The 243,793-nt window shown below is 36.5% G+C and overlaps 1 protein-coding gene and 1 pseudogene across 1 annotated transcript; both read right to left on the bottom strand.

The window, feature by feature from the left end:
* Positions 1 to 674: 674 nt before the first annotated feature.
* On the bottom strand, positions 675 to 213,975 carry CRB1 (crumbs cell polarity complex component 1). Its single transcript, XM_030929663.1, has 12 exons — positions 213,769 to 213,975; positions 156,550 to 157,131; positions 134,857 to 135,052; positions 131,863 to 132,002; positions 125,743 to 125,925; positions 57,618 to 58,574; positions 51,590 to 52,137; positions 49,985 to 50,150; positions 43,981 to 44,887; positions 40,906 to 41,034; positions 37,276 to 37,402; positions 675 to 1,492 (listed from the first exon to the last, which is right to left on the bottom strand). The coding sequence occupies exons 1-12, from the start codon at positions 213,836 to 213,838 to the stop codon at positions 1,277 to 1,279; spliced, it is 4,221 nt and encodes a 1,406-aa protein (XP_030785523.1). The 5' UTR covers positions 213,839 to 213,975; the 3' UTR covers positions 675 to 1,276.
* LOC104658274 lies at positions 118,637 to 118,900 on the bottom strand (annotated as a pseudogene).
* Positions 213,976 to 243,793: the final 29,818 nt, after the last annotated feature.

Here is a 243,793-nt window from a genome sequence, read left to right as displayed (position 1 = left end):
GGAAATATGACAGCATGTTTGGTGCTAATAGGGATGCCCCAGGACAATGGGAAAATGGATGACGTAGAAGAGAAGGGAACTTGCTGTAATGATATCCTTGAGTAGTTGAGATGGATGGATTCTTCTAGACCAGATTTAAAAATTCATGTCATTAGAAATGTTGAGTATATACCCAGAATATATAGGCATCTATTCTTAAATTTTATTTATATTCTACAACAATAGCATGTTTCAAATATTTCAAAGCACATATAAAAATATAACCAGATGCTTTGTAGAAAAAAATATAAAAATAGAAGCCCCAGCATTTTCTCCAAACACTCCATAGTCTTATACACATTCTCCTTAAAGTGCACACATTTAACTTTGGAGTTCTTACCTTTAGACAATGTCACTGTTTGGTCCTGATTTACCTAAAAGCAGTTGGAAGAAAAGAACTTGATTTTTCGAACTTGAGAATGTGAGTTTTCCTCCTATTTTGATTTCTATCTAGGAAGTGTGTTGACTTAACCAAGCCTTTTCAAAGAGTAATAATTTTAAAATGTAACCAACTTGAGATGATTTAGTTAAAAGATCTAATTCATAAGCAGGTTCTTCAAATGTTCCTAGAGGTTACTTTTGTCACACGTAATGTCACAAAAATGCAAAAAGTACTCAGAAAGGAGAACAACCAGATTTCGATTTTTATTTGTTCCCATTGGGTCACTTTTTTGAACCACAGGTCATTCCCATGGCTTTCTCTGAATCCGTGAATGAAGGACAAAAGTATACAGAAGTATCCCATCGCTGGTATATAACAATCACCTTTGACCACATGCTAGGAGAAGTGAGAAATGTAGCCAATTTTTTATTGTGGTTTCTTTGTAAACATATGGCAGAAACTAAACTACCATATGTTTATACAGAAACTACAGAAAGAACAGAAACCTAAAATGAAAACTAAAAGTTGTCCCCAGGTTGAAAAGAGGAAAGAGTTTCAGTGATAGACACTGGAGCTTTGCTCAGAAGACTTTATTCTCTGGAAGATGTTTTTGCTAATTATAAGGCTGAAATTACTGGCACAGACTTTTTTCACGATTGGGTGATATAACATAATAAAACAATGGTGTCGAGTGGAACCACTGTGAAAGTCTTTAAGGTGGCCAAAGGAATCATTCCTGTAGTTCCAGTGTAATCCCGGTTGCAGATTAACATCGTCAGGTATGTCAGAGACCCCTGAAGTACAGTCATCACATTCACAGTGTGTGGATCCCCATCTCGAAGGGACAGAATGCTCCTAAATCAGTCTCTCCATCGCAGGGGGCGGCATCAAGTTCCACATTTCCACTCGGGAGCCCTCCTTCTCCTGACGGCTGGGGCTGTAGGTTCCCTGAGTTGCCCTTTTGTTGGAGGTGACAACAGAAGCAACAATGGCCAGCAAGAGGATTAGTAACAAGGCGAGGGTCACTGAGCCAATAGCGGTGAAAATGTCCGAGATCAAGTCATCTGCCAACTGGAAAGATTGAAATCATTGGGATGCGCATTCTACAGCAAAGGCAAATAAATATTCAGGACAATGGAACTACCCAGGAATGAAGACCAACCAGAGCAAGCTGGTACCACTCAGTACTGTAAAAAGACCAAGGTATTAAAAGAAAGTCAGATTTTCTTATTCTCAAATCATTTGCAAGTGATCATATATCTAGCATCTAAAGTCTACAGACAGAAAATTTGGCATGAAATATCTACTGTATTTGCTCAGTCTCTTAATCTCAGTGACTGAGATCATTCACGTAGCAACAAAGGCAAAAGATGAGCCCACATTTATATTTGTAAAATGATTCTAGATCTATAGCCACGTATTTATTCATGATCTCTTTCCTCCCTTGCCAAAAGTTCTGATTTGGGACTGAAGAAATGGTTGTTTTACAGTTTTGTTTCGTTTTGTTGTTTGGGGAAAGGAAAGAAATTAAATTAGTTGGGTCTTGTGGGAAAAATTCTTGAGACAGAGGAGGGACTGTGACACGCTGGTTTCGCCCAGAGGTTTCCACAGGAATCACTGATTCGGATTCGACATGGCAATTGAACGGTTGTAAAGGCGCATGCGCTTAACGCTGACTCCAAGCATCTAGCAACAGAAAGCGGCAGGTAGAGAGAGCCCTGTCAAGGGGAGCTGGATCCTGGGCTCTCAAAGTTGGTATTTTTACACAGTGGTTTGATTAATGTTAATCCCGATGTGTTTGCAAAACACTTTTGAGCAAACCCGAATTCTATCAGTTTAACAATGGGTAACATGAAACTGGGACTGAGTTGCATAGAAATATTAAAGACAGAAAGCAATTACTGTTTGAATTTTTAAACTGATTTTTTCAAAGACATATTTCTGTCAGGGAGAAAAGTCTTTTACCTTCTCATTTAGCTTTCTCTAGGACTCATCCCCACGTTACCAAACCAATCTACTACAAATGAAATCTGTTTAACATCCTAAGAGTTTAAATATCTTTTCTATCCTTAGTCTCTATTTTTTGTTCCCTGTGTCTTGGTTTAAATTATTATATAATTAATATAATATTCTAATATCTTCATAGCATTGTCTGGGATCTACTCACAATAAGCCTTGCTCAAATGTGGTTCATTAGTTTGTGCATTCATTCAGCAATACTTATTGACCATTTACTATGAGCATTCACTGAGCAAGGAAATGAAAATACCAAGACAAATACAAGTTTGGAATCTGGAGCTCAAATTCTGGAAATAGGAGAAGTGGGAGACACACACACACACACACACACACAACCATAATACATTACAGATAGGTGTTACGACGGTGTGATGAATTGTCTTGGGGCATAGGTGGAGCAAGATTGGAATGAGACATGATTGCCCTTTGAAGGATTAGTGGATGCTCAAGTACTCCAAGGAGGAAATTCCACTTTAATGAGACACTCTCGGTGGCTCACACCTGTAATCCCAACACTTTGGGAAACTGAGGCGGGCAGATCACCTGAGGTCAGGAGTTCGAGACCAGCCTGGTCAACACGGTGAAACCCCATCTCTACTAAAAATACAAAAATTAGCAGGGCGTGGTGGTGGGTGCCTGTAATCCCAACTACTTGAGAGGCTGAGGCAGAAGAATCGCTTGAACCTGAGAGGCGGAGGTTGATGTAGCAGACATCATGCCACTGCACTCCACCCTGGGTGACAGAGCCAAACTCTGTCTCCAAACAAGAACAAGAACAAAAACAAAACATAAAAGGCAAGAAGATACAAAAGTCCTTAGAATTTAGGGAAACAGTAAGAAACCCAGTGTGACCGAAGACATTGACCATGAATGTGTATGTTTGAATTGGGAAAGGATGAAAAGAGTTGGGGAGAGAAAATACTGTAAAGTAGAAGGATCTTGTCAAGAAATGTGAATGTCACACTGAACTCAGACTTTTTCCTGTAGTCAGTGAGGAGCCACTGAAGATATTTAAGCAAAAGCATGACAGGATAAGATCTGGTAACAGGGTGGAGGATGGGAGATAGTGTAGGTGGGGAAGAAACTGGAGGCAGAGCAGTTAGTTTATCTTATTCGTCATGATAAGAGATTAGCTAGGTCTAAATTTAGCAAAGGAGTGAGAATTGAAGGGAAAGAATGGTTGAGAGAGATTTCTGAGGTATACTCAGCATCACTCCGTGTCAGATTGTGTGGGGTAGTGGGGAAGAGAGGAAGGATGAAGATGGCTGGTGATACCATCTTAGATGAACAGGTGGATTGGGATGTCAATCATTGTAACTGGGTTCACATGAGGAAAAATTGGGTTCACATGAGGTTTGTGTAGGAAGAATATGAGGTCAGGTTGGGAAAAGCTGGTCTTAGGTGCCTTGGAGACATTTAAGAATATAGTACTATTAGATCATCAGAAACACATTTACGACTCCATCTCCCCTTCACATTACTGTCAAAAATTCTGGGTTATGGCAACTTTTCATCCTCCAGTGATTGGAGCTTTTGAAGTAAAGAATGTAGAATTTCAGAGAGTTCAGTAGTTTTTTAGAAAAATAGTTTATGTCAACTAGAGGGCAAGCTCTCCATCCATACTGTGTGGCCATGCTTTTGTAAATAATTATATGTTTTATCAATAAAGATAACTCTGGCCTGGGAAAGAGGAACAGAACCACAGAGTTGGGCTTGAAAGGTCAAAAGGCTGGGACACAGAAGGGCAGATGAAATCTGACCAGCAAAACACCTTAGTACTATCCAGTGATCTTTAGAAAATGCACGCTCTTGCTCTTAGATGTTGATTTCATCTTAATCTGTCTGGTAAATCATGTCATCTGTTGGAGGAAATGGCAGTTCTCCTGGATAAGAGAGCTGGGAGTGTCCACACCCATGCACACAGGAGAAAAAGCATTTGGTTTGTCTCCGTTTTCTAAACTTTTCCAGGCCCTTCTCTTCCCATTCAGCCTGAGATTGATTACATTGGGTAAGCTGAGGCTACCTAGATCCTCTCATCTGCTATTCGGCAACAGGAGAGGAAGAGGGACTCATGGGGGTGGGTCCTGAGTCCTTGTTAGTACCCCAGTTCAGGTGGAACCAGAGGGCTGACCTGTTTCACATATTTTGGGACTCCTGAGAAACCAAGTCATCTACAGTTGCTTTGCTGTCCTTAAAAATGTGATAAAAATAAAAGAGCAAATTCAAGGCCTGGATCCAGCCCCACTTCTGCCAGTCCTGGCTGTGTAATGAAGTGGTTAAGAGGTCAGTCTTTATAGGCAGAGACCTGGGTTTGATTCGTGGCTCTGCCAAATACTTGTGCAAACACAGCAAGTTATTTCACCTCTTAGGAACTCATTTTCATCACCTATAAAATGGAATATTAATATCTATTTCAAAGGATGGGACCAAATAAAACACAAAGAATGCAAAATACAAAAAGCACAGCCTATAGGAAGTTCTCAAATACATAAACATAGTAGTAGTCATTAGTACACCATTGATCATTATCCCTAATTCTACTTGCTTTTAAAAGATAAACTAGAATTCCTTCAGGACCTTGCAGTATGACCAAGGGAGCAAACCTACAAACCCAATATTGCAATTCCCAGTCTCATATAAAGTTTTTGATGAAAGAGTTCCCCTAACTGTATCAAATAGGGCATGTCATTAAGCTTTAGAGTGAACTGAATGAGTAGGGTTTTGAAATCGCCTCTTCAGGGCCCTTTGCTTTTAAATTCCCATGGTTGAAAGGCTTTTTTTTTTTTTTGCTCCACTATTCTTCAACTGTGCTTAAAATATACGGCACTAGGATGGATCTTTTGATAATTGAAACTGCTGGGACACATGAACTGACTATGGAGGCCTCTAGGTGCAGGACGAGATTTAAGGCCAGGCCTATTTGGATTGGTTGTGCTCTAACACTGTGCTTTTGAATAACCTTTTCCTGAAAAGACATACCTCAAATTAATTATAAATATCATGTAAAATTGTTTTTTCTTTCCTAAAAAATGACATGCTGCTATCTGTAGTCAGTTATCATATTAACCACTTTTTAAACATGTATATTGTATATATGATTAATTTAAACTGTGATTTCTTTGAACTCCATATCTGCAGAATAAAATAAATAGACGTTTCATTTGTTCTCCTCAAAGAGAATTTATTCTGAAACATTAACTGGGTTCTGGCCTATATAGGACCCAAGCAAGGTTATGCCATGGTATTCTATGATGAAACTGTCAAAACCTATTTTGAAACTTCCATCCTGATTATTGTATGCTGGAATGTCCTAGCACCCTACGTTAATGTGTGTTTTCCTTTTAATCCTAGAAAAGAAATTTCATCCTCTTTCTTCTGAAGGGGAACTAGAAACAGCATGCACTTGCTAAGCATACAGAAAGGGATTTCAATCTAGTTTTGCTACTTGTTTAGTATACTTAGCCGATATTTACTGTTTCTTACTTCTCTCAGAAATGTCATAATAATGAAAGAAAATTCAAGGCCTGGGATGCAGCCCTACCTCTGCCACTCCTGGCTGTGTAATGAAGTGGTTAAGAGCTCCGCTCGTATACCATTTTCCCACAGTATATGTAGGCTAAGTATACTAAACGGGGACAACAATTCCCATGTCTTAGAATTGTTCTGAGAATTATAGTATTCAGTGGATAAAGAGCTTCTCATAGGACATACACACAGTACGAGAACTTTGATCCATGTGGTTGCTCTTGTTTATTACCCCGAGTGACCTTCCCCTGATTGATTTTCTTGATCCTGTTTGGATTTCAGAACTCCTACCATCCACTCAGGGCCGAACTTGTGAACAAGGAGGCGCTTCGGGTTATCACTCTCACTGTGCTGATGTGGCCCTGGTAGAAGGGTGTGCAATCTGGGCCTATCAGAATCAACTGTTACTAATTGCTTGAGAGTTCATCTAATTTGGAAAACACAAAATGAATGGAAATAAAAGAAATGAGACAAATTCTGTTGTCAGCATCAGGACCTATCTTTCATGATATTTAGGGCCAATGACAGCATTCGAAATAATGTGAAGACAATAAACATATCAGAAGGAGCCCTGAAAAAACATGAAACGTTGCAGGATTTTTTGGAAAATGTAACCTCATATTTCCAAGTGAATGGAGATGCAAACATGAAAGCTTTGACTTAAAGTGAGGGAATTCAAGAACTAACGGTGCCACCATCACCCCCCTGAGGTCCTTTCTCTCATCCCTGCATTTTATAAAACCAACAGAAGTATGTTTGTGGTTAAAAATGGAGGCAATATTTGGGGTTAAAAACTGGAAAACACCACAGTGCAGTGAATTACTTCAAGTCTTTCCTGGAATTCAATTGTATGTATATCAGTTACATAGAAATATGTGGAGACAGTTTAAGATGGCAAATTAAAATGTTTGAATGTGCCAATTGATTACAGGTTACATTCCAGCTTCAATATGTGCATTTCTGAAACTAGTTGTGTCTGTGTGTGTATTTAGTGTTACATCAAATAACCAAGTAAGACCATTATGTGCAATTAAGAGAATTAGTGACTCATGGAAAAATTACTTTAGACACATTGTGTCTTTAACATGCCAGTTAGAATATTTATCTTCCGTCTACATATATAAAGCAAAATAAAGACATCTCTTGAATGCTCATTCTCTAAATTTTTTTAAAAAGGAATACAACTTCGAAGAGCAGTTCTTGTGAATTGCTATTTTGACAAGTAGATCGTTAATTTGGTGGATGATAAAAACCTCCCACACAGACCTCAGTCCTTGAACTATATCTTATCAGTGAATTGTTAGAAACAGCTGTTTCCATAGTACTATTGAATATGTGCCAAAACTCTGTTTTTAAAATTAATATTGTTATAGCAGCCAATTTTCAACCATAAATACACTGTCTACTTTACAGTCATAAGGGGAAAATAAGGTATTAAAAAGCCAAAAGACAGGACTCGGGAAGTGTCCTGGGATAAGGAGGAGGCTATCCAGCCAGATGCTCCTTTCACCAAATAAAAGGCTTAGGAATGTGAAGAAAGGACGGCGATCAGAGAGCCACCAGGCACCTTTCCTTCTAAGCAGCAGATCGACAGCAGGGAACAGGGGAGGGAGGGATCTGCACTGCATGCTGAGTATCATTTTCTCCTTGGCACTGCCCCATCTCTTCATCTGGCTACTTTGCTTCTCCCAGAAAACAGATAAGCTCCCACTGGGATTGCTGAGAACAGAATAATGGTGAGCTACTGGCCCCCTCCAAGGGCTGTAAGACTGCAGTTAGCAGGGTTTGAAGTCCTTGCTGGAAAAAGAAGGAATCCAATATAAAGGCTTTTTCATTAATTCTCACCACGTGATTACAATTTCTTTTAACTCTGCTGATTGGGGGTCATCAAAAAGCCAGGGGAGGAATAACTGAGCTGAGATGGGACCGTCCAGGGAACCACAACCTGGAAGATGCTTCCTGGCAACCTTCTGATATGATTTCCATACCAGAAGGAATCGTATAGCTACAATAGGAAGGAAGAGGCTAGAACAGCTACTGTGGAAATTTCTTGTGGATACATTGGAGATAAATGAGAAAAAAAAAAAAACTGATTTAACATAAGGATATATATTTGGAATTATAGTTCCGGGTTAAACAATCAACCTCTTAACATTAACTCAAGCATGACATATTTCCTCTTATAGACTTTTAGGGAAAGCGCCCAGTGACACTGAGATTTGACATGTGCTGTGACATTGGTCATAAATAGGCAAGTTTATTTCTGCATTCAACAAATTGTGTAATCACAATGCTAGCTAGAAGTAGAGTGCTGAGCCAAACAGTCTCTGGCAGGAGCCAGTACAGGCATTGGATCCGTGAAAATAAGTATCAAGCAAAAGCCCTGATAATTCACAACTTCTCTCCTACTTAGGATACCAGATTTCAGGCAGAAGCACAGATGCAGCTAGAAGTTTGAGGACATTGCTTTCATATTTTTCTCTCCATAAGCAGGTGGTATAAGTGATAGCATTGTTTTCTTTGGAGCACATGGCCTTGTGAATAAAAATTATCGCCTTGTCTCACAAACAAGAACCAAATCCGAGCAGCTCAAACTCAGTTATATTTCATTATGCTTTGTAAATTTATTGTTGAAAGATAATGGCTAGCCATTTCTTCTGACCCTGTGTCAGTGGTTCGCCAGATGTTTTTAACACAGAAGACGCTTTAATTCTCCTAATAACTCAACTAGGTAGGTGTTACTATTTGCTGTCACCTTCTTCGGGAGACCTTCCCTGACCATCCTCTTTGATTGCAATCAGCTTTCATTCTCTCAAGTACGCAGTACCAGGTGAAGTCTATAGAGTTTATGTCTGTCTCCTGCTGTAATGGAAGCTCCATTCAGGTGCAGATATTTGCCTTCCTTGTTCCCAGTTGTTTCCCTGGCACCTGGAACAGCGTCTGTTCCACAAAGACATTGCAGACTGCCACTTGGCAGGAGAGAGTTAAAAGTTCGAGCTTGTCCATCAGCATGCAATGAGCTATTGACTATCAACACAGAGCTTCTGCCTCTTGGGATTTTTAGCTAATAAAAACCTCAGCATGTGTCCAGCAGAGGAATGGAAGTAGCAAGGGGAGGTGCTATCTCCGAGGTGCTGAGGCAGGAATTGGTGTGGCAGATAAGGGATAATATGACCAAGGAGCCAACCAGATATGAATACAGTTGAGCATTATTCCTTTTTGTGAAATCAACAAACAATGTGTTTGTTTTTACCTTTTCCTCCCCCTCGTATCTAGAATGGAAACGTTATCAAGTGACACAGTCAGGAGCTGTTAGTGGGGATTAAAAACAAAAAAAAGGTAAAAAATAAGCCACAGCCAGCTATCATTTGCTACATGCGAATTATTCTTTTTGTTTCTGTTAGGTGAACTACTGGACATTAGCTTGGCCTATTTTGGTCTCAGAAAAGCTATGTGGACATTCATGCTTCTCTCCCTTTTTTTTTCTTTTCTTCTCTTTATTTCATTTTGGAAAACATTGGTTGCTAACTAAAGATTCAGAGCGTGTAACCCATTCAGCGCTATGAGCTGCAAACACTTGTAGTTTTCAAAGCACATCCTTTTCATCTCTTCATTACTCTATTCCCAGACCCATTTGTAACCAATTCCCCTACCATTCTGTTCAAATTTCTCTCTTCTGCATTCCCACAGTCACAGTCCTGGCCCAAGGCATAACTGTCTTCTCCCTAGGTAATTCATCTATCCTCTATACACTTATTTCCTCCAGAATCTACATCCTCTATCCAGCCCCACAGAAAACAATGACCGTACTTACCTGACTACGAAGCCCTGGGAACGAACTATACCAAACCTATCCATATCAAATATAAATTGCTAATTTCAATTGTATTTCTTTGTTTGTTTATTTATTTTGAGACAGGGTCTCACTCTGTCGCCCAGGCTGGAGTGCAGTGGCTCAATCTTGGCTCACTGCAGCCTTGACTTCCCGGGCTCAAGCAATTCACCCACCTTGGCTTCCCAAAGTGCTGGGATTACAGGTGTGCGCCACCCCACCCAACAATTTTTAAATTGAGGCTCTTTACTAATGAGTCCCATTTCCTCATGAGGGTCACCATCAGTTGCAGCCTAGCTAGTGCTGGGAGTTCCAGCAGAAGCAACTCTATTTACCTGCTACTTTTCAAACAGGAATCACCTGCTCCTGCCAAAACACTTCTCCATCCTGAAACATGCCATTTATTCAATCATGCCTCTCCTCTTTTTAAAAGACAATTCAAACTTTCTCTACTTTGCAAAGCCTCTCCAGGGAAGCCCATGTGACTCCACTCACCTGTGACTCTTACACAGCAATGTCCAGGGCCAGCACCTTTTTGAGAAGAGCTGTAGCTAGGCCTGCCTGGCATAGCATATGCACATGAATGTGTAGCTGTTGTTTAATGTGAGTTAAGGCAAATCCATCCCTCGCTTAAGGACTCTAAGGCATGACTATTTGTTACTCTGGAACTTCCCAATAATATAAAACGCAGTGCTTTGCGCAAATGGCTGATCAATTGTTATTGACTCACACACTTGTAATGCTGATTGCCCTGTTTAACACATTATTAAGTTCTTCTCAGTCATAAGAAGAGTTCTGTATAGCCCAGAAAGTTTGTTTGTGGTGAAATTCATTCGTTCATTTATTCATACTTTCATTTACTTACTCAACAAATTATTACCGAATGCCTTCAAAGTTTCAGACAGCATATTAGATCCTGGAGATATGGAAGTAAAAGGCATAACCATTATCTTTAAAATAATTCACTATTTAGTGGTAGTGCCTGGGGGTGGGGCAGCTATATAAACAATTACAGTTCCATATGGGTGGTGTTAGTTTAGAGGTGAATATGAAGGAAAAACAAGGAGAAAGGAAGGTGCCTCATGGCATCTCTAAGTTTCTCAAAGGAAGTTGCTGGGAGAATGAGGTAAAGAAGTGTGTTTTAGGCTGAAGGAATCACCATGATCCAATTGCTTTAAGGAGAACAAAAAGCATGCCTGTGGTTCTGGGACATTTCCTGCATGCCTGCAAAACTTTACAGAAGGGTAACTCCTTATGCAGAGCCACAAATGGAGAAGAAATAGAATAGGAAGTGGCAGAGAGCTCATGTGCCAGGGAAGTGTTTACCAAAACTGGGCATGTAACCCATATAGATACCATGTCAAGAAACCTGATTTCCTTCTCTCAGGAGGGCCAGAATGGAGGGAGCAATTTCATGTGTACTCGCTGCTGGTCCTTTCCTAGCCTGATGACTTATATCACTTATTCTAAACATAGTAGCTTCATTATTTCAGTTCCCTTTTTATGCATCTGCTGGGTCCTCTGCTAACCTGCATTTTGTAGTGCAGAAAAAGATCGGAGTTTCTTCATATCCCCTTTCTGCCATACTAAATAATTTTAGAAGACAAGGGATAAATATGCCAATTGATTTTATACAGAATTCCGGAAGCAAGAGAATATTCAGTGGCAAAAGGATTAAAAGGGCAAGGGACAGTTTGAGGTAAAAAAGATACTAAAAAGACATGCCAACTGATGACTAAATGCAATTGATTGTATCCTGGATTTAAAAAATCTATAAAGGACATTGTTGGGACGGTTAGGAAGTCTGAATATGGATACTATATAAGATGTTAAATTTCTTGAATATGATATTAGCATTGTGGTTATAGAAGGAAGTTCTCTTTCTTAAGAGACACTAAAATACTTAGTGGTAAAGTGTCATGACGTCTGCAATCTACTTTCTAATCACTGAGCAAAAAAAAAAAAAAAAAGAGACATGTATAGGGACAGAGATAAAGCAGAAGTATCAAAATGTTAAAAAGTTGGTAATCTGGGTTAAAGATTTACAGGCATTAGTTGTAACTTTATTTTCCAATTCTCTTTAGGTTTGCATTTTTTTCCAAGCAAAATGTTGGAAAAGTAATAATTTAACAAACAATTTTTATAAAGAAAATAGTTTCTCCAACCCCTATATTTGCAGATCTTGCTTCTTCCATTACCCCTTCCTTGGCTATTCCAGGCCTTGCTTATTTCTCTTTTCTCTACACTTTTATTGCACAATAAATCTTACTGTCATTGATGGTCTTATCTCCTCTACTAGACACTAAGATATGGATCACATCACATGTTAGTTTCCTCACATATTTGGCCCTGACCCTGCCTGCCTGTGCCTTGCACGGTGTTGGACACACAGTGGGTGTTCATGGACTTTCTTATGATTGACTGGTGTCACCGCTCTTAACCTATAAGCCGTACCTCGGTTCTCTTTTCATTCAGATTTCTTTCTTCTTTCCAACTTTCTTCAGCTGGTTAAAAGCTACTATTAATTCATTCTCACATTAGGCAGAAAAAATAATGCAGGATCCCTGACATCCCTATGGCTTATCACATATCCCTTCAGCAGAGGTAATCTAGTCTGTGTCATCATATTTATTGCCCCCAAATCAAAACCAGTTGCCAAAGTAATGAAGGTCTATTGGTTTGTGTTGACTTAATCCATGTCAGAGGAGCTTTAGGAGCATATAAGGATAATTTGACCAGCAAAAGGAAAGCCATAAAAATGATCAAAAAGCCAATAGATATGCTGAGAACACCAAGCTTATTTTACTGAGGATTTATGACCAATTTATCAGAAAATTATTTGGTCCAAGCCTACATTCGAATAAGTCTCTCAGTAATTCAGTAAAGATTCCAACCTCTGAAAAAAAATAGCCTCCTATAATGAGATACCCTAGTAACCCTAACTTGCAGCACATGTACTTTAATTTTCAACAGTTGTGAGACTGCAGTAAATCCAGCTTTTGAATCACTAGTCCCATTTATGCCTCAGACCTGCATTAAATTACTAGAGCCTGAACTGCCTCAGAGCAGAGCCAATGTATCGTCCCTTCAACCTGCATAAGTGTTGATTAATCAAATAGGGTTTAAATGTCGGACATACCCCAGATGGTAGCAGTGCCAACTCCTGCTGTGTCTCAGCAGAAGTGCATGCCAAATCACCAGACTCTGCCACACTATGTCAGCTTTGCCCCAGTCCCAACTTTGGAGGTTGTATTTTATTGACCAGACTCAAATTGGCTTCCCCTCGTGTAGGTGATAAAGTGTGGCGTCAAGTCACCCATGTAAAATATATTATTTTAACTTTGACAGCTTGTCATTGAAGTCCTTGTTTATATAATCTATTGTGCCATTTACTCTATTCTTATTTTAAAAAGCAAACATAGAAATAAAAACCTTTCTTTTAGTGTTTCATTGATGAATGTCTATACCTTGCACCTTCTCTTAAATAATCTCAAAAGTAGCCATTTCTATTGCCACTGTCAGTTTACATCAAATTATCAGACTTTCAGTTTCGAACTCTGCCTAGTGGAAGATGAAAGACACATATCATGCTTTAATGGGAAGCCTTTCACTTCACAGCCTTCTCTCTTCAAAATAGTTTGAGACTTGGTATGTCTAAACAGAGATGGATCCTGTGAAGCTGAGAGGCTGATCAGATCCCAAGTGAACATTTCTAAAACCTATGGACTCAAAGCAACTTAAAACACCAAGCAACCTGACAACCAGCAAAGATAGAAACCTTCATATTATGAGGATTTATTGAAATAGTATTTAGTTTTAGAACTAAGGTTTCTTTCAGAAGTCAGTCTTTCATAAGCCATTTGGTAAAAGTCTATAGGTTTTAAAGTTAGCAGGATTAAAAAAAAAAAAAAAAACCCAAAACCTTATGTATGACTTTACTAACAGTTCACCTAAATACCCCAAAGCACAACAAAAGCAAAGGCTAGGTTTTCATTTGTATTGAGGAATCTAAACCATTTATTCTTGGAGGGGACAAAAATAAAGTCTAACAGCATTTTCCTATTAGTTTAAAAATACTGCTGAACTAAAATTGCTCCATTTCTATGTATAAATTTAGCGCAGAATTTAATAACCCACTATAAAATTAGATCATACAATAAAGCTAAAGTGGGTATTTCATGCTTTGCGATCTCTAAGTCTGTGTTATATATGGTACATAGAGTAATTATGATATCCACAATGACCGCATCATTTTGAAATAATAGTTTGAGACCCTTGTCCAAGGAAAGGTGGGAAGTAGCAGTGACAAGAACTGTGTTCCTTTGCTACAAAAGGCTCAAAAGACAAAATTGCATGACAAGTTCTCTTCTCCCTTAGCCACTGGTTAATTTTTGGAGACTGTTTTAATAAAATGAAGATCAGGTTATCTGTTTACTAAGCAACTCTCACATCTATTTAAGAAAAAAAATGAGATAACCTGGCTAATGTGCTTGATTATATTTTATTTCTATAATTTGCTATTCATACTCTCAAAATATAATTTTTTTCTGAATAATTATTGTCTCATATTTGGTATCATATTGACATGAGTTATTTACATTATTTCTGATTTTTGAAGTAATTGCTTAGAGAAAATATTCCTCTTAGTGACTTAAATAATCTGAAACAGGGAAATTTTATTTTTTTTAACTCCCAAGGAGACATAGAATTGAGTGTTCAAACTATAAACTAAGCCTCTTCAATTTTGTGGTGCAGCACAACTCTCTCTACTTTTTCCCATACCCCAAATAACACTCCCACTGCCCCTTTAAAAAAAAATATTTCCCTTGGGTCTATAACTTTTCTATTCAATCACCATTTAGATTGCTTGTCCTCAGGGATATGGCTGAGTTAGGAGCCTCAGGAAGAAAACCATGATTAGTCACTAGGCTTGAAAAATCCTCCCCAATCCTGTTTCCAAGGATTGATGCCAATTCTCCAAACGTGCTCAGTGCTCATGTTCTTTTCAGGGTCATTCTGCTTGTACAGCACAGATTAAACACACAGCCTTAGTATTTTCAGTGTTGTGAGGAGACGCATTTACATTCCACTGACAGCGTTGGGTGTAAAAGGAAGCCATCTGCTGTGATTTAGCAACACAAGGAGCAGCTACAAGTTTGACAAGCGAGAAAGAGTTGCAACATAGCTCAACTCAGTCCAGGTCCTCTTTGTGAGGTGGACCTGAGCAGAAATCACCTCAAGAGTAAAAGGCATTTTTATTAAGTAGTTCTAAGACGTTGGTCTTCTATTAAATGTTTCAATGTTCTCTTTCACTAAAATTCGTTTGCTACTATTTGTTAGGGTTCTTTTACTAGTTTCAGGAACCCAGAGTAAATATATTAATTCTACGACAAAGGTGACACCTAGGTCTTTGATTCTTTGAGCATCCTACCCAAGTAGTTCATCTTTCCTGTATTTGGGTCATTTTCTACGCTGGGATTACCTGTAAAATACATTAGAACTAAAAGGTGGAACATAGGGATATGGAAAAAGTAACTACAAGCTGAGGATTTAATATTTTCTGGCATTTTACATTCCATCTCTTAATTTTCACCACAATCTAATGATACAGAGATTATTGCATGTATTTAAAAGATGATTTAAGCAATTCGTCCAAAGGCACACAGCTAGTAAGCAGCTTAGAATCCAAATTATCAGGGCTTGTTTATGCACAGCTGCATCCTTAGAGCACTATATAAGTGTAACCCCAAATCTACCCCATAATTTCAACTGTATTACCCTTAGCTGGCATATTTGCAGACTGAAAGAAGAGTAAAAATGGTTATTTTATATTTCAGGTCTCTTACTATGCACAGTGCTTATGTAACCAATCATGCTTCTCTGATTACTGATGTCTGTTTAGTTTTTTTTTTTTTTTTTTGGACTTTGCATGTGAGAATAACTTCAATAAAGTAGGCTGATGGGTGGAAAGGTTTTGCTTTGAGTTCTAGGAAGGTGCCTAGCACACAGTAGGTGTCGGGAGGTAAACTGTCTTTACAAAGAGTGTCTGCATAGACCTAGAAAAATTCAGCAGGAGAACAAAGAAAAAACTCCCTCCATAATGCACAACTTTCAGTCCTATGCTTTTAACATCCCAGTATGTCTATCAAGAAGTAAAACAACTAAACAATGAATAAAATCTCCCGGGGTTGTGGCTTATATAAAACAGCCATGTGCTCCCCTCCAGTTTTAACACAATATCATCAGGCGATGATTAAGAAGGTAGCTGTTGCAGTGCTTCAGTGTCAGGAAACAAGGTATCAAGCCAACAACTTCCTTGTTAGGTGCCGCACTTAGATAGCAGCCATGTTTTGCTTCCAACTGTAAATATTAACCGTGAAGGAAAAAAAAAAAAAAAAAAGAGATCTCCATTGGCTATAGGCTGCCTGAGCTCAGCATATTACATGACACTCTGAGCGTTATTTGCTGAGCCGTAGATAATTGTACTTCTTGTTAACAAGTTTCCATGTATTTTCACTCCATCAGCAGGTTCTTGAATCAATGCTTACATTAGGTTTGACTACATCAGCACAATTTGACTTTGATGAAAAGTTTGAAATTTATGCGTAATTAAAAATTACGCATCAATTTCCTAATTTTCCAGAAGAGGCAGCTAATCCTTTTGGATGCCATAGCATTTATACCTTGTCCCTCAAAACACACTGGCTCCTTTGCCTATAACTCACTAAAGGAGTGTGTAATGTTTTTAGGACCAAGAGGAGTATTTCGGGGCAAACTGAGGGAGTCCTTTCACATGTCACGCATTGCCAAGAGGATTTAATGTTTCCAGGAGCATAGGGGAACTTCGGAGTTGTTTTTCTACTCCTTTTGAGACACGAAGTTTCAAAACCATTTTAAAGGAGCTTATATTTCCTTATAGATTAATGTAAAAATGGTCTGAAAATAATTTAAATCGTTTATTAAATCATACACACATATTCCACTATGTATAAGGTATATCAGTATTATTTATAGTGCCTGAATTTAGTAAATGCCAATTGATAGGATGGTAATACAGTCGTCCATAAAATGCTCCTAAAGTTGTTTCATTGGAATGGCACATTTCTGCCTATAAAAAGTCTAAGGCAAAAAGCTTATTCTACACTATCATACACAAAATCAAGAGCGACAACATTACAGGTGTATAAAATGTGGAAAAGTCAAACTATTTAACTTATAAGAACATACTTTTGCATTTGTGTAGCATAAATTCTAATTGGCATGTCCTGCACCATGAGCTCCTGCAATTCATGGCTTGCTACGCTTTTGTCTTAATGTACAATTTCAAGACCCATACATTTCTATATTGAGAAAACTATTCAAACAACATGCCATCTTTTCCTCCTTTTCCTGTCAGCTTCAGAGTTCATGATGTTTTGCAGGTGCTGAAATTTTTTTGAACTGAGCTGACAAATTAGATGGCATTGTAAAACAAATGTAGCACTCCTGGACATAAATGACGATTAAGGGCTGATATATCCAGGTGCAGCTTGGATTGTTTGCCAGTTAGAGGGGAAAGCTCTACAGATTCATGTGTCGAGCCCAATCAGGACCTCACTTTTAACCAAGAGAATGTAATAGGAGCTTGTGAATTGCAATGTCTGATCAATGGAATTAGTAAAACAGTAGACAAGTCTTTAAAAGGAAATTGATCAGTGATGATGGTTCTTATTATGTGTCTCTCTAGCTTGAAGTGCCATGAGAGCTAACACATAGGATGCAGCCTACTTTTCTGTCACAGAATATTTAATTTGAAGAGGCAGTCACTCAAATGCTTTCCCTTTATGCACATGTGCATCACCTTCACGGCTCTCGTAACCCACCCCAGGCTCTTTCCGTCCCACATTGCCTCTTTACGAAGGTGCTCATTTTCTCCTTCAGAGTGGTCCTCTGTCCTCCCCAGCCATGGTCTGTCCTCCCCAGCCATAGTGGGAATCCTGTGAAATACTCCTTTTCTGTTTCAAGGCAGAAGACTAATTATGCACAATTACACAAGAGGCTAATCCTCTTCAGCTCACCTCCCAAGGTGAATGTGAAGCTCAATGTCATTATTTAGGGTTCTGTAAATAAATCTTTAAGTTGAGGGGCTTATATTGGTTTCTATAATTTGCGAGCATTTATATTGGTAATTAAGTGGCAACGCAGTTATACCAGCCAAACACACACAACCTTTAACTTCAAGAAACTGCAAATAAGAATAATTTACGAATCTGGGTGCTCCTGTATTGGGTGAATATATATTTAGGATAGTTAGCTCTTCCTGTTGAATTGATCCCTTTACCATTATGTAATGGCCTTCTTTGTCTCTTTTGATCTTTGATGGTTTAAAGTCTGTTTTATCAGAGACTAGGATTGCAACCCCTGCTTTTTTTTGTTCTCCATTTGCTTGGTAGATCTTCCTCCATCCCTTTATTTTGAGCCTATGTATGTGTCTGCATGTGAGATGGGTCTCCTGAATACAGCAGACTGATGGGTCTTGACTCTTTATCCAGTTTGCCAGTCTGTGTCTTTTAATTGGAGCATTTAGTCCATTTACATTTAAGGTTAATATTGTTATGTGTGAACTTGATCCTGCCATTATGATATGGATGCAGCTGGAAACCATCATTCTTAGCAAACTATCACAAGAACAGAAAACCAAACACCGCATGTTCTCACTCATAGGTGGGAACTGAACAATGAGATCACTTGGACTCGGGAAGGGGAACATCACACACTGGGGCCTATCATGGGGAGGGGGGAGGGGGGAGGGATTGCATTGGGGAGTTATACATGATATAAATGATGAATTGATGGGTGCTGACGAGTTGATGGGTACAGCACACCAACATGGCACAAATATACATATGTAACAAACCTGCACGTTATGCACATGTACCCTAGAACTTAAAGTATAAAAAAAAAAAAAGAATAATTTACATATTGCCAGCTGTGATTATCTTTAGTGTTCACAGGACTTAATGGTAAAAATATATAGATTCTGGATCCCATTAGGGCTGTAGAGCACATTTTATAATTTCTTTCCCATTTACATTCCTCATTTGCCCCTAGAACTGTTCTTTACGAAATTCCAGAGTTCCCTGGACATAGTTGGTCCCATGATAAACTTGTGTTTTTGTAAACTATGTGTAATGGCATTTCTTTTAAAACACTTATTTTACAATTAAGAAATGTTAAGACTTCTAGAATTTTCTGGTAGGATGGTCTGCTTAAAAACAGTCTCCAAATGTTGCACTTTACAAACTAGGAAACAGAAACCCAAAATTATACACTGGAGAAAAATTGAGGATTCGAGGTTAGATGAAGTGTGTGACCCCAAGTAAGTCACTTCCTTTCTTTGGACCTTCATTTCAGCATCTGTAAAGTGGAAATAACAGCACTACTGACAGTTAGAACTAAATGAGGCATTGCATGTTGAGTGCATGTGATCATTATGGCCTAATATCAGAGAAGGCACAGCCCTTGGCTGAAAGAAGCACCATAAGAATCCTGGTCATCTGATGCAAGCTTTCTTGTGCTCTAGACTGTTAACTCCCCTCACATAGTTAAGAGTCTGCTTTTATAATCTTCTGGCTTCCTTAGCTCTGAAAACAGATTGCACCAATCACAGAAATGTTCAAACCACCCACTGCTCAGTATAAGGCACCTTTTATATTGATCTGCACAACTTAGAAATGTTCTGAAGAGAGTAAATATAGTTTCTTAATTTTATGAATCTTAAGATGGTAATAATACCAGTCTTAGAAATGTTCTGAAGTGAGTAAATATAGTTTCTTAATTTTATATACATTAAGATGGTGAGTAATAACATCAGTCTGTTGCCTCAGAGACTCCTTTTTAGTGATGCTAATCCAGGGAATTTGCTCAATTTTTAGTTAAGGAAGACTTAATCTGATTATATCTGAACCTCCCCAGACCAAAACATGTCTTTGGTCCTTTGAGAGACATAGGAGAGCATCATAGTTCTAAAAACCCTCAATTAAAATCCTCAATTAAGAACTTTAGAAAGATTCAAATGAAGAAAAAGAAAAAAAAAAAAAAGAGGGGGACTTAAAGCAAGACTTACTAACATAACTATGCCTAGAGAAAACTTCTAATGAGCAGAAATCCAAAACTGGGCTGAAGATTTTGTGTATTTAATAAGCTAGTTTCAAAAACCAAGCTCCCAAAAACATCTGCTCAGGAAAAACTTTCTGTCGGCATAACATTATATATTTTTAAAAATTCTGGAAGAATAAACAGTTTGCATTGATTTGAGTTCCAAAATGAAAGAATACATCTAAGAATATAATTCAGGAGTTTTGATTGATAAATCCATCATGAAGGAAAGATGCTATCATTTTAGTGTGAGATCCTGCCACGGTCTGAATGTTTATGTCACCCGAGATTTCATTCACTGAAACCTAATCGCCAATGTCACCGTATTAGAAGATGGGGCTGGAGGGCAGAGCCTTCCTGAATGGGATTAGTGACCTTCTAAAAGAGGTCCTGGAGAACTGCCTTGTTCCTTCGTCACGTGAGGACACAGAGAGAAGACATCATTTATGAACAAGGAAATGTGTGGATCCTTACTAGACACTAAGTCTGCTGGTCAGTTGATCTTGAACTTCCCAGCCTCCAGTACTAATACATTTCTGTTGTTTAAAAGTTACCCAGTCAATGGTATTTTGTTACAGCAGTCCAAACAGAGTAAGGTAGGTCCTTTCTAGTCAGAAAGTGAGTTGTGGCCATATATAACCAAAACCTGTAGGAAATAGTTGAGAAGAAAACATGGCATATACCTAAATCGCAGAATTATGGAATGACTCTTTCTTCTCTGGCTGGATTTTTACAAAATTTTGGCTGATGGAATCCATCACCTAATCTTTCTCTTAATTTATCCACTTTTGTATCCTACTATTTCTTGACATTCTTTATTAAAATCAGGCCTATCTAGTCTCTGTTCTTCATTCCATCTAAACTTTTTTTTCCCACTAGCACATCTTTACTTGTGACATTTTTCTCTCTTGAATGTGCTCCCATTCTCTGTTCTATAAATATTCTTTCTCATATGTTATGGCCTAGTTTAATTTCCGTATCCTCCATGAAAACTTTCCCTCTTGCAATAGCTCATAGTGGTCAGACGTCTGTGAATTTATACTTTGCTTTTACTCAGTAACATAAATTAGGGATTAATTGTTTTCAGGATGTTTTGTGGTTTCTCTTTCTTGACAGATAGATTATAGTTTCCTTGAAAGTATTATCATAGGAATTATATATTATCTTTTACTGATTCCCTGCTTTCCTTCTTCTCTCCCTGTGTACTACCCATTGCCAGACATACTGAAGAAACAAACGTGTGGATGGAATGGTTACTTTGGGAAGATGCTTGCATTCTTTCAGCTGAAGAGAGTATGTGGAAGGCACTGACTCCAGCAGCTCTCTGCATTGTCATGGGACTTATGAAAGGACAGAACATTGGATTTCCTGTCTAGAAGCCCAGAATGTCAGTTTATCCTGTGGGGAGCAGTTACTGCATATGAAGGTGGCTTGTAGGGGGGATGAATTGGCAATGAATAGGTGGGAGTGGACAGCATAAACCCTTCAGGCTCAAGTGCAGTTGGAAAGAAGAGAACATTTGGAAAATTTGTTGTAAGGCTTTTCTGACAACTAGATTTGTGAGGAAAAAAAAAGAAAGATAAGCTTTAGTGTTATTAATGGCTTCTTTTGGGGCAAACACAGAAATCTTCATCCATGTCTCTAAACTCTCATGGCTGCTGTAGGGCTCTTTCTACTTGTGAACTCTTCTAGCTCTTTCCTGGATCCTCCTTTTCTTCTGGTACCACCCATTTTTCCTTGGCATATTTCTGCTCTCGTTGCTTAGGGCCTCTTCAAAAGTCTGTGTTGATGTTGATTATCTTAAGTTTCCTTTCTTCTCTTATGTCTATAACCCTTGTTCGGTGATCCCTAAGGAAAGTTACGGCTTTAATGGTTGTTTTCCAGATTTTCCTTTCTCTGCTCTCACAATTCTAAACATGCAGTTATGTTAAGAAGAACTAATAATCAATAAAAGCAAGGGATAATTATAAACACAGTGTGGCACTTACACTATTAATAAAAACATGGGCATTGTGACATTCTAAGCTCTCTTTGCTGACAGGCATACAACTTATTTGTGAACTAATTTCTCCAGTGAACAACAGTTTAAATTAAATTAACACTTTGGTAGCAAACAAACAATCAGCAATACGAAAAAGCATGTCAAGGAGAAATGTGCTTTTTGTTCTTCTGAGATAATGCCTGCTTATTCTTTAAGAGTTGGATCAAATGTCTTCTGCAGGAAGCTTTTTCTGCCCTCCCCCCAGTCCTGGAAATGTTCTAATTTCTTCTGTGCACACCACATACCATTCTTTCATTCATTCATTTATTCCTTTGGTAAATAGTGAAGCACTACTCTGCCAGGAATGATTGCCAGGTACTCAAGTTACGAAGATAAACGAGACATTTTCTCCACCTTCCTATAGCTCACAGGATGAAGGATAGGGCAGACAAATGAAGGCTTTTGCAGTATAGCTAATTGGTAATAGATGCAGATGCTCTGGGATCTGAAAGCGTGGCTCCAACTTCTGAATTGGAAAGCCTTGGAAAAGATCCTTAGCCTCTCTCTGATTTTGAGTTCTCATCAATAAAATGAGGAAAACAATATTGCTTAACTCTTGGGACTTTGAAAATAATAAGTAAAATAACGCTTATAATGACCTTAGCATAGTTTCTGGCTCAGAGTAAGCACATGGCAAATATTAGCCACTATTAGTATTATTATACAATGCTATGATAAAGGTGTATTTAGGATTGTATGGCAAGAAGACATTCCAAATGCTGATTGTGTGGGGAAGGGGAGCAAGGAAATCTTTACTGGAACATCATGAGAACAAATGTATTTGACTAGGCAAAGGAAAATGAAATGAGGGTTTTAGGGTCAAAGAACAATGAGCAACATATTCTTTAAAATGCCTTTTCAATATTGCAGCAGTGGTCAGCTCTTACTGGTTTTAGAGCAAGTGGAAGAAAAGGACATGATTTTCTACAATTCAACCATACTTATCTTACTTTGAAGAGAAAATCCACTCCTCCTCTCAAACCACTACTATTTTTAGGTAAATTGATTATAACCTGTAGGACTGCCTTGAGAGTGTCCTCGGCTGTGTCCATGTGATTATGTTACAAGTGAGGATTATATCTTTATGGATCTTGACTGCATCTGGGATTGGTTCAGGGAAGGGTTAATTTACATCAAATTCTAATGAATAATGGGGTTTCTGTGCATTGGGTTCGTAGATGGAAATGTTTTCCTTATGGAGAGTGTGGCTCACTTGTCTCCAAGACACTATCATGCAACAAAGTAGTGACTAATGATCAAGCCTTGCCTTTTTCATCCTGTAAATTTGAAAGGGAAATGGAACAATCTTCTGTACTTACTATATACTATCTTTTTCATCTTAATTTCAGTAACTATGGAGCAGGATGAATAAAAACATTCACACACACATACACACACAAAAACAAAACTCTCAAAGCTAGAAATTGACACTTCAAAATTACCTCAAAGTACCTCATTCATTATCTAAATCACTTAGGTAATATTTGTTGAGTATATACTTACTCAGGATGATGCTGGCTATTGAAAAATTTAAGGAAATGAATTTAACTCTTGGGACTTTGGGAAGTATAATTTTTTCCTGAGTTTAGGTATCAACTAGAGTAATCTCAGCCATTTATGGGTCATTAATACATATTTTCCCACTTTAACAAATATAGAAGCACTTCAGTTTTCCTTTATAACTGTGTTGTTATCAGCATAGGATTATCAAAGAAATATTAGGGGAAGTAGATAAAAGTAACATGTATTTGTAGCTATTTGTGAAACTAAATTAAAATAAATTCAACTAGACAATGAAATAATCATGAATATAATTTCCAAATGATCAAATAACTTTCATTGCAAATAGCCTATTTGGTTTTGGATGTTATATTTAATATGTGGCTTCCTTTCTGTGTATAATTAGTCTCCAAAAGATTTCTACAGTTTAAGTGAAACAAACCTGTGTTTCAGTAATTACAGTTGTGAGAAAAATATAATAGCCATGATCTTTAAAACCTTGTAGGAGGAAAAATCATTTTTAATTTAGAGAAATTTAGGAAAAATTATACACATATAATCCATGAATAAGTATTATGAGTCATGGAAGTTTTAAGTAGAAACAATATCAAAGCAATTGCCAATTTCAAGTCAATTATCTTGGTATTTAAAATTGTTCAGATAGTAAATTCCTACAGTCTTCTACATGCTATTCAATTTGTTCTCACAAAAAAAAGATTTAGCAATGAATTCAATGAACTGCAACTGCATTTCCTAAAGGCAATGTAAGTTATTAAAGAAAAAAAATCCACACTATATAAAAATGTATACACTCCATTCTTAAAATTAAAAATTAGAAGAAACTAAATTCAGGTCATGTTAAACAAGACAACGGCATGGTATCCGGGTGCGTACCAGCAGTTTTCAGTTTGGTTGACAACTCTATTTTTAATAGATGGAACTGATGCCAAAAGTTCTCCTTGAGTAAAAAATAAGGAAAATAATTCAAGAAAATTGGTAACTAACACTATGCTATCAACTTTATTGTTTGCTTTGAGTTATTTTTGTCAGTTAATTGGTTTGTAACATGTAGACTTGATTTCTGAATGATCTGTGATAGATGTCAATGGCATTTTAAAGAGAATCAAGTGAAATATAATTCTGCTGGGTGGGTAATAACTAGGATATGTTCTAGTTTGTCCAGAACAGTATCAGTTTAGGCTGTTGTCCTAGAATAATTATTAATAGTGTTGCTCTCTTTCACTTTGAAAATGCTCCAATTTGGACAATAAATAATCTGGCCAACTTTGTCATAACTGACATATATCATTATAGACACATTAGAAACATCTTTATGATTCACAAAATTAGAGAACTCTTATGTATGAAGCTACGTACCTGATTTTCTTACCTAAGTTCTTTGACAGCACAAACACAGTTTTTTTGTGTATATTTTAGTTGCTTACCATGCCTGGCTCAGAGCTTTGCCTGAAAAAGGCCCTTGATAAATGGTGGAGGAATGAATAAATGCATTATTTTAAAAACTGGTTTCCATAAGTCCAGTATTGTACCAAGGCAATGATCATTTTAGGGAGATTTTAGTAGATGATGCGATTGATTTGACAGCTAACAAAAATGCTGCATGATTTGGTTAGTCAACTCAGTGGCAAACATCAACCTAGTTATTCCCCACAGTTGTCTATGGCTTAACAAACCAACCAATTTAGTTGGTTGCACCTATAATCCAGGAGCTCCACTCTGTATGTTGCCTGTTTCCATTCTATTCAGAACACATGAAAAAATGTGTTCTGATGGGAAAAGCCTATGTTGCATGATTTCCGTGAAGCCTGCAGCAATGACCTCACATTAAGAAATGAAGAACATTTAATTATCCTTAGTGAAGCAGAAATCTTAATAATGTGTGAAAAGATAAAAGGTAAACAGATCAGTGAACTAAATTAGATCTAATTTTGGTACTTGATAATGCATCGAAATAACATGTATAAACAATTTCTTATTTTATTTATTTATTTTTCCTCCATTTGAAATATTTTAAAGTCTCTCTTAAGTAACTTTTTAAAAAAATCATGGTAAGATCATTTTACATGAGATCCTACTAACAAAATTTCAAGTGCACAGTATAGTATTATTAGCTGTAGGCACAAGTGTTGTACAGCCATTCTCTAAAACTTATTCATCTAGTATAATTAAAATTTTATACCTCCCTGGGCACAGTGGCTCATGCCTGCAATCCCAGCACTTTGGGAGGCCAGGGCAGGAGGATTGCTTGAGCCCAGGAGTTTGAGACCAGCCTCGGCAACATAGTGAGACCTCATCTTTACAAATAATAAGAAGAAGAAGAAGAAGAAAATTAGCCAGGTGTGGTGGCACATGGCTGTAGTCCCAGCTATTCAGGAAGCTGAGGAAGGAGGATTGCCTGAACCTAGAAGTTTGAGGCTGCAGTGAGCTGTGATCACACCACTGGACTCTAGCCTGGGCAACAGAGCAAGACCTTCTCTCTCTCTCTCTCTCTCTCTCTCTCTATTTATATATATATGTGTGTGTGTGTGTGTGTGTGCGTGCACATATATATACACACACTTATTTAATGTATATATTTATATACTAATATGTTTATAATTAGTATACTAATATAATTAGCATACTAATATACTTATAAGTATACTAAATTAGTATATAAGTGTGCATACTTATATATATACACTTAGTATATAAGTGTACATACTTATATACTAATTTAATTATATATACTTATTTAATATATACATATACATATATATACACACACACATACACGTACTTATTTAATGACATGTCCCCATTTCCGCTTCCCCCTAGTTCCTAGTAACCATAATTCTACCCTCTGATCCTAGGAGTTTGACTCTTCTAGATACCTCATATAAGTGAACTCATAAAATACTTGCCCTTCTATGATTGGGTAATTTCATTTAGCATAATATACTTCTGGTTCATTCCTATTGTAGCGTGTCTCAGAATTTTGTTCTTTTAAGACTGAATAACATTCCATTTTGTTTTCTTTATTCATTTATCCTTCACTGAACGTGTAGCCTGTTTCCATCTATTGGCTATTGTGAATAACGCTGAAATGAATGTGGGAGGGCAGATACGTCTTTAAAATCCTGATTTTAACTATTTTGTATATATACTCAGAATCATGAATCATATGATAGTTAAATTATATGATAGTTCTATTTTAATTTTTGAGGAAACTTCATACAGGTTTTTATAGTAGCTGAACCATTTCTACATATGTGCAACTTATTTAGGAATCAACTTAGAGGTTTTGTTACTAAAGATAGTGCTGCATCCTAGGAAGACCTGTGGCTTGGAATTAAGCACTCCCGGATTCTAAACCTGCTCTGATCCCTATTTGTTGTGTGGCCTTGGGGCAGGTAACTAGCCCTTCTAAATCTCATTTTCCCCATCTATAAGATGGGCATTATAATATTTATCTCATAAGGTTTCTGTGAATATTTATTACTAAAATTGATATGTAAGGTCCCTTCATCTCATACATCCTTTCATTTTTCCATAATGAAATCAAGCCAGACTCAGCCTTGTCTCCTACATCCTCTAAGATCTTAGGCCTATATAATGACCATTTATATTTTTCATCATGTTTATTTAAAGTACTTTTAATATCGTTAGGCTAAGACTACATTTTGATGAATGCAGTGCCGATGTTGATTGGGTTTTATAAATTTGTAGCTTTAGAATAGGTCACATATGCAGGCACTCTGCAGTAGCCTAGAGCACTCTGAGACTCTCATTCACACTCTCTCTGGCAAATGGGATAGGGAGTTTCCTGCCTCGTCTTAGAACAGCAGGAAGAATATTGAACTGTGGGTTGAGAGACCGGGATGCCTGAAGAGCCTAAGTAAAGCACTCTCTCTCTGAGCTTTAGATTCTTCATCTCATACATAAAGAAGTTAGATTAGATGATTCCTGAAATCCTTTTTAACTCTTTAATTCTCTCTTCTGCATTAACAACCCAAACTTTAAGAAGCATCCTGGCAAATACCAGGCGTATGGAGTCAGTTGAACCGTATTAAATTGTCATTTTTATCAGTCAAAATGTCAAGTATATGCAAGTTCATATGATTCAATCTAATGTTTCAGTGGCATGTATTTCAGTGTAGTGGTCGAAAGAGCATTCACTTAATCTTCCTATAAGGGACGTCCTACAATTTGTAATGGAATGTTTTTCTAACGTCAGTATTTTACCATACAATTTTAAGAAGAAAAGCACAATTTAAACAAACTTTCCCAATTACTCTCTTGCCATTGTCTGGCTATATGCCTCGATTTTGTTGCAGATCTTGTTTGGAAATGATTAAGGATGAAGCAGTGCAGACCTCGAAGTTTGCTCAGAAAATCCTGTAACTGCATATGAAGCACATGGCAAACATGGCAAACATCCCAGCCCATCCTCACTCGGAATGGGGCAGAATCAATAGTATTAGGTTTTCAGTTTCAAAGAAAGCAGCATAATAAATCAGTGCATTTAAAAATGTCACATTCCTTGTAGTCCCAGCTACTCAGGAGGCTGAGGCAGGAGAATGGCGTGAACCCGGGAGGCGGAGGTTGCAGTGCGCCGAGATTGCGCCACTGCACTCCAGCCTGGGTGAAAGAGCGAGACTCTGTTTCAAATATATATATATATATATAACATTCTTAGGGAAATGTCTCATTCTCAAGTATTTCTTTACTATAACATGGTCCAACGTATTAATGACCTGAAAAATCTAGATGAATCATTCCCAATCCTTCCTTTCTCCAAAGTATCAGGTGATCTTGGCCAATTATTTAGCCCTCTCTACTACAGTTTCCTAAACTAAAATTTGCAAATGTCATCTTTCCACCTAGCCCATAATTTTGTTATCATGAGTAATCTATGTCATAATTTTGAGAAATTTTATACATAGAAAATGCATGAGTTGTGCTAATCAGCTAATCACAGATGCTTAAGAAATGTCAGGTCCATGCTTCTCTTTCTTTTTTTTTTTCTTTTTTTTTTTTTTTGAGAAGGAGTCTCGCTCTGTCACCCAGGCTGGAGTGCAGTGGCCAGATCTCAGCTCACTGCAAACTCCGCCTCCCGGGTTTACGCCATTCTCCTGCCTCAGCCTCCCGAGTAGCTGGGACTACAGGCGCCCGCCACCTCGCCCGGCTAGTTTTTTGTATTTTTTTAGTAGAGACGGGGTTTCACCGTGTTAGCCAGGATGGTCTCGATCTCCTGACCTCGTGATCCGCCCGCCTCGGCCTCCCAAAGTGCTGGGATTACAGGCTTGAGCCACCGCGCCCAGCCCCATGCTTCTCTTTCAATCAGTGCATAAGTATTCTCTACACTATTTCTGAAATATGGCCATTCACATTCTATTGGAATGCTTCCAGGGATGGGAGTTCTGTTTGGTGCAAATCAATGCATTACATTATTGAGTACTTCTAATGTTAACTTGCTTCCTCTTATGCTGACTTGAAATCTTCTTTCAACAAATTATATCCCTTTGTCTTATTTATGCTTTCTGTATTAATATGGAACAAATCTATTTTTCCATTCTCATGATAATGTTTCAAATATGTGAAGGCAGTTTCGTGCTTTCCTTAAGTCTTCTCTTTCTAGACAAAATATCCCTTTATCCTTATACTGTTTACAAAAAGTAACTAACTGTTGGGTACTATGCTCACTACCTGGGTAACAGGATCATTCATATGCCAAACTTCAGCATCACACAATATACCCATGTAACAAACCTGCTAAAATAAACTAAAATGCCCTTTTCTAGGCCCTGGCATTCATCAATGTTTTCCCCAGAATATAGTGCCCAGAAGTAAAACCTGGGCACTTTTGAATTGATGCTGTCAGTGCAGAAATCAGAAGGAAAACCATGTATCTTGCTCTGGGACCAAATACCTATGCGTTTACAATCTCAGATTACCTTCTTAAAATTACAGTTTCCACTTCTGTGGACAAAGTAGCTTCTACTAGACTAACTCTTCGGCATATAACAGCAATAAAATCCAGATGGAATAGCAAAAACAACAATCTGAGGGCGCTCAGATAATAATCAAAAGTATGCATTGACCTGTATGAGAATTTGAACTAAGAAGAGCAGAGGGCACTATGTGATTTTTATTTTTTTGGAGTGCAGTCCCTGCTCAACACCATGCCAGTTAACTAAAACTAGGAGAGACGTTTGCAATCTTACAGGCTTGAAGAACCAGAGAAAAGAGTTAGGGTTTACCATAGCAGCTGGAAACTGAAGGAAAAATTCTAGAAAAGAGAGAGCTACAGGGGTGGAGCCTCAACTTCTGAAAATGATTTCTGCTCAAATCTCTGGTTAACCCTTGTAATATGCCCATGTAGAGTACACTCCAAGTCACCCAGCTAAAGACAAAATAACTGAGCAGAGATTGCAGCTGTGACACACTATGAAGGGCACAGCTACAGGGCTAGAAGTTTGATTCAGCTAAGTGACTGCCTGCCAAAATAAAATAATATTTTTTCTGAAGAATAAAAGAATTCATAGTCTCTGCATTGTATAAGCTACAATGACCAGGATGCATTCCAGAATTACTAGATAAACAGAAAAATGAAACCCATATACAAGAGGAAATTTAATAAATGGAGACCAATCACAAGATGACCTAGGTGTTGTAATTAACAGAAAAGGATTTTAAAGCAGCTGTCATAACTATGATGTTACAAAGGGAAAATAAAAATGCACACTGACATAGGTGCTATTCTTTTGACATTGTTGTAAATACCACTACGAATAAACACTTATTTGTATTCTTAAATATCCTGCATTTTCTCACTTAGCTGTAAGTATATCATGATAAATTTTATTCTAGGTACACTACACATTTATCCTCATTAAAATAAAAATATTCAAATAAGGAAGCAATATAATTTCTTCTCAAGATCCCCATGTTACTGTAAAGTGATCATTCTTTTACAGACATTTGTAGAGCTGAGTTAGATATGTTAGATGGCCTCTGGCCTTGAGCAGTTTATTATTTAATGTTGTTTTTGTGTGTACATGCATAGATGATTACCAAATAATAAGCACTAAAAAAAGAAGTACAAAATAACAAGAAAGTGCAGGAATAAAATAGTAAGCTTTTCCTAGGGCAATCAGGGAAAGGATCCTAGAAGAGTCTATACAAGATCGGAGATTTCTGGAAGGACAAAAGCATGTCAGGCAGAGAAGAAGGGAATGACAGGTTAGGTGGGAGGAACAGTATGAAAGGGAAGAGCTGTGGCAGCTGTGAAAAGTTCAAAGGGAGGTGCAAAGTTCCATGTGGCTGGAGAGTGGAATTTGTGAGAGCACAGGTAAGAAATGAGGTTGGAGAGAGTTTGTGTCACATTTATAAAGGGCTTGAACCTAAATTGTATATGGAGACCAAATTTACACTACCCAGATGTTGTGGGAATCCCCAAACTGAGAACACAAAAACAGGCACTAGACCAATGGAACTCCTGGCTTCCTAGCAAAAATCTAAAGCTAAGACTGTAGTCAAGGGCATTTATGCAACTCAGCCACAAAGATCCCACAGGAAAAAGAAACATCCTCTTAAAGTTGTTTTTGCTCATAAAAAAAAATTACAAACCACAAGAAGAAAACTCTGTTGTGAATAAAATTCAGCAGAAACAAAAATAGGAGGGTGAGCACTCCAAGACCCTGAAATAACACAACAGTCTGAAAGACACTATTAAATAGGTTCCTAATTATGTGAAAGTAAATTGAAGGTAGCAATTACAGAAAAAAAAAAACCAAAAACAGGACACCAAAAAGAGAAAAGATTGATTTGTAACATAAAAAAAGTCAGAATTTTTAAAAGTAATTTAAAATTTAAAATCTATCAGTGGATTATATGTGGACTACCAGTGCTTGGAAGATAGCTATAGGGAATATACGCAGAATGCAGCACATAGAGTAAAAAAGATACTATGAAAGAAGGTGTGGCAGACAGACTTTTTTTTTCCCCGAGACAGGACCTTGCTCTGTTGCCCAGGCTGGAGTGCAGTGGTGCCATCATGGCTCATGGCAGCCTCAACTTCCCAGGTTCAGGTGATCCTCCCACCTAGCCTCAGCCTCCTTAGTAGCTGGGACTACAGGCACATGCCAAGCTAATTTTTGTATTTTTTCTTTTTCTTTTTCTTTTTCTTTTTTTTTTTTGCAGAAAGGGGATTTTACCATGTTGCCCAGTTGGCTTGGAAATCCTAGACTCAAGTGATCTTACTGCATAGGCCTCCCAAAATGTTGGGATTACAGATGAGAGCCACTGCAACCAGCTGGCAGACACCTTTTAAGTGAACCCCCCATGGTTGGTCCCCACCTCCTGGTGTTTACACCTTGTGTGCCCCTCTCCCTTTGAGTGTAGATAGAACCTGTGACTTGCTTTTGACCAACAGACTATGATAACGATGAGGAGAAATATGGAGGAGAAATATGTGATTATATGTACACAATTACATAATTATGTTATATAAAATGGTAACATCCATCTTGCTGGAATCTCTCCCTCCTTTTTTGGCTTTGAGGAAGTAAGCAACCATGTTGGGGAGCCCCAAGTGGCAAGGAGCTGAGGGCTGTTTTCAGGAATCGAGGGCTACTTCTGCCATCAGCCTCAGTGAACTTGATCCCTGAGTTCACTCCAGAAGTGGATCCCCCCTTGGTTCAGCTCAGATGAGACCACCTCTCTGGCTCACACCTTGAATGAATGCTGTCTTGTGAGACTCTGAGCAGAGGACCTAGTTAAGTCATGCCTGGGCTCCTGAACACAGAAACTGTGAGATAATGAATGTGTGTTGTTTTAAGCTGCCAAGTTTGAAGTAATATTGTTGCAGAGCAGTAAATAAATAATACAAATGGATTACATACACAAAGAATGGAATATAAAACTCAATAGATCTATAATATATATTCCAAATATATACATTCGGATATGCCTCTTGAACTCCAGAATGGAATATGCACACTGATTAATAACTGTATTTAGATATCCAACAGATCTTAAATTCATTCGTTTATTCAATCAACGAAGGTATTAAAAATATTATCCACCAAATTTAAGTTATCACCCCCTTAGACCCACAACTTCTCCCAAACAATCATGCTTCAAACTTATAAAATATTTCTTCTCTACAACTATTTGTGGTAGTGCAAAATCTCGTTTTTTCTTTATCACTGCAGCAGCCTCCTAGCTGTTTCTTTCTGGGTCCAGTCGTGCCTTTCTTTAAAGCCATTCTCTATGTAGAAGCCCAAGGGATCTTTCTAAAGTGCAAGTACAATCATGACATTTTTCTTATTTGAAACCCTTCAAGGATTCTCCATTTCTCTTATGGAAAATACCAAGGTCTCTGCCAAAGTGTATAAGGGCTTACTCCTGCTTCCTTCTATAGCCCAATCTTTCAGCACTGCCACCCTGTGATACCCCTGCCACAGTGCACAACCTCTCCAGCCCCTTCTGCCTGAAACACAAGTACTGTGCCGTTGCTTCTTCCACAGTCTAACTCCCTCAAATCTTAGCTTAGGCTTCAGGAAACTTCCCTTAACCTTCTATATCCACCTGTAAGACTGGACAACATGCCTCTCCCACATGCTCCCTTACAGCTGGTACTCAGTTACATCCTAAGACTATTTGTTTAGCCATATTTTCTTTTTTTTTTTTTTTTGAGACAAAGCCTCACTCTGTCGCCCAGGCTGGAGTATAATGGTGTGATCTCGGCTCACTGCAACCTCTACCTCCTGGGTTAAAGTGATTCTCCTTCCTCAGCCTCCTGAGTGGCTGGGATTACAGGTGCCCACCACCACGCCCAGCTAACTTTTGTATTTTAGTATAGACAAGGTTTCACCATGTTGGTCAGGCTGGTTTCGATCTCCTGACTTCAGGTGATCTGCCCGCCTCAGCCTCCCAAAGTGCAGGGATTACAGGCGTGAGCCACCACCCCCAGCCTAACCCACATTCTTTACCATAACTTCAGCTTATTTTGAGCAAGCATTGTGTCTAAATCATAGTTCTACTCCCAGGACCTAGTATACAGTATGGCAAATAGTAGATATACATTAAACATTTGTTGAATAAGTAAAAAAGCAGAGAAGTAAGCTAGTTTATATTAGTAGTAATATTGGCAGTTGAGAAACAGATTTCTTCACTGATTTCCTACCTAACTCACTAAACTCAAATTTTATGCAGCACCATTTGCAGAAAAGGTTTCATTTTAATATTGCAAAATTAAAGCATAACAGTTTCTATTTTAAAACCTAGAAATAGCCAAAAGATCTTTTAAGAAAATTTAGTGAAGAATTTGGAAGATAAAAGATTTTGGTTGACCTTGTATTGAAAAAAGATAATTGAAAAGATAATGTATTTAAAATGGCTTATCACGGTTCCTGGCACAGAGTAAGTCCTCAATGGTGTTAATCGAACTTAATTGTCTCTCCATGCTCCTCAAACACCGATTTTTCCAAATTTGTCTATTCTCTCTACTTCCCTATTTTGCAAAAGGGAGGGTAATAAAACCCACTTGCCATGTACGCACACAAAGAAGAAGGCATGGCCAAACATAGAGACATAGCCCTGTTTAGTTTAATGTTAAATCTGAAAAATGGAGCAAAATGGAATTAGTTTTTATTCAATTAAATATAGGCTATGTTTTAGAAGCTTGGTCCAGAGGAGTTAGTGTAAAGTTCTGTCATTTGGGTAAAACAGTCCCTCCTTTGAACCAGGTTGAACAATGGCTAGATTTGGCAGGGACAATGTAAACCAATAATAAGAACAATTAAGGTTGTAATCAACTTTAGAAGGCCAACTAGAGGATTACTTGCCGGAGAGGAAACATACATGCGACTTTACTTGGATGCCACAGTGTTTACACGCAGTGACACTTTCGCAGAAAGAGATCGCGATTCAGGAAGATCAGCACTAGTACTTCTGTTGTGTGTGTGTGTGTGTGTGTGTGTGTGTGTGTGTATGTATGCATGACTGGAGGACATTTTATCATACAAGACATAGTCAAGGCAAACAAATACAAATACCATTAGAAGATGAGAAAGAGAAGACACAGAAACAAAGGTTTTATTTTTCTGTGCAAATATGTAAAAGCCTTAGTCACACATATGCAGTTGAAAATACAGAAGAACAAAAAGAAAAGGGAAAACATTTTTTAAAGTGAGATACCTCACGACAACAAGACATTTGGAAAACAGAAAAGCAATTGACAATTACAGCGACACCAGAGGCCTCAGAATTGTGCAGAGGAAGAAATTGTGAGTGGATATTTCTTAACCATATTTGGTAGAGAACATATTACATTTGGAACAGCCTGTAAGTGTGTAAGTACAGATATGTCTAGAAGGGAGTAAATGTGAAAACTATACATAGGGTCTTTGACTATAATCTACTTTATGCTTATTGCAAATACTTGCGAATGCAAATATTGATGGGAAGGTTTTTCCCATGTCTTTTGTCACAAAATTTAACTTTGGAACAAATCATCTGAAGCAGCAGCATCACACATGCAGTCTTGGATGTGAAGAAAATGGATGAGTAAAAAGGAAAATCTTCACAATTAGTTGCTCCCAGTTTGAAATGATTGCCACTACTCCAAAAGATATGAATTTGCTATATAAAAATTATCTATTACTATCACAAGATAGAATACATTTTCTTTGCTTTTGTAGTATATTACTTCATACTATATGCTACATGTACTCTATAACAAGGATATTATTTTGTTCTTGTTTGTTTGAATGGTATATTTAAATTTACCTCAGTTATTCCCACAGAAAAACAACTTTCTTAACTGGGACTAAATAGATGTCATCCAAAGGATAAATTGTCCTCACGTTTTCAAACCAGGACAGCTCCTAAAGTCATAGACATATTTACAAACTGACATTTGGCAGGCCATTGTTATTTTAGTTGCTTTCTGAATTAATTCATAGGATCAAACTATTTTTCCTTTAAATGAACACAAATAACGTCTTCTTTGGAAAGGTGTATCTACACAAAGATATTTAGCATAAATGATAACATACTGGTGGAAACAATAAAAACATTAACAAAGTTTTAAAAAATTATTGTTTTATAATCTCTGAAATCTTTATAATAAAGAATATATTAATTTTTGCATATCTTATTTACTTTATAGATCTGTCATTTCAGGTATACATTTATTTTTAAAAATATAATGTCAACTATATTTTGGTTATGATGTATACTATGCTTTCATATTTTTTTCAGAAAGATACTTAAGAAAATAAATTTATTTGCAAATCTTAGAAAACCATGCCTCTAAGAAAATTCAAGTTTTACAATATATACTTTTAAATTTATGTATAAACTACAGTTCTTATTTTTATTAAATATTCATTGAAAAGCAACTGAAATTAGTCCATGTGATAGAAAAGTCAAGGAGCTCATAAATTTAGAAACAATTAACAAAAAAATTTTTCTATTTCTTAGGAAAAGGGAAAGTATTGCAGGAAAAGAAATAGAGAAAGGATTATTTGTAACTTTGTTAGAGGGACTGTTTTATGGAATCCAAAATTATACCAGTGAGGTATAATTTGAGTACTGATACTAGATAATTGTTTTTCTACAATTTTAGGGACTTGATGTAAATTCCTGAGTTCTCTCTCTATATATCAGAGAACTGGTAACAATTCACTTGAATAACTTCATGTAAAAACATAGATGGATATAATCAGTAGTTCTCTTTTTTTTTTTTTTTTTCTAGACTGAATCTCACTCTGTCGCCCAGGCTGGAGTGCAGGGGTGCAATCTTGACTCATTGCAACATCTGCCTCCCAGGTTCAAGCAATTCTCCTGCTTCACCTTCCTGACTAGCTAGGGTTACACGCATGTGCCACCACTCCCAGTTAATTTTTGTATTTTTAGTACAGATGGGGTTTCGCCATGTTGGCCGGGCTGGTCTCAAACTCATGGCCTCAGGTGTTCCGCCCACCTTAGCTTCCCATAGTGCTGGGATTATAAGAGTGAGCCACCGCACCTGGACTGTAATTCTCAATTTTTGTGTCATAAATAATAGATAAGACTGAAAGAACAGAAATGAAAATAGAATCATAGTGATTGAGGGCAACTTACAATGTGAAAATGCATGTACCCAGAAATGGAGTGGGAAGAAATTGCAGTGGTCATTCATGTATAGAAGTGTTAAGAATGATAATATATCTGTACTAAATACAAACAATAAGGAGATATTTCTAGTTATATTAAGAACACTGTTTTCATATTTAAAGCTAGAATAGGAAAATACTTTTTTATTATACTTTAAGTTCTAGGGTACATGTGCACAACGTGCAGGTTTGTTACATATGTATACATGTGCCATGTTTGTGGGCTGCACCCATTAACTCATCATTTACATTAGGTATATCTCCTAAGGCTATCCCTTCCCCACTCTCTCCACCCCACGACAGGCCCCGGTGTGTGATGTTCCCCACCCTGTGTCCAAGTGTTCTCATACAGACAAAGTACTTCCGATATGTTTAAAATAAGCCTTGAATTTATTGTAATTATTGAGATAGTTTTTATTTCCATGTTTCCCCCCAGAGATCTAAAACTAATCAAGGCATTTTTTGAAATTCAATGGCTTTTTTTTATTTGGGAATGTTCAAATATATGTTAATAATCTTCCTGTTCACCCCACTCAACAACTGGCTCGTCATTCATGCGCAAAATGAGGTAAGAAAGAAGCTGAAAAAGATTCTGCCAGAATAAGAGAGAGACATAAAAGGAGAGGTCGCTTACGTCCACCTCGCAGCGCTCGCCAGCAAAGGCAACATCACAGAGGCACTGGAATTTGTTGAGTAAGTCCTGGCACAGTCCTCCATTGACACACGGATCAGAGGCACACTCATCAATGTCCTTTTCACACCTTCAAAATAAACAGAACAACAGAAACCCAGGTCCCTGTTGAATACGTTGGTTGTGAAATGGGAAGAAAAGTTTGCCTTATCTATCTGGAACAACATAGTCTTATCTACCCATCCACATGTACTTTATATATACTTGATAATGTCGGAGATGTTTCTTAAAATTTCTTTAACACATTTGGGGTTTAATGGAAATAATTTGTACACATATGTATACATATACACACGGAATTAATTAGAATGAGAAAATAGATGCAAATATTTAGAAACCAAGAGAAAAGTGGGCCATGCATACACCAGTGTCACGCTCAAGAGCATTAGTGGGGTTGTCACCTTATATAAATGTTCACTTTATTAGGGGCACAAGGAGAGAGGCTGTATTTTGTCATCTGGAGTCTGCAGGGCAAGCCTACATTCAGGCTATCAGGATCCTCAAGCATCAGAGCTCTCAGGCTAAGAGAAAAGCCCACCAAAGAGAAACGAAAACAACAACAACAACAACAAAAACAGAAGAAGAAAATGAAGGAGGAGGAAGAGGAGGAGGAGGAGGAGGAGGAGGAGGAGGAGGAGGAGGGGGTTTATTCTGAGAGATTTTGAACTATTTTCCGTGGAAATCCTTTTTTTCTAACAAAAGCAAAAATTGATAATTAGAAGATTGTACTTGCTAATAAATCTGCGTTCCAACAGCCAAGCATAATTTCTGAAATGTTGAGGTAGAATGACTTTCAAAAGCCAAATTTTCCAAGACAAGTGACATCAATTCTCAGGTAAATTGAAGTTTTCTTCTTCCTGGGACGTTGTCATTTTTTAACCTAATTTTCCACCAAGAATTTGTTTTTCTGTATATTCATGGATTAAGCCACCAATCATGTATTCAGTCACTCAGTGGACATTTATTTAACACATACTATGTGACAAACACTCTGCTAAGACCTTGGGACAGAACAGTAACTAAAGCGGCTATTTTACTTTTGAAAATTTGTATAAAATCTTAGCTCCAAGATCTCTACAGTGCAGCTTATAATGTTGAAATTTGTTGTAAACAATTTTTAATTTTCCCTTATTCTTTCCTTCACCTTCCAAAATGTAAAACTTGCACGTATGGGCCAGAGACTAATCACTAGGCTCAAAATGAAAGGGGATGAGGTAGTGGGGCAAGGCCAGCCCAAGGTATAAAGGAAAACAAAGATTTCTTCCAAGAAAAACACCTCCTTATCCCGTTGGATACCAAGCATAGCTGAGACATTTTGTTTTCCTTTTTTGGCTTATGCTTCTGGACTGGAGGGAGACTTCTCTGATTAGATCTGAGCAAAACTTGACAACTCTCAGAAGCCTGCCAAGCATTCTCGGTCTTGGGTGGGCCAGAGTGTTCACATCATCCATCATTCAAAACCTGTCAGGATGACACTAATTTGGAGGTTTAATCAAGGCAGGAGAGAAGCCAATTTATTTGAGGATAGTTTTTCAATATCCTTGGACGCAACAGAAGTCACATTTCCCTAGGCCATGGGAGATAGCCCACAATTTTCTATTTTCCTCTAACTACTCCATCACTTTCTCACCTATTTTTCTGTTGAACTAAACAGTCAACAATAGATACACATGTATTGTCAGCATCATTGTCGTTTTTATTAGAGGTTAATTAATGCATGGAAAGCAAAAATAAATCTACTAACATCCAGTCAATTAAGTAATGATGGTGAAGGACTTTGAAAGCATAGAATCTACTGAACACAGGTTCAATGTTTTAGAAATATCTAGCATCACGTAAGTTTTTCCAGTAGAAAAGTCTCCTGGGAAAATAAGGAAAACTCTAAGCTTTCTTTTCTTTCTATGTTTCAAATATATTTGAATTTAAATGCCAAATATAAATTTTGTAAACTAATAAATATCAGAGGACACTGAAATGTTTGTTGTAAATGGAAACAATGCGTGAGTGGCAGAGAAAAATAATCCAAGGTTTTGGATGAGTTCTATGCACTGTGCCATTAGGCAGAAACTGTGATGTTCAACCAGGAAGCAACCCGCACTTGACAATAGTTGAATTACTCAGAATTAATGACAAGAAAATATTTGCAATATTTTGAAAGATACATGGAATTGGAATACAACTGAATGGTCTCAGTTAATAAGTTGCAGAACCAAAATTGGTGCAACAGAAAGCAGAATGTGATTCAAGGCTATCTCCTTCCATGCACATACAGACTTGGAATGTCTGTACCACATAGAACCAACCACAGAAGGCAGGCTGCAAATAAAAGAGAACGTTGGAAGGGTAAAATTCAGGTGTACCCTAGACTCCCCGCTGTTTTGTAAAAGTGGCAAAAGATCTGTATCTTTGTGATGCAAAAGAGGCCAGCTAAAAAACAGAAAATTCAAGTGAATCCAAAGGGCACTTGCCAGAGAGCACTCATATATCCATTATTTTATTAACTATGCTTATGGGAAATATTGATTCAGTCAAAATATCTTTGTCAAATATGTCTGAGCTTAGTTTATTTGATTTTTTTAAATGTAGGAAGTTTGATCAGAGACCACTGTGTCTTACCCTAGGTGACACACGAGATGGAAGAACATCTTTCTCGTTAAAAAAAAAAAATGTGGTGAGCAAAGATTTATTCACACAGTTATGCTGGCACATCAAATAGAAGAGCAGAGGCTTTGAAGGCAGCTCAACCTTACTGCAGCATACATGTGGATAGGTCCTTCATACATCACTTAACCTCTCAGCCTCAGTTTACACATATGCAAAATAAAAATTATAAAACCTTCCTTACAGAGCTATAAGAATTAGAGATGGTATTTGTAAGGTGCGTGGCACAGGTTAACTATTTATTATCTGCTTATATAGTATCTGTATTTTATAGAGCCCTGGTTCATAACTGTTTTGGGGACATAAATCCCTTGGAGCAGCTGATAAAAACTATTCAGTATGCATTCTTTCTACCCCTGAACTTACCCCTAGCCACTCAAATACATATTCTAATTTCCCTGTATTTTCAGCAGGTCACAGATTGCCTGAAGCCATTGACCAACTCCATTTTAAGAATTCCTGTATGAGGTGAAGTGTTGAAGAATTTTTTTGGGAAAAGTAGAATCATATGGATAAGGTATATACTTTTGGGTTGTAGGCAATTCTATGAGGCAATCTTTTAGTTGTAATTTATCTTACTTCTACAGCAACCATATTTGCATCACGTATTAGAGTTAGTAACAAAAAAAGAGACATGAATTCAGAAGTACTTATAAGAAAGAAAAATAGCACATTATACATTTTTTAAAAAACATTTTCCCTATTTGAAGTTTTGTCTAATAAAATGTTCTCTCCTTTGACCTAAATTGTAGTTTTTCTTCTTTTTTATTGTTTCACTCTGTGTGAACCTCTATTTCAGCATAGATTTTCCTATGGGAACTGAGATAAAAAATTAGAGGAGAAAATGAACTTTGAGTAATCCCATCATTCTTATCCCAGAGTTCTCTTCTAGGAAGCTCTAATGTGACTCACCGTTCTCCAGTAAAACCTGGCCGGCACATACATTTTAATTCAGCCTGGAACTCTGTGCAGTTGCCTCCATTGTAGCAAGTGAGATTTGTCTCCTCATTCCCACAGACTGTTGAGGGTAATCTGCTCTGTCTGGAGAGATAAAAGTAACAGCCACAGCTGTTCATCTTGTTCATCTCATTCAAGAAAACTTTTTTGATAAATTCATGTATGTAGTCAGTGCCAAGCTAATTAAGTACTCAGGCTGGAGGAGCTACAAATGCTTAATTGTGCTGCATTATACAAGAATTGCTTTCTCCAGTAAAAAGCTCCTGCTGGAGGGTACTATGACAAGCATGGCTATACATCTTCCATTTCTACACAGTTTTCATTTGTGAGATAAGATCTATGCCATGGGGTGGCAATAAATTTTGGGTTGGAAAAGAACTTGCTATAACTAGATTTGCTGCTGCTTTGCTAATAAATCAATAAAGGCCGTAAGAAAATTGCATCTCTACAAAGGCCAGGAAAGCAAGGACAGCACTCTAGTACCCAAGCACTCATGTGATTTCTCTATTGGCTTTCAGAGCTGAACTCCAGTTGCCCTGCCAAGACTTGCTGCTCCCTATGTAATAATTCATAGCTTCGAAGAATGCAAGCCAAATGCTGTCCAGGAGCTTTGTATATAGCACACGATGGTAACTGCATGTGAATTCAGAGTGTGGCTCTCTGGTATGGCAACAAAGCTTTACATGTTAAAGAATCTTTATAAAAGGCGGAACAAGTGTTAGAAGTTAAGCAGAACTTCACTGTAAGACAAAATCTAGTAGTGTGAAGGGACTGATGTTTAAAAAGAATTTAATAGTGTTGCTTAGGCCCTTTGACCCACTGTGTATGTGCATGGCATCAGATAACTAATAAATATTCAGGAAGTGTAAAATGAATTGAATTTTGCTCCTGTTGTGTGTGCTGCAGCTAATGTGGGTAGACTAGCTTATATGATGCTAAGTATGTCTCTTCCCACAAGAGCTAATCAATTCTACTTTAAAAAGAAGATATCATAAAGACTTTTCAAAAGAGTAAAAAATGTCAACCAGCTTTGAAAGAGGTCAATTAGCAATGCAAATATGAAGCTTTGTATACATCTTGGTTTTAATAAACAATTCCTGAATCTCATTAGAAGGTACTTTTGAGGGCTTTCGTCTTTCAGAACTTGACTTTGATGAATTAGGCAGAAAGAATTCTAGAGAACTACTTACTAGGGTCTATGTGTTTATTTTACTCGTCAAAATTCACAGTGAAATGTACTGAATTTGATCCTGAATTCTTCTTGCTTTTAAACAGGCAGGATAACTGTTGGGAACACTTAGCACCTATAACGGTGCCTTGCTTTCTCAGGCTCAGAACAACAGTAACTGTTAGGGAGAGATGTACAACTTATGTTATGTTTGCCAGGAGATTCATGCAATTAAGGTACCACCTCTGAATTAGTGTAATGTCTACAGGCTGCCAACCCATTCCAGGTGTTCTTGCCGAAGTTCTGGAATGTATTACTTGTTAATAATAACCCTCTCACCTCCCCATAATGACTCAATTATTTAGTAAATTTAAAGCGGTGTAAGTTGTAAAAACAATAATAACTTCTTACATGGAAATACTGAAGCAATGTGACTTAGAAGAAAAATACTCTTTCTTATCTCTGTTTATATAGCCTGAAATGGAGGTGGTTACAAGAACTAAAATACTGCTTTTGTAGTTGTAGAAAAATGTGAAATACTTTGAAATGGGCAAAGAATATCACTGCGTATTCTTTCAATGCAGTACTGGGTTTATATAAAGGACTATCTAGGATTATCCACTTTTGCAATGGTCTGCGCCTTATATTTTCTTTGCTAAGCTATATTACAATTCTGTAAGTTGTAAAAAACAACATTAATATGAAAATCTTGTTTATCAAAATGCAAATCCATTTATCTGTAGTGAGCCATACAACTGATTATCACACTATAGAAAAGATGACTTCAAATACTAGTTTTCTTGCCCTATGGGATATTAAACAGCTTTGTATTTATTAGTAAATTCATTCACTCATTTTTGTTTGTATATATACATATACATATTCTTTAGTTTGTCCTTCGAATTAGTTTTTATATCTTACTAGTTTCCTCGATAATTAATGACAAAATAATTGAAACATGTTTATTTTATATTTGAGAATTATAATACCACTGTTTTGAAATTACAGTTGACCCTTGAACAACACATGTTTGAATGGTGTGAATTCACTTATACGTGGATTTTCTTTCACCTCTGCCACCACTGAGACAGTAAGACCAACTCCTTCTCTTCCTCTTCATCCTAATCAACATGAAGACAATGAGGATAAAGATCTTTGACCATCAATTTCCGCTAATGAATAGTAAATATGTTTTCTCTTTCCTATGATTTTCTTAATAACACTTTATTTTCTCTAGCTTGCTTTATGGTAAGAAGACAGAAGAATATGACACACAAAATATGTGTTAATTGACTGTGTTATTGTTAAGGATTCTGGTCAACCAGGCTGATAGTTACGTTTCGGGAGAGCTAAAAGTTAAATGTGAATTTTCAACTGCACGTCGGCACCTCTACCCCCGGCATTGCTCAAGGGTCAGTTGTATACTTTAATGTACTCTTTTCGGGATTTTATAGTATTTACCTGCCTGAAATAGCCCAGGGCATTATTTTAACAATAGAAGTCACGCCTTCCCTAACAATACTACATTTCAGCTTTTGCATTTATTGTAAATGTATTTGTTTCCCAAGGCCTTGAAGCTGTCAGACCCTGGGGCTACAGTTCATGAGACACATTTTCACACAGATGACTGAGAAAATATTTTGCTGAAAGTCTGACTTAAACACTACCTTTCTGACTTGTAGAATATCCTAGTACGTGAGATCCTGTCTTAACATGACCAAGTTGTGATGGAAGTGACCAGTGTTAGCCCTGTTCAGCACAGTATATATGTATACCTCAAGGAGATAGCATTCCAATTTGACAAGAACAGTGATGCAGAGTACAGCTTCAAAGACCAAGCTTCATATGGACTTTATGCTCACCTGCAAAATTTTCCTGTAAAATTTCCAAAACAGAGGCAAGAATAGCCATTAGTATCACTAATGCAGGTGGCTCCATTTGCACACTGGTGATTCTGGCAGTTGTCTATATCCACTTCACAGTTCACACCAGTGTATCCAGGCTCACATGTGCAGTGGTAGGCTGCAACTCTGTCAGAGCAGTTGCCATGGATACAGGGATTTGAGAAGCATTCATCAATGTTGAGTTCACAGTGTTTCCCTGACCATCCCAAGGGACAGGAGCAATGATAAGAGCTATAGATGTCTTCACAGTTTCCTCCATGCAAGCAGGGGTTGGAGTTGCAGACACTTAATTGCAAACACCCAATGACCACTGAATTGGTAGAGATTTTGAGAAATCGCTCTTCCTGAGGTTTATTAGTGAAACCATCAACATTTTCAAAGTAAGAGAGATAAATGCCTCCGATTTCTATTGTACTTAGACACCCTTGCAGGCCCTTTATGTTGTCAATAGCTCCATCACCCACATAAATATCTGTATTATCCTTCAAAAAGTTGAGGCTTCCAGTAGCAATTGTGCTGGTCACAAACGGTGTTTGGTTGTCCACTTCCATTTGCCACCTGGAGGTCTGGGACAGTGGGTCTGTCATGGAAAGAGTCACTTCATGCCACATGCCATCATTCACTGACTGCAAACTTGTCAGACTTAGCATATAAAAGCTGTTGCCACTTTGCAATTGAAAGAATAATCTGGAATCTTGAATGCTAATATTAAGAAATTCAGGCTCTTTTTCTGCATGCAATATTATTATATTTGCATCCCTTGTTCTGAAACCAAATGTGATATTGGTGAGTTCTCTGGTAATATTCCCATTGCTTCTGAATAATATTTGACTGCTTTGTCCATTAAAAACAGCATTTGCAATACCTAATGAGACAAGGTGATAATAATCAGCAACTTTATTAAATCTATAGTTTGCTTAATTACCTTTATTAATAGTAATGATCATCGTGTTAATAACATTGCACATTGACTATCTGATACATGTTACATACTGTGCTAGTTGCTTTTATATTATTCCTAATATCAAACTTTTGAATACAGGTATTATTATTAACCCCATTTTATGGAAGAAGAAGTTGAGACTCACAGAATTTAAGTAATTTTGTTCATGGTCATGTAATTAATAAATAAAGCCAGAATGTCAAACCTGGATGGTTTGATACCAAAACTAAAACTACACATTTCTTTTCCAGTGAAATCCTAATGCATGCCAATTTTTATTTTGCATTTGCTCCCACAAATAAAGCACTGATAATTCATTTTACACATAAATAAATTGAGCCAAAAGAAATCGTAAATCTAGCTTGGTGACACAGAAAATTAACCGTGGAGTCTGGCTTCTGATTAAGCTGAAGAGTAGGCAGTTAAAAGTCGCATTTCAAATGACTGATTTATTTACCTGGTAAAACTCCAGTTATTTAACAAGCTGCAAATTCTGTATCTATACCCAAGTACTTTCATATACAACCATATCAATTGCTCTCCCACTATATGTGAGCACAGCACTTTGGGCAATCCTATTGCATTTCTCTATTACAAACTTTTTTCCCCATACTACAAGATGATTAGGGAGCAACTTGTTCTCTCTCTTAAAATACAGAATTCTATCTCAGCTTATGATCTCACATAATATTTTCTTGAGAAAACAGAGCTACCTCAGATATCCATCAAATCTGTAAACCCAATATTATTTGGATCCACACTGTATTGTATCCTGCTGTAATAGATGTACTGTCTGTATTCCCACCAACGTCAACTCTACCAGTTATGCCCTGGGTCCTACTGATTTTCACCTTTTAAACATATTATTCCTCTATGCAATCTTTTTCTTTCCTTCATCATCATTTCCTCTTCCATTTTGCTGTTTCCCATTGATATACAAATATGTGCAATTGCTTTAATCTTAAAAAACAAAAATACATACAAAACAGTACCCTGACATCCCCCAATCCTGCTGCTTTTTTGTCGATTTTCTTTACCAGCAAAACTTCTAATAGTTTTATATCCCCATTGTCTCACTTTATCATTCCTCATTTTCTCTTTTATATATGCCACTCAAGCTTTTGTACCAGTCACTTCACTAAAACCTCGTTCATGGTTACAATGAATGACCTCTACGTTACTCAATGCAGTGGCCAATTATCTATTCTTATTGTATCACACTTTTCAGTAGCAAATGACCTGAAAACAGTATGATTACATTATCAGGTGCTACACCCAACCACCATCATCTTTCATTAAGACTAATTACTTCTTAGTGTCCCTGCTTCTGCTGCTCTGCAGATCAATATAACAACCACTCCTTAGTCAAGCTCCATTAGTTAGCATCACATCTAAAAAGAAATCCTAAATTCTAAACATAACTACAAGAGTGTACATGATCTGAGCCAGTTGTGGGTGTAATCTCAGCTATCTGGGAGGCTGAGGAGGGTAGATAGCTTGAAGTCAGCAGTTTGAGACCATCCTGGGCAACGTAAGACTCTGTCTCTCTTTTAAAAAAAAAATTCATGACAAAATTTTGCCATGTTAAAAAAAGCATCTACATGATCTGACTTCTGATTAACTGTCCAATTCCAATTCCCACCACTCCCTTCTTCATTAACATGACCCAGCCACAGTTTTTCGCTATTCAATGAAGATACACCAAGCTTGTTCCCAAAGCAGGCCGTCTACGCTTGCTGTTACTTATACCTGGAATACTATTTCCCCAGATCTTCTTATACTTGGCTCTTCTTTGTGTTAATATCTCCTCAAATGTCGCCTCCTCTGAGAAGCTTTCCCTGACTATCCGAGTTAAAAAAAACTGCCTCCCTGCATTCACTGTCTATGCTTAATTTTCTTCATGGTTCCCATTCCACTTAAAATTATGTTTATTTGTTTACTTGTTCCTTGACTGTCTTTCTGCACTAGGACATAAGCTTTATGAAACCAAGGATCTTCTCTGTCTAGGTTATCACTAAATCCCTATGCCTATGCCTGTGTGTCCCTGATGTATAGTAGGTGCTCAGCAAACATAATTAAATGAATACTCTATGAAAATAACTTCATCCTGTATCCTGAAAAGTGAGATAATGATTAGAAATCACGGCAGGAGAAAATTTCAGTGTATCATTCAAGTGTATTATTTGACTTAAGTAAGTCAATTCCCTGGATCTTATTGTTTTTTACTCTGTGTGTGTGTGTGTGTGTGTGTGTGTGTGTGTGTGTGTGTTTTCAACCAGGTTTGGAGTTGGTAATTTAGGGAAAAAAAGAGCAACAAGTGTTTCATTATATGTTTTTAAGTAAATGTTAAAATGAAAAAAATCTCATTAATTCTCCAACTCTGAAATGAAGACTATGGTCTATAATGCTATATAAATATATTTATTAACTCTGCTGAGCACATTGAAATCATGTCTTCTGATCTGGGTAAAAACCACGATATACATAACCACTTTTGTACTTCGCCTTTTCTTTGGGGAACTTTGCCATAATAAACACACCTATAATTAAGGTGAGTTGTAAATGTTTAAATCTTGGTAGGACACGGAGATAGAGATGATTAAAGTCCTAAAGGCAAACTCAGGGTAATGTATCAGCTGTACTCTCAAGAGTATCTTGTTCCATTAGACTTAATCTTTTCAATATATTTTCCTTGGAAAGAAAATATAATAGGGTCATAAGATCACATAAAATTAAAATTACACAGAGTAGTAAAAGTGAATTCTGGGTTAATAGCTGTCAATTAGAAAATTGATTTATAATTCCTGTTGTACACCTCCTATTTATTTATGTTTTCTCTCTTCACTAAGTTAAGCTATACTTTAAAAATGCTACTGGGACTTTTTGGGTGTGTCAGAGCCGGACTTACTACTGTTTTGCTATCTGCAATGTTGTAGCAGTAAAGGTTCACTTCACTTCTTTCTGACACATTTGTCCAGCTCCTAAATAGCTTGATGTGTAGATTGCAGAGCAGTGTGAATCAGGGCTGTTGTTTTGGGGCTGCTACTGTTTTTAGAAATTCTATTCCTTTTTCCTGTGAAAATATTCAAAACGATTCAGACATCAGGTAGAACACAGCTGAGACTAACAACTTTAGTATTTCTATCAAAAGATCAACAGTAAAACTAATAATTAATAAATTATTTTAGAATAATTGAAGAAGTAGAATAATGAAAAAGTATCATTTAAAATTTTGTGCCTCATTAAAAACCAATTTACATTCTTTATGCCAAGTCATCATGTTTTCTATACATGTGTAGTACATATTTCTTAAATATGAAACATAAAAGTACACATATTTTTCTAGAAAACTTCCCCAAGTGTACATACAGTGTAATGTATTTCACACAGGTCTTTTAAATAATATGATTTTGAAGTATAGAAACATAAAAGTAAATACATTTTTCTCTTTTTCTCAGTTACTTGGGGGCCCAGTCTAGATAGTATGTCTTTGCTACTGACCTTAAGCCAAACTATCCTCTAGTTCCATTCCATTATATTAGTGCAGTATTTTTATTTTTATTATTATTATTTTTTGAGACAGGGTCTTGTTTTATTGCCCAGGCTGGAGTGCAGTGGTGTGATCCTGGCTTACTGCAGACTCAAATTCTTGGGCTCAAGCACTCCTCCCACTTCTGCCTCCTAAAGTGCTGGGATTATAGGTGTGCATCCAGCATCCTGCACGTATTTTTTTTTTTTATAGTAAGTATATAATGTACTTAATGTCCACAGTAGTTAAGAGAAAATATTAAGCAAATTTGAAGAAAATAATATCAATTTATTTAACAAATATTTACTAGCAAGAAACAACATAGAAAATTTTCTTGCCTTGTGAAACTTATATTCTCATGATGAAAGAGATCATAGACAAATATATCAATGCACATGTAACAAAATATCAAGGAACAATAAGAGATATTAATAAAAACAAAGCCAAGTTGGAGGATGTTTATATAGAAACCTGAATGAAGTGACAAAGGTGACCTGTGAATCTCTGGGTTAACAGAGTTCAGGAGGGAGGTGGTGGTGTGTGGGCCTGACTGTATGGTGTAAAAGGGAGAATGGAGTGATAAGGTTGGCAGCATATTGCGGACAACACGTTAGAGGGTTTTTCTTCTCCCTATTTTTTAAGGCAGAGAAGTGGGATGGTAGCTGGTAGGAACAGGAGTGAGGGAGTGTCAAAGGAAATTTTTTGTAGTGATGGAAAAATTGATACTGGTGTGTGAGAGAAAATTTTAGGAGCACAATCTTTGAATAAGGGGAAGAAATTAGAATTCAGTGCAAACATAGAGGGTTGGCTATAGACTGGACTGTGCATTATTTGAAGTAGGTGAGAAGACAGAATATAAATAACAGTATAGTTAGTGGGTGGATATGTCAAAATTGTGAATACTGTATAGTATTCATTGCTAACATTTGGAAACGTGTGTTTTGTAATGCAGAAGATAGACAGGAAAACCTTTCACAATGAGGGAAAGTCTCATAGCAAACACTGAGTGCCTAACATGTTTATTTACACATAAGGTCACAGAATCATCACAAAGAAACCAAAAAAGTAGAAATTGTTCTCTCTGTTTTACAGGTGAGGAAGCTTTCGATGATGGAGATCACATGAATTGCCTGAGGCCTCATAGTTAATAAATGACAATGTGTAACACGCACATATTTATTCTGTGTTCCCAGTAATGAGGGAAGGAAAGTCAAATATTACCTTGTTAATTCTTCTTTAGGAAATCAGCTTTAAATGATTAAGCATCTAGGTTTAGTGTTGCTGTGACCTCCATTTCCTATCCAGACACCCACCAAAGGCAGGATGAGGCAAGAGGCCAGTCAGGTTCATTAGCCTACTCACATAGGGGAAACAACCATAGATTAATTTAATAAGCTGACTTTGTCTATACTCTTTTTCTGTGTTTGCTCTCGGAACAACTCAAATGTCCCAATTTAACTGGCGAGATGATAGGTTTGAACTCTACGTACATTCAAATCCTTGAAGCACCGGCTGGCACTGGGCTTCGTGAGGACACGGGCTGAATCCACACCACTGAACCTCCTCACAGGCTTTCCCACTCGTGTGGGCAGGACAGGAACAGGAGAAGTCATCCCACAGGGAATGGCAAACACCTCCATTGCGACAGGGGTTGGACTGAGCAGAAAATAAATCAAAGGTGTAAAAAGCACTGGCAACCAAATAGAAAAATGTTGAAGGTGAGACCATGTATCTGTTATTTTTAAAATGCTAATTTCCCCGCATCTCTACATTTTAAACTTTTAATATCCATTGTTAACTAAATAGAATGAAATGACTACTGCCATTACCAACTGCTTTCTGAAAGAGCAGAGTGGTGGCAGAGAGAAAAAAGATATAAAATTGATCTATAGCACAAGGAGGATTTTTCAAGTATAGCAGCGTCCTCTGTAATTTACAAATTACCAGACACTTTTCACATGCACTAATTATCATTTGAGGAAGGGATTCTTACTCCTGGTTTTACAGATGATAAAAAGAAGGTGTTTCCAGTTGCCCAAGATCCTATACAGAAGCGAAACAGTGAAACTTGGTACCTAGGTCCTCTGGATCCCAACTCAGTGATTGCCCTTCCCACACTGATCTGCCTCTGAATCACAGACATAGTTTATTATTTGAGTTTTCACAAGCTCGCTCACAAAAAGTATTCAAAATGAAGGTATTTAAAAAGAAATTTATTAGAGCATGGACTGTGTTTGTCCCGGGTCTACTATTAACATATGATTTAGGCTAATTATATAACCTTTCTAAACTTCAGTTACTTTATCTGTAAATAACATAAATTGGGACAACAATGCCTGCTTTCCACTGTAGTCCTTCAATAGAACTAAATGGATTAAGCTATGTAAAATGCTGCCTAGTTCATTGAAAATGTTGCATAACAATGTTACAAGAATTCATTTGTGTATATTTAGAACCAAGCTTAGTGTAGGGCCATAGTTGTAGCTCAACAAATGTTCAACACATAGAAATGCATTTCCTTTTTTCCCTTTGAAAGGTCATGCAGAGCTGACAAGTTCTCGTATTTAAGAAGCTCTTAGAAGAGTACATAGAATATTTAAAGTAAAGCATGGGCTTTGAGAAATTATATTTCAGAGGATTTCAACTACCAGAAGGAAATTACCTCTCAGATTTCTCTTGTTGTTGCTGACTTAATAAAAGTTCAAAACAATAGTAGCTGGGCATTTAAAATAGAGTTAACAATATCATCCAAAAAGAGTTAATTCAGTTAAACCTCTGGGGAGCCATTAGGAGTTTAGGAATTGAAATATTATTATACTTAAGTAATTTGATTTTGTGAGGGTGAGAGAAGCCTATAGCTGAAGTTATTTTGGTTAATTAAATGGATCGTGATGCCAATAAGATCAAGGCCACATTTCTATGCCTCAATGTAAATTTCACAGTCTTGTTGGAAAAATATAGATGAAATATCATTCTATAATGGTGGGTCAGTAACATCATCTTTATATAGAAAGAATGGTTTCAATAAGTTATCTTTTTAATAAAATAAAAGTTTAACATATATTATATACCTAGTTTGTATGAGTAATCATTACCTTGCAGCTGTTGTCTCCAGGACAGCCTTGGGTTACATTGACAAGAACTGGATTGAGAGATGCATCATTTGTTGAATTTGGAAAGAATTCCAGATTTTGGTTGTTTAGTCTTACATCTTGGATACAGCCTTTGAAGAATCCACCATTAAGTTCAGTCTCCTGCTTGTCAGGTAGGCCACCAATGTAGATCACATCTCCCTTTTGGATTTTCCATGTAGAAGCAGAAATAAATCCTAGGTTTTGTGAAGATTGATACAGTTCAATTTTATTTGGCTTGATTTTCAAAGATATCAAGTGGACATTTCCATCATTAAGAACAAATTTTACTACAAATTTGGGAGAGTTTGGAGTCAGCATTGCTAGTCTGCCGTGCTCTAGCCAGACACGGATATATTGATAAGTGCTGTTTTCCAAAGCTAGAAGTAAGCCCGATGGTTGAAGTGTTCGGACAAACATGGAGAGGCTGACGGTGTCTCCATAGCTCTCATCAAGAGTAAAGACAACATATCCAGTGGAGTCATCCTGGCCAAATCTGCCTGCCACAAACTCTTCAAAATAGAGGAGGAGAAAAAAAGAAAAAGAAACATCTTAAGGCTCAAAAGACAGAAGGGATGGAAGATGAGAATTATACATTTCACAAACACACATGCAAACACACACACACACTCATACACAACTTTTAAAGTTCAGGACAGGTTTACTCAATAGAATAATGATTTGGCCTCTTTCTGGACTTCTGAGTACACTTTATCCCTAAAATAACTATCGTTTGGTTTGTCGTTTACACTTGAGGCCCATTGATCACAAAACAAACCAAAAAGCTCTCTGCACTGATAAACTAAAGAATCTTCCCTTCGTTGCCCTAAAATATGGACCTTAATGGTGGTATATCAGACACTACTGTACTCCAACTTGGTGGAAGAAATTTTCAGACAAGAGGAATTCATGCAACCTCTGCAAGCGGACTGTGCAGGCAGTCATAATCTTTGCTACTTAGAGGCATGCTGAAGCAAACATGTCATTAAACATAACTATTCTTTGTAAAGAAATTTATTAGAGCCTGGACTGTATTTGTCCCAGGTCTCTATTAACATGTGATTTAGGCTAGTTACATAACCTTTCTAAACTTTAGGTTTTTAATCTGTAAATAACATAAATTGGGACAACATAAATCAAGAATTAGATGATTAACTCTTCTCTTGGGATGACATCTCACATAAGCGGCAGGGCAGTTGAGCAAGGAAAAAGAAGGACCTTTTCTTCTGTGGTCCTGGTTGGGAGTAGGAGAGGCACAGGAAACAGAGAAGTAGGGGCAAAGCTGAGTATGAAACCCACCCAGCATTTCCTGCAGTCAGAGGAGTTATTGATGCTCATATGTGGCAATGGTATTGATGTGCATCGCCTCAAGAAAACTCTTGAGATATATAACAATAAAAACTGACCTTGTAAAATATGGGTGATATGGTAGGAAGAAAACTTCCCATCCTCACAAAGCTTACATTCTAGTTGGAGGAAAGACACCAGATACAGATAAGGAAGCAAACTGTATAATATATCAGATGGTGAGAAATCCTTTAGTACAAAATGTCAGGTAGAGAAAGGGAATAGGGAGATTTGGAGGGATGGAACTGTAATTTTAAATAGAACAATCAGGGAGGAACTCTCTGAGAAAGTGATATTTGAGCAAAAGCCCAATGTTATACTACATTACTGTAGTAACTCAAGAGAGAAATGATGATGGCTTGGATCAGTGGTAATGTGAAAGTGGTGAAAAGTGGTCAGATTTTCAAAATATTTTGAAGGTAGACACAACAGAATTTTCTGGAGCCATCTCTAAGGTTTTTGGCCTAAGCAACTGGAAGCATGGAGTTTCCATTTGCAGAGATAGGGAAGAAAATTGGAGGAACAGATTTTTTGGGTGAGGTGGGAGTCCATATTAAATTTGAGATGCCGTTTTGGATTTCCAAGCAGAAGTGACTAATGGGTAGTTGATACAGAGGTTCAGGCAGGATGTTCTGATAATGTGGGATTTGTTAGTATATATCACCTCCCATTGGCCCCAATTGGGAATGACTTTTCAACATGAGATTTGGAGGGGTCAAACATCCAAACCATATTAGATATTTAGAGCCACAAGACTGGATGAGATCACCAAGAGAGTGGGTATATAGAGAGAAAACAAGAGGTCCAAGAAGTAAGCCCTTGGGCATTAGAAAAGTGGAGGTAAAGGAAATGATGCAGGAGTAGCCAGTAAGGTAAGAGGAGAACCAAGGCAGAGTGGTGGACCATAAGCCTAGTGAGAAAATAGGTTTTCAGGAGGAGGGAGTGTTTAATTGTGTTAACTGGTATTGAGAAATTAAGTAAGATGGCGACTGAAAATTGACTATTGATTTTGCAATCTAGAAAGCATTGATAACATGACAAGAGTACTTTATTCAAGATATTGCTGTCCTCAAGATTTTATATCCCAATACTAACCAGACAAAAAGAGCATATTTCAGCATGTCTAAATGTCATCATATGGCTCAGTTGAAGTTTGGGCAAAGGTAAGACACATTTTAGTTTAGCTGAACTATAGTAAAACTTGCTTAGACAATCACCTGTGTTTGAAGATCTTCTGCATAAAAGGCTATATTTTCAGAACTCTGACTTGATTTCCTACAGGAACATTGCATTTTGAATCTGCATTTGGAGACCACCTGCTCCAGGCAACTACCGGTAGCTTTCAAAAGTGTACTGTTAGATAAAATAACCCCTTTGAAGAGGTTAACATCTCTGAATACACTGCAGCACTTTCATATGAGATAAAATGCTTAATAAGAAAATTTGGCCCTTGAAGCCCCTGAGGTTTGAAGATATGCCCAGAATCACTCAACCTCAGGGGTAGCGGGGTGCCTGCTGGTCATCCCAGGATGCCTTCAGCATCACTTTGTGGATCCGGATTAAAAGCCAAAATGCAGACTATTTTTTTTTTCTCAGAAGCCTGACTCTTCAGCAATCCTATTCCTCAGAAATCACAAGCAACTAGTCAGCATGTGCGATTTGCTACATGATTTTAGAAACACCTGAAGACATGTATGACCTGGCTGTAGATTTGGAAGGGTGATTCTCATACTACTGGTTGACATGTTATGAAGAGGGACAACATATACAGATGAAAAACAATTTTGACAAGCTTTAATGATTGATGGAACACAACAAGATGAAATTTAACAAGAATAAATAAGAGCCACTTCGATCTAAATGTGCTTTATAATTTTAGAGTAGGAGAAACAGGACTATGTGGCATTGTGAGTGACAATGATACAAAGTGATGCAATCATGAAGTGTGGCTGCCAAAAAGTCAATGTTGTATTAAGCTGAAAAACATAAGCACATTTTCTAGAATAAGGGAGGTTGTGGCCTTGTGTCACTGTATCATCAAGGACATACAGACATCACATCTTAGAAGGAATACAAAGCAGCAAATATATTCCAAAACCTGCAAGCAGCTGATGAAGTGTGGGAAACTATGTCATATGGCAAACATTAGAAGAAACAGGAAGTTTAGCCCGAATAGAAGTGATGGCTTAGATGGCCGAAGATACCTTTCTTCAGATATTAAGTATTCTGAAGTAGCAGGCAAGTTGAGATTTTCATTTGCATGTCTTCCAGAATTGCAACATGGTCAATGAAGGAAAGCTACAGGCAAATCATTTTATTTCAATATAAGGAAATAACTTTTGGGCAATTTTTGGCAAGGTGGAGTGAGTGATCTCTCTATTCCTGAAGGTGTTTAAGCACAGATTTGAGCCACTACATTTGGCAGGTACAATTGTGCTAAAAATTCCGTCATAGAATGAAGCCTTTTCTATATCTAGGAAACTATAATTCTAAGAGAATAAAATTCTCAAAATCTAGGTATATGGCTGAAGAGAAGAGACATGCAAACTGCTTTTGTAAGTCAAATATTTGCCAGAGAGCAAGAGGTAGGTGATGTCATTTATTCTGAGTAGTAATATCTGGAACGCTCCATGTTCTTACAAACAGTCAACACAAGATATGTTGAGAGAACCTTATGGACACTTCTGTAAACTAAGCTTAGTTAAATCCTTTTCAGCAATCTTTCTGTGGATAAATTAGATTATTTTAAAAAGATCAACCTTGAGATATTGGAAATCACTATGTCTTTTGTGTTTAGTCAGCCACCAAATCCTCTATGCAGTCTCCTTGTTCATTACAGCGTATACCATGGTTGGAAAACATTGAGGCAAATATGAGTGCAAGTCATGAATGGGCTGAAGTTTGCCTTTGTGCTTTTTAGTATGTCTCCTTCCTCTTGAATATACATGTACAGTAGCAGAAAGACTCCATGTTCTCATTACTGCTTAAAAGCATTGTTTGTAGTGGGAGTAAACTCTCCAGGAAACATTCCTTCTAGATAACAGAAAATACAGAATATTTTAATTTTCTAATGAGGAGGTGATATGAAAAATATAATTTTCCTTAAATTTATACCAAGAATTTTCAGAAAGAAAAGATTTTACAGAACTCTCTCTCTCTCTCTGTAAAGTGATCTTTTGAAGTCAAACATTTTCATGAGGGTTAAACAGTTTCAAATAATGTTGGAGTATAAGGAAACTGGGAGAAGCGGGGGAAGGGTAACCAATTCAGGAACTTGGTTTGAAAAGTTCATGGTTTTCCAAGTTGGATAAAATAAAGAAAACCAGAACCCACTGGACTGGCATCTCTTGAATCTATTTACTTAGGACAGTTAACATCACCATGGTCAGTATTAACCTTATGGGTCACTGCATCTGGAAGCCAGTCAAAATGAGTCAGCATCTGTTTGTTATTTTGTATATGTAGTAAAAATATTGCCTTAGGTCAATTAAATTTTTCTTCAAAAAGTGAACATTGCCTCAGCATAATTTCCCTTTTTCTCCTTAAAAAAATCACAAAACAACTTGCCATTCTACTTAAAATATTACGTATAGCTAGTAGATGCCATACTTCATTGTCAAACAGGTCCATGATTTGTAATGAATATTGTGGTCAGGGGGAAACCCTTGAGTAGTTTCTAATAATTCTTAGACATTTGAACATGGAATAGAGTATAGGCTAAGACTGGTTTTAATTTTACTTCATATAAAGCAGAGAAGACTACTTACCAGATGTTGTCCTACTTCAAGTTACTCTAAAATCTTGGGGTAAATTACAGCTGAACTTCAAAGCAGTCTGTTACAATTACATCTCAGACTTTTTCAATGTATGATAATAATAATAAAAAGAAACAGGTATGTATTGATCACTATCAACAGCAATCTCTAGAACAATGTTGGAAGTTAAGGATTTTGAAATACTTTTCAAACTGTGGTTTACTAGAGAAATTAGATCAATTAGTTTATGGCATCTACCAAGTTCTACTATTGTTACTTTCCACATTTTCTTTTCTTTGTTTTTCTTAAGACACCTAGTATATTATGTCTTCTCCAGGGCAGCCTTGGAAAAGATACCTTTGAATAAAATTGGTATTTTATAAAAACGCTATGCTTAATTATGATTTTGGAGCATATGTAAATTGCATAGCAAGGAGAGCAAGGAAATGAATATTTACCGAGAATTTGCTATGCACAAGATATCATGCTAGTATGTGGCACTGACAAATTTTATGTCTAAGGGTCCCTTTTTTCAAAAGAATTATTTCTCTTTCAAATAAGATTTACATACATTTCTGATATGCAACCAATGGTAAAATTGCAAGAGCATTTTACAAACACAAAGATGAAAACCTCTTTGGAAAGGAGCTATCTGTTTTTTTTTTTTACTTCTCTGTATGAGTGAAACTTATGTCCTATGAATCCACTCAAAATTAATTAATGCAAATCACTGCCCTCTTCTTTTCTTTCTCATCAGTGGGCAACCAGCAGCAAAAGTCCTGTGGGGTCATTATGTTTCATAGCAGGCAGAAGCAGTGTGGCTGTTTGTGCTGTTTCTGCTCTGCTCTGAGGCACGGCACTCCCAGCCATAGCAGTCAGCTTTCTCTCACCTCTCAGACAGTTGGGGCCTTTATAGGGCCTGTGGCAGTCACACTGGTAACTCAGCCACAAGTTGATGCAGCGTCCTCTGCTTTGACAAGGTTGGCTTTCACACCAATCCTTTCTCACACAGCCTGCCTTGACATTTAATGATGAGCCAGACGAGATGTTCTCCAGGGTAATGTGATTCCAATCAATTGTAATGTCTTGGAGACAGCCTACAAACGAAGGTGTGGATGGTATATTATAGAAGTTAAGTAGACCAACACCATCGCTGGTTGTCCCCACTGGTAAACCACCCAAAAAGGAGTTCTGAAAAACACATATTGATTGATCACTTTCAAGTGGAGAAGGAGCTTTCGAGATGCATTTCTCCTTACAGGAGTCATCCATCAAGGTAAGGGTCACAGCCTCTGCAAATATTACCTCCACGAAATGCCACTCTCCGTCGCTGGTATTACGGGAAATGTACAGAAGCACCTTTGGCTGATTGTTGACCTGAATTGATAAGTGAATGTAGCCACTTAGCAGCTCCAGCTTCACAAACACATCCCTGTTGCCTCGGAAAAGTAGAAGAGCCATTGGCTGAACAGTCTGAAACCTGAGGGCTATATTACAAACTGAGCCCTTGGTTGTCACTGAGCCAGTTTTGACCCACAGGAAACCATCGCCCTCAAATGAAAGCGTGGTTGCGATTTCACACAGGGACCCGGTGTAGCCAGATGGACACAGGCAGCTGAATCCATGCTGGCCATCTTGGAAGTGAGGGATGCATATTCCATTATTTAGGCATTGCTGATGGGTACAGCCCAGGAGAATATCAGAACAGTCCCTTCCTCCATAAAAAGTTCTGGAAAGGTTATCAAATGGGCAATGGCAAGTATAATTCCCAGGCAAGTTCTCACAAGTACCACCATTTTGGCAAGGGTTTGAAGAACATTCATTGACGTCTTCTTCACAGTGGATTCCTGTTAAATAATAAAAAAGGGTTAAAATTAGATATATTCATATCAAAAATAGAAGTTTCACATAATTTGCATGTATAATCTTGCAGAAGTGCATGGATAGCTCAGATTTAGAACTGTAATGGAGTAAAATGTAAACAGTTATTAAGGGAAAGTAAAATCAAGTCTATATTCCACATGTGTCGTGAAGAAAAAAGATGCAGTCATGGCAGGCTTTGTATTCTTCCTCTAGGAATAGATAATTTGCCAAACACTGTGATTGATTCCAACTATCATTGTCAGATATACATGCAGCACCGAATATCATACAAACAAAAAAGAGAAAAAAGATCGCTCTTGGCACTGATGCAAGATACCATTTATTTATTTCGGGACTTTTTTCTCAGACATTGTATATTCTGTCCTTGGCTGTAGATTTCACTCTATTCTACTTGGAAACAGTGATTTTGCCTTATATCTTGTTTATATTTCCCCATAATTCCTAAAAGTTTGCCAGAAATATAAATAGTCCAAACAACTCTCACCATGAAGGGCTTCTAAGGTGAATGGAAGTCCCCATTTCCTCTTTCCCTACAATGCTAGTGTAAATCATGATGTCTACACCATAACAAGCTCCTTTCCTGTTTATTATTTTAACTTCACTTTCTATTTTTATTTTCTGATTCCAAGTTAAAAAAGATATCTAATTAGGAAATTATTAGAATTCATTTAAAAAAAAGTAACATGAAGAAGTATAACACCTTTTAAAGGGGATGGCTGTTGCTTTTCGAGGGAGATTCAGATGGACAAAGAGTACCAATAAAAATTGACATATGCATAGGACTTTATGGTTTCCCCAACATCTTCATTCAAATTATTATATTTGCGCTCACTACAATTTTCTGAGGTTTTCAAAGCAGATATTTTTAGTTCACTTTCACAGAATAAATTGAGGTGTAGAAAGAGCGAAGTCTAAATTCCAAAGCACTTTTACCATCAGACCCAAACTAACTAGTTTTGTTTTTGAGATGGTGTCTCACTCTGTCGCCCAGGCTGGAGTGCAGTAGTGCAATCTTGGCTCACTGCAAGCTCTGCCTCCCAGGTTCACGCCATTCTCCTGCCTCAGTCTCCTGAATAGCTGGGACTACAGGTGCCTGTCACCACGCCTGGCTAATTTTTTTTTTTTTTTTGTAGAGACGGGGTTTCACCATGTTAGCCAGGATGGTCTCGATCTCCTGACCTCATGATCCACTCGCCTCGGCCTCCCAAAGTGCTGGGATTATAGGCGCGAGCCACCACACCTGGCCTAAATTAGGTAAGTTTTAAAAATCCAACCTGGCCATGCTTGGTAGCTCACACCTGTAATCCCAGGAGGCCTAGTCGGGCGGCCTGCTTGAGGCCAGGAGTTTCAGATCAGCCTGGCCAACACGGTGAAATCCTATCTTTATTAAAAATACAAAAATTTGCCAAGCATGGTGGCGCATGCCTGTAATCCCAGCTACTCTGAAAGCTGAGGCAGGACAATCTCTTGAACTCAGGAGGTGAAGACTGCAGTGAGCCAAGATCACGCCACTGCTCTCCAGCCTGGGCGACAAAGCAAGACTCTTGTCTCAAAAAAAAAAAAAAAAAAAAAAAAAAAAAAAAAAAAAAAAAAAATCCAATCGTACACACTGTTTTTTAATTAATAATTTAGTGTATTCTCATTTATTGTTTGTTATTAATATGCATGTCTTATTTTCCCACTTAACTCTATGCCCAAATGCGTGTTTTTAAAAATTTAATCCAAAGATTCCTATATTGATAATGTTGGATCAGAACCCCAGCTATACTGCTTGATCATGAGCAGGTTAGACACTACTTTCTGCATTTCAGTTTCCTCATCTATGAATGGGATTAATAATAGCATTTACATCATAAGGCTCTTTTAAAGATTAAACAAGTTAAGACACGTAAATATTCATAACATTGTTTGGTATATAACAAGTTCTCAATAAGTGTTGGCCGTTACTAAAAAGTAGTAAGAAAGAATTATCCTCTAATGACAAAATTCAAATAGTACTGTAGTCATTGAGATAGACTATTTAGAAAGTGTGAGCATGTGTAATGCCCTGTAAATTGCATAATTTTACATGAGAGATTTACTTGGACAGCATATTAGTCTAGAATCTCATCAAATTGTGCTTTCCTTGAAGGAAGGAAAATGTCTGTTTTATTCACCAATATATGTCTAAAACATAGCATAGTACCTGGCTTGTATTAGCTATTTAGTTTTGGAATGAATGAATTCATTATGACCTTCCTAAAGTGATTAAATATTTTTATAATGCATTCAATCTGATCCAAAACCAAAGTGCTTTCTTTGTGTAAACTTTTAGATAAATGTATGCAATGTTAATCTTTGATGATCTACTGCCATTTATGATCTACATATCTAGGCACTTGATTGGACTCTATTGTACTTATATTTTACTGTACTAGGATTACTTTCATACAAGCTCTGTCAATTCAAAAATATTTCAAGCTCTGTGAAAACAGTGGACATGTTATAATCTTACTTAGAGCCACCCACAGCACCTGTACAATGCTAATGGTATGAATTATTAAATGTTTGATGAATAGAAAGAATAGAACTGAATGGAACTAATCTATTTGTTATATAGTCATCCTGGGAAGCACAGAAAACTGACATAGGAATTACAGGTAAACTACAGTATATTCTAAAGGGGTGTTCCAATATAAGTTTAATATAACTGAATATGAAAAGTTGAAACTTTTGTACTAGAAGATATTTTACTTAAACTTGATTTTCAAAGGATTTTAAGAACAAAAAAAGTAATAACAAGTATTTGAGGGTAAAACTATTGAATAACTTATATGGCATAACAAAAGCAAAACATGATTTTTTCTCCCACCCTATCTTGAAACATATTTAACTGGGGAAGGGTTTCATTGCCTCTAGATAAAAGTCTTCAGCAGACTCCAGGACTTTTCGGCTTACTATTTGATAGTAGTGTCACGATCTCTTAAAAAAAAAACACCCACAGCAATTAGAATGGCCAGTCACATATAATGATCAAAAGTCTCAATGCAATTTAGAATAAAATCGTCTTTGCCTGCTAGGCTAACTTTAGGCTGTCTTGAAAGAGTATTCGGAAGCCTTCTTCCCTCTTTCTATTCTTCCATTGTCTCCACCCTCAGATTTATGTGTTCTGTCCCCTAGAAGACTGAAGTTGGTGACAAAAAATGGGGGAAGGGATACAGAAATTATTCACCTGACTAATACAATATGGTTCCATGGTTTCTGAGACTGGGAGTTGTTTAAAGTTCGTATTTGTTATAAGGGGCACTTATGAGTTCCTTGGAGCCCACTGTATTCCTCCAGCTGAGACTCACTGTAGAGTACCGTGAAGGCAGGCAGACATTGCCTCTCCTTTTACTGATGGCTCATATTTGCTCCTCCCCCAACCCCTTTGCTATTGGTTTACTGACGTTTACTCCTGCTTCCTTCTTTATCAACTCTTTTAGTAGGATTCTTTCACCTTCCAACAGAGACCTATTGAGAAGAACTCTTTTTACACAAACTACCTACTAATGCTCCTACCACGGGTTCCCCATCTGAACCACAGGATTCACGTCCACTTAACCTGCAGTAGGAGGGGAGTGCATTTACTTTCCAACACAGCACAGCAACAATTCTTTCTCTCTCTTTCCTGATGCCTTGGGTTAAGAGTCATCACACTTTTTCATCTTTAGATTCCTTAGGCAGGTGAAGAATCTAGTCTAAGTTGCCCGTTCCTTCCCTTCCACCAACTTTAGATGACACTGGAACGCTCCTGGAAGCTATGGTCACTCTGGTTTAGAAAGTAGCATCTAGCCCTCAATTTGAGGGGTAAGATTCAACTCACAATACAGCAGCAAGCCTCTCCAATGAAATCTCCTTGTAGATCCACTCCTTCAAATTGCCTCTGAAGAATTTTCACATACCCCTGACATCAGTATAAACCTTTTGGCCAGGCGAAGTGGCTCACACCTGTAATCCCAGAACTTTGGAGGCCGAGGCGGGTGGATCAGGATGTCAGGAGTTTGAAACCAACCTGACCAATATGGTAAAACCCCATCTCTACTAAAAATACAAAACTTAGCCAGGTATGATGGCGTGGGCATGTAATCCCAGCTACTCAGGAGGCTGAGGCAGGAGAATTGCTTGAATCTGGGAGGTGGAGGTTGCAGTGAGCCGAGATTGTGCCACTGTACTCCAGCCTGGGCAACACAGCAAGACTCTGTCTCAAAATAAATAAATAAATAAATAAATAAATAAATAAATAAATAAATAAATTAAAAAAATAAAAAATAAAAAAAGTATAAACCTTTCAAAAACCTGAAGTCTGTTATCTGTATTTACTTTAACATCCTGTGTTTTCATTTATTTCATAATTCACTTTGGTACCTGACAGCAACCATATCTTGATCCCTTAGTTGAAATTTCAATTGACCATTTTCTCAATTTATAGAATAGCTACTCTATGATGTACTCTCTGATGTACTCTATGATGTAAGCCTGAATGTACTTACAATATAATGAAAGGACAAAATATATATTTATGGAAATGTACATAGTAGGTTCCCAGCAGATATCGATAATATAAGAGAATCAAACTCAGGCAACATTAGAGCGTATTTAGGAAAGTTTCAGGGAAAAGACTTTGAATGATAGATAATGAAACATCTTTAGATATGAAATCTTCATATTAAGACAAATCAATAAATATTGATTATATATCTATCATGTATAAAATATTGTGGATAACATGAAGTTAGAACTAGTCCCTGTCCTCAATGAATTTAATAAAGGAAAAGTAAGACAAATTTGTGAAAAATTAAATGCTAGCACAAGTCAAGACAATACTGAAGAGATTTCACTAGACAGTATACAATAGATTCTAAGTGAATTGTATCGGCAGTAGCTGCTGCAGAGCCTCCAGAGAAAGGTATCTCTTCAGACCTGGCTGGGAAGGTCTTACAGAGATAGAATTTAACATAGGTTTTCAAATATAGATCGAGTTGATAAAGAAGGCCTTGTGGCCAGGCACGGTGGCTCACACCTGTAATGCCAGCACTTCAGGGGGTCGAGGTGGGCGGATCACAAGGTCAGGAGATGGAGGCCATCCTGGCTAACACGGTGAAACTCCGTCTCTACTAAAAATACAAAAAATTAGCTGGGCGTGGTGGCGGGAGCCTGTAGTCCCAGCTACTCTGCAGGCTGAGGCAGGAGAATGGCGTGAACCCGGAAGGCAGAGCTTTCATTGAGCCCTGGGCGGCAGAGCGAGACTCTGTCTCAAAAGAAGAAGAAAAAAAAGAGGTCCTCGTATGTGTAAATAAGTGAATAAACAAAACACTCATCGATGGGAAAGCTTAACATTTAGAGGTGACAATGGGTTTGGCAATCTGTTTGGCACGTAGGATTTACGTAGGAAAATAAACACACAAAGGTTAAATGTAGTCAGAGTGGAGAAGGTCTGGGAATTTACGAGGTTTTTAACTGTATTTTTTTTATTTTCTGGCAGTGGGGAGTCATACGTAATTGTTGGACAGAAACCAACATGGTTTCTCATAAAGATCAGCTTCACAGGAATATGTAACACAGAGTGAAGTAGGAAGAAACTGAAGACAGGAAGACCAACTAGGCAGCTATTACAACTATTTACCCATTAGCTTATTAGGGCTTGAAATAGGATGTTTATTTCTTTACAATTTACAGTACATTTTCATTTATCCTTTGTGGGCAAATAAGTGCAGATGGTCGTGCTTTCTATACCATTGCCTACTGTATTTTTTCTTATGATTGCTAAAATTTATGCATTTGATCTTTCATAAAATGTCAATAATTAGATTATGTGTTTCTTTTAAATATAAACAGAAAAGCAAGTTTTAAATTTTACAATAATTTTAAAAAGAACAAAAAAAGTAGAGAAACCCTGTATTAAGATCAATAGTCAGAAGAACAACAAACAGAATTAGGTCTGAAAAGTAGAATGATAAACAGCAGTTTATGCTTTTACTTTACTTAAAATCACTTCTATTGACATGTCCAATGTAAAATAAAGTCCGACATATTTATTTGATGAACCCAGAAAACTAAAAGTGGGAAAAAAGATCAAAATGTCTTGTATTGGTTATTGGAGTAGTTGGGCAAAGAACAAGATCTGCTGTCAATCAAGATAAAAGGATTAGGGGATATTTATGGGACCACTGGGGCCATTCAGTCTTCTTAATTGGGTATTTTAGTTGAATACAAATTGGTTATTTATGTCCAATTATTTATAGTATGGGATGGATTACTTGAAGCTTATTGTTATTTGCTTATATAAAGTCAATTCATTTAATTAATTAAAAACTGTCACCTCACTTTATTTTCCTAAAATTCTTTTAGTTCAGTATCTGATTCCATGATAATACTGTATTTCAAAAATAATCATGATAGTGAAAATGTCTACCACTTGGCATATCTCATATTTTCTTGAGAATAAATCATATTAATGGATAAAAAGAATGTAGACTTTATATTTAGAACTAATATCATTGGATATGAAGATGATTTTTGTCATAATTCTCACTTTGCTGAAGCCATGGTTAATGAAATATCTAATATGAAGTTACATAATTTACACTAGACATGTATATACTAGACATATATAAATGACATATATATACTAGACATATATACACTAGACATATATAAAATACATACACAAATGAGGAAGTTTCATCTTGATCTGTTTTAACTGACTTAGGGTTTAAAAATTTTTAATAAATAGAAATCAAAGAAAAATTTTAATAAATAGAAATCAAAGTAGAAATTATCTAAAACCAAAAACTCAATGCATAAATATATCCACTTTTCCTTTCTCAAAAGTTTGAATTTTCATTTGATAGTAATATCTGTTATAGCATTAAACATTAATTGCTAAACATCTTAAAAACACTAAGCATGGTGCAAATTAGCATATGTAAGAAAAGAGTTAGTTACCTATCAGCATTGCCATTAAAATGTGAAAACCATGTGTTCTGGCTCCAAACATCCTTCTGTTAAAAAAGAGATATCCATCCAAACACCGACTAGGTTGACAGAGTGAGTTTCTGATCATTTTGGACCATATCCAGAAGTGTGAGCTTGTTTTTCAATGTCACCTCTTCCTCAGGTAGAGAGTTTGGGGACTTGTTTTTGACTCATTTCCCTCCAAGCTGGATCAGTGGGACTTAGTGTAAGACTCATTTGTGCTGCTTACCAGGCAGCCTTGTTATTCTTAGATCCCATCCCTGCTTAGCATATGGTGACTCACCTTTTTAAGTCACACTAGTGAGTGTTATGATCACAACACTGAACGCTGACATTATTATTATGAAGAAATGAGTTTTGGGGGACTCTAACCACAGATAAGCATTTTGGACAACTTCTATTGTGGAAAATTAGGGCCTAATTTTATTTTGCTTTACAGCAATGAAAATGCTGTTTTTGTTTTTGTTTTCTTTTGTTTGTTTTGCTTTTGAATAGTGGTTAAGAAATTAATGGCAACTTCAAACCTATTGAATATCTATGCAAGTGATAGAAAGGAAAGAAAAATTAAGAAAAAAGAGCAAAGGCTTTTATTAATTGAGACTGTGGCAAGAGTTACTTGTGTGGTGCTCTCAGACAAATTCCAGCCTCTATGAAAGACCAGCTATGCTCCACTCCTTTAAAATCCAATGGCATTTAATTTTGTATGAGAGAATAATTTGAACATGTGAGGTGTTTGAGATATACTGAGAGTACAAACAAAAACAGTAATTCTTTTTTGTTTCTTTTTAGCATTTTCTTAAAGGGGAACCTGAAGACCTATAGAGGTTTCACATAGGCAGTATAAGCTGAGCGGTCATGAAGGCCCCTAGAAGTACCATACTCCCTAAAATTCTCACCATAAGAGCAATTCCTTTAGGTTGAGACCTTGTCTCTTAGAAGCCTCAGTAAAGGTGAAAATGTTACCTGAGAGGGGCGGTAACTGTATCACAAAATAGCCATTAGTGCCTTATCATGGGCAGTATATGCCACATTAAAAAAAAAAAAAAAATGCCATATCACTGAGGTCAGATAAGTTGTGATGGAAACCAGTAACAAGGCAGAAAAATGTGTCATGCAAGAGACATTGCAAAAGTGCATGTCTTCATTCATTTATTATTAATTCATGTTTAAAACTTACTTATCAAGGCCTTAGTTTGACTGCCAGTATGTGAGTGCAGGAGATATGATGGTGAAGAAAAATAGATATAATCCTGATTCTTGAAGCATACAGTTTACTCAAGCTTACAGTAGTGGGGAAGGCTGAGCAGACAATAGCCTTGAGGACTGAAGGAAGAAACGTATCTATTGGGGGCTAGAGGGTAAGGGTGGGATGAGAAGGAGAGGCATCATATTCAGGGTTCTGATCAATGGATCTACTTGGAGAGGCATTTCTAATAGTCCTCAGGGAACCAGAATAATGAAGTAGAATAAACATGGACTAGGAGTCAGACTATGACACTGACTTTTATACTAATCGGAGTTTTGAAACTAGGCTATGAGAACTTGGGTAAATTAGCTAATTTATTTAAGCTGAAATTTCATATAAAGTAGAAAGAATAAAGCCTATGAAATAATTATTTTTGTGTGGACCAAATGAAATAACTATAAATGCCTGGAGCGTACTAGTCATTCAAAGGAGTTTCATCAACTTTTTTTTGTGGACAGTATAAGTGAACTTGGATAAATATTACTTGAATAAAAATATATAAGGCATACTTCTTTAATTTATAGGCAACATGAATCTGTTAAAAATAATGACCTCCCTTAGGCAGAAGTTATGGTTACCTCCAGTAGTCGTTGCCCAGCATGTCCCACCCCCATTCCTTACAGAGAGACAGGTGTCCCACCATATAGAATATACATGTCAAATATATTCTTTCACACACTCCTTTACAGCTGGGTCATGGGCATGTGACCAAATCCTGGTCAATAGGACTTGAGGAGTGCTCTGCTAGGGGGAGGCTGAAAAAGGCTTTCTTCTCCAATATAACAAAGAGATGTACCATTAGAGGGCTTGGAGGAGGGAGAAGATCAGGAAAAATAACTAATGGGTATAAGGCTTAATATCTGGATGATGAAATAATCTGTACAACAGCCCCCCATGACAGAAGTTTGCCTATGTAAAAAACCTGTACTTCTACCCTTGAACTTAAACTAAAAGTTAAAAAAAGGAAGAAAGAAAATGAGAACTTTAACATAATATATACTTACACACAAACTTTAATAACTTACATGAATACATGTAAATAAGTCTATATAGCTAATATATCACAGTGATTTACAAAAGGAAGGGAGAAAAATGAATGGGGGATGGGGAAACAATAGAATGGATTGGCTGGGACAGAATGGAATAGGTATAAAGCAGGCAAGCCAGAGATCTCATGTCAACTAAAGAAGACAGTTTTCTTAATCTGAAGTAAAGAGTTAACTCTTTTCACTTGAGGTGAAGAAACCACAAAACTGAATTGAAGAGATACAACTTATTGGGTGAAGACCTATAAGTTTCAATTGACAATAATTTACTGATAATTATTATTAACACTTTTATGATCTACAGCAGCCTATGGTTTACTTTATTCTTTATTACCTCAACTTATCTTTGAAATATGGATCCATGGTGATCTGACTTTCCAAATTTTGTGTGACATTGGGGCTGTCATGACAATTGATAGTATCGGGGGCAAAGGAAATGAAAATCTCTTTCTAACTCCCAATTTGAACTAAAAATATTTTTTGTTTTAGGAGGCAGAGATAAAATATGAACACTCCAATAAAGAAAGCTAATATGATAGTGATTTTACTTGAAATCATGTCATTATAGAAATTCTTGGAGAAAATTGGATGTTTAACCAGGAGAAAAGCAGATACCAGGGCATATCAGAAGGGTCTTCATGTAGCTAAGGTCCATCACATGGAATTTTATGTTTTATTTGTTTCTAACTGTGAAAACTACTACCAATGGTAAGAAGCCTTTGGATAGTTTATATATGCTCACTGTGCAGAATCTTCTAGTAGTTGATGCTCATCAAGCATAGAACCAGCTCTCTTGGGAGACAGTATGTTTCCTGACATTGAAGCTGTGCAGATGTAGAGAGAATCATCATTCAGCATGGATATTATAATAGAAATTTAAGAAAAGATATGTTATGTAGTTCAATGGCCTCTAATGATTCTCCCAGTCCTAAGATTCTATCATAATTTCTAAGTAAAGAATATGTTGCACGCATAATTTCTAAGTAGATAATTTTAAGTGGAAAATTTGCTGAATATAAGAGTTGACATTTTCATAATTTCATAATTTTGTCACAGTTTAAAAAATCTGTAAAAAGGAAAGAGCAGTAACTTTTTTAGAAGGCTACTAATAAGGATTAAATGAGGCAATTGTTCATAGCATATGGTTCCAGGCCATAGGTGCTTATCAAATGTTTTGTCTTGCCATAATTCCCCAACTCCATTTTTATTTGCTTAAACACATAGTTAGATTTAATAATATCCACAATTTTTCTCTGTGTTGATTACCATTAAATTTTACTTTTCTGGAAGTCAATCCCCGTACGTGACCTCAACTATGCAGAACATAATCAAGAACGAAGATATGTTCTAAAAGTTTCTATGTTTAAAACTAGAGATTGCAAAGTTTATTAACTATTTCCTCAGGCCTTCGTCCATTATTCATTATTATTTTAGATACAATTAAAGCAAGCTTGATTATCAAATATTTCAGCTTGCTGTGGAATAGAATCAGCAAAAGAAAAGGATAAGGGAGAACTTTGTGTACTTTTTCAGCAGCAGGAAATGACAGCCGAGAACTAGACAATAAATGTGAGTAGATAGAACTAACACTTACTGAGTCTCAGATCTGTACCAGTCACTGGGGTAAATGCTTTATTTATGTGGCCATTTAATCATTCTAATAAATGATGAAGGATGTATTGCTGCCTTCATTTCATAGATGATGAAACCGAGCCAACTTGTGGTTGGTACTCACTCAGTCTGCCTGACTCCTGAGATAAGACATTTGTTCTCTACAACATGCTGCCTCCAAGGAAAATAATATGATGAGCTGGCATAAAATAATATTAAAAAGTATAGTACCTTGAAGATATTGAAAATAGGAACAAAGTCAAAATCCATAGAACATAGAACAATAAATAACATTGTCATCAATAAGACACAAAATTGTATGCAACTTTTTTAGCCAAAAATGCAAGAAAATGTGTAACATATTTCTGAAATATTTAAATGTGAAATGATTAAAATAAAACATTTTTTTTTCCCAAAAGAATTATAAAAATGTGTTACACCAAAAGCTCTTTTATGTGGGCCACTCTCAACCTTAATGATATCAGAAAAAGTGATGTTACTATATTGGTAACTTATTTTGTATATTAAGATTGTGTGCGTGTACAGCATAAAGCATGGAATTATTTCTTCAGTATCCATTCTTTGCTCTACTTTATGATTACACTATTCTAAAGTTCTGATGCAAGAGACACATATACACACTCTCCAGACCTGATATTTGTTCAGAACCATATGGTAGCTCAGATAAAAAAATGCTGAGCCCAGAGGAAGATTTGATTCAGTCTATTGTGTGGAAAGTATTCTGAGATCTTCAAACGAAAGACAAAATAGCTGCAAAAAGCCTTGCATTTCAGTTTCACATTTCACTTGATTTTGCACTTCAAAAGTCATACTTTGAAGCTCAGTGGATATAGGTAAGTGATTTTTAGTTACTTTACGGACTAACAAGGAGAAAGTACAGCATTGCACATGCTCGCTCTTGTTGACTTTACTTTGAAAAGTAATTTCAGAGAAACTCAACCCAGTTCACCCAGAACTATCCTAATTGGCTTTGATCAGTAAATCATCAGAAAGGGCTCTGCTCTTGCTTAGTCCTTTTTTCCCTTGTCTTGTCAAAAGTGAATGATTAAACACTCAAGTTACAGTGAATTATAAAAACCTGTCTTGTATTGAGTTCGATGTTGCTATTCAAAGAAATGTTGGCTTTCTCTCTGCCATGGTAGGAATTGGCTTTACATTCTTCAGTAGTGCTGTTTGTCATTTTTTACAAATTTATTAATATTTTAATTCTGTACAGCCATGAAAATATCAAAGACCAAGTATATTATTGACCTGGTAAGGCCTGCCATTCATAGCCCTCCAAATCTGGCTTTTATTCATTTCCCAGCATTATTTTCCATTGCTTACTACATAAATGGTTGTATTAAGATATATTTTAGTAGAATAAAATTTAAAACACATTCAAAGCTTTCTCTCTCCCTTCAGTTTTTTTCAAAATGCCGACTTTCTTTCAGAGTTCTGCTCAACCGCTACTTTCTCTTCATTTTTTTCAAAATCCCAACTTTCTTTCAGAGTTCTGCTCAATTGCTTCTTACCCATATTGAAATGTCTTCTACTTGTAACTCTCATTCATGTTTGTCCTTGAACATCTGAGCTTATCCACATGGAACCCAGCATAGAGTACATTGTATTCTATTTTTTTTTTTTTTTAATATTTGTGATTTACTTTCCTTAACTGTATTGTAAGTCTTACAAGTGTGAATACCTCTATGTTTACCTCCTATTATACTGTATTATATAACACAGTACTGCTATAATGTATATATCTTGATGAAATGTGTGAAATGCTGTAATCAAAATGAGCATGTATTCAGTCTTTTCTCCTGCATGAAGAGCCTAATGTATTGGAAGACAACTTTAGTCTTTATTCAATGCAAAGATAAATCTGGCATTTGCAGATATCTAATGTATCCATGAATGGACATGACAGGTCTGTAAATTATTTGAAAATATATGTAATATTTTGTGATTTGTTGTTTTGCATTTTTCTGGGGGAAGAATTTATAGTATTGGCTCTATAAAATATAATATCATAAGAATCCCTTAGTAGGAGTGGGTGTGGTTAAAATGCAAAATCTTAGGACACATCCCTAGAAATTCCGATTCTGTGAATCAGGATTGGGCTCAGATAGCTGCATTTTTTACGAGTATACCAGTTAATTCTGTTAACACTCTTCCTCAGACCTGGTCTAAAATTTCAACAAATTTTCACAGGAATATTTGATCTGGAAAAGCCAAGAAGCTCTGATTGCAGGAAATAAAACACTTTCAGAGACACAAATTTTACCTACCCATGTAAATGTGTCAGTTCAAAGAAGCTGGCTTTGGATTGGCATTTAAACTGTCCCTAAACAATGGCAGTGACTTTTAGAAGAAATAACTTAGTTGATAGAGGTTTCTTGATAAAAGGCAGAAACTACTTCACCAAAATATTTCTTTAAAATTTCTATTTGGCCAAAACCCAAAATCTCTAACATCTTGGATTATACCATATGCTGCCTATTAACTGAGTAGATTTCATTATGTCCTTCACAGAATAAAAAGAATATCTTAAATATGCAACAAGAAATTTCCTTCTACATTTTATCTTTGCTTTAACCATTTTTCAATTTCATTCTTTCTTAGTACAATCTTTTTTTTTTTTTTTTTTTTTTTTTTTTTTTTTTTTGAGACGGAGTCTTGCTCTGCCGCCCAGGCTGGAGTGCAGTGGCCGGATCTCAGCTCACTGCAAGCTCCGCCTCCCGGGTTCACGCCATTCTCCTGTCTCAGCCTCCCGAGTAGCTGGGACTACAGGCGCCCGCCGCCTCGCCCGGCTAGTTTTTTTGTATTTTTTATTAGAGACGGGGTTTCGCCGTATTAGCCAGGATGGTCTCGATCTCCTGACCTCATGATCCGCCCGTCTCGGCCTCCCAAAGTGCTGGGATTACAGGCTTGAGCCACCGCGCCCGGCCTAGTACAATCTTAAGATTAAAAAAAATACCTGTGGCATATTGTAGTAAACATAGGCTGACTTAGCTTTTTAATTACTAGTTTCACATATATTAATTGGCAAGCCTATTTAATAAATATGGAAGAGAGAGGAGGTGTTTGGAGGTCAAATGTCCCAGCAATGGCTCCAGTTAAATATGTGATCCTACAGGAGCCATGTAGTTTCTCTGAGTTTTCACTTTGTCCGTGGTGAAATGGGAGTAAGCACCTTTGCACTGCCTACCTCTAGTTGTTGTGAGAACTGGAAAAGGTAATGAATATGTAAATATTTTAGAGAACATAAAGTGCTCTATTTGGCAAAATATAAAGCACTATCCAACTATAGGGTAATATGCTTCTCTAAATGTCTGGAATTTGTCATTTGGTTAAAAAGAAGTAAAAATGTCTCTAATTTTAAAGTTAAATGAATAAAAGAAACACTTGAAATGTTAAATTTATGTTAGAGATCCATCCATTTTGTAAATATAAATTCTAACAGCTATTTAATTAAAATATGCTGAATATTAAGCACATTATTAACAATAGCTACTGCTATTGGGTAGGTATGGCGTGCAGGTCACTCTGCTAAGTATTTTACTGTATTATTCATTTCTCACAACCTCACAGTGAGGTAATTAAGCTGAATAAATTGAAACTTTGACAGCTTATGAAACTTATTAGACAGTGGTAGCGCCAGAACTTAAATTTAGATCTGGCAGTGCCCAAATACAAATTAGTTACACTTATATCTATCACAAGTTTAGCTATGTAGAAATAATATAAACAAGTTTGAAACGTGTAAACAACAATAATTGCTGTTTAGCAGGAGCCCATATCCATTCTGTAGCATCTATTTAGTAGCTACTGTCAATATCCCATTAAAATGTGTATGAAGACAAGAAAAAGATGAGAGATAACACAATAGTAACAGATAAAATGAAAAGACAACTTACTGTCTAAATTGAAGAAAATGCTTAATTATAAAACAAAAGGTGCTGAATTAAACAAAACCAATGTAAAACAAAGAAAGTAGCAACAGAAATGGTGACTAACCTCATCTGACAAGTTCCACTACTTTCAGGAAAGTACAGAGACATGGTTTTCATATCCTGCAATCTGCAATTAGGCTCAGAGCCCTGGGTCTGCACTAATGAAAGAGCCAGCTGATGGTCACTCAGTTGCTTTACAGAGCTAGTCTGAATACTATTTTCCTTGTCATTCTTATACCCTGTCTTCTCCATGTTTTAAGAAATGACAACTTGCAGAACAAAACAAGGCAAAAGCAACAGAGGACTATATTTTATTTATCTTACAAGTGACAGAGAAGATATCCACTTAGTTTGAAGTATCTGTAAAACAGGTAAGACCCCAGTACAGTTTAGTATTATTACAACAGGTGGTTACCAACTACCGGCATTTGAACAGGAATTTCTACTATGTATCTGAGGTGGTGCTTTGACTGTTCCTCAAGGTGGTCAGTGAACCTGGCTAATGATACCTCACACATTTATTTTGTTAGTAAACACTAGGTCTGGCTGCGCACTTGCTAAGGAGATGTGGGGAAGAGTGGGGCAGTGGGGAAGAGAGAGAGAGAGAGAGAGAGAGAGAGAGAGAGAGAGAGAGAGAGAGCTAATTCCTTTCAACATCAGATTGTAGTCATGTGTAAGTTAGGATATTTGGCAGCAAGCAATAGAACACCTAAATGAAGCTTCCCTAAATATTAACATTTATTGGCTCATATAAGGAGGAAGTCCAAGAAAAAAAAGTATCAGCAGGGTTATCTTGAAGACTCAAAAAGATCAAGAACTCAGGTATCTACCACTTCTTCACCTCACTGGTCAAAGTTTCAGCTTCACCTCAAGGACGTTTTTGAAGTTATAGGATGGCTGCAAGTGGCACTCTATCTGCCTGCTTCCTCATTCACATCCACCTGACAGCTCTACCTAAAGAACAAATGAGAATATCTCGAGAAGCCATCAGCAAACCTTTACTTACATTCATCTCTAAATGAATCAATGGCAAGAAGTAGGAGGAAAGAGGATTATTCTTTGGAACTGAGAATGAAGTCAGCCTCCCCTAATGTACCTGGCTGCTAGGAAAAGGAGGTAATTAAAGAAACCGCTGTTCTTTTTTTTTTTTTTTTTTTTTTTTTTTTTGAGACGGAGTCTCGCTCTGTCACCCAGGCTGGAGTGCAGTGGCGCAATCTCGGCTCACTGCAAACTCCGCACCCCTGCGTTCACGCCATTCTCCTGCCTCAGCCTCCCGAGTAGCTGGGACTACAGGCGCCCGCCACCACGCCCTGCTAGTTTTTTGTATTTTTAGTAGGGACGGGTTTTCACCGTGTTAGCCAGTATGGACCTCGATCTCCTGACCTCGTGATCCGCCCACCTCGGCCTCCCAAAGTGCTGGAATTACAGGCGTGAGCCACTGCATCTGGCCAGAAACCGCTGTTCTTTTATGAAGAGGTAAAGCAAGAGGGAATGCATGAGGATTGGACAGACACAAGTTGTGTGTTTGAGTATATATACATATACATATACATACGTACATTATGTATTCCTAGTGCTTCACAAAAGAAAAGGAACATAATGCTAAAGAGCTAAAGGAAGAAAGCCCAAAATTTGGTTTATAACAAAACATCAAGAACATTTTAGAAGACTATACTTTCATGATAATATGTGTGAAAATTGATTTCTATGGAAATAAAGTAAAAAGACACAAAAATGAAAACAATAACTGAAAAGATAACAGGATGGGATTAAGGACTACAGACTGAGAAGAAAAGGATGCTGTGCAAAATAACAAGAATAAACTGAAACTAGCATTGCAATAGTGCTATTAAAATCTGCACTGGGGGCAGAAAAGTGGAAAACTGGTACTGCAGATAATCAAAGCAGTATGATCTAGTAATTAGTTATACAGATATGTTTAGTTGGTGAGAACTCATTAAGCTAAATACTGTGGTTTATGTAATTTTGTGTTTATTGTACTTCAATAAAAATTTTAAAACTACATCTGTGATAAGAGAACAAAACTGGGAAACTATTCCAGAGATAAAGGGACTGGAGAACAGAAATTAGACCTCAAAATTTCAAATGTAACTGAGAGAGAAATCAAAATACCTTGTTGCAGATTAACAATAAAAGACAGCTGACTTATTTTTCTTGTTGAATAAGACAGGATACAGCATATAAAAATGGATGACTATCTTTTAGTCAACATTAATTTTAAAAGACATACATCTAAATAATGATGAAATAATTAACTGTAATTGGATAAATAAAATGTGGTACGTATACACCATGGAATACTATGCAGCCATAAAAAAAAGGGTAATGCCTTTTGTGAGAACATGGACGGAGCAGGAGGCCATTATCCTTAGCAAACTAATGCAGGAACAGAAAACCAAATACTGTATGTTCTCACTTATAAGTGAGAGCTAAATGATGAGAACTCATGAACACAAAGAAGGGAACAACAGACACTAAGGACTCCTTTGGGGGTGGAGGGTAAGATGAGAGGAGCAGAAAAAATAATTAAATAACTATTGAGTACTAGGCTTAGTATCTGCATGACAAAATAATCTGTGCGACAAACTCCTGTGATACGAGTTTAACTGTATAACAAACCTGCACATGTACTCCCAATCCCAAAATAAAAGTTAAAAAGAAAACAAAACAAAAAGAAGAAAAACCATAATAAAAATTAACTGTGGATACAAGGAAAACATAAAAATATTAATTTATATTAAAATATTTTAAAATGCATAAAAATAAACAAATTTAAAAGATACAAATAAATGCCAAAAGAATATCAAAATCATAGAATTAACAGCTAAAAAATTTTGAATATAAAAGGCTAAGACCCTGAAATTCTGTGCACAGAGAAACTGTCATTCAAATTTGTAGATAACAGAAAGACATACTACTTATGATAAGGGCATAGCCTAAAAATGCTTAAAGATAAGCTTCATGTGACTAAGGGAAAAATTATAATATCATTGGGAAGACTGTTAGTTAAATAGCATAAAATAATACATTATCAAATATTAGTGGGCAAATTACTAAAGAACTGGCCATAAACATTAAAACCAGTTCATTGTGAAGGTATGGCTAAATCATTTTGAAAAAGAAGACACAAAATACGACAAATTGTTCAAGTTTATTCTCCAAAAATAAATTTTCAAAATGTGAAAATAATAATTGGATGATAATAATTTGTTCCCAAGCTCATGATTATGTTAGCAAAGACCATGCTATCATGGAAAAAAATGAAATTTTATTTAAAAAATGCTAAATTATTTGTCTTACATAGTGGGCAATCAAAACAATATGATTTCACTTTGACCTTGATAATTAGAGGAGAATAGATTAAAATATTTAAAAAATGTTTTTAAGTTTAAAAGTAGCCTAATGAAAACAAAATATGGAAATTCCAAAACACTGGGGGAGACAAACATCAACAAAATAATATACAAAAAGTACAAAAATTATTTTTAAAACACCAATTAAAAAAATCCCATACTCCACGATAATAGAAAATGAGAAGGTAGGAGCAAGGCACCACAAACGGTATAAAAATAGCTATATATATATGCTTAAACCCACCAGTAAAAGGCAAGGACTCAAAAACTGTGTTACAAAGAGAAAACGTAAAGATACTGTGAGGTAGCAATTTATTAGGATACAAAGTTATGTATAATATAATTTCGATTTCTCTGTGTATGTGTATGTGTGTGTTGAGGAAGGGAAGAATAGAGAAAAACAGAGAGGAAAAGAAGGGAAGAAAGGCAGAATAAATATACTGAAGTATTTTTAGGTGTGAGATTAGAATTTTTAACTTCATTTCTTTTCTATATTTTCCAAATTTTCTACAATGAATATGTTTTACTTCAGTTTCGAAAAAGGTAACAGACATATTTCAAAACAGAAATACAAAAGCTTTTAAGTCTCTAAGAGTCAAAGTAAAAGGAAACTTAAATCAGGACTGGATAGTATCCGAGTGAGAAAACTTGTACATCAAAGTGAGGAGAGGAGTTTCTGTTTATTTTGTTTGCACATTTTATAATTTATTCTGGAAGGAAGAAGCAGGATAGATTTTCTAAGAGTTCCAGAGATTCAAAAGCGATTTAGTTAGGAGTTTAGTATAGTTTCTGTTTTTAAAATGTGTTTTTGTGTATTCTATCATCATCATCATCAACATCATCGTCATCAAAAAATAAAAGCACTTTTACTTCTGGTTCTGCTACTCGAGAGGCCGAGGTGGGAGTATTTCTGGAGCACAGGACGTCGAAGCTGCAGGCTGCAGTGAGCCAAGATTGCGCCACTGATTCTAGCTATCTTAAAAACAACCACCACCACCACCACCACCACCACAACAACAACAACAACAAAAAACCTCTTATAGTCAAAATCTCTGACCCTACTTTAATGGCACAATGCTGTGAAGGATGCACCACCATCTAGTGGTTACTCCAGTTAATTGCAGAACAATGGATTCACTGATGAGTTCATTTATCCATTGGATATAAATAGCTGTTTGAGTACTTGCCATGTAAAATATTAGGCATCTACTGATTCTTTTGGTTTTATTGACTTGGTCCTGACATGTAGTAGGCAGAGTTCTATATGACCCTATAGCTCCCAATGATCCCCACATTCAGGCATTCACATCCTTGGGTAAGCCTCTCCCCTTGAGTCTGGACTGGAACTAGCAACTTGCTTCCAATCAATAGAATATGGCAAAGGTCGTGAGATGTCACTTCAGTGATTATGTAACAAAAGATACTGACTTCCACTTTGCCAGAAGACTCTGTTTCATAATGACTTTGGTCAAAGTGCCATTGTTAGAGAAGACTCAGTGCCGCCCAGAAACTGAGATCCTCAGTCTAACCACCCTGAAGGAATTTGAACCTGCCAAAAACTAACACACAAGAACTGTGAAGGGATTACTTCCCTGTTGAGCCATCAGAGGAGACCCCAGCCCTGGTGAATACTTTGGTTGTAGCCATATGAGAGACTCTGGAGCAGAGAATATAGCTAAGCCATTTTCCACTGACACTGTGAGATAATAAATGGGCATTATTTTAAGTTGCAGAGTTTGGGGAAAATTTGTTATGTAGCAGTAGTTTACTAACACATGACAAAAACTTGATGAGGAAAGTAGCATTATAATCTCCATTTTACAGAAACTTAAACTCAAAGAGATTGAACGATTTAACCAAGCACACAGACTATGGCTAGAAGAGTCAAAATTCAAACTTGTATCGATTTGATTTCTTACACCATGTTCTTTCCAACAGTGTAATGCTGCAACCCTGTTTGACTATTTCCTGTAAGCCAGGCACTGTAAAAAGCACTGACGTTCCATAGATGAAAGACATAGATGAAAGAGCTAACAATCTTTTGTGGGAAAATGACAACTAAACTAATCAACAGTTGCATTAAAGTATCCTAAATGCTAGATTCATTAGAGTGTTATAAATGTGACATTAAAATGACCAAAAGATGTGCATCTAACAGCCTGGAGTTAGGGAATAAAGGTGGACTTGAGGGCATGGGGCTAATCAAGGAAGATTTCCTCAAGTAGATGGCATCTGAATCATATCATGGAGGATGAATTGGAAATAACAAATGAAGGTGAGCATTGCAAGTGGAGAGAATAGCATGGAGAAATACATGGAGACTTGAATGCTTCTTTACTTCCAAAAGAAATAGACAATTATTACACATATATAGAGTCACATCTAAAGTATCTATATCTGCATATTACACACACACACACACACACACATTTCCTGACAGCAGTTCCTGGCAACATATTATCTCTATTGTCCTTGGAATTTTACCCCTTCCAGAATGTCATATAAATGGATATATATATATATATATATATATATATTTCCTTATTATTTTTCAAGTTGAAGTAATCACTTTATCCCTAAACCTCTTCCTTTTCTTATGTTCGCTGACTTGCTGAAAGACTCCACCATTATTCAGATTGTATAAATTGACCATAAATTTGACCATTCATCTAACAATTCTATTTCCCTGCCCTAGCTGTGTTCAGTGTATTGCCAAGCCATACTGATTCTTTCTTTTACATCTCTTTACTCTATCCCTATTTTCCAAAGCCTTACTATTTGGATATCCATCACTTCTCCATATCATCTCCCAACCTACCTGCCTTCCTTCAGTTTTGCCTTTTTCAAATTTATCTTCCAATTGATACAAAGGTAAATACCCTAAAATACAAAAGTGATGCCCTTGTTTACAATGCTCAACTTTACCTTTAAAACAAACGAGTCATAGGTAAATAGAAAATGAGAAAGGTAGGCTAAATATGGGAATCTAAGAAGCACCAATATTTAGGGGGTTGAGGAGCCTTTTCATCATGCTAAGACATGATTAGGAGAGAGCGGCATTGTGGAAGACAAGGGGAAAATATTTCAAAAGAGAAGTTATTGATTATGCTAAAAGTTGTAAGAAGTCATAAAAAGAACTGAAGATGAATTTTGCAATCAGAATTCTTTTGCTGACCTTAACAAAAATTAGTTTTTTGTGTAGTGGTGGAGATAGAAACTGGATTACAGTAGGGTGAAGAGTAAGAAAGTGGGGTTAGGACAGACATCTTAGAGGCAATAGAGTCTTCTGGCAAAGTGGAAGTCAAGATCTTTTGTTACACTTCTACTTCTTTAAAGTTGAGTTTATTGATATGCAATTCACGTATCATGTAATTCATCATGTTAGGTGTACAAAGGTATACACTGTGCAACTACCACCACCACAATTGAGATATAGAACACTTCCTTCCCCTCCAAAACAGTTCTCATGCTCTTTGTTGTCAATACCATGCCCTAATTCCAGCTTCTGGCAACACTCCATCTCTTCACTGTCCCTAGAATTTTATCCTTTCTAGATGCCATATGAATGAAGTCATATGATATGTAGCCTTTTGAATCTTGCTACTTTCACTTAGAAAAATGATTTTGAGATTATTCTTTGTTGTTGCATGTGTTAATGGTTTGGGTCTTTTTATGCTGTGTAGCATTCAATTGCAAGAAGGTAAGACTGTTTATCCATTCGCTAACTGATGAAGATCTGGATCCTTATCAGGTTTTTGAAATTATGAGTGAAGAAGCAATAATCATTTGTGTACAGGCTTTTGAGTAGAAGTATGTTTTCACTCTCATGGGTAATATGTAGGAATTGGGAATGAGATTGCTCAGTGTTACAGTAAGTGTATTTTTAGTTTTATAAGGAAAAAAATGCCAAACTGTTTTCCATTTTACATCCCTGCCACCAAAGCATGAGAGTTATTCCACATCTTCTTCAGCATTTGGTATGGTCAATTATTATATATAACCAACTCCCTCTCTCTCTCAACACATACACAAATACATGTATACAAAATAGTTAATAGTTGCATAGTGATATCTCATGTGGTTTCAATGGACATGTTATTGATATTGAGTATATTTTCATGTGTTTATTTGCTATCTTACGTGATGAAGCATTTATTTAAATCTTTTGTATTTTTTAAACTGGCTTGTTTGTTTTCATTGAGTTTTGAGAGCTCTTTAAATATTTTGAATATCAATACGTAAGAAAAAACATGTTTTGCAATATTTTCACATTCTATGGTTTTTCTTCTTATTTTTTTGAGTGTCTTTCAAAGAGCTGAAACTTTTAATTTTGGTGAAGTGCAATTTATCAGATTCCCTTATATCATTTGTGTTTTTTAGGTATAATTTTAAAAATCTTTGCTGAGACCAAGATCCCAGAGATTTCCTGCTTTCTCTTCAAAGTTTTGTATTAAATCTAAGTTTTAATATAGTTAGTTTTTGCATATGATTGTATAAAATTTGGGTTGAAGTTCACTTCCCTGCAATATGGCTGCAAGCAATGTGCTAGCTTTGTTTGTTGAGAGGACTTCCTTTTCTCCAGTGATTTGCTTTACACCTTTGTTTAAAATGAATTGATTGTATGTGTGTGAGGCTATTTCTGCATTCTTTATTGTGTTTATCTATTTCTATCCTTTGCCAATTCTACATTATCTTGATTACTGTGCTTCTATAGTAGATCTTGAAGTCAGATAGTGTGAGTCCTTCAACTTTGTTCTCTTTTTCAAATTGGTTTTTATTGTTTTATTTCCTTTGGCTTTCCATACACATTTTAGAGTCAGGTTATCAATTTCTACAAAAAAAATCCTGATATTTTCATTTGGATTAAATTGAATGCAGAGATTAAATTTGGAAAAATTAACATTTTAGCAATGCTGAGTATTTCAATCAGTGAACATGACATATAGCTCATTTATTTGGGCTTATGTAATTTCTTTTATCAGTGTTTTGTAGTTTTCAGCATTCTAATCTTGCTACTATTGTTAAATTTATACCTAGTTATTTCATTTAAAAAAATTAATCATACTTAAAACAATTTCAGTTTCAAATTGTTCAACGCTAGTGTATAAAAACAACTAATTTTTGTATATTTACTTTGTATCCTGTGACCATGTTAAAGTTATTTGTTCTAGTCTCTTTTTGGCAAATTCTTTGAAATTTTCTGTATAAACAATCATGTCATCTGTTAACAGAGGGAGTTTTAATTACTTTTTTCCAATATATGTAACTGTTATTTCTTTTTCTTACCATGTTGCACTGACTAGGATCACCAATACAATGTAGAATAGAAGTGGTAAGAATGAACACCTTTGTGTTAATCTTGATCTCAGGGGAAAAGCATTCAGTCTTTCACCATTACTATGTTAGCTCTAGGTTTTTTGTAGATGGTCATTTTCAGGCTGAGGAAGTTTCCTTTAATTCCATTTGCTGAGCGTTTTTATCATATGAATGTTGAATTTTGTTAAATGCATTTTTTTCTATATCTATGGAGATGATCACATAGATTTCCTTCTTTATCATGGTGAATTACATTAATTGAATTTTAAATGCTGAATGAACCTTGCATTCCCAGGTTAATCTCATTTAGTCTTAATATATTACCCGTTGCATATATTGCTGAGTTGGGATTATTAATATTTTTTGTTGTTTTGTATCTGTGTTCATGAGGGATATTGGTTTGTAGTTTTCTTTTCTTGAAGGAATTATCTGGTTTTGGTAACAGGGTAATAAAAGTCTCATACCCTGAGACTCTCATGCCCTGAAATACCTCCTTCTCTTCTAATTTCTGAGTTTGTGTAAAACTGACATTTATTTTTCTTTAAGTAGTTTACAGAAATCACCTACAAAGCAATCCAGTCTGGGGTTTTCCTTGACAGGTTTTACCTATAAATTTAATTTCTTTAATCAATATTTAGTTTATATATTTCCGCTAGAGGAGCTTTTGTCATTTATACTTTTAAAGAAATTTGTTCATTTTAACCAAGTTGCTCTCAATATACTTTTATACTTCTAATGTCTGTATAACTTCTAGTTATTTCTCCTTTTATTGCTGATATTGATAATTTTTGTCTTCTCTTTTCCTTGATCAAATTGGTTTGTCATTGATCAATTTTATCTTTCTTTTCAAAAACCATCTTTTTGGTTTTATCTTTTCTTCTATTGATTTTCTGATTTTAAATTCATTGATTTCTGTGTCATTATTTATTATCTTTATGATGGCTTTCCTTCTGCATGCTTTGGGTTTAATTTTTGCTCTTCTTTTTCTGGTATCTTATATACTCTGAGATTATTGATTTTGTGACCTTTTTATTTTTCTCATATAAGCACTTAATGCTAAAAATTAGGGATCTGCACACTTTTTCTGTAAAGGGCCTGATAGTAAATACTTTAGGCTTTGTGATCTGTATGTATGAATCAGGGAGGACAGCGAAAGGGAGTAGCTAGGAGAGCTGAACACTGAATGAAGTTTTGTTTTTACTGTTGTTGCTCTATAGCATGGGAAACAGGAAAAAAAGGGAGAAAAGGGAGACTGTAGGAGATTAAACCATAGCTATTTTCTAAGCCCTTGTGTGAATGAAAGGGGGAAGCTAGTTTCTCAAATGCTGGTCCATGGACTGGCACCTAACAGATGACTTTTTCTTTCCTCCTTTGAAAGTCTCCCCTGATTACCCCAGTATAAAGTAAGCATTCCCTCTTTTCACTTCCTATAACTCTTCTCTTGTAGCATATCATGTACTGCCTTCACCTATGGTTATCATTTTGTTTACATGAGCTCTTTCTTTAGCCAGGCGTGGTGGCACATGCCTGTAGTCCCAGCTACTCAGGAGGCTGAGTCAGGAGAATCTCTTGAAACTGAGAGGCGGAGGTTACAGTGACCCAAGATGGTGCCAGAGGACTCCAGCTTGGGCGACAGAGTAAGACTCTGTCTCAAAATAAACAGGACACACAGTGTCTTTTTCTTTTTCTTCTTTTCTTTTTCTTTTTTTTTTTTTTGACAGAGTCTCGCTCTGTTGCTTAGGCTGGAGTGCAGTGGCATGATCTCGGATGATTGCACCCTCCACCTCCTGGGTTCAAGCAATTCTACTGCATCAGCTTCCTGAGTAGCTGGGACTACAGACGTATGCCACCACACCCGGTTAATTTTTGTATGTTTAGTAGAGAAGGGGTTTCACCATGTTGAGCAGGATGGTCTCGATCTCGTGATCCACCTGCCTCGGCCTCCCAAAGTGCAGGGATTACAGGTGTGAGCCACCGCGCCCGGCTTAAGCTTTATCTTTCTAAATAAAATATAGGCTTTATGAGAGGAGAATAAATGTTTGGTTAATTAAGAGAATGATAGATTGGGTGCCCTGCCTCACACCTGTAATCTCAGCATTTGGGAGCCCGAGACAGGCGGATCATTTGAGGCCAGGAGTTCCAGACCAGTCTGGCCATCATGGTGAAACCTTGCCTCTACTAAAGATACAACAATTAACCAGGAGTGGTGGGGCACACCTGTAATCCCAGCTACTCAGGAGGCTGAGGCAGGAGAATCACCTGAACCTGGGAGGTGGAGGTTGCAATGAGCTGAAATCCTGCCACCGCACTCCAGCTTGGTGACAGAGCGAGACTCCGTCTCAAAAAAGAAAGAAAAGAAAAGAAAAGGAAAGAAAAAAAAAAAAAACAACAACAACATAAAAGGGTAATTAATGGTCTTTCTAGGACTATTAACCATTTATTCTAATTTTTCAGGTTTAATGACACTACTCATGACATTCCCTGACCAAACTCTTTGGCATGTGCCACAAACATTAGGGGTTCTGATGGAAATGGGTGAGCCCAGACACACAGTGATCCTTTTTATTTTGAGACAGAGTCTTACTCTGTCTCCCAAGCTGGAGTCCACTGGCACTATCTTGGGTCACTGTAACCTCCATCTCTCAGTTTCAAGCGATTCTCTTGACTCAGCCTCCCGAGTGGCTGGGACTACAGGCACGCACCACCATGCCTGGCTAATTTTTGTTTTTTCAGTAGAAGCCGGGTTTCACCACATTGGCCAGGCTAGTCTTGAACTCCTGATGTCAAGTGATCCACCCGCCTCAGCCTCCCAAAGTGCTGGGATTACAGGTGTGAATCACCGCGCCCGACCTCTATCACTTTCTTGAGACCCAGTGGCTCTTAGAACTTAAAGGCCACAGAACCTTTAAAACCTGGTAAATTTATTAACTTTGAGGTGGAGTAGCGATTCCCTGTTAGGGGCTTGTGATCCCCCCAAGCATAGAAATAAAGGAAAAAATCTTGAGTTCCTTCAAGGAAAATTCTAGGCACCTACTAGTTCTGTAAAGTAAGTAAGTAACTTGCTAAGCAAGAGGGTAATAATAGCCTAAAACAATAGCCAAGGAAGTTAGAGCCCACAGATGCTTGGTTTCTTTTTAGAAACTAAAGGTAACATCTTCAGATATCTCTCTCTCTCTTTTTTCTTTTTTCTTTTTTTTAGACAGAATCTTGCTGTTTTTAGTAGAGATGGGGTTTTACCATGTTGACCAGGCTGGTCTCGAACTCCTGACCTCAGGTAATCTGCCTGCCTTGGCCTCCCAAAGTGCTGGGATTACATGCGTCAGCCACTACACCTAGTCTGATATATCTCTTACCTGCCCTTTAGAAATGTAGATCCCCTCATAGAGGACCCCCATCAAATAGATCCACTGGCACATAGACCTCAAGTAAGCAGGAACTGAAGACTGAACTCTGCTCACTGCATTGTTCTGAATTTTTTCTTGAGGGGCCTGAAGGGAGTCATACCCATGATCCAGTTAACATTCTCTTCTGCTGACTCTCAATTTTTAAACAAAGCTTCTCTTCCTTAATCAACTGCAAATCAGAAATCTACCTGTTGAATCTACCTGTTACGTGTAAGCCCTCCCAACCCACCGTTTAAAGATATCCCACCCTTCTAAACTAAAACCAATGTGAACCTCCACATATTGATTTACAATGCTGCTTGCAATGTTTGCTTTCCTGAAATTTACCCTTTCCTTTAAAAGCCTTTATTTGTCAGCCACTGGGGAGATCAGAATTTGAGCATTAGCTACCTACCTCCTACTTGCTTCTCACCCTGCAAATAAATGCTGTCCTTTCTACTGTTGCAACCTGACTTGTGCATATCTGGTTTTCCTGCTTGCTGGGTGAAAGGATCCCAGTTCTGTTCTATAACAACTTCATGCCTGAAAACTATAGGTCCATTTAGATGTGTCAACATATCTGCAACAGTTGGACAATGTGAAACTGACAGAACTTTGAGAAGTGCTGCCTCTGATGAGATCAGGCGCATTTCAGGTGGTATGGCTGTAGACAGAAGTGCTGCTTCTGGTAAGACATTCTGGAGGTAGTTCCAGGCCAGAGTGGAGGAGGTAACTGTTCACGAGTCAAGCCTCTGGTTCAGTGCTGTCCACTGATTCCCTCATCTACTTGCATATCATTTCATAGACTGTGATTCTGACCTTCAGACCTGGCTCCTCTTCCCCTGTTTGAAATGGTTTCTTTGCTGCCTTTCAATATGGGTCCGATTTGGTTTTCTTTCTGGACTTACCCTATTTTTGTCTAGCTCCCTTTGGGTTGTTGACTACATTTCAAAAACGTAGTATCTCCCTCCAGCTGCACCATAACTCCAAAGCAACCAACACCTATGCTTATCCTCTCTTAGCTCAGGTTTCCATATCCCAGCTAAGAGGAATCAGGTACATTTTTATATTGTCTTTTTATATTATCCTTTATACTGACCTTTTTGTATTGTCTCTGAACCAGCAGTCATATCCTGCTTTGCACAAGGTAGTTGTTTGGCATCACTTACGGAATAGAAAGTTCACACAAGCTGTGAGTGTGTGAACGTGTGTAGAACCTGGGAGGTCCGTGCCAGCACACAGTGGATGTTGAGTCATGGGCATAAGGAGGAAGCACTGGAGCACTGAGAAGACATGGGGTTCCTTAAAGACTAAAAATTATGGGGAGAGCGGTATGTTGAATCACCACCTAACTTACTTTTATACAGTATTTCTCTCATGTTCCAACTTGGGACTTATTTCCAGGTAATCTGCTCTGTTAGATTTTTACACTTCTTTAGTGCATATCATGCAATCTTCTAAGCAAGCCACCAAAAGCATGCACCTAAGGTGGGAACATTTCTGGCTTATGAATAATTTGGTTTTTTGCTTCCTTGTATGGTAAATGTCAGGGTTTCAAATAGTTTCAGATATTATGTACATTACTTGGAGGTCAGAAGAAACTTGTAGAAAGTTATTTCATTCAACTCTTACTTTCAATAATGTTGGGTTACATAAAATTTACTAGACAATTTTCACTGATGGAGATAGAACAGTAATTTCTTTTAGTTTGTCTGCTGCATGTACTCTGGAGATATCCATTAGCAGCTGTATTTAGATTCCAGCTTAATGTGGAAACGGTAACCTCAAGCAAGTCACTTAACCTCTGGGGCCCAGCCTTCCTCCTCTCTAGAAGGCGGGTAGCAATAACAATACCCCAGGGTCGATATGCCAACCATATGGTACAAACAATGCTCCTTGATTGCCTACTAAGTCAGAGTTATTTATTTCTTTAGTTGCCTTAGGAACCAACCGAGGCATAAAACAGATAAATAACTTGGAGATACACCATCTCATTTGAGTGCAACCTAATATGTTTGCTCGTATGGTATAAAATAGGATTTCTGTGAATGGTTTAGACTCCCTGCTGAATAAAAATGTTATCTCCACATCCAGAGATATAGGGACTGGCAGCTAATCCTGTCATTAAACAGAAATAGTGTCCCTGTGTTGAAAGTGACTTTAATAAAACTGAAATCAGAAAAGATTCCTTGAAAAGGAATGGCAAAAACAAATTAAATATATAAAAATTAAAGAAACAAGTTAAAATTACATAATTTAAATCTATATCATAATTGCATTGATTATAACTTGAGTATATATAAATACATAATTATAACTTATTGTAATCATTGTGAATATGAGTAGTTTTACAATATCTATAGTATATAGATATAAAAGTTATACAGTTGACCCTTGAACATCATGGGGTCTGGGACACTGACCACTGAAGAGCAGAAAATCCACATATAACTTGTGACTACCCAAAAACATAACTACTAATAGCCTACAGTTGACTGGAAGCCTTATTGATAACATAAACAATTGATTGACACATATTTTATATGTTATATGTATTATACACTATATTATTAAAATAATCCAGAGGAAAACATGTTATTAAGAAAATCACAAGGAACAGACAATATACTGATTATTCATTAAGTGGAAATGGATCATCATAGAGGTCTTCATCCTCAGCATCTTCACAAAGAGTAGGCTAGAGAGGAAGTGGAAGTAGAAGGGTTGGTCTCGTTGTCTCCAGCATGACACAGGCAGAAGAAAATCCGCATATAGTTGGACCCATGCAGTTCAAACCTGTGTTGTTCTAAGGTCAACTATATATAGTGCTACCCAAAACGTCATAAATTTTGTGGAAATTTTAAGAAACGATGACTAAACACTGTTTATATATAGGGAGATTTTAAAATTAGTCTTAAGATCGTTATTGTAGTTTTTTAAAAAAAATAACAGAAGCACCTTGTATTCCTATACATTCACTTAATTTTATTCTGTTATCTCGATACGTATTGAAATACATGTATAGAGTTAAGCAGTTTTGAAAAAATTAAGCAGAAGAACAGATGAATGTGCCTTAATCTTTATAAAAACTCTATTCTTGCTGATGAAAGCAGAGGTTATAATGGGCTATGATTAGAATAATAGGTAAATGACATCGGCTGATGCATGGTCTATAGTATTAGTTTGGACTATTTGGGTAATACTGTTTTTGGTAAAGAGTTTGATCATTCAAATCATTTAAATCCTTATACCTTTTCTAGTAAAATAACAGTGAGAATATTTCTCCATTGATTTCACCTCTTAATGAATGTTTTATCTTTTGAAAAAAAGATGACTACTTTTCAAGAAATTAATGAGAGTGCCTGGCACATTCATCTAGATTTGTAAAGGAAGACTGAAAACAGCCTAGCTATTTCACTGGAAATATTAGCTACTGAGTCACTGTAGCCAGCCCTTCTCTTGCTACGCTGTTGCTAGGCTTCACTTGAGGATTTTCCATCTAGTATATAGTAGAAGCTGAGATTCTGAAGCCATCAAGGTAGGAGCAGCAAACCTAGCTTTCAGAAGCCATTGTTTATATTAGTTTTCATGACTACTTCTAGAAAGGAAGATAACACATTGTGCATGCAATACTATTTTTTGGTACTTTTTGGTCCTGCGTTCATTGCTGTGCCTCTTTTGCATGTGCTTTTAAATGTTAATCTATTTTTTCTTCTCTGTATTCTTAACTGTATTTTTAAATGTCCTGTTTAATTTGATTAACAGCCCTAACTATATTTACAATGTAAATTATATACTCAATCTAATTATGTAGTATACATTTTGTTATTATAGCACAGTATATGCATTCATACAACATATATTCCCCTGGGAACAGTAAGTACCTTTTCCCTGGATATTACTTCATCAAGTGCCAAATTTACAAGCTACCTGCATTATAAGCTGATTCCCTACTTGGGTACTGTTGTGGCAGCTCCAGAAAATGAAATTCCCAACTCTTCAGTTACACTTTCTCATTTCAAATAAGACTTAACTCCTTTGCAAGGACAGCTTCCCTAGTCCGCTGAAGATCTGGTGAACTTTGCACATTTTATGTTTGATTCATAGTATTTTTAGTGTTGTATTTTATTACAAGTCTGTAGTCATATTGATTCACTTAGGTGAGGGTTTCAGGTTTTGCATCTTATAGAAGTTTCATCAAAAAATATTTATCCTGTTTCTCTTTTCCCTTTTAGTTCCTTGGGTCTTTTCTTGAGATTGAACAATATTGCCAGCAGAGTTGGAAAATGAATACCCAGTACTGTGTAACCGGTTTCTTTACTGCTCAGAGCATGTTCAAGTAAAAAGAATTGAAAGATGAAAATTATGGAAACAAATTAACTGAGTTATCTTTATAGTATCAGTTCCTATTCAGCACAAGACTTATTCCAGCTGCCTATAATTATGATCCTGTTAACCTGCAGGTTTTCTCATTCAGCTATACAATCTTTGAGGTCTTAGCTAGACTCAGATTTTTGAGTCCTTTTCCTCACTTTAAAGTAGGAAATATATATGTGTGTGTGTGTGTATCTTTGTTTTTTTGCCTTGTCACCAGAGTGAAAACTTAGGACCTCAGGTGTAGAGGAAGTGTAGAGTAAGGACCAAAAGGCCTTCAGGTACTAGCAGCACCACCCTGGTACCTCTAACTGTGTGTAATGAGGAGCTACCCAGCTGCTTGAGTTCCCCCTTTCCCTAGGATTTAGACGCCACGCGATGCTGTACCAGCCTTGTAAGCCCTCTGCTGGCCTCGTTCCTAATTTCTCATAGTTTCTGGAATACATTCCTCAGAATAAAACCTGTTTTTGCACTGGGCCCCCCACGTTTCAGTTACAAACTCTATATGCAGATCTCCCACCACATTGAGAGCTGGACCCTCTCATCACATACTGACTCTATCTCCCACCACATTGAGACCTGGACCCTCTCACATACTGACTCTATCCTAGACTTGAATTTGAGCTGTCACCCCGCTGTATGTTACTGTAGGAGGGTCTATTTCTTCCTTCTTAATATTTTTTCTGAATTCTTATTTGTTCCCTCACTAACTCACCACTGGCTCTTTGAAAGCCTTTCAATTATGTCAGTATACTTGTGAGAACTGGTTAAGTTCAACTCCAATAAACAAGAAAATCTCAGCCACTTGGATGTGCAAAACCCAAGAGTGGAATTTATTATAAAGTTCCAGGATGCAACTATCAGAAGTAAAAATGCCTGCCACTATGTGGTGTTATATATGGTGCTCACTTGCTTGTTATCAGGAAACTACAAGGCAACTACAAACATTTTTTTTCCATTTGAACTTCTTCTGATGTAATCATCTTCCATTACAGTGACAACTTCACAGCAGAAACTTGGTTTGCTTTTTTATACTCTTCAAAATGATACCATTAAACAACTCTTCTGAAAGAAATAGAAGAAACCACAAGAAATTTATGAGCCTCTGTCTAGCTATAGACTCTTTGCCCCTCTATCAAAGTTGGTTGAAATTAGCCTGTGGGATCAATAGTTATTATAGGGGGTGGACAGGCCAACAAGGCAAATGATTTTATAAGGTTTCTGTCTTGAGGATATCACACTAAAAACGAATTTATTTTCACTCCAGCAACCTCTTAAGGGAATTTCAGAATGTTGTCTGTTTGATGAACACCACTATTGAGGAAGATTGGGATGCTTCTAATATGCCATAAAAGGAATTGTGTTCCTGGTCTCCAAGTGAATTCTCCTGCTTGTTCTAATTTCAATTGGCATGTACTCCTTTGTGCTGTCTACTACAAAACTTTCTGCTTCCAACTCTTTGCCTGGAGAAATAGTTTCTTGAGAAAGTATTTCAACAATCCTTAGAATTTTTTTTAAATGTTGTCACAAAATATATGAACCTTCAGTGCCTAAGTGAATATATTTGAATAACCTTATTAAGGCCTATTGTAGCCTGTTCTTAAAGGCCTCGGGCTAGAAAATGGAAGTTTTAACAGGAAATGTCTCTACCTAAAAAGAGATCAATCACCAAGAGTCAAATAGAAGCTCCTAGAGTCATCTTTTTCATGAGAGGAGGAAGGAAAATTTAAAATATGTTGATTTGCTATTTCAGCTACAATTTAAAAAATTTGCATCTTTAATTTAAAGTTTTTTGTATTATATTCACTCTGGTTTAAAATGTCAACAGTGAACATTTACATGTAAACAAAACAGGTATCATGTTATGCACAATGAAGGGAACCAAGTAACTTCTGCCTCACTTTCTATTCTGTGTGCTGGGTCAAATCTTGGAGCCCTGGAAAAGCTGAACATACTTACAATATGAAAAACTCTCAAATATGCCTTCTGACCTTGTCTTCTTTCTACTGCCCAGGAGAATGTCGGGAGATTTTTTTCAGCTTTCTTGACTTGCTCAGAGTCTCAAATTCAAATATAAGCACTCTTCCCACTGCTGGCACTAGGGTAGGGCATACAGGAAAGATGTCTGCTGTCTATTCATCCATTTACCTCCTCTGAGCACAGAATATTTGATTGTTATAGCTATGTTTGAACTTCTCTCTTGTTATTTAAAACACATTTTTATAAACGTGTTTATAATGTAGTGACTTAATAAAAGAACACAGTTATATCCGGTATATTTCTCCCCACCACACACACACACACCCTTCTCTGGGGCTCTTCTTCCTATACTTCTTTCAGGAAGCAGAAGCTAACATTATCTCTTTTAAAGATTTGACTTCCTTTCTACTATGTCTCCTCTTCCCTTTCTCAGTCCCACCTGCCACTACTCCCCAATCAGTTAATAATACCATAATAAAAGGAAGTTCACAGTTGTTGTTATTGTTTTGAGTTGCACTTTTGATGTACCAGAGACAAAAACAAAGAGGTGGCAGATCTCACATCATTTTCATTCAGCACGCAGCAGGGTGGCAGGGAGTTTGGTGGAGTGGCTCCTGGATGCCAGGGCACTGAAAACTAAATTTTCAAGACTTTGGAAACTGCAACAAAATGCCTCAGCTCCTATTTCTAACATAAAAAGATTGAAGACATGCCACCTAGACCTCTGACAAACCACTTAAACAACTATGATGAACTGAAACCAATAGCCCTATCCAACTTTTTTTATTGTGATAAAATATACGTAACATAAAATTGACATTGAATCATTTTAAGTATACAGTTCTGTGGCGTTAACTACATTCACATTGCTGTGTAACCATCACCACCATCCATCTCCAGAACTTTTTCATCTTTCCAGATGAAAAGCTGTACTCATTAAGCATCAAATTCTTGCTTCCCTTCCCCTCTGCCGCCGGCAGTCACCCTTCTAATTTCTGACTCTGTGAAATTAACTACTCCAGGAACTCTATAAATGGAATCATAAAATCTGTGTCTTTTGTTACTGGATTATTTCACTTAACATATTTCCTCAAGGTTCATTTATGTTGTAGCATATGTCAAAATTTCATTACTTTTTAAGCCTGAATTATATTCCATGATATATGTATGGTATATCTATATAATATTCATACCATATATATCATACTTTGTTTAGCCAGTCATCTATTGATGGACATGAGTTGTTTCTATCTTTGTCTATTGTGAATAATGCTGCCCCTCTTTAGGGTGCGTATTCAACAGAACTGTGGAATCATGTGGTAATAACTATGTTTAATTTTCTGAGGAGTCAAATGCTGTTTTCCACAGTATTTTGCCATGATACATTGCCAACAGCAGTGCACAAGGGTTCCAGTTTCTCCACATCCTCACCAACACCTGATATTTGTAACTTTTCTGTTTGATAATAGCCATCCTAATGGGAATGAAGTGGTATTTCATTGTGGTTTTGATTTGCATTTCTCTAATAACTAGTCATGTTGAGCATCTCTTCATGTGCTTATTGGTCATTTGAATATCTTCTTTGGAGAAATGTCTAACTCAAGTCCTTTGCCTATTTTAAAATCAGGTTTTTATTGTTGTTGCTACTGTTGTCCTTCCTAAATTTTAAGGACAGTTGCCATCCCTGGGACAGATAAAGAGAAAATTAACAAGAGTAATATTTAATTTCATTTAAAAAATAAAGAAATGTAGCAATTCTCTCATGAAGTATTTCAGGGGTGAATTTCATGGTTATATTTGTTTGTTTGTTTTAAAATGTGTGTTTGATTTCTACATTATTGGATTATAAACTCTTCCATAGCCATCTTCTACTTCTTTTCTTTACAGAATAGCTATTTAATTATTCTTTTAATTGACTGATTTCTTAACTGTTGATTAATTTCCTCACTAATGGGAATGCAGGAGAAAAAGAGATTTAAATGAAAGTCCTGTGGCTCTATCTCATTGGACCAGTGAAGAGGAAACTTGATGAATAGGGAAGAGAGAAAAACGTAAGATTTATGACATTCTTAAGAATTCAGGCTATATTGTCATGCTGTGAAATAGATTTTTTTCCCTTAGTCTCCCAAAAATGTTGAGGATATAATGATGACATTGTTTAGGTTAAGTGGCTTATTGTAAGAAAATTCATTTGTCCTACTATTATCTCCTTTAAATGTGCTTTTGCCATTTATTTTATCCTAAGAAACTTAAAGTAGCTCATATCCTGTACCTTAGTAATTTGTCTTCCAGAAATCTATCAAAAAATAATTTTCAATTCAGATGTTCATTGCAGTGTTATATATACTATCGAATAGTGGTTTCTACCTAAATGTCCAATAGGGGATAATAAAGAATAGGGGATAATAAAGCAAAATCATAAGGAGGAATACTTTGGAGACATTAAAATGATGCTTAGGTAATTTGATGATGTCTTAAATACTAACTATATATATATATAGAGAGAGGGTGAGAGAGAAAGAGAGTTGAGTTTACACAACACAACAGTCTCAATTATATAAATACATACTAATACTCAGATTGGTGAGGGTAGGTTAGGGGAAAAAGAAAGAAGATAAAATTTCAGAAGAGAATCTGATAATATATTACATGTATTATTTTTGTTTGGAGGCAATAGAAATAGTCTCCCCATGCTTTTTTTTCCTTTCTGTATTTTTCAAATTTTCCTTTAATCAACTTGTATTCTTTTTGTAGTAAAAACAGTTTTAAAAAATAACTAGAAGGCTCTTGTATTCATGTAAACAAACTTTTTAGAAAAAAATTGTTGCACCCAAAAAAAGTTGTAGAATAAATGGATAAAATTAAATAAAAGAAGCATTCGTTTCCTTTAACTGAAGGTTCCTGGAAACATTATTAAATTATTTATAATACATCTAAGGTCAAGTCATTCTTACTATGCCAGATGCCAAAATGAAATACAGCTCCAAAAAAGATGTAGAGAGATTTAGAGAATTCTATGGAGCTACATGAAGAACTTTCTGTTAAATTCACACTTTAAAAGATATACAAAAATCTAGAAGAGGGGGAGAATTACCAAAGACAAATGGCAGAGGAAAACATTCCTCTCTACAAACAGTGTCCAAAAGAATGAAGTTCCTGATTAGCTATATTTGCTGAATGTAGCTACATTAGCTACATTAGCTTTATTAACATAATGTAGCTACATTAGCTACATCTAGCTACATATGCCGAAATGCTCCAGACTTTGTGCTTTAAAGATTATATTTCCGGAGGCTGAGGCAGGAGAATTGCTTGCACCAGGGAGGTGGACGTGGAAGTGAGCCCAGAACACACCACTGCCCTCCAGTCTGGGCAACAGAGAGAGACTGTCTCAAAAAAAGAAAAAAGAAAAAAGATTATATTAGGAACAAGAATGTGAACATGATAGTTCTACTGCCAAGGACCAATGGAGTGATGTCGACTGTTGAGTGACAGAAAGCGAGCTACTTGTGATCTAAATTTTCTATCAGGGAAGACCGTTAACTTGGATGGAGAAAGTAAACAAATGAAGTTGTCGCAGGCAATATTCATGGCTATAGAAAAAAAACATATAACAATGGAATTGCCTTTTATAATAGCTATAAAACTATTAACAAGTGACAGTTACTAGGATAATAAAGCAGGGAAAATATTCTCTCTGATTTTCTTGAGAGAGCTTAATATCATATCTCTCAAAACATTTCAAAGGCAGAATTCAATAACACTCAACATAATAGAGACGGCTTATTTTCCCCCATATTTATTCTCCCCTTTTTACATTATGTAAAGAATCTCCAGAGTTAAAGAGGAGCACGTGATGGCAATAGTAAGACGATATAGACTATTATTTCTTGCAGCCAGTTTTGACCATGTGATTAAATTTTGAGAAATAAAACATGTGGAAAAATGAATTAATGCAACTTGCAGATAATGTTGTTTTTTAAATTAAAGTTCTATGACAGATATGAATTCAGGGAAGTGCTGTCTACTTTGCATGCAGAGATGAAGGGACTTCTAGCTCTGCTAAGGGAGACTCTGTCTTTGGTCTGCAATCTAAATTGACTGAGAGATTGGTAATTGGGTCCTCACAAGTTTGAAAACTCTCAACAGTTTCTAAATCTTAAAGAGTATGAGAAGAGATACAAAGATGTTGATTAATAATAACAGATATTTTCAAAGCTCTTACTGTGTGTCAGGGTATTCTAGGAGCTGTACATTTATCATATCATTTGATCCCTTATTAATAGATCCATTATTAGCCAAAACAATTATGTAACCTGTTCTTGGTTACATAGCAAGAAACTGGCAAGAGCTGGTATTTGAACATTGGTGAACAGAATCCAGGGGTATGCGATTCCAGGGGTAGTGTTTTACCTGCCACTACTGGGGGAATTTGTACAGGAATAAATTCTAACATTTGCATGTTGGTGTTACCCCCTAGACATGTGAATGTTAGAATTTATTCCTGTACAAATTGCTTTAGAAGCATAAAGATCAACAACTTTGCTGGCAAATGGACAGTTCCTTTTTTGAGAATTTTCAAGGTAATTGAATTTAACTCAATTACAATTTCAAGCTCTTAGATTGTTTTTTAACCATTCCCGATTGCAGTTAACTCCTTTTTTAAAAGCTCTGAACTGTTCTCTATCATCTTGGGGTCATTAAAAATAGAATCTTAAATGTTAACTATTTCTTTTCATACCTAAAGTGATTATTATGAATGTCAGCTCTAGGAGCTCTTGAGGTATTCAGTATGCCTGCCACTGCCTCTGAGTAGTCTCCTCCAACTCTTGCTATTTTCTCTCCATTGGCCCTGCAATCCAGAATTAAAGATCACCAAAAGATTATAATAGTAATCATAATAACATTAATAATAACAAGGATATAATAGTATAACAATAATGTATATTCTAGCATGTTATTATTACTTGTATATTGTACATGTATATATTACTTGTACTATTGAACTTAGCACCCTGAAGAGTCAGGAGGAGAAGTATGAGGAGAAAGACTCTGGAAGAGGAGAAAAGCTGAAAACCTACTTCCCACTCCACAATTTAATATCCTACATATTAGACATATAGTCCTACATATTAGACATATAGTTTCCTGATAGAATATCAAAGGGAATATCAAAGAGCAGCTTCAAGAAATGCTTCATTTGTCTATTTACATTGTTCTGTAAAAGATATATTGTTTTGGAAAAGCAATTCTCAACTACTTTTTAAGAAAATATAATTTGAGAATCAGTAAGGCGACTTTAACAAATGATAATGTACAGTTGTACAACTAATGCGACTAATTAACAATAGCAGGCTTGTCTCAAGGGTTAGAAGTTGTGAGATGAACTGGGGGAGGGTGGTTTGCAAGAGCAGCATTTCACAGGAAAATTCCCTTTTTTTAGAAACAAGTTACCTGAATTAATGAGCTTAGCTGACTAGCTGACTAAATCATATCCTTTCCTCCCTGGAAACTCCTCAGATAGAAAATCCTTCAAAGGTTTCTGCCTGTCCTCTGAAGTGCAGAGCAAGTCTCATTTTATTAAAAGTCTCTCCACCTTTAATGAAGGAGATTAGCTTTAGTTTTACTTTTTTCTATCCAAGAATCTTTAACAGAGAGAAAAGATAACTGACAGAGAACAGGTGGCACGCAAATCTTTCTAAAGCACTGACTATGGCACACAGGGCAAATGAGCAGTATAAATATGCAAATGTGGTCATTCATGTCCTTATTACCTGTAAATGCTAAACAATTAAGTGGGAAATGCTTCGGGAAATAATTTAGGTAAAACTGCTTTTATGGGCTGCGCTACAGTGAAATGTATTTCGGTTCTCATTTGGCCATTTTATTGTCAGTGTTGAGGACTTCACAGGAAGCTATAGAGACCTGTGGGACTCATCAATGTTAATTAACTTCAAGCAAAGACTACACCTACAGGATGTTGAAAATACATTTAAGATGCAGCTCCCATCTTAGGATAATATGCTCTCAACTTAGAATTAAGGCAAGGGTCATAAACAGAAACTCTTGCAAACACCAGGTGACTGTCGAAAGAGACATGCTGTTTTCAGTTCCAGCTATTGATGCCAGGTTGGAAAGTGGATCCATTGTTGTCAGGGGGAAATGTGGGTCCAGGCCTCTGGATCATTCTTTCCAGGTAACAGCATGACCACCTGGGAGTGTTTGGAGCCTGGTGGTCCAAGTTTAGGTTCCAGCTTTACCATTTGCAAGCTGTGTGAGCCTGTAAAATAAGTTATTGAACTTCTCTATGCCTTTGTTTCCTCATTTGTGAGATTTGGATGATGAGAATGGTGATACTTTAGGGGATTTTTTTTAGACGATTCAGTATTAAAAGAAGGTCTGGCACAGAGAGTAGAGAAGTGAGCAATTCAGGTTTTTACTGGAAATTTCCTAACTTAAGGATTTTGGTAACTAATTTTTCTTTTAAAATTGTTACATCTATTGAATAAACCATATCCAAGGGCAAAATCTGGCCCAAGGCCCTCAGGTTGTAACTTCTGCATTAAACTTATTTGAGTCTATTAAAAAGCTCCCATAACCTTCCACTGGTTTTAAGGCTCAGTAGCCATTGTTCATAATTATTTATTTGCTTATATATTCTCTTTATTTGCCCAAAGGACTTGTGGTAGCTTACACTAAAAGGCAGAGTTTCAATTAAACTGGTAGTCAGTAAAACAAAATAAAAATACCAGAGCAGTTTAATAGAGTTGAAGATGTATAAAGAGGAGAGAAAATATCCCAGAAAACCAAAGCTCCGGAAACACTGGAATGGAGGGGGAAAAACTGAACTCCGAGCTTCATGGTAGCCAAGACAGAAAGAGAAATATCATGAGTCTGTTTAGGTCACATTGTTCAACAGAAGGAAGCTGCATATCAGGTTGTCAAAAGACATTTCTTTCAACCTTTAACTCAGAAATTTCTGAAAAGGGTCTTTGTGTAAGTGATATTTGAGAATTCAACAGAGTATCTTAAGTAGCAGTTCTATTGAAAAAGTAGATAAATCCTGTATATAACAGTTTCTTAATTCTTGCTTCAGGACCAACTCCAGGCACACTTATTCATAGTCAAGTAAAGGCATTTGCAAGAGGCAGAAATGGAGAAGGTAGTGGATCCAGTTGCATCCTGCTTGAGGTTATCTGACGATTCAGAGATGAAGTTTAGAAAATCTCGAGTAAAGAATTGTTAGCATGATCCCTATGTTAGCTTTCCTCATATCAACAATTTTAGTTTGAGTTCCTATGGAAACTCTGTTATAGACATCTTGTGTTTTGACTAAACATATCCCAAGCCAGGGATATGTATGGGATGAAGGGTGAACTGGTGAAAGAAAATAGCACAGGAGGGCCAAGAATTCTAAAATGTAACTTTGGGCCCACTCAAGCCCTTGAGTGATTCTGGAACAGTGGTCCAAAATTCTGCACCAAAAATAGCGGACAAATAATTTTAACCTATGATTTTTGAGTGTAGTTACCAATTTCATACTTCTGTTTTAGAAGAACCTTAATCTAATTCCTGTAGAATCGTTGATTTGGAGCAGGTCTGCATCCTGAGAGGTCAGTGAGGTTAGAAGAGCTGCAAAACATGCCCCGAAAGTGAGTTTTTATGTGTGTGCCTTTCTTGTCTCTCTCCTTCCCAAGACTGTAAATTACACAAAGGCGGGGATTATTGTCTGCTTATTCTTTTCAGGACATGCAACAGTGCCTGGCACAGAGTCTGCTCCTAATAAATCTTTGCTGAATATGTGAGCAGAATTTTTTGTTATTGGACATCTGGATACATACATGTGTCTGATTTTTTTCAATGACAATTTTAGTTTGGGTATATTTTCTATTTTTTAGCTTCTGGTGGATATAATGAATAAACACATTCATTTGATACTCAAAGCAGACTGATTTAAACCCAGATATTTCTTTGGAAAACATCTTGCTATCTTTGAATAATTATTAGAGTATCTTTTCTGAGATTTCCTTTTTTATTCCAATAAATAAATAAATTACTGGATGAATTATCAAATTAAAATGTCTGTATATTATTAAAAAGAAGATTTTTTTCACAGAACTCATTTATCTATTCCTTCATCACTAATTTATCACATTTTATTGGTTATCAAGTCTATTCCAGGAGCAATGTAAGGCATTGGAAATACAGTCATGCGCCCTAGGTGCCTGCCCTCTAGGGGGATATATAATTATGGCAAATACTTACACTGGGCTTTCTTTGCACCAGGTGCTGTTGTAGGCATTTTGTATATATTAACTTATTTATCCTATTACCAACCACCCTGTAAGTTAGGTTACTGTTATTGTCTATATTTTGTATATGAAGAAATACAGGGACACAGATAATATTAATAATTGGCCTTTACACGAAGAATTCTGAATCCATGGTCCCTACTCCCCACCACCATCACAGTTTCTCCTCACTTTGCTTTCTAAGGGACTGCCCAGCACAGTGCTATGCACACCTTATGTGTTTGAAAATTACATCCTGAGCCAAACCTCTTCCAGCCTAAAGGAGGGGAGACTATCTGGAAAGCATCAAACATATCTTCAAGGGAAGAGTTTCCTTCTTAAAGTCCATAAATTATTTATCTCCCTCACAATAAAGAGCTCAGAACTTACATTTTTAAGGAAGTCAACTATCTTAATGGTTGGTATGTAGTTGACTTCGCCAGTGTGTAAATTACTAAAATTATTCATGTTAGTTAAGAGGATGTGGAAAGTTTTCATATTAAATTAAGATAGGAACAATACTCATTATTACTATTGCAATGAGTTATGCTGTCATCTGTCAAATTGAAGACTATATGTATAACCTCTTGTGTCTTTAATCATTTTCCACAGGTTCTTAATTTGACAAAACTATGTGTATTACAGAGAGAATTTACTACAAAGAACTAAAGTAATTGTGTTCATTGAGGAATCACGTTTAGTTACCCATATGCAGATTAAATTAATGCCTGAATGCTTCATGGAGGACATATTTGTAAGATATCACTGTAAGGACTTAAAGAAAATGATTACTAATTCTGTGCCACTGAAAGGAGAATTCTATGTTTGATGATTATGTCAGCATGTTTATTATAATTTGAATTTACCTATGAGATACGAAGTAAGTGAGGATTATGCAGACAATTTGGGTGATTCAAGTATAGTAATAATCTAGTCTCCTCTTATTTTTCTATTACATATATTCCTTTAAATCACTGAAAAAATATCTTATTCTCCCAATGCATAATGCCTGAACAGGCTAAAATATTAAAAGGAAGAGAATGAGAGTAAACCAGAATGAGGGACCATTTAATAGAAGCTGGCTGAAGGCCCTAGAGTGGTATTGCTTAAAAGAGCTCACAAAGATGGTATTAATGAATGATTTTTCAGGATCTAAGAGTAATAATTCAAATGGGAATGGTTGTCAGATAAGATATCGGGGTCATGAAAGAAAACATATGAAGAGCTGAGGAATCCCTTCCCATTTCCTACTGCTTTTAAGGACACGCTTTGCGTGCTAAAAAAATCCTCACCAACAAGGACAGTTCAACAACAAGAGATGCGCCAGACACACTTGCACTGGCTCCTGGGCCTTGTCAGTCCTGCTGGGCTGCTTTGTGTAATTTGGCATGGGGATGCACTCAGACAGGATGGATCAAAGCACACAAGAGCCAACTATGAGAATTCAAAGGCAAAAAAGGCTTCAGATGATCGGGAAAGCATCTTGGTGTAGAGCTTCCTGGTGTTTTAATTTTTTGTAGCATTTTACCTTTTGGGGGCTTTACAAAATTTAACTATGATTGAAGTTAAGTGCCCAGCTGGGTGCTTGTGTCTCTCATTTTTCCTACTAAGAGCACTATGAGAAATGGTTGAGAAATTGGATTATCTTATTTGGATTTTCTTACCTATTTGTGTAAGCTGTTCAAATCTTTTCACTGGAACAAATTCACTGACCTTCCTGCTTCTGTGGGGAAATCAGAGATACTGGATACCGTTCGCTGCTAGATAAATCTAGATTCTTCTTAAGTGAATGACCACAGCTGGATGGCTGCTTCAAGCAATATTATGAAAGTAGGTTAAGACAAGAAATATAGGGCCTCATTAGAATTTCAAGGGCGGTTGAGACAGGCAAAATATAATGAATTGTGTTGGAGTTTGGCCAGGTCAATGGTGCTAAAACTCGCTCAAATGAATAGATAAATTTTGAAGCCCTAGCCTCTGTTTAACCTCCCACCCCAAAAATGATTCTCTGCCAAAACTTTTGATGATATTCCAGAATATTGTCTCATAGGTGACTCTAAAGGAATTTTGCCTTCAGTTTAATCACCTTGGGCTCTGCAGAACCGAGGTGTTAAGTAGAAAATTTAGACCATTTTTTATCTTTATGTGCCTCTTTTTTTCTACGTATTAAATCACTGCAGCAATTAAAACATTTAAATCACAAAGTGAGATTGTCAGGTATTGAAGAATATGAAAGAAACAAACTTTCTCACGAAAAAGTGCACAAAGATGAAATCTTAATTCAGTTGTTGAATTTGGGGGCAACAGTTATAAAAATTTTGTTACAGAAATTATCTAGGTAACATCTTTGTGCTAAAATAAAATTATGTTATCATTAGTGGAAGAGATGTAATAATTTCACTGTTTGCCAGCGCTTACCCAGTGCAAGGAACAAACTTTAGATATAAATCCTCCATCTTATGAAACTTATTATAACCTTTCATCCAGACTTCACTTATAGTATCCTTAACTTAAAACAGTCTATGATACGGAAAGCAAAAAGTCCATTCCACCATTCTTTAAATTTACTTACTGAATGAGCTAGAAAAATGATTTTTTTTTTTTTTTTTTGGCAGGGGCTGGGCTTGGTGGCTCACGCCTGTAATCCCAGAACTTTGAGAGGCCAAGGCGGGAGGATCACGAGGTCAGGAGATTGAGACTATCCTGGCTAACCACGGTGAAACCCCATCTCTACTGAAAATCCAAAAAGTTAGCTGGGCATGGTGGCGGGAGCCTATAGTCCCAGCTACTTGGGAGGCTGAGGCAGGAGAATGGTGTGAACCCAGGAGGCAAAGCTTGCAGCAAGCTGAGATCGCACCACTGCATTCCAGCCTGGGTGACAGAGTGAGACTCCATCTCAAAAAAAAAAAAAAAAAAGAAAAAGAAAAGAAAAATGGTTTTTAAATATTTCCTAAGTATCATCTTCACTGACCTTTAGAAAATACTATTTTATTATTTATGTTTATAATTGCCTTGATGTTACCATTAGAACATTGATCTTCAGAGTTTGATTTTACATACATTTTTGGTTGGAAAGACCCAAGGAAGTCATCCAGTCCAATCAACAACTCAAGAATTCCATCTTTCGTATCCACAAACAATTCTAATCACATAGAATCTTTTTTCTTTGCAAGGATGCTTGTCTCATTTATAGACAGTTTTAATTATCTGAAAATGTTTTGACAATTGAACTGAATTTTGCCTCTGTTACTACTTACACTAGCACTAGTCATTTCCTTCAAAAGAAAGTAGCATGCATTTAACCATGATCTTGCTCTGGGTACCAGATACATGAGCATGTTCTCTTTATAACACATATATTGAGCTATAAATATATTATGTGTACACTTTTCTCTGTGAGTGATACTTCAATAAAATGTTAACAAGAAATAATAACCAGATCTTGATTACAGTTTTATCAGTAGAGAGTAAACTCTTATTTTGAAAGGGGTAATTTTGAAGAAAACTCTTTGGAAAAAGCAATAAACATACAGTTTCAGCAGTAGATTATCTGTGACACTTATGAAATGTTCCATTCAGACCCTCTTCCTTATTGGGGTCAGACTACCATGAGAGGAGTGAAAAACAAGTCTGAAATTTATATAGCTGCATCTTAGAGGCATCAAAAGTAGGTTTAGTTCCCTTTTGTTGGAAAGTGTTGATAGAGTTTTGGATCTGAGAATCCTTTATATAATGAATTCATTAAGAACCATTATAATTGAGAGAAAGAGTGGGTAAGAGCAAACAAGAAAGAGAAAAGAGAGGAAAAAATGGAGAAAGATGGGAGTAAACCAGATTAATCTGCAGCCTTAAGATATCAATATAGCCACCTGGGAAAATGTACTAGTAAACCCATCTTGATCTAAACTGTAAATTCAGTCTGAAGAAAAGTTAGATTGTGGAGAGCAGGACATTTTGTTTGATTGAATTTGAAAAATCTTACACAATTGGCTGGCATCTATATCATTGTTTGATGCTTGAAGAACTGATGGTTTCACATGTGCCAAAAAGGGCTTGCCCATACATAGCCTTATTCTATCCACAATTCCTCTTTTTTAAAACACTATGGGAGATGTCATGAAGTAAAAACAGAAAAAAACAACCAGAAAACTTACATGTCAACGAAACCGTGTGGCTCTGTCTTAAGACACTAATTCACCAAGGGCAGCTCTACAGAAACGTCTAACTGACAAAATTACTTTTGTCATAAGCCAATTAACCAAGAACATACACTTGACTCAAAGATAGTGCCGGAAGGATACAGCAGGCTACAGCTAGGCCAATTTTGCCTTAAGCTAGGAAGTGCTTTATTGCACAAATGATTCTAATCACAATTCCAATAATAACTCCTATAGGTTTGTCATGATCCATTTAAAAAAAAGAGATCATAAAAAAGGGTTTCATTTTGAACAAAAGCCTTTCTCATAAAAATGTAAGTTCATTTAATATATTTGAATTTTTGAAAAAATAAATCTTTAGATTCTTGATAGGAAGAAAATGCAACTGAGAAACTTAAAGATAAGGTGTTAGATGCTCTTGAAAATGGAAGATCAATCTGAAATAAGAAGAACACATTTTTCAAATTATGATATGTCAAGTGGCATGGAAAACTTAATTTATCAAAATGTAGCATACACTATAATTAGGGCAAGAATTCTGAGGCTCATCTAGTTATATCTGGATTAAGAGAATGAAAGAATCTTCATAAGGCTTATTAAAGTTTTTAGCTGCTAAGGGCAAAAGTTTACCTGACATGTGGGTTAATGATCAATGCTTACAATTGAGAGTCCTGAGATTTCTCTCAAGCTTCAATTGAGTGATTTCAGCATTTTTATATTCATGAAATATTGGTTGGGCCTCCTGTTATGGGCTAGGCACTGTGCTAGGTCATGGAGCTACAGTAGTCAAGATGTTCAAAGTCTATTTCATAGTGGACAATTCTAGTAAGGACTGAGAGAGGGGAGCTTAAAAAATTAACCAAAGTGTGTGTCTGTGTGTGTGCATAAGATCACACAATGATAAGTATGAAGAAATTAATAAGGGTAAGGAAATAGAGCGTGTGATTGTATGTGTTGGGGTGCAGAGAGAGGTGGCATTTTTGTGGGAGGTTTAGATAGACCTCTCTGGAAAAGTGGTCTTTGACTAAAGATTTAAAAGAAGGAATCACCATGCAAAAATCTGTAGTCTTCTAGGTAAAGGGAAAAATAAAGGTAAAGCCCCCAAGGCAGAAATGAGTTTGGCCTAACCAAGTAACTTTAAGATCCCAACCTAGCAAAAGTGAAGAGAGTGAGGACTCAGGAGATGATTTTGGAGAGGATAACTGAGGACAGATCATACAAGGGCTTGTAAGAATATGTTAAGGAGTACAAGTTTTATTGAGAACATGATGTGAACCACTGGACTGTTTGAATGGAAGACTCACATGATATTATGCATATTATGTTACTACCAAAGCTGTGTGGAGAACTGATTTAGGAAGTCAAGAATGGAAGCACACCAAAACATTAGGCTATTGCAGTAGTTGAGGTGAGACATGACAGTGGCTTGGTCTAGAGTAGAAATGGTAGAGGTGGGAAGTATTATCATGCTTGAAACACAGCTTAAAGGAGAAGCCAACAAAATGTGTGGAGGAATCAGATGTGGGATATTAAAGAAAGAGAGAAATCAAATATGGCTTTAAATTTATGGTCTGACCAACTGGGTGAATATGTTGTTACCACTTACTGAGATGGGGAAGAAGTGTTTTTGTCATTATTGTCGTTTTGTGAATTTTTGCTTTGTTTTGTGATTATTTTGTTTGCTTGCTTTAGCTTAATTTTTTGTTTTGGATTTCATGAAGATAAAAAAATAAAAAGTTTTGCCTGGGGTAATGTTTGAAAATCATTTTAGCTATCTAAATACAAAAGTTAAGAGAAGTTCGAGAGAGGGGCTAGGGCTGGAGACAAAAATTTAAATGTTGTAAACATCTATCTAAAATTTAAAGTCAAGAGATTACATGAGATTTCCCAAGGCATGAAAAAATATGTTTAAGGACTGAATCCTAGGGGACTCCAGCATTTAGAGTCTGGAAAATAGAGGATATGCTAGCAATAGACTGATAGTGAACAAGAAGAGGGCAGATGTTAAATAAAGAAATTATATCCAGCAGATCAGAGAGAACAACTATAAATGAGAGGCCAGTTAAGAGGAGGACTTAAAATTAAGCTTTAGATTAGCAAATGGAAGTTGTTGACAGGGAAGCTTTCACTGATGTAGAAAAAATTGCCCTTATTGGGAAGGTTACTGGGAAGTGAAAAAGTAGAGAGTTAGTATAGATATCTCTTTAGAGAAGGCTGGAGTAGAGAAGAGAATATCCGACGAGGTGTACGCATTCTAAGGAGCATTTTTTTTTCAGATGGTAGATAGGCAAGCTGATTAGAATGATTTAGAGTACAGTGGAAAATCAATGATGCAAGATTTGTAAAGAATAATTGCTAAAGATCCTGAATCATAGAGAATGAACAGGGTGCCATGCATCCATAAACTTTGGGTGGGAATGTTGTAATGGAAAAGTAGTCCAAACATAGGCAGGAATTGGGAGGTGGCAAGTAAATGAGTGACAGATAAATAGGTAGGTGTTGGGAGAGTCAATCTACCATGGGCACTGAGAATCACTGCAATTCTTGTTGGTTGTACCAAGAATGCAAGATCCTAATCATTCTACCCAGGCTATCTCTCAGGGTTGCTTTTTGCAGCAAGCAACTTTGAAATATGAGGTTCAAAGTCGGGACAAAAAGCAGATTGCCTTACTGCCTGCTATGAAAACAGATAATTTATCAGGTTATTGTTCCTCAACTGTGATGCAAATCCACTGCAGGTACATCATCCATCTATCAAATCACCCCTGTAAGACTTGAATGCAAGAGAAACCTACATAAACATGATGCTCATGCAGCCTGCTGTGCTGTGAGTAATATAGTTCTTTGTTTCTGACCCAAGAGTTTTGTATCTTCTGCCAGCATCCATAAAACAGTAACAGGCTAACTCATTCATTTATAAATGGGGTAAAATTTAATTTCAGACCCAACAGTTATGGCAACAAAGATGAGATCCTGAAAGAGACATGTCTTTCTGGAAGAAAAATGTTAAGAGCCTTTTGGGATGGGTTCAGATGTAGGAGATGGATTCCCTGGACTCCCACTGAAGTGGTAGGTGAAAGACGGAAGTAAGGGACCCCTGAGGTCCTGCCCGTCAATCAGATTGGGATTAAAACAAGCAGTCTTATATGGTGCCTTGGTTGTTTCTAGATCTCCTCTAGGTGGGAGGAGGAAAAAACATGGTTATGACAATAGAGCAGCAAGCCCTGTGGCTCCAGCCAGAAGGCAATGTGACTGCTGAGTCAAGGAGTATCGAAAGATGAAATAAATGGAGCCAACAATGACATCATTTCTATTCAATACAGAATTTTAGTTAGAACAAAAACATGATGAGTTTGTTTGATTGAGCCACAAGCAAGAGAAATTGAATTGAAATTGAAATTGAACATAAAACTTTGTTTACTGATTAGAGCTGCTCTCTCCCTCTATGACCCCTGATTCCTCCCTCTCCCTATTCCACAACATTAACTTCTTTAAGAAGAAATAACCTTGTTATCTGAGACCTCAAGTTACTAGCTTACTCAGATGTGGCACTGTTCTTGCTTGGTGACTACCCTTTGATGGGGCAGAGCACAATGGCATGCATGGGGGCAAGAAAAAAGAGGTCTTCTGGGCCCTGACACTAATCAGATAATGAGGATACACCTGGGTAGGAAGCAGCTCTGGCACTTGGACAGCAGCCCCAGAGGAAGGACCAAGACTTTTCCCACTTCTACTCCCATAGGTTAATCTCCCCATCATCCTGCATTCCTTTCATTCCCAACTGGGGGATAGTATGGTTTTTTGGTGGCTGTTGCTATAACCCCTAATAAGAACAATTAGAATCAAATGGATTACCCAACATCTATCTAGATGGCTTCCATCAATACCTGGATCCATCCTCTTACCAGAAAACATATTCACTACCACGGACTACAGCAAAGGACTATATGTTTCTAACCTAGAAACTGCATACCAGAGGAGACTCCTGCCAAAATTGGCCTGATTGTTTTGCAGTAAAGGAGGCCACATTACAAGGAGCATTTTCCCTGCTCACTTCTAGAAAATTGGCTGTGTCAGATCTCTGACCCTCTCTTGGGACTACCATTGGTGCCTTGCTAATATTGACACATTTTTAGATTATTTTGCTACTATTTCAGTTTGATAATCTGATTCTTATTTTCAGCTTTCAAGACCACCTACAATCTGACAATGGTGTGTTTTTCTCATAAAGGCCACCTAGCAATGGATCAGTGGTAAAAATATTCAGTGGACATTCCACACTCTCATCATTCTCTGATAAGGCTGCTGGCATCATTGAGATATGGAATAGACTTTTTGAAAATCAATCCTAAAGATTTCTGACTCTCCCTCCTTTCTGTATCTACCTTCTTTGCCTCTTTCTGGCTCACAGATTTTATTAAAACAGTTTATTAAGGCTGTTTGAGCATTAAAGATGGTCATGGGCAGGAAAGGTTTGTCTCCTATTGGCCAACTCCTGGGTAATGATCAAGATGGAAGGGTAGAAAAATTATATAAACTTATTTTGAAAATGCATGATTCTCCCTTGATCATTTATTAACCCGAAGTGTATTTTCTTCCCCTAGTGACAACCTCATGCCAGCTTGATTTGTACACACTTTGAAGGGCAGCCACATCTAAAGGCAAGACTGAGAGATTCAAACTTAACTTGATGCAGCTACCTGGATTCTTTTATTGAATTAACATGGTCCTAGATCATAAAGACAATGACCACTGGTTGAATATACTACTTACCAAGTAGTATATTTACTTATAGTGACCTAACTGGACTAAGTGGGAAATATAATGAATCTCAGTAAATATTTTTTAAAGTGACCTATTCCTATTCATGTCTGATCTCTCTGGACAAAAGGTATTGGTATGAGCAGATGATTGGAGAAGAGGTAAAGTTATAGCTACTGGGTTGGGACACCCTAGTTTCATGGCCATGGAGGGAGAATAAAAATTCCAGCAAGTGAGCACAGATCACTTTAAACCCCAGGCAGTTCAGGGCAGAGGGACACTTAGGCTTCTTGTTCCTTAGATTCAGCACTGTAGTCTGGCAAAACAATTGTATGGTCTAGCTGAATCTAGGAGCAGCTGCAGCTGACAATTTAAACTCACTACAGGATTTGTCATCCTTGTCCAGGTGTTATAAAAACACTAAAATTCTTGCTCACTTGGCTGATCCTAAACTACTTCACCATACCTGACCATTCCATTCCATTCCATTAATGGAAGCTCCTGAACTGCCTCCTCCTCAGCCTTGTGTACAAACAGGCCCCACAACTGTGTTTTTTTTTTTTTTTGTTGTTGTTGTTTAGAGATGGGGTCTCACTATATTGCCCAGCCTGGTCTCGAACCTCCTGCCTTGGCCTCCCAAAGCACTGAGATTTCAGGTGTGAAGCACTGTGCCCAACCTCAATCTTAATAACATATATTCATACACTTTTCCTAATACTCAGGCAGCTTAAGTAGTTGCCATAAATGGCAATGGGAGCTGCAAGTGATGCTTCTATTGTACTGAAATAACCAAACCAATGTAACAACTGTAAAAATGAATTTTAATCAGAAATTCTGAACTAGAGTCTGTCCCTTTGTGTTATATGTTTGTATTTGGGGGAATGTCTCTCCTTTGGGGGTTAGGGTTGCTCATTTATTGCCCCTGTCATTATTGGTAATGACATCAAAGATCAGTATGTCAATCTAAGCTCCCTTACGTGCATCACAGTGGATAACTGATGGGCTTTAGACTACTTTCTGGCTATCTAAAGCAAGATGTACTGGTGCCCCTGGGATGTATGTACAATTGGCTGAGTCCAGGGCCCTGGGGGGTAGAGTTGAAATGTATACTACAGGTTGACTTCATCTTATTGCTTACAGTCCTCTTGATAGTCTCCTTAATTAAATGCTGCATGAGGCAAATTGAACAGATTTAACTCCAGTCTCTGTCAGTCAGATTAAGCAGGGTGGCTAATGGGGTGGCATATTCATATGAAAATTCGAGTTCAGCCAAGAACACATGGGGTCATGGGAGGGATTGCTAGAAGAAGCAACTCATCATGGGCCTTGTGTGTCCTGGCAGTTTTTTACTAGGAATCCTAAGAATGCAAGGCCCTGACTGATCTTTACCTGCCCATTTCTTGGGGTTGGTTTTGCAACAAGCATCTCTGAGGAATGAAGTAATGTCTCCCTCTGGGACAAGGAGCAGGCTTCTTGCTGTTTACTGTAAAAGTGATGAGTTCCCCAACTCAATGTTCATCAGTTGTGACAAAAATCTGCCTGTGCAGTACTCATCTGGGTACACGTAGTACCAACCCTATGGGAGTTGGGTGCAAGATTAATTCATGTAAACCCAAGGCTCATGCTGCTGGTTGTGCATTTTTTCCTGACACAAAGTTTTATGTCTTTTGCCGGCATTCACAAAACGGTAACAGGATAACGTATGAGCTTGTAAAAAGGATAAAAATCAAACCTCAGAACTGACAATACTTTTGGTGGAGGGAAGATACTACATTCCGATGAAATTAGACTTGATGATCAACTTAGGGTAACAATGAGGGAGGAGGTGTTGGAAGTTTGAAGAAATAGAAGATATAAAAAGGGTCATCTTAGGAGGTAGAGCTCTAGAAGGATTGTTGTCTAGTGCTAAAGGCCCCATGAGATTTGGCGCCATAAATTTAAAGTGACACTCATCGGTTCAGTGTGTGGCTTGTGAGTTTTTCTCCAACCACATCAAATTGGTGGTAGGTGTGGAGAAGGTGTAGGATTGATTTAACCATAATTGTACCTTTGTCAGGCAAGTACAATGAAGAGAACAAGAATCAGGTGAGCTGAAGGTGTATGCAAGGGAATAATTATAGTGCTGGACCTTGGAACCTTAGCTGAGACAGAAGGTAAGTAAGGCAATGACTGGAAAAAAAGTGGTTAAGACACCAGACTAGGCTCAATGGAAAAAGTTCTAAAGTATATAAACTGGAATAACTGGAGGTTCTGGTCATAAAATAGAATGATTTAAAATGAAGATTTTAGGAAGGTTATTGGCAATAAGGCATAAGTTATGACCAAAGAAGTGGGCAGAAGCGTGTGGCATGAAAGTCACAGTCATTGGAAATAAGGATTTCAAATAACAGAGATAATGGTTTATATCGGTTGTCTGCACAGATGCTGAAATCCTCAAAATGATGACAGGAGTAAGATATTAAGGTAATCAGTGACTGAGGAGAAGGTACCATGAGGTAGGAAGAATGTTGCAACCAAAAGAGGTAGTGAGCAGTGTAGTTCAAAGACATGTACTTCAACATGAAGTGGGTTTTTGATGTAGGCATTTAATGCTATAAACTTTCCTCTTAGCATTGCTTTTGCTGTATCCCAGAGGTTTTGATAGGTTATGTCACTATTATCGTTCAGTTCAAGGAACTTTTTAATTTCCTTCTTGATTTCATTGTTGATCCAAGGATCATTCAGGAGCAGGTTATTTAATTTCCATGATTTTGAGGGTTCCTTTTGGAGTTGATTTTGTTTTATTGCACTGTGGTCTGAGAGTGTACTTGATATAATTTCTACTTTTTAAAATTTCTTGAGGCTTGTTTTGTGGCCTCTCATATGGTCTATCTTGGAGAATGTTCCACGTGCTGATGAATAGAATGTATATTCTTCAGTTGTTGGGTAAAATGTTCTATAAATATCTGCTAAGTCCATTTATTTTAGGGTATAGTTTAAGTCCATTGTTTCTTTGTTGATTTTCCGTCAACAAAAGTATAAACATCTTGTGTTTTTTTTATTGTGTTATTGTTTTATAGGTCCTGTGAGATTTACGCTTTTTGTTTTTTTTTTTTTTTTGAGACGGTGTCTCACTCTTTCGCCCAGGCTGGAGTGCAGTGGCCGGATCTCAGCTCACTGCAAGCTCTGCCTCCCGGGTTTACGCCATTCTCCTGCCTCAACCTCTCGAGTAATTGGGACTACAGGCGCCCACCACATCGCCTGGCTAGTTTTTTTGTATTTTTTTAGTAGAGACGGGGTTTCACCGTGTTAGCCAGGATGGTCTCGATCTCCTGACCTCGTGATCCACCCATCTTGGCCTCCCAAAGTGCTGGGATTACAGGCTTGAGCCACCGCGCCCGGCCAAGATTTATGCTTTAAGAATGCTCTATTTTGGTGTATTTTGAAGTTCTGTTTCAAGATTTAGAGCTGCGTTTTAGCAGTTCTTGTAGTGCTGGCTTGCAAGTGGAGAAATCTCTCAGCATTTGTTTGTCTGAAAGAGATTGTGTCTTTCCTTCACTTACGAGGCTTAGTTTCACTTGATACAAAATTCTGAATGAGGAAGAAAGACTAATTTCCTAGATGAAGCAATGACATGAGGACATTTAGTTTACCTTTGGGACTAGTCAAACATGAGATTTGGAAGAAGAATAAAAGACAACCACCATTCAAGAAGATTGCAGAAGAAATGGTACCTTGAGAATATAGCATGGTTTGAGCTTAAGCAAGCAGGTGAAGGAAACATTTAGAAAAAAGTTGAGGACATTGGTAATTGGGCTTATTAAACCTTCAGCATACAGAGAGAAGTTCAGAATGGGGTGGAAAATTGCATGAAATTAGGATATGTACAGAGAATTCTTGGATAAAGACCAGAAATGATGAACTGGGATGCTGGGACTTCTGTGGGTGACTGAGGTAAGCACACTTATAAGTCATAGTGGTATTGTTCCTGATGTACTTAAGGAAAAGTTATAATCAATTCTGATTATACCTTCTTCGGAAATTAATTGTTGCTTAAGTAATGACTAAGGGGTAGTTTTTTGCTAATAGCAGATATAATAAAACCTCTTTTGAGAAAGTGATATGTAATTCTTCAGGAAGAGGATTGGTTGGTCTCAGGAAGAGGTTTTGGATACTTTTTCTTGCCCTGGGAACTGGGTTGCTCGGGGCTAAAGTGAAGCTCTAGGTGAATGTGCATGTCATGGCAGTTGCGGAGCGGATGCAAGAGGAAACAGATGTTTCTGAGGGTCTTCTGTGTTAATGTCAGAAGACAGACTCTCTCAACAAACTAGAGCAGTAGACATTGGGAAAAGAGGTATAATTAATCGTTTTTTAGGTCAGGTGTAGGTCAATAATATTGTTCTTCTTAATGATTACCAGGCTTAATAAACAAACTTTTAGGGACCTTAGGTAGTTAGAAAAAAAACATGGGATGTCAAGATGGGCATCCTCATGAGTAGCAAACACACACTTGATCGCATCATATGAGAGCTCACAGGATGGTCTACTGTGAGGACAACTCCCAGTATCCTCAACCTTCCCTCTAATCATTTTCTTCAGCTTCTTACTCTAACAAACACTAGGCTAGTCTCAGGAAACATTACTCTCCTGAAAGCTCTTTTAAATGGGTGTGGCCCACATCTCTCTCATCAAAATACAACCCTGGTATGAAAATCTACCTTTCAGGTCTTCTAAGTTGACAGGACAGCACCTTAAGGCTTTAATGATGAATTTCCTGGTTTTGTTCTTTAGTTTCAGAACATTTTTCTAATACGTGTTGGCCAGCATACTTAAGTTGAAGAGTTGGCACCCGTCTGCTGCTTATTCATTTGAGAGTTTTTCCCTTACTTGTGTGATTACAAGTCAACAGAAGAATGCTAACCTGAGAAAGCAGCCAAGGCCCTTGATGCCACAGTTATCTATCTTTGTCATAGGGTCTCACAAACATATCTGCCTGTGTTTTGGTCTGTATGTGGTCTTCCAAATATCAGCCTTTAAATTTTCCTCCTAGCTAGAATATCTTTGTACATATTAGGCAGTAAGCAATCAATAAAAATAATTTTTTAAATTAATGTGTGTATAATGTAGTATACCTGTACTAGTTATTGCAGCTAACACAGTAAAATCGAAAGGAGTACAAGCATAAATAGTTATACACACGATGAATAGTTTTGTTTCTAGAAATCAACATGCATGGTAAAGGCAAAGGTAAATGAATCAGATGAATCTGTTGAAAAGATGTTTTATGAAGTAAATGAGGATATAAGAGAAGTTTGATCTTTTAGAGTTACAGTTTTATATGCATATCAAATATCTGTTTGAGAGTCCTAGGATTTATACTCTCAAACTTGAAATTGTAAGTAAGAAAAAAAAAAAAGTGCATCTCTAGGAACAATGATCCTGAAATGTGAAGTCAGCAAATGAAAAAATTCTATTGAAAATTTCTCTTCCAGCAGGAGATATTGACTGTCCTGTTGCCTAATTCCTTCATGACTACATGAAACTTTGAATGATGTATGTTTGGCCCTCTATGGCTATTTTAGTTGAATTTAGGTAAAGTGACAGGATTTGATTTTGAAGGAAAAGTGAAAGCTTCATTTTTAGCAACATTGTGCTTGAAGCGGATGAACTTGAGAACGAAAGCCCTGTGTGCAGCCACTTTGCCAGGTGGCTCTCATCGGGGTGTTTATTGTTAAGAAACTCGCTATTTTTGCCCGAGGTTTGAAGCCAGGACTTCATAGGATCCCCTGCTGCACTCAGTTCTTTCCATACAGAGAGCAGATGGGTGAAGTAGAATAAAATCCCAGCCTCAGAGGCAACAATGTAGCGTTCCAGAGACCAGGGAGGGTGTTCCTCTGAGTTGGAGTACATGCTAATTGGAGTTGGTGAAGGAAAGTTAGAAATGAAAATTGGACTTGGATGAGATGGTTTGGAAACTTGTTAAGGGTATTATCATGAGTATAGTTTGATAAACAGAAATGAAATGTTCACATGAAAGACATATCAATTGTTTCCAATTCCACTTGGCTGGTTAGAACAGGGTGGTTCAAGGGTAAGCACATAGGTCATGAGATCCTTGTAAAAGTTTCAGTAGTAATGTTGATTTGTATTTTTAAAATGTGAATTTATCAAGCTGTTTGGGTTCTTATAATTTCCACTAACTTCTATCTGGCATAAACAGCATAAAAGTTCCTCTTTATTGATCTATCCGATGGTGCCTTTTTATGGCTCCACTGTGCCAGTTATCATATTGTCTTATACTTTGTGCATCATTTTCCTCCTGTTCTTTCATTTTCCCTTGGAAAGAGACCATGTACTCTCATCATTTTATCCCCAGAACTGAGCCCAGTGCCCCGGACTGGAAAGCTCAAACATAATACAAAGAAGCGGCCAACATTCCTTCCAGTAGTGGTCAAGGGTGGTCATACAAAATAAAGATAATTTACTGACTTTGGAATGGACTGAGTAGTGTTATTCAACTACAGGCCTTCTCCAATTATAAATTTATTTTGCTTACTATTTAAATTATGTGGATGTGCAGGTTTAAATAAATGCACAGACATTTAAATCAAGTGGTAATGGTCCATTCTCATTTTAATTTGAGTGTTGCAACTATGGTCACAAATAGTTATGACAAGATATGAGCATATTTTGCCAAATTTTTTTTGAAACGATTTTGGAGAATTAGAGTATAGTAACCACTATTGCCTCTAGAGGCATGGTTCAATTCTAGTCATTAAAATATCGAAATGGATCTTTAGACTTTTCTCAATTATCTCATCAAATGAGACTTTTGGTTTCTCTGGGCCATGGTAACTTGCTTTCCTTGCTGGAAATTCTAGAAGAAACCTTGAATAAAAGCTGATCCTCCTTCAGGAGGCCTTGATTCCTCTCACTAGGATTCTCTGCTCCTTGAGTTCCTGTTTTCATTTCTCATCTTCCATGGTCTCAAGTTCTCTCTATTTCTATATCCCTGAGTATAATTCTGAGACTCTCAGTTAATTTTCTACTCTAGTATATATCATTTTTACATTATAAAAAGTTAGAAAAATTACATTACATACGTAAATATTTTCAATATAGAAGTAATTACACAAGTAGTGAAGAGTAATAAATATATTCTTAATTATAATACAAAAAATGAATAGTTTATACCTGTATTTAACACTTGGAATGGTTCTTTTGAATGGAGCTGTCAGTAAATGTACTATGCACAAATACATTTTTCATCATAATGGAAATTTTATTTTAATCTAACAACCAATAGAGCTGTAAATACACATAGCATGCAAAAAAGTAAACTGTATATTTTCTATCTGAAAAATATAAAACGGATGTATAACAAATAAAAATACAATAAAGTTGAATATCCAACTAACTATTCAGGGTGAAAGAAAGGTAAGGGAAATAGTAGGTTTTTTATTAATGATTAATTATAGTCATCTCATTGATAAAAATAAATGATATTTTGAACTTCTTGGTACTATAAGGAAGATAAAGAGAAAGTTAACACTTGCTTTTCTACCTGAAGCCATTAAAAAAAAAAATCACACAATTTTCCTTATCCTACTATAACACAAGTGTTTTAAACAAATGTTACATAGGGACTTTTAGACTGGACAAGACAGCATAGACTTGTCTCTCCCTGTTTCTCCCCACTAAGCATGACTAAAAACTACATATAACAACCAAATAGAACTCTGAAAGGTAGAAGAGGAAGGTGAACTGGTTAGAGATCCCAGGTGTAACAGCAGAGCATCAGGGCTTTTTATAACCTCCAGCATAATACAAGAAGGTGCTTCAGTCCTGGTGTTTGCTGTCCCCAAGTCAGTAACAGAAACAAGAGAAGGCGGCCCAGGTTGGCTCTTTCTTTCCCCAGATTGAATGAGAGTCCCACCTACAATACAGGGTGAGCCTGGAAGAATGGGCAAAGAGAATTAAACAAAGCCTTTCTGGAGGAGGAGGAGGAGGAGGAGGAGGAGGAGGAGGAGGAGGAGAGGGAGAAGAGGAGGAGGAGGAGGAGGAAGAGGAGGAGGAAGAGGAAGAGGAGGAAGAAGAAGAAAAGAAAAAAGCAGCCAGAGAAAGAGCTCACCTCATCTGTTGCTGAGGCTCCCCTCTGCTCCCCAGAGACATCATATGGCAAGGGGGCCATGGCAAAAAGAATTATGCTACCACAATGGCCTGTTATGTGAAATCTTTTCTTTCCTTAACAGTTCTGAGACTCTCTACTTCCATCAAGAGATACCCTGTGCCTGGGGGATCAACAAAGGGGATTATACCACAACAAGTATTCAGCCTAGGAAATGCTCTCTACCCCCAGAGACAGGGAGAAGCTCACCACAACGCCCACCAAAGGAGCCTCTTCATCCCCATAAATCAAGACTCCCCTTCCTCAGAGGGATATGGAACATTCTCACCTAAGGAAACACCTTCTGACCACTCAGGGATCATCAGTAGAGACCTGGGAGGCCCAATGGCACAAGGTAAGCCAAGAAAGTCAGAACAATACAGCAAAGACTCAGGAAATAAACTGATCATTGGAACCACAGTCCATGTAAGTAGGCCAGGACCTGTTCTTGAAACCTAAAAAGGTGACTGCCTGCTAAATTCAAAAATTCAAAGAAGACATGGAGTCTCCTAACCTAATATCTAAAATGTCCAGCATACAATTCAAAATCATCTGTCATCACAAGGATCAGTAAAACCATAACTTAAATGAGAAAATAAAATGAAATGATGTCAACCCTGAGATAAATCAGATATTGGAATTATCTAACAAGAATTTTAAAACAACCATCATAAAAATGATTTAATAAGCAATCACAAATTCTCCTGAGATGAAGAAAAAATAGAAGTATCAGCAAAAAATATGTTGCTTAAAAGAACAAAATGGAAATTATAGACTTGAAAAAAACAATAGATGAAGTAACTCCCTGAATGGGCTCAATACTAGACGGGAGACAAAAAAGAATAGAATCAATAACTTGAGGACAGATCAAAAGAATTTGCTCATCTGTGCAAACGGCAGAAAATAGATTAAACAAAAATAAAAACAGAACCTCAGAAACCTCCGAAAGCACAGCAAAAGACCCAATATTTGTATGATCAGAGTCCCAGAAGTGGAAAAAAAAAAAGGATCTGAAAGAATATGCAAAGAAAAATTGGCTGACAAGCCCCCAAATTTGCCAAAAGGCATAAATCTACTGATTTTAAAAGGTGAGACTATCTCAAATAGGATAAATCCAGATAAGTTGACACCAAGTCATATTACAAATTGCTGAAAATTAAAGACAAAGAAAAAAATACTGAAAGCAGTTAGATAGAAATAATCTATTACCTTTAGGGCAACACTACTTTTCTTTTTCTTTTTTGCAAGCATGTGATTGAGTTTATTGCAGAACGGTAATAGGAAATGAGACTGTACGAAGAAAAGAGATGGAGACAAAACTGGATGACGGTTTCATACCGGGTGTCCCATCCACAGACCTCAGCAGCCCTCCCACGGATCTGCCTGCCTCAGCAGCCCTGCTACGGATCTGCCTGATTCTTTCACATCAAGAAGTTGGTCTTGTGAGCCATTTCCATGTTGTAGATCCTCCGGTACCTTTCATAGCTTTCCCTCTGTCTTCGGCCGCATGGCTTCTTATAGTACCGCCGATGCTTAAGGTCCTCAGTGAGCCCATCCGTAGTGAGAATTCTGTTTAGGGTCCTCTATGCGCCTTCCATGTTCCCTTCCTGTACCGTCACGGACCTGGCCATGAATTTCAGATGTTTTGCCATGACCTTGGATTTAAGTGTCCATTCTGCAGAATCAGAAAGACCCGCTCCCGGGCATGGAAAGGACGGGGTGGCAAGGAGGTGCCACAGGGTGCCAACAACAGCACACAGTTCCAAAAGGGCTTGGGTTGGGAGTTGGGAAAGGACTCTTTGTTGGTCGTTGAAAAAGGGAGCAGAAGCCTGCAAACCTTCCCCCCTGCCAAGCTCACCTTCCTTTCTCCAAACCCTGCACCCAGCACCACTTTACAATGATAGCAAATTTCTCATTTGAAACCATGGGGTGCAGAAAAAAAAGTTGTGTAGTAGAGTTTTTCAAATTCCATAAGAAAAGAACTGTCAACCACAAATTCCACATTTAATAAAACTGCCTATCAAGAATGAATGTGCAATAAACACATTCTCAAAGGAAAACCAAAAGAAATTATCGCTAGCATACCTACCCTCATAGAATAGCTAAAGAAAGCTCTGTAAACCTAAATAAAGTGATTTAAAAAAACAGAAGGAATCTTGAGGCCCAAGACGGGAAGGACAAACAATGGAGAATAGACATATAAGTAAACAAAATGGAGTATCCTTCTTTTCATGAGTTTTCTAAATTATACGTAATGATTAAAATTAAAATTATAACACCATCTGACTCTCACAACAAGGATATTTTAAAGTTCAGAAGCCAAAAAAAAAAAAAAAAAAAAAAAAAGAAAACCTAAACGGAAGTAAAATTCCTATACTTCACTTAAAGTGGTAAAATACTGAAACCAATAGGCTGTGATCAGTCATACCCAGAGCAATCACTATGAAAATTACACAGGGCCATATATTTAAAAACACAATGCAGAAATCGAGATGAAATCCTAAAAATAGTCAACTAATTCATAGCAAGTAAAGAGAAAGAAAGGAATCAAACAGAAAACACATAATAAAATCATAGAGCTAAGCCTTACAATATTACTAATTACTTGAACATAAATGGTCTAAATACACCAATTAAAAGGCAGAGATTGGCAAGGTGAATTAAAAAAGCATGACCTAACAATTTGCTGTTTTGATAAACTGTTTACAAGAAACTCATTTCAAATTTAATGACATAAGTGGGTTGAAAATACAAGGGTGGAAAAATATATACTGTGTAAATATACTTTTTCAAAAGGCAGGAATGCTTATGGCAGTATCAAATGAAGTAGATTTCAAAGCAAAGAAAGAATATGAAAAAAAGGTATCATTGCATAATGATAAAAGGATCAATACACCAGGAAGACATAATGACCCTAAATGTGTATACACCAAACAACAGAGCCTCAAATTACATGAAGAAAAATTGATAGAACTGAAAGAAGAAATAGACAAATCCGTAATTATAGGTGGGGACTTTAACACCTTTCCTCTAAACAAGTAATAGGACTGCTAGACAGTGCTATTCTGTATCAGTAAGGATATACAAAACGTGAATAACACCATCAGTCAATGGGATCTAATTGACATATATACAAATCGCCTCTAAACAATAGCAGAACACATGTTGTTCTTTAATTTTTATTCAGGCAACCTTGGAACATTTACCAAGATAGATCGTATCCTGTGCCAAAAAACAAACCCCAACAGATTTGAAATAATTTGAATTATTTGAAATGATACAGAATGTGTTCTCTAGTCATAACGGCATCAAACTGAAAATCAATAACAGAAAGATAAGAGAAAAATTTCTAAACAGAAATTAAACAATTCAATTCTTATTTCTAAATAATCCATGGGTCAAAAAGGATGTCAGAAAGGAAATTTAAAAATACACAGAACAGTATTAAGATGGAAGTATGGCATATCAGAATACGTGGGATGCAGCTACTAACGCAGTATTGAGAGTTCAATTCATAATGCTTATATATTAGAAAAGAGAAAAGGTCTTAAATCAATAATAAAAGTTCCTACCTCAAGAAGCTAGAAAAATAAAAATAAATTAAAAAAGAAAAACAGAAAATAAACCCAAAGCAAGCAGAAACAATGATATAAAAAGGAACAAAAATCAATAAAATTGAAAACAGGGAAACAGAGAAAATCAATGAAACCAAAAGCTAGTTTAAAAAAAATCAATAAAATTGATAAACCTGTAGAAAGATGGACAAAAAAGGAGAAGATGTAAATAGTCAAAATTAGGAATAAAACAGAGAAATCATTATAGATTCTGCAGCCATTAAAAGAGTAACAAGGCACTACTATGAGCAACATTACGTTCAGAAGTTCAATAGAAAAATCAGCAATATAGAAGATCCAATCAATACAATCACCCAACATGATCTAATTGACATATATAGAAATACTCCATCCAACAACAGCAAAATACACAATTTTTAGAAAAAAAAGGACCAATCCCTTGAAATCTACAAATCATCAAAAATAGGTATTCTCGATCGTCTTGTAACAATACTGAAATTAAATCTGCAATTCAAAAGATCAGGAAAATGGAATCTCCAGGATCAGTTGATTTCCCTGAAGATGTCTACCACATATTTAAAGAATAATTAACATCAATTTTACATACTCTCTTCCAGAAAATAGAAAATGAAGAAACATTTCCCAACTTATTTTATGAGTAATATCAATATTACCCTGATCATAAAACCAAAGACAGTATAAAAAAAAAGAGAGACAAAGAAAACTATAGATCAATAATTTTCATGAACTTAGAAGCAAAAAAGTCTTACAAAATATTAGCAAACTGAAAAAAAATACACCAAGTGGGATTTACTTCAGATATGCAAGTCACATTCAGTATTTGAAAATGAACCAGTGCAATCTACCACATCAACAGGCTAAATGAGAAACTTACATGATAAATCAATTGCAGAAAAAGTGTCTGACCAAAGGCAATACCCATTTATGATTAAAAACTCTTAGCAAGTTAGGAGTAGAGAGGAACTACTTCAACTTGAAAAAGAGCATTTATAAAAATTCTATGGAGATCATAGTTAATGGTAAAAGACTGAATGCTTTTCCTCTAAAATGGCGAATGAAGCAAGATGTCTGCTTTCACAACTCATACTCAACATCGTAAAATAAATAGCATGTGTATTGTAAAGGAAGAAATAACACCATTCCTCTTTGCAGATGGCATAATTGTCCATGCAGACAATGTCCCGGAATCTACAAAAGGAATATTCCTAGATCTCATAGATGAGTTAAACAAAGTCTCACTATACACAATCAACAACCAAGAACAATCATATTTTTATGTTCTAGCTGTCTAGCAAGTGGCTTCTGTTGCTTATTACCAGGAGTAACAGTCTGGACACGTTTGGCCACTGCATTTTGGTATTGGAGTCGCCAAGGAAAATACAACACAGTCAAGTACTACATGGAACAATGTTTTACTCACATAGAGAAGAGACAGAGCAAGGTCAGCTATGTAGTTGGAGTCAGTCCCCATAAATAGAAGGGCCTCCTTGCAGCAGATGCGGGGCAGTTGGCAGCATGCAACCCTCTCATGCTGCAGCAGCAGAACCTTTTGCCCTCCCCGCAGAAGAAAGTTATAGCAGTGGGGCTGGCTAGGTGCCATATGATACATATGTTTAAGCAGAACAAGGGAGTACATATTGAGTCTGAAACAGGGAAAGATATTCCCACACAAGGTGATAACTCCAGCATGGGCTGCGAGGAAGCTTTATCTCTTGGGAAGGAAGTGTTCTGGGCCCAAGGCCCATTCTTATGTGGCTGAGTAGGGGTTTGAAAGACCACATGCACAATACTGCTTTTCCCAACACTAACAGTGAATATGTAGAAAGTGAATTAAAAACAGAATCCTATCTACTATCCCTCAGGTATATACTATATACTTAGGTATAACCTCACAAAAAATGCCCAGGGTCTGTATGTGGAAAATTACTCAACAGCTAAAAAAATAAAAACAACTAGGAAATAGGCAAAAAACATGGGGAGACATTTTCCTGAAAAAGACAAACACGGATGTCAAACAAGCATATATAAGATGTTCAACATCACTAGGCATTAGGTAAATGCAAATTAAAACCACAGTGAGATATCATTGCATACCTATCAAAATGACTACTAAAAAAAATGATAACGTTAAATGCTGGTGAGAATGCAAAGAAATTGGACCACTCATACATTGCTGGTGGGAATGCAAAATGGTACAGACATACTGGAAAACAGTGTGGCAGTTTCTTAGAAAACTAAACATGAAACTATCATAGGAACCAGCAGTTTTACTCCTGGGCATTTACCTTAGAGAACTGAATACTTAAATTCACACAAAAGCCTGTACAACAATGTTTCTAGCAGCTTTATTCATAATAGCCGAAAACTGAAACAATCTAGATGCCTTTCAATGGCTGAATGGTTAAAAAAAAAAAAAAAAAAAAAAAAAAACCTTTGCTATATACATACCGTCGAATTTTACTTAGCAATGAAAAGGAACAAACTATTGATACACAACCTCAATAAATCTCCAAAGAATGATGCTGAGTGAAAAAAAAAAAAAAAAAACTCCTATTCTGAAACTTTATACACTGCATGATTCCATTTATATAACATTCTTGGAATCACAAAATCATACAAGTGCAGAACAGATTAGTATTTGCCAGGGATAAGGGATGAGGAGGCGGGGAAGGAGAGAGGGGGAATCCTTGTGATGACAATTGTTCTGTATGTGGACTTTGTCAATGTCAATATCCAAGTCTGATACTGACCTATAGTTTTGCAACATGGTAGTATTGAGAAAATTAGGTAAAGTATACATGGGCCTCCCTGTATTTCTTAAAACTGCACATAAATATACTATTACCATTTAAAAAGCTATTTTAAAATGAAATGTAGAAAAACATATGTAGACATAAAAATATGTGACATAGTAGGCAGGAGGATAAACTTAGAATCAGAAGGTCTAGGTTTGTATCCCCAGTGTACCAGCTCTAGCTATTGTGTCAAATTGGTTATCTGTTTGCAAACTTATTTTCTCTTTATTTTAGATACACAGAAAGACTAGATTTTCTAGTCTTTTCTGTAGTTAAATGTAGTTATATGATTAAATTTGACCAATAAAATGTTGGTAAAAGAGATATTCATTACTTGTAGTGGTTGGTCCATAAAACCTGCAGGTGTCATCCTCCATTTTCTTTCCTTCTCCAGTGGCTTGCTGCAGAGGAGCACAGCAAATTTAGAAGTAATATTTTGAAGTGAGGGAAAAGCATAGAGGAGCCTGTGACCCTGAATCGCCATTTGTAGGATAACTGATGATGGGAACCCAGTTTTGGAATTCACATGAGTGAAACATAAACCATTTCATTAAGCCACAGAGATTTGGGGCAGCCAGGGCATCTTAACTCATATAGTCATTCCTGGCAGCTCTTCAGAAATCAAGCCCAACACTTTTCTGGAACATTCTACTGCCTCTCCTGTTTAGATCTGCAGATTCAAGGGGTCACCCATTTCCTTTTATTTGATGAGGCAATATTAGCAATTTCCTTTGGCTTTGACAGAATCACCCCTTTATGACCCTAAAACCAAAATTTAAAAAATAGTTTATAATGCCTTCACCTTATTCCAAGAAAAATATAAAGTAGCTGACGAAAATGCATACACTAGACCAAAATCAAATAATTTAGGAACAGATTTTTGAAAAGAGGAAATAGTAAGAAACAGAAACAGGAAATTTAAATATCCCCAGAGGTGAGGTAAATACACAAATATATTTCAGAAAGACCTGTATGTTTGCAGATCTCATATTTATTTCTAGCAGCTTACATAATTGGGAAATACGATATATTACAAGATTTATTTTATGCATTTAATCAGTTTAGTCATATCAAGATTTATTTGGATGCATTTTCTAAACTAGGGTAGGAAGTATGCATGATAGAATTTGTTCAGGGTAAATATCACTTTGCTGATTGACACCTGAGGGAATTTTTTCCTGTATGTTCTCCTTGAAAGGTCAGTGAATAAGGAAGTAAACATTTTCTTTATCGACCGTGCAGCAAACACTGCCACAAATCAAAGATCATTAAACTTCAAAACTGAAACATTGAAAGAGAATCCTAACTGTAAATAGACCACCCCCTTCTTTTCTTATTTCTCATGTACTTTTCCGAGAAATCCTGAACAACAACTGAAATATTTTCCAGAGGCATCACTTAATCTATTGAGAAAAAAACATGATAGAAATCTAGATTGTAATTAGTTTTCTCAGTAGTATCAGTGCAATTGGGGGTAAATTGCTAGCCATTAATGAATTGGAGACTGCGTCAAAAATTCTGAAAATTTTCAGAACGGAAAGGAGACACATACAAAACTGTTCATTGGAAAACAGACATGCAAATTTCCTCTGGGTTTTAGGTAAGAAAGTTGTAAAAAAAAAAGAAAAGAGAGAGAGTAATTTAAATTTGATATATGAAATGACTTCAGCTATAGAATCGTTGAGGAAGATTACTTGAGACTAGGTCATTTTTCCCAGTGTAAATATAAGCACAACAAGTTTTTTAGCAAATTTGAATAACATTAAAATTTAACATCATTATCAAATTTGATAGCATAAAAATTTCAACATTTTCTGTGTATAAGGTAAAGAACTTTAGATGCACTCCAATTCCCAGTATAACATATAAAAATGTCACCCCTTTCATACCTCTTTTATCCCTGTTTTTAATATTTCTCTCATGATTTGAGGAATTCTGACATGTGAAACAAGATACTTTTCATGCCCACAAGGGGGACCCTTTGCACCATAGCAACAGAGTTTACACAGCACAGATCTTCCAACTAATACCCCAGTTGGTTAAATCCATGGTCTGCCATAAAATGCCAGAAAGTCAAGTCATATCCCATCTCCTTGGCCTCACCTGTGAATCCAGGCTGACAGATACAGACATAACCTGAGGCTTCATGGTAGCTGAAAGAAGAAGGCAGTCCAGTGATGTGTCCATATTGTTTCTCTGAGGACAGCTCCACACATTCCCCATCAGACTGGCAGGGGTTACTATTGCATTCATTGATATCGATCTCACACTGGGCACCTGTGTATCCTGTAGGATAAAAATTCAGAGAAGCTGCTAAGTCAAAGGTGTTGAATCGTAGAGCATCTGCCTGAAAGGAGGCTGACTGCTATACTGGCATTGATTTAACAAGTTGATGTGGTTGCCCTCAAGGAGTTGGTAAGGGGAATCTGGTAAGAGGAGGCTTATGTGGAAACAAGTACTAGTAGCAGTAAAATCACTTAAACAATTTTGATCAAAACATTTTAAAGAAAAATTTGATTAATAAGACCTGAAATAAAATGGGATGTCAGGATAACCTGGATTTAACCTGAACATTTTAGTGAAAGGCTCCAATTTTTCAAATATTCTTCATTTGTGAAATTGTATTTTAAAATATTTCAAGAGAATAGCTGAAAAGTCAGCAAATATCCCCCAAACCAAACTAAATTCTCTTAAAATTCAAAGTAAAGGTAAATCCTTATTTCCTAACACTCAATGAAACAGAGTAATAGGTTGTTTTAAATTTGCATGGACTTAGCTGGATTATTTTATTAGGACCAGGAATAAGAACAGTAAAACATAAATGATTTGTCATTTTATGGATAATTAAAATATTAAATATCAATGAAAGTTCTCTACTTGAACTTTTTCTTTGCTTTTACAAATATGGGCAACTGTAAGAACATATACAGTTTTAGTGTATCTGAATGTTTTAACATAACCGGAACCGTATTATATGCATTCTTTAGCAACTTGCTTTATTCACTCCCTTGCACAGTCTATCAGTGTTAGTAATATAGATCTAACTCATAATTTTTAACCACTGCCAAGTATTTCAGAATATAGATGTGTCATGCCTTAACCATTGTCTTACGGTTTGACCTTTGTTTTATGTACATTTTTGCTATTGTAATGTTGCAATGAATATCATTATACATGGCTGTTTGTGTAAGTGTTTGAGTATAACCCTAGAGTTTATGCCTAGAGGTGGAATTTCTGGGTCATAATTTATGTACATTTTTAATTTTAATAAAAACTGCCAAACATCTCTAATTTAGTTGTACCATTTGCACATTACCAGCAGTGGATGATTGTGAATGTGGCTCCAAATGTTTGCCAATGTTTTCTATCACCAAATACAAAAATTTTCACCAGTTGGTTGGATAGAATATAGTATCTCACTGTTATTTTGGTTTACATTTTCCCAGTTAATATTGAGCTGAACATTTTTTTTTTACCATTTCATTTTTTTTTCCTGTTTTTTCATTAGGCTGTTTTTCATACTGATTTATAAGAGTATTTATATATTGTGTATAGTGCAAGCCCCAAAATGTAAATTTAGTGGGATGCAAATATAACACTGATGGTCAATAGGATAACATCAACTGTTTTGTAACATGGTAAGAGAAAAGTATAAAGTTTTTAAAAATTTATATTTATTGATATATTTTTGAGACGGATTCTCACTGTGTTGACCAGGGTGGAGGGCACTGGTGTGATTTTGGCTCACTGCAGCCTCCGCCTGCCGGGTTCAAGTGATTCTCCTGCCTCAGCCTCCCAAGTAGCTGGGATTACAGGCGCGTGCCACCAAGCCTGGCTAATTTTGGCATGTTTAGTAGAGACACAAGGTTTCACCATGTTGGTCAGTCTGGTCTTGAGCTCCTGACTTCAGGTGATCCACCCGCCTCCGCCTCCCAAAGTGCTTGGATTACAGGCGTGAGCCACCACGCCAGTCCTGATGTTTTTAAAGAAACACAATTCAACTTCACAGTCGCCTGAGGGCCTTTGCAATATCATTTAACTCTGCTGAGAAATGTTTTGGAAAGAGAATTTACATTCGAGAATTGTAAAACTTGTAAACTAAATCATAGTATGTCTTTACTTTAAATTCATTCAACAACTTCCCCTTTCACATAGAATGGAATTCCACATCCTTAATATAACTTTAAAAACTCCCTGCATTCCCACAGTCTTTGTGATGTTTTTCTCTCTTCTAGAAAACTCTCCTTCAAGTGTTTTCTTGGCTAACTCTTACTCAGTTTTCAGACGTCATCTTGTATTACTTTCTCAGAATAACTTTCCATCATGGACAAATACAAATAAGATTCCCTTATTTTCTCTCGTGCCACCCAATTCTTTTCTTTCATTGCTCCTTTCATAATTTTAAATTACATATTTATTTGTGTGTATGGTTTCCTCCCTCAGCAGGCTGTGTGCTTCACAAAACAGAGACTCTGTTCATTTTATTTACCACTCCAATACTGAGCAATGTGTAAGTGGTAGACCTTCAGTCACTAGTACTACTCAAAGATTGAAAATAACAATTTAGATTATAATCCTAGTTTAACACATAAACCAGGGAATTGACTATTAAAAGCAAATAATGAGGAGATAATATGATTGCTCATTTTGTATTAATAATTGTAATAAACACCTAAATGAGATCATATGTTAAATCATAACCACAACATAAATTCTGCAGCTCAACAGTGTAATACATTTTTTACAAAAAGACCCTTGGGGCCTTTCTCAACAATCTGAAGAAGAAACTTAGAGTCAAAAAGTTCTAAAAAAAAAAAAAAAAGGAAACTAAAAGAACATGTTAGATCCAGACCCAACAATCCTTTATAGTGATCACCCCAACAAAGACCATTCAGAGTCTCTTAAACTTGAATGTTTACTTTTTGAATACTATTATTTCATACTTAAGGTTCTTCAAATACATTAAATAACAGTTTCTACAATAAGTTTTTATTAATTGGTATTTGTTGTGCCACAGTGGACTTATTGAAAAAAGGCTGGACTATTTTCAATTTCCTTCTCATTCTGACTCGAGACACACATAAACCAGGTTAGGGAGGAATTTAGAATCATCATAAATCCTTTTTTTGCTTTTCTGGCTCATGCATTATCTCATTCCAATCGTGAACATTAGGAAGGTTCTGATTTACAGTCTTGCCAGTCCTGTCCCCACCCCGAGGCTCTGTGGGGATTTTATTTGCTGCTCTCTTTAACCATGTACATAAATAGACTCCTTCAGTCAAGGCTATATTCAATAATTTTAACAAGCTTTTCTATAAAACTCTGAACAAAGAAACAATATGATACTGAGTCACATCCCGGGGTTCTTATATTATGTTTGTTTGTTAACAATTCCAATCACATCTGGGCGTCGGAAAATCTTTTAAGCTAAGCATTTAAGGTGACTGACACTTCTTATAATTATTAATTACTTCTGAAATGAGGACCCTAGGCAATTATAGCAGTGGATTCTCACCATTGTGTTCTGTGGCAGTGGAGTCATGATCTGAAGAAACGGTCTCCTTTTCTAGAGTAGTTTGTAGTGTTAACTTTTATCTTTGTATACAACAGCAAGATAGGTTGCAAAGGTATTCAGGATACTCTATCTAGGCAATATTACCATCCGTGCAGTAATCCAGGGCAGAAATCCAGAGGCAGAACTGTCTTAAACCTGTGCCCTTTTCTTACTCCCCACATCATTTCCACCTCCTATGTGACTCTCAGGGCTATCCCCCCACCCTTCAACCTCTATTCTCTTAGTTCTATCAAACAGACTTATCTCTTCAAACTACTGAAGAATCTTCTCCCTAGATTCCCCTGCCTTTAGTTTTATTTTCTTCTATCATCTGCCACAAAGCCAGGGAACTCTTTTGAAATTAACAAAGCAGATTTTGTTACTTCTCCGTCCCATAGTTGGCAGGGCAGATATGCAGCTTTGTGATCTGGCTTCAGTCCAGCTCCCCGGTTCCATGTCTCTACCTCCAGTCCTACACAGTCCAGCATTTTTGCAATCACTCAAAGTTCCACAATTGGACATGCTTTTTGCTTTTTTTTCTCTTTTTTTCTCCTTTTTTTTTTTTTTTTTTTAGACGAAGTCTCACCCTGTTGCCCTCAAGTGCAGGCTGGAGTGCAGTGACACTATCTTGGCTCACTGCAACCTCCTCCGCCTCCCAGGTTCAAGCGATTCTCCTGCCTTAGCCCCCTGAGTAGCTGGGACTACAGGTGTGCACCACCACAACCGGCTAATTTTTTTTTCCTACTTTTTGTACTTTTCGTAGAGATGGGGTTTCACCATGTTGACCAGGCTGGACTCAAACTTCTGATCTCAAGTGATCTGCCTGTTTCGGCCTCCCAAAGTGCTGGCATTACAGGTGTGAGCCAAGGCGCCCGGCCAGACATGCTCTTTTCTGCGTGTGCCTGCCACCTTTCTTGCTTCTTTCTTTCTTCTTCTCCTTCTGTTCTTCATTTCTTAAATAAGTAATGGACTACACAACTTTCTAATTTTGATATTCATTTAACTTTTATTTAGTGCTTACTATGCTCTAGGATAAGCCAGGAGTTTTATATACATTACTGGATTTATCTCTGAAACAACTCTATCCTGTGGATATTATAAATGAGGAAACTGAGGCTCAGAGCAGTAATTTGTCCAGAGTCACACAGCTACTGAGTACATTTATGGAACTTGCTCAGTCATCTTTAGCTTATCTAAAATGGTGCCTCTTTGAGCAAGCTATCCCTGTACTTCTTTTCTATTCATTTTTACAGAATTTATTATAGCCTCATATTGTACCAAAAATTGTACTATATACGTTTTGACATGTCTCCCTACTAGAATTTAGGCTCCTTGGAGGAAGGGATGATACCTTTTTTATTCCCAGATCACTATTGTTTTAGCCACTGAAATTCATGTGGCTTAAATGCTTGAATCCATGAATGAATGGAACATGTACTAGTTGGGTTTCTTGAGGTAGATGTTCTTAACTGCCTGACCATTACAAACTCCCACCCTCATACATAATTTCCACCTCGTGGTATAGAACTTGCAACATAGTTGCCCTTTCTTGAGTGCTTAATATGTGCCAGGCTCTATTTTTATAATTTTACTTTTCATAATAATACTACAAGTAAAATATTTTTATCCCTCTTTTGCAGATGAGGAACTTAAAGATTGAGAGGAACTCTTATTCTATGTTTTCTTCTATTTTTAGTTTTTTTAAGCTTTTAAACTTTTTATTAAAAATTAAAACCCAAACACACACCATAGTCTAGACCTACATGGAGTCAGGATCATCAATATCACTGTCTTCCACCTCCACATCTTGTCCCACTGAAATATCCTCAGCAGCAATAACATACATGGAGCTGTCATCTCCTATGATAACAGTGCCTTCTTTTGGAATACTTCCTGAGGGACTGCCACAATCCCATGGATAGTGAGTGATGCTACAATGTTATGACAGCCATGACATCACTAGGTAGTAGGAATTGTTCAGCTCCATTGTAATCTTACAGGACCACGGTTGTATATGCAGTCCATCATTGACCAGAATGTTGTTATGCAATGCAAAGCTGTATATCAAGCAGTTTGTTTCCCAAAATAAGCATCAATATTTGCCTGTGGCCTGTAATGTAACACAAATGTTACACACTGTTTTCTATTGATTTTTTTTATCACCTCTACACTCAAGTCTAATTATCCTCTATATGTAAACTTTAGTTATGGTTTATAGATAATTAACTTTTTATTATATTAACAAATATAACTGGTTACATTACAAATGCCTAAGAGAGTAGAAGTTTCTAATAGTTTAACATTATTTCATTGGTTTCTATATATTCCTGCCATATAAAAGAACATCTTGGAAAAAAAGCATCTTCCAGTGAATTTTCATCCGTGAAGATCATGCTGAATTTCATCTTTCCATTGATTTTCTTCCCCTCTGTTCCCCTAGAGGGTTATGATCATTGGGCAGCTTGGTAACCTACTTTAGACAATATTTAGTGTAGTGGTAAAAATGTTTGAGCACTGAAGAATAAAACTAAATTAAACAATAATAGCTACAAGAAATAATTGACTTAAAACATTTAACAAAAGTAATTTTTCGTTTCATTTGCTATAAACGATATGTTTCTATTCTAAACAAATGAAAAATAATTGGTGGAAAGTATTTTGTCACTTACCAGGCCAGCAGTGACAAGTGTAATTGTCAACACTGTCCTCACATGTAGCATTATTATGACAAGGTTTTGACCAACAAAGAGGCATCAGGGTCTCACAGTGTGTCCCTGTGAATCCACTACCCATGCAGTTACAGCTGTATCTGGAAAGTAATGAAATTTTCATGTCAACTCTTGGTCATATTGAGATCAGATATCTTTATACTGTTTCTTCATCTGTCCATCAACCCAAGACCCATGGCATAGTCTTACTGCCTCAAAAACTCTGGGGAATTATCTATACAGGATTGAATGCATGATTATTTGCTTATTAATGTAAATCATGACTATTCAGTTTCTCATTCATAAACTGAATATAGTACCTATGTTACAAGGTTATTGTGACAATTAAGTATGTGTATAAAGAATAGACATGTATCTGAAGGTACTAAATATAAAGAATCCCATGTATCTGAAGGTACTAAATATGTTGCTACTAAATAGCACTTAATAAAATTGTTAACATGTTTTAAGGTGGTAGAGAATGATTTATACCATCATGGCACTCTGTTATACAGAGAGCCCATTAATAAGGTCTCATATGAAAAATGAAACCATAAATTATGAAAAACTCAGGAAAAGCCTTCATTAAATGAATTGTGACTTATGATGTTCTCTTATTTTTAGATTGCAAGAATATTTAAACCTTACTATTTCTAATTATTCACGGATTCACTGGAATTATCAAATAGCCCCAAAATACACATCTAATGAAGAAAGTTGTTGATTTTATTAAGAGGAGACTTTAATTTAGGTGAGGGTCTCCTCAAAGATTTAGTATTGGAAAAAATGGATCTGCACACTCAGCTTAGGCAAAATGAGGGTCTTGGGAAAAGAATATCTATGAATTTATAAGGCATGTAGAGTCCTCTTCACTATGGCTGTGTGTGTTTTTATCACCAACCAAATATTATAAGTGACTATAATCTTCATATGTGTTGTTTGAAATCTATTCACTATTCCATTTGTTCAATTAAAAATACCTACTAAAAATCTAGTATAGGTAAAACATTAGTGACAAGAACCCTGTGGTCAAAGGGCTTGGCTGGCTGACTAATGGACCTCAGTTCATGGAATTAGAAGCTCCATTTGCATAACTCCTTTGGTCTGCAAGAAGTTCTTTTTTTTTTTTTTTTTTTTTTTCCTCCATATACCTCATAGCAAACATTTTAAATTTTTGTGGGAAAACAAAGTTAGGTTGTATTGGATCGATCTTATGACTATCATCTCAAAATTTAGGCAATAAGAGATAATGGCACAATAGGGAAACTATTCATGGCATATTCAAGAGAGGAGAATAAAAGTTAGCAAAGTTTCAGCCTTGTTTTGTTTACACTTCCAACGGAATCAAAACGTTGTCATTTCTGTCCTGATGCTTTCTGGAAACAGTGGAGTAGGGAGGGGTGAGCCTCCTTTTCCTCTGGAGGTCTTGTGTGGAAACTTCCATTGTGACCTGTCTGTCTCCGTGTTGGCCAGTTACCTGTCTCCAGGAATGTAGATTTACGCCCCTAGAGCATTATTGGGGTACAACTAAAAGTCAAAGACAAGACATAGAATGTAATTAAACGTTATATTTTATATTTTAAAAAGAATATACAACCACATTGTTCTATTTAAAATTTGAGGGCCAGGCACAGTGACTCAAGCCTGTAATCCCAACACTTTGGGAGGCCGAGGTGGGTGGATCACCTGTGGTCAAGAGTTCGAGACCAGTCTCGCCAACATGGTGAAACCCCATCTCTACTAAAAATATAAAAATTAGCCAGGCATGGTGGTGGGCATATGGAATAAACTCCAGCTACTCAGGAGGCTGAGGCAGGAGAATTGCTTGAACCGGGAGGCAGAGGTTGCAGTGAACCAAGATCACACCACTGCACTTCAGCCAGGGTGACAGAGCAAGAAAAAAAAAAAAAGTCTATTATTTTGATTATTTTGTTGCAAATTTTTGAAGCATATGTGCCTTTTATTGCTCTTCTTTTAACTCTGACTCACTTTGAAATTAGATTTGGGATAAATCATGTCTTATTTACTAAATAAAGAAAAACTGGATTCTGGTCCTCCTTTTGCAAAGAATTAATTCTGTGAACTTGTGGGCGTCCTCTCATTTCCCTTAACTTTAGATTCCTTATTGTAATATGGAAACATTAATACTCATCTTGCCTTCCACTGAGCTGTTGAAGGATCAAACAAGATAATTTTAAGTGCTAATCTTTTTAAAAATTGTTATGCATTTGATAACTCAATATCATGGCTTAAACAAGTATGAGAAAGTTTTTCAGTGTTGTGGCTTAAATAAGTATTAGAAAGTTCTTTTAAAATGTTTTATATGAGCTCAATTACTGTTACACACATTTATTATATTCATCATATTGAGAGGTAATTTATTGCTGTTCTATTTTGCCTGAAAGCCAATGATAGACTTCAATTTGAAGCAGAATCACATGGCTATTTCTCACCATTATGCTTTTTCAAAAATATTCACCCAATTCCCTGAACACGTGGAAATTAATTCAAGATATAAGTAATTAAATATCACTGCCCTTTCCAACATGGTCATGGTTTGTATAACATTTTTAAAGAATTTATTGTTGTCATCTGATTTATATCCTTGACATACAGATACAACTATATATATATATATAAATAAAATAATCTATAGCTTTGTTTTTACACCTTTCCTATCTACAACAGGTTTATTTCATGGAATTGAAAAATTGACTATTTTCCATAGGATAAGCAGTTCTAAACTATTACAAGAATTACTTGTAAAATCTTCCCTCTTGAGACAGATGGTCTCCAAGAATACCCTTTATAGTGAAATCTGAATGTTTTCATTAAAGTATAAAGTAACCCCCCAAATTTTAAGCCGAGAATGTGAGAGCTCTAAATTCACCAGAGTGGTAAAAGTTCTTGGTCAGGGAGTTCTAAGCCAATCACCCAACGCCAGAGAAAATGTACCTGTTTTCTCCATCCACACACAGCCCTCCATGGAGACACGGTTGACTGGCACACTCATCAATGTTGAGTTCACAATGATCCCCTAGGAATCCAGGGGCACAGTCGCAGAAATAGGCCCCCAGAGCATCCTGACAAGTTGCACCATTTAAACAAGGCTGGGACCAACATTCATCAATTTCCAATTCACAGTTTATACCTTTTTAAAAAGTCAGCACAGAAAAAACAGAAAAAGTTTTAGCAAAGTGTTCATAATTCAGCAATTTGACAATGCTTTGTTTACCAGAGCACTTGTCAAATGTTCTGTTACCCAAAATAATTTTCCCCCTTAATTGTAATTGATATTAACTTTTGGTGTGCTTGTGGGAAGTTGCACAAGGCAGAGCAGCTGTTACAAAGAATTATTGCATACAACAGCTTGTGGTGTTTAGTCTGTGAAAACAAATAAGTCATTTTTAGAACAAAGTTTATTGTTAACTGCACTTTTGTTGGAAGCCTAAAAATGGCTGGTCGATGTTTTTCTATTATTTTTAAACACTTAATTTAGTAAAGCAGCAGAGAAAACAGTGGGTAAGAGCTCAGACTCCAAAGCCAGACAGTTGGGTCGGGATCCTGGCACAGCCACTTATTAGCTGTATGACCTTGGGCAAGTTTCTCAGCCTTTCCATGTTTCAGCTTCCTCACATTAAGAAGACAATAGTGGTAATTGTCTCATAGGACTCTTAGTATAATTAAATGTGTTCAAAAATACTTATAACAGTACCTGACACATACTATTTGCTAGAGAAAAAACACTTTTTTCGGCAAAAAAAATCTATTGTACTAATATAATGTGCAACTATTGATCTAAGTGCTCATTTTGCATAGATATTTTTATCTTAATTTTTCTTTTTGTAAAATACTACCTTTAAATACAAAAATTGGTGACTTAATGTAATTAATGGCATCATTAGAAGCTGTTAACACTTCATTTTAAGGTAATGTTACATTAAAACAAACTGTACTTATCCTCCCAAAATTAGTAGGTATTATTTGCTAAGCAAAATAAGTTTATGATTTATACAGGTTGTAGTAGTATTTAAATAACAAACTATTTTATTAAACGTCAAAACAGTATTTGATATACAATAATCACATTTGCATACAGGTTTTAAAAGACACGAAAGGAGGAATATCTATACTTACCCAGCTTTGGTTCTGTGTTTCTAATCCCAAATAATAAATTATATATTAAAATGATATTAAAAGATTTTCAAATAACTCAGAAGTCAGTAGTAGTTTGATTGATTTGTACCCACTTTTCTTGACAGAAAATGCAGCAGGATATTCTAACACCATCTATTATTTATAACTGTTACGAGATTCAACAAATACCCAACTTAAAAGAGAAGCCAGCATATTAAATGTGATTTTTTTTGAAAAATAAAAAACTTAAACATTAAATTTATGTCCATCAAAATGGAAACTTTTGCAATAGCACTTGTTTCCAGGTAAACGGCTTGCTCTTTAAGGCTTAGCTATTTCTTACGCAGTCTGTGAATGAGATTGTCCATGGTTGATTTACTTGGCATAACTAAGGTCCTGGAAAAGTGGAAAGAACATAAATTTTTTAGATAGACCATCCAGGACTGAGCTCTGCTCTGTCACTACTAACAACGAGGCTGGATACAGTAAATGCTACATCAGTGGTAGGTATTACTATAGCGTGTTTGTCATTTCCTGCATTCCATCTTTAATTCTTCAGGGTAGGTAGAATAAAAAATGTATGAAAAGTGACAGGAAGCAAGGGCAACTCTAAAAGAGATTTTAGAATAACCATAAATTCACTTATCAATAAATATAAATGACATTACTGGGAGTATAAACTATAGAGACTGGAAAAATTTGGAGCAGCCAGCATGTCAAATACCATTAAAAAAGATCAACAAAGTAGAAAAAGCCACAGAGCTATAGTAAATATATAGTTAAAATTAGGTAATAAATATTTGAAGTAGATTAATAGCCTTACAGTGAGAGGAGAAGAAGGTAGAAAATGGGGCTTTCCAGTACTGGAAAGTTGAAGGTCAAAAACTAGAAGGTTTAGAGAGCAATGACAGACACATCCCTGAGATGCTTCTCATGAAGTCCGTGATTGTTGGGGAGATGTCAAGATAGAGAAGGAGTGACAGCGTATGGGCATGGAGAGATCAGGTGACAGAGGTCCTGCCAAAAGTTCAATAGAAGCAAGGAAATGAGAAGCCTCAGGATGTGGTGATAATTTTGGTTGTAAAGCAGGTTTGAATGACGCTAGGGTCTAACTTGAAATTGGATCAATGTATGACTGCAGTGGAATAAAGATGAAGGTGATTGAGAATAAGAAGCTCATGAAATTCCAAAAGCATGGTCTATACAATTCCATAATGGCTTCTAACTGCATTTGAGTAAAGTGAAAACTTATTTTAACCTTTTTAATATTTGTTTTATTTCCTATTAAAATTCTGCCATCACTCTACATGCTAGTCATATGTCATACCAGACTGTTTGCTTTTCCTCAAACCTACCATATACCTCTACCACTCCAAGTTTTTGTACACACTGATCTCTGTCTGCAATGCTTTTCCCCCCTTGTCCACCCAATGAAGGCATACTTTTAAAACTTAAGTTAACTGTCCCACCAGTGGACTCATAGCAACAGTGGTTTCAGCAAGAAAGCCAGCCTTCCTTCTTGTCCTTGAGAATCATGGAGATAAGAACTCTTTAAAGAGGATTGTGTGGAAAGTGGTTTCGTAGAATAAATGCCAAGTTTCAGCAAAAGCCATGGGATTAAAGGTGCATTGGGAAAGATAAAAATGTTTGGTTTATCTATTTGTAGTTGAGAAGAGACTATAGGTAGAGAAACAGGTGATCACTCTAACAGAAGTCAGAAAGATTTTGCCCTGTGACATTTCACATAAGCGAGTGTAGGTATACATTAGCAATCTGTACCTCCAGACCAGATCACCCTTCTTTTTTTTTTTTCTTTTTTTTCTGAGATGGAGTCTCACTTGTCTCACTTTGTCACCAGTGGTGCTATCTTGGTTCACTGCAACCTCTGCCTCCCAGGTTCAAGCAGTTCTCATGCCTCAGCCTTCCAAGTAACTGGGACTACAGGCACATGCCACCATGCTCAGCTAATTTTTGTATTTTTAGTAGAGACGGGGTTTCACCATGTTGGTCAGGCTGGTCTCAAACTCCTGACCTCAAGTGATCCACCTGCCTCAGCCTCCCAAAGTGCTGGGATTACAGGCGTGAGCCACTGTGTCCGGCCCAGATCATCCTTCTGATACTGTCTGTAGAATGTCTTCTTCAGTTATCTCACAGGCATTGATATGTTGGCTGTGTCCCCACCCAAATCTCATCTTGAATTCCCAGGTATTGTGGGAGGGACCCAGTGGGAGGTAATTGAATCATGGGGGCGGGTCTTTCCTTTGCTGTTCTTGTGATAGTGAATAAATCTCACAAGATCTGATGGTTTTGTAAGGGGGAGTTGCCCTACACAAGCTCTCTCTTTGCCTGCTGCCATCCATGTAAGACAGGACTTGCTCCTGCTTACCTCCTGCCATGATTTTGAGACTTTCCCAGCCATGTGGAACTGTGAGTTAACTAAACCATTTTCCTGTATAAATCACCCAGTCTCGGGTATGTCTTGATTAGCAGAGTGAAAAATGGACTAATACAGTCATCATTCCCCAATTCCAAATAATGATAACCTTCCTCTCCCCACTCGTGCTGATCTGCTCCACCCCCATCCCTGCCAAAACTCTCCTCTCAGTGAATGGTATTATCATCCAGGTCACCCAAGCCATAGTTCTAGGAGTCACCATCTTATTTGCTACTATTCCCCTATCTTAATTAGTCATCAAATCTCATCATTTCTCTCTTAGAAATGGATCTAAGGTGCCATCCTTATGGCTGTGGCCTTAATTCAACCCTCATCATGTCTCATCTGCTCTTATTACTACTGACTTCTCTTTTCGTAATCACTGTCTACATTTCTATAGAAATGTGATCACTCTAAAGTACAAGTATGATTGTACCATTGTCTGCTTAAATTTTTGACATCATCCTTTCTCTATCTGCCTGTCTCTGAAGTAAAGCACAATTGCCTTGTAATGCAGTAGAAGCTTCTAAAAGATGTAGATTCTACTGGTGCCACCCACAGCAGTGTCCTCACAGCTCCACTGTATCTCAAGACTCTAGGCTGCATATAGGTGTTTTCCTTAATTGTAAGCCCCACTCCTTACTCCCTCCTTCCCCAGGCTAGCTCCAATTACTTCCCAAATATCCAGTTCATGTATCCCATGATTCTGGAAACTATACTTACTTATATTTGCCTCTAATGCTGCTCCACTGTGCTCTCAAAATTCCCCTTAATATAAATGTCTATATATATTGTCCTCAATTGCTTATTTTTCTATTTTATCTACAAAATTGTGAGCTCCTTGAGGACAGGGTCTTTGACCTTTAACACCAATATCTGTGGCATTTAGCACACATTCTTGAATATAAAAAAATGCTCAATAAATGTTGAATGCATGAGTAATCAAGTCACAGCTATGGAATAATCAACCACCTCTACAGGAAGGCAAACTGTACGCCGAAACAGAGCTTCTCAGTGCTTCTACAAGCCTGGGCCAGAAATCAAAAGCCCAAAAGTCAAATTGTGTCTTTGGCAAATGTTTAAAACATATTATGGTTTCAGAATGATTATGCCCCAAACTTCTGATCAGTATTTAGAGACTTTGCACCCCAATTGGCATCTTTCGGCATTCAGAGATCCTTGTTAACATTCTGTGCCACAAGATAATGCACATTATATTTTATCAGGATGGAACAGGTCTTGACTCTGACGCTGTCCTCATCATTCTTTACAGTGGGCAGGGAGCACACCATGCACACAGCAAGGTGTTGATAAGCCATTCTGAATGCCTTTCTCATTATCTGCAGAGTTCACGCTTTGGAAATAATTGTAGTCTGGCTTCAGACTATCATCTTAAATTTCAGATTCCATTCAATGTATTTGATGCCTAACAGACCTCTATGCACCATATTTTCCTTTTGAATAAGAATTATGTATGCTATTTTGGGGCTTTTTATATATATCAAGTACAATAATTATCAGTGCAAGTCGGTGACACAAGTATCAGAGCAATGTGGAACTGTAGCATTCGGTTTTCATTACCGTGATAGATTTACAGTAAGTTCTCCTCCTAGATATTATAGTCATAATCTGTTTAACATCCTAAAGTAATAGGGAGAGGCTGGATAACTTCCTGCTCTGATTAATAACATTTAATAAGCATAACAATGTTTAGCAAGATGTTAGAAGAAATTAAAGGTAGATAATTATTATTTTCAGTGGGAACATCTTTGGAGTTTTAGCCAATGAGATTTCTGGCTTGTGAATTTAGACACACCTTTCCTAAGGACACTAAAAATAACAAAATTCCCTTTCTGAATCACTCACTTAAAGCAGATTTTACAAGCCCAGGATTCTATCTCTGAAGGACTGCCGAATTTTTTCAATTCTAAGACTCCTTTTTTCTCCCTTACATTTTTAACATCTTTAGAACCGAGATGCACTTTACAATCAGCAGTGTCTTAGCCTCATGTTATAACTTAGCCAAATAATTTTTTTCGTTTTTAATGATATCTGAAATGTAAGTAAGACTGAGGATGTATTAAATCTTGTGATATAGAAAATTTGTCTTGATAAATATTATTAATACTTTGTCATTATTTTATTTAACTATTTTATTATATTTTATTATTTTGTTATTATGACTATTATAATCCTTTTTGTTTCTACAGGTTTGCTTTACTGCTAGACAAAATTGGAAAAACCTGTGGTTTCCATATTAAACATACTTTTTTTTTCAGGTTTTCTTAATCCTTGTCATATTGTGTCCTCTTTGGTACCCTTTTACCATCAGTGAAAGTTTAAGAATGTTCTTGACACTGTTTCAAAACCAGCTTCCCAGAATATCATGGAGGCTGAAACTAATTCTAGGAAGAGAAAGAAAGAATGTCTTCTCTTCGTCAGCCCTAGGAGTGGAGCACTGGGAGGAAATTCTCCTACTTCGTTGTATCTAATGATTACAATTGTCTGTTTGGAGAACAGTTTCTTCTATTCTGTGAGCTCATTCTTCATTCCTATTCTCCAGCCATTTTTCTCTAAATGCATCTGCATGCCAGTTCTCCCACTTTACTTCCATCATAAATGTCATAAAATTTACCATAAGATAGTAAAATATGATTTTCCCAAGTTAATAGGAATGACTTTCCCCATACACTTTCTATATTTTATACATATATATACACACACACTTTTTAAAAGAATTATGAAAGTAACAAAATATATATCAAATATATATCAAATTTAAAAAGTTGGAGTAGGATTTGGGGGGCGGAGCAAGATGGCCGAATAGGAACAACTCCAGTCTCCAACTCCCAGCGCGAGCGACACAGAAGACCGGTGATTTCTGCATTTTCAACTGAGGTACTGGGGTCATCTCACTAGGGAGTGCCGGACAATCGGTGCTGGTCAGCTGCTGCAGCCTGACCAGCGAGAGCTGAAGCAGGGCGAGGCATCGCCTCACCTGGAAGCGCAAGGGGGAAGGGGATCCGTTTTCCTAGCCAGGGGAACTGAGACACACAACACCTGGAAAATCGGGTAACTCCCACCCCAATACTGCGCTGTAAGCATACAGGCATTCCAGGAGAATATATCCCACACCTGGCCGGGAGGGTCCCACGCCCACGAAGCCTCCCTCACTGCTAACACAGCAGTCTGCCGCGATCTATCCGCAAGGCAGCAGCGAGGCTGGGGGAGGGGCGCCCGCCATTGCTGAGGCTTAAGTACGTAAACAAAGCCGCTGGGAAGCTCGAACTGGGTGGAGCTCACAGCAGCTCAAGGAAGCCTGCCTGTCTCTGTAGTCTCCACCTCTGGGGACAGCGCACAGCTGAAGACCAACAGGGGAAGTAGCGGGAGCCGGTGCAGACGCGAACGACTCTGTCTGACAGCTTTGGGGAGAGCCGCGGATCTCCCAACGCGGAGGTTGAGATCTGAGAACGGACAGACTGCCTGCTCAGGTGTGTCCCTGACCCCTGAGTAGCCTAGCTGGGAGAAATCCCCCACTAGGGGCAGTCTGACACCCCACACCTCACAGGGTGCAGTACACCCCTGAGAGGACACTTCCAAAGGAAGAATCAGACAGGTACACTCGCTGTTCAGCAATATTCTATCTTCGGCAACCTCTGCTGCTGATACCCAGGCAAACAGGGTCTGGAGTGGACCTCAAGCAATCTCCAACAGACCAACAGAGAGTCCTTCTGACTGTCAGAAGGAAAACTATCAAACAGGAAGGACACCTATACCAAAACCCCATCAGTTCGTCACCACCATCAAAGACCAGAGACAGATAAAACCACAAAGATGGGGAAGAAGCAGGGCAGAAAAGCTGGAAATTCAAAAAATAAGAGCGCATCTCCCCCTGCAAAGGAGCGCAGCCCATCACCAGCAACGGATCAAAGCTGGTCAGAGAATGACTTGGACGAGAGGAGAGAAGAAGGCTTCAGTCCATCAAACTTATCAGAGCTAAAGGAGGAATTACGTACCCAGCGCAAAGAAACTAAAAATCTTGAAAAAAGAGTGGAAGAATTGACAGCTAGACTCATTAATGCAGAGAAGATCATAAACGAAATGACAGAGATGAAAACCATGACACGAGAAATACGTGACAAATGCACAAGCTTCAGTAACCGACTCGATCAACTGGAAGAAAGAGTATCAGCGATTGAAGATCAAATGAATGAAATGAAGCGAGAAGAGAAACCAAAAGAAAAAAGAAGAAAAAGAAATGAGCAAAGCCTGCAAGAAGTATGGGATTACGTAAAAAGACCAAATCTACGTCTGATTGGGGTGCCTGAAAGTGAGGGGGAAAATGGAACTAAGTTGGAAAACACTCTTCAGGATATCATCCAGGAGAACTTCCCCAACCTAGTAGGGCAGGCCAACATTCAAATTCAGGAAATACAGAGAACGCCACAAAGATACTCCTCCAGAAGAGCAACTCCAAGACACATCATTGCCAGATTCACCAAAGTTGAAATGAAGGAAAAAATCTTAAGGGCAGCCAGAGAGAAAGGTCGGGTCACCCACAAAGGGAAGCCCATCAGACTAACAGCAGATCTCTCGGCAGAAACTCTACAAGCCAGAAGAGAGTGGGGGCCAATATTCAACGTTCTTAAAGAAAAGAATTTTAAACCCAGAATTTCATATCCAGCCAAACTAAGTTTCATAAGTGAAGGAGAAATAAAATCCTTTACAGATAAGCAAATGCTTAGAGATTTTGTCACCACCAGGCCTGCCTTACAAGAGACCCTGAAGGAAGCCCTAAACATGGAAAGGAACAACCGGTACCAGCCATCGCAAAAACTTGGCAAAATGTAAAGACCATCGAGGCTAGGAAGAAACTGCATCAACTAACGAGCAAAATAACCAGTTAATATCATAATGGCAGGATCAAGTTCACACATAACAATATTAACCTTAAATGTTAATGGACTAAATGCTCCAATTAAAAGACACAGACTGGCAAACTGGATAAAGAGTCAAGACCCATCAGTCTGCTGTATTCAGGAGACCCATCTCACATGCAGAGACACACATAGGCTCAAAATAAAGGGATGGAGGAAGATCTACCAAGCAAATGGAGAACAAAAAAAAGCAGGGGTTGCAATCCTAGTCTCTGATAAAACAGACTTTAAACCATCAAAGATCAAAAGAGACAAAGAAGGCCATTACATAATGGTAAAGGGATCAATTCAACAGGAAGAGCTAACTCTCCTAAATATATATGCACCCAATACAGGAGCACCCAGATTCATAAAGCAAGTCCTTAGAGACTTACAAAGAGACTTAGACTCCCATACAATAATAATGGGAGACTTCAACACTCCGCTGTCAACATTAGACAGATCAACGAGACAGAAAGTTAACAAGGATATCCAGGAATTGAACTCATCTCTGCACCAAGCGGACCTAATAGACATCTATAGAACTCTCCACCCCAAATCAACAGAATATACATTCTTCTCAGCACCACATCGCACTTATTCCAAAATTGACCACATAATTGGAAGTAAAGTACTCCTCAGCAAATGTAAAAGAACAGAAATTATAACAAACTGTCTCTCAGACCACAGTGCAATCAAACTAGAACTCAGGACTAAGAAACTCAATCAAAATCGCTCGACTACATGGAAACTGAACAACCTGCTCCTGAATGACTACTGGGTACATAACGAAATGAAAGCGGAAATAAAGATGTTCTTTGAAACCAATGAGAACAAAGATACAACATACCAGAATCTCTGGGACACATTTAAAGCAGTGTGTAGAGGGAAATTTATAGCACTAAATGCCCACAAGAGAAAGCAGGAAAGATCTAAAATTGACACTCTAACATCACAATTAAAAGAACTAGAGAGGCAAGAGCAATCACATTCAAAAGCTAGCAGAAGGCAAGAAATAACAAAGATCAGAGCCGAACTGAAGGAGATAGAGACACAAAAAACCCTCCAAAAAATCAATGAATCCAGGAGTTGGTTTTTTGAAAAGATCAACAAAATTGACAGACCGCTAGCAAGGCTAATAAAGAAAAAAAGAGAGAGGAATCAAATAGATGCAATAAAAAATGATAAAGGGGATATCACCACTGACCCCACAGAAATACAAACTACCATCAGAGAATACTATAAACGCCTCTACGCAAATCAACTAGAAAATCTAGAAGAAATGGATAATTTCCTGGACACTTACACTCTCCCAAGGCTAAACCAGGAAGAAGTTGAATCCCTGAATAGACCAATAGCAGGCTCTGAAATTGAGGCAACAATTAATAGCCTACCCACCAAAAAAAGTCCAGGACCAGATGGATTCACAGCTGAATTCTACCAGAGGTACAAGGAGGAGCTGGTACCATTCCTTCTGAAACTATTCCAATCAATAGAAAAAGAGGGAATCCTCCCTAACTCATTTTATGAGGCCAACATCATCCTGATACCAAAGCCTGGCAGAGACACAACAAAAAAAGAGAATTTTAGACCAATATCCCTGATGAACATTGATGCAAAAATCCTCAATAAAATACTGGCAAACCGGATTCAGCAGCACATCAAAAAGCTTATCCACCATGATCAAGTGGGCTTCATCCCTGGGATGCAAGGCTGGTTCAACATTCGCAAATCAATAAACGTAATCCAGCATATAAACAGAACCAAAGACAAGAACCACATGATTGTCTCAATAGATGCAGAAAAGGCTTTTGACAAAATTCAACAGCCCTTCATGCTAAAAACGCTCAATAAATTCGGTATTGATGGAACATACCTCAAAATAATAAGAGCTATTTATGACAAACCCACAGCTAATATCATACTGAATGGGCAAAAACTGGAAAAATTCCCTTTGAAAACTGGCACAAGACAGGGATGCCCTCTCTCACCACTCCTATTCAACATAGTGTTGGAAGTTCTGGCTAGAGCAGTCAGGCAAGAGAAAGAAATCAAGGGTATCCAGTTAGGAAAAGAAGAAGTCAAATTGTCCCTGTTTGCAGATGACATGATTGTATATTTAGAAAACCCCATCGTCTCAGCCCAAAATCTCCTTAAGCTGATAAGCAACTTCAGCAAAGTCTCAGGATACAAAATCAATGTGCAAAAATCACAAGCATTCTTATACACCAGTAACAGACAAGCAGAGAGCCAAATCAGGAATGAACTTCCATTCACAATTGCTTCAAAGAGAATAAAATACCTAGGAATCCAGCTTACAAGGGATGTAAAGGACCTCTTCAAGGAGAACTACAAACCACTGCTCAGTGAAATCAAAGAGGACACAAACAAATGGAAGAACATACCATGCTCATGGATAGGAAGAATCAATATCGTGAAAATGGCCATACTCCCCAAGGTTATTTATAGATTCAATGCCATCCCCATCAAGCTACCAATGACTTTCTTCACAGAATTGGAAAAAACTGCTTTAAAGTTCATATGGAACCAAAAAAGAGCCCGCATTGCCAAGACAATCCTAAGTCAAAAGGACAAAGCTGGAGGCGTCACGCTACCTGACTTCAAACTATACTACAAGGCTACAGTAACCAAAACAGCATGGTACTGGTACCAAAACAGAGATATAGACCAATGGAACAGAACAGAGTCCTCAGAAATAATACCGCACATCTACAGCCATCTGATCTTTGACAAACCTGAGAGAAACAAGAAATGGGGAAAGGATTCCCTATTTAATAAATGGTGCTGGGAAAATTGGCTAGCCATAAGTAGAAAGCTGAAACTGGATCCTTTCCTTACCCCTTATACGAAGATTAATTCAAGATGGATTAGAGACTTAAATGCTAGACCTAATACCATAAAAACCCTAGAAGAAAATCTAGGTAGTACCATTCAGGACATAGGCATGGGCAAGGACTTCATGTCTAAAACACCAAAAGCAACGGCAGCAAAAGCCAAAATTGACAAATGGGATCTAATTAAACTAAAGAGCTTTTGCACAGCAAAAGAAACTACCATCAGAGTGAACAGGCAACCTACAGAATGGGAGAAAATTTTTGCAACCTACTCATCTGACAAAGGGCTAATATCCAGAATCTACAAAGAACTCAAACAAATATACGAGAAAAAAACAAACAACCCCATCAAAAAGTGGGGAAAGGATATGAACAGACATTTCTCAAAAGAAGATATTCATACAGCCAACAGACACATGAAAAAATGCTCATCATCACTGGCCATCAGAGAAATGCAAATCAAAACCACAATGAGATACCATCTCACACCAGTTAGAATGGCAATCATTAAGAAGTCAGGAAACAACAGGTGTTGGAGAGGATGTGGAGAAATAGGAACACTTTTACACTGTTGGTGGGATTGTAAACTAGTTCAACCATTATGGAAAACAGTATGGCAATTCCTCAAGGATCTAGAACTAGATGTACCATATGACCCAGCCATCCCACTACTGGGTATATACCCAAAGGATTATAAATTAGTCTACTACAAAGACACATGTACACGTATGTTTATTGCGGCACTATTCACAATAGCAAAGACTTGGAATCAACCCAAATGTCCATCTGTGACAGACTGGATTAAGAAAATGTGGCACATATACACCATGGAATACTATGCAGCCATAAAAAAGGATGAGTTTGCGTCCTTTGTAGGGACATGGATGCAGCTGGAAACCATCATTCTTAGCAAACTATCACAAGAAGAGAAAACCAAACACCGCATGTTCTCACTCATAGGTGGGAACTGAACAATGAGATCACTTGGACTCGGGAAGGGGAACATCACACACTGGGGTCTATCATGGGGAGGGGGGAGGGGGGAGGAGGGAGGGATTGCATTGGGGAGTTATACATGATATAAATGATGAATTGATGGGTGCTGACGAGTTGATGGGTGCAGCACACCAACATGGCATAAGTATACATATGTAACAAACCTGCACGTTATGCACATGTACCCTAGAACTTAAAGTATAATAAAAAAAAAAAAAAAAAAAAAAAAAAAAAAAAAAAAAAGTTGGAGTAACCCATTTCAGAGTCTCCAAGATGGTATGTTTGAAAACTACACTACTTTTATGAATGGTTGATGCTTTAATTTTATAAATTTTTTGAAAGATTATAGAAAAATTATAATATTTTCATTTTATGTTAAATACATCAATATTAAATATTATATATTTTCATACTTCTGTAATTATAATATTTTAATCATAGCAAATTACTTTCTGTTTCTCTTCATTAGGATAATTATTATTCCTAAATATATAAAATTGTTAAAATAGTAATAACTTCTTAGTTCTTTATTTTATGATATGGTCATTTTAGAAGTTGAATTCTTGCCTAGGCATATTAAAATATTACACTTTAAATTTATAAGGGCCTAAATAGTTTATGGAAAAACTTTTGCTAAATCCATTTCATTCTCACCATGACCCTAAGAGTTAGGTTGTATTACCATGCCAATGTTTGAACAAGGAAATGGAAGCTCATAATAATTGTTATTTATCAGTACCAAACCACTAGAGAACATCTAGGCTGAACTTGGAATCCCTGTCTTCTGCTTTCAAATTCGTCTTTCCACCACATCCGTTCTTTATATTACTATATAGTTTTCAGCTCATCCTCTTTGCATTCGGACCTGCACACACCCTGCTGATAACTAGGTAGGCACTAGGAGAAATAGCAGTCGCATGTCAGAGAGAAAGCTATCTTTCTGACTCATAGACGATAACTTCTTTCTATGTCCTCGCATGGTAAAAGGGGTGAAGGATCTCTCTTGGGCCTCTTTTATAAGGGCACATAGCCTATTTATGAGAGCTTCCCCGCTATGACCTAATTATCTCCCAAAACCTCACCTTTTCATACTATTGCCTTGGACAGCATTTCAACATATAAATTTTGGAAAGACCAAACTTTTCAGATCATAGCAACCCCTTTCCAAAATATCTCTGCAGTCCTTGTCCCTTGATATTCAACATATTATTATTCAAATAATAACAGCAAATGTAGTCTGAGGATACAAGTTTCAGTTTTACATTCTGAAAGGGATGCATTTTTGCTCTATTCATAGGCCATTTTTTTTCTAGGAACATTTCCTGACTCCAACCAACATTACCAGCTTCTTTCTTTGTGCCTCCTCAGCATGATGTTTATATACAGATGGTAATTGTTGTTTACATTTCTGATCCTAGAATAATCTGTGAGCATTTTGTCAGGAATAAACTTTATCTTAGTCACTTTTATGTCTCCAAAGTCCAGCATAATGCCCAGTGCATTGTAAATATAAATATTTGCTGAGTGAATATTTGTAATTTTGTGCACTCATTCAACAAACATTTGTCAAAACCTGGAAACTTCATTTCTTCATTAAAAACTACTTTAAATGACTGTAGTTCTGAGCAAAAGCCTGAATGAGTGTTTAATTTCTTTATAAGACACCATAAAACATTATCAATTTCATAATTAAGAGCATATTAAAAACAACCATTTTTCTTTGATATAATAGTAACATTATTTCTCATGAAATAACCTTATATTTAATAACATATATTTTGTTTTCCTCAAATTATTTCCCATGGCCATTAAATTATCTATACTATTTGCCATAGATGCCTTCACAGTGATTTAGTTGATCAAAATGTATTCAGAAAAGATAGAACAGCACGCCCAGATTCAAATCTCCACAATGACTGAAAATCAAATTTTGTCTTTGATATGTGCCACTGTAATGGCAATGTCAGTTAGTTACATCATACCTCTGAGACTTATGCCTCAGCATGGATGAGGACCATTCGAGAAGGCCCAAGAGGAACGTGAAATATTATCAAAAGTAAAAGAAGTGCTGATAGGACACTTTAAACGAGTAACCATCATGTAATCCAGGGAGGCAAAATACATTTCAGTCGTGCACATGAAAGACACTGCATGGCAATATGGTTGATAGAAGCTACTAAGAAAGACTGCATTCTTGCTAGAATATTTTAAAGGACAGATTTGTTCTGAATAATCTAGACATTGCCATCAGAGGGCAATAGAGGACAGAGAGAGAAAGACATGCTTTCATTTTGTTTGCATGATCCATGATCCTTCTTTGTTAATTTCCTTCTTAAATTTTAAGGGTGGAACAGGGAGGGGAGAAAGTTACTGTTAAAACTTGATAGGGGTCGGGCGCCATGGCTCAAGCCTATAATCCTACCACTTTGGGAGGCCGAGGCAGCGGACCATAGGCTCAGGAGATCCAGGCTACCCTGGCTAACACGGTGAAATGCCATCTCTACTAAAAATACAAAGAATTAGCCGGGCGTGGTGGCACGCTCCTGTAGTCCCAGCTGCTAAGGAGGCTGAGGCAGGAGAATTGCTTGAACCAGGGAGGAGGAGGTTGCAGTGAGCCGAGATTGCGCCACTGCACTCCAGCCTGAGCAACACAGAGAGACGCCATCTCAAAAATAAAAAATAAATAAATAAAACAAAAATAAATAAAAAACTTGATACGTCTCTTTCACTCTTCCCTCCCCCAAGGAGTGGATTTTCTAAGGGATTAACCTCCCTTAGACACTTGAATTCCCCCATATCGCCCCCTTCAGTGTATCTTCAACATAATGATCAGAGTGACCTTGTTAAAATATAAGTCAAATCATTCCAGTTCTCTGCTCAGAACTCTCTAATAACCTCCCATCTCACTTAGAGTAAAAGCCAAAGTCCTTACAATGGCCTACAAGGTCCCAAACAGTCTGAACTCATTATCGCTCTGACCTATCTCCTCCTTCGTCCTTCACTCCAGTCACACTAACTTTATTCCTGCTCCTCAAACATTGCAAGGACTCTTTACCTCAGGGCCTTTGCATCTGCTGTTCCTCTGCCTGGAATGCTATTCCACAAGACATTTTCTTGGTTCCCATCCTCTCCTCTTTAGAGCTTTATTCACATGTCACCTTCTCAGTGAAGACTTTCTTGATCATTCTACCTAAAGTTAATCCCTAATACTATTATTTTGTTTTACTTTTCTCCATGCAGTTATTACCCTCTAACCTACTACATACACTATATCGATTACTTACTTTATAGACATCTATCTCTTCCTTCCAGAATGTAAGAGGCTATGTCATCACTTCTCTTTACTCTTTCATTTTCAGAACATAGAACAATGCCCAATTCATTGAGGTACTCAATATATATATATTGAATAAAGTAATGACCTAATGAATTCAACAAATATTTTAAAAATCTGTATCATGTGTCTTATAGTTCATCTGGTGTTGCTCTAACAGAATATATAGGATTGGGTAATTTATGAAGAACAGAAATTTATTTCTCACATCTCTGGATGTTTAAAAATTCAAGAGCAAGGTGCCAGTAGGTTTGGTGTCTGGTAAAGTCCCACATCCAAGATGGTGTCTTGAAGGCTGCATCCTCCAGAGGATAGGAACATTGTTCCTCACATGGCAGAAGAGTGGAAGGGGGTGAACCCACTCCCAAAAGCCCTTTTTATTATGGCATTAATTCATTCCTGAAGGCTCCATCCTCACGGCCTAAATACGTCCTCTTAGTTCCCACCTCCCAATACTATTGCATTGGTGATTACGTCTCCAACACATGAGTTTTGGAGGAGGCAATCACTCAAATCATATCATCAAGTACATAGAACTGTTACTAGCAATAAGTGCTTTATATAAAACCCTGCTTTTATTGATTTGTGTTTCCTTGCCTCATGGACTTTGTGAAATAACAGTCAAGGATGTCACACGGAAATCCACATAACTGTCTATGTCAGTGGTTCTCAAAGTGTAGTACCCAAACTAGCAGCATCGGCATCACATGGGAACTTGTTTTAGATGCATATTCTTGGACCCCCATCTCAGATCTGTTGAATTGAAAACTGTATTTTAATGATAAGCTGTATAGGTGAGTCTGATGCATGCCAACACTTGAGACCCACTGATCTACATTGTAAGCTTATTAAGTTGACAATGTCAGTTAAACTTTTAATGCATTTGTTTTCGTATTAGAGATTTCAAGTTTTCCTTAAATAAAATAAGTTTGAAAATACTCTGACCTTGATAAATGTTAAGTGAGTCTTGTTTCTAGAGACATTATACCTTCACTCTCCTTTCATGCCCATGGCCACTCTCCCAGGCCAGGTCCTAAAATCAGGTACCTGGGTTATCACAATGGTCTCCTAACTAGCCTCCATGAACTAACTAGTCTTCTAACTACTCTGTAAGTACACTTCCTTGACTATCTAATGAATTTTTGTACATTTTTATTTCTGCAAGAAAATTCATCATATAATTGAAAAGTACATTAAATATAGGGCATTTTCTTACTTCCCAAAAGATTATTTTTATACCAAAGATCTATTTTGTAGTAGAGGAAGTAAGATATTTTTCTACATTGATTTGCTTCAACATACATTGAACTGGCCTTTCTCTGCCCTCTTACAGCCCTATTTTTCTCATACTGCAGGCATCTGAACGAGAAAAATGTACGTTAATCAATCTGGCTAGTTTTAAAGAAGGCCTCAATTATGAAATGATTCATTGCATAAACTTGAACTAAAAGTAGTCACATGCTTAGAGTTAATATTATTTTCATTAAAAAAGTTTGCATCCACTTACTTTCAGCTTCAGTCAGAGTTTTTGCTTATGCACAGCAGATTCTCACCAGCCTCTTCAGTGGCTCTCTCTGAGCCCATTTCTGTAGTTCATGAATCACTGCCCATGAAGCATAATGGAGTGCACAGAGGAGAATTCACGCAGTGTGAACCCTCTCTGTTTGCTACAGCTCTTTTTCCCCTTCTACCTCTCTGCCTTTTACAATTTATTACCTTTTCTTACTTTGCTGCTCAGAGGAACACAGGTTTTTTTCTGTAAGAGGAGTTCTTTATGATCACTCTAAATTTGGATGTAGTGCACAGCAGCTAGGTCATTGTAATACAGTTTCCAGGATTCATCAGGAGGTCTAAGTGGAGGCAGAGCACTCCAGCACATCCATGCTGATTGCTGGTGGTCTTTTTTCTTTCCTTCTCAACTTTGGCTTTTCCCTTGGTTCTACAGACCTTCTTTGGGGTTCTCATTAGTTGGCCTGAGCTGCCACAAACACTGGTGGTCATGGGATAGCAGTGAAATAAACACACCTCCCTGTGTGTCTAAATGATGGTATATTGCAAGAAAAGTTTCCAAATAAAGTTCACATGAACTTAATATTTGGCAACCAGCCCTAGCTATACATTAGACTGATCAATTAAATTTGACCCTCTGAAAGTGGAGTACGTACACCTCTGTTTCAGATCTCCCTGGGTAATTTGCTAATGGGTAGTCAGGGCTGAGAAACACTGACTACTACCAGAACTACCAGAACTACTACCAGAAGCTACCAGAACACAGACCATTCTACTTGTGTAGGAGATTGGTGAGCAAGCCTATTACTGCATTTTTTTTTTTTTTTACCCGAACAAGCCTAACCAGCTAATAATAGACCCGATTTTTATCTGCCTTATGAGTCTCTCGTTTAAATTCTGTTTGCAAGAAAGTTTTATATATGTCACTTGAAAAGCTGAAATAATAACATGTAGCTGATTTCATAGAAAACAAGGGAAGAATATAGTCAAATAGGGAACAACACTATTGTATCAGGGATTGACAAGGAAAGCATCCTCACTGTGAACCTAAGTGTTTGAGTGAGAAAAGGGGACTCATTCCCATTGGACCCTGCAGGGATGTGATACAACCCACAGTATAAATGAATTCACTGTAAAGTTAAGTGCTTTATGATGGAATTTTACTACATTTCACACATTTCACATTTAGAATATACACTTTCTATCTGTTTTTGTTTGTTTTGTTTTGTTTTGTTTTAGAGCTGGGGTCTTACCCTGTCATTCAGGCTGGAGTGCAATGGCAAAATCTCGGCTCACTGCAACCTCTGCCTCCCCAGTTCAAGCGATTCTCCTGCCTCAGCCTCCCACGTAGCTGGGACTACAGGCTCGCGCCACTACGTCCGTTTAATTTTTGTATTTTTAGTAGAGATGTGGTTTCACCACGTTGGCCAGGATGGTATCCATCTCCTGACCTCATGATCTACCCTCCTCAGCCTCCGAAAGTGCTGGGATTACAGGCATAAGCCACCACACCTGGCCACCGTTTCCATCTTTTATGCCTAAATTTAGACCACTGAAAGGATTCAATAAAATCCAATTTAATTAAGATATTTTAAAAACACACATTGTAAAATATAGTTTTTCAAGCTGTGCTTTTTATAAATATAAGACTGTTACACAATACTATAGTTTAAATGAATGAAACATTAATTTGATTTATATCTATTCCTTTTAATCACCATTCACAATATTGAGATAGAAGCAGAGAATGGAAGACACTATCTTAATGAACTGTATTGATTTTTTAAATGTGACCATTGTAAACAAAGCAATTCCAAGCCAGCCCCACAAAATTTCTTATTTTTATTCAAAAATTTTTAAAAAATTGAAATTCACCTACCATAACTCTCACCAAAGAAAAGAGACACCTCAGTATATGGCAAAGAAACAAGGAGCTTTTCATACAACTATAGTTTTATAAGCTTTTAAAATATTTCCTATAACTTTTAGCATAGTATTGATAATTAAGTCACTTGATAAAATAATTTTCCATTTGACATAAGCATTCTAGCATCATAGAGTATACATAAAGCAATACAGAAAATGAATTCTCATTTAATATTCATTTACCTGAGTTTCAGGATGGGGAAGGGTGCCCAGAAATATATGGAAGAATTTTAAAACTTAGAACAATTTAGTAACAGTTGATTAAGCAACCATTACTCACAAATACTGAGCCAGGCTTTTGGAGGAAGAGGGCTTACCTTCTTTTTTTTTTTTCTTTTTTGAGACGGAGTCTCCCTCTGTCGCCCAGGCTGGAGTGCAGTGGCAGGATCTCGGCTCACTGCAAGCTCTGCCTTCTGGGTTCACACCATTCTCCTGCCTCAGCCTCCCGAGTAGCTGGGACTACAGGCGCCCGCCACCACACCCGGCTAATGTTTTGTATTTTTAGTAGAGATGGGATTTCACCATGTTAGCCAGGACCGTCTCGATCTCCTGACCTCGTGATCACCGGCCTCAGCCTCCCAAAGTGCTGGGATTACAGGCGTGAGCCACCGCACCCAGCGGAGGGCTCCTCTTCTTAATCCACTAACTGACATCTAATAGAAACTCATAAAGTATTGATGAATTAAAGAATAAATATAAAACAATACTCTGTCCTTTAGAAACTAACATGGCGGGGTGGGGGGCAAAAACATAGATATCTGTAAAATAGGAAAGAATTATGGGGGATTCTTTAATACAGGTGTCAACTAGTAGAGACATAATGAATATAATTACTGCAGCAGTGTGAAACTATTATTCTAGCCAGAAAGGAACCTGGAAACTCTCCTTGTGTTAGGTGATATTTGAACTAGGTCTTAAAAAGTATAGCAGAACTTCAGAGTAGACATTGTGAAGTGGGAAAGGGCATTCTAGGGGGAAGGAAATGACTTGTATAAGAAATGAAGAAGATTTATTAGAGGAAGTAGAAGGCTTTGGTGGAATGTGTGAAGACATGGCCACTGTCATGGGCCCAAATTGTGAAGGGCTTTCAGGTAAAGGCTAAAATGATTCTCTGTGTAGTGTGAAGTTCTCAAGGCTCTTCAGAACTGCAGCATAGGTCTATTTCAGAGAAGTTATTTCAAAGGCAGTGTTCAGAACAACTTCAAGAAGGTAGAAGCTATAAGTAGAACGTCTGGGAGGTTGTGTAGTGGTACACACAAGAGTTGAGATGAACCTAAACCAAGGAAAAGAATGGATGAGCTCAATTTGGAACATATCTTAGTGTCAAAGCAGATTCTGAAGATTGGTTGTATGTAAGGGAGGAGGGAGAGGGAAAAATTTCATTTTAGAGCAACTAGGAATAAGTCTATTTTATAAAATACATAGTTTTAGAATGTTTAAAAGCAAAATGATGCTGGAGGGTTCTGGTGCAAATTTTGAAGAGAAATATTTTCCAAATAGCTATATTGCTTAACACTTGGGAAAAGATTGACAAAATAAAGAACTAAGTGTGAAAGTATTGGGAGAAGAAGGCAAGTTAAAAAGCTGAAAGCCTCAGGAAGGCTTTCAGGAAGGTACAAAAATGGCAAGTGCTAAGGGAAAACACGGTATTAAAATGTGAGTGGTGTCTTAGAGATCTGAGTCAGGAACTGTAAGAAAGTGGTGAGCAGAAGTTAGAATGAATGCATGTGAGAAAGCATAGACTAGGCAAGTTACCCCCTTACAAGTAAATGGAAAAGTGAAAGAGTAAAGCAAAGCAAGAAATGTGGCCACCGTGAAGAACTGACCTAAACCAGTAACAGTGATTCAAAAGGATAGGGAGGATAAATACTGAGTGTGAAGAGGCTGAGTAGCATGTAACGTGGTAATGATGAGTTGTCAACTTGTCATTCTATTATTAAAATAAAATTCTATCAACAGAAACATTGTAAAGAATAGATAAATATGAGGTAGAATTGTTTGCTCTAAGACATAAAACAAGAAGAGGCTTTTTTCCTTAATAAAGATTATGGTTTATCTGATATACCATGCTCCATCAGCTTTGCTATCACTGATCTGTTGATCATACTCAAGTCAGCACTAGAAACCCTTCAACTTCCAGACTGCATTCCCAGAAGGTTGCAGTGCCAGGCTTTGGGGATTAGAAAGCAGGCTTGAACTGGAATGAAAGGAACATGCACTGAATGAAAGGAACTGGCAGTTCAGGAAACCTGAACTGCCCTTGAGCTTCTCCTGGAGCCCACTCATTCTAGACAGAATCTCAGTTTTAAATCATGTAGAGCTCCATTTAAAACAGCAACAGTGACAGCAGGCAACCACTTAGAATTCAGTGCATTCAGTGAGTTTTCAATAGTTTGGGAAGTTTCTATCTAGTGATTGATTCCTGTCAAGAACTTGGCCGTTTTCATAAACAATTGTATGAAAAATAAAATGTCACCTCTGCTTCTGCCACTTAGAGAGAGCTAATTACACCATCTGCGATTCAGATATGATCACACTTACCAGAATAATCGCGGGGACAGATACAAGTATATCTTCCTATTTCATTGAGGCACGTAGCCTCGTTCTTGCAGGGATCTGAAGCACATTCATCCACTTCCAGGTCGCAGTGTCTGCCTTGATATCCTGGGACACAGAAGCAGGAGTAGCCATCAATTCCATCCTGGCACACGGCCCCATTTTGGCAAGGGCTGGAAGCACACTCATCGTGATCTATCTCACAGAATCTTCCAGTATATCCAGCAGGGCAGATGCAGACAGGATAAATAGGGTCCTGATGGCAAATACCTCCATGTTGGCAGGAGTTCTTGCCACAGGAACCAATGGTAGTTTCACATGTTGTCCCACTGTACCCAGGAGGACATTTGCACAGAAAGCTCTTTTCTCCTGGGGTGTTCACACAAGTGGCACTTCCTTGACAGGGATTGGAGAAGCAAGGGTCTTTCATGTTGTCACAGTCTTTGTCCACATTATTGGCTGTACCTGAACAAGAACAGTCATTGTCTTTTGAAAAACCTTTGCATGTAGAATTGTTTTGGCAAGAATTTGAGAGGCACCTGGTGTTGTTTTTATTGCAAAAGGAATCTGCAAGGAAATAAAAAATAACAAGATTAAATTTATAAATAATTGAGGACAAAGTTAAAAATCTTTCTTTGTGACCTTTGTGTTGCCTCAACCAAACTCATTAATAAAATACATAGTTGGCTGCATCCTAATGAAAAAACTGTCATATTCATTATTATACCTAGCACATTGTATGTACTTCCAGTGAGCAATGCAATAATTTTCATAGTGATAATACCTTCAGAGCAAGACTTAAATGGACACAGAAAAAAGTTATAGGATTATTTTAATTATAATTGAAATTTAGTTCCCAGAGAAATTACCATAGAGAATTTTGTTTCCTGCTTTAACAGAAGACTTATATACAGGATAGTAAATTTTACTGGATGTAGAGTTTAATTGCTATTTTCAGACCAAATTATATAGGCTGCAAAATTGTTTCCTTGCAGTAAAGTTTGCCATCTACTGGCTATTACAAGAAATTCTACCACAGTGAGTTTCAGACTTTTTGTTTTCCCTCTTTTCCTTTCTTTTTTCTTTTTAAGAGCAACAGAACTCCTTCAAGGAAAATGTCATGAGGAAAATGTCAAATGCACACAATTGGAAAGTAGATCTGCTCAGAAGAAGCAGGGGAAGGTCCCTTGCAGCCCAGTCAGACCAGTCTCCTGCCTCCCCTAGAGACACCTCCAAGGAGCTGGGGTTTGAGACCAGCAATTTGAAAACCTCTGCACAAGAGAAAAGAAAATATTTTATACAGTTACTATAAGCAATTATTTCTATATTTGTATTAAGTATTTCTAGTGCTAAAATAAGGTTTTTTTGTCTGCTGAGAAGTAAAAAGAAGTTTGGCCAGTTTTAAAGAAGATGAAGACTCAAATAATAGTAAATATATTTCTTGTGTGTGTGTGTGTGTGCATCTGTGTGTATGTATTTTCTAATAATTAAATTGACTTGGAAAACAGCCACATTGGTAATTTAGTTTCCTTATGAGGCCCAGTATGTTTATTTAGAACAATGAAACAGTGCAAGGTGCAAGACTTTCAGGGAAGAGCATGTTAATTTCTCTATTTTAAGTAATATTTGTTCCTTTGTCCTTGATAGTTCTACTGCACTTTTCTATGGAACAGGTAATTCTCTAATTTAAAATCATCAATCAAGGATCTGAAAGTTGTATTCAGTGGATTTTATTATCAATCTTTTCATTGACTTTTCTATTTAGCAATCAGAGGAGATTTACCAGTGAGTCAGGATAATGCAGTGGAAAGGGGCAACAGATGGGTACCCGGCCTGCTCTGCCTCTCCTAGCCTCGTTTTCTTTTTTCTTTTTTTTTTTTTGTAAGAATTAAGTCACTAAATTTAAATGCTTTGCAGACACATCGTAAGTGTTTGATAAATGCTAGCTCTTACTTTTATAAGATATTGAGAAATAGTTTTGAGTTCTTGATAGAAAATTTACTGAACAAGTGCAAAACATAGCAATAAAAATAATTAAAAAGGTACAAGTCACTATTTTCACTGAAGGAATTTTATTTTAAGAAAGAAAATTAAACAAAACAAACAAAAAAACACGAGTACCCTTACATAGAAAGCCTAACAATGAACTAATTCAAGATGGCAACTATGTCCTTCCTGTAAATTACCTGGGAATGGTCAGGATCAGACAAAGATAATCACGAAATTGAGTTAAAAAGGTTCTTTTCCCCAACTCCCTTGTTTTTTGCAAGAAAATCTTTAACATCTGATTATACATTTTTAAATTATTTATTATTATTATTATTTTGAGACAGAGTCTTGCTCTGTCACCCAGGCTGGAGTACAGTGGCATGATCTCAGCTCACTGCAACCTCCATCTCCCAGGCTCAAATGATTCTCCTGCCTCAGCCTCCCAAGTAGCTGCAATGACAGGAGCCCACCACCATGCCTGGTTAATTTTCTGTATTTTAGTAGAGATGGGGGTTTCACCATGTTGCCCCCAGGGTGGTCTCGAACTCCTGAGCTCAGGCAATCTGCCCGCCTCAGCCACCCAGGCCTCCCAAAGTGCTAGGATTACAGGCTTGAGCCACAGTCCCCGGCCTCTATAAATTTCGAGTACCATTTAAATGCTTGGCTCAGCAAAATGCTAGCTATGAAATTAGAGTTGTGATTACGACTTAGTTGTTCAGAGGATCTGCTGTATCTTTGCATTGTGCTCCATATCTATTTATTTATAACAAGTGCTCAGTATACATTTCTTGAGTATTAACTGTCAAAGCCATCTTTCAATGGTTTCTTTATGTAAAACTATGCATATGTATATGCACACATATATATATTTAAATGTATGATTATTGATCCTTGATCTTTTTCAAAATTCTATTTTAATATCCTCATCATCAGTATGTTCAGTCTTTTTTTTTTTTTTTTGCTTTTCTTTTTTTTTTTTCCTAAGACCAATATTATCTTTATTTATTTATTTTTTAATTATACTTTAAGTTCTAGGGTACATGTGCATAACGTGCAGGTTTGTTACATATGTATACTTGTACCATGTTGGTGTGCTGCACCCATCAACTCGTCAGCACCCATCAATTCGTCATTTATATCAGGTATAACTCCCAATGCAATCCCTCCCCCCTCCCCCCTCCCTATGATAGGCCCCGATGTGTGATGTTCCCCTTCCCGAGTCCAAGTGATGTCATTGTTCAGTTCCCACCTATGAGTGAGAACATGCGGTGTTTGGTTTTCTCTTCTTGTGATAGTTTGCTAAGAATGAGGGTTTCCAGCTGCATCCATGTCCCTACAAAGGAGGCAAACTCATCCCTTTTTATGACTGCATAATATTCCATGGTGTATATGTGCCACATTTTCTTAATCCAGTCTGTCACAGATGGACATTTGGGTTGATTCCAAGTCTTTGCTATTGTGAACAGTGCCACAATAAACATACGTGTGCATGTGTCTTTATAGCAGCATGATTTATAATCCTTTGGGTATATACCCAGTAGTGGGATGGCTGGGTCATATGGTACCTCTAGTTCTAGATCCTTGAGGAATCGCCATACTGTTTTCCATAATGGTTGAACTAGTTTACAATCCCACCAACAGTGTAAAAGTGTTCCTATTTCTCCACATCCTCTCCAACACCTGTTGCTTCCTGACTTTTTAATGATTGCCATTCTAACTGCTGTGAGATGGTATCTCATTGTGGTTTTGATTTGCATCTCTCTGATGGCCAGTGATTATGAGCATTTTTTCATGTGTCTGTTGGCTGTATGAATGTCTTCTTTTGAGAAATGTCTGTTCATATCCTTTGCCTACTTTTTGATGGGGTAGTTTGTTTTTTTCTTGTAAATTTGTTTGAGTTCTTTGTAGGTTCTGGATATTAGCCCTTTGTCAGATGAGTAGATTGCAAAAATTTTCTCCCATTCTGTAGGTTGCCTGTTCACTCTGATGGTAGTTTCTTTTGCTGTGCAGAAGCTCTTTAGTTTAATTAGATCCCATTTGTCAATTTTGGTTTTTGCTGCTGTTGCTTTTGGTGTTTTAGACATGAAGTCCTTGCCCATGCCTATGTCCTGAATGGTACTACCTAGGTTTTCTTCTAGGGTTTTTATGGTATTAGGTCTAACATTTAAGTCTCTAATCCATCTTGAATTAATTTTTGTATAAGGAGTAAGGAAAGGATCCAGTTTCAGCTTTCTACTTATGGCTAGCCAATTTTCCCAGCACCATTTATTAAATAGGGAATCCTTTCCCCATTTCTTGTTTCTCTCAGGTTTGTCAAAGATCAGATGGCTGTAGATGTGTGGTATTATTTCTGAGGACTCTGTTCTGTTCCATTGATCTATATCTCTGTTTTGGTACCAGTACCATGCTGTTTTGGTTACTGTAGCCTTGTAGTATAGTTTGAAGTCAGGTAGCATGATGCCTCCAGCTTTGTTCTTATGGCTCAGTCTTTTCTTAAGATTTACTAACTTATTTCTCTTCCTAGCTCTCTAATTATATCTGTCTCTAGATCTCATTTTAACGATATTAATATCAAGAATTAAATGTATCCTTTGTCAGCAGAAGGAAAGGAAGGAGGCATAGATAGAACTCCTATTATTGCTCATATCTGGGTTAAAATAGCAATTTTTAATATGCCTCTTATTTAGCTAGATAAACACTCCTCAACGTATCCTCGCTAATATATATAAAGTTATTCGGGAATTTGTTCATTGTTTTGGAACATGTATATTTCTGGTGTTTTTTTCCTCAAACTGTTGAGACAGACAGGGACTTGTGGAAGTTGCTGCTAGGGATAGGAAGAGAATATGTCACCTGTGGTATGGAGTAATGTTTTTTTCAATATACATGGTTGGCATTACTTGAAAAAAATCGAGTAATTTTCTAAACATGTGAAGGCACAGTTTTTACATTTTAATTCTATAGTTATCTATATTTAGCCTATGTTTACCTAAATAATCAGAGCAGAATAGAGGAACTGTGAACATGAAATTTGATATTTCCAAAAAACCGAATGAATGGTGTCTTATATTGTTTCACCTAGAAGACTGACGATTTAATAAATATTTGCTATGCTTTGCTAATGAAATGTAATCAGAATGAAATAGGAGGTATAAACAATGCTACTGGAGATAGAACTGTCAAAATTTCCAGGTCTAAGAATGATAATTTATAAGAATAAAGTGGTTTGCTGAATTCTCTTTAGCCTGGCTTTCTGCAGAGAATGAAATTTAGTTCCAGGATTGGCGTGTGGAGGGAGGCGGTGCAGGAGGGGCATATCTTTAATCAGCACATAGCCAAAATGGCTTGCACATGGTAAGACAGTCAATAGAAATGTGTTGAATAATGAATGAGTGAGCAAGGAAACCTGAATTCTCATCTAAGCCTTGCTGTGAAATTCTTACTTTGACCTCTTTTGATAAAATCAAGCAGAACAAATCATCAGTTAAATCACTTACTTTGATGTACAGTGTGATAGAATCCACATGGAGCAGTTAAAATAAGAAGTAGATGGGCTCCTTTAAGACCATTTTTCCTTTGTATTCCTATGGTATATGTGGTCTTACATACTAAATTGAGGCCAATTTAATATAGTCAGAAGAGGACATTTTTATGGTAGACAGAGATTTAAATTTTGATTCTAGTATTTACCATCCCTGTGACTTTAAGAAAAAACATTGTCACTGAGCCTCAGTGTCCTGATTACTAAAGAAAATGATGTGGAGCCATATATATAGTGGATAAGCACATGAAGTTTGGTGCCTGGGTTTAAATCCTGGCTCTGTCACGTACGAAGTCTGTGAGTTTTATCAAGATAATATCCCCGTGCCTCAGTTTCCATTTTTGTAAAAATGGCACCTATCTCATAGAGTTGTTATAAGGGGTTAAATTAATGAACATAAAATGCCTAACAGGGCTTGGCACAGAGTCAGCACTATCAATCATCGTTGTTTTTATTACTATTAGGAATAAAAGAGATAACATACATAAAGTTCCTTGTAAGAATCAAGCATAAAGTAGTTTTTTTAAAAACATTATTTGCTTTTTCTTTCAATGCAGGGTCCAAAGTACATATATCTTGTTACTTGTCTATTGACTAGCAGAGAACCATGTACATAGTTGGTGCTTAGTAAATGCATATTTAATGAATGAATAAATTCAAGAAAATGAAACTATATCATATTGGAAAAAGAGTTTGGGGAGTTCTTTTTTTTTTTTTTTTTTTTTTTTTGAGACGGAGTCTCGCTCTGTCGCCCAGGCTGGAGCGCAGTGGCCAGATCTCAGCTCACTGCAAGCTCCGCCTCCCGGGTTCACGCCATTCTCCTGCCTCAGCCTCCCGAGTAGCTGGGACTACAGGCGCCCGCCACCTCGCCCGGGTAGTTTTTTGTATTTTTTAGTAGAGACGGGGTTTCACCGTGTTAGCCAGGATGGTCTCGATCTCCTGACCTCGTGATCCGCCCGTCTACGGCCTCCCAAAGTGCTGGGATTACAGGCTTGAGCCACCGCGCCCGGCCTGGGGAGTTCTAAGAAATGCAAGTTTATCACCAGCACACGTTCTCTGAGAATCATACCTAATAATCTGGGCAGGTTTCCATCATCATCAACCACAATTAATACTCATGCAAACTCCTTGAAACACAACTTTCTTACTCCAGGTGAGAAGATTGGTTTTGGCCAAAATTCATTGGCATCACCTGTATCTCAATATCCCCATTCTACTATTAGCTCCTCTTTAGAAGGCCAGTGGCCTCAGTGAGAAAGTTTTCCATTAACATATTTTAAATCCCCTGTATCTGATAGGCACATTGCTATTTGCTTTTATATATGATTTCTGATCATTAGCATCATCACAGATGAAATCCGGTCCTGCCGGTTCAAAGGTTTCCTTTTCTCTCAAAGCATCCCCATGAGAATCAGAGCTTCTGGGTCCTCCTTTACACAGCCTACACACCTAAGCACAGGGTCTGGCTTGGATCAAGTCTTAGGCGTTAGGGTTAGGTAGGGTAAGGGACCAAATGCACGTTCCTCAGGCTGCAATCATACACATTTACCTCATAGAAGATGCCCTGCCCTTTGTCATCCTTAGAACATGACTAAATGATGTAAGTTGTGAAGGTCATTTTTACTGTCAATCATGAAAAATTTTAATGAGAATCTAATTATATTCCTTTGACATTACATTTATTTAAAGCTAATCAGGCCTGAAATCACTGACCTTATTATAATCTATGTATATTTTAATAACGACGGGCTTTTGAATGACCCCTTTTACTATGGAATAGACTTATATTTTACTAGTTTCTTTGCCTGTAGCAAATTGAAATTCTCACAGTAAAGCTAAGAATGTTCTGAACAAAGAGGAAAAAGTTTTTTCCCGCTCCATAAAGCCATGTTTTGAAGAACCGATCAACGATCAACAGATATAATTTCAATGTGAATTGTACAATGATAGTGCAGGAAAATTTAGCTACACAACATTTTTGTTCTAAAAGCAGATCCAAAAGTTTTCATATCTCTACTAGAGACTTATCAGTGTGCTAAGTTTTATTATATACAACGTTAAAAAAATAAGTGACATTTGTAAAATAAATGAAAACAGCCCTTTGAACCCTAGTTCATTCCATTGTACATCAAAATAGTATTGGCACTCAATATAAGAATGAAAATAATTTGAATAATCTAAGTTTTCAATGTTATTTTTGATATTATAAAAATATCTCCAATTTATTGGTTCCTTTCATAACTCTTGTGTTTCATTTAATCCCTATAGAAAAATTATGGGATTGGAGGTATTACATCCATTTTATAAATATAGAATTGAGTTTCAGGAATGTCAAATAACTTCCCCAAGGTTGTGCATCTAATATGTGCTAGGTCAGGATGCCCAGAGTTTAAAACATTTATGTGAATAAAATCCAAATGAAAAGAAAGAGTCATAAAAAGAAACATCTAAAACATTATCTAGATTGGCATTTTCTAAACATTAATGTTCATATGAACTGCTGAGGATCTTGTTAACCTTGCAGATTCAGGGGGAGTGGGGCCTCAGACTTGGCATTTCTGATAAGCTCCTAAGTAATACTGATGCTGTTGGTCCACATACTATACTTACATAGCAAGCATCTATACCAGTGCTGTCTAATGGAAGTATAATGTGAGCTACATATGGAATGTTAAGTCTTCCGCAGCCACGTTAACAACGAAAAACAAACAGATAAATTAATTTTAAATATTTAACCAAATATGTATAAAGCATTATATGTCAATATGTAATTTGTATAAAAATTATTATTATTATTATTTGAGACAGAGTCTCACTCTGTCACCCAGGCTGGAGTGCAGTGGCGTGATCTTGGCTCACTGTAACCTCTGCCTCCTGGGTTCAAGGTATTCTCATGCCTCAGCCTCCCAAGTAGCTGGAATTCCAGAGACGTGCCACCCCGCCCAGCTAATTTTTTCTATTTTTAGTAGAGATGGGGCTTGTCTCGAACTCCTGGCTTCAAGTGATCTGTCTGCCTCAGCCCTGCAATGTGCTAGGATTACAGGCGTGAGCCACCATACCTGGCCGGTGTAAAAATTATTAATGAAATATTTACACTTTTTAACATTAAGCCTTTGAAATACTCTATGTATTTTACACTTATAGCACACTTAACTCTAGTCACTTTTCAAGTGCTCAGAAGCCTTATGTGATTAATGGCTACTGTATTGGATAGTGCAGCGCTCAACAGTTTTCTCACATTTTTGTAGAGAACTAAAGTCTAGAAAAAATAATGTGTGGTTATGAGTAAGACATTATTCCTCCAGAATTTAAATTATCTTCTTTATGACATTCTTCTCATAGTAGCCATGAATAAAAATATCTCGAAATACTTTCTGAGAGTTTAACTGTGATATATATTGAAATTGTTAGAAGTCCAATGCAAGGCATGCTTTTCCCATTAATCCTCTTCATATTTTTACATGCTGCTTGAGCTCCTGGCCTGAGCAGCCACAGAATTTATCATTGTTAAGACACAATTTAATACTTATCTATATGCATCCTAAAGTGTTCTTCATGCCATATATGAAGACTTGTCCTTACAATTAGCAAACAAACTCCTTAAGTTCAGGAACTATAACATATGCTTTGCAGTATGCCTGTATGTATGAGGTATGTATTTGGTTTTGATAACATTTTGAATACCACCTTCTAATAGTAAAATAAATATATGATGATTGCATGCTTTTCTGATTCATTGGTTTTATCCCAGGGAAATTTGTTTCACTCACTCTATGGCTCACTATGCTTGAACAAAGAGAGAACGATTTGTTTCTGTCAGGTGACTTGAAGTTGTGGATCAAATTTGGGGAAAACCCAGGTTACTGTGGTTACTGGATAACTTGGAAGTCATCATGAATATATTTTTTATTTTCTTTCTATTCAGCTAAAAGCCCCATGGCAATGAGCGCAACAACTACGATGTCATTGTGCCTTTGGTCTGGATAAGATTTTTCAAGAGTTTGTGAATGGCTCCTTGCCCAGTGTGTTCTGGCACACGCCGTTCTGAGCAGTGCCTTGGTGAATACAGACATGCCTCAGCTCATGTGCACAGCCCCATGGCACACATGGAGAATGGGTCTTGATCTCCCAGGGATCTATTTGGCAAACTCTACCCCAGAAGGCTATGGCAAGTGATTATGTAATGAATTCTGAGGCTTCATTGCAGAGCACAAAACACCAGGGAAATAGGAAGAGCTTGTACTGTTTGAAATCAGAGGGAAGGAGATGCATGGTTCCTGACATCCTTCTGAGAGTTGAAAGAGAATATCTGATATTTTGAATTGACAGTTTAACTGAATAGAAAAGAACAAAAGTATAAAGATAGTTCCTATTGTAGAAAATACATGAGACATCATACCTTAAATGAAATCATTCTTGCACATATATGGCCATTTCAAATCAATTAATTTAATTAATAGTTTAATAATAATGTTTTACTTGATATGATAATTTAGTTTTAAAAATAAATCCCATATACTATTCAACATTGTATATCTCTATAGTATACAGAATAGAATAGATAATTAATAACTCACTATTAAACTCAACCAAGCAAGCTTGATCTCCATCTTCCTCTGTTTAACTACTTAACTAAATTTAAGCCTTCCATCTTTCTTTCTCTTGAAAAATTATATCCTGCCTTCTACCATCTACTCCTGTACCACATCCCTGTCATAAATTCCCCTTGATCTTTCACTTATAAGGGCTCTTGAAGGATGCTTGTGTATGAAAGGGAGGCCTTTGCTTTTTACTATGTCAGTTTTTATGATACTAAAATTTAATAAATTCAAAAAAATTACTAAACTTCTCCATGTAACACCTAGTGAATTATAAGTCAAATAGGGACCATGTCTATTCTGGGGCACACTGAATAGCCTAATAAAGGATGAGTATTCAGATTCCATTAGTTAGAGTAGGAAAAGCTCCACCTGTCAGGGAGCCCAACAGGTGAAATAATAGTGAATATGAAGTATTAGTAAAGCAAGAACCCTTGAGTGATCTGTGTCAGAGTGAACACACTTTCTCATGAGGACTATTTACGGTTTTCCAATTTTTGGTGAATACTATAAAGTACATATCTTTAAGACTATTTCAATTTCCTGTGTAGAAATAAAGTAAGGATGCTATCAAGTATTTCCTGAAGTAAAGGAGCCTAAGAGCTGATCGGCTAAGGCCAGGTCTTTATAGAATAATTAACCATTAAATCTTTACAAAATAAAAGCAAGATTTTAAGCCTTTCATCAAATAAGCCAACTAATATTCATCCTCCAAGAGGATGCTAATCCTGTGGGATAAAAGGGGTTAAGAGGCCCTTAAAGAAACTGTTTAGCTCAGGTCTATTTCTAAAGCACCCTATCATGTTGTTATAGAAACCACTTGCGGCTAAAAATCTCCCATCATGATTATTGCTATAGTAACCACCAAAAGACAAGAAGCCAGTTTTTCATCCATTTGCCATCATCTCCCCCTGCCCAAGATAGTTTTGTTTCTAAATCCTCCTATGTTGCTGGAAACACAGGGGAAAAAAGAGTAAACAAATTAAATGGGTGAGAAAAAAAGAAAGAGAGAAATGATGACACATTACAAGCAATAAACTGATCCTAAACATTTTGTTTACATTCAGAGAGAAAAGAAATTGTAATTATATAGACAAACTAGTTTTTAAATTGGTGACCAAATCTCTCTATTTCCATTGTTTGAACTCATATGTATTAATAAAGTATATTTTCAAATAGGAGAATATTTTTAAAATATTCTCCCCCCCCCCCCTTTTTTTTTGAGATGGAATCTCTCTCACCCAGGCTGGGGTGCAGTGGCGTGATCTCGGCTCACTGAAACCTCCGCCTCCCAGGTTCAGGTGATTCTCCTGCGTCAGCCTCCCAAGTAGCTGGGACTACAGGCACCTGCCACCACGCTCGGCTAATTTTTTTTTGTATTTTTAGTAGAGACAGGTTTCACTATGTTGGCCAGGCTGCTCTTGAACTCCTGACCTCGTGATCTGCCCACCTCAGCCTCCCAAAATTATCCTATTTTTAAAGTCATCATTGAGCATTTTAGAGAATTTCCCAATGATATACCTTTGTTTAATATTGTCTCTTTTAGTGTAAATTAAGGTAATTTCCCTATAATCATTTATTAGAAGATATCAGGTCCTAATACAGTCTCATATTTAAAAAGTCAACTTTTGATTATCATTTGCTTATAATGAGAACATTCAAAAACTTCTCTTTGAAACATATAATACATTGTTGTTAACTCCAGTCATCCTCCTTTTCAACAGAACACCAGAACTTATCCTCCTGTTTAACTGTAACTTTGCACCCACTGGCCAGTCTCTCCTATCCCCCCTTGTTCCCTAACCTCCCCATCTTCTGGCAAGTACTATTCCACTCTCTACTTCTATGAGAACTACTTTTTAGATTCCACATGTGAGTGAAATCATGAGCTATCTGTCTTCCCGTGCCTGACTTATTTTACTTAACATAATGTTGTCCAGGTTCATCCATGTTGCTGGAAATGACAGCATTTTATTGTTTTATGACTGAATAATATTCCTTTGTGATAGCAAGGTAATTTTTAAATCCATTTATCCATTGATGAGCATTTAGGTTGATTCCGTTTTGGTTATTGTGAATGGTACTATAGTAAACATAGGAGTGCAGATATCTCTCCAAAGTACCTACTTCATTTCCTCTGAATGTATACACAGTAGTGGGATTGCTGAATCATATGGTAGTTCTATTTTTATTTTTTGAGGAAACTCCAAACTAGTAATATTTTCCAAAATGACTGTACTCATTTATATTCCCACCAGCAGAGCGCAAAGTTTCTCTTTTTTCCATATCCTCACCAACACTTTTTATCTTTTGATTTTTTGACAGTGGTCATTCTAATTGGAATGAGGTGAAAATTTCTGTCATCTTGATTTGCCTTTCCCTGATGATTTCTGATGTTGAACATCTTTTTTTCATATATCTGTTGGCCACTTGTATGTCTTTTTTTGAGAAATGTCTACTCAAGTCTTTTGCTCATTTTTTGATGGGTTTAACTTTTGTTGTTGGTGTTGAGCTTCTTATATATTTTGGATATTAACCCCTTATTAGATGTACAGTTTTCAAATATTCTCTCTCATTCTATAGGTTGCCTCTTTGCTCTATTGATTATTCCTTTTGCTGTGCAGAAACTTTTTAGTTTGATGGAATCCTATTTGTCTATATTTGCTTTTGTTGCTTGGACTTTTGAGGTTTTATTAAAAAAAAAAAAAATCCTTACCTAGACCAATGTCACAGAGCTTCTCCCCTATGTTTTCTTTTAGTAGTTTCATTTCAGGTCTTATGTTTAAGTCTTTAATCAATTTTGAGTTGATTTTTGTAGATGGTGAGAGATAGGAGTCTAGTTTCATTGTTCGGTATGTGGATATGCAGTTTACCCAGTTCCATTTATTGAAAAGGCCGTCCTTTCCCCATTGTCTATACTTGGCACCGTTGTCAAAAATCAGTGGGTCGTAGATGCAGGGATTTATTTCTGGGCTCTCTATTCGGTTCATTAGTTTACGTGTCTATTTTTATGCCATTTACCATGCTGTTTTGGTTACTCTAGCCTTTTGGTATATTTTGAAGTCAGGTCATGTGATGTTTCCTACCTTGTTATTTTTGCTCAAGATTGCTTTGGTAATTTGAGGCCTTTTGTGGTTGCATACAAATTTTAGGATTTTTTTTTTTCTTATTTTGGGAAGATTGTCGTTGGTTCTTTTTTTGTTTGTTTTTTGTTTTTTGTTTTGTTTTGTTTGTTTTTTTTGAGGAGGAGTCTCACTGTGTCACCCAGGCTGGAGTGCAAGGGCGTGATCTCGGCTCACTGCAACCTCCGCCTCCCAGGTTCAAGTGACTGTCCTGCCTTTGCCTCCCCAGTAGCTGGGATTACAGGTGCCCGCCACCATACTAAGCTAATTTTTGTATTTTTAGTAGAGATGGGGTTTCCCCATGTTGGTCAGGCTGGTCTCGAACTCCTGACCTCAGGTGATTCACCCACCTCGGCCTCCCAAAGTGCTGGGATTACAGGCGTGAGCCACCGCACCCCACCTGTCATTGGTATTTTGATAGAGATGGCCCTGAATCTGTAGCTGCAGAGGTGTACATTGGGTTGTATGGACATTTTAACAATATTATTTCTTCTGATCCATGAACATGAGATATATGTGTCTTCTTCAGTTTCCTCAATGTTTTTTAGTTTTCATTGTAGAGATCTTTCACCTCCTTTGTTAAATTTATTACTAGGCATTCTGCGTTTTTTTTTTTTTTTTTTTTTTCTTTTTTGTAGCTATTGTAAGTGAAATTGCTTTCTTGCTTTCTTTTCAGACAATTCACTATTGGTGTATAGAAACGTCACTGATTTTTGTATGTTGATTTTACATCTTGAAACTTTACTGAGCTTGTTTATTAATTTTCATGGTATTTTGGTGAAGTCATTGGGGTATTCTCCATATAATCTCATGGCATCTGTAAATGGAGACAGTTTGCTTCAATGAATTTTAAAGTTTGAATGTGACATTAAATTTTCACACTATTTTGTGTAAAAATGGCATGTATAAATTAAACCAAACATAATTACATTTTTGTTTTCTTGTCTCAGACTTCTTCTCTTAATATTCACTTTCTTTGTGTATTAATAACAAGCAAATTTTATAGTTGGAGTTTATGGTGCTTTGGTTCTTATATTCCAACAGACACATATAAAAATCTTGACTTTGAAATAGTTTAAAATCAGAGTTTTGAACCAAAGCTCATGTGATGAAGATATGATGCAAGAATGATGATGGCAATGATGTTTAAAACCCTTGCACCCCAGTGAAGATCTTAGATATATCTAGGGTTACTTCTTAAACCAAAACCTGTAGCAATGATGCATTGAGTAGAAAAAACATTGTTGTAAATAAAAGGCTAATCTTCAGCAATATGAAGTCAGAATAAGCTTTATACATGGCTATTGACCTCAATTCACCTCTAAGACTATCCTTTTAGAATGTTAGTGTAAGAAACAATTGTTACATTTTACACATTTTATCTGAAAAGAAATAATTTAAATTATTCAATTAAGTGTTGGTCATTTTCAGGATACTGAATTCACCCAAAACAAAAATAAAAATGCATCTAGTCACTCAAATTCAAGCAAATTACTTTAATAAACTGAACAACTTAACTCATTGCACCTGAAGGTTATTTTTAATTAAGCACATTATTTAGGAAAGTCTAAACAAATATGTGGAAGTTGATACAAACACTTCTTTGCTTCAGTTCGTTGACTTTGTTTGGATATTTATATTCATGAAGTATAATTTCACTCTTAGAGAGTCTATATGAATGCAAAAATTAGATGTCGTTTCTGATACTTTTCTCCACACGTGTGGATTTTTGTACCCCTCAGCATGTTTTGCTTTCCATCTGTTTATTTTAGTTTTATGCAGGCACAGCTTTGGAGCTGAGTGAAAGAAATTGTCTGAAACTGTGTCTTTGGCTGAATTGTGTTGACATAGCATTTATAGTCAACCCCAAGCTTTTCCAAAATTTGTTATGATGAGATAATAAATAGTTCATACGTGTAAAATAGTGCTTAACACAAAGACACACAGGAAATATTTAATGCCTTTCTGTGAAACCAAACTAGTTTGGCCATTGCGATGGAATGACAGGGTAGCTAGTACAAGACTCGCCCTCCTGATGTAAACGACTAAAAAAAAGGTAGGAAATAAATGAGGTTTCTATTTTTGGGAACTGAGGACTGTTAGTGCAGAACTATGATTTTTGCTAGACGTGAAACACACATGAATACAACAGCAATCTCCTGGGATTTGGATTTGGAATTGCTTTTGTGCTGTGGGCAGAGTACAGTGAGATGAGCAGCAATGTTTCTGAGTTGAAGGGGATGAGGTCAGAGTCATAGGCAGCAGAAGCAACTAGAGTGTATAGATAGGCCAGAGCACCAGAGAAGAAACAGCCACTCAGAGGATGGGCTCGACAGACTCATTAATCATCATGGGTCTTTGAGGGGTCTTGCAGATATCATCTGCTGAGAGATTGAGAGATAAACAAAAATGTCAAAAATTAGAGAGTTGGAGTTCCAGCTCAGCCAGTATGGAGAGACATGACACTAAACATCTCAAGCATTGAGAAACCAGAAAGGCCTTTCTTTAGGAGTAAAGACCACACTATGCAGAGAGAAAGATGCCATACATTCAAAAACAAAATAAAAGCATTCAAAGAATAAAATCAAGATCTACAGGGAAAAAACATATTTTAGCTGCCTGCCAGAACAAAATTCCAAATCATTTAAAGGAAGCTAACATAATTAGGAACACCTTTAATTATCATCTGAATGTCCAATATACTATAAAAATTAGATCTGAGAAGCAGAAAAGTATAACCTATAATCAAGAAAAAAGTAGTCAATATAAATAAATACTGAAATGACATAACTATTGAAATTAGCATGCAAGAACTTAATATTTTTCAAGGACTTAAATAAAAGAATAAATATGAGTAAACAATGAGAAAACTTTGCAGAGAAATGAAAACTATAAGAAGGACCCAATGAGAATTTCAGAATTGAAAAGTAAAATACCTGAAATGAAGAATATTCTTGATGGGCTGAAGAGTACATTGGAATCAGAGAAGGAAGGATTCACATATCTGAAGACAATTAACACAAATTACATAATCTGAAGAATGGAAAGAAAAAATATTTCAAAATACTGCAGAGAGCTGCAGTGATCTGTGGGATAATTCCAAGTAGGTTCCCATATAATTACAGTACCAGAGGGAGAGGAAAAAAAGAACAGGGAGGAAAAATATTTTGAATTAATAATGGTCAAATATTTCCCAAATTTGGTGGAAGATGTCAACTTACAGATCCAAGAACCTTAGCAAACCTTTTTTTTTATTTTAATTTTTTTTATTATACTTTAAGTTCTAGGGTACATGTGCACAACGTGCAGGTTTGTTACATATGTATACATGTGCCATGTTGGTGTGCTGCACCCATTAACTTGTCATTTACATTAGGTATATCTCCTAATGCTAACCCTCCCCACTCCCCCAACCCCACAACAGGCCCCGGTGTGTGATGTTCCCCTTGCTGTGTCCAAGTGTTCTCATTAGCAAATCTTAATCAGGGTTAATACAAGAAAAATTATACCTAAGCACATTTTAGTAAGACATTGCCTCTGTGCTTTGAAAGCTTATCCTCTCTTGGGAGAGAGAGGGGGATACAAATAAATAAGATAAGGTAGGAAGTCCTAGAGATGTTTACACAGTGTTGAGGAGCCCAAGGGCACAAGAAACAGTGAAGAGGCAACAGGGGGAGTTTATTTAAATTGTTTTTGAAGACCCGATTGAGAGGAAGAAACAGGTGATTTCATGAAGTAAATTTTTTTTCAAGTTATAAAACTTGAAGTTATCTCTTTTATAGGATTTTAGCAGAAAGTCATGGAAGTAGATATAATTTTTGTTTCTGAATTCTTATGTAAATGTATATTTATTAATATATAGTTTTAATATATGCATGTGTATAAATATAAGCACATGTACACATATTTACATATATATAACATATATAATTGTTGTAATTTATCCGACTGCCATCTATTGAGGTGTCAGGTGGTGTATATATATTTTCTTAAGTAATTGGCATGGAAAACTCTAAAGTAACATCAATATGAACCTCTTATAGAGGGGAAAAGATTTACTGAATATATTAGTCTGTTCTCACACTGCTAATAAAGACATCCCCGAGACTGGGTAATTTATAAAGGAGAGAGGTTTAATTGTCTCACAGTTCTGCATGCCTGGGGAGGCCTTGGGAAACTTACAGTTGTGGCAGAAGGGGAAACAAACATCCTTCTTCACATGGCATCAGCAAGAAGTGCCAAACAAAAGGGGGAAGAGCTCCTTATAAAATCGTCAGATCTCCTGAGAACTCATTCACTTTCATGAGAACAGCAGCATGCAGGTAACTGGCCCTGTATGATTCAATTACCTTCCACTGGCTCCTTCCCATGACACGTGGGGATTATGGGAACTACAAATCAAGATGAGATTTGGGTGGAGACACAGCCAAACCATATCATTGAGTGTAGTACACCCTTTATTAAGAAGCAGAAACGTAATTATTATCCTGGATTATCTGACTCCAAAGTTCATACTCTTTCCTCTATATCAGCCTCTCTTTCTATCACTAGTCACATAACTATAGACAAGTTGCTTTATTTACTTTAGCCTTAGTTTCACCAAATATAGAATAAGGATAGTAAAAAGTTTTCTAAGTTGGTCTCTGAACTAAATAAAAAGTTAGTAAAATGCTTCTAGCATAGGGCATGACACTTCCAGGAAGATCAATTAATTATACATTCACTTCTATTCCCTCTCACTTCCAATTTCCCAACTGGAATATGTGCCCTGTAGGGTAGAGAAAGTACCTTATTCTTTCCTGTAGTTCCTCTGCCCATCACAGAGCCTGGCTTATAAAGTTGCCTAAATATGTTTGATGAAGGCAGACAAGTCTATACTGATTGGAGTTAAACAATGTAAGACCAACTCATTATGATTCTACTCTAGCCTTGTTGACACTGATTATCAGAATGTCTGAAATTAAGACTATTCGGAGGACTAACATATTGATAGTATATATAGTTCCTTAAGGAGAAGTCTTCAATAATTTGCATGGATTTACATCAATATTTTGTCAATAAAGGATTTGTTCTGTGTCATACTACAAAATACGAGCAACAAAAAGAATTGTTTTTGTATATATAATTCATCTGCTTTACAAACAGTCTCTTTTCCGAGAAAATTATTGTTTCCAAAATTTGATCTGAATTTGTAAGTGTATGGGGTCTTGATTTTACATTGGCTTATGCATGCATATTATTTTTCTTGTAATTAGTAGTTTTTTTTTAATTTTTTTTTTTGAGACGGAGTCTCGTAGTCTTGCTGTATTGCCCAGGCTGGAGTGCAGCAGCACGATCTCGGTTCACTGCAAGCTCCGCCTCCCGGGTTCATGCCATTCTACTGCCTCAGCCTCCCGTGTAGCTGGGACGACAGGCGCCTGCCACCACGCCCGGCTAATTTTTTGTATTTTTAGTAGAGATGGGGTTTCACTGTGTTAGCCAGGATGGTCTCGATCTCCTGATCTCATGATCTGCCCGCCTCAGCCTCCCAAAGTGCTGGGATTACAGGCGTGAGCCACCACGCCCAGCCGTAAATTTCTCTAAATATGTGGATTCCAGTGTTATACTTATGGAAGTAGGACAGCAACAGAAGAAATGAAAGGAGAAAAGAATGAAGAATCAATTAAACAGAAGGTGTTATGTTAGTCCATATACCAACCAGAAACTCTGTGTGTGCGTGTGTGTGTGTGTGTGAGCAAAGACATAGTAAGACAGTCAAAGTCAAAGATCTTCTGTAGAAGACCACAGTAGTCTAATGAACAAACTATGAAATGTGAATAATACATAGGAATAGAACAATCTGGCCTGTTCATCTCTTGTGCAATTGTGAATTATTTATATAAATATACATACACTGATGAATATATGTGAGTATAAACATATAAAATGTGTGTCATTGTGCGTATATCTGTGTATACATGATTTACAGTATATACATACAACATATATACATATACATGTTTGTGTATAAACATATATACTGTATATTTTTATATACCTGCATATATAAATGTACATATATATACCCACATATACACATATATGTAGATACTGTAAATCCTATATGTACACAAAAACACACATATATTTTATATGTTTATAAATTTTTGTTTTTGATTTATTTGTTTACATAAAAGCATTTGTTATATTGTGAAATGCTAAACATATATAGGGAATGATTTTTAGTAGTAATCACTATTATCATAACAGTTCATATTTATCAAGGACCTATTAAGCCAGACATTTTAAATTTTAATCCTCATGACACAACTAAGAAATAAATCTTATTATTCTCTCTCTTTTACAAAAAGATATGCTAAAGCATCATCACTATCATTACAGTAAAAATGACATTCACGAATATAGGCAACATTTATTAAGTCCAAACTGTTTACCAGCACTTAAAAAATTTTTTTATATAGATTAGTTCATTTAATCTTCATAATAATCTTACAATGTACAACCTATCATTATTCCTGTTTTGTAGATGATAAATAGTAGAACAGAGAGGTTTTGTTTCTTAACTTTTATTTTAGATACAGGGAGTACATGTGCAGTTTTGTTACATGGGAATATTCCGTGATACTGAGGACTGGAGTAAGGATCCCATCACCTAGGTAGTGAGTATAGTACCCAATAGGTAACTTTTAGCCCATGCCCCTCCACCCCAAGTAGTCCACAGTGTCTATTATTCCCATATTTATGTCCTTGTGTGCTTAATGTTTAGCTCCTACTTATAAGTGAGAAAATTCAGTATTTTATTTTCTATTTCCGCATTCATTTGCTTAGGATTATGGTCTCCAGCTCCATCCATGTTGCTGCAAATAATGTGATTTCATTTTTTATTGCTGTGTAGTATTCCATGGTATATACATACCTATTTTATTCATCCTATCTACCATCAATGGGTACTTGGGTTGATTCCATGTATTTACTATTGTGAATAGTGAAGCAATGAACATACAAGTGCATGTGTCTCTTTAGTAGACTGATCTATTTTCTTTGGGGTGTTTACCCAGTAATGAGATTGCTGGGTTAAATGGTAGTTCGAACAGAGAGTTTAAGTAACTTGTTCAAGGTCACATAGCTAATAAGTGGAAGGGCCAGGGAGAGAGAGAATCCGGAATGTTCCCAAGTTATATAGTTAAGTTATAATGGACCAGAGCCTGCTGTGAGCCTTGGGGCTCTGACCTACTGCATCATAATATCTCCAGTACTAATACATTAATGAGTAACTCATCATCCACAACTGTAAATCATCTATCCATCAGTGATAATGGACATTTCTGTTCCTTGTTTTTTGGTTTTAAAATAATTTAAACAAAATGAGAAAATTACTTATTGAACATCAAGAGTGATAGAATGTGGCTATTATTTTAGTTACTTTCAAGCTGAACTTCTCTCTGCTCTCACAGTTCCTGCATTTTCTCTAATTTTAAAGTGTACATTTCAGTATCCCTCTTTAGACTCAAGACCTCAGTGGCCAAAACCATAACTTATTTCCTTTGTATCATACCCAAAGCCTTTGCATGCTGTTTGGCAAACATTATTTTGTTAATAAATATTCATTAAACTTAACTGAATTTCATATGTAAACCCCTTTAATCCTGTCCAAACAAGCTATAAAACAGCTTTTAACATCCTCATTCACAGTTGTAAAAACCAATAACTGGAGAAGTAATTTGCTCAAGGTTTTAGTTGCTTAGAAATACGTCTGAAGCTTGAACTCTGCAATACTGATTCTTAGTCTAAAGTTTTACTATCAGTTATATGAGAACTTAGTAAGTTCTAATGCAAGCAAAAAGTGCTCAATAAATGTTAGTTGATTTTTGCCTACAGATACCACTTGTAATCAAAATATATTTGAATAGAACAAATAAAATAAAGGTAAAAAGATCTAAATTTTCAGATATAACACTTGTTTTTACTGTAAGAGGGAAAAATGGTCAGGCCACACAAATCGACTTCTTTTTTCAGTGTGTTGCTAAGAAACACAACTAACAACATGATGTGACTAGAATACAGATCATTCTATTGAGTTGTAATAGCTAATTGCATTGGCCCTGCTTTAGAAATGAGCACCTATGGGCTTTTGTTCGCTGTGAAAATGACTGTAGATGTCAAGAAAGCACAGACAGAGACCCCTCTCTACTTGACCTTGGATGTTTACATCATGCCTTTCTGTGTGATTTTCTTTTTGGTGCAAGTGAATTTTCAGCAAAGGACCAATTTTTCTCTCTTCTTTGATCCTTGTCCCTTGAGGTTTCTGTGTCTATGTCTTGCTCTCAGCACAAAAGTGTCTTCCCAGAACCTGACTGCTCCACATAACACTCCACTACAATCCTAAGCTTGCCACCCAATGGATATGACAGCCTTTTTGCCTCTGAGTATATATTCCATCTCAGTGCAGTACCTTCAGTTTTCTGCTCAGCCTGGACTGTTTACTGTGGAGTAAGTTCTTCCTTCCAAAGTATAATAGAAAACCCAAAATTTAGGACAGGAAATACACCTTCATTATGAAAATGATACTCATTCCCGAAACTTCAAATATCTTCTCTTTGTTTTCCCCTAATTTATCCTTATTATTGGCTGAACTGTTTTCACGACTTTTCTTCTTTGACCATTCAATTTCCCTGCGACCACCTGGGACCCACCCATTCTCCTACATTTTGGACTTTACAACTTGCTATACAGCAATTTGAATCTCTGTTTCTGGAGTGTCCAGCAGCTGCTGGCCAGCTGCTTCCTCTGAAACATGTTCATAAATGTCCCCTACCCTGCTTCCTTTCCTGGATCTGACCTATTCCTCTGCTTACATTCCTTGGTGCTGTTCGTCTTCAGGCACTCTTTACCAATACTAGGACTGAACACTATACTTCCTTTTCCCCACCTACCATCCATCCTTGGTTTCGCTCCTTATAATTCTGTAACAAAGATATTCCCAGAATTGAACCTGATAATATTGCAGGCTTACTCAGTTCTTGCTTTTCTGTGTTTTTTTTTCTTTCAATTAGATCACAAATATCAGTTTCCAAAGTGAGTAACTTATCAACTACATTATGTAGATCTTTTTGTATTACATTCTTTACAATATAAAGAATAGAGGGATTGCAAGAACTCCTTGCAATTTGGGAAAATATTCACAGGGATTGAAGGTATTTGAATAGTTTTAAGCTCAAGAAGAATGTAAAGTGCTCATGTGCAGTTAATATTGATTATCAAGACTTTAAGGAGGTGACTGCAAGTATCAAATAGTTATTCAGGTGTTGTAATGGTTAATCCAAGATAAATGTTGTAAAAGGATGCTCATAAAAATTATAGATTATTAGCAGTCATCTGCATAATTATTTCTCTTCTCTATATATGTATATATAAATAATATTTTGTCATATTATTCCAAAAAATCCTTTTAGAAAATACAGTTAATTATACATTCTTATATCTACTTCAGACATTCTAATTCATTGTATCATTACATATTTTTTTTGGAACATATATGTGTTCTCTATTTTAATAGCACCTAATAGCTATCCTCATTCCTGAAAGTATAGGCTGTTGATTCATTAACAAATATGTTTATACACTTGACTCCCATGTACTGAACACCAACAAGGATAATTATGGGATAGTATTAAAATTACATTACAAATAGACTCTACATAGAAAGAAACTTAAATTATTTAAGAAATTACCATAAATATTGGAGACTATGTTTTAGAAACCACATAAAGTTCCCCAGTGACCTGGCAAGCATACAGCAAAGTTAGCTATCAGGATTCAGAGCAGGACATAAAAACCAACTCTAAGTATTTTAAGTAGAAATAAATTTAGTATTAAGAATAAGATGCAAATGGCATCCCTGGAATGAATGGAAGAATGGACTCTACAGGGGCTTCCAGAAATGACTGCCAGAACACTACAGAACTAACTCTCAGGCTGAAACTGGAATTGCTGAGTACAAAACACAGGGTCATAGCTATGATCCAAGGATTAGGACTGCCTCTGTGTCACTGCCACCATTGCCATGGTCCCTGAACATTCACTAAGCAAGTGAATGAACACTGGTGAATGGGGAGGGTTGGCATTGCTTTTGTCAAAACTGCCTCTTGACACTTAGGTAGCTAGAGAGTGGACAATGGAATGCTGTTGCCAAGATCCTCATGTCATCATAACTATGCAAGCCTGTGGATGTGGTCAAAAGAGGAAAATGATTTCCACTTCACTTCTGCCTCCCAAGTGTTTTTAATTGGTGAAACCTAATTTATGTGTGGAACTCTACTTCAAGGAAAGTGAGAAATGTAGTTTTAGCCTTCCGGAATCTACAATATAGAAAACCACATAGGTAGAGGGTGGGATGAAGGCTGAGCAAGATACCATAGTGTCTACCACAGAGGCATCTAGATAAAGTCCTCTAACTTTAGATGAAGAATATGAAAATCATAGAGGTTAAGTGAGAATATGCCCGAACCAGGACATACATTTACCTTTCCTGAACACATGCCACTTCTACTCATAGATGTGTCCTCCCTAGATGTGGAAAAACATTTAATGTTATTCAAAATCAAAATCAATATGTTTTAAAATGTAACCATTAGAAAATCAAATATATAATTGCATTTGACTTATGTTAAAAAATTAGACAATAATCTTATTAAAGGGTATGTTACATTCCATTATTGAGAGATGTGCTATGAGGATTTTAGGGAAGAACTGTTTCAGTTAGTATTTATAATGACCTAGAATTACCTAGTACTTTCTGATCCACCAATAGTATTACCACATATCAATACATAGCTTCTCCATTTAGTGAAGGCATAAGGAAGATTTGTTGAAAGATCTTTAGAGTATTACTCCTCCATTTATCCAAAACACAAAGTCTAATTTAAAATGTTATGCTTTTATTTTATATATGGCATCTCTCTCTGTCACCTAGGGTGGCATGCAATGGCATGATCATAATTCATTACAACCTCGAACTCCTGGGCTCAAGCTACACTCCTGCCTCAACCTCCCGAGTAGCTGGAACTACAGGCACACACCAACAGCGCCAGTTTCAATGCATGTTTTCAACAGCGTTTTTTTCCAAATACACAATATTCTCTTTTAATGTTAGAATGAAAATAAATTTATGTATTAGATAAAGGCAAACTAGACATGTGAAATCTAAAGTGGCTTATTTAGATTTGATTCAAGGAAAGCATGAGTCAAAAGATCTGAATTTTAGTTTTGATTGTATCATCAATCTAGCTAGGACAAGTCGCTTATTTTTTTCAGGGTCTGAATTTCATGACATTTGACTTTGAGATGCTTTGACACTTAATAGACTTGTTGGGGAGAGTAAAGCTAGATGGTAGATAATTTTAAACAATGTCAAAAGCTAGATACAGTTATCAGATGGCACAATTATTTGTTATTTTTATATTCTACTGCTACTAGTAATAACTCCTTTACTTCAGAGTAAAAATAAACAGAAAAAATGAACAAGATCTTCTCATTAAGAATAATTGGCCTCTTCATTTGAGCCCGGGTCTTATTTTAGCAAATAACTGATAATGGAAAAGTAGAATGGCTGGAAACCAAGTTGATGACACACAAAATGCTTATACTTAGTACAGCTTCATTGAAGAAGAGACATTGAGGAAATATGTGTGATTTGTGGGTGCCTTGGGAAAGTATCTTGAACTATTAAAGAGAACTTGACATACCTTCTTACTTCACTTCAGTTGCATAAAGGAGTATTTAGTTTCACGAATGTGTTTTTTTTTTTTTCTGATTTTAATTTGACGTGGTTTCTAACACCAGCAGATTTTAGCCCAAGCTGACCTAAAGGGGCTCTTGTGTCCCAAGTTAATATTCCCCCACATTTTGCCATGAGATCTTGTCTTACATTCTTTTATCGACTTTATGACATAAATATTATTCTTTGACCAACTTTATTCTGAATTTTCTATTCTTTATTTTGTCAATTACTCTATCTGAGACAATTGAGCAGACTCAGACTTCACTCCTAACCTTTAGCTCACCATTGTGAGCTTTACCTTTCATTTTTTTGCCCCATCTTGTGTATATTAGCCCGTTTTAGGTCTTTATATTGCTTACTTTTTATTTATCCCTGAGATTTACAAATATAGACATACCTCAGAGATATTGTAGGTTCAGTTCCAGACTACTGTAATAAAGCAAATATCAAAATAAAATGAGACACACAATATTTTTGGTTTCCTAATGCATATAAAAGTTATGCTTACACTATAACATAGCCTATTAAGTGTACCATTGCATTATGCCTGAAAAAACAATGTACATAGCTTAATTTTAAAATACATTATTGCTAAAAAGAAATGCTAACGATCATTTCAGCCTTTAGCAAGTCATAATCTTTTTGCTGGTGAAGGGTCTTGCCTCCATGTTGACAGCTGCTGACTGATCAGGATGGTGGCTGCTGAAGGCTGAGGTGGCTATGGCAATTTCTTAAAACAAGACAATAATAAATTTTGTGCTTCTATGGACTCTTCCTTTCATGAAAGATTTCTTTGTAACATGTGATGCTTTTTGATAATATTTTAACCACAATAGAACTTATTTCAAAACTGAAGTCAATCCTCTCAAACCTCATTGCTGCTTTATCAGTTAAGTTTATGTAATATTCTAAAATCTTTGTTGTTATTTTGACAGTGTTCACCAGAAGTAGATTTCATCTCACAAAATTCTTTTTCTTTTTTTTTTTTTTTATACTTTAAGTTCTAGGGTACATGTGCATAATGTGCAGGTTTGTTACATATGTATACTTATGCCATGTTGGTGTGCTGCACCCATCAACTCGTCAGCACCCATCAATTCATCATTTATATCATGTATAACTCCCCAATGCAATCCCTCCCTCCTCCCCCCTCCCCCCTCCCCATGATAGGCCCCAGTGCGTGATGTTCCCCTTCCCGAGTCCAAGTGATCTCATTGTTCAGTTCCCACCTATGAGTGAGAACATGTGGTGTTTGGTTTTCTGTTCTTGTGATAGTTTGCTAAGAATGATGGTTTCCAGCTGCATCCATGTCCATTTTTTTAATCCATAAGAAGCAACTTTGCATCCATTCAACATTTATCATGAGATGGCAGCTATTCAGTCACATTTTCAGAAATTTCACATTTCTGCTATTTCTACCACATCTGCAGTTACTTCCTCCATTGAGGTGCTGAACCCCTCAAAGTCATCCTTAAGAGTTGGAATCAATTTCTTCCAACTCTTGTTAATGTTGCTATTTTGACCTCCTCCCATGAATCATGAATGTTTCTTCAGATTATGAGACTACCATGCTACCTACTGCATTAATAAGGCACCTACAAATGTTCTGAATGGCACCTAGAATGATGAATCCTTCCCAGATGGTTTGCAATGGACTTTTTTCAGATTCATCACAGGAATCGCTATCTATGGCAGTGTTCACCTTATAAAATGTATTTCTTAAATAATAAGACTTGAAGTCGGGTGCAGTAGCTCACATCTGTAATCCCAGAACTTTGGGAGGCTGAGGCAGGTGGATCACCTGAAGTCGAGAGTTTGAGACCATCCTGGCCAACATGGTGAAACCCCGTCTCTACTAAAAATACAAAAATTAGCCGGGTATGGTGGCACATGCCTGTAATCCCAGCCACTCGGGAGGCTGAGACAAGAGAATCACTTGAACCCAGCAGGCAGATGTTGCAGTGAGCCAAGGTTGTGCCACTGCACTCAAGCCTGGGTGATAGAACGAGACTTGGTCTTAAAAAAAAAAAAAAAGTCTTGAAAGTTGAAATTACTCCTTGATTCATAGATGGGCTGGTTAAAACCATTTATCTCCTTGCCCATCTCCATCAGAGATCTTGGGTGACTAGGTGCACTGTCAATGAGCAGTAATGTTTTGAAACAAATCTTTTTTTTTTTTTCTTCTTGAGCATTAGCTATCAACAGTGGGCTTACAATATTCAGTTAACCATACTGTAAACAGATGTGCTGTCATCCAGGCTTTGTTGTTCCATTTATGGAGCACAGACAGAGTAGATTTAGCATAATTTGTAAGTGGCCTAGAATTTTCTGAATGATAAATGAACAATAGTTTCAGTTAAAGTCAGCTGCATTAGCCCCTAACAAGAGAGTCAGCCTGTCCTTTGGAACTTTGAAGCCAGGCATTGACTTCTCCTTTCCAGCTATGAAAGTCCTAGATGGCATTTTCTTCCAGCAGAAGGTTGCTTTGCCTACACTGAAAAGGCGGTTTTCAGTGTAGCCACTTTAATCAATTATCTTAGTTAGATCTTATGAATAACTTGCTGCACCTTCTACATTAGCACTTGCTACTTCACCTTGCACTCTTACGTTATGGAGATGACTTCTTCCCTTAAACCTCATCAACCAACCTCTGCTAGCTTCCAGCTTTTCTTCTGCAGCTTCCTCATTTCTCCCAGCCTTCATAGAATTGAGGAGAGTAGGGGCTTGGCTCTGGGTTAGGCTTTGGCTTAAGGAAATGTTGTGGCTGGTTTGATCTTCTATCCAGACCACTCAAACTTTCGCCATCTCAACAATAAGGCTATTTCACTTTTTTTTAATCATTTGTGTGTGAACTGGAGTAGCAATTTTAACATTCTTCAAGAACTTTTCCTCTGCATTCACATCTTGGCTGTCTGTCACTACAGGATTAGTTTCAGCCTATCTCAGTCAATACGCCTTCCTCCCTAAGCTTAATGGGTTCTAGATTTTGATTTCAAGTGATAGTTGGGTGACCCTCACTTTCACTTGAACATTGAAAGGGCCTTATAGGGTTATTAGTTGGCCTAATTTCAATATTGTTTAGTCTCAGGGAATACGGAGGCCAGAGAATAGGGATAGAAACAGAGGAACATCCAAACAGTGAAGCGGTCAGACATACTGAACATCTGTCAATTAAGTTGGTTGTCATATGGGCATAGTTTGTGGTGCCCCAAAACAATTACAATAGGAATATCAAAGATCCTTGATCACAGATTACCCTAACAGATGTAACAAAATACTGAAAAAGTTTGACATATTGCAAAAATTATCAAAATGTCACACCGAGACACAAAGTGGGCACATGCTATTGCTTGATGCTGAGTTGCAACAACCTTCAATTTGTGAAAAAACGCAGCATATGTGAAGCACATTACTGCGAAGTACAATAAAATGAGGCATGTCTGTATAGCACATCATGGTCTATGGAGTCCTGCCTTTTTTGGTTCAACATTAGGTTTTAACAATTTATGCATGTAATTGCACATAACAGTAGTTCATTCATTTTCAATATCCTCTAACAACCTGTTGTATAAATATACCATAGTTTGTTTTTTCCTTTTCTTGTCAAGGCAAAAACACTTTTATTTTTCAAGAGTTTTTGCTGTATGAACGTTTTTGTGCACATTTTCTATCGCACATACATATTGAAGATTTTTCCTTTAGTGTGTGTGTGTGTAGGAGTGGAATTACTAAGTTAGAGTAAATTTACAGTCAAATTTATAAAATAACCTCAAATTGCTTCCCAGAGCTATCGCCAATATATACATGCATTAGTACTAGGTAAGAGTCACTCTTGCTTGTCGTTCCACGTGTCTGTTAGATTGGCTTTGTAAGATGTAATCATTTTTACCAATCTGGCTGCAAAATGGCATTTATCTGTGATCTGAACTTGCATTTCCCTGATAACTAGTGAGACAGACTGCATTTTCTTATGTTTTTGATGATTTGTGTTTCCTCTTCTGTGAAATAGCTCTTCATGTCTCATTTCCATTACATTATTTGGCTATTGTCACTTTCTCATTGATTTAAAGGAGTGCTTTATGTGCTAAGATCATCATTATCTTGTTGATTGTATGCCACACAAATTCCTTCTCCCAGTTTGTCGATTATTTTTTCTACATTACTTACAGTATTTTTTACTATTATAGTTAATTTAATGTAATTGAATTTATCCTTAATTTTTTCATAATTGCCACTTTTGTCTTAAATAAGTGTATTCCTACATTGAGGTAATGAAATACTCTTTTGCCTTTTTACAGTATAAAATTTTTGCTTTTCCCACATAATTAATCTGGAATTAGTTTTTATGTATAAATGAGAAGAAGATCAATTCTATGTTTTCCATATCAATAAATGATTGGACAAAAAATTTTTAATACCATTTGTTCTGTTCCCAATGATGGCAATACCATTTCTGTTATGTATAATTTTCCATTTATATATGGCCCTTTCTGAGTCTTTATATATTTACCCCCTGAGCCAATGTCATACTTTTTAAATTATTATAGCATTATAATAATTCTTGCTATATTATCTGGTAGGACATATTCCCTCCAAGTCATTATTCTTCCTCAGGAGTGTTTTAGCCAGTTTTATTTCTTTGTTATTCTACTCAATTTTAGAATCAACTTGTTCATTTCAGTGTCCAAAACACTGAAAATTATTAACCTCCAAAATTTGTGGAGAAAACTACTACTTACAGGTTCCTCTCACCTGAAGCATTTAATCCTCTTACCCCACTTTTTCATCCTCTGCAATTTACTTTGCAGAGTAAATAGAACCTGTTAGAGGTACCTTCTTTAATTCCTCTGTACCAATGTTATAGACTTATCTACATCCATATACATCTATTCCTGTTTTCCTCCTGTTAACCAGGCTACCACGTTTTCTCTCTTTATCCAAGGATAAAACTTCACTGTGCTCAGAATAAGATTCTTTTATTTCCCTAGAAGGTCTTGCTTCTCTTTATTTTCCATCTGCAATTTCTTTTTTCTCTGTAAGTATGTATGCATGTTCACATTTTTTGCTAAAAATAGAGAAAAAGAAAAGAAGCAAAGTATATAACATAACCCTCTTTATCTCTCCTTTATTTCCCTATGGCTCCTGTAGTATCTGTCTTCCCCTCTTTACAGCCAGACCTCTCAGAACAGTTGTCTATGTTCACCATCTATTCTACTCAGCTTCCACTCAGTTTGCAGCCAACTGCCATCTGGCTACTGTCCTCACCACCCCATGAACCTACTGGCCAGGGTCTCCAGTAATAACACACTTGGAGTCATTTTCTTACTTGAAGTCTTGCTATTTGAATTATCTTATCTATCTCTTAAAAGCTATTCTTTTTCATAACTTCATACTTCTCTGACTTTTTTCTTTTCCTCTCTTAAGTTCTATAGGCTCCTTTGTGAATTCTCTTTTCTCAGTTGTCATTTAAAATGACTGCTTCTTAGGGACCCTCTTCCTTTTTCCCTGTGGACTCTCCCCTGGGTGATCCCCAATCATCAGATCTTTACTTGCTATGTATGGATTGATATCCCCCAAATTGTAATCTCTAGCACATCCCTCTTTCCTCAGCACGAAGGCTATCACACTATCTGACATCTCCATTCTAACTCAACTTGCAAACATACTAAAGCTGGTCATCTTTCATCCTGCACTCCCATGCAGCACTTTTCCCCCTGCCATATTCCATACCTCAGCTAGAAAGCTGATGGAAGTACTGGCCACACAATTGACCAAGCCAGAATCCTCAGGTTCATCTTGGTCCTTTCTCATCTTTTCTTAACACATTCAATTAACCAACAAATCTTGTGGACTCTAACTGCCAAAGACAACTAATATATGTATAATAGCACAATTTAATATTTTTTAAATCTAGAAAGGAACAATTAGGAGCAGGTAATCAACATGAAGAAAATCATTAGAAGGGGAAGGAGTACAGCATGGATATCAGGAATGCTGGACAAGGTGCAAACACGGGACAGAATTGAGATTATGGCAAGCAGTTGATGGAGTTTCAGATGACCCATGCCACAAGATTCAGTAGCCCAGTCATAGGAAAACTAGAGCTCTGGATTAGAAAAGCCCAATATAGCAAGAACAAGGTAATAAGAACAAACACACCTAATAGGACTGGAGAATAAAGAGAGGAAGTCAATCAAGGAGGAGACTTGTGTATTAGTCTGTTTTCATCCTGCTGATAAAGACATACCTGAGTCTGGGTAATTTATAAAGAAAAAGAGGTTTAGTGGACCCACAGTTTCCCATGGCTAGGGAGGCCTCACAATCATGACAGAAGGCAAAAGGGATGTCTTATATGGCGGCAGACAAGAGAGAAATGAGGACCAAGTGAAAGGGGTTCCCCCCTTATGAAACCACCAGACCTTGTGAGACTTATTCACTACCATGAGAACAGTATGGGGGAACTGCCCCCATGATTCAATTATCTCCCGCCAGGCCCCTCCCACAACATGTGGGAATTATAAGAGCTACAATTCAAGATGATATTTGGGTGGGGACACCGCCAAACCGTATCAACTTGGTTACCAGACAAATCAGTTCCTAAAAGCCTGGGATTCCAATATCAGATAAATGGGGTCTCAATGGTAAATCACTTCACTTTATTTCTGAAGTCTATCACTTTCTTCTTACCTGGAGATACAACTGACTTCTGGATCTGTAGCAAGGCAGTTTTGATACAAGAAAAGATGAAAGAAATTCAGTGATCTAATTGAATAATACAAGTAGAAATTAAAATGTACTGTTTACTATATTCCAGGCATAGTTCAGTACTTTCTAAATCATTTACCATGATGATATCAATTAAGCTTCATAAAATAGCATAAGTACCATTATTATTTCCATTTTATAGATAAAGAAACTGAGGCTTGCAAAAGTAATTTTCTGAAGCCAAACATCTGGTAAGTAGCGGAGGTAGAATTCAAGGCCTGCAGTCTGGCTCTACAGCCCCTTATTTTACCTGTGATGAAAAAGTGTTTCTTGTTTATATAGCTATGAACATCATTTATGCCTACATTTTGCAGATAGAGAAACAGTCCAAGAGAGATTTAAGCAGTTTGTATTTTGTAGTTTAGACAGTTCTAGAACTCAGATTCTCCAGTCTAGTGCTCATATTTTTACAGCCTTCTTCTGTCTATAAAATCTATTAATGAGGGATTATGCATTACTTCATCTTAAGAGAAAATTTAAAAAAAAATCTTAGAATAGTTAACATGCTATCTTTCTTAGACCTAATAGTAGAGACTAAAGTAGCCCTCTTCCAGCTGTGTGATGCTGTGTTTCACAGTAAGTCTGGCTTTTGTCTTTATGAAGACGTAATACTTTATTAGGATCATCCTACGTACACCAGGTCTCAGGCAGAAATAAGATTAGATCCTCAGCCATATGTTGCACTTAAAAGAAAATCTAATTCACAATCTTGTACAGTCTGACAAATATCTCCATTAACAAATCTTAATCATGTGGGTGGAAGAAAGGAGGGTGACCAAAATAAAGTTGCTCAAACATATTTCAGCTATTAAATGCTGCAGTGCTACAAACCAAAGGCTTGAATTGTGCCATTCCATTATTGGTGAAACATAAACTACAAAATATACCATGATGAGACACACAACTCAGTGATACTGTGAAGTTCTTAAGTGTCTGGTTCCACTCTTTCCTTGGCTTAAAAATGTTTTACTGCCAGAATCTTTATCCTACAAGATAAAGCCCCAAGTTACTTCTCCAGGTTCAGCTGCTCTAACCTGTTGGCTATCCCACACTGCTCTCAGTTGTCCCTATTATACTTCTGACCCTTGCTCTTGCCTGCCTCTTGGGATTTGATACATTACTTTGGTTTTCAGCTTTGATCCTTAGGACTCAGGTGTTTAGCACCCTGATGACACAATCCAGCACCACCCTCACTGAGACCTTGGGCCAGCTGCAAGCTAGAAGGCAACAGGACAGCATTTAAAGACCATTGAAAAAGGATTAACAATTCTATAGCCTGCCAAGAGGTTGAAAAATGTTTATAATTTTATGAGAATTTAGAGTTCTTACATATCATTTATGAAAAAAAACTCCGCTCCCAAAGACGCAAGGAAAACAAACTTAGGTCATAACTTAAATGCAAGCCTTCCAGGAGAATATAGACAGGAAAGCAAAGAACTGTATGGAATGAAACTTGCAATGTTGTATGTACACATGTATGCATATATAATGCATTATATACAATCCAAAATTTCAGTGAATAATAGCAGGCTGTCCAGGAATGTGCTATATTAAGCACTATGCATGCTAAGGACTCTGGAAACTGAAAAGACAAATATATGTGGCATCTTGAAATAAATACACAATCTCTAGCTAATTCTGCTTTTACTGTGGAAAGATAACAGCATGAACTAATATCCAACAGTGTCATGAATTTTTGATGACTGAATTGAGATAAAAATCAAATGAAATTTTATCATGTACAGTAATTTGAAGCTATTTTTGAGTATAAGATTTTTGCAGTAATCACAAACATTAATTTGATAAAACATGTAACCAATTAATGTTAGAAAATTAAGGAAATACTGAAATATTAAATTCCCCAATGTAATTAAAAGCTAAAATAAACTACTTGCAAAGTGCCATATGTTTATTATCCCATAGTGTTGAATAAAGTAAAAATCAATTCATTACAATGGGATAAAAGACACATGCCCACTCACTTATATATTTAAATATTTTCATTATTAACATCTTTATTTAAATGGAGTTTTAAAAGACTATATTGTCCAAGAAATGAATTATCTTCCATGGAAATTTAAATATTACTAATTAAGTTTTAAAATGTTGTCATCCTAGGTCTTGAAAGTATTATTTTTAGTACTTATTACCTATTCAAATGCAAACTTACAAAAGTTGGACTAGTCTGTGAGATTGTCATATAAGTATAAAATCGAGATGATTAGTGTCCACAGTATATTTTAGTTTCATTTCTCATTTTGAAAGCTATTTGTTTTAAAGAAAAATTCTTTCTTGATTAGAGCTCATTACAATTAAAAATACATTTGCATTTAGTACCAGAGAGCCAGGCACAAGAAACATAATTTCCTGTAAAAGCATGTCATTTCCACACAGATATTTTTACTTTAGTGAATGGATAATTAACTTCTATTTTTAGTGAGAGGGCAAATGTACGTAAACTTAAAATCCTCACATTATGAATACTCAGAAATAATGAATCAAATACAACAAATATTATTTAAATATGTAAGTGAAGGACAGGGAGATCACCAGGTAACACAGGGGATGAAAGAGTTGAAAATCAGCATGATGCTCAATGTACATTCATACTGTGTCTGTCTTGTTGGCTGATAGAGGCAAGAGGAGAAGAGGGAAAAATGGATCCCATGCATCAAGAGTTTGGTTTTGGATGGTCAAGGAAAGGAGCTGGGGGATGTGAAACTGAGCTGTTCAGGGAAAAAGAAGGCCTAAAAAATAATCTTCCCACTGTCAGGGATGTGGTGAGCAACAATGAAGCTAATAACTTCCTGTCCTTTCACAACCTACCTCTAGAAAATCAAAACCCTGAGACTCTGCATCTATCCCATTTACAGTACCCATATGACTTGAGATCCTCTTCCCTTCAAATACACACACACACACACACACACACACACACACACACACACACACACAAGAAAGGGAACATAAAAACTGATTTTGAGCCAGTGGTATCCTTGGCCACTTTGCAAAAGCACAGGAAAAAATATTCTACAGAGATATGACCAGGATGCAGTTCCAAAATGTACTATAGGATATATACAATAAAAGTTTTTTAAAACCTCCTGAAGAAAGGCTCACAATAAAAAATTTTAAGTCATAAGAAAAACAAACAAGCCACAAGTTAGCAGAAACAATAGATAGATTAAATCCCCAACCCTTAAGATAGACTGACAAATATAACTTTTATATAACTAGATAAAAATAACTATATAACAACTATATACTTAAATAGCTATCGATGTATAATTATCTACATAAGATATATAACTATCCATATAGAAGATATATAACTATGTAAGATATATATCTTTATAAAATTTTAAATTATAATATGAAAAATAAAGCACATTATATAAAAAAGAATAGGTCCATTTTTAAAAGGCAAATAGATCTGTTGAAAAGGAAAATGTAGGCACTGACATTTAAAACTAAATCAACAAATTAGAGCATATTAGACACAGCTGAAAAGAAATAGATGAAAGGAAAATATGTTAGTAAGATTAATAGACAATGATAGAAGAAAAGGCTTCAATATTCATCTAAAAGGAATACCAAGAGAGAGAACAGAGAGAATGGTGAAGAGACCATATTCAAAGTGATAAATGGTTCAAATTTTCTCCAAACCCATGAGGTTTGTGAAACTTCACATTCAAGAAGCTCAAAAAGTCTTAAGAATCATAAATAACATTTTGAAAAATAAAGACACAGTAAATATAAATCCCCAATGGCGGCACATCAAAATACACTGAAGATAAAGAAAATGCATTAAGAAACCACAAAGAAAATAGGGTGCACCTACAGAGGAACCAAAATTAGAGTGAAATGAGAGCACAACTTTTCCATAGAAGAAAAAAGACAGACAAAATATTTTCAAAAAGAAAATATTATTCAAGAATTAGAGAAGATAATTATATTTCAGGAAAATATTTCCTGCTTATTGACAGAATGACAGAAAAGTAAGAGATATAATTAAGAAAGAAAATGTGTAAGGTTTTTTGTTTATGTGTTTCTTGTGCTTGGGATTTATTTGTTTTGTTTTGTTTTGTTTTGGTCTGTCTTTGGTCTGTCTCTTTGCAGCTCTCCTCTCAGGTACTCTGTCCTGTGAATTTCATCTGACTGAGTCTCCTTAAACATTAGGCTTTCCATGGATCACTCTCCCCATGCTAGTGCCTGGAAATTCAAGATATTTTTCTTTTTTTAATCTATGTATTCATAGTTTTCATCCTGTTTAAGTTTAGCCATTATTTCTTCAAAATCTTTTATTCTCACTCCCTTTTTTAGGGAGTCCAATGTTGCATATCTTAGACTTTGTAAAGTTGTCACAGTTTTGGGGGTGTTTTGTTTGCTTTGCTTTGCTTTATTTTCTAATCCTTTTTTTCTCTTTGTGTTTACTTTTGGATCATTTCCATTGCTATGTCTTCAAATCACTAACCTTCTCTTCAACGTCTTATTTGCCATTCATCCCTTCCAATGTACTTCTCATCTTATACCTTGTAGTTTCTGTCTCTATAAGTTTGATTTGAATCTTTCTCATATCTCATATTTCTACTTAACTTTTTGAACATCTGGAATACAGTTGTAATAACTGTTTTAGTGTCCTTATCTGGTAATTCTAACATCTGGATCAATTTATGATCTGTTTTGATTGATTGATTTTTCTCCTCATTTGGGTCTTATTTTCCTGTTTCTATGTATGCCTTCTTGATCTTTGCTCTGGAATGTAGTTGTTTAGAAACAGTTTGATTCTTTTAGGTCTTGCTTTTAAGATTTGTTAAGCAGCACAAGAGCATACTGAATCTGGAGGAAAATATTTGTAACTACCGAAGCAATATCCTACCAAATGTTTCATAAATCATGAAGTTATTCAGTCTGGCTACTGGACACAGGTACAATTCTTAACCCTCTATGAGTGCTGGGCATTATTATCTCTAATCATTTCAGCTTTATTCTTTCCCAGGTCTTGGGAACTTTCCTCACATGCATGTGCTGATATAAACTCCGTTGAATACTAAAAGGAAGCTTCTGCAGATCTCTGGTCTGTCTCTGTGCAGCTCTCCTCTCAGGTACTCTGTTCCATGAATTTCATCTGTCTGGGTCTCCTCAAACACTGGGCTCTCCACGAATCCCTCTCCCTGTGCTGTTGCCTGGAAACTCTTTCATGGTAGTAAGTTCAAGCAATAGGGCTCACCTTGTTTGTTTTTTAGGGATGACTACTCTTCATTATCTGATAGCTGATGCCTTGAAAATCATTGTTTTATATGTGTTGCCAGGTTTCTTTTTTTTTTATTGCTTCAGGCTGGAGGGTGAATCCAGTCCCACCTACTCCATCTTGCTCAAAAGTGGACACTTCTTCAGAATAAAATTGTAAAATGTAATGTATGGATTTCTTTTTACCTGTTTGTGTAGCTAAGGAGGAAATAATTTCAGGTGGATAATTTGGTTAGTTGTATTTCTTTTTCTTTCATGAGTAGAATAATTCTATTTGTGAGCCATCCTTGGATAAACTGCACATGAGAAAATTTTGCTTTATTACTGTCTCCAACATCTTCTTTCCCTAGTGCCTCTCTCCCTTGCAAGAAGTCAGTGCCTCCATGCCCCTGTGGGGTGAATTAGGGATGCTGTTACAAAGACCACCATCATCAATTTCATATCCTTAACAATCTCCCCCAAACTCTCCACCATTGACCTATTTTAGCTCTTTTTGTTTCAAGTCCCTACTTTAAGTTAGGAAACTGAAAGTAAATCTATGTTGATGGGTTAATGTAAAACCGTCTTTTTGTAATTGAAACATTCTGAAGAGCCTGAATTCACAAAAATGACAAACTCTGAGAAGAAAATTTTGGATGTGGCAGCGGGCTACCAGGAGGGATATATTAGTCAGGTTACAGTAGGTGAAACTATTTTGCAGATCCAAGGGCCAGAACCACTTATGATTCTCACCTTATGGTTTATCAAACTAAACCCTTTATTATCATATTCTGCCTTTCTGATTTCTAAAATGTAACATATTACTTTATTTTCTAATTAGCTCTTATGTATTCAGGACATTTTCCAGATACTCATTTTACCTCTCCTGTGACCTATGAATATATGATACAAATAAGAATTTTTGAAATTTCACACATACATAAGAATTGTGCATTAAATGAATCTATCAACCTAAGTTTACTTTGAGAACTTCTTTTATGAACTTTTTATTCATAAATGTCTAATTCTCTATGAAGCAGAAAATTAATAGAATTCAAAATAGTTTTTCTTTTTCCCTTGAATGAAACAATATAACTCAAATGCTTAAATAATCAAATATCCATTATTTCTGATAAACATATGGCTTTGCATTAAATTACAGATATAAACAAAAATTTTATGAAATTATGATGCAAAACATGGTAACTATGTCAGTGATTTCTTGATAAAATCACAGAGCTGGAGGGTGCATTTAGAGGTCATCCAAGGTAGCCAGTGGTCTTCAGATACCAAGCGCCTACATTAGTACTGAAGATTAACTCTAAGAAAACTTTATTATATTCTGTGCAAGTGTATTTCAAAATTCATGTTTCGTTACAGGTGTATAGGCCTTCTAGTAATTAGAATAATTTGGACAGAAAGTTGAAATCTGTTACATTATTATTAGGAAGATAAATTACAAATAAACAATTAGTAAATGTTTAGTTTTCTAAGGTCTGTGGTTATCAAGACCTATAAGTGGTTTAGTGGGAATAACAAGAGGTTTTAATTCTGTTCTAGCTCTGTCACTTACTTTGTCAACTTGTCAAATCACTTAACTTCCATGAGAATAATTGTGCGCTATTTTAAAGTATAGATAACAGGTACCTTGCAGGAGTTTTATAAGGTTCAGAGTTTCTAGGTATTCAGTTCTCAATAAATGAGATTGTTACTATTGCTATTGGGAAAAGACTGTGCCCTTTGATAGGTAACCTTCTCTCTATTATCTAGAAAACAAGCCATCAAACTGATGCCACAGGAAGGAAAAAAAATCCCTTTATTCTTGGCTTTGCCCAGTCCTGAAACACCAATAATTAGCTTTTTTTTTCCTTTAGAAAGCCATGAAGGGGCTAAGAAGCTAGGAATAGTACTGAGCTACAATGAGTACAGAGAAAGGCCTATACTCTTTCAAGTCTGTATCACAGGAAACATTGTGACCTCACATTCTAAGTCTCGAGAGCACACACAAGCCCAAGGATTTAAAAAAAGGAGAGAGAAAGAGATTCTGCTCAAATTCAGGGAATAACTAAATAAATTAACTAGTAATGGTTAAAAATTAATATTTATCGAGAATGTTTCAACTCTATCCAGATGATTCTCTTTCAATATTTAATCAGCATGTGTGTTTCCCCTGGCATGGCCTTCCTTGGTAAATACGGGAGAAGGAGCTTAGTGTCCTGAGTCATCCACCTGTGCTCCACTGCTGCACAGAATGCTTCACCAGACTCACTTTGCTGTCAGTCACCACATCAAACGTCGGGACTGCGGTGCCTCAAGAACAGCTGTTTCTGTCACATTGACTTCAACAGAGAGGCCAATGTGAGTCATGTTATATCTGTTCATAGCCCAGTTGTAATATTTGCTACCATTCTACTCCCCAAAACTATAAAAGTAATAAATTGAACTGAAGATCTGGCAATGCAGAGAGGCTTTATAAGCAGTAACATTGATGTGTTAAAAATGAGAATTTGACTTCTTTTTTTTTTTTTTTTTTTTTTTGTTGAGATGGAGTCTCGCTCTGTCGCCCAGGCTGGAGTGCAGTGGCCGGATCTCAGCTCACTGCAAGCTCCGCCTCCGGGTTTACGCCATTCTCCTGCCTCAGCCTCCCAAGTAGCTGGGACTACAGGCGCCCGCCACCTCACCCGGCTGGTTTTTTGTATTTTTTTTAGTAGAGACGGGGTTTCACTGTGTTAGCCAGGATGGTCTCGATCTGCTGACCTCGTGATCCACCCGTCTCGGCCTCCCAAAGTGCTGGGATTACAGGCTTGAGCCACCGTGCCCGGCCAAGAATTTGACATTCTTATAACTAGTATCTTGTACATCCCACTGAGAGGAGTATTTTACTGGCTTTTCTCTAAAGGGTGAGGCCTTCTACCAAGTTGCCTCATCTATTCTCTTATCCCTTATTTCTGTCCCCATCATCTCTCTATTTCACTCTCTGACCCCCAAATTCATGGTTATTTATTGTAAAAAGTAGTTTAGCTACCATCTTCTTGCACAATCCTCTTATAAGCCATGCTCTTGGACCAACTTCTCTTTTCACTACCCTTTCACTTCCTTCAACCAATATTCCCAGTTACCAACTAGGTAACTTCCTAATCAAGGGGACTTTCGTGTTGACATGAATGATCCTTCACAGTTTAATGACCAACTCACACTCCAATAGCCCATGTCAGCAATGACTCTCAAGACCACGACTTGCCATCATCCCTCAATATTCCTGTAATGAATATTTAAAGTCATCTGTGATAACCACTGATCTGTAACCCAACATGATTTCAAGGACATCATAGGATTTAATTTTATTTGCTGTGAAAGGAATTTGACAGAGGCATAGGGATAACCTCTGATTTTAGCAACAATCATTTTGAAAATTATCAATGAAGAAAAGATATTACAACCAAGCAGTGGATTCCTTTGTTCTATTTAAATTACAGTATCAGAATACACACTTTATTTGCCACTTTTGAAAAAAATTCAATGATTCTGTGAGGTTTTTGTTTGCTTACTACGTGTCAGGCACTATCCTGAGCATTTTATATACCAAAAAAGGACTAACAGCTCTTTCTTTGGCCTCCTCTCTGGAAATGCCTGAAGACTAGACCTTTGATTTGCAGCAGCAACTGAAGAATAGATATTTACCTATATTGATGCAAGAGAAATGAGAGTTCCATGGAAATGATTAAGCGTGTGTAACTCATTGTCAAGCTTGTTTGGCGAGTAATTGGGAACTAATGAAATGGAGCTGCCCTGAAGAAATGGGGCTAATCACATAAACCTGATTAGATGTGATTACTCAGTCACATACACACGGCTTGATATAAAAACTGAAGGGAGGATCTCAGAGCTGATGGTTTTCCTGAGCTGAAGTTGTATTCAATCAACTTTATTCCTTGTGGCCACACACACACCCAGGATGCAGAATGACTGGGACATCCAAGGCTGTGTCTGAGAATCATGAGACCTCTGTTGTGTTGTCGTTGTGCATGCTATGACACTGGTCCTATGCATTTTCTTCAAGGCAAGTACAATTGGTGCTTGATGAAGTCTACTGTGAATCTCAAGTCTGACTGTCGATCAAATCAAGTTAAGACACAGTAGAGTGTCACACATTCATTTTTCATACAACACTCCTATGCAGTTTAAAATAATTATTACCAGTTTGCAGGTAAGAAAACATAGAATTTAAGTAAAATGATTGAAACACACATAGCTTATAATTGAAATAAACTATCCTTTCTTGAGTATTTTTGAAACTGGTATTTTTCTAATATAACTTTTTGGTATTTAAAAATAGCGAATATTTACTTAATACTTTTGTCTATATACAGCTACTTCTGTTAGTAGCTCTGTGACTTAAAATTTATTGTTTGAATAACTAAATTATTTTTAAAATAAAGTTAATTTAAAATAAATAATATCCTGTTTTAGGTTTATTGAAGATTTTTTGCCTACTTATAGAAAATGTAGAACCTATAACAAGATTAAAGAAAAATATTGCAATCCCTTGTAATTTCGATGTCCAGTGATAATTGCTATTCAATTTCTAGAAACTGTGGTATATCTAGATAGATAGATAGACAGACAGATAGATAGACAGATGATGGAATACTACTCAGCCAAAAAATAAAAAATAAAAATAAAAAGGAACACATTAATGGCATTTGCAGCAACCTGGATTAGATTGGAGACTATTATTCTAAGTGAAGTAACTCAGGAATGAAAAACCAAATATTGTATGTTCTCACTCATAAGTGGGAGATAAACTATGAGCATTCAAAGGCATAAGAATGACACAATGGACTTTGGGGACTCAAGGGGAAAAGGGTGGGAATGGGGTGAGGGATAAAAGACTACAAATTGAGTTCAGTGTATACTGCTGAGGTGATGGGTGCACCAAAATCTCACAAATCACTACTAAAGAACTTACTCGTGTAACCAAATACCATCTGTTCCCCAGAAAAAACATAGGAAAAAAAAAGAAAAAAAAATTCTAAAATGTTTCCCTCCAGCATTTTTCTTTGGTTTTTTCCAAGCATATTTTTTACATGACAAATTGCATATTATAGATTACATAAGATTTGATATCCTGATGTGTTTATTTTTATTTCATTTTATTTATTTATCTGTTTTTGCTTAACCTTTATGGAAAACAAAAATGACCTTTTGAGCAAGTGTTGAGATTCTTTCCCCCTTCCTTGCCCACAGGAGTACATTTGGCTCTGTTCGTTCATCTTCCATACACCATTTAAAAATATGTCTTCACTAACTTTATTCCTGGGCTTTTGTGATGCAGAATCAAGATAACTAGAAAGAAATAAACAAAATTTGGGAGCCTAGGAGAGGGGACTTATATAAGAAAGAGTAGAGATTTATTTCTGAGAGAAGAAAAGAACCTATGAGAATTTCAAGAGAAGGGTCCAACCTTTTTCAGAGGTTAGACCTTACGAAGTAGTGAGAGACATTGAGAACATAACAATGGAGAAATAATATTTTTCCAAGATATTGAGAACATAAAATGGAGAAAGAATATTTCTCTGTGCCTTATATTCTGATTGTATATGTGTGTATATGTGTGTCTTTCTTAAGAGACTGCAGGAAGTATTTAAATTGCTTTAATTTACTTTTGATTACTGGATTATGTTTATTTCTTTGATCTCAAAGCAACACAATTTATGTTTCAAACATTTTATTAGTATAAACTTGCAAATTTGATTAATAACATTAAGGTTATTTCAAATTTTTCATTATTATACATAACATAGGGCTTCCTTTACCTGCTATTTTTTGCTCTCATTTTTCAACTATTTCTCCTAGAAGGGTTACTGGACCAATGAGTAGGAACATTCATATTTAAGCCTTGAATCCATAGTGTAAAATCATTTTATAGAACTTCTCTCTAGATTTTTTGTGTTCTCTCTTCTTATTCTAATAAGTAGTCCAGAGGATGGACTTGATAGTTACTGAATTTATAAGTAAGGACCCAATTCTTTATCTTCTAACTGGGTCTCCCCTTTGAACTTTGGAAGGATATATCCAACTACCTGCTGGATATATTCACTTGAATGTACCTCAGATATTTCAAAATAAAGAGATTTAAATTGTAACAATTCATCCTACATTTTCCGTGCATTACTATTTTAGATAATGTCACACTGTTATTCAAGATACATAAACTAGGGGCCTGGAAGTCATCCTTCACTATCCTCCCTTTTGCTCTCACCCATTTCTCATTAAACAATAAGTTAATGTTCCCCTGAAGTATCTAAGCCCACTCTGCTTCGCCCTTACCAGGAACACACTGTTTGAGGTCTCCATCATTTCATGCTAGGTCTCTTTAACTACAGCCTTGCTTACCCTTCTTTATTCCTTTCTCATTCTGGTCAAGTCTGAGCACGCCAGGGTTTCTACTTAAAGTCCTTCAGTGGCTTTCAAACCCCCTTCATGGCACTTCCCAACATGTGAAGAGTAGGCTAAAGGGTGCCAGAGCTGCAAAAGCCACAAGTGATCACCTCTGGTTGTCAACAGTCTTGACTACATGAGCAAGTATGGTGCGCAGATATTATCCTCTCTCTACAGGCCACAACATTTGGGAACCTCTGACTACAAGAAAACTCTAGTATAAGATAATTAATTATAGCATATAAAGCCTTTAATTATGTGGACACTGCCAATACACCCTCATCTCACGTCACTTCCCACTGTTTCATTTTTCTATTAAGTCCCAAATCCACTGTGCCCTTGATTACTTCTTGCCTTTTTCCCACTTCTGCTCTTTCCACTTTTTCCCTCACACCAGTCTTTGCCACACTTTAAGAATCAATCATCTACCAACTTTCCTTTTGTTAACTTACGGATTAGTGTCTCTTAAAACCTAGCCTGTAAATGACATGCATCACAATTACATAAGACTTATTTTTAAATTGATTTTTTGGTACAACGCAGGAACAATGAAATCACAGCATCAGGAGTTGGAGCACAGAAACCCATCACTTAAATGACCGCCCCCCCCGATGTGTTTATTTTATGCATTAAATTTTTTAATCCAATGTCATATATACAATCTCACTGACCAATGTACTTTACAAAATATGATTATATATGTCAGGAAACAACAAAAGCATAGTGAATTAAATAAATGTTTGAGTCTTAATAAATATGAGTTTACCAGCCATGAACAATTAATAGTGAAATATCCACTAGGAAAAGCACATAATAAAAATTATCCTTCTTTAAAAAAATAGTTATATTGATGGCAAGGACTACAACTGACCCTAAGAACTAATAAAATATATTTTTGTGACAATCTATAATCTAAGCAATTCCAGTATGAATTACTACCTTTTAGAGTTTTAAAAAAAATGCCTTAAAGAAATGTACTTCATAGAATACATGTTTGGTATGATATCTGGATTTTTTAAAGCCAGTTTATTCCCAAAGCTCATGGCTCTCTGAAATTCTATCATCAGTCACACAACAAATTCCCTTTGAGGGTATATAGTATGTTGATATTTGAAATTATACCTGCAGCACATGTAGCTGGTGATGAATACATGCTAAATTATCTTTAAAACCTGTATTTCTTATTGTTTGAGAAATAGATTATTATTCACAGATGGAACCTACTTACAAGCTTGATTGACGATCTTTTCACTGCATCTCTCTCCCTTATGTTTTTCTGATTTATGATTAACAATTATATTTACATTAATGCTTCCCTTTATAAAGCCAAAAGTCTGGATGCAGAGTTTCCATGCTGTATCTATAGAAGGCTATTTAATTCAGAAGGACCAAAAGTTTTAAATTGTCCATGGTCTTATGAATAATGACATTGATTTTTTCAAATTCTGACCTTGTGATATGGTTCTGTGAAAACTACTCACATTAAAAAATAATTTAAGCATCTAAATCAACAATTCAGTGGCTTTACTTGTGCACTCCAAGCCTTAGATATCTGCAAAATAGAAATAATAAAATTTTCATCACAAGGTTTGAATTAAATGAGATAAACTTGTAAAAACATTCAGCCTAATGTCTGACATAGAGAAACGGGGTAACAGAGATTAGTTGTATCTGGTAGGCAAGGAAAGCATGAATCATAGACTACTCTAATTTAAAAAAAAACTTTTAGAGATGTATTATCTCCAAAAATAAAGAATATGAGAATAAAAGGGTAGGGAGCAGTAGGCTGCTTTCACTATTGACATTGAGTCCCTCTATATAGACACAATTGCATATTTCCCAGCCTACAGAAAAAACTACGTTTATGCAAACTTTGCCTTAGTTCTAGAGCTATTCTGAACTTCAAGCAGTTCATATAGCTAGCCTGCTAGCTGAAGCAGCTGAGCAGAAAGAATTAAACAGCACATATATTTCCTGATTTCAGTTGCTCCACAGAGGGGTTGTTAAAAAAAAAAAAAAAAGCCAGAAAACAAACAACAAAAAAATTTGATATAATGAGGTTAGTGAAGAGAAAGCAATTTATATTTACATCTATAATTGAGTTTATAATTACAGAAAGTAATGCTTTAATTATTTTATGATTACTTTAGGATAAATTGTAGAAATACAGTCAATACTATAATGGGTAGGCTGTGAAGGCTTCTTTTAAGGGTCCTAGTCTGTGAAAGTATTAAATAGCTCCTTGCAATATTGTGTTTGATGTAATTTTCAGGCACTGATACATAAAATGTAAAGCTTTACATTTCATTTTTCCTCTCTTTCCTTACCCAACCTCTGGTATAGGTGCTAACGATAAGTGAAATGAGGTTAGAGAGAAATAGGAATTCCTAATCTACAAACTGTGTATGCTGTTTGCCAAATCTAAGTTGACCTTAACCTCAAAATATAACTACTTTCATTAGGGCTAATCATTTCGAAGCAAGCTTGATTATATTTTCTTTCAGAAAACATTTCTTCATAGATAAGACAGTTTTATTTTTCAGAATAAAATTTCTACCTCTATCTACATGTGAAAATAGTAGCCAGATCCATGCACAGACCTCTGACATCATTTAAAAAACTATGATGATTTTCTTAGGCAAAAATGTCTGTACAGTCTTTACACATATGCCCACCCCACTAGAGTGTACATGCTTGGAGAACAGTGGACCTTGCTCATTTTAGCTGATATATAGTCGCTGAAATAATATTTTTGTCAAGTCTTTTAAATTTCTAATATTTATTTTAATGGTTATTTAAAGAAATTTGTTTATAAATTGATCCCTGGAAGCTGGAAAGAAGAAAAAAGATGGAGTAGAAAACATTATTTGTTCCAAATATTTTATGCCTGAATATGGACTTTAGTCCATTGATGTCAAGCTTAGCCACATGACCTGCTTTTGTTAATGAAAGGTGAGCCAAACTGAGGTATATCAAAGCTAAGCTGAAGCTTTTAAGAGCTATTGTATACTTCCTCCATTACCCTTTTCCCTCTGCCATTAAAACAGCATCTCTAAAGGGGATTGCCCCTTCAGATTGTGTCCTAAAATGAATGTCTTAATCTATTTAGGCTGCCAAAACAAACTATCATAGACTAAGTGGCTTTATAAACAAGAGAATTTTTGTTGTTGTTCTTGTTTTGGAGGCTGGAAAGTCCTAGGTCAAAGCACCAGCAGATATGGGGTCTGTCCAGGGCCAACTTTCTGGTTCATAGGTAGAGGGCCATCTTCTCAATGTGTCCGCACATGGTGGAAGGAGTAAGGAATTTATTGGACATCTCTTTTACAAGGGCACTAATCCCATGTGTGAGGCCTCCACCCTTGTGACCTAATCACCTACCAAAGGCCCCACCCCCTAATACCACCACTTTGGAGATTAGGGCTTCAATATATATATTCATTTGAGGAGACAGAACAAACATTCACTATAGCAATTAAGCATACAAATGAGGCAAAGCTGAAGCCAACTTGCACACAATATGTGGTGGGAACAAGATATGCACCTTGTTGTTTTAACACTAAGACTTTGGGTTTGTTTTTTGTTGCAATATAACCTAGTGGAAGCTGGATCATGTAGAGTGAGGTCACTAAAAACACTCTGCTCATCAATGTCTACTATTCAATTACTTAGAATAATCATGAAATCATAAAATGTAGGTCTTGAAAAAATGTGGTAATTAGATAATATAACCCCCTCACTTTACAAGTGAGAAATTAGAGACCTAGAAAGTTTAAATGATGCATTTATAGATACACAACTAATTGTGGGCCAGAGCCAGAATCTGGATTCACTGACACTACTCATTTAAAAATTAATGCTGAATATAAATATTTATTCTTCAGCTATATTAAAAGAATAATGGATAAGGAAAATTAAAGACAGAAACACAATAATAATAATGCATCACCTGTGTGAAAAAGTTATTGCGGCAAACCCGCAACTGATTATTTCAATGGTGTTGCTTAATTTGTTGAGGTAATTTCATTTTCTCTCCTTGTATTCAAAACTACAAATTTGAGACCATCTGACCAGACATAATTACTTGTTGTATAGAGCTGGTCTCTGTGCAAAGCAAACTGAATTGTGTTGAGATTGAACCATAAACTCAGCCTCATTAGCACTCTGCTCTCACTAATTTGCCTAAAGTAAAATAAGTATTTTAAGGTTCCAAGAATTCTGAATGTAGAGAAAAGAGTCATCCATCTGGGAATTATCAGGACAATTACGTGGAGAACTAAAAGGACTACACAATGAGGTTAATCTAGGTTACATATCAGTCATTCCTGCCTTGGCAGATTTTAGTCACAAGAGTGGGATAGTGGTTGAAATTATAAACATTTCACTTTGAAAAAATTTTAAAGGTAAAATGAAAACTTTTATTATTTAGGACTAACTTTTTTTTTAAAAAAAATAAATCCTCCCAAACCCTGATTTGTAGTGTTTGCCAAATTCCGTGATGAAATTACTTCCACTGTGGCTGATTTTAAGCCACCAAAGCAATAATAACTGGCCTTTTAAATTCCTCAGTGTTTATCTTTTGGAATAAATAAGCTGATGTGAGCTTGTGGGAGGTTTAGAATCTGATAAACTTGGTTTAAATCTCAGTTGTATCCCCTTGTAGCTGTGTTTTTAGTATGTACCCTAGGCTGTCATTTGCTTAAGGTGTCCTAATGGGCTTAATAGCTACTATGTAGTATGATTGTAAGAATGAGAGATACTTATAGTAAAACCCCTGACACCTTTCCTAATTTGCCCTGTTTTACTCAATCCACTTCAGTTATGTTGGACAGTTTACAGTATCTCAAACACTATAGGCACACTCCTGCTTCAGGGTCTTTGCACTTGCTATTTTCTTTGTCAAAATATTATTCACTGTGATATCCTCACGGTCCAGCTGCTCTCTGCTACTCTTGTTTTGCTTTCTTCTATAGCACTTTTTGTCAGCTCACAATTACATGATTTACTTATTTATTTGGTTTTTGTCTGTCTTACGCCACTGAAGTGCAAATTTCACAGTATCAAGGATTGTGGTCTCTTCTGTTCACTACTGCAGCCTTGGAGCCTAGAATATTGTCAGATATATAGACTTACGGCCCTCAATAAATACGTATTGGATAAATCAGTAAATGAAAAAACTGGAAAAAATAGTAAATTTTAATATTTGTTAATTGTCCTATCTTAAGGCTAGGGACAACTAACTTTACCTCGGTTACCTCTAAAATCAGTAAAATTTATGTTCCAGCCAAACCATTCAACTCCAAATAGTCACGCTAATGGGATACAGCATGACTGTATCTCATACTGCTGTGTTCCATACTGTTATTATTAAAAGTACACTGCCTTGGATTTTGCTTTTAATAGAACTCTTCTGAAGACAAAAACCAGGAAATATAGGACAATCTACTTAACATGTTGCATTGAAACTTTGAAGGAATCACTACTTTTCATTAAACTAGGAAGACACTAAATGACTGATAAAGGGTGCTAACCATAGAAACCAATACGATCTAATACTAGATGAATGAGTACCTTCTTTTTCAGAAATTTTACTGTTTATTGTTAAGGCAAAAATATTAAATAAAATAAAAGATGACATTTTATTAATAAACACAACAAATAACACATGCACAGTAAAATAACTTGCAATCACTGTTTTGAATCAATAATAAAGGAAAGTAATCTTTTGGTGCCCTAAGTAATGAATGCAGTTTGTGAAAAAAAGTAGGTTAAAGAATTGAACATTCAAATATGGAAGACAGCTAAACCGTCCCGAGGAAATATGAAAGCATGTTTACACCTAAATCTAGTGCTATTTTACATATTGATCAGACTCTAAGTTAATTTCATAGGGCAAATTTACATAGGAGGAAATTTCTGAACACTTAATTCAAAGTGAAAGACTGAATATGTAAAAGCTAGGGACAGTGTAAAGAAGGGGAAAAAGAAGAGAACAATGTGGGCACATTGTTTAGCATAATCTTTCTTCTACCACATGTTAATACAAGGATATCTATACCATGTTTCTTGAAACATAACAACTATTTACTCCACAAATATTTATTGAGCACTTACTATGTTTAAAAAAATCCATTGTAAACCAATTTTACTCAATAAAAGTGGTATTAACCAAGTGTTTTTTTAATCACATATCAGAGTTTTTTTCATAGTAGACATTATAGGTTGAGTTGTATCCCCAAGGTATGTCAGAGTCCTAGCCCTCAGTACCTGTGAATGTGCCCTTATTTGTAAATAGGGTTTTTGCAGATGTAATCAAGTTAAGATGGGATCATTAGGGTAAATGTACTCCAACATGACTGATGTCCTTAGAAGAAGACTAGAAGAGAGGTAGACAGATAAAGTGAGAACATCATGTGATGATAGTGGCAGAGACTAGAGTGATGCAGCTGCAAGCTAAGAAACACCCAGGACTGAAAGACACCACTGGAAGGCAGGAAAAGGCAGGTAAGGATTCCAAGTGGAGTCTCAGAGGGAGCAAGGTGCTTCTAACATTTGATTTCAGACTTTAGCCTCCAGAGCTATAAGAGGATAAATTTATGTTGCTTTAAGCTACCCAGTTTGTAGTACTGTTACAGTAGCCCTAGGAAACTAATACAATAGCCCCAAACTGAAAGCAACAAAGGTGTCCTTCAGTAGGTGAGTGTTTAGGCAAACTGTGGTACATCTATATAATGGAATATTATTCAGTAATAAAAAGAAAGGAACTATCAAGTCACAAAAGCACATGGAGGAATCTTAAATAAATAAATTTGGCTATGTGAAAGAAACTCATCCAAAAAGGCTACGTATTGTATGATTCCAATTTTATAATATCCTATAAAAGACAAAATTATAGAGACATAGAATTATCAGTGTCTGCCACAGGATCAAGGGTGCAGAGAAGAAGCATAGCAGAGTTTTAGAATCGTAATTATTCTGCATAATACTTTAATGGTGCATTTGCCAAAATGTACAGAATTTTACAGTACAAAGAGTCAATCCAATTGCATGTAAATTTAGAAAATCATTTAGGAAATCAAGGAAATCCCAAGAAGTAATTCAGACTTTGACACAACAATCTAACTGCATTACAAATGTATGAAATAATCTCCCAGAAGGGGTTGGGGAAAAACTGTTCACCTAAGTAGTTTTGGAAACAAGACTCTGAAAAACTAAAAACAAAAGGAAATAGGTATAAGTACTGTACTTAAACAGATAAAGTTGTTTCCCATAGGAGTATGGGTTAATAGTCTAATACTGCTATATATGTATACTGAATTTAAACAAGTGAATAAATGGCAGAGAGTGGAAGTCAGGTTTCTCACTGTTGGAACTGGAATTTACAGACAAGCAAAGGGAGACAGCTAGAATGATCCATGTGAAAATGGAGTTAGAGGCATCAATATGAACTCATATTTGGCTTAATACAGACAAGCACAGATCTACATGTAGAGATATTTATAGAAACATGTATATACATAGACTAGTACACAGACATATTTCTGTGCTCTTTCAGCTGAGATTGCCTAAAAGACCTGACACCCCAGCAGCAACAAGCACACCTGACATCCAGATCTTGGTTTGGGTTACCATTCTCTAATAAAAGGAAACAGGGCTCCTTGGAGAAATGGTGGTTTATGGTAGGATTGGGTCAGGAAATACACAAGATCAGTCTGAAACAGACTGTAGAGCCAGAAAGGAAGAAAATCCTTTTGAAAAAAGCACCCCACATTGATGGGGAGTATGTCAAAAGAAAATAGGAGTCAACTGAAAAGAACTCCCACAGGCCAATGCTGGAACAATTTGAGTAACAAAATAAAGTAGTATTGAATTATAACCCAGAGTATAAAATAAATGTCAATAAATTCATACTGATATAAATAAACCATTGAATAAATAAATGAAAGAGAAGAGCCAGGTCTCCTATGCAGAAGAATTTCAAATAATTTATGTAAATTTTTCCCTCCAGGAGGGTGATCATAACTCCAAACTTCTTAAGTGTGGGCTAACATAGTGACTTCCTTTTTTAAGAGTACAGTATGGAGAAGAATAAAAGATATAACTTTACAGTTATCAGAGAAACCTGATAACATCACCTCCCAGGTGATTAAGGTCAATATCAGCAGTCACATACCATGTTGAGTGTATAAATCATTGATAATATTATTGATATGATGTTATGAGGATAACCCTTTGCCTTTGTGGTCTTCATTCTAATAGCCTATAACTCCAGTGTCACCACGAGGAAAACATAGAACCAACTTCAATATTGGGAGAATCTGTAAAATACCTGGCCAGAACTGAAAACCTTCAAGGTCACCAAAAACAAGGAAGGCCTGAGGAACTGTCACAGCTAAGAGGAACCTCAAAATACAAGACAGCAAAATGTACTGTAATATCTTGGATGGGATACTAGAACAGTGAAAGCATGTCAGATAATATCTAAGGAAATTTACATAAACTACTTAGGTGAACAGTTTTTTCATAACCCCTCTGTGAGATTATTTCATACATTTGTAATGCAGTTAGGTTGTTGTGTCAAAGTCTGAATTACTTCCTGAGATTTCCTTGATTTCCTAAATGATTTTCTAAATTTGCATGCAACTGGATTGACTCTTTGTACTGTAAAATTCTGTACATTTTGACAAATGTACCATTAAAGTATTACGCAGAATAATTACGATTCTAAAAGTCCCCTGTGCTTCTTCTCTGCAGCCTTGATTCTCTGGCAGCCACTGATAATTCTTCTATAGTTTTGTCTTTTATAGGATGTTGTAAAATTGGAATCATACAATATGTAGCCTTTTTGGATGAGCTTCTTTTACATAGCAATATTTATTTAAGGTTCCTCCATGTGCTTTTGTGACTTGATGGTTCATTTTCTTTTTATTACTGAATAATATTCCACTATATAGATGTACCACGATTTGCTTAAACACTCTAACTTTTCTTGTCCATTTGAATTTCGGTATTTGATATTGTGAGACCACGAATCATAATTTTTGAAAACCATCAATGATGAAAAAGAAAGCATACAATTCTCTAGAAAATCTCATTTGCCTAAGAGAAGTATCTAACAAAAGAAGCCACAGTTAATTCTGCTGTGTGATGTAGGAAGCCCTGGGTAACCTTCATGGAGTAGTGAAGATTTTACTGTAAACTGATGAGATTATTTCACTTATGAAGAAGCAAAAGGATACCTTTTTCTCACACTAATAATTAGGTAGGCACTTTACAAAATGCCGCTGCAAGGATATTAACTTGCACAGTGAAGATCAAAGTGTTCAATGTTTCTACACGCAGAATTTTAAGAGTATGTGATTACTTCCTAATGATTAACATCAACCTTTTCTGACCTATTAAGCAAATTCAGTTAGTTCTTATTTAATCTCTATTTGTTCTTCATTCTTTTAGGTATATTAGAAAGTACTTTTTAAAATAACTCCATTCAAATCAATTACTTCGTAATTGTTAATGGTTTTTAGAAGATTGGATGCTACCCTAAATTCTTTAACATTGTTCTAGTAACTCTAAAGTAGTTTTGTCCAACCACATTTTATTTACATGTTGTGATCATACTTTAAATGTAGATAAAACAGTTACTTTTAAATTAATCTAGATGTGGCATTTACATTGAAAATATTCAGTTTACCCCCAAATATAAAGGACTAGAGACATAGACATTACTTTTCTAATTCATGGCATGGTCGTTTCTTTCAAACTCTTCAGGACAGATTCATACATTGAGGTCCCAAAAAGAGTTTATTATAAAGTACTCTCATTATTTAAGACTGTCTCTGAATAATGGATCACAGGAGAGTCTCCCTCTAATAAGTTTCTCTTTTAATACATCAGAAGCAAAAAATAATAGCTCTTCTGGCCGGGCGCGGTGGCTCAAGCCTGTAATCCCAGCACTTTGGGAGGCCGAGACGGGCGGATCACGAGGTCAGGAGATCGAGACCATCCTGGCTAACACGGTGAAACCCCGTCTCTACTAAAAATACAAAAACTAGCCGGGCGAGGTGGCGGGCGCCTGTAGTCCCAGCTACTCGGGAGGCTGAGGCAGGAGAATGGCGTAAACCCGGGAGGCGGAGCTTGCAGTGAGCTGAGATCCGGCCACTGCACTCCAGCCTGGGCGACAGAGCGAGACTCTGTCTCAAAAAAAAAAAAAAAAAAAAAAAAAAAATAATAATAATAATAGCTCTTCTTGAATTATTAAAATTTAGTTGGTCCCATACATTAGAACCAGTTTTGCAAAATCATGGAACAGGTATGAAAACAATCAGAACACATTCATTGCCACTCCAAGTTAGGAGAATGTCTACCTGCTCAGGAACAGAAAGTGAATGTCACTTCCTGAACTCTGCTCTAATATTCCTCATGTCACATGTCCTCAACTGGAAGGACATAAAGGTTGATGAAAACAAAAACAGCATTCCCCTGGTAGCTAAGCAAGGCAGACTTTAGATACAAAATACAGTATGGAACTGGAGGTGATTATTTTCTCTTAAATTTAAGGGAACATATTTCAAAGTTCAAAGGAAGAATCATTGATTCCTTCAACTAATATGATATTAATAACTGAAATTTATTTATCCCTTTCTTTTTATTTCTTGAGACAGGATGTAGCCCTTTTGCCAGGATGGAGTGCAGTGGCAGGATCACGGCTCACAGCAGCCTCGACCTCCCTATCTCAAGCGATCCTCCCAACTCAGCCTCCTGAGTAGCTGTGACTATAGGCACATACCATGATGCCCTGTTAATTTTTTATATTTTTTTGTAGAAATGAAGTCTTGTTATGTTGCCTAGGCTGGTCTTGAACTAAGCTTAAGTGATCTCGCTTCAGCCTCTCAAAGTGCTGGAATTACAGGCTTGAGCCACCGTACCTGGATAATAGACATTTCTTTGTTTGTTATTAGGTTCCAATCAGAGTCTTAAAGCCCTTATGCATTATCACTTCACAGGAGTAACTACATGTTAAGTTAAGAGCCCACACTCCAGAGCCAGATCTTCAGGATCACATTCCAGATCCACCATTCACTAGCAGTATGGCCTTGGACAAATTAATAAACCTCTATGTGCCTCAGTATTTTCAGCTGCAAAATGGAATTAATAATAAATTCTACTTGACAGGGTTATTATGTATATAAGAGTGAACAACAGTTATAAAGCTCATATTGTTTCTCTTTTCTCCTAAATAATCTCTTTGAAGAGAAAGATATGTTTATATTTAACTATTCTGATGATTCCTAGCATCATTATGTAGTAGGTTCTTAATAAAGATTTATTGTGTAGGTCAGAGCTTCTGGTCACCTGTACTTGAAATGAAGAGCTCATTAAATTATAGGTTCCCAGGATCTACTATAAAGACACTAAGTACCTGGGGCTAGACTTGAGAGGCTGCACATTTTAACCAGGCATTCCAGTTCTCTGAGTTGCCTCAAAGTTTGAGATACACTGGTATAGTGACTTGAATCTTTGTTTCATCTTCTATAAAATGTGAATTACTATAATAGTATCTATCTTATAGGGTTGTTGAAAGAAGTAAATGACATATAGGAGATAGAAAATGCTTAACACAATGTTAGCAATTTTTACTACTAGATATTATGTTATTCACTTGTCTGGAACACAGAATTTATGTCAAGAATACTAGGTGATAAGAGTAGAAAGGAAGGCTGATGCTAGATAGCTGAATGTTTTAAAGTCAGGTAGGAAAGAAAAACTTAGCTAACAAGGTCTAAACTACATGTTTTGATTGGGAAGGCAATATGATTATATCTTGCCAACAAATATATTAACACAGACAAAAGTCTACCTACTCAAAAATTGAAGAAAATGAGACTTCAAATTGACTTTTTTAAATGAATAACAATACTGTGCTGGAGAACAAATCAAATAATTACAAAGTATTTAGAATCTATCAATAAAATCACCTACTCAAAGAGAGCAAAAACAAATGATGTATATGTAAGTATCGATTCATAGTTATTATCTTTTTAATTAAAGATATCACATATTAATTTCCTTTAAAACAAACTGCAGCAAACTCTAGGAATTTTCATATATATTACATTGAATGACAAAGCTCTTTGCCATAAAATGCACCATAAACTCACCTCACGTTCATCTTATGTCTTATTTTTCTCCCTTTCTCTTCCTACCTGCACAACTAAACACAGCACTTCTCTTCCTCATTCCTCATTACCTGGGGCTCACATTAAGTTTCAAGGAGGGTAAATAACTATTTAAATAGCTGGAAACCATCATTCTTAGCAAACTATCACAAGAAGAGAAAACCAAACACCGCATGTTCTCACTCATAGGTGGGAACTGAACAATGAGATCACTTGGACTCGGGAAGGGGAACATCACACACTGGGGTCTATCATGGGGAGGGGGGAGGGGGGAGGAGGGAGGGATTGCATTGGGGAGTTATACATGATATAAATGATGAATTGATGGGTGCTGACGAGTTGATGGGTGCAGCACACCAACATGGCATAAGTATACATATGTAACAAACCTGCACGTTATGCACATGTACCCTAGAACTTAAAGTATAATAAAATAAAAAAAATAAAATAAAATAAAAATAAAAATAAAAATAAAAAAATAAATAAATAAATAAATAAATAACAACTCTTTAACAAATATATCTCTGAAAAAAATCCTTTGTGCGTGTTTGTTGCAGTCAAGTATTTTACTGATCATTTGTTTAAAGTTTGAGTTAGTTTTTCTGTACCTGCCATCAGCTACCCACCCACAGCATTTACTTATTTCTTCACTCAGTCTCTAATATATGTTCAACCGTAAACCGTACAAGTAACAATCTCACTGGTGCAGCCACAGAAGGTGACCCAGATTACACAACACTGTGTGCTAATGCCAAGTTGTCTTGTTCAACGGCAGCTGCTCTATGCTTTGCCTTATTGATATTCAGATTCAACAGACACAAATCACATGGCCCCTTTGACAAGCACACACTCTCCCTGTCTTCGTTTTAAACGTGTTCAACAGCTACTGTCCTTCATAAACACACTGCTGGGGCCATTTGGTCTCCTCTGATTTTCCATCCTGCCATAGAACTGACAAGATTATCTCAGAAACATTGCTCTTGTTTGTATTTGGGGAAGTTTGTGGAAAATAATATCTTCATTTATAAAACAGAAACACATAACAGTAAAAGCCCATTTCTCTGGTGAAAGAAACACTTTGAATCATTACTCTCTGGGAAACATTGAGACTATCTCCTTGATTATGAGAGCAAATGTTGCAATACAGAGTTATTTAAAAGTGAAGACAAATACATAGTATGTGGGAATAAAATGAAATATAGCTTATGAACAACTTCCTTTTAAAGGATATCAATTAGTAAGGGCCAAATCTATTTTGTAAAAGTGTAAACACAACAAAACATCTTCTCGTCTATGTGACCATTTCATTCTCCAGCTCACTACTACAAAGGTTAAAAACAAAATTTCTGTACCTGAATACCTACTGGAAATCATAGAATCTTAAAATTGACTGTTCACATTAACTGGTATCACTGATTTCTTTAACACATGACACTTAAAAATACAAATAAAAACTTCCTTTTTAGCATTGTATTTTATAGAACATGTAACATTATCCATTGTTTGTAAGAAATACAATAAGCCAGAAATAAACCAGGAAAAAATGCCCAAAGTGGGAAATGCTTACTTTTTATGTAGATGAGCAGTGAAAAACTGAGGTAGAAGATGAGAAGGTAGTTAATATTCTTAAGTGCCATGGTCTTATTTACAGAACATCCTCTGGTGTGTTGCTGGTGGTCTGGTCCCAGTCCGGCTCCTGATCCCTGTCTGTCTCAGAGAGGAGCGGGTGCCTCAGAATCCCCAGGTGCCATCTCTGTCCCACCCCACTTACAGCTCCTTCACAGAAAACACAGGGACTTAGATTCAAAAAGCAGTTTGTGCTTCTTAGCATCACTTACACCAGAGAATGGGGTGATTTTTCAAACCTGGTGCAGATTTTTTCAGGCTGGATTGGATTCATTCCCCCCTCAAGCCTTTGCTATGAGTTTTCTTCTGTTAATGCTGTCTCCTCAAAAGGGCCTACATTAGGATAGTGTCTTCAATTGCTCTCAATAGATGGATTAATTTCTGTAACTGTCTTGCCACATAATTATGACCTGGCAACTTTTAACGGAATACCGTATGGTCCTGTATATTTACTTTCATCTTCAGAACACAATTCACAGACAAGTCATCTTTTCTGTTCATAAATTATATTCCCACAACTCAGATTTCTGTTGTTTATAAGTTGGGCCAAGACAGAAGAAAACTTAAACTACTGCATAAAATGAACAGAGTTCTGGAGATTATTCAGGGGCAGATCTTGTCCATAAGCCCAGAGCTCATTTTATTCTTGGTTCATGAAATTATGTGCTCTGGGATTTCTTGAGCTTTTGTTTTACTATAATTGATGAATGTAAACATGTTTGCTTATTTAAAAAATAGTCTTGTTTTAAATACAACGATACTTTCTCAGATTAAATTGTTGAAGTCCTTAAAACTGTATTTTTATTAGACACCATGAAAACATCCATTAATTAAAATCAGAATGATTTTCTTGATGTTAGTGCTAGTACAGAGCCTTTTTCCATTGTTAAAACTGTTCACTTTTACTCTTTAAAATGCAATTTCTATGGCTGATTTTTACAAAGCTTTATAAATCTGCCAGATGTTTAACTATATAACATATATTTTGAAGTCTTTATGTTTTCTGCCCATGTCTCTAATATTTTGATAGTCAGCTAAATGGTTTTTATTAACATTATTCTTTCACATACTCACAGATTTACTTGCTAAAATAGTGTTTATCCATTTAAAATTATTTAATTTTTATAGAATTCATGACAATTATTATTTTTAAAGATTTTTTCCTCCTCTCATGCAAATAATTTAACTTGGACAATTTAATAATAAGAGCAAAAGAATTTCAGGTTACAGAAGCATTATTAACTCCCTACTCTAATCACTGTGTTTTGTCAACTGAAGAATTGAGAAGCAGAGCAATTATTCTGTGTGCTCAGAGTCTGGTGGGTCACTATCAACATTAGGACCAGAGTCTTCCCATGATTTCTAGAACATTAGTTCTTCAATAAATCTTGTGAAGTCTCTTTTCATCTTTATTCCTATGTGTTCGTTCATGCCTTTTGCAACAATACCATTCTGGGACATCTACATACTAAACCAACTTGATCTCCATTCGTCCTAAAGAGGCCTCCAAAATGAACCCCAAGACTAAGGAATTTATAACATGTAAGGCCAATTGATGGACTGGAAAAAAAAGTGAATAGACTCAGGTAAAGAATCTGATGGTATTAGAAAGCCTTCTGTTAGGGTGTGTTTATGAGTGTCACAATCAAAGAAACAAAGAAAATTAGTTTTTCAAAAGACAAAAGTGTCAATGAAAATAAGTAGTTGAGAGAATATGTTATACAAAGAATGGTTATGGGAATTATATACATGGAGTTTGAATATAAAAAATTAAGTGGATATAGCCATTATACAAATGAGTCAATGGCTACCATGTGTCAGATTTGGGCTAGTCAGGAATTCCTTTAGAAAAAAGTAGTAGTATTTACGTTGATTTTCAAGCATAAGTATGGGTATGCTGTGGTCTGAATGGTTTCCCCGCTTCCCAGATTCACATGTTGAAACCTAATCCCCAATGTGATAGTATTGAGGGGTGGGGAGTTTTGAAAGGTTATTAGGCCTAACCTTCATGAATGGGATTACTGCCCTTATAAAAGAAGTCTGAGGGAGTTTATTTGCCCCGGCACCACTTGAGGACACACAGAAGGAACCTTCTAAGCGGAACAGGCCCTTGGCAGCTACCAAATTTGCTGGTACCTTGATGTTGCTCTTCTCAGTCTCCAAAATTATAAGAAATCAATTTCTGTTATTAAAAACTACCCAGTCTAAATTTTGTTATAGCAGCATGAACAAACTAGGGGTATAAAAAATAAATAGGGCAAGACTGAAGTGTAAGAGTTTTACAGGAAAAGGATATGTATATAGGAATAGAGGCCTAAAGCAGTTGGGCAAATCAAGAAACTAGAAATATTCTGATATTGCAGAAACGTAGGTGTGAAGAGATGTCAGGAAATAAGACTCAGCAAATCCACAAAATCAAACAAGTTTAATTTTCAGTATGAGGAAAGCACACCATTAATAGGTTTTAAGTAGTGAATTCACATACTCAGAGTTGTGTTTAGAAAGATAAATCTAGCAGCAATGTAGCAATGGTTGGAAAAGGGCAGATGGAAAGCACAGAAACCAGTGAGAAAAGGATATTGCTGTTGTCCACAAGAGAGATGATAAGGGACTGAACTAAAGCAGAGACAGTGGGGATGATAAAACAAAACAAAACAGCAATAAACTAGATATATCTAAAGACATATAGAGAATAAGGCAACATGAAAACTAATTTTATCAGGTATTGAGTTTTGGCATTTGGGATATTATTAATGTCATTCAAAAAAATGAAGAATATAGATAAGGGCACCTATACAAGAAACAGCAAAAACCATCCTTCCCAAGTAAGAAATATGTAAGTGAGCTCAACAGCAATAAAGTAAAATAACCAGTTGAGATAGACAATTCTTGACTTTTGGAGTGGAAAGAGAGAGAGAAAGAGAGAGAGAGAGAGAAGGGAGGGAGGGAAGGAACAAAGGAAAGGAAAGAAGGAAGGAAAGAGGAAGGAAGGAAGGAAGGAAGGAAGGAAGGAAGGAAGGAAGGAAGGAAGGAAGGAAAGAAGGAAGGGACAAAAGAAAGGAAGAAAGGGAAAAAAAAGCAGGAGAGAGGGAGGAAGGGAAGAAAGAAGGAAATAAAGGAAAGAGCAGTTCAGAAATAAGGAAATCAATAAGAACTGAGATGAAACTAAACTCTCACGTGGAAATGCTGCAATTCACAGTTCACAAATGGTTCCCATGGAAGCCAACCTCTACCAAAGATGAGCTCACACAGCTTAAAACTATGAATCAAACTAGAAACCCACTGCCATGGCAGACATCGGACACAATGAATGGGAACACTCACACTCAAAAGATTTATGACAATGGAGCTAACTTAAGGGATTATAAGATAACACTTTGTTAAGATACAGAAAAAAAGTATCACAGAAAATGAGTGGTTGAGAAAACATGTTATACAAAGAATGCACTGTTCTGGCCGGGCACAGTGGCTCACACCTGTAATCCCAGCACTTTGGGAGGCTGAGGTGGGTGGATCACCTGAGGTCAGGAGATTGAGACCATCCTGGTCAACATGGTGAAACCCTGTCTCTACTCAAAAAATACAAAAGCTAGCCAGGCATGGTAGCAGCCACCTGTAATCCTAGCTACTCGGGAGGCTGAGACATGAGAATCCCTTGAACCTGGGAGGTGGAGATTGCAGCGAGCCAAGATCATGCCACTGCACTCCAGTCTGGCGGACAGAGTGAGACTTTGTCTCAAAAAAAAAAAAAAAAAAAAAAAAAAAAAAAGAGAGAGAGAGAGAGAGAGAAAAGAATGCACTGTTCTTATGTACTGTTCATGGGTAAATTAGTAAAACTTTTATGGAAAACAATAAGGAAGTTACTCAAATGACTTAAAATAGAACTATCATTTGATCCAGTAATCCCATTACTGTGTAGCTGCCCAAAAGAAAAGGAATCATTACATGAAAAAGATACCTGTACTTGTATGTTTAATGCAGTACTATTCACAACAGCAAAGAAATGTCCATCAATGGATGATTGGATAAAGAAAATATGGTGTATATATATAACACAATGGAATACAATTCAGCCATAAAAAATGAAATCATGTCTTTTATAGCAACATGGATGGAATTGGAACCCATTATCTGAAGGAAAACAACTCAGACACAGAAAAACAAATAATGCATGTTCTCACTTATAAATGGGAGCTAAACAATGTGTACACATAGATGCAGAGTGTGAAATGATAGACGATGGAGACTTGGAAGGTTGAGGGGGTTGGAGGAGGGACAGATGATGACAAGTTACTTAACGGGTGTAAAGTACATTGGTGATGGATACACTAGAAGCCTAAACTTCACTGCTCTGCAATACGTCCATGTGACAAATTGTACTTGTGCCTTTTAAATATACGCAAATAAAAATTTTCAAGAGATAAAAGAATGTATTTATTTTATAAAACAAGAACAAGACATGATAAAAATGATTGAGCCTATTTGAAAATAAACTGAAGATAAATTCTAAAAATAAAAAAGTCATTAAAATTTTTTGAAAAATTTAACTAATAACTTAAATAGTAGATGACACTACAATAAACTAAACAGAAGATCTGAAGTTTTTTTTAGAACAGATCAATGTGAGATAAGGAATTGGTGAAAAAGAATGAACAGTAAAGAGACATAGAAAATAGAATAGAAAGTTCTATCTCAGAAGCGAGGAAAAAATTGGGAGAAGGTAAGTACCAAGAACTAATGGACTAGAGTTTTCAGATATGAAAAAAGATGACTTCTCCAATTTAGAAAAGCTCACTGAATCCCTAGGAAATATTACATTTAAAGTGCAACAAAATAATTACCACAAAAGCAAAAATTGACAATTGGGGTCTAAATAAACCAAAGAGCTCTGCAAAGCAAAAGAAACTATCATCAGAGTGAACAATCTACAGAATGGGAGAAAATTTTTGCAAACTATGCATCCAACAAAGATCCTGTAATTCTCCAGAATCTATAAGAAACTTAATCAGTTCAAAAAGCAAAAAAATAACTTATTAAAAAGTGGGCAAAAGACATGAATAGACACTTCTCAAAAGAAGACATATAAGCAGCCAATAAACATGTAACAAAATGCTCAACATCACTGATCATCAGAGAAATGCAAATCAAAACTACAATGAGATGCCATCTCACACCAGTTCGAAAGAATATTTTTTTGAAAGTCAAAAAACAACAGATGCTGGTGAGGCTGTAGATAAAGGGAACACTTACACACTGTTGATGGGAATGTAAATTAGTTCAGCCACTGTGAAAAGCCGTTTGAAGATTTCTCAAAGAACTTAAAACAGAAATACCATTTGATCTAGCAATACCATTTCTGGGTATATACCCAAAGGTAAATAAATTATTCTACAAAAAATACACATGCAATCATGTGTTCATTACAGCACTATTCACATTAGCAAAGACATGGAATCAACCTAGGGTCCCACCAACGGTGGAATGGATAAAGTAAATGTGATGCATAAACAAGACGGACTACTTTGTAGCCATAAAAACAACAAAATCACGTCCTTTGCAAGAACACGGATGCAGCTGCAGGCCATTATCCTAAGCGAAATGATGCAGGAAGAGAAAAATCAAATGCCGCATGTTCTCACTTATAAGTGGGAGCTAAATATTGGGTACACATAGACATAAAGATGAGAACAATACACACTGAGGACTACTGCTGAGAAGAAGTGGGTGAAGGGCTGAAAACTACCTATTGGGTGCTATGCTCACTACCTGGGCAACGGGATCATTCTTACCTCAAACCTCAGTGTCACACAATATACTCATGTAACATATCTGCACATGCACCCCCAGTATCTAAAAGTTAAATTTTTTAAAAAAGAAAAATAAAAACATACAGTGCAGTAAAATAAGCAAAATAAAATCTTAAAAGTCAGCATTTGTCATTGAAGTCTAAAATGTTTACAGTAGAGCAATAATCAAAATGATGAAAGACTTTTCATGAATAAATTAGGTGCCATAAAACAAAGAAAGTAGGAGAAGAGGAAGATTTATAGATAAAAATAGAAGGTACAGTTTAAAAATATATTCAATTTGAGCTGTCTATTCAAAACCAACTGAAGATCCAGAACATAGTAGGTTCTGGAGATACAATTTCAGAATGTAGGACAGCTGTTCTTACTGGTGGAAATTCTTGATGCCATATTAATGTACAAGCATTTGTTTGTTTTACACATACTATACAAAAGGTATATTATATATACACCTGCTATATATCAGACACTAGAGTCATCATCAGTAATTTGCATGTTTAAGACAGGGTCATCACCCTTGTTGAATTAAACTCTGGTGAGCAGATGCATTCTTCTGAGGAAAAAAGTACTTTATCTCCCAGTTCCTTGATATTCAAAATTGATTTAATAAGGGTACAAAGATTTATCTTTAGTTCAGTTCTGTGTATTATAGATTCTTTTACACACATCATCTCACTTATTACAGCATCTCCACAAAGTAGGTTAAGTTAACCCTAATTGACAATGGTAAAAAAGAGATTGAGAGACCCAAGTTACCTGTATAATAAGTGCTGCAGTTCAGATTCACACCCAACTTGCTTATTCCAATGTTCTTAATTATTGTTATAATGGTATTTATTGTTAATTACATAATTATAAATGTATTCTTGTGAAAAATCCCAAATATTAGGATAAAGGATCTTTGATGAGCAACAATCCCACACTTCTCTCCAGAAGTAATCATTGTTATTTGTTAATGAATATCGTTTCATACCACTCTCTGCTACGGTTTGATAAATACATAGATGATGGATAGATGAATAGAGACATAAATATTATTTTGCTTCTTTTTTTAAATAATGGTATGATACTCTATGTATTATTCTGCAACTTGCTTTTCTCATTCAACAGTGTGTCTTGAAGATTTCGGCATTTAACTCACATACTTTTTAATGCCACATGGCATTTCTTAGTATACATGTGCTATAGTTTAATGATTTCATTTTTCTGGGCATCAATGTTTCAAATTTACTTTATGCAAACAATGATTAATAAAAATCATTTTCACACCTGTTTGTTTAAATGCATAAGAGTTTCTCTAGGGTAAATGCTAAAATTTACCTCAAGCAAATACAGAAATTTTGAGGATAAATTTTGAAGCTGGCTATTAGGTATGTAAAGGTATATCATATTATTTATTCTATGTTTGTATAGATTTTTAAAAATTAATTACAAAAAACTTGAAATTTTAAATTTGCATATTTTTCTTATTTAGAAAAATTGAGCATCTTTTAGCATTTGTATTTACTCCTCAATGATTTGCCAACTCATATCATATTCACGTTTCTATCAACTCTTTGAAAATTTTTATTTAGTTAGTTGTAGCATTTACTTATACAGGTTTGATCTTAATTCTTAGTCTGCCATAAATGTTGAAAATGTTCCTTCTCAGTATGTTCATTTTCTCTTAAAGTTTATAGTTTTTCTTTATACTATTTGATTTTGAAAATTTTTTATGACTTTTATTTTTGTGTTATTGAAGAAGGCTTTTTTTTTTTCTCATCAGGCTTACTAACACATGGGTTCCCATTGAGTTTTATTCCAAATTTTATTTTAAAAATTTAAAATACATTTTAAAATTTATTCTCTTAAATTTTGTGTTAACAAATTTCTTAAATTTGTATTAAAATTTCTTAAAATTTTGTGACTTTAACCCACATGGAATAAATTTTTATGAATGGTCTAACTTACATATTTAATTTTATTTCTAAATTATAGACTTAACTTTATTCCCAGATGGATAGCCAATGTCCAAACTACAAAATCATGTATAAAACCGGTATATATAAAAATTTTTTGTTTAATTAAACTTTTGTGATTCCTCTTCCAGTAAACTTAAACTCAGTTTCTTTTTCTCCTTCTCTTCCTCCTCCTCCTCCTCCTTCATCTTCTTCTTCCTCTCTCTCTCTTTCTCCTCTCTGTCTCTCTCTTTCTCTCTCTCTCTCTCTCTTTCTCTCCTCTCTCTCTCTTTCTTTCTTTTTTTAGGGTCTCTGTCACCCAGCCTGGAGTGCAGGCAATAGCATGATGTCAGCTTGCCGCCTCAAAAGCACGGGCTCAAGCAATCTTCCCAACCTCAGCTTCCGGAGTACCTGGAATTACAGCCAAGCTCCAACGTGCCTCTTCATTTTTTTTTTTTTTTTAAGATGTGGAGTCTCACTGTGTTCCTTGGGGGCTGGTCTTTAACTTCTGGGCTCAGGCAATCCACCCACTTTGGCCTCCCAAAGTGCTGGGATTACAGGCCTGAACCACCACGCCCAGCCTGAAACTTTCTTTTACAAGTTTGCCTTCCCTTGTACAGTTTATCTTCCAGATTAGTTTTCTAAGCAGTTGCTCTATCTCCTTTCAACAACTATTCCAAGTATAATGGGGATTTCATTTATTGTATAAGTTAATGAGGGGATAATTGATATATTTTCAATGTTGCATTTTTCTTCTTTCTTTTTTTTTTTACTTTAAGTTCAGGGATACAAGTGCAGAACGTGCAGGTTTGTTACATAGGTATACATGTGCCATGGTTGTTTGCTGCACCAATCAACTCATCACCTAGGTTTTAAGCCCCACATGCATTACCTATTTGTCATGATGTTCTCCCACCCCTCACCCCTGACCCCACTGACAGGCCTGGTGTGTATTTTTCCTCTCCCTGTGTCCATGTGTTCTCATTGTTCAACTCCCACTTGTGAGTGAGAACATACAGTCTTTGGTTTTCTGTTCCTGTGTTAGTTTGCTGAGGATGATTGCTTAAAGTTTCATCCATGTCCCTGCAAAGGACATGATCTCATTCCTTTTGATGTCTGCATAGTATCCCATGGTGTATAGGTGCCACATTTTATTTATCCAGTCTATCATTGATGGGCATTTGGGTTGATTCCATGTCTTTGCTATTGTGAATAGCACTGGAATAAACATATGTATGCATGTATCTTTAGAACAGAATGATTTATATTCCTTTGGGTATATACCCAGTAATGGGATTGGTGGGTCAAATGGTATTTCTACTTCTAGATCCTTGAGGAATCACCACACTGTCTTTCACAATGGTTGAACTAACTTACATTCTCACCAACACTGTAAAAGCATTCCTATTTCTCCACAACCTCGTGAGCATCTGTTGTTTCTTGAAAAACTACTCTTCAAAGTATAATGCAGATTGCATTTATTGTAAAAGCTAATGAGGGGATAATTGATACATTTTCAATATTGCATTTTTCAGTATCTGAATAACCTTACAATATTTAACACATATTGAGTCATTCTTATAAGCCAGACACTTTCTAAAACCTTTCTATGCATTCTTTATTTAATATCTACCATAACACTATGAAGCAGGTTCTATTTTTTCCATTTTATAGATGATAAAAATACAAAGATCCAATAATTTATCTCAGTTATCACAGCCAATAGGTCACTCTAGAAGAGAAGGCAATGTAGAGTAAGAAAAGGAGAGGGTCAGCAGCCACATTAATACTTAATAATTGGAGGATAAGAACCCAGAGATTTAAGAGAAATAACCAGGATATTGTGGTGTCATGGAAGCGAGGAAAGATGGTCAGAAAAGAGAGTGATGAACAGTGGTAATGCTGCGGGAAAGTGAAGTCTGATAAGGACCAATTCAATTTGGCAGGAAGGGGATTTTTAGTGACCTTGGTGCCAGGAATATCAATGGAGCATTGGGACAAAATCCAAATGTCAGTTATTTTTATGAGTGAATTCAACATTAGCAAGTAGAGACAGTAAGTGCAAAGTACACGTTCCAAAAGATGGGTTGTGCAGAAAACATGGGATGGGCAGGCAAAGTTTAAAAGGGATTTATGGCCAAGTACTTTTTTTTAACATGAAATACATGCAAAAAAAAAAAAAAAAAAAAAAAAAAAAAAAAAAAAAAAAAAAGGAACCAGAAAAACTGAAGGTATGAAAAAGATAAGGATATTTGATGGAGCAAGCTTCCTGAGGAGGTGAGAAAAATGGGCTCCATTTGTGTTACAAACAATCCAATTATAACATTTTAGTTATTTTTAAATGTACAATTAAATTGTTAGCAACTATAGTCACCCTATTGTGTTATCAAATACTAGTTCTTATTTATTCTTTCTAACTATTTAGAAGAAAAGATAATATCAAGTACTTAAATAAAGAGACGAATTGAAGAAGCAGAGAAATGGAAAGGTTGCAAGACTCATCTACCAGCTTTGATAACATAGTAAAGGGTCCAGCTGAACTGAAATCCAGCTAAATTCATTTGTAATGCTGCTAAAAAGCACAGTGGCATGATCTTTCCAGCAGCAAAAAGAGTGCTAGCACAGAAGCAGAGCTGGCAGACTACAGGATTACTTCAGGAATGAGAGCTTTCAGAGTGGAAGGATAAGTAATAGGGGGAGGGCTTATAAGCAATGCTTAGAGACAATGGCAACTGAGGGAACTAATGAGGGAAGTTATGAACAGACAAGAAAAAAATGAGGTTTCATTGGATTAGAGGTATTTATGTGGTAGAGAAGCAGATGAAATGAGACTGGGGTTGAATTCAGACAGTGGGATATTGAAGTCTGTAAATATAAAAGAAAGAACTGATCAGGCTTGATCTAGGCTAAATTGGAACCATGGTGGAGATTGCAAGAAAATTCTTTGGTGTAGCCTAAGAAAACTACATAACGAATAGCTATTTAATAAAGTTCACCCCCACAACTAGGTATTCAAGTAGATGAGGATCAATTCAGTGAAAGACTTGTAACGGTTAATTGTATGTGTCAACTTGACCTGGCTAAGAGACGCCCAGATAACTTGTAAAACATTATTTCTGTGTGTGTAGTGGGGGTGTTTTCAAAAGATATTACCATTTGAATCAGTAGGCTGAGTAAAGAAGATCTGCCCTCTCCAAAGCAGGTGAGCATCATCCAATCCTTTGGGAATCCAAACAGAACAAAAAGGTGGAAGAAGGGCAATTTTGCTCTCTCTTCTTGAGCTGGGACATTTCTTTTCTCCTTCCCTCAGACATTAGTTCTTAGGCCTTTGGTCTCTGGGACTTATTCCAGCGGCACCCCCCAGTTTTCAGGCCTTTGGACTTGGACCGAGAGTTACATCATTGGCTCCCCTGGTTCTCAGGCCTTCGGACTCAGACTGAATTACAACACTTTGGCTTTTCTGGTTCTCCAGCTGGCAGATGGCATATCATGGGAGTGAATGTGAGCCAATTTCCCTAATAAATTACACAAACATACACACACACCAATCCTACAGATTCTGCTTCTTTGTAGAATTCTGACTAATATAGGACTAAATATATCTTTTTCCCTAAAGACTTCTTTTCTTTTTTTTTCTGGGTACACCAATTTTATTTTATTTTTGTAATGAATAACTTGTTTATTGCAATAAAATGTTACCTTTTTTAAAATGTTGTTTTATTATTATTATACTTTAAGTTCTAGGGTACATGTGCATAACGTGCAGGTTTGTTACATATGTATACTTCTGCCATGTTGGTGTGCTGCACCCATCAACTCGTCAGCACCCATAAACTCGTCATTTACATCAGGTAAAATTCCCAATGCAATCCCTCCCTCCTCCCCTCTCCCCATGATAGGCCCCGGTGTGTGATGTTCCCCTTCCTGAGTCCAAGTGATCTCATTGTTCAGTTCCCACCTATGAGTGAGAAAATGCGGTGTTTGGTTTTCTGTTCTTGCAATAGTTTGCTGAGAATGATGGTTTCCAGCTGCATCCATGTCCCTACAAAGGACACGAACTCATCCTTTTTTATGGCTGCATAGTATTCCATGGTGTATATGTGCCACATTTTTTTAATCCAGTCTGTCACGGATGGACATCTGGGTTGATTCCAAGTCTTTGCTATTGTGAATAGTGCTACAATAAACATAAGTGGGCATGTGTCTTTATAGCAGCATGGTTTATAATCCTTTGGGTATATACCCAGTAATGGGATGGCTGGGTCATATGGTACTTCTAGTTCTAGATCCTTGAGGAATCACCATACTGTTTTCCATAATGGTTGAACTAGTTTACAATCCCACCAACAGTGTAAAAGTGTTCCTATTTCTCCACATCCTCTCCAGCACCTGTTGTTTCCTGACTTTTTAATGATTGCCATTCTAACTGGTGTGAGATGGTATCTCATTGTGGTTTTGATTGGCATTTCTCTGATGGCCAGTGATGATGAGCAGTTTTTCATGTGTCTGGTGGCTGTATGAATGTCTTCTTTTGAGAAACGTCTGTTCATATCCTTTGCCCACTTTTTGATGGGGTTGTTTGCTTTTTTCTTGTAAATTTGTTTGAGTTCTTTGTAGGTTCTGGATATTAGCCTTTTGTCAAATGAGTAGATTGCAAAAATTTTCTCCCATTCTGTAGGTTGCCTGTTCACTCTGATGGTAGTTTCTTTTGCTGTGCAAAAGCTCTTTAGTTTAATTAGATCCCATTTGTCAATTTTTGCTTTTGTTGCTGTTGCTTTTGGTGTTTGAGACATGAAGTCCTTGCCCATGCCTATGTCCTGAATGGTATTATCTAGGTTTTCTTCTAGGGTTTTTATGGTATTAGGTCTAACATTTAAGTCTCTAATCCATCTTGAATTAATTTTCGTATAAGGAGTAAGGAAAGGATCAAGTTTCAGCTTTCTACGTATGGCTAGCCAATTTTCCCAGCACCATTTATTAAATAGGGAATCCTTTCCCCATTTCTTGTTTTTCTCAGGTTTATCAAAGATCAGATGGCTGTAGATGTATGGTATTATTTCTGAGGACTCTGTTCTGTTCCATTGGTCTATATCTCTGTTTTGGTACCAGTACCATGCTGTTTTGGTTACTATAGCCTTGTAGTATAGTTTGAAGTCAGGTAGAGTGATGCCTCCAACTTTGTTCTTTTGACTTAGGATTGTCTTGGCAATGCGGGCTCTTTTTTGGTTCCATATGAACTTTAAAGCAGGTTTTTCCAATTCTATGAAGAAACTCATTGGTAGCTTGATGGGGATGGCATTGAATCTATAAATGACCTTGGGCAGTATGGCCATTTTCACGATATTGATTCTTCCTATCCATGAGCATGGTATGTTCTTCCATTTGTTTGTGTCCTCTTTTATTTCACTGAGCAGTGGTTTGTAGTTCTCCTTGAAGAGGTCCTTTACATCCCTTGTAAGTTGGATTCCTAGGTATTTTATTCTCTTTGAAGCAATTGTGAATGGAAGGTCATTCATGACTTGGCTTTCTGTTTGACTGTTACTGGTGTATAAGAATGCTTGTGATTTTTGCACATTAATTTTGTATCCTGAGACTTTGCTGAAGTTTCCCTAAAGACTTCTAAGGCACCCTCCAAGTTTTTTCTACTGTATTCTGTGAGCTAGAGAGAAGTAGAATAAAGGAGAAAAATCAATTTCCTGCTGTTCAGAGAAAGTAGAAAATTATGTAAAACATTTCCTCAAAAGATTTAGAATTTCATTACATGTAGCTTTACTCCCCTTGGAGCCCTTCTGCTCACTGAGCATTTAAAAAAAGCAGAAATACAGATTTACACATATTAAATTTTGATAAGTGTCTTAAACATATAAGTACATATATCAAATAAAGAGTTGTATATTTGATTCTGGAACTCATCAGAGAACTCTGAGTTAGATATATAAATTGACATAATGAGGCACATTAAGCTATTTGGAGAGATAATAACACTTAGGTAAGAGGAGATTATTATAAATAATAATAATAATAATAATAATAATAATAATAATAATGGAATCAACAAGGACTAATCCCTGTGGCTCACTTAGCTCAGTAAATCTAAAAGAACAAGACCAAGAAAAAGCAGCCAGTGAGTAGAAGGAGAATCCAGAAAAGATGGTTTCCTAGAAGGCCAAGAAGTATTTCTCTAAGAACAGAGTGATTAACTGAGTCATCTACTACTAAGATGATGACTGAGAGCTGGTTGTTAGTTTGATGACATGGAGTTTGATGACACTGATGACCTTGATAAGAGAAATTTCAATGTGTTCAAGAGAAAATGCAATGAGAAATAATGTATATATACATACATATATGTAAGACATATTGTAATGTGTGTGTCTGTGTGTGTGTGTATATATATGTATATGTGTGCGTGTATATATATGTTCTATATTATTATAGAACATTTAAATGCTGTTGGGAATGACTCAGTAGATAGGAAAAGTTGTGACACCTTTCTACTCTCCTATTATCCTATAGAAAGTTAAGAAAAGGAGTTTGTTTCAAAATCTGTGTTTTCAGAACTTAATCCACATCAGTGCTAGGTACTCATGAAGTATTAGAATGAATCACTCATTAAATTTGCTTTATTACCCCTAGCTCCAACACTTCAGATGTTGGTAATGGTATTGTTTTGAAAACGGAGTATTTCTTAAGTATAGGTCTGTCATTTTTCTTTGCACATTTGAGCAATTGATTGACAGGTAGAAGAGTCCTTTTTTCTCCAAAACAAGCATTATGTGCCAGTAATCAACAGGCATTCAACTGCGGGCTCCTTCTTGTAATTACTAATGCTCATTTCCAACTAGGATGTGAACAGTTGAAAGGTACTGACTTGAGAAATATTTTCCATGGCTAGATTCACATCAAAGAATTTAGATTTCTTAGACTGCAAGTAACAAATTACCTTAAGAAATTTATTGGCAGGATACTCAGTGCAGCATAGAATAGATGAGAATTCAAGAGAATAGGTATGAATAGAATGGAACTATGGTGGTGTGGAGTCCAGACAATAAGCATCACACATAATTTCATAAGGAAAATACCATTCAAATAAGTGAATTTTAATTTTTTTTTCCTATTTTTCCATCAAAGTCCAGGAAGAGAGAGTCAAGAGTAGCCTCCTTAGGGTAGGGCAGTGCCCCTTGATTTGCAGTACAGTATTTTAAAACTACACTCAGTGGAAAAGTATAACTCCCCAAAAGGAATTTAGCACACTGCTATCAAATGAAAGAGAAATGGATGCAGGCAACCGAAAGGAGAAAATGACCATGAGAGACCTCAGACAAAAAAATTTAATTAAGAATTCATGACAGGTTTGAGTGTCCTTACCACACTTTTAAATTTAAAAACAACAACAACAAAATCCAGTGAGTGAAGTCATTGTACATGGTAGCACATGAAAAAATTAGACCTTGTTGAAGATAAGATCTGTCACAAAATCACTGACTACATTAAAAATGTGCATATATGTGTTACTGAGGTTTGCAATCATTGAATTGAGGTATACTTCCAGAATTATAGGGGAAACAAATATTATAAATTCTAGAAGTCATGTAAGATAAAGCAATTATTTGATTAGCTTACTGGCATATATAAACTTACTTTATTCAAACCTTATAATTGCCTTCAGAAATTATTATATTTCATTTAAAGACAGATAAAAGTGTACTTTAAAAAACTGATTTGGAGTTCTAGAAGCAGCCCTGGTTCTAGTTAATTTATGTCTCTATTTGGAAATTAAGACAGCTGAAGCTTTTTTGCTTCTTCTCATTCAATTATCACCACTACAGAGAAGTAGAAATAGCAACAGAGCCTGACATTCAGGTAAGAGAGATGATATAAAAAAACATATTCTGTTCACGTCATAAATCACAATGACACTACTAAGAAAAGAATATGAACAATTCTGAGTAGTTGTCATCAATGACATCAATATTAATTTCAAAAATCGTTTGTGGACTGAAACCTTTAGCTCCCTATAATATTTTTTCTTATGTCTTGCTATAAATGATTGCACAGATTCTGTGTGAGTATCACTCATGACAAGGAATGGCCAAAAAAGTACAAAGGGATTCATGTGCTGACCCTTTACTTTGGACTGGGTTACCTTCCCAGGCAAATAATCACAAGGCACCCAAGTCTGAAGAATCTCCAGGAAGCTTTCTATCAAATATATGTGCGGTGGCTTTCTTCCCAAGAACTACACTTATATCTATAAATAAATGTATCTGGCCTCTCTGTAAGGAAAGAGAAGAGATATATGAATTAGGAGGATGAAGAGGTAGAGAATGGAGGCCCAGAGTTTGGATCAATAGCTGCCTAAAGCATTTTCACCATTAGCATCCCTAGGACATTTAGCACTCTGGGAATATTTATTTGCCAATGTGTTTATAACAAAAACAAACACACACACACAAACCTCTCAAAATATCAGATCCAGATTTTTTTTTATCTCACTTGGCTTACTTACAGGGGGTAATCGAAGCTATCAGCACAAAAAGCTGTTATTTCCTTAAACCCTTGATAGTTTTTGGCAAATGAAACTATAAGCTTAAAAATTCAAACCCATTAAGAAAAAAATTCAAAACAAAGAAATTTTGGAGAAATTTTTCTTTATCAAATGATTCTTTGGTTTGCAAAAGGGTAAACCCATACATTATATTATGTACTTTCCAAAAATAATCTGTATTTTTTAAATCTTCCCTAAAAAGCAGATTTTTGGTAAAGTATGGTTGATGTAAATATTCATGTGTAATTTCTTTGTTGTAGCATTAAAAATCATTTGTGAAGCCCAAAATATATACCAGGTTTGGGGAAAAAAATGTGAATTAATTCAGTCTCTTACATGAAGAGCTTATATTAAAATTGGTATGAACCACCATGAATAAAGTGGATTATAACACGATATACTGTTTTTAAAAATGTTCAAAGTGCTATGAAAGCATGAATGAAAAAGTGATTAATTCTTCCTGAAAGTTCAGAGACAATAAGTGCCATTTTAAATAGACTTTTAAAGAATAAATGAGAATAAGTATGCCAAGTAGCAGAGTTTGATAAAGAAATTCAAGGCCCAGGAGAAAACAGAATGTATTTATTTGCAGAATCAGCAAATAATTGGGATTGCCTTGACTAAGGAATGCTGAGAGAGAAGTAATGAAAGGTATGTCTGAAAGAGTAGACTATGGGCAGATTTTGTGAACGGAAATCTCATGCAAGTTTAGAGAGTCAACAAACAATTGTAAAGAGAGGTGTTGTGATGCTTAATTTTATGTGTCAATTTTAGTAGACTAACGGATGTTCAGATAGCTGGTAAAAAAATACTTTTTGGATGTGTCTGTGAAGGTATTTCCAGAGGGATTAGCATTTGAATTGATAATCTGAGTAAAGAAGATCTGCCTTAACCAATGTGAATGAGCATCATCCAACCCATTGAGAACCCAAACAGAACAAGAAGACACATGTAAGGGCGAATTTGTTCTGTCTGTTTGGGTTGACACATCCATCTTCTACTGCCCTCAGACATCGGTGCTCCTGGCTTTTGCACTTGAGCTGAATTAATCCACTGGCTTTCCTGGTTCTCCAGTTTGCAGTATAAAGCTCATAGGACTTCTCATCCTTCATAATCACTTAAGCCAATTCCCATAATTTTTATTTTATGTATATATATGTGTGTGTGATATAAACACACACACATATATAAAATCTCCTATTGGCTTTTTTCTGTAGAGCCCTGACTGATATAGGAGTGGTATAATCAGCCTAGTGATTTAAGTTTAAGAATGATAATTCTAGCTTAGTATGAGGGACAAAACGGAATCACTGGAATAATAGTGATTATAGTCATATACGGCATGAAGGGGGAGTAGAGAACGCAATGTGGTTTGCAAGACCAACTCTACATAGCCACCTATTTCGAGACCTGAAAGCTAAGAATGGAATAGGTTTTCATATTTTTAAAAGGTTAAAAAATCAAGTAATATTCTATAACATGCAAAAATTATATAAAATTCAAGTTTCTGTGTCCATAAAGTTTCACTGGAACACAGCTATGTTCATTTGTATGCATATTATCTATGATTCCATTCATACCACAATTGAGTAGAGACCATACGGCCCACAAAGCTTAAAATATTTACTACCTAGAACTTTACCAAAAAAGATTGCTGACCCCTGATTTAGGGTGTGAACAAAACTGTGGATAACCAGGTCCAATATGAGTTATATTCAGAAAGGCCCTACTACCATAAGTAAAAAACATAACCTAAAAATATTAATGGCTGAGTTATTAACCTAGTTCAATTTCTGGTAACTAACAAAGATCCCAGATAAGGAAAAATATAACTATCAGACAATATTGGATAAACTGACGGTAAGCAGACAATCTCTTCTCCTACTTAACACCACATTACCAAGTGAAATTATTTAAAACACACACATACATCCCACACGCACATGCATGTGTTCACAAAGACATGAAAAATTTAGAAAGCCCACATTGCACTGAAAACTTGAGAAGGGAACAACCTTTGCAGAAAAAATTTAAGGAATTTCTGACAGATATAGTGTCATAAATAAAAGATTTAAGGAAGCCAGGTATGTCCGGAATTGGTGGGTTCTTGGTCTCAGTGACTTCAAAAATCAAGCCACAGACCTTTGTGGTGAGTGTTACAGTTCTTAAAGATGGTGTGTCCATAGTTTGTTCCTTCAGACGTTCAGATGTGTCTGGAGCTTCTTCCTTCTGGTGGGTTCGTGGTCTTGCTGTCAAGAGTGAGCTGCAGACTCTCACTTTCATGATGAGTGTTACAGCTCTTAAAGGCAGCATAGACCCAAAGAGCGAGCAGCAGCAAGATTTATTGCAAAGAGTGAAAGAGCAAAGTTCTCACAGTCTGGAATGTGACCCGTGGGTTGCCACTGCAGGCGCCTGCAACCTGCTTTTATTCCCTTATCTGACCCCAGTCACATCCTGTTGATTGGTCCATTTTACAGAGAGCTGATTGGTCTATTTTACAGAGAGCTGATTGGTCCGTTTTAACAGAGTGCTGATTGGTGCGTTTACAATCCTTGAGCTAGACACAGGGCACTGACTGGTGCGTTTACAATCCTTGAGCTAAACACAGAGTGCTAGACAGAAAAGTTCTCCAAGTCCCCACTAGGTTAGCTAGATACAGAGTTAGCTAGATACAGAGTACCAATTGGTGTATTTACAAACTTTGAGCTAGACACAGCGTACTGATTGGTGTATTTACAAACCCTGAGCTAGACACAGAGTGCTGATTGGTGTATTTACGATCCCCTAGCTAGACATAAAAGTTCTCCAAGTCCCCATCTGGCTCAGGAGCCCAGCTGGCTTCACCTAGTGGATCCTGCACGGGGGCTGCAGGCGGAGCTGCGGGCTCGTCCTGAGCTGCACTTGCACTCCTCAGCCTTTGGGCGGTCCATGGGACTGGGCGCCATGTAGCAAGGGGCAGGGCCGCCTTGGGGAGGCTCAGGCGGCCCGGTAGCCCACCGCAGAGGGGGAGCTCGGACATGGCGGGCAGCAGGTCCCGAGCCCTGCCCCACTGGGAGGCAGCTAAGGCCCGGCAAGAATTTGAGTGCAGCACTGGCAGGCCGGCACTGCTGGGGGACCTGGCACAACCTCTGCAGCTGCTGGCCCACGTACTAAGCCCCACCGGCCACTCCGTGTGCTGAGCCGCTGAGCCCGCGTCCGTGCCTGCTGGAACTTGCACTGGCCCGCCAGCGCCGCACGCAGCCCCGGTTCCCACCTGCACCTCTCCCTCCACACCTCCCCGCAAGCAGAGAGAGGAGGCTCTGGCCTCAGCCAGCCCAGAGAGGGGCTCCCAGGAGGCTCTGGCCTCAGCCAGCCCAGAGAGGGGCTCCCACGGTGCCGGTGCCGTGTCATGCTGAAGGGCTCCTCAAGCGCAGCCAGAGTGGATGCTGAGGCCCAGGAGGCGCTGAGAGTGAGGGCTGCTAGCACATTGTCACCTCTCACCAGGGAGGATCAATATGTAACTTCCCTTCTGGAGAAAGTGGTTTAATTTGCCATGACAAAAGTAGAAGAGATATTTTGAGGAACAGGGATTAAAAGCTCAAGCTTTGATGTCAGCCAGTCCTGAGCTTCAATGCTATCATTGTAACTTTATTCATTAAATAAATATTTAATAAATACCAACTGTATACCAAGCAATTACATGATATTATACAAGCTTAAAATATCTGAACCTGTTTCTTAAGCCCGTTTTTTAAATAGTAGCTTACAGATCTACTGTGAAAATCAAATAACAACCACCACCACTACCACCATCAAAACAAAGACAACAACAACAACCGAAACACTTCTATTGTGCTTATGATGGGCTCAGCACTGCTTTAAGTATTTTGTATACTAATTTATTTGAATTATAACACTATTATACAGATAAGGAAACCAAAATACAGAGAAGTTAAGCAAATTGAACAATTTTCACAGCTTGTGAAGGAAGACCTGTGATTGGAAATCAGATACTCTGTATTCATAGTTCATGCTCTTAACCACTGTGTTTTATTATTTCTCCAAATAAGATAAAGTATGGAAAGTATCATGATGTCAGTGTTTCTGTTGTTCAATAAAAAATGGCAGCTGGGCTTGGTGGCTCACGCCTGTAATCCCAGCACTTTGGGAGGCCAAGGCCAGCGGATCAGGAGGCAGGCGGAAGGAGGTCAGGTTAACCGTCCTAGCTAATGCGGTAAAACCCGTCCCTACTAAAAATAGAAAAAATTAGCTGGACTTGGTGGCGGGCGCCTTTAGTCCCACCTACTCAGGAGGCTGAGGCAGGAGAATGGCGTGAACCTGGGAGGTGGAGCTTGCAGTGAGCTGAGATTGCACCACTGCACTCCAGCCTGGGCAACAGAGCGAGACTCTGTCTCAAGAAAAAAAAAAAAAAAAAAAAAAAAAGGTTATAACTACATTTTATGGAAATCACTTAAAACTTCAATATAAAGTAAGGACTACCAAGTAGGCAGAATGGAAGACAGATGGAAATTATTTCATTTTTAAAACCTTTTTGTAGATTAATGACTTTCAGAAGAAGCTCTTCCAGGAGACACAAGGAAAAGAAAAACCATACCATACAAAAACCACATGGCAAGGAAACAGGGCTTCTTCTGACTGAGGTGCCGCTCCTCCCTCAGGCAGTAAGCTACTCTCCTAGGAAGGATGTCAGACAGAGCCACACATGTGCCCATAATGAACGTTAGATACAAAAGTAAATTAGACAGGAAAGCTAATGGCAGGTACTATAATACCAACAAACACAGGCTTGAACAGAAAATATTCCTTTGCTGTAACTACACAAGCCCCCTCTCTACACCCTTAATGCTGCTGAATCACTGAGCTGGTATAACGTATATCAACCAACCCTCCCATGTGATGTGATGTGATGTGATGTGATGTGATGTGATGTGATGTGATGTGATGTGATGTGATCTCAGAAAGATGACATTAACAGAATGAAAGCAGACAGGAAGGGAGTCCTAAATGAATCTAACTGTAAAGTTTGCTGGAAAATACTAGTCATCTATATTTAAAATGAGTGAAGAAGGGAAAACAGATCTTATGAAAAGATTTACCATCTAAAAGGAGTTTTGCACTATCTTTGAAATTAAAGATGAAGAGATGAAAGGAATTGACTGAATTAAAGGGAAAACATTAAGAAAATAATGCCACAGGATAATAGCAAAGAGTTTTGAAAAGATTTTCCCCTGCCTAACACTACACATCAATATACATTTCCAATAGATCAATAATTTAAATGAAAAATATAGTGCAATAAACTATGTAGAATAGAATACAGTTGTGACTACATGATTTGGAGTGGGAAAAACTTTCTCAACTAACAATAAAACACTAAAATACTATAAGGAAAAAATATTAATATATTTGGTCTTACTGAAAAGCAAACAACAAACTGAGAAAATCTATATGGCAAGAGAGAAGCAGGAGTGCATGGTGCTTATAGACATTGATCACAACCTGATATCCCAGTCATAAACCTTCCCAGGGTCACTCAAACTCAGAATAGTGTATAAATAGGGGAAAGACCACATAGGCTATTCCTTAGTTTCAAAATTCATGAAATACTTTTGCTAAATCCACTCTTGAATTTTTGCACTCTGGACTTTGCCTGCTACCTAGAATGTCAGAGTATTATCTTGCTTCTCTCATCTGAGTTAATCTTTCAGAATTTAGGTCCTAACTTTCTACCTCCTCCTACAACTTCTGTCTGATTTAGTCATCTTGCTTGCTTGTATCTATCACACCAACAGTTTTATTCTAACAAGGAAATCTTATAAAGCTCTTTCTCAAATCTCTAAACAATTTCAGGGTGCCAGGAAATAAAAACTCAGAACATTCATCTTCCTTAAATACTACTTTTCATGACATCTCCTTACTTTAATTAGTTCAATACTATTTCCTGTCATATTATGAATTATCATCCCACAGCATTCAAAGCATCCTATAGTTTATACACTTCTAGTCTCTAACCATATTTCCTGTTTTCCTTCACTCAGAAATGTCCAAGAGCCTCCATGCATATCTTTCAAAATGAACGAGTTTATATCAACATTTCCTAATTTGAAAATTCCATGTTCTTTGTACAAGATTATTATGACTTCACTGTAGTTATAAAAGTTTAGGGGAATAAAAACTGTATGTTCATCAAAAGGGGACTGGGTAAAATGTATGGTCTGAATACTTAATGGAGCACTAAGCAGTTGTTAAAGCAAAAAAGATAAATTATTTATTAGCTTGACTATAAAAATCTCCAAAGGATATTATAAAAAAGCAATGTGAAAAATGATATGTATGGTATGTATGCAACACTTGCATTACAAAAAGAAAGGTATATGATTAAATTTATCTATTTACATATGCATAAAATATCATTACAAGAAATAAAAAGAAAGACCAATAACTATTTATCCATGGCAAGAACACTTGGGTGACTGAGAGACAGGCGGTCAGTTAGCTAGGCATTATAATATGCATTTTTGTATTTATCTTTTTAATTTTGAAAAGTCTAACTGTAGTATTTATTTTGAAGTTAAAGAAAGAAAAGCTTCATGATCTACTTTGAGAAATCTGTTTCTTCTGTGGCCTTTCATCACATTTTGTTTTAATAAAAGCTTTTTAATTCTGTATCAGAGTTTAATCTTTATGAAGACATTTTAATCCATGACAAAAACCCAAATTAAAGTCAAAATTCACCTTCTTGTGGGGATCTCATAAGCTGGCCGGTATGTAGAAAATGCTAACTGTACACAATTTAATCATGACCTGATTCATTGTCCATTTATTTTAACATTAATTTCAGAAACATTAAAATGTAAAATAATAAGTTATTGTTATAATAAACAGAGAATCTTTAAGGCCCAGCCAACTCTCAACTCAATTAGATTTTCATTTACCTCGTTGATCTTCTTTACTTGTTTTTCTGTGGATGTATTTAAAGTATTTATTACACAATTTGGAGTTTGGTTATAATAAACACCATTTGCTTAAAACTTATTTCAACCCTGCATGGATGTTGGGTAGTATTTTCCTATTTTGCAGATAAGTAAACTGAGGTCAAGTAACCGGTTAAGCAATTAAAAGGATTCAAAATCAGATCTGTCTGACTCCAGAGCCTTAGTGCTTCCACTAAATTATATTGTGTTTTACGCAATTTCTAATTATTTAATTAGCTAACTTTACAACAAATTAGCAGTAAATTATTTGCAGATGAGAAAATTGTGTTCAGTTTTGTCCAATCACAAACCTCGGAACTCAGTAAAATGCTTTCAGACAATGAAGGCATTTTTCATAGAAAATAATGACATTTAGGAAAAGAGTCGCTTGATACACACTTATAATTGGAATATGAAAATGCACTTCTAGACTTAAAATATGCAGTTTTGATTTATTTAATGTAATAATCATTTTAGTGCCACAATATTTTTAAATGGAAATATTTACAAGAGTTTATAACATTTATAATTCCTAAATAGTTAATATCAGAGTATACTATATCTATATTTCTAGATTTAATATTGACCAAAGCACCTATTCATGGTCAATTCGATGATTTAAGGTGAAGAGTCATGTGAAATGATAGTTGTTGTTCCAAGGTTTCAAAGCTTAAACTTTCTTTAACATGCAGAGTTTCTCTGAACATTTTATATTTTACAGACCAAACTGATTCAGATAAGATGCTAGCTGTTCTCTGGGGGAACTCCTGGAAGCAATGGTGTGTGATACAGTTCTGCTTACTTTTGATGAATTCTTCCATGAAAAACATGTTTTCTGTGTGTTTTGTGTGGTTGATACCACCAGGGAGCAATTCCACTGTCACTGATGAATGCTAGCAAGGTCAGACCTTGTCAGTGCAAATGAAAGTCTTGTGATTAGTATTCTGTACCTTCTTACTAATGAACCTTCTAATCATGAAATCTGTCTGTATTTATAATCTTCTTCTAGCTGCTAAGTGCCCTTGAAAGGTTAGATAAATGGGAAATAATACTATTGGTTTGGTGTTCTTTTCTTGCATAATGTCTTTCAAGTTTAGTGTTCGACTTGCTGTTTATGACTCTTATGGTCAACACTATAACAATGACAACCTTGCAACCTTGGTTATAGAATTTCAACATGTAAAATAAGTTACAAATATACAAAAAACATTTATAATAAGAAATATTTGTGGAAACATTCAGGTTTCTTGGGGAATATTTTGACAGTAGAAAAAATATATAACAGTATTTGTAGCAGACTTTTCTAGAAGAAAAAATTACAAGTAAAAAATTTTGCACTAACCAAAAATGGTAAAAGAGTGATTTTTGACATCAATGTTTAAGGAAAATTTATTCAACATAACCTGAGTAGCTTTTGGCATAAACTAAAAACTGTATATATATATATTTTTAACAGTGTGGGGATTTACTTATGATTGCTATAGATAATTATATTTCCCTAAAACTGAGTACAGTCTATCTGAATTTATACTTTCATTTTTCTCTTAGTTTTGATAGAGGAGGTACTCTACTCACTGTTAATAAAATGTAAGTAATTCCATGATGTAAGCCAGGGATCAGCAAACTTTCTTTAAAGGCTCAGACAGTAAATATTTTAGGCTTTGTGAACCATAGACTCTCTGATACAGTTACACAACCTCAGCCATTGTAGCACAAAAGGAATTGTAGACAATATGTAAGTGAATGTGACTATATTGCATTAAAACATTACTTATAGACACTGAATTTTGAATTTTATGTAATTCTCATGTGTCATGAAATGGTATTCTTCCTTTGATCTTTTTTTCAATCACTTAATTATCTAAAATAATTCTCGAAACTTCTTCCAGGAAACTGTAGTAGACATGCTTTTCCCATTCTTTCTTCTAATGATAACTAGAAACCTTGGACATTTTATATAAAATAAATATACAGAGACTCTAAAAGATAGTGAGAAGAAAGCAGACCATCTACACGACTCAGGGCACAAGAAATGACATGGTGCTAAACTCCTTGGGTTTTCTTTTGGACTCGTATGACTTGGAACTGAATAAGTCAGCAACTCAGAAATGCCAATGAATACAGACAAAAAATAAAAATAAATAAATAAATAGATAAATAAATCCTGCTCTCTTTAGCAAAAGGACCAGGAAAGGGGCAACCCAGTAATACAGAAAATTTGCATACTGTAACTGTTCTACTCCAGCTAAACACCACAGAAAGAACTGTGTCCCCACCTCTGCCTATGCCAGCATAGGTTGAGTGGGGTGTCACCCTTACCAGGCTCTAACAAGTTACCCTAACGTTCCTGCTGGGGTGTCAGAGAGACTGAGTAGATACTAGGACTTTCATCTCTATCAGGTGGCAACAAGGCTCCTCCCATACTTCCAGTGTAGACTACTTGGGAAGCCTGAATCTCCTGGCATACCCAACAGTTATGAAGTACCCCTCCCCACTATGGTGGTATCATAGGAGCCCTCCTGGAAAGTTAGAAGTTTTGCCCCTAACCAATGTCAGTGAGGACATATCCCCCAAATGTGGTGACAGTGGAAGGCACATGGGAGCAATAATAAAGCATTCCTTTTTCTCTTATCAAGAAAAATATCAGTGGATGTCACAGAGGACACCCACTCTTAGGTGTCAGCATAGATCATGTAAGGAACCTGCCCTTCTTCTCCCTGACCTGCCAGTAGCAAGGAACATCCATCCCTTTCCCATGCTGGAGCAGTGTCAGAGGAAATCAGCTAGTACAGAAAGCTTAAATAGACCCAGGGACCCTTAACACAACACGCAAAATTTCATGTTTCAGTAAAAAATTACGCAAAACAGCAAAAAGCAGAAATATCTCAAGGTGAATGAGAAAAAAAAAGAAAAGACAATCCGTAGATGTCAATACCAAGGTGATAAAGATATTAGAGTGAATTATATAACAAATAAGCTTTTAATATCTGTCTTTTATTTTTAAGAGATGGGATATACCTTTGCCTCCCAGGCTGGAATGCAGTGGCTATTCACAGGCACAAGCACAGTATACTATTACCTCAAACTCCTGGGCTCAAGTGATCCTCTGACCTCAGCCTCGTGAGTATCTGGGACTACAGATGCACACCATTGTGCCCACCTAACAAAGATTTTAAAGCAGCCATCATAGAAATGCTTCCATGAGCAATTACAAATATTCTTGAAGTGAAAAAAATTTTAAAGCCGCTTAAAGAAATAGAAAGTCTCAGAAAAGAAGTATACAAAAGAACCAAAAAAAAAAAAAAATTAGAACTACAAATATGATAACCTAAATAAACAGACAAACAAACCCCAGTAGATAAGTTTGACAGCAGATTGGAGGGAACAGAGGAAAGAAGCAGTGATATAAAAGATAGAACAATAGAAATTGTCCAATCTGAGCAACATAAAGAAAACAGAAGGAAAAAAATACATTAAGCATAAGGAATCTATGGGTCTATAACTAAAATATCTACCGTTTGTGTGATTAGAGTCTTTGAAAGAGAGGGGATGTAGATGAGACAAAAAAAAAAAAAAAAAAAAAAAAAAAAAAAAAAAAAAAAGAAAAGAAAAAAACTATTTGAAGAAATAATGGCTGTAAGCTTCACAATTTGGAAAAAGACATAAAACTAAAGATTCAAGAAGGTGAACAAATTCCAAACAGAATATACTCAAATAAATACACCAAGAAAATTATCATGAAAGTTTTGAAAATTAAAGACAAAGAAAAAATCTTGAAATCAATGAAAGGGAAATTACACCCTACGTGTAAGTAAAAATCTATTTTTATGACAGAGAATTTCCCATCAGAAATGGTGGAGGTGAAAAGCAAATAAGAAAACACTTTTCAAGTTCAAAAAGAAAATTGTCAACACCAAATCTTATATTCAGAAAAAATATATATTTTAAGCATGAAACAGATATCAAGACATTCTAAGGTAAAGAAAAATGAAGATAATTTGCTGCCAGCAGATCTACATGAAATAAAAATTGCTTATGGAAAGAAAAAACCTGTACCAGCCACTGCAAAAACATACCAAATTGTAAAGACCATCGACACTTTGAATAAACTGCATCAACTAATGGGCAAAATAACCAGCTAGTATTATAATGATAGGATCAAATTCACATATAGCAATATTAACCTTAAAAGTAAACAGGCTAAATGCCCCATATAAAAGACACAGACTGGCAAATTGGATAAAGAGTCAAGACCCATTGGTGTGCTGTATTCAGGAGACACAACTCACGTGCAAAGACACACTGGCTCAAAATAAAGGGATGGAGGAATGTTTGCAAAACAAATGGAAAGCAAAAAAAAAAAAAAAAAAAAAAAAAAAGCAGGGGTTGCAATCCTAGTCTCTGATAAAACAGACTTTAAACTACAAAGATCAAAAAAGACAAAGAAGGCCATTACATAATAGTAAAGACATCAATGCAACAAGAAGAGCTAACTATCCTAAATATATATGCACACAATACATGAGCACCAAGATTCATAAAGCAAATTCTTAGAGACCTACAAAGAGACTGAGACCCCCACACAATAATAGTGGGAGACTTTAACACCCCACTGTCAATATTAGACAGATCAACGAGTCAGAAAATTAACAAAGATATTCAGGACTTGAACGCAGTTCTAGACCAAGCAAACCTAACAGACATCTACAGAACTCTCCACCCCAAATCAACAAAATATACATTCTTCTCAGTACCACATCACACTTATTCTAAAACTGATGAGATAATTGAAAGTAAAACACTCCTCAGCAAATGCAAAAGAACGAAAATCATAACAGTCTCTCAGAGCACCATGCAATCAAATTAGAACTCAGGATTAAGAAACTCACTGAAAACCATACAACTACATGGAAACTGAAAACTTCTTCCTGAATGACTACTTGGTAAATAATGAAATTAAGGCAGACATAAATAAGTTATTGTAAACCAATGAGAACAAAGATACAACATACCAGAATCTCTGGGACACTGCTAAAGTAGTGTTTAGAGGGAAATTTATAGCACTAAATGCCCATAGGAGAAAGTGGGAAAGATCTAAAACTGACACTCTAACATCACAATTAAAAGAACTAGAGAAGCAAGAGCAAACAAATTCGAAAGTTAGCAAAAGACAAGAAATAACTAAGATCAGAGCAGAACTGAAGGTGATAGAGACATGAAAAACCCTTCAAACAATCAATGAATCCAGGAGCTGGTTTTTTTTTTTTTTAAAAAAAACAAAATAGATCAACTGCTAGCCTGACTAATGAAGAAGAAAAGAGAGAAGAATCAAATGGATGCAATAAAAAATGATAAAGGAGATATCATCACTGGTACCACAGAAATACAAACTACCATCAGAGAATACTATAAACACCTCTACGCAAATAAATTAGAAAATCTAGAAGAAATGGATAAATTCCTGGATACATACACCCTCCCAAGACTAAACAAGGAAGAAATTGAATCCCTGAATAGACCAATAACAATTTCTGAAATTGAGGCAGTAATAAATAACCTACCAACCAAAAAAAGTGCAGGAACAGACTTATTCACAGTCGAATTCTACCAGAGGTACAAAGAGGAGTTGGTACCATTCCTTCTGAAACTATTCCAAACAATAGAAAAAGAGGGACTCCTCCCTAACTCATTTTATGAGGCCAGCATCATCCTGATACAAAACGTGGCACAGACACAACAACAAAAGAAAACTTCAGGCCATTATCTCTGATGAACACCAGTGCAAAGACCCTCAATAAAATACTGGCAAACTGGATCCAGAAGCACATCAAAAAGCTTATCCACCACAATCAAGTTGGCTTCATCCCTGGGATGCAAGGCTGGTTCAACATATGCAAATCAATAAATGTAATCCATCACATAAAAAGAACCAATGACAAAAACCACATGGTTATCTCAAAAGATGCAGAAAAGGCCTTTGATAAAATTCAACACCTCTTCATGCTAAAAAAAAAGTCTCAATTAACCAGGTATTTATGTAACGTATCTCAAAATCGTAAGAGCTGTTTATGACAAACCCACAGCCAATATCACACTAAATGGGCAACAGCTGGAAGCATTCCCTTTGAAAACTGGCACAAGAAAAGAATGTCCTCTTTCATCACTCTTAATCAACAGAGTTCTGCCCAGGGCAATCAGGCAAGAAAAAGAAATAAAGGGTATTCAAATAGGAAGAGAGGAAGTCAAATTGTCTCTGTTTGCAGATGACATAATTGTATATTTAGTAAACTCCATCGTCTCAGCCCAAAATCTCCTTAAGCTGATAAGCAACTTCAGCAAAGTCTTAGGATACAAAATCAATGTGCAAAAATCACAAGCATTCCTATACACCAATGAGACAAACAGAGAGCCAAATCATGAGTGAACTCCCATTCAAAATTGCTACAAACAGAATAAAATACCTAGGAATACAATTTGCAAGGGATGTGAAGGATCTCTTCCAGGAGAATTACAAACCACACTCAAGGAAATAAGAAAGGACACAAAAAATGGAAAACATTCCATGCTCACGGATGGGAAGAATCAATACCATGAAAATGGCCATACTGCCCAAAGCAATGTATAGATTCAATGCTATCCCCATCAAGCTACCATTGATTTTGTTCAGAGACTTAGAAAAAAAAAACTACTTTAAAAGAAG

Source organism: Rhinopithecus roxellana, chromosome 1 (assembly GCF_007565055.1).
Source record: "Rhinopithecus roxellana isolate Shanxi Qingling chromosome 1, ASM756505v1, whole genome shotgun sequence".
NCBI lineage: Eukaryota > Metazoa > Chordata > Mammalia > Primates > Cercopithecidae > Rhinopithecus > Rhinopithecus roxellana.
The sequence above is the reverse complement of the archived record's forward strand: the minus strand, read 5'-3'. Positions and strand labels throughout refer to the sequence as shown.

What these genes read in the sequence shown, in the direction of transcription:
- CRB1 (XM_030929663.1), bottom strand. Translation starts at nt 213,838, where the DNA reads ATGGCACTTAAGAATATTAACTACCTTCTCATCTTCTACCTCAGTTTT. An exon ending in CTGTCCCCGCGATTATTCTG is followed by an intron (nt 135,053 to 156,549) that starts GTAAGTGTGATC and finishes CTTTTTAAAAAG; the next exon opens with GTATAAACTGTGAATTGGAA. An exon ending in CACTTGTCACTGCTGGCCTG is followed by an intron (nt 125,926 to 131,862) that starts GTAAGTGACAAA and finishes TTTATCCTACAG; the next exon opens with GATACACAGGTGCCCAGTGT.